Genomic DNA, 264,189 nt, shown 5'->3' with positions numbered 1-264,189 from the left:
ACAGTCAAGTTGCATGGGACAACACTGACTTTAGAGTCGACTGCTGGATCGCTTTCAAGAAATTACCCCAAGCTCTCAAATTCCCATACGAATGCTGGTGTGAGTGTCTAATTTTTTTGAGTTTTAGCCATTGTGTGTGTCTTGTAGCCATTGTGTGTGTTGGGTAGATTTGAGTCCAGCTACTTGACTAGAATAACTCGTTGTGCAAGAAGGGAGACGAAGGCCAAACTGTGTTTCGTTTCTGTCACTCTAACCTGTACCTCCATGACCCCAAATAATGCGGTCAAGGTGTTTGGCTCCAGTTTCACACTCGACAGCTGAGATAGCGTGAAAAAGATTTTCCCCCAGTATCTGATCAGACTAGGACAGGGCCTGTACATATGAATAAGAGAAGCTTCAGCGATATTACGTCTGACACAGTACAGACTAACTGCGGGGTACATGGAGGATAAGTTTGCACTACTTTGAATTGAAGCAGACAGTGACGGGCACATAGTGAGGATGAGTTGGCCCAAGCATCCACCGATATGGAAAAACTCAGGTCTTTTTCCCAGTTTATTTTGAGCTGATCTGTAAGGGGACATCTAGAGTTACGAATCATATTATACAGATTTGAAATAAGATTAGTTTTAAAGGAGTCTAGAGAGAGAATTCTTCAGCCATAGAGTGTATTAGTGATGAAAGGCTGGCAGAGGTACCTTAAGAAGTCTGACTTATTTAGGCCACATTTATCACTTAACTGTTAAGGACACCAAAGTGTCCCCTATAAACAACCTGACTGTCCCCTTACTGTGCCAACTTTTGAAAAGCTAAATCTAGAGAAGGTTTAAAGAGATTATTTGATGCCGTTGAGCTTAAGAGAGAGAAACAATGAGACAAAGACCAAGTTGCTTCCTGAACTGGATCTAGATCTTTATGGTGCATTTAACCAGGGTTTTTGATGAGACTGATGGGTTTAAGCATGAGGAAAGAACCAAGAAGTGTCAACATCGATAGGACATTAGTGTAGTCTCATCCCTACCCAGTCAGGACAGCAGAAAGACCACAAGTTGTCTTCCCAGTAGTAAAAGCACAAGTTTAGCAATCTTGATGGCGTTAATACGGCCCACAAGGGATAGTGATAGGGGTGATCATTGTGTTAGTGTATGTTTAACCTGATTTACCAGCATAATTAAATTCTCTTTTACATAAAACTTTCAGAGATCTTTAAAAGTAACTTGCTTTAGTAACACCACATGATAATGATTGTCACCGACACTCATTAATCATATACACCAGCCATCTGTAAATATGATCCTACAGATCACATTTACTTTTTGGTGTCTACCTGCAGTGCTGAGCAGAAGGAAGCATCAGTGCAGATTTTGATGAGTACACGGCGGCCTGCACTCGTTCACCCTGCCAAGCCCTCTAAAACTTTCAAATCCCCCACTGATGAGCTTTGGATAAGTTTTGTGGATATAATCAATCCCATCTGTTTGCTCAGCTCATATTTATTATTTATTTTCTCCTTTGTGATTCCGAACAAAATCGCTTCAGCACCAGAAGGCCCTAACTGCTGCTTTGTCGTCAAGGAAACCGGCCAACCGAGGACCAATCGCATTAAAGGTGTCGATCCCTGCAGCATTTCAGTTGTGAAAACTACTATTGTCAGAGGTCGGGATGCATTTTTTCAAATGTTATACTTGAGATCAGCAGGGTGTGAGGCTATGAAGCAGTGTGCGCTTTTCCTTTTCGTGTCTGCATTATGTCAGCGCTGAAGTTCAGCTGCGCGGGTTGATAGAAGCAGCTGTCGAGGAGGCAGATGCAGGTAAGAAGGGATGAGCATCAACCTGCTGTCATGCTTTTTTCTTTACTGGGTACTGGATCCTTGGGAAACTTGTCATTACATGAAGATAATGAGACAAAATGTGTCATCAGTCTATTTTGGTAGTTCATGAAGAAAAAGTGACAAAGTGAAAAAGTGACCTTGCAGTTGGGTAATATCTCCTCTAAACACATAACATAGAAAAATATGTTTAGTAATGATGCTGCAATATTCTTGTTTAATCCTGGTCCCTGCTGACTACTGTAGAAAACGCGGCTGTCTGTGATGTTACCGTTGTTTGTATTGAAGCTTACCTTAAGCTGTGAAGAGATCGCAGCAGCTGGAGAGATGATAGAGATGGGATTTCTCCCCAAGAGACTTTGCAGCTTGTAAGCACAAGACTGATGCAAAATTAGCTAAATTATGTTTGCATAGGAGCTTAATTAATTCATGCAGTAGATCACTTATCATCCGCCTTCAGGTCAGCAGACAGATGCAAAACACTGATTTGAATGGAAAGTGTTTACACGTCAAGCATATACAGCTGGCCTGCAGCCACTTTAGAATGTGGTGTTAGACTTGTGGACCATGTTTAGACCCCTCAACACTCCCTGTCAAATCATATTCGGCCCAGCTTTGAAAATAACAGGTGGAAGCAGAGGAAATGCTATAGGCCAAAGCCCCAGAAGCCCCAGTACATGTAACTCCTGTGAGTCAGTAGAAGCATCCAACAAAAAAGAGGAACTGAACAGTGGTGGAGAAGGAAGTATTCGCATTGTGCCCCCACTGTGGGATAAATGTACAAGTCCTACATATCTAATGTCTTAAGATCATTTTTTACACACACATTAATATAAAAGCAGCTTTTTACAGTTGGAACAGGTTGATGGAGCTCATTTTAGACTGTCATACAGTGGTATTTTCTACCTTTGGAGTTGGAGTTGACAATATTACCCTCAGTTATGTTGTGAAGAAAAAATAGTTTCTTCAGTTTGAACTTCCAACACCTGAATACATGGACATAGTTACATAAATAGTGACTTTGTGTGAGGTATTTGTGAAAAACGAAATGCAGAAATGGGCATAATTTAGTTGATGAATATGACCAAACATTGATTTACACAGATGTCAGTTATGGATAAGATAAGATACTTTATTGATCAACATTGGGGAAATTCAAAAGTGAGTTTATGTGTCATTTGGAGCTATGTTTATGATCAGTTGAGTCCACCATTGGCTCTATTTTTAGCTCTGTTTTTGGTCTCTATCAGTTCATGAAGTAAATATGTGTCTTTTGAAAGCACACTATAGCTGTAGCATGAGGTGGTGGTGGTATATCACGTCAAAACAAAGTGCATTTCTCCTCACCTCACTTTGTACCTTGTGTGTATGAGAGAGAGAGAGTGTGTGTATAGTTTTTTTAAAGCCTCTCCTGCAGGCTGCAAATGATAATGGAATCAGAGTGAACTTGTGTGCCCGATGGTGACGGTCCACAGTGCCACATGGAGCATCTCTCAGCTGGATACAGTCCATCGGAACAGTTTCTCTTTATACATTTCATTAACACCTTGTCTCCAGTCACCTCCAGCTGACTACAAAACACACAAACTCTTGTAAGCACACACCCACACACGCGCGTACACACACTCACACACACACTCACACACACACACACACACACACACACACACACACACACACACACACACACACACACACACACACACAATCTCCTCTCCCACATGTTCTCTGCCTTTTATTCACACATTCTGACTTTTATCTCACTAACGCACACTTCAGGTCCTGCAGCACTTCTTCTCAAGTTCTGCAAAATTGGCTGTGCTTTACTGCGTGTGATTACCGCCCTCCAGCCCCTCCCTTTGAGTTTATCACCAATTACTGGTCCTCTGAAAAAAAGAGGAAGGAAAAAGGTCCTTCTTGCTGTCCCCATGGCAACCCATCTCTTCTTCTCCTCTCCTGCACAATCAATCAAACAACGACAGTCTAGCTGACCTGACCCAGCCTTGCTAAAGAGGAGAGGCAGAGCAACCAAATATTACCCTCATGGGTTTGGCATGCAGGCCATCTTTGGTCATTTCCACCTTACAGCAGTGATGCCAGTATCTTACCACTTTTACCAGTAACGAGTAATCTGACGTGTTACTGTTTCCAAAACCACTAATCAGGTTAAAGTTACTTGTGCAAGTCACTGTGCGTTACCATTTTTCCCAACTTCAACAAAAAGATATATTTTTGCTTTCTTCTTGCATCTCGGGGAGTAACGTCGTGTATGACAGGTCACATTTCAGCATGAGGACAACTCATGTGTAATACCACGCAGCGTCACAAGTATACAAAAATGGATGGAGAAGAGTATGGAGGACCAACTCTGCCATAATTAAAAATAAATAAGAAAATACCTACAGATATATACCATAAATAAATGCTATTTATTTATTATCCCACACTTTGAAACCCCCTGCGTTATGGCATAATTTATTTATTGATTTATTTTATTATTTATTAAGCTTTTGAGCTGGAAATACCGTCACTAGTTTCAGTTTGTGTCAGCTAAAGACAACAATATTAAGTTTCGGTGTACACTCTGTGCTGGCGACAAAGTCCTATCTAACTTCAAAAAGCACAACATCAAATTTGAAGAAATATTTGGCTCTGCAGCACGGCACGGCAGAGTCAAGCAAGCAGAGAGCTGCACCTAATACAGGAGTTCCCCCACCACCCAAACAACAACAGCTGGACTTTGGTGCAAAACCAGTAAGTTGGGGAGAGTTGGTTGAGCAGTATAGTGGATGCATGTTTTTATTTAAACTAACTGTTAACTGTGTAAAATGTATTTATTTTTTTTTTTTTTCAGAAAATTGTAAGTTAAAACTATTAAATAAAAATGCAATATTTTAAAATGCATTTTGGATTTGTTAAAAATTAACTTCCAATAAAGTGAATGTAACGTATAATCTAACTTAGTAGCTTTTAAAATCACATAATCAGTAATTATTTTTAAAGTTACTTTTTAATGATCAGGAATGTAGTAATCAGTAATCAGATTATCTTTTCAAGGGAACTGTGGCAACACTGCGTGTCAGCCATCTTTACCGTTGTTTGTTGTGCTTGTTCCTAAGTCAATTAACTTTGCAGGACATATTAAAGAAAACCAATCACGTGAATAACATTCATATATTGGGAATATTTTTTTTTGATGTCCAAGGAGAAGAGTTAAGAGCTCTTAGAGTGTAAGCTAAGAGCTAGCTAACTCTTGCTAAAAAAAAAAAAAATGAGAAAAAACAGCTAGCTTGTATCTAAGATTTGTCAATTGTGTGTTAACCACTAATAACAATCAAGAATTTAGAATTTATTTTTGGAAGATATTTTATGCTTACTTTGTCAGAGCCAGGCTGTGTGCTAACTTAAGCTAAGCTAAGCTAAGCTAAACTAAGATAAGCCAAGCTCAGCTAAACTAATGCTGCCTTCTAATGGAACTTGTGAACTTGAGGTTACGACATGGGAATGTAGGTCCTGATAAAAACACTGCTAGGAAACTGTTGGCATCTAGAGACCATCTAGGCTAACTCTTAGCAGACTTAAGGTTGGGGTAACTTCACATGTTATAAAACAACAAAGAAACCTGTATACAGCTGAAATATAATGTATTAAACTTCCCCACACTTTCATGATTTCTGCAGGTTGGGAATACGAAGAGATGGACTCATTTCCTCAACATGACCAAATTTGAAGATAGCATAAACCGAGCTGGTGGCTTCCGGTCCCAGCTTGGTTTATACTGTAGATGGATATCTAAATGTATTATTTCCACACGTATTCCTTATCATTATTATTATTATTATTAATTATAATAATAATTATTATTTAAAATGGACTTTCTTCCTCCTTGTCCCACACCCCTGCCATTCTTTGACTTTATCTTTGAGTCTGCCCATTTCTCATCACCAGGAGACACAGAGAAATTGGTGAACATTTTGTGTCTGACGCCCAGCTCATCTCCCAGATACAATCACCATGGAGGAGGTGGGGAAGATGTGAAGAAGAGAGAAAATTACCAAAAGGGGTGAGAGGAGAAGAATGGTGTGGAGGTATGAAAACCCATCACAGATGAGGTGATTGAAAGGAAAACATGAGGAGTGATGGGGTTAGAGAAATGACTGAAATAGAGCTCCAAAGGATGAAATGAAGAGCATTCAAAGAACAAGAAAGAGAAAGTAGTGGTGAGGAAGTAAAGAATCACGGATGAAGTAATGACAGTGAAAAAGCACATGGTGATAAATGTGAAGGGGTGAAAGAGGGAATAAAAGTGACGGATGAGGAGGAGGGGAGAGAGCTGAAGCAAAATACCCCATGAATTAAGAATTTGTCAGTTTATAATCACTGCTGTTATTTTTCAAAAAATGCTAAACACCCTGACAATCAAGACACCCCTTGAGCTGAAATGGATGAAGGAAGAGAGGGAGGGGGGGGGGGGGGGGGGGGGGGGGGGGTGCAGAAGGATTGTGGGAGGAGGGGAAGGAGAGGGAGGGGAAGCAGGGGAGGGCCTGGGAGACAAGTGCTAATAGTAGATTAGTCACTCTAAAGACGCTGTGGGCTACTGCGCCACTAGTCACTCTGTGTGTGTGGATGTGAGCAAGGCGAGGAATTTTCCCTGTAATCACTGTATAGTTTAATTAAACTTGATTGACTTGATGAACATGTACACACAGAAACACACACACACTCAGTGCCGCAGGCTAGATGATGTCACTGGATTATGCTGTACAGGCAGCTGCAGCAGTGGTGGCGTCTTTGGTACGCCAGCAAACGCAGTCCTCTCCTGACACAGTGGCATAAATAAAATTCACCTCTGTTAACAATTTGACAGTAGACCTATCTTTTTTTTTCTCATCCTATTTTTCCTCTTTCTCTGCATCTTGAGGCACGCAGCTGACACATTACAGTGCTGTGTTTGCATATTTCGCTGACGTCTTAATCCCTTCTTTGGCCTTCCCTTGCACAGGACAGCAACTGTCATTACAAGCTCATGTTGTGTGCAGAAACTGCTGTTAAATGCTCAGAGCTTTATTTTAAAATCCTCACTGCTTTCCAAGATACTAATCATGCAAGGCTAAACATCTGAGATAAAAACAAGTCAATAAATATAAAAACTAAAATCAAATGCAATGCTGCAGCCAGACAAATATATATAGGAGTATTCAGCAGGAAACCCATATCACAACATTCAGTACAAATCACATAAATGGTTTGCATTTGGTAACACCAAGCACATCATCATTTTTGCTTTGCTGGCAACTCAGGTCACCCATCCGTTGTAGTGTTGGGTAGTATATGTATTGAGTGTCACTCGTCCAAAGATGGGGTTCATTCTGGACAGGTTATCAGTCTATCACAGATAAATGTCTTTGCACCGTGGCCTTAAGCCCCTGAAGGGATGAGGACACATGCAAACTCCATTCAGAAAATACAACAGCTCGTGTTTAACTCAGTCATAAGATTTCATTCATTTATGAAGCAGAAGCCAAAGTCTTAACGAACACTAGTAATGTGAAGATGGCAAAACCACTTAAACATTAGATACATGTTTTCTACTGGAGTTTTAAATAAATATCAATTCATCACACCGGGTGACAACTTGTAGGGTAAGTACAATGGCAGGAGTACTAAATGCATGCACAAGTTACAATTTGTAGAGTAAGAGTAAAAGGACATTTTTAAAAATAGTTTACTCTGACAAATATGAATTCCTCGTGTGTTCAGGGAGGCATGTACACATGTAATACTATGATGAATGACTGCAATATACAGCTTAAAACAGCAATGCTTGCATTTTATAAATAAATCAATGCCTGTTTAATTTAACTGAGTTCACTCAATACGGATTGAGCTAATCTCCACCAGGCAAATTTTTCTGCATTTTCAGGTAAACCAGAATCTTTAATCTGGTGTCTACCACAACAGTCCTGCATAGGTGCACTGGTAGTGATGCACTGTCAATTAATCATCACTAGCTTGCCATAGGTTTAGAGGGGAGCAATGATAGCAGTGGAGACTGAGAGGCATACTAGCAGTCTGTGGCAGGGAAAAAATGGATAACTAATGTAACTATAGTTCGATTAATTCACTGTTTCTAGTGGCTGGGATGAACGATACGGAACATAGAAAGGGTCCAAGGAAAGTACCAGATGCTCCAGAAGAAAAAGAAACCTGTCATTCAAAATAAGGATTACAGTCTCAAGCAATTGATGACAAGGACAAACATGGATTATTATGCCATATCTTTTTCTTGTTGGACAGCCCTGAAAGTAGACTCGTGAACTGTAAGTGTATGGACATTGTTTGTGTAATTATTTTCACTGTTCGGACGAGTAGACAAAAGTTCAGGATTGTAGCTTTAAGTATTACTTCTTCATTCTACTGTGACTGTGTCCTGGAGTGGTAGCATCTACGTCAAAGCAAAACAGAAAGGAAGCAAATGTAGTGAAAAATATCATAACAGAATGATGCTCTTTTCTGCATTTGTGTTTCATGAATACCTCACAAAAAGCGTGAACCAAGCCACAGTCCCATCTGTTTTTATCTTTCTCAGCCATGCACACCTGTGCAGCGAGAACACGTAACAGCGGCCCGGGGCTGAAAAATAAATATGGTCACTGCAGAGACAAGGGAGGCCCTCACGCATCATATGTCTGCAGATAGAATCACCCCTGTGAGCATGAAACAGCATGGGTGCTGTTCAGGGAACCAAAGAAAAAAAAAAAAACGAGAGTCTGTGCAGATGATGTGGCCACAGGGTGTGTGTGTGTGTGTGTGTGTGTGTGTGTGTGTGTGTGTGTGTGTGTGCGTGCGTGCGTGCTGCTCTCTGAATTATGTAAGCTGTTTGGGAAAAGAGCTAAACTCTGCACATAGTAAAAGAGATTGGGGGTTGAATCAAAAATACAAATCAGAGCAGCTGAAAATAACACAGATTGTATCCTAAGCTACACAGATGCAGACAAACTACAATCTGTTCCCATTATGATCCTCCAAACTTCACTGGCAGCTTTTCTTTAATGTGCACAGAACTTTTGACACTGTAGCCTAATCCTCTTTTCTTTCCTCATTTCACTCTCTTCTGCAAATCACCACCCTCATTCCAATTTCATTTATTATTTCTCTCCATTTTTTTCCCCTCTTCTTTGGGTCTTGGGCTGTGTGTGTGCTCATAAGGTTCAGGGCTGTACGATGCTGTGTGATGCACCAGGCTGCCACTAAGCCGCAGAAAAACATAACGACTTTCTCCAACAAATGACCATCTGTGTGAGTCTGGTACTCGAGTATATGTGTGTGGTGTGCTTACGCATGTCTCTTTGCACTTAAGGGATTATCCCTACAGTTCTTATTTGATACAAATGATACTTGGGATTAAGAGAAGTGTAAAACACAGAAGAGGCTAAATGCTGTAATGGTAGATTTTCCATTATTTACATAGAAATAAGCAAGTCAAGAATTAACAGCGTATTTAGGCCTTGGCAAAGTAAAGCGGTTCTAGTGTAGAAAGGTTTTGGCAGATGCCTAAGCATGTACAGCTTTCTCAGAGGAGACTACACCTAAAAGCTGTCCACCACAATTGATATATGTAGTAATGCTGCTTTTCTTTTTGTTTAAAAAGCAAATAAGAAGATTAATTCTGATCTCATGCATGGCTGAATCAATTTTCTTTGGTTACTCAGTCAATATGTAGATTATTTCCCCATTTATTTTGTTAATGTTCAGGTTCAGGCTTCTACAAATTATGTCTCATTTCCTGGAAGCTGGGAAAAGAGAGCCACCATAATTGTGGATAAATATGAATAGGGTGATGTGTTCCCCACTACTCACTATATTTACTCATTACATGACAAATGATCACATTGCTGCAGCACCAACGTAGATTCTGGAGATAGTACAATTACTGGAAACATCTAACCTGAGAAGCAAACATCTTAATACTAAGCTAAGCTAATTGCCCCAATGTTCTAGCATCAAATTGGAACCGTATCCACATATAAAGCAATTAGCTAGCCACCCATTACCTTGCAGGCCACTAGTGGCTGTTCCAGGCTCTGGTTGCTTGGGTGACATTCTTATATATCTCCCACCCAGACTTAGCTTGTCTTGCCATTAGTGATCTGTATTTGAAAAAAAAAAAAATAAATAAAAAATACTGTCAACGCCTCAGATGTTCGTTTTAGCACGTCAACGTCTCATTGTAGTCTCAGAATAAAGTCTTCGTTAAAGAAATTGAAACTGCAATCAATCAAATCAGATGCGCCTTAGTCACTGAAGGGATTAGTTTAACTTAGTACCCACCCACTTCACAGTGCCAAAGGTTTGTTTTACCTATCCTCCCTTACTACAAATATATGGTTGAGTTACTGTTTACTTTAGTGTTAGTATAATGTCTATCTTTATCTGTTGTAGCTGTGCACTTTACTTCTTAGAAACCTTTTTTGATTCCTTTGTATGTCTGGTACATGTGAAGAAATTGACAATAAAGCTGACTTTGACTTTGCCCTATTGTTGGAGTGTGTACACCCCTATAAGGCATATTTACAATAGCAATATGGACCTCCAGCACATTCTTCTACCCTGGACCCTAAGTACTTTAACTCTTACACCTTTTGTACATGGTAAATAACTGCTAAAAATACTTCCTCAAGCAATACCACAGCTCAACTCCGGTACCATGTCCTACACTTTCTCTAGATCAGGGGTAACCAATACAGCGCTTGCGGGTACCTGGTTGCCTGCAGGGACCATGTGAGTTGCCCGCAGGGTATGTTCTAAAAATAGCACTTGTCGCTATGGAGCTCCTCTAAAAACTATATTTAAGTGCGTTACTGTTGTTTTTGTATCACTAACACTTGCATTAATGTAGGCATTATTTCATGCAAAATCGTATGTTTTTGAATGTTTTATGGCCAGAGTCCAGCTCGGGCAATTCTGGATGGAGTTTGCATGTTCTCCCACCTCCAAACACATGCTTGTTAGGCTGATTGGTGACTCTAAATTGACCCTAGGTGTGAGTGTGAGTGCGAATGATTGTTTGTCTCTGTGTTAGCCCGGCGATAGGCACACCACCTCTTGCATGCAATGATTTATATCTAGTGTATCAAAAAAGTGTAACAGATACATTTTTTTTGTTAAAAATGTGACTATACAAATGTGATATTATTCATTTAAATATCTGAAAGAAGTTGTGTTTTAATATTACATTTCTGGTAGTTTGTACTGACATAGGACAAAGTTCATGATTTGTTAAAAATGGCACAAAAGTGTTCATTTGTACAAAAATAAAACAGGTGACAAATGTGCTCATTCATACAGTGCAGCCAAGAAAGATAGATGAGTCAGAGAGACTCTGGTTGAAATGTTGAAACTGAATTATAAAAAAATGAAAATATTGAATGTTTAAATACATGTAAATCATCCGTATTTATTCTGAGGACTCATTAACAACAGTATGATATAGCAACAACCGTGAACAGACAGCCTTGTCGTCACACATATAAGTTATTAGTTTTTATTATTATTATTATTATTATTATTATTATTATTATTATTATTATTATTATTATTATTATTTAGGGCTGTCGAAATGAATGTGTTAATGCATTAATCCATTCTCATGATTAATCTGATCAAACATTTTAATGCAATTAATGCCTCTGCCAATGCATTTCGGGCATTTTGGCCAAGTACAGTGACTGTCACGTATGTGCAAATGGACAGCTGATCCAGCAGCAGAAGAGCCAAACAATAAAGATGGAAGACACTAAACAGCTTGTTGGCACTCTCCATTGGAAATTTGAGTAAAAACAAAACAAAAAACAGAGAGAACAGTCGACAGACATAAAGTATTATGCACTTTGCAGGAAGGAGTTTTCTTTTCACTTTAAGCACTTCCAGCTTAAAATATTAATATATAAGTGATAGTCGAGGATTCTGCTAACACTTCAGCTAATGTGTTGCCCAGCTTCCGACAAACCAAGACAAAGATAAGCTGTAAATGCTGCCTCGCAAATATCTTGTGACTCCTGCAACCACTGTTCCGTGTGAGAGGATTCTGTTCTTGAAAATCGGCACCAAAACACTTGTCCTCCATTCCTTAGGCATCCTCTCACTCTCCATGATCTTGTTAAACAAAGCAGTTAAAAACTCCACTGCTGTCTCTCACAGACACTTCCATACCTCTACAGGTCCTCTTCACCCTTACAAATATTTGAACTCCTGCTCAACAAGAATTGCCTCTTCAACTTTTCTTAATCTTCTCTTTTTCTTTTCTGATTCAGAATCAGCTTTATTAGCCACTTTGCTCACTTGTACGAAAGCACACAACTTAAATAAGCATAACAATAAAGTCGTAAACACTAAAACTATACAAACTGCTGCCTGTCTCAACTCCTCCCTAAAAACCATGCAGCACTCTTCTTTCAACTTCCACCACCACCCATTTTACAATCACTTATCTCCTTACCATTACACCTTCTATACAAGATACAGTCCACTTGTGTGCTCTTGCCTCCACTCCTATATGTTACCCTATGTTTCAGCATTTTCAAGGAAGTTCACTACAGCCATCTCCATACCTCTCGCAACATCTTCGATCCTCTGTTCCTCACCTCACTATAACCAAAGTCTGCACCAACCACTAACTCTGCATCAGATCCTCTAATTCAGTCCTGAACTTGACATCCTCTTCCTCACAAGATATGGAGCACAACCACACGCAGCATTCAGCATCGCACCTTTAATTTCCAACTTCATACTCATCACCCTATCTGACACCCGCTTCACCTCAAGCACATTTTTGAACTCCTCCTTTAAGATCTCCTGCATCCACACCATGGTAAACGGTGTAAACCCTGACTTGCAGTCTTTCCATCTGATCTCTTGGACACACAGAATATCAACTTTTGTCCTTTGCATCATATCTGACGTCTCTCTGCCTTTACCTGTCCACATTCAGATCTCAACTTTCAGCCCTGAGCACTTGCCTTTCCTCTTCTCTCTCTGCCTACGGACATGTCCTACTCCTCTCCTTCTCCTTCGACAATAGCCCAATTACCACCAGTACCCTTTAGGTCAACAGTACACAGCGAAAGAGTGTTGATTTAGAGTTGATTTTAACACGTTTTCAGGGTTTATATAGCTCCACACTCTACTGAGTTAAATTAGAGAATTAATTATTTACCACTGTCAGTGTTCCTTCTTTAACTCACCAAACTGTTTTAAATTAACACTACACGGTATGAAAAATAACACTTATTTTTTTATTTAGGTAGTTTTAATCCCTAAATTTAATATGTGATAATTTAATACAACTTTATAATACAATAATAATTAAAATTATGAGAGAATTAATTCCAAGAACAACAATACATTTTCAAAAACATTTATCTTTTTTCACAAGCAGTCAATTAGAACATAAAAAATGAAGATATAATAAATTCACAAGCACACCATCGTAAGACACATTGAACACAAAATGAGCTTTAAAAAGCTCTTCAAATGCCCCAAGAGAGCGGTTGGCCTGGCAGGGGATCAGACGCTTGTCCATGGCGATGTAGAAGCTGTCGATCTTCCTCTTCTGGGGCCAAACAGCTAGGAGGGACGGCTGCTGGCTCTCTGCTGATTCTGGAGATGCTCTTCCAAACTGCAGTAAGTCTGGGGTTAACACACTCACTGAAGACACTGAGCATAGAGACAGGAGCAAGTCAGAGAAAACAGAAGTGATTATTTAAACATCCTGAACTCGACTGTAATTTGTTTCATCTGCCTTTTACCCATTTTTGCATATGAGGCTAAGACAGTGACATGACATTATCATAACAATTTTAAATATTAAACAAAATGAAAGACTACAAGTCTCTCAACTGCATCAGAGGCGCTGATTTTTGCATGCTTCGGTCCTGCGGGTGGTGGCGGAAGGAGATAGAACAGTAACAACAAGGAGGCCATCTCTTGGTCCAAGGCTATGGACAAAGAGTCACAAGAATGAAATTAACTGCAAACACTTTGAAATGTATTCCTTGCCAAAAAGTTTCAATGAAAACTAGAAAGAAAAAGCTCCTTTTCAGCGACCAAACATGCCACTGGTGTGTCAACAAAACACTATAGTTACACCGCACCGAAAGACGGTCAACAGAGTTACAAAGATTTGTTTAACGCAACTTCAAGCACGCATGATACTTGGTAAATTGCAATGGATAATGTAGGAAACCATTTTTCAGCTTGTTAATGTCCCATACATTAGCTGTTCAGTATCAGGTACAACAAAGCACAGAAAAGCAGCCTATATACTGTCCATAGATATTTCATTTTATACACGTGTTTCATCTAATATCATTCTTCCCGTAAGTTTGACTTGCACAGCGTCGATCAGTGGTGAAACCAGCAGAAGCACATGGAAGAATGGTGCAGCAGAACAAACTATTAGTTGATCCACGGGTTTGACTAACTCTGACAAATAACTCCAACACTGAACTTTTTGAATCAGAATGTGTTAAAATGACACTGTGAGAGTGGAAATCAACTCTAACATGTTTAACCCTGAAATTTCAACACTCCAATTTTTGCTGTGTACCAATGTTGTAAACGCGGGCAACACTCCAGTATGGAAGTCATGTTTGTGATTTGCATGTTTAATTTGGCAAACATTTTCTGTCAGATGCCCTTCCTGTCCAGTCTGAGAAGTACACTTGACTGTAACCCCCATTTGGCTGGATAGGATCTCACTCTGAAAATGTACCACAGTTTCCCCACAACCATCTCAGGTTTTCTTCAAATTGTTTGCTTGCAATACACAGAAACCATTAAGGCCTACCATTGTCACTTTTCAGTTGAGGTGTAGTGGAATGACTGAATCATTTGTTTTGTCAAAACAAAAAAGATTGTTTTGAACAATGCAGATAAAAAGGGTCAGTACTCTCAGCAGGTGAATTGCATCAAGTTTTTTGGGGGAAAGGTTCCACCAAGCCCAAATATATTGAGGATTTTCTGTGAACACCAAAAGGACTGTGTAGAATTCTTTAGTGCTCAGTATCTCTGCACATTTAATAACCTGGAGTCAGGATGGAATCTGCTCAAAGCTTGTCTCATGCTGGGAATCTAAAAGCCCAAAGAAGGATGATTGAAGACAGAGACCTTCCAGGCCCAGTAAAGGGGGCTTACAATCAATCTTGATTACTAATGTTGCTTGCTCTGGGTATTGATATGCTGATTGACACAGGGATACAGTCAGTTCCCAGTCTCAGTTCATCAGCAGAAGGCAGCAGGTGTTCTGCAGATGTTAATGTGTGTGTTAATTTGGAAAAAGAGTGCATTTAATTTGTCAGAGTGAACATAATTTGTACTGTTCACATAAATTTGGAACCAAATCACATTAATTTGTCTTCATTATATTTATAGCAGCATTAACTGCAAATGAATAAATCAGCAAGGAAGGTTGTCAAAGTTATTGCTTGTAAAGTAAATGAGCCACAAAAATAGACATTGTGTGACTCTCTCCTACATATACCATCAAACAATTTTAGTTATTCACACACACCAATAGAGCTGCCTCGAAAAGCATCAACAACTATGAGTTAAAAGTGGACAAGACAAGCAAAGATAAGTCAATCAGTCCCCCATGTTCTTAAAGACCCACTGCAAACATATATTCATAAAGGAATATATGAAAATCTCTCAAAACACTGCTGTACATGCAACATGTGTTTGTGTGCATATGTACATTTGTACTGTCCTAGTGCCTACTACGCAATGAAGTATATTAATGGAAAGATAAGCACCGCTGTCTCACATGATTTCCTTTAATTCTTGCTGCTAAGTCCGCCAGCAGCCATCTGGCTCTCTGTGAAACACACATACGAACTTGTGTTCCTATTTTTGTGAGCCCCTTTGTAAGCCCCTTAGCCTAACCCTAACGTAATTGTAACCGTTATCTTATAACCAAGTCCTAACAGGTTGTTACCCTCAAAATGTTGTGGGCCCAAAAAATCCAAAATAATCCCCACAAGGACAACATGGTCTCACAACGTCAGTATTTTATAGAAACAAGAACAAACATTCACATGCACACACGCACACAGTCTCCTTTCCCGCTGTCTCTCAAGAGTCATGAACGTACATACTAACACAACAGACTCAGTGGGAATGACAACCGGAGGGCAAGCAGTCAGGGAGAGGATATTATGACAGGCTAGAATGACCATAACTCTCAGCTGATGGAGCAGTCAGACAGTTCATTCTCTCTTTCACTTACACACAAATGCACACTGACACACCTCTGACAAATTCATGACAAAAGCCTGCTTAGTGTTTCAGAGCAGGAAAATAAAGTCATTAATCAAGCCCCAATTTTTGGTCTCATCATAAACAACTCCCAGCGCCCTGATAGGGAGCCTCGAGCAGGGCCCTGAAACAAATTATGTTCATGTGACAAGAGCGTAGAGAATATTAAAAGGTGCTGTGAAAATTAGAGTTAATGGCCACAAACAAGAGAGAAAGTGTGTCAACAACAGATTCAGCGCCTGACTAACTATGGTCAGCTGGCTTTGTGATGACATGGAGCTTAAACACTACTGGTTTTGTTACATTTTGGAATGCTTCCCACAACATAGCCTCAGAAGATTTTCCATTTCAAATGAGGTACTGTATGACTTTAGACCGTTGTAAGTTACCTAAGGTCTCTGTCTCCAACACAAACCAGTCAGTCTATAGTTTACATTTTCAGGACTCTTTAATCCAGAGTGACTAATGGTTCTAACCAGGCAGCATCACTGTCTTGCTGTTGAGCAGCAGCTCTGAAATCTGGTGACTTCATCAAGATGTATTGCAATAGATTTGTTTAAAACAACAATGTGACACAGAGTCATGCATTCACTCAGCAGCTGAGCAGTTTCAGTCTGAAGCCCTGGTGACCTGCTTTGATTTAACAAATTTCACAACGTCTGCAGCTTGATTTGCAGACTTTTTAAGCCCTTTCTGGGATCTGGATAAGTTATGCATCAAAAGCAGCCCCACCCGGATGAAATGATTAAAATATGCACTCAAAAATCAGCTCACTGAATAGAGTTGTGTAATGTTGCACTGCTGTTTACTCTCTTGCAATAAAGCAATTAACTTGATATGCTCTTGTGAAGTTAGAGTGGGCAGAGTAATGTCAGCACAGTTAAAGATCAGAGTGGAATATGCAAGAATGCTGTAGTACACAAAGTACACGTGAAGTCGTCATGTGACTAAAAATGTTTTTAAAACACAGCCCATACTTAATGCAAGAGACCAGTGAAAGACTCTCTGTGAAATGGACTCAGGGTAGAGCATGTTCAAGTGGACCAACCTCACTTGTAGCTGTGAGCTAACTGGCCCTGAATGGAGCAAGGTAACCCAGAAGTAGAGGATGAACACAGTGAAAATGGGCTTAATTAGTTTTGGGAAAACTCAGCCCTAGGCTGAGGATAACACTGGGTTATAACTTGCTGCAATAAAACCGCAAAAGATCAAATAAAAATGGCAGCACCCACAGGCTTTCTGGTTAATGCCATGTTTAGACAGCGCTGAGAAGAGGCTTACATGCTGTGGCAATGGCAGGGTGGAAGACCGGGGAGGAAGGAAGCTAAGGAGGAAGGAGATTGCTGCAGGAAGATGTTGAAAATGTTGCAAATGTAGAAGGGATGGAGGGAGGGAGGAAGGACAGAGAGAAACAGTGAGGGGAGCACAGGCAGAGAAAAGAAGGGATTAAGATAACAGGGGACAGATAGGAGCTGTGAGAAATGTCTGAAAAGCATGTGAGCTCAACGGGAGCTCATTTTGCTGGTTGATTTACTTCCTCTTTAAAACAAGCCATGCTGTTTATCACTACCTCCAAAAACATTCATAACATTATTTCTGAAAGGATTTTAAAAATACGCAAAAAAGTTTTGTGTCAGATGAGATATGGTCTGGTTAAGGTTAGCTGAGACTACTCAGTATTTTCCTACGAGATATGAATCTACTTGTGTATGAAAGGGTGCTGAGGTTTGAATTTTCCACTTCTCAGTTTCACAAAGCTTTTTAGCATATTTACAACGTTTTTTTGGACGTTTTGCTTGGATAAAGCTGTTATAAGCCGAGCACCAAAAGGCAGACAGTAATGCAGCTGAGCATTTAGCTTCCAAAGAGACGAATATTTCCCTCAGGAGTTGGTAAGGAGCAGAAACCAAGCTAAAATGAGAGTCCATTAGACTTAAATGCATCAAGACTCCAAATGAATGATACTTTGGATCTGGCTCTGCTAGATGTGTATGCTTTGAATATCAGTATTTTAGTAGAAGGATTTGTGCAGGCTTAGAAAAGAGAAATGATCGACTTCATGAGGAGAAGGGATGTAAATCGCAACGAATATCAAATATTTTGCTATTTCATGCTCCTGACATAAAAATGTCTGCTTCCGACTTTGCAGGAAAAAGAGGACAGTCATTATTTACATGACCTCAAGATGCTACTTGTCAGGAAAATAAAAGCAGCTTATCTTAAGTTTTGGTCAAATGCTTGTTGAAAGTACTTGCAGTAACTTCTCCTCATTACTCCATGCCATTCCACTGGATTTCTTTTGCATCACAAAATGGGAACCAGATCCTGTGGCTGCTCATTATACCATATTGTATGTTGCTTGAGCAGTGTGAGTGAGAGAAGAGGTGCAGGGTTGTGTGGTTAGGACTAGGTCCTGCAAATTCAAATGTCAAATTCAAGCACTGAGACTGTCAAGGACACGTGGAAGGAGAAGTCTGCGTCTCTGTTGGGAGAGGGAAATGGACAGAGTCATGCAAGGCAGTGCTATAAGCAACGAAGACAAAAACTTTGTGTGTGCTGCCACAGTCTGACCCACAGTGTGTGATCTGAACTAACTCCAGTTGATAGCAGATAAATCTTCCATGTAAAGGACAGGTAAGGGTGGGAGACACACGGGCTACATTTCACAAACAGCTTTCAAGGCTCTTTAATTACCTCTGTTCTTCCCGACGCCCTACTATCTTATTTACAGCCACTGTCACTGCCGCAGGCACTATAGCTCATGGCTCTGTATTACAGCCTGTTATCACCAACATCATGGCTCAACCGAAAACTGTTTACCAGTCGAGTCATGGGTGCAGAAAGGATCATAAATAATTAAGCATGTTTTCAGCTGGCACTTTTAAATTCCAGGAAGTATTAAAGGCTGGCAGATCAGGATGCCTATAAATGTCAGTAAACACTCCATGTTGAGGACAGTAGGTCTAATCAGGTTCTGATGTAATCAACTCAAGGAGCTGATAGACGAGCAACACTCTGGGGATCTCAATCAACGAAGCATGGTGTGCTTTCTATACGCTGCACAGCTCTGTTGAATCACAACAAGCAGATTTTAGTTTCATGGTCACTAAACTTTTAGATTGGTGTCAGGGGACTTGTCTTGTCTTGCTGTTTTCTTGACCTTATCTGACTCGCAGACCTTGATTAGACTTTGCTGTGGGACACTCAACATGAGTGTGAAGTCTGGTGGTGATATTGATCCCAGTGAGTCATAAAATAATCTCACACTCTGTCTGGTCTCTTATTGTCTGATTAAAACATAATATATCTCCCTGCTTTGAGCTTGCTTTTGATTTGGGCTCATGAGGGCTGCAATATGTCTAATTTTAGTCCCTTGTAATGAACAAATCAGCTTTTAATGAGGGAGAGATTGGTCAGGGTCACATTAATGGGTCACTCCAGTTTTAATGACATATCAAAGAGCTTTTTGAAGCAAACAGAGCTGTGTTTGACTGCTTTGTCCGTCAGTGTCGTCTTATTTACAGCAACAGCAGCTCCTCTTGGTGTGTTTGAGCACAAACTGGAACAACAGGAATTTCCCCTCTCATAAAAATAAGCTTCGGTGCACTTTATTGCAGAGCACTGTGCCGGGCACTGCTGTCACATTACAGCTGCTGCTTCTTATTGTCCCTCTCTGTGGTGGAAAGACTTTAATTGTTTTCATCCTGTGGGTCTGATGTTCACAGGGGGCTGTGAAAGGTCAAACTGTAATGTCCAAAGTTCTCCAGTTTTTGCCTTCACTAAATTGCATCACTGAATTACATCTCTAAATACTTTTCATGTCAGTCAGGATTAATTATAGAATTCATGGCTGGTAAAGCTAGTCAAAGGGAACGATGCTAGAAACAGGGACACATCATCACCTTGAAAACAGCTGCTTGAACATGCATCTTAGTTTGTAAGTTCTCCCTGCGTCTTTATGGATTTTCTACAGGTGCTCCAACTCCCTCTCACAGTCCAAAAACACATTTTAATTAGTGGTTCTAAATTGGATGTATAAGAATGTAATTTTTCTTTGTGTTAGCCCTGCTATAGATTTGCAATCACTACATTGTGCACTAATGTGGACTCCAGCTTTCAACCTGTGCTGGAAAAAGCTCCAGTCCTACAACCTTCTACATGATGGGCAGTAACAGATCATCGATGGACGCCCAGATTCTGTTACTTCTCTTTGTTTTGGTCTGGTCTGGTCATTACAGATATTTATTTATTTATTTATGTATTTATTTTTGTACGTATATTACCAAAAATACATTAGTTTGTTGTTGTGATTCTAGATTGGCCAGATCTCCTGGCACCGTATGCTGATATGAGATGAGCGCATTAACCAAAATGTAAAAAGCACTGGTAGTCATATTTGCTCCAACTGGCGGAGAGTGCCTGTCGTAGACGTTATGTTTTTGTTTTTACATGACAGATGATGCTTTGGTGCCCACACTGACTGATCTGAATACAGGGGCCCGCAGCACAAGTGCCCTGCTGGACAAACATATTCACCAATACATGTTAAGAGACAGCTGAGCACCACAGACCTTTATGCCAATATACCAGATGTGACTCATGCTCACACACAAACACACAAATACCAAGGAAAACTTGACATGGTGGTCTCCTTCTGACTCTTCCTTCATCCTCACTTCTGTCTTTCATGTCCTCTGTCATGCCATGCCTCGTCCTCTCTTGTAATTGACTGCTCATGCTGATTGACCTGAGAAGTCTCTCTTAATATGATTATTTATTATTAATGACATTTATGATTTAAAGTGCTATTTGTTTTCTGTTTTTTTAATAAATTATTGTACAAATCATTAGAAAGTAAACAATTTAGATCAGTTTACGGAACACAAGCACAACACATGCAGTAAACATGTCGGTCTATATGACACATCGGCCACATTGAACACAGTGCCTTTTCATCAGCCTTTACAACACATGAGGGTTTTACTGTGCTGCAAATGTACTTCTTGCACTTGATGTCTGCATATTGTGTTTTTCTGTCTATCTTCGCAGCACTTCTTTTTGCTGTTGCTGGCTGCAACCTAGAATAATGAAAAGATCTGGAATTTTACTAAACAAAACAAACAAAACCTCTCTCTCACAAGGCATCAGTGTCAGACAAAGACCGCAACAACATTACAAATTTACTTCAAGGTCTGCAGATGGTGGTTCTGTAGGCCAGGTGGATAGGGCACCTTGAAATTATGTTATTCTAGAGATTATTGCATGAAAAGGTTCTAAACCAGTGTATGCATCCCACAGGGATTCTGTAGATTCCCCTTTGAACCTAAAGCTTCCAGCAAGGATAAGAACCCCAAAGCAGGCATGTATATGGGTCTGGTCTATTTCCTTCCACCTCCACCATCATTCCTTTTTCCAAAATTAATAGAATCCAGAATGATTTCCTGTAAGGAATCTGTCATGAAAAGCTGAAAAGATGATTTGATGTCTGTATTTTGACATTTGTTTTTCTTCACTTGGTAGCTGGTGATGATCTTGTCCTGGTCCTGGAGCTGGCTGCTGACTGGCTGGCCCTATGGCTTGTCTTCATGTTGGAACTAGCTGATGCTCAATCTCATCCTCTTTCAGACTCACTGTCACACTCTGACTTTCCCCAAATGCGATCCTCATGTTCAGAAACATCTTCCCCTACCATCATAAGCAGCTTCTCTCTCTTCCAAATTCAGGCTCAATGGCAAGGCCTTGTAAGCAGAAAATCTTTCAGACATCTTGATCAGTTGTGATACAGAACCAAACTGGCAGCGCTACAATGTGTTTATTGTGTCCCGCCTCTAATTTGCAGCTGGATATGAGCAAATAAAGATAGATGGCAAAATGTACATGAATGTGAAAGCAGAATGGTGTGGGTGCTTGAATTTTGCAAAAAGGCTGCAACCATGTGCAGGAACGCACACACACACAGCCTCTCTCTCTCTCTCTCTCCAGGCCCAGACAGGAGACAGAAGTTAATGTTACACAGGACCTACAATTTCAACACTTTTATTAGCCCCGGGTCCAGTCGGCCAAAACATCCTGTTAGCAATATAAATTTGTTGTTGGAGTGTGCAGTGTGTGGTCATTCAAAATGGCTTCTGATATCTGTTACAGTATATACGGAAAATGAGCCATGGACAATGAGTTTGAAGAAAGAATTCATCGTGTCCTTTTTCTATTGATAAAGAATAAAAATGGGTCCCACAGCCCCAAATACCATACAAGGTTTAAGTAAGAAATTACTCTATATCGGATTAATTAGGAAATTTTGAAAGAACTATGCACACCTCTGTGTAGATAGATTCACAGAGGTGTGCAAAGATGGACTGAGATACTGGGATTTGTTTGGACAGGCACAGCAGATCTGATTTTTGGAGCCCTTCTGGTTTTCCTCTATTAGAGTGAGATAGTCTGGCTTAAATCAGTCTTTATTTGTTTAGACAGTGATATGGAGATCATCCATAGGCCACAGATTATAAATAAACACACTTTCTGTTGAGGTCTAAATGCTGCCAAAACAGGGCGGTGACTGCAACCTATTTATATAAGCTGCAAAAAACAAAAAAAAAACATGTTTCTTCAAATTAAGGGCCTGTTTTATATTGTTGTGTATAACTCCTGTGTACATGCACACGCTCAGATATATTCACAATTCAGTAACAAGGGGAAAGAGAGGAAAGGCAGATTCACACTGCTGAATGCTAACTTTATTTGTCGTGAAACACTGTATCTTACATTGTGAAGAATTGACACATGAACTAACATTCATTAACCTACATGTTCCATTCATTTTAGCCCATAAGGTCTTATAGTTGTCACAGTGTAAAAAGTAATAAGATGTATAACTCTGTACTTCATATTTTCGTGTGCAGTGGTAGCCCCGAGCCCGGGAGACCTTTGAACTTTCAGTAATAACCTGTCACAGATAAGCGATCTGCTGAACTGCACTGTAAGCTGCACATTTATTTACTGAGGCTGTATGGCAGGCATTTTGACGTGTCAAAACAGAAACAGCCTAGTGGATTGGATTAATAATGGTTGTATTTTATTTGAGTCCAGGAACTATGTGCAATGTATTGCCTCACCCACATGACTTAATGAGACGCAACAGAATGGGCATATATTAAGTTACAACTTACGCAACGTTGGACTTGACATGTGTCTATTTTTGATAATCAGGTCAGGCAGGCTGTAGGATGCTTTTTCCCCAAGTTTGTTCAATTTAAAGCCAGAAACAAATAATTAATAGTAGCAGTGAAGAGAATGTGGCTGCTGAGCTTTACCTCTGCATGCAGTCTGCGATGTAAACATAAATGCCACAGCAAATCTCAAAGTTCATACTGTACATACTGCTCGTACATACTGCTCATTTACACAGATGGCTGCAGTTATGACCGACAGCACTGTTTATTTGGGTGGATGATGAAGGTATAGCATGATCATGAACCAATAATAATTACTGAAATGATGATGATGATGATGATAAACACATGCCAATCAAATGGAAGTGGTGAAGCTGTCAATCATAGCATCAAAGTCCAGTTAGGAAAATAGTTAAATAATTGAAAACGCCTGTGTTGGTGGACATGGTTTTAGGTTATAAGAGGTTTTAAGTTACTATATATGTTTTGAGTCAATATATCAACAAAAACTCTCAGAGGAATATTAACATGTAAACAGCTGACATACGATACCACAGAAGGTATTTTAAGGCTTTGTCCGTCAACAAACCTTTCCATGGCTCCTGTTTCACTTTGTTAACCCCCGCTGCTTCCTCATATAGTGGAAAGGCCATATATGGCAGAAGACGTGTTGGACCTTTAGACCTGGAGTGGCGCACAGCTACTGTCAGCGTGACAGAAACACTTTGAGGCGCGAGTCATGACAAGGGGGAGGGCGGGGGTGCACGGTGGGGGAGTTGTGCCAAAGTGCGCAGCTCAGGTGTGAGGATGCACCGTGAAATTTGAATGCAGCAACTTTCGCTTCCGCGGGTGAATTAGCGGTCGCTCGCGAAGGAAGAGCCCGGGAAGATTGTTTTTTGGCGCACGAGGACGAATGACGCGCCTCAGGTGCTCCGGTTTCGACTGACGCGCGCTCTTTGACTGTTGATGCATCCATGTGGCGCTGAGCGTGAAAACACCGGCTCTCTCTCTCTCTCTCTCTCTCTCAATCTCTAGCTGTCTCTCCCTCTCCAGCTCTCTCTCTCTCGCTCGCTCAGACGTTATATCCTCGCTCACCGCAGCTCAGTATCAGTTACCGGGTCCCGACCAATCCCCGCGCGCTGTCAGGCATCGAGAGGAGACAGCGGCGCAGAATAAACCCGAGAGAGGGGGAAGAAAGCCAGAGAAAGAAGCTCACGCACCCAGTCCTCCGTCCACCATCCTCTCCTTACCCCTCCAGGGCCGACAGACTCGCAGGCGGCGCCCTCCCTCATCTTTTCCTCCCCTCACCCGCCAGGGCTCCCCCCTGACTGCAGCTGTTTGGGTTAACCGGAGAGGCGCGAGGCAGGATGCGCGATGGGACAAGCTTGCGGACACGCGCTGCTCTGCCGTAGCCAACCGCCGTCCTCCGAGATGTAAGTGCAACGCTACACTTTGCGTCTTGGTGCTTCTCACTACTTCTCCAAAAAGACACATGGCGCCCAGTACAGACTGGGGTGTACTGGGTAGTAGTGCGAGTGTGACCTGCTGGGTGTCATTATTCCTCCTGATCGCGGCTGTGAGCACCCCGTGTGAACTGAGCAGGCGGCTCTCAGAATAAAATCCCCGAACCTCTACACCATACCTGCCACTAAAGTGCTCTTTAGTCTGCTCAAAGAGAATTTCATGCCCTTTTTGTGCCATTGTATCTTGTATGGTATCATACTAGTTCAATGATAGGCAGATGTTCCTCTAATATTCCTACAGGGAAAGGTACATTTGCTGTGATTTGCTTATTAATTGACTTCTGTCGGTGAAAGTCGTTACGTTAGAAAAATAAAAAGTTGATCATAAAATCACGGTGCTTAGTCTCGAGACGGTCCTGTCTCTTTTTAACACCCCTCATAAATGTTTTCTAAGCTGTAACTAATCTCTCTGATAATGTTTCAGACATTATTTGGTAATACTTCATAGATGAGTCAAGTCGTTGTAGTTACAACTGAAGGTTGACTGACTGGGGTGTTGACCCAGAAAAGGGCCACAGACAATCGAAGTCATTAGGTAGTCTTTTAATAATCACCTACAGGTTTCACTTCTCTGTTACCAACACAAAGAATAAACACTTCACACAGTTACTTCCTGACAACAGGAGAACCTAAACTTTATTCTTACTAATTGTTAATAACGGATCTATAAAACATTAAGTAAAAAAGCTATGAAGTCGTTTATATGTGTTTTTCTCTTTTGAAGCCCCAGAAAGCACCATCACAAAGCTGTAAACAAGTCTGTGTCTCAGCATGGATGTTCCTTCTGGATCCTGAGGCTGTTCTTCCTAGTTCATGAAAAGAAAGAAGAAAATGTTTTTCACAGCAAATAAGTGTCCTGGATCAAAGGCGCCTTATTATAATAACTGGCAGCCTCATTTGATATTTCCCTGGATTCTCACATGTTTTTCAAATGTTGAGGGTGTATCAGAAAGCTATTCATCCAACATGATTGTTAAGCCCGGTTGTTGTGTGGTTGGAATGGATTGTTTGCGTTCATCTGACTGGAAAAAAAGAGCTTTTAAATATCAGGGCTCTGCCTTTATCTAAATGTTATTTAAGTGGAACGCTTCCTGATGCCGAACTAGGTTTCTCGTGTTCAAAATTAACATGTAAACCCATGACGCCGGCCCTCAAATTAAAGTGTCACATCTGCTGCTGATGGTGTGATTGTGATCAAACGTGTGCCTGATCAAACAGCATGCACATACTTTATATATGAGAGCTTCCATCAGGAACGACACACCATGTTTTTTTTTTTATAATACTGTTATCTCCAGCCCTCTCTTATAGCTGACTATCATAATTTGTGGATAATAACATTGTGGTGCCATTATACACTGATTGCACAAATATAAAGGGCATCTTCCGCATATCGAGTTTACACTCCTTTTTTTCCCATATTGAAGAAATCTTCTCATGTGTTGGATTGTCTTTATATCCTTCTTTATTACTGGCTTAGATTCAATAAAGGAGGATAATGACTTCTGTTCACCTCTCAGAGAAAAGACTAAGCTTCTTACACTGATCATTTGCTGGCCAGTCTAGGAGAAAATAACCAGAGTTGTGAGGGAATAATGAATCTGCCACATGGACGTCAGTGACCTCTGATATACAATTAGGCTCAGTAGCTGCTTTCACCTGCTTCCCTCAAGCTGCAGCTGGTTTGACTCAGAGATGCCACCAGTCATGATTGAAGGTCATGAAAAGTGACGCATAAAATACACAGGAGCAGATGTCAAACCCTCGATATGTACCGCTTGTGATTGAGCACCAAGAGCAAATAAATATTTTGCGCTTGTAAAGGAACATCAAAAGGCTTTTTCTTTTTTAGGTTGGGATTGTTGCTTTGACCATGAACAAAGGAACTGTGAATATTTCTAAGGCTTTACATCTTATTTAATTTTTAATGTTCGATGTGCCTTTATGTTTCTGTATGTTTGTGGGTTCAAAGCAGCCTTTTAGGAAGATACGTTTATGCACTTTGCTTATTCGCTGTTATCACCACACATTGTTTCAGCACCCAGAACTCATCGACCATAGTTATCTGTATTTAGGCGACTATATTTGTGTGTGTATGTGAATGGTTTTCAAGCTGAAAAATATTGCAATTTACTGGACTGATGCCAGGAAGTCAGATTCCCTAGCCGACTGCTGAACACACACACTCACATAGAAATGCACAGAAGTACAGAGCAGCAGCAATTGTAACTCGACTCCTGATGAGTGAGCGTGTATGGGTGTGTGTGCAAGAGAGAGAGAACAGAGAAAGGATGCTGACATTGCACTGTGTTATCATCAGTAATGGGCTCATCAATACTAAAATATTCAGAGAGAGAGAGAGAGAGAGAGAGGGAAGGAAGAGACAGTGAGGGAGGAAGACTCAGATAAAGTGAGGGCAGAGAGAAACCACTGTGTGTTGTGTTTGCATGCTTTTGCACATGTTTGTGTGCATTTAACAAAATGCGGGCACTTAAAAGCTGTTAATTTACAAACATGTCTGTATTTTGATTCCCTGTCTTACAGTTGCCAAGTTCATCCACAGCATTCAGTAAAAAAAATAAATATGCAGTATGCTGAAACTGCAGATACACTGTATATATTCACTTATGGCATTATAAGGAACGTATATAGAGCATTGTTTAGCATAACAGGAAACAGGAGCTCTGCCTATGCTTGATCTGTAAATAAAGTGTGGCAATTCATTTTGAAATGTTAACCTGACACAATATTTAGTGGTCCTACATAAATATTAGGAGGCAACTGGCAAAGCTTAGGTGCTGTGTAATGCTCCCAGCTGTATCAGCGGTGCAAAAGAGGAGAAACTATGAAAATAAATCTGTTTCTGTAATTAAATGTCAAAGGTCAGGAGTGTGAGAGAAGACAGAAGTCAGCAGTGACTCATACACATTAAGTCATCAAGCTTAAATGTCTGGCATCATCGCCACCAGAGGCAGGTTTATGATAAACATTAGACTTTGCATCATTGCAGCATGTTTAAACCGATAACTCTGAGGTTCTGGCCTTGTTTTGTTCCTTTCACTGCAGACATTTTGACCTGTCACAGCTTAACTCACCCCAGTAAGCAATGAAGTTGAAGCAGCGGGGCATAAATGCAAGACCAACCCCTAGGTGGAGTCATCATTAATAAACCTATGCTTCTCTAACTGTGACAAGTCAACATGTCTGCTGTGAAAAAGGTTTATTACAAAGATGAAGCATTTTGCATTCCATGCAGCTGGGAACATCTAAACACATTAAAACATAAACCATATAGAAAATCTCCTTGAGAATTATGAGCAGCACAGAAAATAACCTCAAATGTATATACCAGGATGGCGGAACTTACCTTACATCCCTAACCCTTTAGTTACTTCTCTCCTTCTCTTGACTTTAGATGCAGCTTATACAGAACCAGCATCATATCTGTACATAACTGCTTTGTTATATTTCCCAAAGTGGAATGTAACTAATCATGTAATTACCCATGAGTTCATCCATTCATTTTTCACATCTGTGCATGGGGCTGAACCAGTTCCAAGTGAGAATCAGCATCTGTGCAAGACAGAGCAGGACTGTCTGTTATACAGTGTTGTATAACAGAACTGATGTATAAAGGCAAGCTACATTATGGCTGGTTTGGAGCACACCGCATCAGTAAATCTGTGGACTGTGGAAGGAGACGTACACAAAAGTACAGACAATCATTTGGAAAAAGAAAGTAAATAGGCAAGTAGATCTAGAAAGGGAAAAATGCCAACAACTTAAAGTCAAGTTTAGTAGAATCATGCTTACATGAAGATTAAGTCACTTTGACTCAACTCTGTACACCACAACGAGGACTGTAATTTAAGCCTGAGAAGGCGATGAATCAATTAATTTAGTTAGAAACCATTAAACATTAATGCAGCTTGGAAACCCAACGGCTATCGTCTGATAACTTAATGTTTGGGAGCAATGTCTTGGGACTTATGGTGTAGCCAGTGAATATCTATATAAGAAATAATGGCTATCTGGTCTAAGACTGTAAGTTCTGTGCGCATTTTGTCATTGTTCACGGTCTGACTAACAAATTGACAGTGCACTTTGAGACACAACATCTACTGCTGAATAGTTTGCACTAGTTTAACAGTTGTAAACAGCTATTACAAACAAGCCGAGATGTTGGTTTGTTTATCAAGGTGTGACATACAGATTATTAATTTGCTCAGACATGATTAGTCAACCCTGCTCACCCTTCAAATAGACCACCCCACCACCCCAGAATTGAATTGCATAGACCAGGAGTCTTAAATGTTTTTTAGGCCAAGGACCCCCAAACTGATGGAGAGAATAAGTACTCCCTACCTACTATATGTTATGTCCAACCAACCAAAGATTTTACGACCACCCTGCAGTACCTCCATGGACCCGCTGTTGAAGACCTATGGCACACACGATTACATTACGATATAATGTTCCTGTTGGGTACTTTGATACGTACCACCACCTGGTCATTGTTGCAGACAAAGCCCCTTCCTCCAAGGATGTTCCATGCATCCTGGTGCCATATGTTCCCCAGATAAGTGTACATGCACCCAGCCATCCATATGATGAAAAAGAACACATGCTTTATCAGACCGGATGAATCACGACCACCTTCTTCCGTTGCTCCGTGGCCCAGTTCTGATGTGCCTAGGACGGGTCAGGACAGGCACAGTGGCTGGTCTATACAGCCCTATACAAAACAAAACTGTTAAACAAACTGTTTGTATTGAAACCAGCATTAACCTTTTCATGAATATGAGCTACAGTAGCTTGTGTTTTGAATCAGCCCTTGTGGCCCAGCCTTTGCCTACGTGCATTAATGAGTCTTGGCTGTCGATGACCCTGTCACTGTTTCACTGACTTTTTTTTCCTTTGAAAACATTTGACTTTTCAATACTTGAATACGCAACACTGGAGACCAGGAATAATTTACAAGAAGTGCTTGCTCTGACGCAGCTGTCTACCCATCAAAAGCTGACACTTGTCAAAGTTCCTTCAGCATGTTTTTGGGATGGGAGGAAACCGAAGCACACAGAGAAAACCCACGTGGACACAGGGAGAACATGCAAACTCCACCCAGAAAGCTGCCTGTATATCCCATCTACTGACAGCTGCCATGATAATAAGATAATGTGTTATTCACTTGACTAGTGATCATAGTATAACACTCTCTGACACTGAAAATGGATTTTATATTAGTCTATATTAATAATTGCCTATATAAACCACTATTGTCATCCACTGCCTACAGAAAGTTTTCTAAAAGCTGATTGACCACACTTACATGCTATAAAAATATCATATTTAAAACATAGAATTTGAATCAAAATTATGAAAAAATGTGTAGAAACCAGACTTGAACTGTGTTTATGTTTACCTTTGCACCAACTGCTTTGCAGCACTAAAAAAATGAATGATTTTCTTTACCAACTGTAGCAAGAGGCAGCCTATCAGAAGTTAATGTCTTTAATGCTACATGTATGAATCAGTCCTGTAGACCAGCCCTGCAGCTGTCAGTGGACAGATTGCACTTAAATCTTAACTTTAACAACCTTTACTGATTAAAATAAAATGAATCATCTGTAAGTTTACTTCTGTGTGAAATCTTTGCATTCATTATTGTTGCAGCCAATATTCCTGATTTAAAATCCTTTAACTCATTCATTCTTTCGTCTAATCCTTCTGCTCATTTACCATGTCATGCCATAGTATATGTGAATTTGTGTAAGCTTGCGTATTAACTATTGTGTTTCTATTATGTGTTCTCCACAAGAATAGAAAGTCTGGTCAGCTGCTTACTTGTGATGACCGCTTCCAACACCTTATTAGGAAGAGTTATTTTTAAAAGACAGAGGATAGAATTACAGTTGGGTTAAACCTACAGTCTTATTGACCGCAAAACCAAGGTTTTTTGTTGGATTGATGTCTAAGAACAATGAGGCATAACATAATGACCACCTTTCTAATGTTGGGTAGGTCTCCCTTGTGCCTCCAAAACAGTTGTTAGGGTGTCCTGTGGTGTTAGTGGGGGCAGTTGGGTTGGTTAAGGGGAGGGGGCTTTGTCACACAGTGAGGGCTCCATCACACAGATACTGAATTTTGAGGCCAGGTCAACACATTTTATTGTTCTTCATGTTTTTTAAGTTGTTCCTAAAGTATTTTTGTGTGTGTGTGTGTCTGTGTCAGGCTGCATCCTGCTGGGGATGATTGCTGCCATCAAGGGGTGTCATTGTTATGGGGTGGGGGTGTCTGGTCTGGTCTAGGTGGGAGCTACATGTCTAAGTAGCATCCACATGAATGCCAGGTCCAAAAGTTTCCCAGCAGAACATTGAATTGTCACAAGATGGTAAATGTTATTCACTTCTCCTGTCAGTGGTGTTAATGTTGTGGCTGATCGGTGTATAGAAGAAATGCATCCACAGGGGATGAATTAAAGTCAATACGGTGCCATCAAAGGTGTGTGTGAGCCTGGAGGTGTCACAGGGAAATGAGCCTGACAGCTCCCATGGTTCCCAGCTTTGGCTCCAGCAGCTCTTGTCAGCCTTCTTATCTCTATGGACTGTTGCCACAGACAGGTGTTTCTCTCTCTCTCTCTCTCTCTCTCTCTCTCTCTCTCTCTCTCTCTCTCTCTCTGTCTCTCTCTCTCTCTCTGTGTGTGTGTGTGTATTTAATGTGTGTGTGCTTCCTTTTGGAGGTGAGGCAGCTGTGTTTGGGACACGGAGCTTGGGTCTAATTAGAAAACAGAATCATGTTTCGTCAGTGTGTGTTTGTGGTGAGGCCTCATTGATAGGCAGTAGACGTGCGTACATATATGTTTTGACACTTGGCTGTAGCACCGGCTGTCTTTGTGAAGTTTGCTTTTCAGATTTGTTGTTTAGGTGTGGCATCTCAGTGCCTGCATGCAATATTAGTACTTCAGTCTGAAGGATGTTTGACATTCAGTCAGTTACAAGGTAGTCTGAGTAAGAATAGGTTTACAGGCAGTCAGTGTGGTGGGAATTCACAGAACTATTAATGACAATGTAAAAATGACTTTGTCACCAGTGTCATATTAAGGGTTTATGTGCATGAGAGAATTGGCCAGCACCTTGTCTCTCATACGTTTTTTGCACTCATAAACAGTGTAGTAGTTGGAATGACTATTTGAAGCCAGTTCTGAAAAGAAATTAGGGGATTAAAATGACACAAGATGACTACCGTAAATAATTTATCAATCTCAAATTCATAGACCCTTTCGCACCACTAAAAATTTCACAGCGTAGCCAGAAGAGATTATTTCTGTCTCTCATTCCTACAAATAAAAACATGTTTTTTGTGTTCATGTTTTCACAAAAGGGGACTAAAATGATGCAGAGACAATGCTGGCATTGTGTATAGCTGACATGATTTAATTTTGTTGTCACTTGCAGGGTGTGTCATTAGTTTTGTTGCTGTGGTAGGTGTTACTACCTTTTATATATATATATATATATTTATAGCTGATATTACTCATATTCATCATGTGCTGCTGCAAATCCACAATTGTTGCTTTTGTTGATTTTTGCAGTTATTTTCTGTTCTGTTCCGTTTCTGCTTTATGTTATGACATTTACTTGAACATACGTACTGTATTTTGTAGTTGTAGTGCTGTCGTAGTGTTATTGTGGTTGTTTTGCTCGGTCTCTACAGAGGAGTAGCAGAATCTATCCACACTCCTGTGCCTCTTGCAATGACTGCAGGGCTTTTTCTTATTGATCGTTTCTATTGATCATCTCACACAGAGATAAAACCACTGACCGGCTGTAAGTGTTGCATTTGGGACATTCACTGCTTTTGTAACGCTTGTAGCGGTGAATGAAATTCTTCATTCAGTAGCTGTACATTCTGCACATACATCGCACAATGATAGGCATGCAACATATACTATATAATTTGCACAAAGTCTGATTGTATTTGTAATCTCTTGGCTGTTGTTCATTCACTATTTTGATATAAGTTCCTCTGCAGCTATTTTAAAGCAGATGGAAACATGTGATAATTATCTGCCATCACATGGACAATGGCTGTTTGTGTTTTGTATTGATTCTTATAGTCTATATATGGCTCCTGTTGGTGAGTGGTAAACTACACTAGTTTGTTATTACTTACGATCAATTTTCCACTCTCCTCATTACCTTGTTTTGTTCATTGACTCCTATCTACGTGTTTATCTTTATTTATGTTCTCAGTTCCTGACATTCTGCCTTGAAATCCTAGCCACCAGACTCAGACAAAGAGTTGGAGACAGATGTGTCAGATAGAGGAAGAAGCTGCTGAGATTGCCTGATAGATGAAGGGCAGGTGTTTCATCCAAAACATAGTACAGGTTGCTTGGCAACTAATGGTGTCACAGGTCACCCATAAAGGTATTATATTCTGTATATCAGTCCCAGATGTAGTTTCTTCCTTCTTTGATCTATCTGTCTTGCATGCTGCGAATTAAGACATTTGTTCGTGTGAGCATGTTGGAGACGGAGTCTGTGTCTCATGAAAGGCTTTGTGACAAGTGTGGGACACATACGACAGCCACAATTCTTCTGAGGGGTTTTCTACTCGAGTGTTTAGCTGTCAGTCAGATTAATGCAAACAGATGTCACACTTTGGCATGCATAAAATATTTTACCAACATTACTTTTTTGAAACATTTGATACATTTTGGAAAGCCACAGTCTGTGACCCAAATATTGACAATAGGTCCACCCAAATATTCAATGCAAAGTCAGAACTATCACTGAAGAACATCTAAGTTTAAGCTGATAGTGGTCATTGGTACTGACATGATATCATAATACATATATATAGTTTGATTACTGGTATGTTATTACTGTTATATATAGATGATTAAAATGTATTTTTTTGTTTAGGTTATTAAGTTAATTACACTTATGAAACTAAATGTCATTCTCATCATAAGCTTACACTATTATCTTACTATATAGTGGATATTACTATTACAGTATCTTCGATTTCTGTAAGATTTCCAAACGATTATTTGACCAATAACAAATGATTTTGTCCTTTAATAATTTCTGTTACCTACCATCCCTCGCTATGAGTGGGTCCCACACTTTTTCTTAGCTCTCTGAGTCCTGCTGGTTTTCATTCTCACTATTTAATACAGACTTATTCCACCTGGGACACCAGGTAATTGCGGGACCTGGTGCACAGCCGGACTACTGTAATCCTCCAGTGCTGGTTCTACTGCTTGACAAGTACTTTAGAAAGTCTGACCTGTATTGCTGAGCACCCGTCCATTGTACTGCCATTTATCATTTATGGTATATATATATATATATGTATAGTAGTCAAGTAGTGAAGTCATGATTCCATATTAGCTGGCATATGTGCTTAATTTAGTGTGTTATCCAAACAGAAACATTTGGATTATATTTTAGCACTTTTCAAGACATTGCAAAGTGCCTTGTAACTGGGGCCATCCACAACAGCGCAAGTCAAAAGTTAAAAGCACGAAAAGTCAAATGAAACAGTACAAGCAAGCTAAAATATACAGTATTAAGCATAAGGCAGCAGTAAAGCTATTAAAATTAAGAGAATGTTGCCTTAAAACAAGCTTTGAGAAGGGATTCGAAAGAGGAGGCAGACCTCAATATAGGAGATTCAGATCCTGGTTTATAACATGCTCTCCTTGTGTGAGTATGCCTGTTATAATGATTAGATGAACACATGGTCACAATGCATGATCCTGTGTAAAAACAACGTAATGATAACTGACTAGATGACATATTTCCATGAATATTAACCACATGAACCATCACCATAACATTGGTTTCCACAGTTTGAGGTTCAACTTTCATTTAATGACATCAGCTGGTTGCATCACCTTCTTCTGCTATGGTTTAATGGCACTTGAGGGGAGAATTTTCAATGACAAATGTTTATCGTGTTGTCCTTAAATTCTCTTGACATGTCTGCTATAAAAACTGGAAGTCAGTCACTTTTTCTTGTATGGGAATAAATCATTTTTTGACTTTATTGGTGAGAGAAAGGGTCAACATTCACCTTCATATATTTAGAAGTGTGACTGATGTCAAAATTGTCTAACTATAGGCAAGAGTATGGTGCTCTTTGATGAATTCTGAATCAGAATTCATCAAAGAGCACTATACTCATGTCTATGGTCAGACAATTGTGCCATAAATCACACCTCTAAGAAGATGAATATGAGTTTTTTGAGAAGCATGAGGCCATGTGTTTTCTGTGTAGGAATGGAACTGTCTGTTGTTCACTTCAACAATGTGAGGATTAGTATAATGTGAATAATAAAACCCCTAAAAATAGCATAAGGGCATTGAGAAGAGTAGCATGGGAACTTCTACTAGATTTGTAAGTGGAACATAACAATTTCAGGTGAAATTGACCAGAAAGAACCAAATTGATGGAATTATGCAATCGGCATGGGTGAGTCACACAACAGGAGGAGACCAAAGACGTCACATAGTCCTCTCAGTGAAAATCTGTGGTTTTAAAAACACCGGATGGACATTATGTAAACTCGTAACCAGTAATGTATACCACGGTGACACAAAGTGCTCTTGAGTTCAGTCATTTCCACAACAAAGTCCACATACAGATGGTCAGAAATGTTAAGTGGCTGAAGTAAAGGCTTTTAAATTGCACAGCACAGTAGTATAAATCAAGTGATTAATTGAACTGTAGAAGAAATGGATGCATTAACTGTAGGTACAAGACTAGTTTGAAAAAATCTTTTACTCATGCAGTTATTTTAATAAGCAAGAATTAAACACTAAACAGTTCTGAGGCTGACAAACGCTAGTTAAGCAGTTTCTCTCAACTGAACTAACTTTGGATTTGGGAATCTCCACTACACAACAACTTCAGTCTTTTTTTCAGTCAGTTTTTTCTTTGGGAAGTCAGTATGACATATTTTTGCAGTGAGCAATCGGTCAAATTTGAACTATGGAAACTATCTCCGTATTATGGGCCTCTCCTTATTTTGAATGCATATTTAGCAACATTTCGATCCAGATGAGCCTTTTGAAAGTGAAAATGTTAGTTAGTTTGATTGGAGGGGGCCTTTGTCTCGTTGACATTTGTGTCATATTTGATCACACATGTTTGTAACACAGCAGCAAAGAGACTACAAACTGCTCCCAGACAAACACACAAAGGATGCCCTTGACCCCTGCTTTTTCCCAGTAGGAACACACTCTGCCCTGGGCAGAATATGTAGACTAAAGATGAAATGACACACATACAGTAAATGCAGCCTCATGCACACGCACACACAGTCACATGTCTGATTGTCTTTCAGAAGTGCTGTGTGGAACAGTTTGATATGATGAGGTGAAATTCATTTGCATTCAGACAGTGTTTTCCCAGTTTGATTGGCTGTTAAGGCAGCAACATTATGATATTCTAATTAGATGCTAAGGAGCCACCCCACTGACAATCACAGCTGAATCTCTTCTAACCTCTTAATGATAACGGAGACAGTGAACATGCATAGACACAGATACAAACATTATTCTGCCGTGAGAATCTCAAATTCTTAATTAGAGTTTATACTGATTCTGCTGCCCTGCTGTCAAGACAAAGTGTTTTGTTTTGCAATTTTTCTCAGTCACGTATGTCTGTTTGGTTTGTGTGCGCTGTTTCTGATTCTAATTCTACTTAGATCTGTCAGTATGTCTCTCCCCATTTTATGTGTTCTGTCGTCTCTAACCCCAACCGGTCACCTTTCACACTTGTCCCATCATGCCTCTAGTCAACGCACGCACGCATACACATACACGCACACAAACACACACAGTCATATTTGTCTGGAGGCTCTTTTTTATGCCTCTCTCATTCTGCCTCATATATTTTTATCTTTTCTTGTCAACTCAAGCAAAAAAATGAACTTTTTTTTCTGCCAACAGGGGGCCTAAAAGGGATGTCTGTTCTGTTTGACACAAATATGTTTATGTACAGTATATCTGAACAAACATGCTGTTATGTACAGTCGTGTACACAGTTATCTTTTCTATGTATTTTCTGCTTTTTGTGTATTACTCCTGAGGATGTTACTAGAGTGTCATTCATGCTCTGGTGTGCTTATTGTACAGCTCTACATGCATGCCATAGTTTTGGGGACATCTCCAGGTGCAGCCGCCATCTGAACATCAAAGTTGATATGGAAAGAGTTGGTGTATCTTTGATAGCGCTGACCTTTGTGTTCTCGAGAGAGGAGGGAGAGTTAAGTCTTTGATGGGCCCATTGCACCTTCTTTGAGAAGGTTCCTCGTGGTGGAGTGGATTGATGTCTAAGAGAGCGCACACTTGCTTTCATCTCTTTTGTCTTTTTTCCATCTCTCTTAAAATTGCCTCTGCTGTAATCTGTTTTTGTCAGTTTTCTCTGTGGTGAGATTGTGTTGTGGCAGAACTGGTCTGCTCCCTAACTATGCAGTCTGGGAAACGACTTTGATGTCACCAACAATTTGAAGTCCGTAATGAGGAGGTGGATACAGTCTTGATTAGAGCTGGCCTTCTTTAATCCTTGTTCCGCCTCATGTCTGTTGATAGTGTTTGCTCTGTGTTGACTTCTTATTTTCTACCACACAGTTACTAATAACACTTGTTTGATCCGACTGATGTGCTGGCTGTCAGACAGGGTTGGCTTTCTTGGCGAGACTTCCACAAGATATTTGCCTCAATATAATCTCTCCTCCACTGCAGTTAATGAATGAAACCCAACTTAAAAGGGAGCACATTACAGGGAACAGGTAGATTCACTCTGCATCCCTTATTTTGAGCAAAACATCAACATAATTAGTTGACTTCTTGTCCAAACACAGCGTCTGATCTGTGAAAGATTTGCAAAAATTGAGTTGACACATTTATCAAATGGAATTTACTGCAAGACCCAAAGCATTAGCCAGTAAATTAAACAACAAATCACTGTAATTGCTATCTAAATGAACACATTTGAAACCCAGCCTTCAAACATAATTTGTGGGCATCTACCACAAGACTAATTTGATAGCAGAATGACATAAATGACTCTAATGTAATCTCAGATTTCAAGGGTTTAATGAATACGTATAGCTGTTTGTCCTGGTGCACTCAAAAAAGAAAGGGACAGTCCACAATTTTACAAACAGAGGGTGTTTTATTATTTCCCTCTTTCCCCCAGTGCTAATGCAGTTTATTATTCTCCCTTTTCTTTCTTTCTGTCCTACTTTACATCCTTCTGTATTTTACTTTTATCGGGTAAAGCTGTTTTTCAGAAATGGCTGCTGCTGCTGTGTTCAAATGAAAAGGGTTATGGGAGCAGGAGATATGCTAAGTTCCCTTTCATTTTTTCCTGCTGTTTAATGTTAGATACATCAGTGCAAAACATCTAAACTGTTGGCTTTTTTGTCTCCCTTTCACCTCCTCAATCTCTTTGTTCTCAGTTTCAGCGCTTGTTAACAGTGTGCCACATGTCTTTTAGTCATATTTTTGAAAGATGAGCTAATTTGATACTTTTGTAAATACAAGGAAAGAAAGGAATCACTTAACTGCTTTCATTTGCAGCTTTTTACGCAACAATTTATTGACGAATGTGATTGTTTTGAAAGGAATTGAACAGTTTAAACAGATCCACTCCCAAATGTCACATCTCAGACTTTAAAATTTTGATACATTTCCAGCTGCAGTTTACAGGAAGTGATGACAATGGTGATGTTGCACATTATAATTTCAATTTTTATGACAACAACACAGGCCAAACATTTGGCATGCTAATTGAAGTTCAGTGCTATAGGATGAAAATACTTGGCTATATTCAAATATCCAAATACACAAATGAGAATGAACAGTTCTGTTTATCTTTGTGAGGACACCCTAACTCCTTATGCTAGAAACATGAGTTTCACCTCACCAGTGAAATAAAGGAAATCTTAAACAGCCATTTGAATGTTTGTCCCAAAGTGAGCCAGTGTCGTCCCTCCAAAATTTAAACTTCGACTCCTTTTGACAAACACAGATACAAAATTACACACAGATATATACACACTCACACACTGTGAGATTACACTATACCTCATATGCTTTTTCCTGCTGGTCTGCTCGTTCTGATACATAATACATTACAACTGAGACCAAGTGGTCCCCCCTCTCACTTTCTCCCTCCCTGTCTTCCTCTCTATCTTCCCTTCTCTTCTTTTCTCTTCTCTACCCATGCCCCCTCCCCTCACCTCTATATTTCACCATCTTTGTCTATCTTGTATTTTGTTACCGTTGTTAGGTGTTGTTTGGTCCTAGTAGATATTTTTTTTCATAGATGTACACTAGCTGAACTTTCTCGAAAAGGAAGGACAGCTAGTAGACAAAGACAAACTATGACAGTCAAGTTTGATTCTATGACATTGGGCCTTGTGTGCAAAATTTGAAATTAGTCCCAATAATAAATGTGTTTCAGATACCAAAGAAAATTATACAAATTTAAAAGAATAGGTTACATTTTTCCTAAAATCTCAACATTTTAAAAGTGCTAAGAATGAAATAATGACCAAAACTATCACAGAGATATACGTTTAGGAATGATCATGTGTGGAATGACTCCATTGTGAAATATTACAGAAAAGTTTTCCTTTGAAACTGTTGTTCTTCAAAGTGTATTGTTTGACATATTTTCACATCCATCTGCTTGAATGAAAAGTGTAAGGTTGTAATTTCCAATATTACTTCATGGTGGCAGTGTTGTCTCATGTTACCATACTTAAACTCTGACACAATGTCTCTGTTTTTTTTTTTGTTTTTTTTTTTATTTTTTTTCTTTAGAGGGAGCAACATTTGTTGGGCGACAACTTTACTGCATTATAGGATTTAAATATTATAACATTTAGATATCCAATATCCAATTTTCCTGTCTGCTACGTTCAAGTCAGACTAGATGGGAAGTGTCTATGAACTGTAATCTGTACATATGTCTGAACATTGAAATCTGTTCAGAGTTTTCTTGGCTGTTTGCCAATGCCGAAAGGAGAACAGGTACTTTAGTCTCTGGTCACAGTACTCTATCTGTATGTATGTTCTCCGTTCAGCTCTAAGCAGTGTCACTGTCACCCATGGCATGATGCTGCCACAATTTTGCTTCACCATGGGGATGGTAATAGCCAGATGATGAGCAGTTTCTGTTTTGTTTCATTTGTCCTTTTGCTAATTCCAGGCAGTATAAACTTTTACGGTATGTCTTCCGTTTAGGTGTCAAGCCATAAAAGCCTGATTGATAAAGTGCTGCTAAAATGTTTGTCTCTTCTGCAGCTCTGTTACAATGACTGATGTGTCCTTAACCAAGGACCTTGTTGCTTGGTTACTCAGTTTACCTCGACAACCAACTCAGTGAAGAGCCTTCGTAGTTCCAAACTTCTTCAGTTTTATAACTGTGAAACTAAAGAAATTTGGAACTGTGACCCTTGCGAAACTCTGAGCATTTGTTTTTTAAGTGGCTGATATTAAGACTTAGTGTTTTCATGGTTACCCACAATTTATTATACCAAATGCCCTGATACAATCGTTGAAGTATGTTGAGTTGTTTTGAACAGAAATTTAACCAACACCTTCACAGTCCATTTCAAACTAGTATGTTCTGTGGTGATGGCAAATTCTTAATGGTTAATGGTAAATGATGATGTGGTGGAGGGTGGTGGATGTCGTAGATGATGGAGATGTTAGACAGCTATTACAGTAGGCTATATTGACCAATAACCACCAGTTTGCCCAATGAGCTGCCAAATTGTTTCCTGTCAATGTGTGCATGAGTGTGCGCCCATGTATTTCTCTGTATGTGCGTGAATGATAGCCGTGTTAATGTTGTGAAGCCAGCTGCGAGGTGTGTCTTCCATCAGCTTTCCAACAGGAAGGATACACAGACCCATTAGAGAAGAGAAGAGAGGAACCTAATTGACCGACAACAGGACATCAGAGTTGACACATAGAGGTTTCCATCCTGAACCAATCACCCATCTGCCCTGCACTGGTGCTCCAGCCATGATCATTGCAAAACTCAAATTTCTGGAGTACTGAGCCTGTTTTAAGCGAGGCATGGCACTTGTTTTTGGTCTCATATTGCACATACCATCCAGTCATTAACTGCACAGTATGTCAGTGACTGTGGTGCTACAGGGTTTGTATAACCAAGTTGGAACTCATTTATTTTTCACATTTCAGCACCTTTGGCTGTCTAGAGAAATGTAAAACCGCTACAAGGACAACAGCTTAAATATTGTATAAAATGTAGTGATCAGTGAATTTTAATTTCATGACCTGGACTTGAATGTTTTGGAGTTCCTCATGTCATGACTGATTTATCATACCCCCCACTCTCTTATCTCCCTCCTCTCTCTTTATTCCCTCCCTGCCTCTCTCAGCCCATATTTCCATGACAGCTATTAATAATAAATGGCACTGGCTGTGTAAAATGCCAGTTGCTTGTGTATCAGAGAACTGTCCCTTTTAGAAAGCTAATGTTGACAAATGACTTAGAGCATAAGGCGTTTGAACACGCTATTAACCTCTGAAATGACATTGTGTATGTGGGCTTGTAAGCGAATTGGTGTGTGTGTTTGCGCTTGTATTATTGGGTGTGTCTGTCTTTGTGTGTCTATAAATTGTTATTAGAGACATTGCTGGCAGCTATTAACCTTTACCAACCTTCATTATATCTCAGTCTTATCAATTGCATTGCTTCTTCCTCAAATGCTGTCACTTATCAGCGATCTTGACACTTTAGATTCAGCACACGCTCTAATGCCAAAGTCATGTGCTGAGAGGCGGTCTGTCTGTCACTCTCACATGTACACACACACAAACACACACACACACACACACACACACACACACACACACACACACACACACACACACACACACACACACACACACTGCCCAAACATGGGCACAGAAACATATAAAACAGCCTGCCCACACCTTTATCCACACACACCTCCTGATTATACACGACAATATGCTGACATTTAATCCAGTGTCCCTTGCAGTGCCAACATAATTTTCCATGACAAGGTAATTAAGCAGCTCAGCAACCGGTAGACTCTTTTTTTCTCACTCATTCTCACACTCTTTCACCCCTTCCTTTTCACCCTCTCACTTTCTGACTCACCAACATAAAAAAACTAGGTCTTGAACACACAGGCTTGATTTAATGAGTCCAGTTTAGCCTTATCTCCTCAACACTGTACTATTCATTAAGGATGACAAAAGACAAAACCTGCTGAGGGCATTGTCTTCTGTGTGTGAGAGTTTGTGTGCGTGTGCGTGTGTGTATGCGTGTGTGTACAATAAAATCTGCGGTTAAGCAGCCAATTAAACCCTTCATTCTACGACAGAGTGCAGAAAATGACTCTTATCTTCCAGCTCGACTTACTGTTCAATAGCATATGTAGATATGAATGTAGCTCTTGCCGTGTGAGTGTGTGCACTTGTAAAGCTATCTTTCCAAGAACCAGTTCAAGTTTTATACCATCAGATTGAGGACATTTTGGCCAGTCCTCACGTTTTTGGCCTCACTTGTTGGCTGCTTTGAAGGTTAAACATTTAGTTAGCATTTAGTTGAGATGGTTAGGGTTAGAGTAAGGGGCTAGGGCAGGGGTCGGCTACCTTCAACACTCAAAGAGCCATTTGGACGGGTGTCCAACAGAAAAGAAAAACACTGGAAACCACTAAACCCCTTTGACATCTAAAATGAAGATAACACTGCATATATCGTTTTTACCTCTATGCTAGGCCTATGTATAAAAAACTATAGTGTGTTGCGTTTATGAAATGAAAGAAATGCTACAGAGAAAACTAAATTGTATTTATGCATACGAATACATTTTGAACGTAACACTGCATATATCGTTTTATCGCATGCGGCTCCTGAGGTTACCGACCTGCGTGTGTGTTCTTGCACAGCTATCTTTCTGAGAACCAGTTTAAGTTTTATACCATAGATTGAGGACATTTGTGTAAAGTGAGGATATTTGGCCAGTCCTCACTTTTTTGGCCTCACTTTTTGTCTGTTTTGAGGCTAAAACCTTTAGGCTAGAGGCTACAATTAGGTTATGGTCAGGGTTAGACCAAGGGGCTAGGGAATGCATTATGCCAATGAGTGTCCTCACAAATATAGCTATACAAACTTGTGTGTGTGTGTGTGTGCGCGAATGCACACTGTTAATTCTGGTATCCGTCATCTCATACTTTCTTTCCTCCTGTCTCTTTGGGAGTCTTCCTCATTGCTCCATTTACTTCATTATGCTGTCTGAATGTGTGTGTGTGTCTGTGTGTGTGTGTGTGTGTGTGTCTCTGTGCGTGTGTTTTGGATCATTGTGTGGGTGTTATCTGCTCTGTTTTATTGTTCTGGAGTTGTTTCAGTTGTTTATTAAACCTAATGGTGGCCTCCTCCTTCTGTCCCCACTTTTCTTCCTCCTCACCTCCTGTTCATTCTGCCTCTTCACCTTCCAATGTTTCTAATCTCTATCTTTGATATAAATTTGATCTCCTGAGACTTTGGCTCATTTTAATATTCTATTTTATACCTCAACTTTACCATACATTGTTGGTTGTTTTCTCCTGTTTGCCTTGTCTCACACATACAGATTACATAATTTACATTTAAGGTCATTAATATTTTAACAAATAAATCAAAAGTGATTACCGGAATTTGTAATAACTATAAGTGAATTGATTACCTTAAAGCCACGTTGCACAACTTTTGTCTCCCCCTTCTGGCAGTGAGAATAATTACAGGGATGGCACAACCAGTGTTTAAGTGTGCATATGATGTATACCAGCAGTCCCACAGTCCTTTCTATTCTTCCACTGCACTCAAGAAAAGTAGTATCAGAAAGTTTTCTTCTCGGTTCATATACCATGAGTGGTTGCTCTCCTCTGTAGCTCTGCTGGTTGATCTAATCTAGACAACATGATTAAAACTGGTACTGTTTTACTCAGTCATCATTATGATAACTTGTTTGGGGCTTCAATGTGCATTTTTAAGAAATATATCTCATACTATAGTTTTAAGCTGAAAGATTTCCGTCTTTTACAAAGACCACCAGTGATTAGTACATTGTTGTATATCTCCATTAAAAAGACCAAATCATGCCTCTTCGTAGCTGCTGTTAATAACTAGTTGAGCTTTTCCTCTGTTTAAAGACACTGCATCAATGGATGCATCCACTATACTGTATTTTCCGTTATTAGCTTGCACTTGACATCACTGTCACCCTGAAGTGGACAGCATAGAGCTGGTTGTGTCTGGATTTAATCTTTTCATTGCTTTGCTTGTGTTATGAGGCTTAGACAAGCTTATACTGAAATTTATCTCGTACTGTGTGTGTGTGTTTTTTTTTTTTTTTGTTAATCATAAACATTTCTTAATTAACATCCCATGGAGAACCACCATTCTAGTTTGGGTCTCCTTGCGTCTCTTATTATAATAGTGAAAACAGTATTTAAAAAAAAATGTCCTTTGAATATGATGAATATTCCAAAACAATTACACAATTATACAAGTGACAATCTTTAATACGGGATCCCTGAGTTTTGAGTTTTTATTTTATTGTTCATTTTTTCATGTGAACATAAGTGTAAACACAAGTGTAAAGTGCATGCACTGAACAAAGATATAAATATTGCATTTAATCTTTTCATCACTCCCTTTTCCAATGTGTGGGATTATATTGTGAGCTGCTTTAGCTCTGGGGTCACTTCCAGTCAGGATATAGCCCACACATTCACTGATGTGTAAATGTTAGTTTGTGAACATCAGAGGATACAGTGTTATCCATTGTTTGTGTTTGTGTCATAGAGACAGACAGACGTAGTGTAATAGAAAGAGGTTCAGGTTGAAACTGAGTTTTGTGGACTTAGCGTTTGTGTGTATATGTCTGTGAGCTGGATATATCATATGTGTGTAAATTTATGCATGTGTGTATACACACTCTTATCTCCAGCCTCACACAGGAACTGAACAAACAGAGGACCGGATGCCTTATCGGTCCAAACACCACCACCGTGTTTACTCAGACAGGCATACACACCTTTACTTTCCTTTCTGGTATATTCATTCGTAATGAGAGGAACTTGGCGTTTATTGTATCCTGTCTGTATGTGTGTCTGTGTGTGTACATGATGCATTGATGTGGGTGTATTGTTAGTAATATGGTGACAGGGTGAGTAATACTAGTACAGTATGTATGAGCAGTTTATGCATGTAATTGGTTTATGGTGAGATTCAATGTGTGAGGATGTAATTGTGGCTTTGAGTAAGATTATATGCCTGTACAGTATATTTACATGAACATAAATATCCGGTGTACTTTCTGCATATGATTTGGGTTAAGATGATGATATAATTCAAAGCCAATTAAAGGAAGAGAAGGACAATGTGTAGTTTGCATTGCATTGTAGTGACAGTAAAATTTAATAGATGGTTGGCAATGGTCCAAACATCTGTCAGAGGAGAAAGGTCCCTCAAGTCACATGGAAGTTCAAAGTAAAAATTATGAAGCTAAAGAAAACTTTTATTTGAAAGTACGCTTCACACACTGAGAAAAAGGTAGTTGTTCACATAATTAAATTTGTCCTGTCCTCAAAGCATACAGTAAAACATCTTTGTGCAAAAGAAATCAGGAATTCCACTTTGCAGAAAGCCTTTCTTCTTCATATTCTTTTACGTAGAGTTGTGAATTCCCAGCTGGGGTTGGATGTTCACAGAATCCATGTGATTGCTTTAGCCTATGGGTGGAACACACAGACAGGAGACTGTTTCCATGTGTCCTCATGGCCTGTTCAACAGTAGGACTGACTTGACCTTTGCTGAACACTTTCGCTATTAATCTCCAAAATACCAGACTAGTAACTTTTAATTAATGCATCCTAAATACAACATGCCAGTTTTACTGATGATTGTTATTGCTCTCACATTTTTAGATTCAGCATGAGTACATCAGACAATACAACTGGTTGAGTCATACTGTATATTTCTCTAATTAAGTTTTCAAAACTAACAGGGTAGTCCTCTTCTTGTTATTGCTTTGTTATTTTGGAGGCATTTTGCTCAGGCATTAATAGTTACTGTGTATAATTGCAATTATTCACAGGATGAGTTGCAGAATGAAAAAGACAAGGGCGCATTAGGTTTCCACAGCATGGACATATAAAGTGTTATGGGCATGTTTATAGGCTGCCTGCAGTAAAAAGAAGAATAGCCACACTGCTGTTCAGTGTAGCTGGCTGGCAGTAGGTGATTAAGTGCCTCAGACCCAACCAGATGTGTCATTAGCCAAAATTACAATGTGTGTGTGTGGTCACAGTATAACACAGTGATTTAAAGCTAAGACTCAGAATAAAAGGAAATGTGCCACAGCTGGGTTAAAAACTGTGAGTGGTCAAAGAGATGTGTATACTGTGGTTGTAAATGTCCTTGCACAGATGAGCAAGCAGTTACCCAATGTGACCCAGCCATCACAGTCACTGTGACCTGAAAGGAAACGTGATGTGACCATCAGACATAGGAAACACATCAGTCTAGATTTTAAATCATCAAGTGTTGTTGTTTGATATTATTATTATTCCCATATTTAAAAAACATAAAATACTGGTTTTAGATTTCATACTGTGACTCATGAGTAACATGTATCAACACTAAATATGGAATATTACAGTAGTAATAAACCCTTTGTTTGGAAGCAGGTCCGAGGATTAGTCTACAGAAATAGTTTAAATTACACAGCATTCAGCATTCAGAGGGAGTTCATAGCGCTTCTGCTACTTTGCTTTGAAAAGGGCCAGTGAGTGAGGATGCCTTCTTGGGAGGAGACTGAGAATTCGCTGGAGGTTTTACAGATTTCATCTGACCCGACAAAGATTGTCAAAAATGGTAAAAATTGTCTAAAGGGATTTCTAAGATGGTGATAAACTGACCAGGCATAACATTATGTTCACTGCTCTGCTGGGAAACCTTTAGGCCTGGCATTCATGTGGCACAAGGTGTTGACCTCGCCTCCAAATTCACTAGACCCCAAACTGACCAAGTATCTGTGGGGCGATCCATAGATCCCCCTCCCCTCAACCCATAGGACCCAAAGGCCCCGACATTTTTATTTTGTTTTTGTTTCAAAAACACTGCATAAAACCCAAAGACAGAATCCATGATTGATCTGAAAGCTCAGGAAATAGCTCCAGAAGACAAAGCTATCAGCAATGAATGGTGACTCGTTTTGTTGTTAAGGTGTGCATACAGTATGAAAAGAAATATTGAGTTTTAGTACATGTTTACTGTGTTGTGTTAGTTATTGTCCATTCTGTGATGAGTCATAGCTGTTTTGGAGGCAACAAGCGAGACTACACAATATTAGGAATGTGGTCATAATGTTATGGGTAATCGGGGTAGTATGCCACATTCACGGATCACGGATCATTTAAACGATAACTACGTGTAGCTGGTACAAATTCCAGATCTGTGTCACTAATAAACCTTTTATTTCCAATGGAAATACACATATGTTAGCACAAAAAATTAGAAACCTTCCAATTCAATGTTGGAATATTGAAAATATTGAATAATCATCATTTGAGTCCTTTTACACTCTATACACAATTTCTAGTTTGTAGTTTAACTTTGTAATGTAATGGCACAACTGAACAGAAGACAATAGTTTAGTCCATTTATCTTGTGTGACTAGAAGGTTGGCAGGAGAGTAAACCACCCTGGGGAAATGCATCAACACTCTCAGGTCCAAAAAGCCTTTTTCTGTTCTTCCCATTCTGCTGACATTCAGTGACTGTAGCGCAGACACACACTTAATCTTCACAAGTGTCGGTTATTTTGCCTGTTGTGACTTCTCAAAGAGTTTAAATCTCATTTTGTATTCAGTTTTCCTGTTGCCTCACTACGCTTGGCTACATTAGCAGTTAAAACTTTCCATAAAGGTCCTTTTTGCAGCACTTACTGGCGTTTCCAGGACACCGAATGGTGACTCATTTTGTTGTTAAGGTGTGCATACAGTATGAAATGAAATATTGAGTTTTAGTACATGTTTACTGGAAAGATCACATTATCTGCACACACACACACACACACACACACACACACACACACACACACACACACACACACACACACACACACACACACAGCTGGCCTTTAGCCACAAGCCTCAGTAAACCACAGGAAGACATGACTGGCCTCTTGGCATTAAGCCCATCAAGAGGTCCTTATTAATGTACTGGTCTATTGATGAAAGTGGTAATTCAATCTTATTAGGAAATCTCTACACTTTGGAGGGTAGATGCTGAATTTAAAGTCACAGTGTTGTGTTAATCCAGTCATGATTTGTGTCTGGATGCCTGCCTTGCCTTTATTTATCAGTACTAAAGTCAGTGTGTGTACAGGAGCATGTCGAAGCTGCCACGTGATGTGTGCAGATCAGCTTCACCTTATACCACCGCTGGTATTAATGTTAGTCGCTCTGGATAAAAATATCTGCCTCATAATTAAACATTAAATGTACACAAAGGAGCAAAATGGGTGATGGATTAAGTGAGGGATGTGGCGAGGAAAGGGAGAAGGGACAGCCAAACAGAAAAAAAGAGGAGGGAGGAGATAAGATGAGAATGTTGCTCTGGCTTTAAGAAGAAAGCCTGTTTGCACAGACTCATGCACAAACATTCACATTTACATGTCAGTTTACAGCTGCCACATACAGACCCTCATTTCAAAACTAATTTCTACTCTTCTACGCATCAGTGTGACAGTTAAATAATTTCTTCCTGTCTGCCTTCTTCAGTATCTCCCTTTTTGCGCCTCTCTCCTCTGAGCGAGGTAATTGAAAACACCCTCTGTGCAAAGAGGTGTCAATGTGGGCGCAGTCATCCACGTACTCATATTTATCCCACTAATACAATTTGTCTGTTGGTGGCAAAAGGACAAGACCAGAGAACATTTTGTGGTGGTGTTTGTATCAGTCAACTAAACCTCATAATATGGGAGGAAGTCTTTAACTTGAAATGCTTCATTGATCAATGTTATTTCAAGGATCTCTGGACACCAAAAAACTGAGCGTTTAACTCCTTCCTGAAGGTTTTCTACAGGCCTCGTGAAAAACTGAAAAGTACAGTTCATTTTGTGATCAAAAGAACATCTGTTTACTGAAGCTCTGGATATCATGTCATCATGATTTTAACTGCCCTCCTGCTGCAGCTCATTTTCTCTTAGAACTCATTCGCTGAGTAGTAAGTTAGTCCTTTTGGTAAAGCCAAATAGCTTCCTCCAACAAAGGTTTATTGAAACATAGTTATAGACATATTTAACATTAACATGTTAATTATAGATGAAAAACAACTTTAAGCATTTTATCTAATCATACTATTTAACAAAAATTCAGATTTGTTGGCCTAATTAGGAAATGTGTTGTTAACTGTGTTCTGTCATTACTCAGTAAATGGCAATTACCATGGCTGCGATTGTAATTGGAAAGCCAGCTATATTATTCATCTTCTAAATGTTGTCTACACCCAGTTAGAGTGTCACATTACTTTCATAGATCTATACATACATTATCCAACTTGCAGATGTAACTAGCCATTAGCATCTTCTCTAGAGAACCTATGTTGATTTCTTGTCTGAAAAACAATAGTTGAGGATACAATGACTCCCAAGCGGTGAACACCAACCACCAATCAGACTAAACTCACTCTAATAGTTTAAGTATGATTGCTGTCATTTATTTGTTCTGAGCTTTGGAAAGCTGCTTGGTATTCTCTGTTAGGATGGCCATGCATGATACCCAACTTTACGCCTTGGTTTACTTCCTGAATGTGGTAGCTTTTTCAGCTCAGACACAGCCAGAAACTGTAAATCGCTACATAATTTCTAAGGCTTATTGAGAAATGCAGAACTATTTTCGATTCATTTTGACACTGATTGCAAAAAAAACTGATAATAATTGATACTGTATTGTGACTTGTATTGAGCCCATCTATTTGTTCACACAGTAGTGTGTAGAGTTGGAGCAGTGGGCTGCAACCTCAAGTAGACCACGGCTGGGGAGCAAATTGGGGGTTAAGTGCTTGCTCAAGACACTACAGCCATGAACAGGGTGGACGGCGAACCTGTGACTCTACGGCCCCAATCTGCACCGCTAACACACACATTCACACACCAGTGCCGGTTGCACTGGGAGCGACTGGGGGTTCAGTGTCTTGCTCAGGGAACCGAACCGATAACCCTTCGTTCCGCGGACTGAGCCACAGCTGCTCCCAAAGGTAAAGCAAAGGTAAAATAAATACTAAAAGAGATCAGTCTGCATTGCACTTTATAATACTCTTGCAAGCATGGCCAGAACTGTGATTGTTGATTGTGAGCTGTGAGATGTGGGTGAGCAGCAGAGCTTCCCTTTTTGCTTGCTGCAAAGTTGCACATCTCAAATTTGGCAGTCAAATCAGTTGTATCCAAATCGAATGGAGAGTGGAGGAAAATCCTCTGGACTTGACAAGCCTTGAAGTGTCATCCTATTGACTCTGCTGTCTGTCAGGCTACTTCATGCAAAAGCTTTGGGTGTTGTACTAATCCTTCCCCATGTCAGACCAATGTCGTTCAATAAATAGCTACACTGACTTCTATCAGAAAGTTGTCTGAAGGAATCACAGATCTATATCGGCCTACAGGCTGCAGGCAGTGTATTAATAAAGTTAGTACAGCATACAAGGTTTTCTTTTTTTATCATCTGCCTTTGGTCTCGTTTTGAGTTCAGCTTCTCTGTCATGTTTACTCGAGACTCCTTCCTCTCGGTAGACTAGCCTGCCTCTCTACCTGTCACTCCTTCCTGGGACACAGACAAAGACACACACACACAGCCACACACACACACACACACACACACACGTCTTTGGCCCCAAATCAAAGAAAATACACGCTTGCCTTGAGTTGCAGACTGGAAGCAAGTCAGGATTTATGTGGAGCAATATAGTTCTTCTTCAAATAAGTTTACCTTTCATGATAGGGCACAGAATTTCTACTCATTGCAATCCAGTTCAATTTCTTTTCAGTTTTGCCTTTATTTCATATTATTTAATGATTAGATGCACAAATGTACCTTTAATAAAACAGTCACTTCACTGACTTCATGATTTTTTTTCTATCAAAAATTTCTCTAATCCCACCATCCTCTCCTCCAGAAAAGCAATTACAAATAGATTATATTAAGGAGTGCTTCAGTTAAATCATGCCCAATCTTGCATCATAGAGCATTGCATACTGTTGTATCATCCAGCTTTGTAATAATACATTTTGTCAGAACTTGTTTTAAATGTATCACTGTGACAGTAAATTTTAAGCGGGCTCCACATGGAATCTGGATTTTGAATGAAAGACTTTTTCCATTTAGGACTCTGTCTTTCCTATTTTTTTTCTTTTTTTCTTTTTTTTTATGGTTTTGCTGTCACATTTATGAGTTCTGGTCATTTCAGACTTGAAAGTACTAATTTTAGACTGAGCAATGGAAAACAACAAGGGAAAACGTGATGAAAGGTGCTAAGTGGAAAAGTCAGAGAGCAGAACAAGGTGCAGAAGAGGAGAGGAAGGAACAGAAAGGTGTGAGAGGAGGACACATTTAGGAGAAAAGGAGATTTATTTACCAGGAGGAGAGGAAGAGGTTGTTATGACCATATTACTATGGCAACAGCAGGTTTCTACCAGAGCTTTTCTCATCTCCTTGATTACAGACTTTGAAGATGAAGGTGTTTGCATGTGTATGTGTGTTTTCAGGGTTGTGCGTATGTTGTGTGTGTGAAATAAGTTAAGGCTGACCTTTGTGGTATATTGATGAATTTATATAATTTGCATCAGTGCATCCTTTGTGCATGTGTGTGTGACTTTGTAGGTGTGCAGCTGATCTCATCATCCTGTCAATGTAAATACATACAATGGCACTGCCCCACAGGTGGTCAGAACTGGTATGTGAGTACATGCAAGTCTGTGAGGCCATATGTGCAATTATATGTGATGTACACTGTGTGGCTGTCATTGTTGTTGTGTGTGATTGACCAGCGTCTCACTGTTGCTGCTGAAGAGGGTCACAAACAGTGGAAACAAATCATTTTCAAGCAATCCCATCAAGTACAAAAAAAAAAACAACTAAGTGGAAATGGTGTTAACAACAGAAAATAGAATGGGCTCTTGTTACAACGTGAGAATATGGCCAAAGAGACAGAGTAAGAGAGAGAGAGGGATGGAGAGGTGTAGAGAGGTAGGAGCGTGGAAAGATGACAGGTGAAGAAAATTGGAGAGAAAATGATTTCTGATGTCCTCGGCAGTGGTGAGGTGATTGGACAGGCATTACAGTCACCTAGATAGACTGCACACTACACAGACACATGCACACACTGGCCTGTATACACACCTATCCACGCTCACTATCTCTATTTGTCCATACCCGTTGAGCAGGGCCTGGCTGCAGTAATCATAAGATGAAGTGTTTTAATCGTGGAGGAAATCACTTTTCTTCTTTCCCTTTAATCTCTTTGATATGCAGGATTGGAAACTAGTGAGTTACAGTTGTGCTATAATATAACTAGTCTTAGTTATAGTGTAACACTTACACCTACTATAATCAGTTAAATGTGAAAATACTGTATAGGCAGTCCTGCACAGGTTGCTAACTGTTAGCCTAGACATCACCCATCTGTCCCAGCTCCACTCACAGTCCACCTCTTTGAGTTTGAATAAGCTGGGAGTTAGGTGGAACCATGCATGCATAGATGGCAAAACCCTGACCTTTAAAACAGAGCGTCCATCCACCTATGCAGCTAATAGCCTGAACTCATGTGCAGGCTTCCCTATGTTATTGTCTTTCTTTCTTTCGTTTTCTTTGTATGTGCACAATTTGTGCACATACAAATTAATCTTCCCGATTTTACGTCCAAATGTCTAAATTGGCATTAAAAAACACTATACTTTACTGTACATTGTACTGCCATGAATGATCTAAATCAGTGACTGCGGAATCAAACTCACATAGTAATTTACAGAGACACATTTGGACACATGGTACCAACCACGTGTCACTGAAGATTCGCTGTTGGAGTGTATTCCTACTGAGACACTGATGATTCTTTGTAATGTGTACACACACACACACACACACACACACACAGAGAGAGAGAGAGAGAAAAGCACGTGCAATTTAAGCATATCCAAAGACAAGCATGTGCAGTCATGTGTACATCTTTCACATACACGCTGCATTCACAGACAGTCTTACTCTGGAGAACTTACAATGTGTCACTGGCAGGCAGAGTCACCCAAGAGAAAATGTCACTAGAATAAAGAGTATAAAATTAACAGAGATGATGAGACAAGAGGGAAAGAAAAAAAACACACACAGCATCGTGTAAATCTGGCCTAAATTGAACTGTAGTTCTCAATAGATTAGACTAACATTTTTGTCATGTTTTTCTTTTTCTTTTCTTTGTCCTTTTTATCCTTTTTTTTTGAAGTGGGAGGGGGGCAGACATGATGTTTAGTTCTTATCCTTTTTTAGCTTGATGTTTCCTTTTGAAATTGACAGATAAAGCTCATTGGTATTCATTGTAGAGATGTGTAAGTGTGTATGTAGTAAGAGGAAAAAGAGAGTATAAAACAAAAACTTTGCTTTTGGGAGGTAGAGTGAATTTGTAATTCACCCAGGCCATTCAGAAGAAGTCAGAAGCTGCTTTTCATTTCCTCGGCTACATGATTACAGCGCCCCTAAGAGAAATTGTCAAGGAAATCCAAAAATTGGTTTCCATTTTGGTTCTGAATCTTCATAAAACAGCGGGAGCGGTGCAGGCATACCTGACAATAATCCAAATGAGAGTACTAATGCACTTTGCTTTCAGTCGCAGTGGGAATTCACTTCATGACAGGCTCAAGGTTACAGATTCACCGTTTCATATCATGTGGAGTAAATGCAGAGCACATACACATAAGAAACAGAGATAAAGAGGAAACAGGCTGTCAAAAGTCAGAGAGGATAAAAATAGATCCCTCTTGTACCCTTAATTTAAACGCACCTCCAGAATATTTGAAGTCAGATGTGCATCTAATTTGGTTCACACCTCACAGTTTTAGGAGGTGTTGTCCAACAGCTGTGCAGACTGAATGTTGTTTAGGTGTTCGTACACTTGGGGGCACTGTGACAGCAGCACTGATTTGTTTGGTGGAGGAAGCCTGAAGCAAAAACACGAAAAATACAGAATTAAAGGGAGGATATCAGCGGAGGGAAAAAGGAAACATTATTAAGGACAAAAGAGTGAAGGAAGAAAAGAAGGAAGGAAGAGGTGAAAAAGTGTAAGGGGAGAGGAAAGAAGAGGCCAGGGATGAGAGAGGTCAAACATGTGTGATTAAGGTCTGTTTATATAGGTGAGGATGTGGATGTGTGTTGAGGGTGTGTGCGCACATTTGTCATGCATGTGCATGACACGAGTGAGCGAGCACGCTGGGGAAGATTGTGTGTGGTACGACTGTAATTGCCATTGTGTATTCAGACCTGGGTACCGTGTCTTTGTGTTGACCTGTTGACTACGTGCGTCACGGCTTCAAAGGACTTGCTCCATTTCTGTCATGCTCAAACTAATGAACTGGCCGTCTTTCCTCTGTCAGTGGCGGCTTGCATTTTTCTGTCATTATTCTCCGGTCTTGGCCAGCAGCTGTGTAGCCAGGCCATTCAAAGAGAAATAATTGATAAGAATTATAATTAATTTAGGGCCATTACTGTCACATCGATTAACCTCTAATTGTTTACCTGAACAATCAACTAAAAGACAAGATGAGATCTTTATATTTTTGTCTTTCCTAGATTCATTAGAACAGCATTTCTATTTTGGAAGACAGAAGAATGAATTATTTATATTTTTGCCATGACAAATAACACATTAATTGAATGTTCAAATTATGCCTTTCAGCCAACTGATTATATTCAGCTTCGAAATTAGATTAATAGGTTAGTTAATTATCAAGTATATAATTATCAAAGAATATTTGTAAAGAACATGTGGTTATAAGACCTGTAGCCTACATTTCTTTTTTGCCATAATAAAGCCTTGGTTATGACTTTGTGTCAGTTGTGAAAAAAGGATCTGGTTCTCTAAGACATTCCAAAGGTGATTCAGAGCCCAGTTACAGCTTAACACTCGACTGACTTTGGTGGCACTGTAGGATGTTTGCAGTTTTGATAAGGTGCACTACAGTTTACAGAGTTTGCAGAGGTATATAGATTCCTTCTGATAACATGATCATTCTATTTCATAACTTCACGTTGTTCCTGAGTTTAGTTCCAATCCAGGGTGTATGTGTGAGTGTGTGTGTTCATGCCAGGGTCAGTGCATTCACTGAGTCATTATAGAGAGGAAATTGTGGGTATAAATTGTTCTGTGATTTTTGCACCTCAGGAAGATGGGGTGCCATAGCAACAAATCGGAGTCAACGTGGCTATTTCACACACACACGCACACGCACACAATCACACATACACAGAGTCATCGTCATTACCACTTGTAGCATCTTTTCAGTCTGTTCAACACCACATAATCTCAAGGCTCTGTTCTCATTTGTTGAACTGAGGAACCAATTAGATTAGAGAAATGAAGAGGACGAGGGGGAACGCAGGTAAAAATAAAGATACATACTCTCCATCTGACATATCTGGCATGTGTACACCTGCAAACACAGGCAAATACCTATAGACGAATGTCACACGAATCTTCGGCTTGCATCTCCAAACACACATCACAAGACTACAACAGGGCTGAACTCCCCCACACATCATTAGTTGTTTAGATAGTTCTGAGCAAAGAAAGTAAAGGAAAAAAGTAAAAACAAGTTTTGTTGGTTTGCTGCAATGTCCCTTTTTTTTTCTCACTGGCCCTGCATGACTCCATCTATTATTCTTTAGTTTCTCTCTTCAGCTGCCATTGTTGCTGCAGTGTTTCTTTTTTCTCCATTCCCATTCCGCTCTCTGGTCTGCCTTTGTTTGCTGCCTCTCAATCTTTTAACCTCACTCTGACTTTGCCGCTAAAGTTTCGCTGTAGTTATCTCCCACTCTGCGTATTTTTTCATGCTTTGCAGCACGTCAACATGCATGTGTTCATGTAATGACGACTGTATGTCAGCTGTGACACATTTTAGCTTTTCAACTGATCCTGACTTTAACAGAGGCTGCACTAGCGACGACTGACAGGGTCCTCCCCCTCGCCTCAACGGGCCGTCTTCCTCACTTCTCCTTGCTTCCTTCTTCATCCCTCTATCTTCTTTCTCTGAATTATATCACTGATGCTTCACACAGTATGCTCAGTATTTCACCTCTGACATGAGCTGCAATAACCAACTACTGAAGGAAGGAAATGGGTGTGTGAGTCCCAGTGTCTGTGTGTGTGCCTGAACATTGCTGAGCAGCACACCGGGAAGGAAGCAGATAACTATGACATGGGAAGTCTCTTTACACACATAAACACACACATGTTAATCCACATATTTATGGCGTTTTCTTTCAGGAAACCCAAGTAGATGACTTCAGACTTTTCCATAGTTAATCCTGTTTTTAAAAACACTTATTTGGGCTAGCAAACTGTGTACTAAGAAGTTTTAAGTTGTGAAAGAACCATTTGTTTGATGACTATTCTCTAGACACTTGGCAGAAAGTTTTAGGTAACTGTCCTTCTGTCCACTTACCTTCTGGAAACTGAATGCAGTTCCAACACCCATTTTATTATTATTATTATTTTTTTAATTATTTTTTTTTTATCACAGCTGTATACTTTACATTGATAACTGCTATACAATTATAAACTGCTTTTAGAAATTGAGAATATTGGGTTAGTGAGAAACCATTTTAGTATTGTAATCATAAGCTGGTCTTCAGTTGATATCAAATGAGTTTTGGTTCAGAGAATCTGCAGTTCAATGGTCCATTGAGGAACTGTTTCTGAGGTGAGTGATGTGAGTTTAAGTTTGATACAGGAGCAGAGTTTACCAAAAGCATTTTCACAAACTGGTTACCCAGAGGTTTTTCTCATGAATGAGCCCTCATCTACAAGCACGTGTTTGATGGTAAAGCATTTAGTTACAACACATAAACCCCTAATCTAGATGCACTATTAGAAACCTATCTGCAAACATCCAGATGAGTAAAAACACAAGCACACAACACATGATGGTGGATGTAAGCTTGGTGAGGAACAGCTCTGGTCCACTTCCAAAAAACAATTTGCCTGCTGACCCCATTTACACCCAATCACACCCATTTACTTGTAAAGCATAAAACCCACCCGAGTTAGTATTAATTTAAACAGGCTGCTTAAAAGGGGTTAGTGAAAATCTTTCAGAGACATTCATTGTTTCCAGGTCCTGAAATTGGGAGAAATTCAGGCAGACAAAACAACAATGTAGAAATATTTTTGTATATTTTTAATCATTTATTGGCACAATAACTGTTATATATGGCATTTAAACAATTCCTTGAATAAAATCTGGTCCATCATGAACAATGTCCATGATCTGTCAGACATAGTCAGACAGAGAAGCTCTTTCAGTGACAGGTTGCTGCCTCTGTCTTGTCCAGGGACAGGTTGAGGAGGTCATTTGTCTACAACGCCTCCCTGTGAGGACTGTGGTCATTGCTACTATTTTTACGCAGCATTATATTTTCATATTATTTTATAACTGTTATATCTGTTCATATCTGTTTCTATTTAAAGAAACTATTGGACACAGAGTTTATCACAGGATAAATTAAGTATTGATCTAATCTAATACAAAAAAACTCTACAGTCTCATAATATGTAAAGTCATTTGTACAGACAGACAATGGGAGTGACTTAACCAAAGGGTGACTTTACCTCTTCCAGTATGATGTTGCAGTTGTTATCGCTGTTGTGTTTGTGATAAAGTTACTTGTGTTAGCTATCCATTAGCAGTCAGTGACAGTGGCCCTCACATGGGTCCAAGTATCAGTTGTAAAGTCCAAGACACTATTACAGAGTCAGACTTAAGTAAGTTCAAGGTCATTCTTGTTCACTCACTGAAGATATGACAGTCAGATTAAAGACCAAAGACCCAAGAACAAAGAGTGTCCCACTTTGTTGCAGGAATCCTTGGAAAACTATGTGGTCCAGTCTTGCCACCGAAACCATCTCCCTTACAATTTACTCTGTATTCTTCGTCTTGATCTGGAAATTGATTGTCTTGAAGCATCAGAGGGGCCACTTTAAATATTTGTAATATGAACTTCCCCTTGACTATTTAAGCACATCATTTATTTAATTTTTCCTCAGCTCACTCTGAACCTTGAAGATCATTTTGAAAGAAAGATGGAAAGAAAGAAAGAAAGAAGGAAAGAAAGAAAGAAAGAAAGATTTTCGGCTGAACCATGATTCTTAGCTATTCAAAAGACACACACATGCACACACTATAACATAGAGGGGAAGAACTACTGCATAGCCCAGGATTTCTAAACACCAAACTATACAGCACTAGTAGGACGACTAGTCCTGTTTTTCATTTTCCTCATCCCTCCCCTCATCTGCCTGTACTCAGTTAGACAGTGCATGTTGGTATGGAAACTGGCTTATAAAACCATTCAGGTTGCCAACGTACCAACTTGCATAGCAACCAACTAAACAGCCTCTCATTGCTTTGTGATTTTCAATGTTTTTTTTTTTGTTGTTTTTTTTTTTGTTGTTTTTTTTTTGCGGTGAATGAATGTTTTGCTCGTCATGAATGTATAGCTGTTTTCACGGTGGAGCACAGAAAGCAAAGACATATTTTTACATAAAGAGATGGACTTTTAATAGATGCCAAATCGATAATTTTGATGAAAAAAAAAATGACTCCCACACACCTATCTTGAAATTCTGCGGCGTAGAAATGAAAAACCCTCAGCAGCACTTGAAAGTTTGAGTCATCTCAAGACCTTTGCTTACAAAACTCTTTGACTTTCAGGTAATTTGATCAACTGACATTTGATAAAAGTGAATGATGAAAAAGTCAGTACCAGCCATTTAAGAATGTAAAATTGGTCTTGGCGGAAGCCTATTGGCACCAGCGAAGTCTAGCAGCTGTTTCCTATCAATAAATTATTTCTTATAACTGTATCTAATATCTGTGTTTTATTGTATATATCAATATGTTCTGTACACAAGGGGAAATAAGTAATGTGTGAATTCTCAAACATCCTATTTGCAGAATTATTGACAGTTTTTGCATTCAATTACCTACTGTCATACTGCTGAGCCTGGCAGAGTCGGGTCAGATTAACAAACTCATTGTTGAAATAGGTTATCAATACAAACAGTGCAGCCTGCTGTTAAGTGCGTGTGTGATTGCGTAAGTCTGCATGACTTTCCAAAGTAAGGCGTGTCATTGCTGCTTTCCTGCTGTTGTTTTACTGCTTGTGTTGTTTAAGGAAATTAGTTATGATGAACAATAAGGTTAAGTCATTTTCACACACACACTTGCGCAGACACACACCTTTCTCTAAGTCATTAGTCATACAGCATGTGGTGTAATACTTTTAACCAAGTATCTCTGCAGCTCTGGGGGAGCATGGATTTGCAGCATAGACAGCCCCAGCAGGAACAACATTGTATTTTGTTGGTTCAGGTCTATCTATAGGCACAGACTTGTTAAATAATTCCTCAGTGTAGTTCTATATAGATGAACTCTGTGCACTGCTGCACCATTCAATCTACTTAGGTTTTGTATGTTGAAAATAAAGTCCTGATTAAAATTATGAACCAATAAGGTGTAGTACTAGTGATTGGGTGACAAATTGTTTCAGCTCATGAATAAAGGGCAAAGCTATGGTGTAAGTACTTCTTACCTTTATAAATCTACAGGTATACAGCGTGTTCTAAATAATCTAGGTGGTTCAGACTTGTGTGCTGTGCTCGTTGAATGAATCAGAGCGTCTTCTCCAGCCTCTCATTAGAACACCTTATACTGATCCCTGATTCAATCTAACAATCTACTTTCATTCCGTTTAATGCCTCTCTTTATCTTTTCGGGCTCCTCATACAGCAGAAATCAGAAATTTCTCCAAATGCACATTGCTCATCAAGCTGAGCACATTTGTGAAGTGGCCACCTCAAGATGGGAACCCCTATTGTTCCACAGAAAAGTATGCCGATAGACTTGCAGATCTCTTTCGAGCTGGCATGGGGGTTGTGGTGAAAGAGACACTAATAAGAAAGGCTCTCAAATTTTCTCTCATGGGGGATTGGTTTTAGTGAAGGCAGCATGGAAGATTTTCTTGATTTTAGCAGAGAAATCTTAATAGTGAAAGGTCAGAGTAAAAATGTGAGATGACTCTAATCGGCAATCTTTAATCATAAATATGTGAAATGACCAAATGCGTAAACCTGAATCTGCACTCTAATTAGAAATGTTATAATACAGTTTAATAAAGAGCTCGAATAATGTAAACACATCTTTGTCTTAAGTCTGTTTGTCTAGATTAGATTAGATTAGCAGGAGGAAAACTACTTGTGTAGGGGGTGAGAGGGACTCCCTTTTAGCTGACACCTAAGTGTGTGTGTTTGTGCATGTATGTATGTGTGTGTGTGTGCATCAGGATGCTGTTAATATAGCTCCACCATTATGTAGATTAGCCCTATTCCCTTGAGTGCACCTTTACCATTAAGAGCTTTCAATCACAGCTGCTTTATGAGAGTTGGGGCAAAAACACATTGGAACACACACATACTGTACGCATGCAACACATTCAGTACATTTGCACTTCTGATTCCATTTTCAGTGGAATCACTGAAATACACAAATATTATTCCTGAACAGATATAGTATGACACATCAGACCAAGGTTAGTGAGTGGATTGTAATCAGAATCAAGGTCTTTGAATTGCTAATTACGTTCCTCTGCTGCTTCACTTAGTTTGTGTGTTTTTGTGCGTGAAACAGTGACTGGCTGAGTGATCACACTTTGGGTTTGTGTGTTGATTGCATTTGAGCATCCCCCATTTTAATCAGAAACTTGGGATCAATACTCTATTCAGCTGAACTAAGACACAAGTGATGTTCAGTTGTGTGTGTGTGTGTGTGTGTGTGTGTGTGTGTGTGTGTGTGTGTCAGCAAACCCACAGCAGATGAAGAGAGACAGTCTTTGAGTAGAATTTGCTTTGAACTAATCTATTGTCAGGTCTTTGTGCTTTCTTGGCTGCTTGTGTTTGTCTGAGTGCATGTAAGAGTCTGCCCTGCTACCCGCGTGTGCATGAGTACGTGTGTGTGTTAGTATGAGCGCTATCTGTGGTTGACACAGTGCAGAATTGACAATATGAACTGTGTGCAGTGCTGATTATCTCTCAGTGTATCTTGCTGCTATTAGCCAATTCTGGTCAATAAAGTCTGAGGCTTGGCTGTTCTGAAATAACCCTTTTCTGTGTTTACAAAACAGTCAGCCTCAGGGTTTACTGGGATATTGCAGCATTTTATAGAATGGCACATGACTCCATGAACCAGGAGTCAACTTCAGACCAGCTGCCTGTGTGAACTCTGTGCCTCTGTATGAATAAAAAGACTAAGGCTGATCAAATATAGTGTAATGGTGAATTCCAGAAAAAGGTGCTTTCAGTATTTCACTCAGTGTAGACAAATTGTTCTTAAAATGTAGGAACATTATAATACATTAGAGCAACCATTCTACACTACTACACGACTACATATATGACACAGTACTAGACTTATAAAATATGTTAAAGATTCTAATTAAGGTAGTTTTGTTGAAGTTCTTAGTTCCTTTTCAGTTTCCTCTTCAATTTTCAATGCTCCATCGTTCTTTTCAGGCAATTTCAGCCTCCAATGAACCCGTCACAATATAACTTAGTTCTGATTGTTTTCCCAAACAATCAGCTTTATCTTCCCCCAGTCACACCAGGTTTCAGCATCTGAACTGAAACACACTGGAATTAGTTTGTTGTTGTCCTACTCTTTGACTGTTTGGCTGTGTTAGCTTCAGATATGCACTCAGTCAATATCCTTTAAAATGACCTGCGCGACTTTTTAACATCACCACTTATCATATCCCCTAATGCATTCAAAAACATCAAAAAAGCAAAGTGTTGTCTAAATAAATCTACTTAAGACATACATTTTCCTTGTGATATGACATGACTTTGCATGCATAGTTGCTGCACTGGAAAGCTTTTTTGAGTAGATGCCTCTAAGGGTTGCTGTCATATTGATGGACTACATTAGACAGACCTGTTGTGCAATGTCATTTTAAATGTCCAGCTGCTACCAATGTCACCTCTCGGTGTCAGCTGACAGCTCCACACTGAACTCTTCCTGCAGCATTTTGTAGTTGATATAATGAATCCACCAGTTGATTAAACGTACTGGGCTGTAGTGGGGTGAGATTGTGATTCTGTTAAGGTGGTTTTAGGGCTAAATCAAGGTACATTTATTGATTTTCAGGATTTGGTTTCCAGTTTATTCTGTATCTCATGGACATCATGTTCATGGTTGTAAGAGGTTGCTTTTTAAGAAAAGGTAAAGATTTAAATCCATTTGAAATGACAGTGGTGTGTTTCAGTAAAACTGGTTTAAAGCATGTATTTTAGATTTTCCTGGAATTCATTCTCTTATGTAGAATTGAAAAAGCTCATTCAATTTTAAATGTGTATTTTCTATTACTTTGACACACTGGGAAATGTTCTTCTATTGCAGGATTAGCTCACTTACTGTGGTGACCAAAACACATGAGCAATCTCAATTAAAGGATTGTTTATCAGCTGGTCTACAGCTGGTATCACGTTGGTATCAATCATAAAGCTGATAGCTTTAAAATGGCCAATGGACAAAATGTCCTTCAAAATGTCCTTCATTAACTGACAAAGTTCATGTGATATAACAGAAAGATTGAGAACAGCTGGCTCGTTGACCTGCTTCATGTCAGGATGTAGTTGTAATCAGGGTTAAAATAATATGATTGGAGACTGGATGTTCTAAAAGCACATTGTCAAAGTCAGATGTGTTATAAGTATCCATAAAACAACCGTAGTGTTCTTTTTGTGGTGAGGACCAGAAAATCAGGGGTAAAATTGCAACTTTTCAAATGCTGATAAGAATGAATGGTTAAAGTGAGCTCACCCTTCAGATATATAATGTGCCTTTGGAAAAGTGCTTTTTGTTTTCTGCTGGCTTACATCCTGACGGTATGGAGGTGAAACATGGGAGGACTGAGAGAGGCAGTAAGACCCAGAGGAGGAACAGAAAAAGAGAAAGAGAGAGAGAGAGGGAGAGGGAGAGGGAGAGGGAGAGGTGGGAGGAGAAAGGAGAGAGGAGGAGGGACTGTGTGTTCACTCTAGACTCTATGCGTTGAAGCCCGTGGTGTTGGCGCGCCAGTGTGTGTCTCAGCCTGCCAGAGCGAGTGTGTACACTGGTGCGTCGCTGTGTGTGTGAATGTGTGTGTGACTCCAGCGCTCTCTCTGCGTACGACAGGTGGAGATGACATGACTGCGCTCGAGAGGAAGAAAGGAAAGGACCTGTAAGGACCACACGCACACACTCACATGCACACACACACAGGCGCACACCTGAACACTCACCTATTCTCTTACATTCCCACACACACCTTAAAATTCCTGCACTCCTCAGTTCTTAGAAATCAGACATTGTTGAATGTGTGTCTGTGACTGAAAATACTCTAACATCTTATCACTTAGACTCTATCAGCTGATTTCATGAGTACCTAGCGCAAACACGCAAAACACACACACAAAGGTCCTGACTGTTGTCTTTGTCGCCTGCAGACGTGGTCAGCAAGTGTTTCTGCGTCCTGAGGAGAGTTCAGCTCCAGCCCTGAGTCCAAGACAGTCCACCACGCTGTCCGAACAGCTCCAGGTAGGATCACCACTTCTCTTCTCTTCTCTTCTCTTCTCTTCTCTTCTCTTCTCTTCTCTTCTCTTCTCTTCTCTTCTCTTCTCTTCTCTTCTCTTCTCTTCTCTTCTCTTCTCTTCTCCACATTGTCTGAAAAACAGGATGCTATATCCTTGATGCACTCTGCCCTCTTCCCTGTTCCTTCTTCCTTTGGTTTTTTTGGTCATCCTCTCTGGTCCTGTCTATTAACAATCACAAACAACAGGTAGACTCTGACACATTTTCCATTCCACTCCCCCCGGTTTTCCCCGTATGAAATCGGTTTCAAACACGTTTCTGACACGCCATCTGTTCTTGTTTTTGGAAACGATGAACTTTTGTCCGGAGGAGGTAAGTTTCAACTCCTGTTGCTGCAGCTTTCTCTCTGTCTTTGTTTTATTCAGTCGGTGAGAGACTTATTATCTCCCTGGGGGCTCTGTGCATCTGTTTGTGTGGTGCATATAATAGATGGAAAGATAAAACATAAATAACATGTGCACTATCTATCATTTCTCAGTCTGTGTTACTTGCTTATTCATGTTTTAAGCTTCTATCATTTCCAGTAGCGTGTTGCTCCTTCTTTTACATTTGTCTGATTTATGACGTACAAGTAGTATGTTACATGTGTTATCAAGCAGCCTGTCTGTGTTTAATACACAGTTTGTGTGCATTTGTGATTGATATTGCAGAGGGATTTAATTTTGGCTAGAAAAAATGTCTTTGATTGGCTGCCAGTGTCGACATGTTGTGCTCAGATCCAATTACCGAGACATACATGTATGCTCATAGAGATGCAAGCTCATGCGCATACATACACACAAGAAAACCTCACACACATAAATAATTTTCCGTTCATACAAGAAAGATGGTTTTCCCTTCAAATTAGTATTTACTCATTAATCAGTTGCATGCATTTACACACATTTTACAGCGTATGTAAAATATAGCAATACATTTATAAATGCAACTCAATTTAAATTTCAAAGATGGTCTTCTGTAATTTATTGATTTAGTTTAATTTATCCACCCATTACTCACATGGGCCTGTTTATGAACGTGTGTGAGTTTACACGTTTGTGTGCATCTTATTACACTGCTAATACACTTCTGCGCCAACCTTTCACGTACGTATTTGCGCAGTCAGGTTACATTGCTGAAAGTCTTGTCCAGCTGCATTCTTTTCTTGCAGCGAGTGTGTGTGTTGATGGCTCTCTACTGGAGCGTCACCAATCCTGTAACACCGCCAGGCAGAATTAAAATGCTTTGTTTTGGTCTCGAAGGTGCATTCAGTATGAGGAAAAAAGTTTTCCGTTTATTTTCTTGATCAGTGACAGCTTCGCAGATTTGTTTCCCTTGATCCTGAAGGGATTTAAATGTCGTCATGGCTCTGAAACAGATTATAACATGAACGCAATCATGGCAATTTCCAATAATGCTATGTTGTATCTGGATGTACAGCGTCATGCGTCGGTGAAATGATGTTATTCTGCAAATTTTTAAATTCATACACTATCGGGATGAGATGCATTCATTTGAACATGCGTGTGAGGAAGCGAGGCAGTAAAAGCAGCAGGTTAATCTCTTCTCAGTCTCCAGCAGAACAGATGTGAGGATTAATTCGTCAGGGAACTGGGGTGGTGCTTTCATGCTTGTGTTTCTGGTAGAGAGGCTGGTGCAGTTGCACAAAAAAACCCAAAAAATAGGTGTTTGAGTGGATTCTGTGAATATACTTCACAAGCTCCTCTCTTACAGGAGATGCAGTGTAAATACATTTATTCTGGTTTATAGCGGTTTGTATTTACACTTGTGTATTTCCTAAAGCCTCACAGAGGCGATGTACATATGCATGTCTGTGGGTGTGAGTGTGTGTGCACTTAATAAAAGACCTGAAGTGACACTTAGGACAGGTGTGTTGATTCCTTGTCCTCATTTTGTTGCACACATGTCTCCACATTCATTTTGCCAAAAATCATGTGTTAATTTAAAAGGAAAGGAATATTTTGTTTTGAACACTGAGTTGTAAAAAAAATGTAAACGTAAATGTCTCTGTGTGTTGGCGTTCACATGCATGTCGGGGAACTCCATACATGTCGCACTCCACATAGTTTTGACCTTAATGACATGAAAGCATTCTTGCTAGCCTACTAAGGTTTGCCCTGTGTAGTGTTATAAATTTATGTCTAGGGCCAGAAGGGAGACTCTGTTCCCTCACTGCTGGAGGAACATGAAGACAGAGAATTCTCTTACTGCAATAAAAAAACATGATGATTATTGCATTAGTTGCACTGAGCATGTGTCTGCTTGTCCATGTGTGCATGCCTTTCCTTGTGATAGAATAAATGTGGATAGGTTGAATTATTTAATCACTCGAATAGATGTCTTTTTAGATATTTTATTTGAACTTTTATATAGTTGAATCTATAGTTTTGCTTTGGGGCAAAACAAAAACACAGAGTTCTCGAGCTATATTTCAAGCTGTAAATGTACATAGATTCTTTGGGTTTAAGGCCAGCAAAGGGACAGCAAACGAGATTGGTTTGTCACAAACTGCATCTGCAGCAGTCAGATTCAGTAAACCAGCAGAGCACCCAGTAATATCTAACATTTCCAGCTTGATGGGAGACAAGAAGCAGCAACAGTTTTGCCCTTTAAATCTGATGTTGCCATTGCTTTGTGTGAAACCTGCAGTGTGTGTTTCTACTTGTCCACTCGCTCTTGTCCTTAATGTGAGTGTACCAGCAGTGTGACGTGAAGCAGTAAGCAACAAATACGGAGCTTAATATTCAGCATGTTCTGTCAATTACACACAGTGCTGGAGCCCATTGTTGTTCAGCAAGCGATGCTTAAAACACATAAGCATAGCGAGCTATACTGCTGACGTATTACTGTGCCCTATGTGAATTGTTGCAACCAGTAACAGGTAGTTAAATAACTAATTTTATGACTGTTGTGTTGCTTGACCCTTGACCCTTGGGTTCTCAATGAAGATTTAAGTTGACTCAGTTTTTAGTTTAGTTTATTTCGAACATTCAGAAGGAAAGAAATGCATCAAATAAATATACAACTGAAAAGACACAAAAGACAGAAAGCTAAAAATGCTTATACTAATACTACGTAACTTAAAATACTAGTAATGTCCGAAAAGGAGTGGAGGGAAGCAACATGCTTATCTGGCCCCACCCCTCATCATTATTACTGTCATTATTCAAAGCTTTCTTCCACCGCCGCTAATTAATAACAGTAATAATAATAACAACAATGATATTTAAAGCACTCTAAATACCTCCTCTTCATTCCTATACCCTGTGAAAACCATCTCTTTATACTGCTTCCACAGTTTCACAGTGCCTGATTTCCTCAGCCAGTGTATTCCACAAAATCACCCCACAAGCAGATACGCACATGCTTTTGTGTGTTGTGCGAAACCAATGATGTTTAACATTTAAGTTCCTTGAGATTATAACCCTCCACATGAACATGTTTTGTATATTGTTAGACAGTAGATTATTTGTTACTTTGAACATGATTTGTACAGTTCTGAGTTAAACCAAATCCCTAAGTGCCCGTGACTTTAAAAATAGCTTGTTGGTGTGTTCCTGGAGTATTATAGAATATGTAATATTTTATGGTCCAGTATATCTCTCACAGTATTCCTATACTCTTTGCTAATTTATTACATTGTTGTACATATGTTATATGAGGTTTGTCAATGATCACACCCAGAAATCTGGTTTAATCCACAGTCTCTTGTGTTTGAGTAATTGATTTATTGTTTCCAAATAACCTAATCTTAGTTTTATTCAAATTTAAAGATAATTTTGTTTTGAGTCAAACACTGTCTTCAGTTTATATATTTTTGATGTGACCATCTCCAGTAGTTTCTGTAGGTAACTTCCAGAACAAAGGATATTGGTGTCATCAGGGAATAATATAATTTTAAGTGTTTTTGAAACATTGCATAAATCATTTATATATAAAATAAATAGTTTTGGCCCTGACACCGACACTTGTGGGACTTCACTTATCTGGGGAAGATGATTTATATTTGCACAAACTGTTGGCAGTTCTGCATGCAGCTTTTCATCCAATCCAACACAATCCCTCTGCTGTCATACCTTTTCATTTTTTTTAAAATAATATACTGTGTTTGATGGTATCAAATGCTTTTTTAGATCTATAAATAACACCAGTGCAAGTTGCTACCTCGTCTATTAGTTCCATAAGTGCCATTAGTTGATCTTCTTTCTGAAGTCATACTGACCGTCGCCAACAATTTGTGCTTTTCAGTGAATTTGTCCAGTCTGTCAACAAAGAGTTGAATTTTTTTTAAAACTGTGGTGGTATAGATACCGACCTTTAGTTGGTGAAACACTGTTTATCTCCAGATTTATATTGTGGAATGACTTTAGCTGTTTTCATATTGGAAGGAAAGGAACCACTTTTGAACGATAAGTTGAGGATATGACATTATCGTGGTAGTATCTACAAAAGCCTGTTCTTTTCATATAGAGGACACCAGAGCATGTCCCACCCCTGCCTGCTCTCAGTCATACATACACACATTTTTAATATTATTATTGTTTTTAAATACAAAGACTTCAATGTCAGAAGAGAAGATCAATTGCATTTTAATAATTACCAAATGTGCAATTCTGCTCTTGCTTTTATTGCACTGATTGATGGTGGCTTGAAGTGTACCACTGGGAGAAGGATCCATAATGTTCCCAAAGCCGTTCTTCACTTATGAACCTCGAGAGACTTGATGGTAAGGTGTGACATGCAGCAGTGAAGAATGTGTAGCGAGATGACATTTTGAATCGATTGTCTGTTTGGTGATGCCAGCAAGCAAGCTTAGTTTCTCATCAGCTGATCTAGTGTGCAGCACTCTTGATTAAGCCTGCACAATGTTTCATTTTCAACTGTACAGGTACAGTACAATATTACTCCATGGAATTACATGCAAATGGAGCCTTGACATGGTCTGTATCCTATGGTTTCTGCTGAGAATCAGATTTTCAGTACAAGTAATTCATCCTTTCAGTTTGTGCTGTGGATGGATTCCTCTGGGCTTTTCTGATTCCACATGCACAGAAACAGCATTTTCAAGAAAGTGTTCTCTCCACAATGTCAGGTTCACTCATTCACTCCATTACATTAAAAATGTCCTATTTTATGCTTCTTAATACAGTCCAGAGCTAACTCTAAATCTGAAAGTAAATACATTATCAGTAATAACCTCTTGAACTAAAACCCAAAGAGTCAGTAGCTGGACCTGTGTTGGTCTACTTTAAAATTTAATCCAAGCAGAGCAACACTTGTCCTTTGTAGTGAACTTCTACTTTCACATTTCTTTTTATTGTTTTTGTGCAAGTGTTAATCTAAAGCTGACACAATATCATTCTATAGTAGTCTGTTTTATTGCAGTAGGTTTAAAGCGTTTCTCTTCGATCAGCCCCATGATAAAAGAGCTAAAGTTCAGACACAATTCATCTAAACCTGGTTAGGGGCTTTTAGTTTGTTCTGAACTTGAATATAAAACCATTCCAATGTAAATAAAAGTCCTGTATGAAATACATCTAGAGAAGAATCCACCAGTAAAATTTGCCCCAACTCTGATGCCTAGCTATGTTAGTAGCATTTTACTGTAGTGGCTAGATTTGTGCGTCTTTGTCAAATCTACTAACAGCCTACAGCATAGCCTATGCAATTGGCCTTTGCCATTTTTAGTGTTGATTCCTGTGTATTGGTGGTCATGACAGGGATAAGGAAATGCAAATCACAGCTGATGCAGTCTTCACTCCATCAGCATGTTCTTACACGATAAGCTACAGTTTGATACTGAGCTACAATATGCCCTGAGCAGAAGCACAAATCTAGTTTAACAATAACTGATTCCACATTTGGCGAGTCTTACAAGATTTACTCAAGCAGTAACATAGTCTACTTGAGTAAATCTACTCTGTCTCTAGCCATGCTGTTCTTCCTTTCATTCCATGTCTTATGTTGTAATATTGAACTACCATAGTTATTCAAATTCAAACCGAAATTTAATAATGAGAAATATGTATCATTTATATATGATTAGTTTATTGTAACTTAGGTATAATCAATATCCATTTTGCTGGTTTTGATTTAAGTAACACACATAATATATAATATTTCCACCCAGTCAAACATTTGCAGCTTTGTTTATTTTCTGTAATTTAGTTTGGACGTTTTGGATACAGTTTTGGAAACTTTATAAGGATTAAAATCAACAGTACGTTGTTGTACCTGCACCACACTTCATGGCATATTCTGTTAAAATATGGTTCTTTTGTTGATTTGATCTTTTTCTTCCTCCTGTGGTGGCATTTCTCCTGTTGCAGGGCTCACTGTGTGTGAATGATGCAAATCTGTACACAGGGGAGAGAGTGTTTTACATTACAGGGGCACAGCAGTGTTGCATTATGTGCTCAGTTTCAAAGCGATGAGAAGAAATTTACACAAGCACAGACCATCAGCTTCTGCTGCCACAGTACTTTGAATCACATATTCTGATAAATGACCACGGGCACAAGGGCACCTTCACTTCACAACAACCCTGTGAGAGCGCTGTACATATACGTGTATGTGTGTGTACGTCAGATTTGGCTTTTTTTCTTTGATAAATGGACTGTATTATTTAGAGCTGCTGAATTTTATCTCAAGTGGATCCCTGCAGGGTATTGAACAAGCTCTTCTTCTCCCACTCTCCTTGTGTGTGAGTGTGTGCGGATACCTACACAGTCCACTACCATTCATGCACCTACAATATCTGCAGGTAAATACAGTTTCCTTGTATATTTGCTGTCCAAGCCCCCTGCTGACTTGCAAAAGCACAAATAGTATGGGTATGCATTTGAGCACTCCCTGCTCATGCAGACATTGTCAGTCAGCTGAGTTAATATAATTCAAAACAAGGCAAGAGAGCACAGGCACTGCAGACAAACACCGGGGGGAAGCAAATAATATAGCAATGAATTGTTTCTGTTTATCGGGTTCTCACATATTGTTTGTTTTTAGCTTCAGTTTTCACACTCTTTACTGTAATACAGTAGGTAGAGTGGGTGATCCATTCATTTCAGTATTGTTTTTTCACTGATTGTTGTGTTCTTGGACAAGGAACTTAAGAATGCTGATTAGCTCTCAGTGGTTAGTCAGCATCTTGCATGGCAGTTAGCTGCTGATGTTGTGCATGTATGTTTGGATGAGCATACGTGCTATATTTTACTATACTCACTTTTTTATTTATCACTTTTTATTAATATCATTGCTGGCTGAAAGTGTCTAGTTACATCTGTTGCTAAATATGCATCGCAATGTGCTTTCTAACCACTACAGTTAGAGAGTATGAGTGTCTTTGGGGCTAAACTGCCACATATGTGTATCAACATGTAATCTTAAAACACTGTTTTATAAACCTATTTACTTGTAATTAATTAGCAATAAATCAACCTTCAGAGAAACCATTTTTACCTTCAAAGCAAATCTGTCCACACCCAAAAAACATCCGTGCAAAGACAACATTAAGGGAAGGTTTTGTCTTAGTCATGACTCCCATAGTGGAACCGTGATTTTATTTACTGCACAAAAAACTGTAGAACAAAAAAACACCCCAGGCTCTATTAATCATAATCGTTGGATTTATTGCACATATATTAAATACAAAACAGCATTATCGACAGAGCTTCTCAGTAGCTCAGATTTTTCTACATGATGTGACATGCTTGTTCCCAAAACTCTCAAGCCAAGAAATATTAGCAATGCAGATGCAAATGCTCCTTAACATGGATCTATGTGTGGTATTATGAAGAAAATTGTCAACATGGCATGAACAATAATAAGAATAATAATAATTAATAATGCACTCAAAATCCAGTGAGAGTGATTGTGTTTGTTAGTTTAACTGGTATGTTTATGTGAAGGAGGAGAGATCCATTTTACTTCTCTACAGCCCACCTTACAGTACACGAATTGTCTCTCTCAAGTTAATTAATTCATGGCCTTATCCTCCAATGATAAAAGTGAATTTGGCTTTGTGTGGCTATAGGCACATTTACCCCTTCAAGCAAAACAGGAGAAAGAAATAGCTCGTGAGTCATCATTCACCTCAAGCAGGCAGAAGGAATATAGAGAAGTACTTCTGCGAAACTTTTTTAAAGTGATACTCCACCCAAAACCTCTTTAACCAAGTACACTAACAAATACGCCACTGTAAGCTGAAAAGGTCCTCACTGATAGAAATCAGCTGTGCATCACTGTTTGTTTTAAAATGTTAAGAAAGTGAACAGAAAATTGAAAATCGGTTGCTGAAAATACAGCTCACAGGTATGTAAGAATCAGGAATGAAGAAAAACATGTGCCACCTTCTCTGTGTCTCTTGCTTCCTCCACTGCCTGCTGCAGAAAAACAACCTTCTTTCTACTCAACTTGAAAATAAAAGCAGGAACATTTCTTTGCTCTTTCATAAGCCAGTGTATAAAATCTATCTAAAAGTCAAGGTGGGTGGCCTGCCCACGTTCGTTTTACAAAAAGAGTAGATGGTTTTCTGTTCATCTGGCATTGCTGCAGCAGCTTCATACCGGCAAGGCCAAGTTAGATGAGGACGTGATGTGCAGAGGCAGGAGAGAGGCAGCATGAATAATAGAGCAACGTGATAGATAGATAGATAGATAGATAGATAGATAGATAGATAGATAGATAGATAGATAGATAGATAGATAGATAGATAGATAGATAGATAGATAGATAGATAGATAGATAGATAGATAGATAGATAGATAGATAGATAGATAGATATAGATAGATAGCATTTTGGTGCTATTCCCCTTCTGTCTCATTCAGTTTGTGGTCCTCCCATTGTGCTAATAGAGAGATTAGTGAATGGAGAGTTGAATAGAGGGGAGAATAAAAGACAGGGAAGAAAGAAAAGAACTGAGGAAGTGGGTGAAAGAACAGCATGAGAAGAGGTGTCAGTATATGATTTCCCCAGGGTATTGAACTAAAAGAGGGGGGCGTGTTTTCCTTCGGACTCTCCGGCACTCAGTAGCTGTCCACTTGTGTGTGGGCTTGTCTGTGGATCTGCGTGTGTGTTTGGCTAGTTTTACCTGTACGCTTTACTTTTGCACTGTGACATTCTGCAGTATTGACCTTCATGTATCCTTGACATGCTCCATTTCTCCCATCAGACAGAATTTCAATAACCAAACCAGAGGTCTCTGGTGTGTGTCAGCATGAGTGAATTAGGGTGTTTGTGTGTGAAGGGTTTTATCGTGTGTGGCAAGCATGTGCATCTATACGTAGGCATGTTTTTATCACCTTATGTCCACCTTTTTAGAAATTGAGTGACTGACTTCCTTATTGATCCAGTTCACACCAATAATGGAGATCGACCACTTCCACGTAAACTGCCATGTGCACACATTAATGCACTCAAACTTACACTTACAATTTTCCATAGGTGCAGAGGTCAGCATCCCTCAGGCTTATGTACCTTTTACTCTAAAAGCTCAGTTGTATCAGGAGGGATACACTGAGACATGAGAGTGGCTTTTAGATATCCCTGTGGAGACACTGTCAGTTAACTGGAAGAGAAATATGAGCAACTATATCTCTATGGATGTCCAGATATTCCAGATATCTCTAATCCTGTGTGCAGTTTCAGACAAAGTTTTTACTAAAAACTGGGAATATTTATATGCATATAAATATCTCTTAAGGAGTGCTATGCTATTAAAATATTTTAGGTATACCATATAACAAAACTGTCCTGTTCAGTTCTGGCCAAGGTAACTCTTAATTATATATCATTATCCCCTCTTGCTTATGTGCAGTCTGAAGACCAATTCATTGTTACTGGGTCTTGCTTGTGGTTCAAGGCGTACTTCAAGGCCACTTTTTTCAAGTTATTGAATTCAAATTACTTCACAATATTAACTCATAATTTGTGTAAACATTTTACTTTAAAAATCTGCAAGTAATGGTGTAGCCAAGTGTCAGTGATGAGGTGTGCCAGCAGCCACAGCATAGCCTGCAGTCTGAGGTCATTGTCTCTGAAGCAAAGTGGCCAGATGTAGCAAACCATCTCTGGAGAATTTAGAACAATTTCTCACCTTGAGTTTAATGGTCCCTGTGTGCACCATTGTACTCTTATCCTTGTACTTATGATGATTTATTAAGGTGTTGATGAGAGAGAATTTCCAAACATCCTCTGCTTGTGTTCCTGGTGTGTGTAAAGTCAGCCCACTTACATCGTAAACATCTGAGTTTCAAATTTTGATTAGTATGTCCACCGAGGTGTCTGTGTTTACTCTCACAGACTTGGGCAGATTATGAACTTTATGCCACTGGTCTTAACAAAGCAAACATAGTCAAAGAATACTAGAAGTCATGCCAAGCCACGCCTAAACTGAATTACTCTAAGGAAGATTTGCGCTTTTTACAACCACAGTGGAAGTCTATAACTAACTATAACTTCTTAAAGTTGAAAAATTAAATACACTGTTAAACCAGAATGTAAATCCCACACCTACACAGGTCGTATACTATTAGCATCCTCACTGCACTCTTCCTCCTTATTATAAGAGTCAGTGTTGGCTGTTTGACTAATGATTTGGTCTTGTCTTGCAGTGGGGAACACTAAATTATGTTTTTCTCCCCTCTAACAAAAGTTAATTAATAGATTAGCTTTAGCATTTTAGAGCTGACTAACACTAAAAGACACAGCATGAAGTACAAGCCTCCTGACATCGTAGGAACACGAAGGGGACAAATTATTGAATGTAGCCTCATATTGTCATTTCCAGGGAGTTAAATTGTCACATTTTTGGTTGTTCATGTTAAATCAGCTGCTTTCGTCTTACCGTACTCCCAATGAATACAATTTTATGTAGATACTGAAAGCCACTTCACGGCACATTATTTAACTCTTTACAGACGATGCCTGACATTTTGATGTTCCTTAAATATAAGTTGTGGGACATGAATGTTGGTCACAGTGATTGCACTAAATGTCAAGAGGAGAGACTTTCCTCTGTGATACAACTCATGCTCTGGCAGTTCATAACAGTTTGGATGGGCAGTAAAGCAAACTGCCACCAAGTGCACTGAGCATTTACTATCGGCATTCGAGTTGAATGAGGGTGTCTCTAAAGACGAGCTCATGCAGCACCAGCATCATTATTTCAGTATAGCATTTTGATAAGGAGTCAGCGCCTCGGGGTGTAGCTGCTGTCACCTGCAGTCTTGATGCAGAGATCTCCCTCTGCATAGCTCAGGGCTGAGGTCGGCTCCCCTTTGCAGCCCTGACTCACAATGAGTGAACCAGATTTGCCCTCAGGCAAACAAATTCACATTTTAAAAGTTTTCAAATACTTTACCAATAAAATAAATAAAATAAAATATTTACATTTTTGTGAAGAAAATTGTGAGAAAAGAAAAGTTCACGTCATCCATTACGGACATGAGGGTCGGTTGCGTTAATTAACGTAACTTCACAGTAAGCTAAGGTATTCTAGGTATATTGTGTGAGACATACCTTTTGTCTTCATTGTGTCTGATTTATTAAAGCATTTGGGCATTTATTGGACCAGAACAATTGAAGCTCTGTGTATTACTGCAAGGTTAGATTCGTTTCTTTTGTTGGAGTTCATTTTTGAAAATCACTCTTAAATTGCACTACTGCCAGGATTATAAAAGATTTAAAATTTACTTTTTGAAACTTGCAGAAATCCTGAACAGTGTTAGTTTGGGAAAAAATACCTTTTTTGAAAGTTTTCTTCTTTAATAAAACACTGTGGAGTGTGTAAAGTCAACTGAAGTGACTCATTCTCAGGGAGTTCGCAGGCTAAAGTGAGCACTTCATAAAAAGGCACATTATATTTAAAGTGTAGAAACTTACTGGATGTTATATTTAATGCTAATTAGGTACCTATGTCACCTATATACTCTGCATGGCAATCAGCACTTTGTCATGTGCTTCGTAGAGCCAAGTCATCTGGGTCCTAATTGCAGGTTTATTAATCAGAACAGCTGCAAATCAGTACAAAACACAAACTGTATTAGTGCAGAGAAATAGAGGACACTAGCAGAAACAAACCTCAACAACTAATGAATGCAAACATGTTTGATTAACTTCAAACACATTGCTGTTTTGTCAAGGCACAGTTGGGTCTTATTTAGACATGAATGCATGTGATCCTGACTGACACTAAAGTTATTCATGCCTCTTCTCCTCTCTCCTCTATCATGATGCAGTCTGGCAGCTCATCAACCAAAAATGTTAACTGCACTCATCTCCATATTAAACTGTCTTATTTGATTCTTTCTGTCACCACTTCTCCTCTCTTCTCTCTGTTAATTTATTTGCCTGCTTCGTTTTACTGTGCACTCGAACTGCGCAGGCATTTCCTTGACAACTAGATACTCTTGAACTACTCATAATTGCCTTTCTGTCCTCTGAAGAGTCTTGCCATGTCGTGTAGTATGGCTAGGCCGTTATCCACGTCGAAGTATGTAAACTCTGAAGCACTCGACAGGCGTGTAAGACGGTGTGTGTGTGACTGTGTCATTCGATGACGCTTGAACACCACTTAAATGTCAGAGTGTTGTTAACGTTCTGTCCATCTCTTTACTTTGTGTCCTTTCCCTTCACATTAGGCCAGTTTGTGTTTACCAAGCTTGGATTCAGTATTGCAGACGCTTTCAGTTTTATTAAAATTAAAGTAAAACATGACCCAACCTGACAGACCTATTTTGCTTGACAACATAAAAATAATCAGGAGTTATTGTGGGGGACAGTGGATGGTGTTAAACCGAGCTAATGTGTTCCAGTTTTTGCTAATCCTGTTTGACCCTGCAGAGAAAAACAGAGGGAGTTTTTTTTTTTCTCTCTCTCCATTCATGCAATTTCTCATCACCGATTTGATTTGACTAAATGTTTCTGAGGGCTGTGATATCAAATGAAAAATAAATGACAGATCCAGTAAATTGACTGTTTGGCTCCTAGCAAAAACATACTTATGATACATTTCATCTGGACTTATAGCCTGGTAAAGAGAACAAAAAGGAGAAAAAAAGGTATCATTATGACCTAATACTGTAAATATTTGTCCACACAGAAACTTACAGTGGCATACAGTATGCCAAACAAAGCATATAGTCTAATTTTGCTGCCTGGACAAGTCACTTTGCCTAACTCCACTTAAAGAAACTGTTATTAATATACTATTAGTTAACGTTCCTAACACTCAGTGTGCTCTTTTACTGGTTCATTTTATTTTCATTCATTTTTAGGCCAAAACACCAAATAACCACAAGTTATTGAAATTGTGTTAGTGCCATTTATACCTTTGAAGATATTATACAGTACATGAACTATTTTCAGAATGAATTAAAACAGATAATACAGAGTATAATGTTGAATGCGCATGTGTTGATCGCACTTCTAGATGTCAGTATGTGGAACTTTGCCTCACAACAAAAAGAATCTATTTGAAATCAATATCACTGTATTTGCAAAAGCTGTTGAAGATTGAGTTTAAAGTTCATGCAAGGTCTGCTGACTGTGAGTGCAAAAGCCAGATAAGACACAAAATGAAAACTCAATTTACAGCATGTCAGCAGATAAAAAAAAAACACACAAACAAAGAGTACATGCTCAGCTACAAGACATAACAATAGAGCCTTTGAACACTGTGAGACCTGAAGCTGCTACACACAGTCATGTCAGATTGGTATAATATTGGTAGTTTCAGCGTCCACGTAAATTCAACATCACTATGTATGCTGCAGTTATTTTTTACATTTGTAACACTAAATAGTTAACATAAAATGTTATCAAAAACTTTAAGGACTTGTCAGGACTCATAGAGATGTTTTATTGTATTCATAGTTTGCTGCCAACACTCCATCTCCACTGCAACACAGACATATTTTCAGAGCAGATACAGTTGATTATCATTTTGTAACTTCCTATTGTTGACTGGCACAACAGGGTAATTCAGGCTGTTCCAGTTCTCTAAAGCTTTTACAATATTTACTGTACACCCACTGTGGGATGCCTCTTTTTCTGTTTCTGTTGGTTCTCTTTGATCCCACCCCAACCAAAAATAATATATTTTTTTTTTCTATTACTGCTGTTACAAACAATAATACAAGCCCAGCATGGGGCCGTTTCATTTCTCTGAACACCTTTCAGTAAATCACCTCTAGCTCAGCTTTTTTGGCTTTAGAGGTTTCCTTTACCTTACTAGCAGATATAAAGCACAGAGACCATAGCCATAAAGTCGTGATAAGAAAAGCAATATAGCTCACCAGTTGAAGAATGAGTGACATGCTCCCTTCAGCTAACTGTGATGTTTTTGAGCTGTATTGCAGTGATGGAAAAATGGTATCTTTCAACTCTGTTTCAATTGTTATAGCTTTCCCCTTACCTTCAAATCTTAGAGACAGAAAAACTTGATGTTTGTTCTCGATGTGTTGCATGAAAAATTGGAAATGGTTTTGCTGTTGGCATAACATTTCAGTATTTCACATTGCATTTTGTTAAACCACACTGACATCCTCTCATACAGTTGGAAAATGATCTGGATAATTTTAAAACATCTAAAACTGTTGCAGCTCTGATATCTTTTTCATTCTTTTGAAGATGTGAAAGGATCACAAATCCTTCTCACATCTTGGCAAGTTCACCTCATAAATATATGCATTGAACAGAATGGTGAAACACATCAAACTGTGTACAGGTAAATAGGTACAAATACATTGTTAACTTTGTCATATCAGGGGCAACATTTAATCTTGCAGGATGTGTTACATTCATATGCACTTCTCATCATAAGAAAGTGGGTTTTCAGTGGCAGAACTTTGACACTGGAGACTGGGGCTAATATGTTCAATCTTGTTAAAGTTGCACACACCCTGAGACTTTTAATCACCATTTTAAAATGTGTTTTTTTCTTTTTTTTTCACAAGGAAGCACTTGTGGTTTCTCTTATTAACAAATATCTTGAAGCCATATTCTGTCATTTGAATGGGAAAATGCCTCCATGCCTGGATTTCTTTACACTCTTGCTTTATTCAACGAGGTGTAGCTTGTCTGCAGAAGGTTTAAAATGCAGCATCCTGTCATCTATCAAAGACAAAGCACAGGGAGCATGAATTGCCCTCTCTTCACTGGCTGCCAGTGCAATTCAGTCCTACAGTCTCTCACTATTAAATTATCCAACTGAACAGGCATATTAAAAAAATAATAAAATCAAGATATTCCTTTTCTTTTTCATTAGTCTCAGTTTTTGTATATGTTTTGGTCCACGATATAAATAGAAGAAGAGTGGAGTTGTTTATCTGAACAACAATAGTTGCCATGTGTGCCTCAACCTAGATACAGCATCCTATTTTCTCTGAAGTACTGCACATGGTTTTGCTCTGAAGAGTAACAGAGCAACTTACAAAAGGTCAGTGAACCTTTGTCTATCTTTGGACCTTGTGATCTTTTTCTTATGCCAATCTTCATCTTTTTCTCCCCCATCACAGCCTGTTTTCATCCATCTATTCCTCCATCTGCTGCTCTGCTTCCATCTGTTTCTCTGTGTCCTTTAAACAGCATGCACTTACAGTATGCATTGCTTGTCTATCAAACCTTTATAGTCAATTATCTGCCTCTTCCAAAGAGCTAATCTTAATGTTTACCCTAGCATTGATTAACCAATAGCAGACAGGTGGCCATCGATTATACCATCAATTATACAGCTCTCTTGAGAAATGGGCTTAAGAACAGTTGGAAGTCACATTAAATGCACACATACAGTATACAGGAAGACAGACAGACTGGCAGCAGCTGCGTTCATAGGTCACAATAAAAAGGAAGGCTCAGACAAAGCAAACAGAAATTCCCTGTAATATAATAATCATGATCACATTACATCGTTTTATTATGCTATTTTGTTACAGACCCTCATTACTATGCTGACAAAATCATATTTCTGCCTCGGATCAAATGCATTTAAACTTGCTGGCACCTGGGTTGACCATTGTAAGCACATACACACAAAGATTAAATCAAATCAGAATGGGATGATATGATATCTATTCTAACTGGACTCTGTGGCTCTAAAATCTTTCATCAGAAAGTACACCTAACACCCTGGACACTTCCAGTTGGTGTATATCTCAGAGCTGTGTGTGTGTGTGTGTGACAGTTATTAAATGGGCTTTGTCTTATTCTGCTCCTCAGGAAATGAACCTGACATTACTCATCTATCACCACAAGCCCTCCCCTCATCTCTCTATTCCTCTTTACCTCCACTCTCCTTCTGTCACACTGGTTCCTGCACTTTTTTCTCCCTCTGGCTCTTTATTTTCTTTTCATGCGTCCTTTGTGTTCTCCCCTCTGTGTGTTCAATCTCATTTATTTGTTCTGTTGTACCTCATTCTCCTATTCATCCTATGTTCCACAACTTTCAACTTTGCCTGCGTACAGTATGTTCCATTTTTTCTCATTTCCCTTCACTTTTTTGTTTCCCACCCTTCCTTCCATTTTATTCTAAATTAAAACACTTTCTCCTTAGTGCTTCTGCTTCTCTTCCTTCCATCTGCTTTATATCCTATTCTCTCACTGTGTCTATCTCCTTCTGCTTCTATCAATCTCCAAATCTGCTTCCCCCCCATCATTCTTTTTCTTCATTCTTCTTCTCTACTTATCTCTTAAACAGCTCCGTTCCTCAGCACAGCCATTCATCATGGGTGCATTCAAGTGCACTGAACCCTCTGATAAAATGAATGCACTGTCAGTTTTTTAATCCCTGTTTTTCTCAATGCCGGCTCGTAGCAGCTTGAATCTCTTCCACTTTGTCTGATTTCAGTTCATCTGATGAGACACCAAAGTCTGAAAGCTGCACCGGCGACTCTTTCATCTTCAAGTTTAGACATAAATGACATCATCCACATTATTACCCTCGACAACGACTATTGTTTTCTGCTTCCTTCCACATCCATTTTCTACTTCCAATGAGTAAAAGCATCCAGGAGCGTATGACAAAAGCTGTAACAGAGCATAAGACAGGTGCAAAATGTTTTCTGGACCACTGAAAATTCAGACAGTCCAGACTATTTTCACCTGTCAATGTCAATGCAATCATAATCATAATCATAATGTCACAATAGATGTTTTATCAACTGTTTTCAGAGGTGGAAATGGGCTGGAACGCACCACAGTGTCGCTACAGGAGTAAAATAGTGAGGGCTCAATGTAGCTGAACAAGGGACAGGTTTTATTGGACAAAACTGACTGTGTAGATATTAAAACTACCAAGTCTACATGAAACAAAGTAACTTTATTTTGTTTTTTGAGGTTTGTTGTTGTTGGTGCTTTTTCTCCAGCACAACAAATAGTCATTGCTTTGAATTTAATCTCGTTAGCCCAACAGCATAATTGTCATATTTGAACGTTTTTGGGAAAACAAGGAAAAACACAATTTTTAGCAAACGCATTGGTATTTTTATTGATATTGTAACAGTAAGTCAAAAAATGAGTGACGGAAGATTATTAGGGAGAAAGACAAACACTGAAGCACTGCTTACTAACATACAACATAACTGTCTGATGATATGATCTATCCAGAGACATTATGGTGTGTGGCTTTGGATAAAACATAAAAATAACTGTTCAGATACCAACAGCAAACTGATAGTGAATTAATTATTAATATAACATAATAATATAATATAATAATATATGTTGAACAGTTATAAACAAATAGTTTAAAACAATTACAGCCCCCCCCCCCCTACACACACACCCCCACACCCCACCCAAAAAACAAAAAAAAAAAACAAATAAAAAAAAAAACTAGTTACTAGTGACATTGACTGATGTAGCCAAGTAGCACTTTGGCATATTGCCCTGTTATCTCCAAAAAAAATATTTTTGGTTACACACACTTCTAAACCCTTAAGTCATAACACAGCAGACCTGTAAACCACCTGCAGTATTTATTATAGGACAAAGATGCCAAACTAGGGCTGTGGCAAGTTAGAAATGTCAGTTTATTTTATAGTACTAACATTGGAAACCGTACATGAAACATTTACAGTCCAAAAAAAATGACTGCAGTATTAAAAAAAGCAAAACAAGTTCTAGATAATAAATCACTTAACATTGTGTATAGTTCTCTAGTTTCACCATATTTAACCTACTGTGCTGAGGTTTGGGGTAACACTTCAACAACTCGATTTATTCTTCAAAAAAGAGCAGTTAGGGTAATTAACAGAGTGGTTAATAGGGATCGCACACATCCATTGTTTCTTCACTCAAAACTGTTAAAGTTCACAGATCAAATAGAATATCAAGCAGCACAAATCATGTTCAAAGCAAAAAATAATCAACTAATCAACTACTTAATTCAGAGGGAGGGAAGATACAGTTTAAGCTGATTGTTTTATTTCAAGGATGTAAAAGTGAGGACAACAAGGGAAGGTTTTTGTGTACTGGTTTATGGTGGAGAACTTAGAACCTTGAAACTGTCTGAGTGATGAACTGAAACTATGTCCAGACATAGAGCGGTTTAAGAAAAAGTATGAAAACATGATTTTTAAAAGGTGTAAAGATGAGACTAGTTAAAGATTACGAAGGTTGACAAAGTTTAGTTTATTTCGTTTATGATTATTGTTATTATTTATTTGGAAGTGGGTTAATTACTGAGTACTTGTGTGAGCTGAAGGGGTGGGACTAGACTAGACTCCAACTCCCTTATGAACATACAGAGCAGAGGACAAACTTATTTGGCTCTTTGGTTGTTGTTTTTTATGTGTACTTTTGTTTATGTCTTTATTTATTAAGTTCTACGTTTAATTACTTGTTCATGTTAAAAATAAAAAGAGAAAGAAAGTAGAAAGAAATGGGCACAAGATAAAAGCACTAACCAGAATTGATTGTTCATGTCACATGTTTCTGTATCGTTAATACATTTTAAAGCTCCCCAATACTGGTGTCAGTGGCCTCAAAAATAGTCATTTTTATAATCACAACAAACACCTGTAGTGTTGAATAACATTATTTGGAGTCCACTGGCCTTATTCTGTAATCTGAAAAAATCTATTTTTGGAATTTTGTGTCTATATAACAGAATGTGTAAAGGTCACAACTGGTCTGTCTCTTAATCCATCAAAGAAATGGATCAGTCAGAATGAAGGAGAGAACCAAGAGGAGAATATGTCTGAATCTAAATACACAGTGTCATCTAGTGTGCCTCTAATAAAATCAAGAGGAAACAGCAGCGACTCTTGACAGATTTCATTTCACTGAGTAGCTCTCATCGTAAAAAGGTTTGAGGCTTTTGGTGTAAAGCAAATTCAAGCTTGTGGAAAAATAACATTAGCTCATGCAATATGTCTTGATTATTACTGAAAAGTCGTTTTATACATTCAGGTATGGCACAGTGTAAGTGTTTATTTGTTGACTGTGAAAGCCAGTCGTGGATTTATTTACAAAGTGAGGTTAGATTTTGGACTTCTCAACAAAAGATGTTCATGTACTGTATATATCTAACATCTGCACCACTGTGTGCACACAAGTGATTCTAAAAAAAAGTTGCGCCTCATCAAATCTGTGATTAGAAATTCTAAACTCATGTCTGACTTCCGCACGTCAGAGGTTTTGTCTATGTTCATTACTATGCATTACTCATACCAGCACATTCTGAGGGCAAGTCATGGTACAATTAATGTGACAAGATGGAGCCTACAAGCTGTATGCAAGTACAGACAGCAGCCTCACGCTAAAACATACGTAATTACCATCTGATTTCACAAGTCTGATTCCACAACCAGTCCTTTGCCCTTGTTTCTGTCACTCAAATATACAGGGCGCTTGATTTAATTAATTGTTGATTGTTATTAATTATTTATTATTATATATTATAGTTATGAATTATTGTTGATTTTATCATGCATGGTTTTTGAAATCCTAATCTGACATGAGTCAAAATTAAAATGCTCAAGTACAGCACTTAAATGTAAATGTAAATGTATATTCTTTACACCTGAATGATAATGTGAGTAAAGAAGGTTGGGTCTAAGGTTTGACATTTTCTCATAAAAGAGGGTATGTTTAAAACCCAGATGACTGAAAGAAAGAAAGAAAGATTTAATGAGAATGCTGATGACGTGCAATGCATCCCTTCTTCTCACCTCTTTTTTCTGTGCTTTTTCAGGAAGGTTTACAATCACATCAAATGTTTGTAGCATTAGTTTCTTCTTAGTTGATTGAGTTTTTTTTTATCAGTTGCTCTTCTATCATTTTTCATTTGCTCATTGGATGAGTCAGTGTGTGTGTGTGTGTGTGTGTGTGTGTGTGTGTGTCAAGTGTTACATTTTAGTCAGTGTCGTCATTCGATCCCCGTGGGCCAATACCAATTTATAGCGCACACACACACAGTGGTGGTCTCCTTCTAACGACCAGAACAACCATGCAGTCTCTTCATTAGCCTTTAGACCCTATCAGCCAGAACACAGAAATAATAAAAATAGCTCTGCCACTTAGCAGAGACACAGACACAGACACATGGACGAAGACACACTCTTCCTGTTATTACCATTGACACCATGGACGTGGACATTTGGTCTAGACACAGAGACACCGATGAAGGCAAGGAACAGAAAAAGGAGGTAGAAACATATATTAAAAAAAAAAAAAAACATATGTAGGAAATGAGACTGTGGTCATGAAGAGAATCGGAGGAGGATGAATGGAGTGCATTGTGCTGTCCTTATCCATTTTTCCATCAGATTGTTGTGCTTTCTCAGTAGTGTTTATCACCGTGGCAACTGTCACTTAAACGCGTGGATGTGGGGGCGACGGGAAGTGGAGATGTGTTATTCAAGACAGAAAGGAGAAATTGTAGGTCCGCTGCTGAATCGAGACCAGAATAATGGGCGTCAGTGTTTAATAATTGTCCGCAGTGGACGGAATATTTTCCCTCTCCTGCCACCATCTCTTCAGCGGGTGTGGAGATTATTCAAAACACAGGCTTTAATAAAGGCTTTTTTTTCACCCCAGAAATTAATTACAATTTAATTTAGGTCTGTAGCACATTTGTCAAGAGAGAGGCTTTATTTAAAAATCTGCATTTTGACATCAAGAGTGGAGACTTAAAGGAAATAGAAGAAGACGACGAGGAAGTTGTGACATGTTTGTGTGTTTACACCAAGGGGGGGACATTATTTAGGCAAAGAATTACATATAATAAAAAGTGTTGTGAATAATTGAAATGCTGTCCTGTTTGTACTGGAGTACATAATACAGATCCTGTTTGCTTGATCCTCAGCCTGAGGCGCTTTCTCGAAACATGATTTTTCATCTCCCTATCTTGGTTCGTGCTTACGCCTGTGTGTATTACGGGTGTGTGTTGAGTGTGTGCTCTGCGGGGGTGTGCGTGTCGAGGTTTCTGCCATTCTCCTTTCTGTTCTTTATGAGTTAGCAAGCACTCTTTCATGATGAGGTTCTTTTCAGTGCCTAATGTCAAAGATCACACACTCGCCCACTCGCTCACACACACACACAATATATGCAGCCTCAGATAGTGCTACTATATGCTGAGAGGACTGTTAGTGGAAGAAGGACTGATTGTGCGTAGGTGTGTGGGTTCACTTTCCATATGAGAACTTTTTTCTGGATGTTTGTTCATCCTCGGGAAGTCAGAATTCAGTCAGGGAGCTCGGTAGAGTAGATGGCTGGATTGCAGAGACTTGTAGAAGCTGCTCTTGTTTTCTTGTCCTTGAAAGGCACTTGTCCATTTATTCCATAGTCCATTCATCTGGCGTAGGGGTGGGATGAGGGACATGCATCCTTTTACCATGTGGATGTTTTTTAGACTGACAAAAAGATGGCCTAAAATTTGAAGTGATTATTCTAGACTGACAGACAGATGAAAACCTCTTTAATTCTGCAAAATATAAAAGATACAATGGAACATAAAAGTTATATTTTATATTTTATGCATAACTTTTTTTCTTTATTGCAGATTGTGTAATAACACCACTTCACATTTCCCTTTTGCAGCACAATAACAGGTTTAATTTTGATTCGCCATTATCCTATTGGACATGACCCCGTGATTTGCACTTGTGATTTGTAGCTGTGATTGGGCTGTTAAAAAAGAGGCCCTGTTGTTTGCATGAAAGACAAAATGACAGCAGGATGTAAAAGAAATGTGTGAATAAACAATCAGTGTTTTTCTTTGTGTGTCAGCTTCTGTGGTATTAGTCTTTGTCCTTGTGTGTTTCAACAATGCTTTCTACCGTGTTCTCAATTTTCTTTGTCCTTTGGCATTTGCATATACCTCATGTGTATGCACGGCTGTGTGTATCTTTGTTTTGATACTTTGACTCTCTGAGCCCCACTGCTGGTCCGGCAGTCAAAGCTGTCCTACCCCCTGGGTAAAAGCCTTCCCCTCACTGACTCGCTCACCAGCAAATTAACATCAGCACATGTGAAATGAAACAAGCAACAAAGGAAGTGTCAAGTGTGAGACTAAAACAAGTCGATGGAGAAAGTGACAATTGCTGCATATAGTGACAATTGCTGCATATATATATATACTGTATCTCTCTCTGTCTCTGTCTCTCCCTCTCTCTCTCTCTCTCTCTCTATATATATATATATATATATATATATATATATATATATATATATATATATATATCTCAGAGGTATCCAGGGGAGAAACAGGGAATGAGCAGATTTCATTATTTCTAACAGAAGTAGGAAAGATTTACAAACGCACTAAAAACCCAGCCTAGACTTACTTAAACGTACTCAGACCTTCTGCTGCATGACGAGCGGTGCAATATAAACATTTTTAAGGTAGAGATTTTTGACTTAATACAATAAAAGTAGTTATCATGCTTTTAGTCTGATTACATTTACAATTTGCTATGGTGACTGATTTTGATAATTGGACTGAATACACTCTCTTAGTTGGCCTCTTTGAAGCCTATTCATCCATAATTGGAAAAAAATTAAAAACTGAATGCATGGAGATGGACAGTGAAGAAAGTAATTAGATTGTAGAAGTGGTTTCTGAAGTTTTGAAGACTTTTTATTTCACCAAAAAAAGTTAGAACCTTTTAAACCATTACGTGAATCGATGCTGATTACGACCCTAATTTCCCTCCAACAAGCAGACCAACCATTTGCAGCGACATTTCAACATTTCAATATATAAGGACTGATAATATGTCTTTCTGTCCTCATACATACTGACAATAACATAAGTAGTTTAATTTTCTTGATTTCACTTCACTGCTGTGCTTATAGAATTATGTGTTGTTATGGCTGCCCAGCAGGGCCTTCTCACACTTTTGCCTTTGCTTAATACCATATGGAGGAAAACAAGACGTGAGAGGGAAAATGCTGTTAGGTGGTGTACACCTTTAATCACTGGCTGCCAGGCTGCTACCTACAGGTTTATTTCATGCATACACAAATCTCATACACACGTATTTATACAACAGCATCTTCTGTGACTAATCCTACTAATTAGACCACCTCATATCAAAGCAAATCCTTCACACCCAACCACTGGACAGTATCAATAATCAGAATCACTTTATTTATCCCAGGGGGAAAACTACGGGGTAGCTATAATGGCCTATGACTTATTTTTAACGCCAAAAAAAAAAAAAAGATTGCATACTTTAGAATGTAGCTATATTTTAAAATAATATATAGCAAATGTATATTCTTATCCAGCTGATTCAGGTTACGGATCTTGCGCTTTAAAACTGACTTTGTCTTGCAAGAGGCAACTTTTAGTCATATGAAAAGCATACTGACTTTGTTTGTTGTAGTAAATCTGTTTCTGCTGTGTGTCTGAGCTCCACTTGCTGCAGAGTTGTCAGTGGACTCTTCCTGAAGATAGTATTCAGACAATTTCCTCGAACTGTCACCATGGCAGAAGCATGCAGTTGCTCTGGCTATAATGTACACTCTCCACTATGAAATATTTGACCTGGTGAGAAAAGAAAAGTCAAATATCTTTGAATCTCTGAAATAAAGCCTCTTTGTATGATTATTTTTCAGATTATAGATTACTTTTTACCTGTACAGTTATTGTTTTTTTATTGTCCACCAGCAGAGAAGCTGAATGGATGTACATATTTTAAAAATATGACATGCAAGTAAAAGGCATTTTGGTATAAGGTGTTAATGTTAACCAAAACTTGTTTAAAAAATCCTCTCACTCTGCAGTGAGTACCAGTGTGTACCATCACAGTCTCCTGAACCCACTCATTCTCCAGGTCTGACTTCGCTTATCTTTAAGCCACCTTTAAATCCTGCTCAAGCAAAAAGCGCCTTCTAAACTGCTTGATCCAGCCTTATATCTGCACTGTATATGCTTAGGCTGAACTGCAATGACTGGTTTTGCAGATTCGTCTTAATACCAGTAATACTAGTCTTACAAATAGGTACTGCATATCGGGAAGTTTCTTCACAATTGTCTGACAATCTCATCTGCAAATTTCCCCACTGTGGGATATATTAAAGGATTATCTTATCATAAATATGCTTATGCACACCTGGAGATCATGGGAATATGATTCACATACTGTACTTGCCTATGTAACACCCAATTTACTGGGTTCAAAGACTGTCAATATAATTCATTTAAGATATTATTTTGCGGAACCTCAGTGTTGCTGTGACTGACACACTGATGACTGGATCATTACTGTCCCCACTTAATTGTTTCAGACCTCAGACTGTCAGTCTCAGATTTATTCTGCAGATTTCCATGTTTACTTCTAAAATGATAAGCTTTACTTTGATAAAGATTTGCCGCTGTGCTGTGGTGATGTCAGGATATGTAAGGTAGCGATAATGCACACAAATATGGGTAGATAAAATAAGTGTACCTCTGTCCTAACTTTATTAAATATTCTACTATATTTGCTGCCTGTTGTCAAACAAACAGGATATCCCAACCTCTGTCTCAACTCAGAACACAAAAGTATAACTTGCAGAATACCGACTATGAATATGACTGCTCAGCCTGACAGTAATTGTGTATTCAGTCTGAACCCACTTGTGAGAGGAACCTAGACTTTTTATTCCTGGAAATCAAAAATGCAACGGCTAAACTTAAAATGTGTTTGATGAAAAGAAGCATCATCGTCTTTCTGCAATGTAAACTATAAAGTTCCATTTTTGGCCAGAGAGTTTTTTTCTCCCTTGGAAGTGGAGTCGGGTTGAAATAAGGTAAGAGGGATGTCCGTTTGGTGTCTTGTCACTCTGGTCCCTGTGCTGTCTGCGTCATTCTCTCAGGAGACCACCTTTATTCCTTTCTCTTTTGTCTCTTTGTCTCTCTGAGCACCTTCAAGTCAAATCAATTTAAAGGCACTCTCTTTGTTGATTATGGCGTTTATCCAGAGCATCAAAGCACAATAAAAAACTCTCGGCCTCTCACCTAATACATTTCCTTTGCTTTTATGAATTCCCTTCATTCCCTCCAGCCATCATTTTTCTTCCTTCTGTCCTTCTGCCTGTCCCGCAGCACCATCCTCCTCTCATTTTCTCTTTTAACCACTCTCGCCTCTCCAGTGTCTGTCTGTTGATCGCTCTGAGATGCTGAACATAGAAAACCACTCTTGGAATACATTACTTTTCAACCATTTGCTTTTTAAGAGAGTATACAGTGGGGAAGGAAAAATCGCGGAACCACAAATAGTGTTATAAAATTGCAGGAACATGGCTCCTTCTAGCCCTATTTGCTCAGGATTTAATTTCTCTAGGGAAGTGTGGGTAATTTTAATACTGCAAGTGCTGTCATTGGTTTTAGTTGTGTTCAGTGACTTTTCTTTCTATGCTACAAATTATACAAAACTACATTGTAACAGAATTAGATGGTTTTGTTTCTCCTGAGTTACTTATTTTTAAAAGCATTTTTTTCTACGAAGTTTAATCAAAGCAGGACAAAATTGGTCATAATTATTAAACCCATGTTTTAATAATAATTTAATTGAATTTGTCAGTAGACTAAAATTAAGTTGAATTCATACATAGGTTTTTTTGAGCCACACCACTGACATTTAAGTTTACCATGATCTTTGACCTTTCTATTTTTAGTGTAAAGCAAAAAATTAACATGTTACAGAACAATGAAACTCTTGGTAAAATTTCTGATGTTTAAATAAGTGGTATTTACTGAGTATTTGCAGTGGCAGCAGTAGTAAGGAAACATGTGAAAACATTTTTTCACGGTAGTCACATCATGTGCACTCATCAGCTGTAATACTTGAAATACTCACATAGTGGATTCTCATGAAGTACCTGCTTGTGCCCTTCCAGTAATGAGATACAGATCATACATCGAGCCCTGCATTTGTTGAAAGACAATTTGGAGGCCACTATGTACCAGAGTAATCAGAGAAAGGACAGCTGGGTAGAATACTTCATTGTCTGCATAGAATCGCATGTCCTTCCTGATGCTACTCCTAAAAATGGAATTTAAACACAGGTCAACCTTTCTGGGAAACATACAAATGTTGCCTTTAAAGCTTTCTATGTGATCACACCATTTTTACATGCAAGGTATTTTCTGAACCCATCTATATCTAATTTACTTTACACATGCTCACTGACAGAATCTAATGATATGCATTATGCGTATCTATGGATGATCTCCAAGCAAACCACTGATAATATCATTTATTACCAGCGTGTATTAGCTACTGCCGGTTTGCCATGAGCTTGGTTTCACGCTAAATTAAGGATTAATTTTCAATCATCTTCAATTATAAATTAATTTTATATTTGGAAAACCTATCATGGATCACAACTGTGAATATTATGGTCGTATGCAATGCATGTGGTGGGTCCCTGCACTTTAATAATGAGAGGAATACATAGACAGCTTTCGTCAGTTCAGAAAAGAAATTGGTCTGAAGACTTTGGTGAAAAATATTAGCAGTTCAGTCAGCAATATAATGGGCTGCAACCTTTAAAAGATTGGGTTCCAAGCTTTCAGGCCTAGGTGACTTTTTTTTGGATCAATAGCTTTTAAAGCCTTACCTTTCTCCACACTAGAAATAGCACTGAAATGAAAAGGGTCCCTAGGTGAGTGGCTACTGAATAGAGATCTCACAGAAGTGGGATTTTAGGAATGAAACCCTGAAGCTTGCTCAATAAAACAGACGGTTGTTATTAAATTCTCATTAACATGTCCAACAATGGGATTGTGGTTTTTAATAAGAACTGAATTGACTAAAGGAAAGGCTGAACAGTGGAGCATGGCTGAAATCTTTTTCTGCTTGGCAAATTTTTGATTTGATTGGTAAGATTTTCAGTCTACAGACAATTGCTGCAATTTATGGTGGTTTTGTGTCCCTTTGTTCATAGTCATTTTCTCAAAGCAAATGCTAAAAGCAGCGGAGTCGAGGAGAAGACGAAACTTTACCATACCAGACACCAGACGTTTTCTCAGTTAGAGCTCATGTCGAGAATGCATGATGAAATACGCAATGAAAAAGGGATGGCTCTGTTGTTTCTGCGACTTTTCTTGGTACCACTCGATAATTTCTTCTCAGTCAGACTGGAATGACGTGGCTGACTGTAGCTGACAGCTTAATTCCTGTGCATCTTTCAACAGAATATGAGTATTGAGTGGAATCCTTTGTCCAAATAGTGTTTTTAGCTTACCCCTTCAGATCAGAATAATAGTCTGTGCAAAGAGGCTCACTAGAAAAGCTCAATTTGTGATTGTGCATGTCAGGAAATATATTCTCATGTACCCAATCAAATCAGATCAGAGATCAAATCAGTTTCACATGAACATTACATATTGAATGTATACTGCTCCTTGCTCTTCTGTAGCTGCATGTGTACATGTGTGCGCCGCATGTGTTCTTCACCAGCCCTTGCTCTGGGGGTGTCTGTTATTATTAGCACCTCTGTCGCCATGGAAACTATTTCAGTTACACTAATTGGCTTCATAACAAGAAGAGTGGGTACGTGTTGAACTGGCAGAGAGACGGATAAAAATCGAGGAAGAAATAAGAGAAAGAGTGAAAAGGACAGAGTGAAAGTTAGAGGGCATGAAAAGTGGAAGTGCAGAGATATTTAGATGAGATGGAAGAGACCGTGGCCTTGTATTTATATAGTGCTTTTCTACCTACTGGCACCCAAAGTGCTTTATAGTCACAAGGGTCATCTACACATTCACTCACACAAGCCAAGCACTGCAACTGGGGCTTCAGTGTGTTGCTCAACGACACTTTGGCATGTGGCATGTTCCAGGTATGGACACTTGTGTCAGCTGTTTGAAACCACTAACACTCCAGTTCGTTGACAACTCACTCTACCAACAGAGCCATGGCTGCCCTTTGAAAGAAAATCTAGTTTTGCTTCCCAGATTTTTAGAAAATAGCACACATAATCCCATGAGGTTGTGCACTCAGACATCTGTTCTGCTAGTCTTTTGTATGATGTGTGTGTGTGTGTTTATTGTGTAGAAGAAACAGAAGACATTCATGCTAACGTTTCACTGGCAGGAGTGTGTTAACGCCAGCTGTTGTGGTTGCTGGATCACTCATTAGATGTGCATTAGATGAGTCTTCACACAGTCACAATTGCTGGAGATATCAGGGTTTGTTTTCCTGCACTTACAAGGAGCCCTTTACTTCCACTATTTATTGTACAATTTCAGTGAACTTGTTCAACCAAGCTTGATCATCTGTGCTAACTAAAAGCCTGCAATTTTGGTTTTGTTGTTTATTCTGCTGTGCTTGACAGTCAGACACCTTTCTCTAGATCAAAGAATATTTATTTGACCAAATTTTTAAAATCCTGTACAGTGATGTCAGTAAATATGTCCCATGTGACTCAACACAACCAGTTGATACAAATCACTTTGCAGATTTCATCACATCTAGTTTCAGGAAATCAGTGTCAGCTGGGGGAAGGGCAGCTATGCTAATTTCAGGCTGGACTTGAACAGCAGCGAAATACAAGTAATCCAATGTAGCATGCGTTGCAAAATACATAGACAGAAGTAAATGGGCTGTACTTTAACTAAAAATGACACCAGTATTCTTTTTTAACACTGGCTGTAAGCTTGGCAGTGAGTCTCCAGCAGGCTGGTCCATGCATATTGGAGACACGCAGATGGCCTCAGCACTGAATATGGATGACGGATCCGAAACCACAACTCAGACAGAGAGCATAGAGGAGAACGAGAAGAGTGGGAGAAGGAGGGAGAGAGATAGGAGGGCAGATCAATAACACAGAACCTCAGGTGGCAATTATGTATCAGTAAATACATCTGTTGTTAATAACCTCACTCCACTTTCCTTCTACTCCATATCCCTTTCCTTCCTTCGCCTGCCTTCTCAAAACCGTTTTCTATCCCTCTGGCTATGGCTGTATAAATTATGAGGCACAAATGAGGTGTGTGTGCTTTGTGTCACTGCGATTGTGCAGTATATTGTGGTTGTGTTTGTCTATGAGTGGGCTGAGGGCCAACAGCGATTGAGCGAGAGGTGCAGTGCAACAGTCGCTGCCACAGCATCTGTTGGGCCAAGGGTGTGATGGTATTCTCTAGTGATACACAGAGGTTATAAAAAGACACACACTTACACATGTTTTTCAAGAGCGGGCAAATAAACAACGGGCTCACAAACAGCACACTTAGGCAAAACACAAACATGCACTAAAACCAGAACATGCTAATACAAGTATATATGTTCAGTCCTCACAGTTAAGTACAGTAGAGTATATCCACGTGTGTGTCTCTGAGTGTGTATCTGTGTTGCTAACACTAACAAGGTCTTTAGAGGAGGTGATCTTCGCCAGTCTGGTGAGGGTGATCCAGCAATCCTACCGTGTCGCCACATTAAGTGAGTTTCTTTCTCAGTGGGAGAGGTGGATTGCAGGAGGCAAAAAGAGGAGAGGCAGATGTGTGAGAAAAAGGTGAAGAAACAAGAGGGAATAAAGCAGGGACAGCCGAGGGAAGACCATGCAATCGTTTGATTTGATGTAAACAAGGTGAAAATGAAAATAATTTAAAGATGTGATCATTTGTGAACTTCCTGGAAATTATAGGTACTTTTTAAAAGCTTGAAATCTACAAAGGGAAATTATTCTTAAGAAGAAAGTTTTTCATATTACAGACATTGAGGTAATGAGCTGTAGCGAGGTAAGGTAAGGTAAGAAGTTAATGAGCTATGGCAAAATGGATGTACTTTTTTTATCAGACACTTTTCCTTAATGATCAAACAAATGAGTTGAATCCAGGTAAAAACCATTATCCTTTACCGACTTCTCCTTGTAGATCCACACCTCTCATTAATGCAAATATGCAGATGAAGTGACACAAATGAGTCAGAAAACTATTTTATGTTTCAAGACAGGCTGCAAACATCTCTGCAACGCCCTGCAGTGATATTTCTTCTTAATTGTATAGTACTCATTAATACAAATGCAATTAGCCTGTAAAGGAACATCAGGTGGATTTTAAATTGTTAAGGACCTTGCAAATGGCATCTAATTTATATTTTTTAAAGCATTAAAGATTGATTTAGAATCCTCCAGGCAGACATGCTGGCACAGAATCAGTTTCCCTCAAATAGGTAATCAATCCTAGTGATCATTTAATCAGCTTTGTTTATTTATTTATCTATTTGTCAGAGTCACTTAAGTCTCGGCAGATTCTAGCATCTATGTAGCAGGTGCAGATGCTTGAATGGGCTCATTCACACAAATACATGATGCCTCATATAAAATATATTCTGATCAACCATATATCAATCTGAAATATATCTTCTTCATCTCTCCTTACATGTATACACAACAATGCACAGTAACTGTTCTCAGTCTAGAGATTAAACCAATGAATCTAATCTACACAGGCCCATACCCTAGTCATCTCATTTGGCATTTATCAGAAATCAATAACATATAAGTATCCATATATAACTTCCTGTATAAATGTTTATAAATTATGATTATTAACAGCTGAACTCTGGTGTCTGGTGGATGAAGAGATAATTAAATGAAATGTGCTTGTAACAAAGGCAGTCAAACGCCTGTTGATCTCAATTTCAATAATTGTTCAGGTAATACAGACGCTTTACTGTGAATGTCTGAACATCCTACACCCCTCAGAATTGACTCTCACTGCGCATATTTCACACCCGCAAAAGCAGAAATGTTATAACTTGCAATATTTTAGATCAGCATTTCCTGTGACAGTGGTACCGAGTGTTCAGGTGAATGGAAAACAATCAATGTTGAAAGTTAGGTTATGCTTGGTATTAATGAGAACGTGTTATAATGTGACATATTGGTAACATGTAGTTAATTAGTGCAAAACTTGAAAACCAGTCCTTAAAGCCCTTCTATTACTCTCGCATTTTCCCCCTTTTCTGTCTCCTACAAACCTAGAGAACCATGAATTGCCCACCTCAGGGAGCAGCTTATAATGTCTATCTGTAAGACTGAAACCGGCAAAGTTTCACCCCGGGCTCTGCTCCCGAGTGACTGCTCATATCAGAGCTACTGGGTCTCGATTATTTTATCTTGTATCTTCTGTCTCCATCACGAGCAGGGAGATGAAATGTTTGGTGATACATTTCTCTGTCTGGTTCGAGGGACGATAACTCGGTTCCTTTGGGTCGTCTGGCTCCCATCTTGACAGATAAGATGTGGCTTTTGTGAGTTTGTGTCTGCGTTGGTCAGGGGCAACTGGTAGCTCAGTAAACCAATTTGATGATCTAACTATCTTTCTGTTTGTTTGCTCCATGTCCAGCACAATCTCAAACATTTACTTTAGTGTTAGTTTAGTGTGGTTTAAGGTTTTATTTTTTCTAGTCTGGTTGATGCTGTTTGGAGTCAGATGAGTGAATAATTAATGTTTTGTTTCTCAGTTTATAAAAGTAATTTCTAGATGATTTAGATTATTATTTAGGCCATGTAACTGTCCTTAGCCTCAACCCTAAACATCATTAATGTCATTTTATGACAAGTGTTTAAAATGCGTTGCCATGAACATAACCTTCACTCTAATCTCTCACAACATTTCCGTAACCTCAAGCAAACTACTGTTGCCATCCACAAAAACGGCAGCCATGAAAATCATAAATTGATGTTTTTAAAAAACAAACAAAAAACAACATAAAAGCAATTAAATTAAAGCAGGGTTTCACAGAATTGTCTAATAGTTTAACAGTTTGTGCCTGTGCCACTTGTAAATAAAGGAAATGTGCTGTACCACATTTTGAAGCGTACACAATAGGCACTGCTAACGTTCAAGTACTTGATTTTCCTGCAGGAATAAAGGTACACCTCAGAGGTAATGGAAGCAATTAAGAGAGAATGAAAGCACTGACAAAGATGAGGAGAGAAATGGGGAGGCATGGAAAGAGAAAATAACAATGGGGACAAAAAGCATGGATGAATAAAAGAGAAGAAATGGAAACCAGAAATATGATAAGTGGAGAGGAGGGGGATGTAGGAGTTAAGGTGGGAAAGTGAAAAAAACAAAAAACAAAAAATAAACCAGAGTGATGTATGGGTATCTTGACTTTCTGCTCAGTCAGCAGACAACTCTAGATGAAAGAAAAAAGCAAAGAAAGATAGTGGCTAGTATGTAAAAAAGTGAGAGAAGAAACTATAAAGATGAGGAAGAGCAGTTAAGGTGTAGGAGAGAGAAGTGTCGTATCACTAAGAAGAGACGCCTGTCGAGAGCGGATGCTTCAGGATTAGTATACTGGATGAAATATCGAACATTACACAGCTGCTTCTAAAGCTGTGACGCATGTTACTCAGATGAAGTGCTCATGTGGGAGGTGAGGGGATAGAGAGACATGAAGGGGGTCGCTGTTACACAACCACTTAGTTTGAAGACTTCGCTGTCATTTGTCTGCGCTCTGTAAAAGCGCAGACATGCCATCGATCCACCTGCTGTTAGCATAAGTTTTATTATTGCCATGTACCAATGAAGACCACATACCAGCTAAATATGTGCCACAAAACAAAACAGACAAAAAACAACCAAAAAATAAATGTAATTTGTCAAATTTCTTTTTACAAAGTAGATGTTTTCAGTCACCCACGCTTAGTTGCATTTGTTACATAGACCTTCATTTGCTTGGACTTGACAGAAAGAAAGAAGAAAATGAAGGAAGGAAGGAAGGAAGGAAGAATCTAAGTGGCACGGAATGTATGTTTTCTGAACGAGCCGCACAAATGCATTAGCTCAGGGCTTGTTACAGCAATCAAATGAACACCCCCAGAGAATGTAATTACACTTACTCCTGTCTTCCCTCCTATTCCTTTCTTCTGTGTCTTCCTCTCTCTCACTCTTTGTCTCTTTCAGATCTTTAATTATTTATGATTTAATCACAGGGAGCGCTAACAGACGACACAGCTGCCGTCTGTCAAACAAGCATACATGTGCACACACACACACACACACACACACACACACACACACACACACACACACACACACACACACACACACACACACTAATACATGCACAAGTGAGAACATGACTAATGACACTGTGTCAGTGTTTTTTAAATTGGTTCCTATTTTCTAGTGGCAATACCTTCATAATATGAACTCAAAAAATGATGATATGGTTGAGTAAAGCTAAAATTGAGGTTTTTCTCCTCAGCTTGACATATAAATGTTGTATATATAGCTCATGTAACCTTTAATAAATTGTTATTTTTCAGTCTCTGTTCAGACTAAATTCCTGATAGAGACCTCTAATCGTTATAAAAAATCTCGCTGTCAGTACATAGACAAGAATAATCCTTAAGGGATAAAAGTTGCACAAATCCGATATCTTAACATTCCAATTATGTGTCACAATACGAGTAACCAAGAAAGATTCATTTAAGGCACAATTTACTGAATGTAACCTTTACTTATCTTTACTGAATGTAAAGGTAGAATGGGAAGTGGAGGAGGAGGATCAAAGGGTAAAAACAGAAAAGGTTATGTCATTCCCTCAGGGATTAGATTGACTGCTTAATTCAAGTCATCAAAATTAAACGCAAAGAAGACTGAGGTTATGTACAAAGAAGAAAGAATAAAAGAGGGAGGACAATGGAGCAAGTGGTGGTGTACTGTTATTCAATAATGTCAATTTCTCTCTATGTCCTTCTCTGTTTTATTGGATTGGACTAATGCTGTCATATTAAGGCTACGCAGTATCGCTGATTGTCTTGTAAAAGTCATACAAACGCAAACAGCTCCCATCAAAGGCCAAGTGGATGCTGATGTAAAACAAAAAAAACTTCAGTGTGACCTTTCAGCTTTGTCCTTTTGTGTTCTTCACTCTTCTCTTTTTCCTCTCTAGCAATGGTTTTGAACAGTCAGTCAGAGTACTCTCTTTGACAGGCTGTAAGCGCTGCTGAATCAGCTGATAAGCCACCAACATGGTTTCCAAGTACTGCCAGCAGTGAGGGAGGCACCACACAACTAGAGCCACCGAAGCTCAGCGATGGCGTCACTGGCCAACAGCTCACTATGGTGGAATCAAGGCTTTTAGATTGCCAGTAATGTTAGCTGATCATGAACACACAAAAAGTGTATCTATTTCAAAGTATGCACCTACATCCAAAAGGCTGTGTGTACATCCTCTCAGCTTTAAAACATATTCTGTAGAAACACAAAAACTTTGAAATTGGTGTGGCATTTCTGTGTGACAAACAAGAAAATTACTTTTCTGATGCTCCCAAAGACATGAGTAATACCAGGAAGACACACACTGATGGAAGGAATAAAGACATGCAGAGTCATTTTTTTGACCATCTTTGTCAGATAAGACAATTCTCCACTTTTAGTCATAGTTCTGTGTATGCGTTTATCTGAGAAAATACTTGTGAGGGTGTGCGTGTGAGCGAGTATATTTAGACATGTCGACGTGCCTCCACAGGCAATCCTGTTCTGTGTTACCATGGAAATGACAGAGCCAAATTGTCAGTTTGCACTAGAAAAGAGGGGTAAATGATGCAGAGCCTTGATCTGTGTGTGTGTGTGTGTGTGTGTGTGTGTGTGTGTGTGTGTGTGTGTGTGTGTGTGTGTGTGTGTGTGAGGGTTTAGTGTGCAGTATCTTCATTTGTACGTTTGGATATGTGTCAATGAGTTCCTGGAAGAGACACTGGAGGGATGATGTGTGTTTGTTTTGGTTACTGCACTTGATGAAACAATATTAGGGGCATTGCACCCTCGCCCTCGGCCACGTTTTGTCTCCATTTGTGTTTGACCAGGAAATTAAATCTTTCATGCTTTTCAGGCAACACTGAGCCGTTTGATCCCCTGCATTGTTTTAACGTTATTGACCTTTTTTCTAGCTGCCAATCTTTTCCCTCTTTCTATCTTCCTACACATTTGTTCATCTGTTTCTCTCATTCTGTTTCCTTTCAATTCTCAGTGTCTCACTCGACACCTCACCACAGTTGCTTCTTCTCGCTGGGTGATCATGCAGGGATGCAGCTGTTTTGGTAAGAAGTGGGAAAGACAAATGATGAGGCGTCGCTGAGGTCCATTTAACCGCTTTTGGTGGAGGGGTGGGGGTGGGGGGGGGGTTAAATGAACTGAAGATTTTGGAAAAGGGAAGATTCCTAAACTTTACAAAACAACTGTGCATTTGAGAGCTTACATGAGTGAGTGGAGGGAATGTGTAAAATAATATTTAAAAGATTTAATTTAGATTATATGTCCATGATGCATAATATATGCCATCTGTGTCTATTATATCAAGAGATCACATGTGCAGATATTGCATGTTTTTATTACTTTCATGATAAATTGGATGACAAAAAATTAATGAATTAACATTTTTTTAATGAAATATGGTGGCTGCCTTTAGCCATGCTTGGATGAATGGTAATGAAATTTGGTACAGAGAGTCATTATTGCCAGAGGATCACGCAGCAGTTAAAGTTTTTATTTACTCTCCACATCTTCTAGACACGATTTTGTACACACACTTGGGTTTGACACAAAATACCTGCAAAACAGGTACAGACTAAAGATTTAAATTGCCTGTGTTTCCTGTTTATTCTTAATTAACTTATGTTAGCATACAAACACACTAAAATACTCCAAGATATTGAATTTGTTAGCATTGGCATTAAGAAGATACTGACGTTGATGATGCTGTGGCAGTGAGAGCTCAAAATGCATAAAAAGTGAGCTGCCCTGCAAAATAACCACAGCTGAACATGTTCTTGTTTCAGCCATTCATGCATTTGTATCACTCATTAACAGATCACACTACTCACACAGACAAAAAAGTAAATACAGAAAAGTTAATGGATACAGTTCACAGCATCCATAGGCAACCCACAGTGACTAGAAAGCTGCTTGACAAAATGTGGGCATTGGTTTTGTGGGAAATTACAATGTAATTATTTTGTCAGTTTCTTAATAGTCTCCTAACCTCAGGGTCCATTGTTCACTGTTGCATAATGATACTTGCTGACACTGATCAAAGTGAAAGTAAAACTGCAGCCCACAGTAAATAGTGGGGACAAGATCAGCACAATCCTCTTGAAACAAAGGGCATGTAGGCGTGTAAATACGCAAGCATTAGACACAAACTCCACCCCACAACTAGGAGATAATAAGTGGTTAGAGCGGGCAAAGGAAATCTGAGGGAGCGAACAGGAAAATGCTGCTACATCTGTTTGTATTTCTATTTCTTTCTGTGTAAGTTAGGAGAGCTCAAGAGCTCAAGGTCAGTTTTATGCTATACATTCCTTTACCTGTGTGCAGTGAATAGAGATTCTGGAAAAGATATTGTAAGAGCAAGGGAGAGGAAGGTCAGGCATCAGAGATACAACAATGAACCGTGTACCTTTCTTGAAGGAAGCCTTAGGGAGTGTGAAACGGTTCTGTCTGTGAAAGAATATTTGGAGAAAGGCAAAGATGTGTCTTTGCCATGGGGAAGAAGAACAAGCAGCGTGTCCAGGACTGATAAGATCGTTTGAATTAGTGGTCGAAGCTGCTACAATGGTATTTTCTACAGAAACTGCGCGTGGGAGTGTGTACAAGCTATTCTTCTCTTCATCTCATCCCCTCATTTTTCATTTCATTTCTCTTCATCTGTGCATTTCTCTGTGTCTATCAGTGTGAGTGCCAGTGTGTGGGCGCATGAGAGCTCAAGAGAGCGATGAAGGAGGGGAGGAGCACAGAGAGAAGAGAGAGCATCCGGGCAGGTTGGGGTAGCTGAAAGGTATTTATGGACAATATGTAAGATCCAGTGCAAAGTTCAGATAGGGTACCTGTACGTGCGCACACACGCACACACACACACACACACACACACACACACACGCACACACACACACACTAACAACACCAAAACCAGCTTCATTAACTATGATTTTGTTTTGAAATCTGAAGACTTCAGATTTCTTTTTTAAAAGTCAACTAACATGTGGTGGAAGTTGAGTCGATGTCAACTAGTTGATGACATCACACACAAAACACAGTAGACAGTAATGCTTTGCAACAGTGAAATCTATGTTCTTGGCCCGAACACATCATAGAGTCTCACAAGGTAACTGAAGCTTGAACATGGGCCACTGTCACACTACAGCCCAGCAACAATGTCAACGAGCAGAACACAACAACTGAACATAAACACATGAGCTCATTAATACTGTGCGCTGCTGATCAGTCAGAACCATGAATAGCATTTAAAAGTACTTCACAGCGTGTTGTAGGATAATGTAATGTAGCCAGGATAAAAATATCTCGGTATATCTCATATGTATGGCAGCTAAAGGTTTAATAACTTTAGACAATAAATTTTGATTTGCAGCCTCCTACTCTCAGTTACCATAGGTGAAGTTGTTAACTGACTAGCTTTGAGAGTATTTGGACCGTTCCTCTGCTGTAAGCGGATGCCTTTTCAGGGGAGCATTGCAGTATTGCATTTGTTCTATTGTCTCTTCTCTCTCTTTACTGTCAACAGAATTTTGTAAAGCATCTTGCAACAATTTGTATTGTTAATGAGGCTAAATAAATAAAATTGAATTGAATTGAACTGTCATGGTAGAATGGGCTTCATCTTTAGTTAAGTATTTCCACAAGCTTGATGAACCGCTGATAGTTTGTCTTCTCCGTGCTGTAATTGTTATGTGATCAGCAACTAGTCGACTTCCTGCTAAAATTGTCAACTAGTCAGGACAACCCCTAGTGGAAAGTCCCTGAAAACTTTTGAGATTTGAATCTGAACTGTTAAACTCTCATGATTTATCAGTACCCACAGGAGGGACAGTTGGGTATCGTCTGTTCCTCGCTGTCTGCCTAAGTGTTTGGTTATGTTCCGCCTCTTTGCCCACTTTTGTGGGCAAAGAGTTAGGCAGGAGTTAGGTCAAATCGTCAAGATGAGGACAGCTGACCTTCAAAACCATTTGTCAGAAAATCTATGGGTGACTTTGGTGAGGGTTTATCCATCAGCTATATACAGTCCGCTGTGCCATAATGTTACACTTACTGGAAAAGCACTAGCCAAACTGTGATAATGCAATGCTAAATGGCTTCTAAAAAGAAATCCCCTTTTCCCCTGAAAAACTAATGTAACCAATTGGAAGTGTGGAGGAAATGGAGGGAGCTGTGATAGAAAAGAGGCACCTGTTACAGTTAGTCATCTCTCAGTAACCGTAGAAACGACCAAGGGATGTAAAACTGCCGTCACCTTGGGAACAGAATAGAGTGAGCGAGATAGGAGAAATGTATGGAATAGGTAGAGGAATGATGGATGTCATTATGACACATGGTCTTTAGCATAATAAGGTGTAAGGTAAGTGTGTGTGTGTGTGTGTGTGTGTGTGTGTGTGTGTGTGTGTGTGTGTGTGTGTGTGTGTGTTTATGAGTGTCACTCAAACAAAGAGAAATCAAGGCAAAGGGAGGAATTAATCAGCACTCTCTTCCTTTCAGTGGAGCGTTCTGATGGATATGGTTATTATGTAAATTAATGTTCCTGCGTTTGCGCTGCAGATCCTAATTTTGCCTTCTGTGTCGCTGCCTCTTTTACTCACAGATCTAAATGCGAGAGGGGGCTATGTGGGTGTAAAAGATTAGTAGCAGCTCCTGTATGAGTGGAGTGAACTGCACTGACCTATGAGTCACAGTAACCTTCAGATCATAATGATGAGCGCTGTACAGCGCTCTTGTTTTCACTGAGTTTTTTTAAACACAAACTCAACCCACTCTTGAAATATTTTTGATCTTGTCATTCCACTAATCCTATATAAAGGGAACATTTTCTCAAATTCTACATTGGCTCTATCCGAAGAGTATGAAGGAAGGTCCCCAAAACAACCTGCAGAGCCAGGACCCCTATTGATCCAGTACAAAAGACCTGTATTTCTGAGATCCTTGTTACAAACAGTCTGATTTATCCCATCATACAGTTTTTCTAAAGGAACTTCAAAAAACAAAGCACAAAAATCATTAACCTCTTCATCTTGAGGCCTATTTTCTGCCTCCTGTGCGAAAATGACATGTAATAATAAATGGGCAATATCTTCACAACTCTAAGGGCTGTATGAATAATTTTTGTCACCTGTGACACAAACTTCAGTGAGATTGCTACAAGAGATTTTTTTCAATTTTAGTGATGTTTTTGCCCATTTATGTCCAGACAGAACCACCAATTGTGCCTTTTTGTCTCATTTTGGCACCATTATGTGCCATTTGACCTTTCTCAGGTACCAGTCTGAAAAACTAGTTTTGTTTCACAGATATCACTAAATACAAATACGATAATAATAACAGTTTTGACACATTTACCCAGACCATCTCAAAGGAGAATTTGTCGAGGTAAGACACACTTAATGATTTATGATTATTTTCGCGACTCTTTGCCTTCTAGCTCTCTGAGCTTTTATCGCACAGTGAGGAGGAGACAGTCATCATTGTAATCAGCAGCATGTCGGTTGTGAAGAAGATCTTGAAGTGGTGAGGTTAGTAGAAGCACTAAATGAGACGTTCGCTGCCTTCGTGTTTTCGTCACGTTTTCATACAATTGCTTGGGGTTTTATTTGTGTTTCATTTAGGTGGCAATGCCTGATAGAGGCTTTTAGATGAGTTTCTCCTCGTCATTTTGGTTTATTACATGTCCGGAATGAATGCATGTTATCATGCGGTTAGACAGCACACATATCAATTACAGGGACGCCCCCTGTACAGGAGGCACTCAGGTCGAATTAACAACAGGGCATAAACAGAGTCACAAAAAAGTCTTTCTTTTTAAAAATGCACTGTAATGTGCTGTGGGTACGACTGTTTTAGTCCTGTGGAGAGACAACAATTTATTGCTATTACTTTATAATACTACAAAGGCACTTACCAGGCATGTGTGCTAGCAGGTGTTTGATTAGCCAATAAAAAAAAATCTCTAAAAGATCTACCACAGCAGAGATGAAAGTGTCTTTAAAAATGTGTTCATGAATCTGTAAAGCACATAAAAACCTGTGTGAATATTTGCGTGTATTTTCTTTCTGAAATTAATGTTCTTGTATCATTTTCACAAATGAGAACACCAGACCTCATCGTTCATTCCTCTTTTCTTATCCCTCCATTCTCTCTGTATGTTTCCTTCGTCTCTTTGAGGTCAGCTCGGGTGAGATTCCTGAACTACTTTCCAAAATAATCATCGTAACTTCAACTGGGGAGCTTAGAGATGAGGTCTAATAGTAATTATATCTGAAATATTGTGTGCACTGAAAGTGGGCTTATTTTATCTTACATCACTTTGAATCTCCCTGGTTTTTCCATGCATTCATATAACCTCATCAGTTATTATTTCTGTGACAGATTTCCAGAATAAATCTGACATAAAGTCCAAGCTATAATCTACGGAAAATTGATGCTGTGATCTAAAAAGCAGGTGTATTTAGTCACTTTTTGCTTTGTAAGTTCTACAATTTCCTTCTGAAATGCAATAAAAAGAGATATGTGCAAAGATTGACAATTAGTTAGATAACTGTTGATGCTCGTATGTGGCAAATGTCAGCATAATTTTCTTCCACAATGCCAGTGAACATAGCACAAATGTTAATTAAGTATTTGGCATTTGACTAATGTGAGGTAGAGGAAGACGCAAAACTGCATCAAATATGCTTAAATACACATTACAGCTTGCGCGGTAACACTGACAATAACACTAAAAGAGACATGGAACATCAGAGGGTGCAAGCTGATGGGAAAGTGACAGCTTTATCAGAAAGTTTCATTTCTCTTTCTGTGACTGCTCCGGCAGGAAACAGACGCTCAACCTCTGTATCCTGGCAACAGTCTTCGTTCTGTGGCAAGAGATGAACAGGATGCAAGTGTGTGTGTGTGTGTGTGTGTGTGCGTGAGAGAGAGAGATAGAGAGAGAGATAGAGAGAGAGAGAGAGAGAGAGAGAGAGAGAGAGAGAGAGAGAGAGAGAGAGAGAGAATAATGTATTGTGAATGTACCTGTAGCAATTTCTGTCAGTTCAACCTCATAAAATCTGTCAGATCCAGCAGTTGGTCCAGCCAGACAAACTTGTCTGCTTGACCAAACATTTATGTTAATGTACATGCTGGCTCACTGTTACATCATCTAAATCCAAATATCCACCCACGGGACTTTTAGACTCTGGGTTTGTCATGGCTTATAGGGACATTACATTCAGTCAATTGAAGTCGTCACAACAGTTACTGAAATTCAATGATTCAGGGCTGCATGCAGCTTCAGCAGTTTGGGCTCAAAGAGCTGTTGTCGACCCAAAAAGCGCCCAATATCGAGGCCATTATGCGTAATTTGATTCTGCCTTTAAACTTATTCACTTAAACTGGTTCAACATGAGTTTTCAACTCACCCACGTCTGTGTGAAAAACATTATTCTGATCTTGTGCCAGACTAGATGTGAAAACATTAAAAATGGAATGACATAGAGTCTGTAAGGATGTTATTAGAACAAGAGGAAGAGAAGATGGTGTGACAATCTGCATCATAAGGGAAAGAAAAATCGGATTCTCATGGTAGATGTAAATATAATCCTGTAGCATCTGATCAAGACATCTTAGAGGAGATGTGTGATTTCCAGGTGTAGAGGGCCCTTTTGTGTAGTTTGCGTAGGAACTTACATTCATATATGTGTATGGGTGTGTTATATGCGAGACGTATGTAAGACAATCGGACAGAGTTTAGCTAGCTGCACGTGTGAAAGCCAAGTGTACCTGTTTTCGTTCAGATGCGTGTGCTAGTGTGTATCAGTGTCAGTGATATTAGCCTGTCTGGATGTAAGAAAGAGAGAGCGCGCGCGTGTGTGTGTTTGTGCGTCTGCACGATTGTGTCTTAATCCTCCCTGTCAAAATGATTTTACAGCCCTCGCTCATCTCCTCCAGTCTTTCCAAACAGAGGAAGAGAAGATTAGTCACACCTCCTCCACTCTTGCTCGCAGTCTCTTCCTTTATCCTCTGTTCCACAAGTGTGTATCTGTTTTGTGTGTGCGTGTATGTGCATGTGATGTGTTTGTGTTTCTGTGTGGGCTCAGCGCTTTTACGTAAAGCTCCATAGAAAAGGCAAGAGTCAAGCAGAGAGTCCTTGGCAGCAGAATGCAATTGCTGCTCAATGGACCATTTTCTGCAGAGCTGACCCTGCCATATTGAGTTTTCTGTAGAGTATATGCATGCACACACACACACACACACACACACACACACACACACACACAAAACACACACACACACACACACACACACACACACACACACACACACACACAACCAGCTTTAGATGATGAAGCTGAAGTAAGACATTCAAAACCAAGTATGAGAAGTGATACACAGACACACAAATATTCACAGCATTGTAAAGAACTGCACATCAACGCAACCGTATGTGTACGCACATTACACATTCAAGAACTTACAAACATATATAGCACTGATTACGCCCACACACACACACATACACACACACACACACACATACACACACACACACACACACACACACACACACACTCCAAGCTGACTGAGAGCTGTGTTTTTTAAGAATTATGCGCCCACGTTGGGCTTGATAATGATAATTACTACCTAATCACATATTCACACACAGAGCATAATTATCTACACAGCTGTTTATACACAGTGTTTGTGTGTTTATACAGTGCACACAGGCATGTGTGTGTGCCTTCAGGTCAAAGGGAAATGGGTGGCGTTCCCTCCCCTGTGGAAGTGTGTGTGATGACATGATGACCTGTTGATCAGCACCGCTCTGTGAACTCTGACCTTTATTTTGACCACAGTATCGTACTAACAAAAGAATTTTTAACCACTGTCCTGACTTAGAATTGAATGATGGTAATAAAGAATAATTTTTAAGACATTTTTGACCAGATCACTTCAATTACAGGTACTGCTTTGGTCTCATGAAGAAGGTGCTGAAACATACTGACAGAAAATAAAAGCTGGTGATTAAATGTTCCTGTATGTTCCTTCATAATAATATTTTTTCTCTTTCTCTTTCTTCTTTTTATGTCTTTCCCCATCTCACTGATTCTTTTGGATGTTCCCTTTGAAGGTAAGAAACTACTGATACTACTGATATAGATATGGATATGTTCAATGAATGGTTAGGTTGATATTCAGGCATGAAGACCGCTTAGTTAGGTTTACAGCTGATATTTAAAGAATGAATGCTCTCCTTGGAAGATGGTAACTATGCTTCTGTATCCATGGTAATTGGGTTTCTGACTATGCCTGTTCGTTTCTATGCAGCAACAGTTGTCACCTAGTATAGATAGATAGATAGATAGATAGATAGATAGATAGATAGATAGATAGATAGATAGATAGATAGATAGATAGATAGATAGATAGATAGATAGATAGATAGATGAACAGGACGATTGATAGAGCAACAGGAGGAGGATTGGATCAATACTCTGATGAAGAGGAAGACTGATTGAGAAAGATAGACAGATCAACAGATGGGCAGATTAATAGACATCAGATTAATAGATTCTCACACAGACAGAAATAAACAGATGAACAGAGAGATGGATAGACTATAAACAAGGGCTAGCCAGAAGGACAATCATATCTGCAAGTCTTCTAACAGACATTTTGGCTGTGATGGCTTTCCCTGTTGCCATGGCAGCGCTGTCATGTACCAGCTGGACTGGTGGAGAGATGCTCCAACACACGCATGCATATGCATTTTTAATTCTTTTTGTCTCAGTCTTTATCAACAAGACTTATTTTACTTAATAACAGCTATTATAAGCATCTCCTTACAGACGCCTGTAGAGGAGAATTATGTAAATTATGTCTGTGTTGACTTTTACACCCAGCTGTGACAGCAAGTATGAGTAGCAATTCCTGCAGTCAGATGTGTAGACATTTTGGTGTTATTAGTAAGATAAGGCTCCAGAGGCAGCTGTGGGGGGAACTATGTAAAGCAGTTATGTTTTGATTCCTTACGAATTTAAGCAACGCTCGTTAGGTTAATTATATTACACCATAGGCTGCTTATCATCACTATTTTTATGGCGTGTGCAGTGTACACTGCCTTCTGATATGCAATTGAACATAATAATGACACCATGGACAAAAGAGTTTGGTACCAGTTTAGGATTGCACTCCTACAACATCATCAGACTACAGTGCAAAATTTAGACTAAATAATGAAAGATGTAGAGCCAACCATAGAGGTCTGGCAAACTAACTTCTTTCTAAAACTTGTAGTCTTCCTCCTCAAGTACATGTAATCATAGAACCAGACAAATCTGAGTGCTTATTTTATTTGGTCTGATTTCCAGTCGTCCTCATCTGTACAGAGCCAATCACATTCACTTATCTGATATGGCACTTGTTTGATGTGATGATTGTACAAAGCAGCACCACTGAAGCACTTGTTTTGTTTCTATGATAGGTTCTAGGTCTATCCAACTGTGTCCAAAAGCATTTTATTCTGCGTCAGTTGATTCCACTCTCTAGAAATCATTTGACCATGTGTCTGTTAATGCCAGGTTACTGCTTACGCTGCCTGAAATTACATTACTTGTGGTGGTGTCAGCGGATGTCATTATGCTGTCTCACCGTCTTTACTTGTTTTTTCTCTTATTTACCACGTTAAAAAATCTTTCCTTCTTTGTTTCTCTTTTTCGTGTCATCCCTTTAACCTGTCCACCCCAATCTGATCCACCTGAACCAGCCATATATTCTAATCCCATCTGGCTGTCAGTCCCTCTGCTTCCCTCATCAGTCTTTTTAACTTCACTGATGCACACATAGTATGTCCTCTTCTTCTCTCTCTCCCCTTCACCTACCCAGTCCCTCCTCTTTTATTTTTTTCCTCTGCCACTGTCTGCCATCTGTCAATCACTTCATTCCCATCTATTTTCACCTTGTCTGTTGTTTCATGTCTCCTAATCTCTCCACCTGCTTCTCTTTTGTCTTTTCATCTCCTACGTATGCCTGTCTGTCTCTTGCTGTGCCCTCCCACTTTCCTTTCAATCTTTCTTAAGTTACCTCTGTGTCTGCGCTATTGGGTTTTATCACTCTTATTTGTGAATTGATCACAGTTGAGGTTAAGATTCAGATCAGGTCATTCTGCTTTGCTACGGTATGTGCATATCTTTTTTGGTACTGCATATGTTATGTGGTATCTGCATTGCGGCGTACTGTTTCATTCAGACATAAAACACACATTTCACAGATTGCTTTCATTTTCTGTCACTTCCCGACTTTTCCACAAGAGTTGTTTCAATTTATGCATGTGTGCATTTGTGTGTGTCTGCAGTAACCAACTTCTCTCATATGTATTCAGAGACACACAAGCGTACGCATAATACACATCTTTGGCAGAAACGTTTAATCTGCTGTGCAGTCGCTCTTCAAACACATCCACCTCACCCTGCAGAGAATATATATAGTCCAAACATTGGGGGCAAGACACACACACACTAAGTTGGCATTAATGCTGTTAAGTACCATGGCTATAATAACAGGGTTCAAATGGCTGACCTTGAGAATATGTGAGTATGTTTGTGGAAGGGAATTAATAGTCTGACTATGATCTTTGCTTTTGACATTGCCCACTGAGCAAACTCACAAATGACCACACACATATATACACACCAATGGGGAGAGAAAGAGGCAGGTGTAATACATTGTAGTACAGTTTTTGTGGTCAAAATTCAACACGCAGAGATATGTTCAGTATCATGTTCTCACTGCAATGATATGGTTATTTACTAGCAGCAGAAAGGGTGCATTCTTTGTCACCTCTGCCAAAAATGCTAAAATGCAATTACAGCAGCCTAATAATCTGGCTGAAATCGGCAGATTTCCAGCCTTTATGATGTAAAATATATTTTGACTTGTTTGAATAGCATGTGAGCCTATGTTTTACATTAGTCGGCAGTGTGTTTGTGTTGATGTTGGCAACCCGCTGTTCAATTGCGACAAGCGTATTGCTTCCCTCAGTTCAGCATGCTTTTAACACAATATCACACAAACGCACACATACATACATATATATACACAGGAGAGATGTAGTTATTTTGAAATTCAAAGTAGACTTCTGCACACCACTGATAAGGCAGCCTTGGGCAAGATACAAGACGTATTAATATTAGTTTTTACTCTTTTACTCGGTTTGCATCTCCCATGTGAGTAAGTGTGCATCTGTGATTGTGTGCTGTTGTGAAGTAGTTGCCATCCATCACTAGACCCCCTATCAATCACGTTGAGTCCAATCAGCTAAGTGGAAGTCACCAGGGGTTTCGTTGCTGAATTTGTGTGTGTGTGCGTGCTTGTGTGTGTTTTTCTAAAACTCATCTGTAGACTGCTTCATTGAGTTAATTTTCATTAGGTTTTTCTCTTTAGTCAGCAGAACACATTTAAATGTCAGATTTACAGTTTGTCAAGCTTGGCTTAACTTCTATTCAAACTGAACCAAACAGCAGATACGCAACTTCCTCATTATGATGCAGTTAAGCAAATGCACAATTTTCTTCCCTGGTTCAGTTCCTGTAGCTCTTTCCTCAAGCTCCTAGCAATACAGTGTCTTCACATAAACTATTCCTGCTCTATATTGCATCATTGGCAGGTCATATGTTATCTGACCTTGTGTTTGGGGCATGTGTTTGTGTGTCTTTGTACGTGTGCACACGTAAGTGGGTGTTTTATCACTCATTTATGTTTGGCCACAGCAGGCTTCCTGTCCAGTCTGCTCTGTCTGTGTGTCTGTGGCAGGAATCCTTTAGTCAGAATTATGGCCTCAGGCAGTAGCTACACACAGTCAGGATGTGTGTGTGTGTGTGTGTGTGTGTGTGTGCATGCCTGCATCCTTTCTTGTGTGTGTAACCTCAAGGGCAGGTATTGATTGAGTGTCTGGTGCCCCATTGTCAGCGCACAGTTAGCCTCATTAGAAATAGGTCTCGCTGTGTCCTCCTCTTCCTCTTCACATATCTTCATCACATCTTCTCCTTCCACGCCCTCACCTGCCACTACCCTGTTCTCCTTTTTTGACTTCCTTCAGTTCTGTGCGGAGCAAGAGGAGTTAAAAAGGAGGGATCCTTTTTAACTCCTCTTGCTCCTCATTTTCTAAAAGAGATTGGTAACATTGTTGTCATTACTAATTGGTGTTAGTATCTACACTCAGAGTGAAAAACATAATGATCTATAAAGGACAAAGGTTTAATGAAAGTAATTAACAAATTTTGTGTAATTATTGCCAACAATTCATCCTTTCACCTCTAAAAGCAGCTGGTGAATGACAGTTTTAACATTAATCAGTTCATATCAGATTTGCACAAAAATATTATAATGACATGAATAATGAACTTAACCTTCAGTTTCAACTATGCAACATCTGTGCAATTTTAGTAATCTTAGTAAACATGTGATCTGTGTGGCATCAATTTTGTTATGATACAAATAAGGTCATCATGAGAAGATTTTTTTCAGATTTGTGAACTGCAGCTACAAAGACAGTCATTCTGACAACCTAATTTAAATGCTGGACTTTACCCTTCAGGCCACCTGAGGACTCGATAACTCAGTGAAAGTAATGTCCTCCTGACCATGTTACCTTGTGTGAAATGAAAACGGTTTAGAAATAAATTCTGTTCTTCTCTGAGAGCCACTAAAAAGAGCACAGTCACAGGATGGTGTGAGACCTGTGAGAGTGTTTGTGAAAAGCCTGGCAGCAAAATCCTGCAGCAGCTGCAGCCAGGTCATTGTTGACTGGCTCAGGCAGATGAACAAGCCAATACCAGTGACCTGACATGATGAGATAAAAGCATGAATAAAAAAAATAAAAAAACACTGACAGGTTTCTTGTCCATGTCTGGGTGAAAACACAGAGAGCCAAACATATTCTCCCCTACAGGCAGTTTGTTTTTGTCTTAAACCTTGGCATGGAATTAAAATCTACCTTAATACACAGATTATTCGAACCAATGTGCTGCTCACTTTAATACTTGCTTGCTTGAAATGATTAGAGTCACTGAGATGAGTGTGAGCTCTTTACAATGAAAACAATGCAGGGTAAACATGACTCTGTTAAGAGGGGAAAATTACTAAGACCCCCCACCCTTGAGAATTCAATAACTCTAAAGGAGAGAATAAAGTTAATTTATTTTTCTTTAAATCCTCAGTCTTCTCAGATGTCACAGACATTGTTTAAGTATCCAACAGCAGAGTTATAACAAATTAGCTCAGTTCAATTAATAGAGCCATCTTGCCAGCTTGTAATTACTGTTTCTGGGCTTGTTCCATATTATGTTCATGCTATCGGGGTTATAATTATTTTCCTGAATCATACTCTTTGCCAAGTGAAACGTTGCACGGTGTATTTCATCTGACATACAGTGTGCGTAAGTGCTGCCAGTGCCAGGAGTGCTGTTAAATGAGATTCTGTGGTTCATTGCATCTCTGTAGCTACTTATGTTTTCAGTATTTTGTCTATTTCTAGTAAATACTGACATGACACACTATTTGGGGCTAAGGTGTTATATGAGATGTGGACATAGAAGATTCTTAAAAACAACATTTTAAGTAATAATTTGGCTTATACATATATATTTGTACTGTATATACATACACACACTCACACACACATATACATACATATATATACTGTATATACATAAACACACACACACACACACACACACACACACATATATAAGTTATATATATACACACACACACACACACACACACACACACACACACACACACATATATAAGTTTCTTATATATATATATACACATAAACACACATACATATATAATCTGCTTCCTTGTAGGTGTTGCCAACACCTTCGCAGCTAAATGCCATCTGAACACTTATCACCAACTAGCAGACAGTCAATGTTATGAATTAACTGGGGAACTTAGGAGCTGATGGAAAAAAAAAAAAAAACAAACAAACCTAAAAGCTAAAGAGTGATCAATCAGAAAAATGAATGATAATTACACATATTATACACACCCACTGGAAAAAGTGTATTGTATGAACTTGAAACTTTAATTGTATGAAAATGAAAATTTGTCAGCATTGTGTTTACAACTTAAAACTGTCATCCACGTCGGACAATGAGTCCCACCCCCTGTAGGGTTCAGTGACAGACTTCTTCACCCTTGCCGGGTGAAGGAGAGATTCAGAAGGTCTTTCCTTCCTGCTGCTGTTAGACTCCATAATGAACATTCATATATATACCAATACTTGTATTTTTTATTCAATTGTGTTTTATAAAGTCCTCTCTTTATTCTTGTTATTTTTCTGCCCCTTTGCACACTGTTGCAAACTGCACTTTCCCCATTGTGGGCCAAAAAAAGGTTTTCTAATGCTAATTCTAATTATAATTAGAAATACTAGGTCACTAGTTACTAGTCAGTAACTTACTACTAGTTACTAGTCATGATCACAAGTGAAACATACATGCAGCTTAATTTTCTGCCAAATGACTTGGGACTTGATCCTCAGGGAGTTAGGAGGTGTGCTATTTTATGTTTTTATGGGAAATTTCATGTGAAGAATATCCTAGTCACAAATGGAAGAGACTAGTGGATGTTAAGATTTTGGGGGGAAAATCCCATGAAACCCCATGTTATCTGCAGCACAGATACACAATGTCAAACCTAAAATGAAAATGCAGTTTATAGGCATCAGGAATAAATACGCTGCTTCTGATATAAAATCCTTCTCCTCTTTTATCGAATTGATCCTTTTCACTGTTCAATTTAAAGTGGTAAAGTTTCCAAGCTGGATGGGAACATGATCGTCCATGTGCCTTCAGAGGCAGCGCCCCAGTTTACTACTTAGCCATTCTCACCTTTCTGACATATTCACACCTGATTTCATCATAAAACCAGTGGTATCTCAAATCCTCCTACTTTCAGCCTTCAGGAGACAAGATGTACAGCTTATAGACAGGAAAAAGATTTATTTTTCTAAGGCACCACAGCTTTTTCATATTTCATATAGCAATACAGACTTGAGTATTGTAACTGTGACTTTATTGTATCTCTCAGATGAAGACTGTGAGCACTCTTGGTGTCTCCACTAGTGTCTCCTCACACACATACTCACATGTAGTTCAAGGTGGCTCTTGTTTAGAGGGGAAATACTCAGAAGAGGAAAGGGGGTCATGGAAAAGGAGGAAAGTGTGTAAAAGGGCCTAGAATGACCCAGATGAAGAAGAGATTTACAGGGAGGTTTGGAAGGAAAGAGGTGAGGGATGAAGAAAGGAAAAGGGGAGGTGAGTGAAATGTCAAGGGCACTTAGAGGTGACATGAGGAGGTTGAAGTATTGTATTGTTGTGTGTAACTGTGCGTATGTGTGTTCAGGAACACATACACTCAGATAAACAGGGAAGGTCCCAGAGTGGAGTCCATCCTGGAATTTTTAACAGGAAATTTATTCTACGCCTAAACAATGGTATAAGGCACGCGCGCACACACACCCACACACAGCCTCTAAATCTTCTTAGGAGTGCAATACACCAGAGCAAACCATTTAGATTTGTTAAATTGAATTACTCATTAGACTCAAAGGACAGCACCTGTGTGTGCTTGTGTTAGTTGTATTTACTGTGTGTGTGTTCTTTGAATAAAAAAGTACACATGGAGTTGTGTCTCATTTCATGTTTTTGCTATTCACTCATTAAAATTGTATTTGTGAGCTTGCACCTGTGTGTTTGGGTGAACTAATCGCGCCACGTTTAGAATTCAGTTTAATACATTTTCATTTTTAATTTGCTGCATTCATGTGCAATAGCTGGCCCAGGTGTACACTTTGAAGTGGCATCTCACACACACAAGCACGGACCCTTTCACACACTGACTTGCTAAACAGAAGGTTGGAGTCGGGTGAAAGGCTCCATGGCTAAAATAACAACTATGGGAACATGACCAGAGAAGAGAATACACCCTCTTTCCGCTCACTCTCTCTCTCTAAATGTGTGTGTAGGTATTCCTGACTTCCTGTTTCTCGTCCAAAGAAAGACCACTTGGAGTTCTTGGAGTTGTTAGTAATTGTGAAAGATGATGTGGAGAGAGGGAGTATTTACAGTTGCGTCACAGATCTCCTGGCAGTCATTATGGAGAGCTTCTAGAGATTTGGCTGAGAGCAAATAACCAGGCTGAAAATAAAGTACTTGTAAACAAAGACATTGTTAATTGCTAAAATTCACCAAAAGTATAACGAGGTAGATTTTACGCCAATTTTCTCTGTAGCATGGAGAACTGTAATTATGTGGCTGGCAGGTTAATGTGTAATTCCGTATGCCAGTGGCTGCATTTTGGTTGTATTAAGCAGCTACACAGTAACGGCTTTGAAACTGGAAATTTGTTTAAAAAATATGACATCAGTTTGTGTTACCACCTGAAAGCATCATATTCATATTCAACACTCACTTTTCACCAGGTCATTTATTTCTTAGTAAATGTGTTTTACATGTAGTCACTTCACTTCACAGTTAAAACGTGATTCAGAAGAGACTCGTTTACTTGTTGCCAGCTAAATCCCATGGGTGTCTTCTCGAGGCTTTGAAGCCCTGCAGGCCCCAATGAGTGATGTGACGTAAGACAGATTCAGTCTGAAGCTCAGGCGCTCACATATTCCAACCCTGAACCTATTTTCAAACACGAGTGCTTCTGCTACTAGTTTCTGTAAATCCGGCTCATGCAGGCTGGAGGAAATACAAAAGCTGAAAATGTTTGGCGCCAAATGTGAAACAAAAGCAATGCAAATTATTGTTTTGGAAACTTCAGCAGCATTGGTGAAGTTCTAGGTTTACTTAATTATTTTGATACAAAATACAGGATGAATATAGGCTGTATTCATCAGATGATGATCAAAATATTACATTTACCAAAAGGTAGCTTATTATTCAACATATGAAGAATAAAGGACTATTTAGTATTTGTCCATGCTCCACAATTAGGTAAATTAGTTTTGATGTGACACTGCAGTCTGCAGTACTGCATAGTTTATCTGCACTTTTCATGCCTCTAACACATTAACAAAGGACAACAACAAGGATAATGCTTATGCACAAAGACCACTTAGTTCGTTTTAGCGGTTCGATCCCCCGAGTGTCCCATATGCCCAAGTGTCCTTGAGCAAGACACTGAACCCCCAGTCGCTCCCAGTGCAACTAACACTGGTGTGTGAATGTATGTGTGCTTGTGTGAGCGAATGGGTGGATGTGTCTCTGACTGTAAAAGCGCTTTGAGTACCTTTGAGTAGGTAGAAAAGCACTATATAAGAGCAAGACCGTTTACCATTTGTTTTGAGCATTGTCACGTTAAATTAAATAGATTTTATTTTACAGGAACCGTTGGCAATTATTATATCATTTATAAAATATTAAGTAGTATTAAGTAAGTAAGTATTAAGTATTAGAGCAACATATCTTTTGAGGTGTTCCTGATAACAAACCAATGGAGCCAGAGGTTAGAGACACATAAAGAACCACAGTCTAGTGTCACAGTAAAGTGCTGCATTGTGAACTTGATGGTAACTATGCGCCTGTATCCATGGTAATTTGGTTTTTGACTATGCCTGCAGGTTTCTATGCAGCAACAGTTGTCATCTATAGATAGATAGATAGATAGATAGATAGATAGATAGATAGATAGATAGATAGATAGATAGATAGATAGATAGATAGATAGATAGATAGATAGATAGATAGATAGATGGATGGATGGATGGATGTTTGAACAGGATAACCAACCATGCTGGAGAGGAGAGACACAAAGAGAAGAGAAGAAGTGGAGCCAGGAGAAGGGCTAGAGCATGTGGGTGCCTGTTCCTGAACAGGAGAGTCAGATTAAAATAGAACAACAGCCATATGACGACAGTGTGACTGTCAAACACCTGCAGCGGAGAGACAGGAAGAAAGAGAGAGTCATAATGGGATGTAAGGGACAAATGGAGAAACAGGCAGGTGACAAAGAGACAGAGGAAAAGGGTGGGCGTGGAAACTGAATAGTGAGAATATGCAAAGCAATAGGGCAAACATGGCGGCAGAGAGAGAGTGTATGAATCAGATGCAGATGAGTGAAAGGTGTGAACCAGATGAAAAGAAAGGGAAACCATTATTGTGGCCTCCCAAACAGAGAGAGAGTGAGACAAAACTAGAGGTTTATACCTGTCTACTTCCAACAATGTCCCTTTTTCCTGCCTTACAGCTTGGAATAGCTCTTCACTGCAGCACAGCTTAGGTGTCATTGTCGCCAGCAAAGGTGCTATCACACACAACACATTTAGTGCATTTGGACAAAGGTAGTTTTTGTTTGCCCATGATATTTAGACATCCCTGATTGGCAGTTATTGACATTTCAGAGGAGGCCAGTGCCTCAGTGAGAAATGATGACAATCAGGGCCATTCAAATTAGACAAGGTGCTTAGCATTTCGTGCTGCATCCGTGCTGAGGCTGTGTTAGGAACAATCTCAGAGCTGAGGCTGGCAGATTATTCCAGAGTATACGGTTATATCAAAATATAGACATAAAACTAACAGGTGTTATAAAGAGTTAGACAGGACACAAAAACTCTAAAAACTCCGTAACAAAGAAAACAAAAACATGCTTTGAAACAAACACTTTGGTAAAACGATCAGATTTCATGAAGCTTATTTCGTGTTGTCGTTGCTGTCATCATTGTAATTGTAGGAATGACACCCGATGAGGGAACATTAGTGCTGCCACAATAACCACGGACAGCAACTACCTCCAGAGGCGATGACGGAGAGTCTCACAGCAGGAAAGGATGCTGATGCCACTCAGTCACAACCTGAAACATTAGGAGATATGAGGCACACACACACCAGTGGAACTCATTCATTTTACTCACTCAAACTTGAACTAGAATAAACAGCTGCACGCAGAACAAAGCAGGCAGCACACAGTTATTAATTTCTCATCAACAAGAATGTTAAGCAGTGATAACAGAAATCTGAGGATTAAACAGCCAGTCAATTAAGCAACATTTTGACAAAAGTGATTGAAATAACTACAAAAGACAGAAAGATGGATGGAAAAAAGCAAAAAAGTAGAACTGACTTCTAAGGTAGTGGCCTGTTGAATTATTGTACTTCCAATCCAACTCAATTGCCATTTTATTTCACTTCAATCCACACAAAAATATGCATGAACCCAATGTAATTACTTTCTACACGAGTCATACAGTGTAACTGATCTCCATCTTGTGCACACAGACACATTTTGCTTAAGCTAATAACACACAAACTGCAATAATATTCAGCACAGTTATTAAAAAAAATATGACATGGGGCTTTGTGTACACAAAATGCTTGGAAATGCAAAGCCATAATGGAGAAATCAGGCCAGTGAAAACATTTTCCTCAGAAATAACTTCACGAACAAAAACTACTATATTACTAAATCACAATAGTCTTCAGTGTAGTCTTCAGCCTTCACAATTGGGGTGATATTTTTAGACTCGTATACAATACAAACACCATATTTTGTGTACGCTTCTCAAACAATTCTTTCTTACTTCATTAGTCTACTAGACATTTCTCCAGTACTGTTTATTTTGTGAACTATGAATGTGTAGACAAGGCGAGTGATAATGTTCTGTATTTGAACAACACTGGTTTCCTCTGCAGGGTCCTGCCATGGATACCATGCACTTTGCCAACATTGACCATGATTTGCATGAAGAGCCCTTTAGTGTCAGTAAACAGGATGTCATCTTTCAGGGGGCGGAGCTTAGCTGAAGGCAAAACAATCCACCAGAACATTACCTAACTGCAACTAGCTGTTTGTGTAGGCCTGTTTTTTTTTAGACAACAATGGAAGAAAGCGAGTTATTATTATCTGAATATGTCCAATCACTTACTCTCTAGGGCCAAGTGCTTCTTAAAAGAAATGACAGGACCAGATTGGACCAGGACCAGATAACACATATATAGTTAACTACATACAAGATATATATACGATAGTTAGAATATATAGGCTAAAGGCTAAGAGGGTAATGTAAAGCAAAATGTTTAGCTAAATATGAAGTAAGTGAAAATTGCTATCGATGTATCAACAAACTATTTCTAACGTAAAGCTAACTTTCTAGTGGGTGCTAGCTAAATGCTACTTTGTGAACACACAAACAAGCATTTTCAACTCCTTCCATTCCTTTTGTCTTAAAGTGTTTAATCACAGGTTTCTCTGTTTTTTTTCACTCTGAGTGTCCCCCAACAACACAACTGTCACAGATGAAATTTTAATGAAGGTAGCCTCCTATTCTTCTCTGTGGTTTTTGTGTCCAGCTAACCGCCATGACAAAATTGTGATAGGCTGTAATATGATCTATGGAACTGTAATCCAGCGCCAACGATTCCTTTAAACATTTTGCTGTTGTTTTGGCCTAATTGCCTTTATTTCATTGAGCATTCTGTGTTGTGTTGTTGGCGTGAGCGCAGAGCCTATTTCTAGGGTGAGTAAACACAGCACTAAATTGTCTCTATCTACGCACAGTTTACTTTGAACTGATAATTATCTACTTTGAGAACACTTTGAAACCATTTCCAGTCCATGAAAATCAGTAATTATTGATGGTAAGTCTTCTGAAATCACTATCTTTATGAGGCATGGTTCATATCAGCAGAGCCTTCGCATTTTCAATATAAATATCTTATTCTTGCTTCTGGGTTTGCTAACCTCTGACTCCAATTAGCTCTAGCTGTCATCATTAACTTTGGGTTTCACACACTTTTTCCAGCCTACACGCTGAATGTGATTACTGACAAGAATATATTTTCTCAGTAATTGCTAGTTAAAGAGTATTAAAAAATGTGTTCAAACGCTGACAATGAATTGTCCTTTAATTAGTTTAAGACAAGCTCAGACACAAATTCAGATACTAGTAAAGGGATCACTTGGTTTTCTTGTTGGAAAGACAACATCCCTATTCTTATCTTACCTTATTAAACTTTAAACAACCGTTAGTCAGTGGTGGCAACACCTGATCTATTTGTAGCAACAAACAACCTTAATGCATGTTTCACATATGTATATTTTGGTTATTTTGGGCAACCATACCCCAGCACAAAAATGGAAATATTGAGAAAAAAATAATAAAGGACCCTGATACATTGGTATGTTTATAAGAATACCAACAATAATGTGTTTATACTGTGATAATTGAAGATGAACTGTTGCGCATTTTTACAAAGCCTGCAGCTATAATAACCTTATGAATAAACCTAAAGTCCATTTTTGTAATTATTTCTTTCTTATTTAATTAAAATGCAGTATTGATGAGACCTGATGAAAACAGCTGCCTTCTGTTGTCTCTGGAGGAGCTAAACCACCCGTGGACTGACCAAGGGGAAAACTGCCAGACATTCATTGTTGCCAGAATATTATTTTCAAGTTTTATAGCATCTGGGTCTGATCCAAATGAGTCCTGCTGGATATTTGTTATAGACGAGCTCCTACAAAATTTGGCCGTGTACTTTAATTAAGACTTAAAGTCTCACTGATAGTAGAAAGAGAGTGTAATATTAATGGCTGAGTTTCATTGTAGATTTGTGATATCTCAGAGTAGAAAGCACAGACTAAATGTGCGCTCTATCCAACGCTTCAAACTCTCTTTTCTCTCCTCTGAGCAATGTGAGAATTTCATTAGTGAGCAGTTTTGTGTCTTTATGGGATTGAGTTTCCCTGTTTAGTCTGTCCGTTACTGCCTTTCTGCTTGTTCTTTCAGGTCTGAATTTCTGTTCCTCACTCTACCTGTCTATCACCCACTTCCCTTGAGTCATGCTGGGGAAATATTTATGAATTATGGTCTGTAGGCTGTTCTGTGTTTAATCAATTTCACACTCTCTCTTTCTTGCACACACACACACACACACACACACACACACACACACACACACACACACACACACACACACAGTGCACTTAATTAAGTGGCAGCATTGTGATGCACCTGTCTCTCCTTACCGTTATAGGTCAGACTTATCATTGCCATGGCAGCATCACTTTATTATTTTCCAATTCTGGTCCTCCTGTCTGTGTGTGTTTGTATGTGTATGCATGCATATACCAAGTGGTACCCTCCCATACTGAAAAATAAAACCAGTGTGGGAGTGCTAAAAACTAAAATGGTTACATGAGGCCTTAAGTATAGACGTCCATGTTAAACTGAAATAAACAACCTTATACTGAAGTAATTTTTAGTATTTATTAGTATTAGGGCTGTCAAAATTAACATGGATTAGTCCATTATTGTGATTAATCTGATTAAAACACAGTTAGTGTCTCTGGTAACGCATTTCGTTTGTCCAAGTACTGTCGCATATGCAGAAATGTGCAGTTGATCCGGTAGTGGCAGGCAGCAGAAGAACCAACCGGTAAAGATGGAAGACAGTAAACAGCATGCTGTCCCTCTCCATGGGAACGTACAAAAAATAAAAAATAATAAAAAAAATAAATAAATAAAAAAAAACAAGACAGAACAGTCGACCGACATAAAGCATTATGTACACTCTGCAGGAAGCAGTTTCCTTTTTTAAGGAAGCACTTCCAGCTCAGCTTGCGACAAAACAAAACAAAGACAAGCTGGCAATGCTGGCTTGCAAATATCTCATCTCTCCTGCAACCACTGTTCTGTGTGAGCAACTGTTCTCAGTTGAAGGCAACATTATAAATAAGAAGTGGTCAGCTCTCCTCTCAGACAGCGTCTGCAAGTTAGTTTGTTTTAGAAGCTGCTTAAAGAGGAGGAACACAGACACATTAAAGTGGAGAAATGTTTGTTTAAACATAGAGATAAAAGCTGTCAAGTTGTTTCAAGTTGTTTTGTTGAACCTTGTTGAAGGTATTTAATAAACATGTTAAGTGCAGATATATTTGCTTCTTTCATGAGTCTGTGTGTGAAAAATTAAATGCAATTAATATCAATTAAAAATGAATATTTAATTGCGATTCATTGAAATTAATTCACAGTAACCCTGAGATTAATCTGATTTTTTTTTTTATCGTTTGACAACACTAGTATTTATACATAATGTTACAGTTCATTCATTTGTTCATTCATTTTCTGTAACTGCTTGTCCTAGAGAGAGTCACATGGGCACTCAAACCTATATCAGTTGTCACTGGGCGAGAGGCGGGTCCACCGCAGCTAGGTCCGTGGTAACACAGAGGGACAAACAACCATTCACTCTTGCATGCACACCTATGGCCAACTCGTAATCACCAATTAACCTAACGAGCATGTCTTTGGACTGTGAGGGGGAGGCGAGGAAACAGACACAGGAGGAACTCAAACCCACCGGTTACAACCAAACTGCTCCACAGGAAACCACTGACATGGTTTAAAGCTATTGTTATCCATGTTTGCTCCCCAAACAATCTGACATTCACATATTTAGATAATGGAAAACACACCCACTAATATCAGCTTTTCAGGAAACCTATGGGTGACATCAAGGGTCTTTATATACAGTCAGTGTTGTGTTGTGTACCAGAAAATTGTATTTCTGTAAATGAGTGGGAAATGAAGTGTGCATGTGTGCTTCGTGGGGCCTTTCTTCATGGTTTGGCTGTATTCTACAGTGCATGTGTCTCCAGTATGTTTGTGATGCTACTGGAGACCCAGCTCTGTTGGAATAACAACCAAGACCCAATGCAACGCTACAAGCCTCGCTCCAGACATGCTGTGTGTTTTCATTATGTCTGTATGCCTCTATCTGCCTTTTACTGTAACAAGTACTTGGACTGCCATACTGATCCATTCCTTACATTTTTCCCCTGTTAGATCTTACTGTCTTGGGCGACTGACATGCGACAGGCAAAAATCAATCCACATCAGTGATTCACTTAATTTAAATATTAAAGAGAGAAAGAGTCCAATCGTATCACATCTTCTATTGACTTAGTCATTCAAAGATAAAGATGCATAAGGTGAATCCAGCCAGATAGTGATTTTCCAGAATGCATCAAGGGGCCTGTCACAACATGTAAATTGTTGATTTTACATAAATCTCTGCAGGCATGAAGGAGGATGCCATTAATCGTCTGCAAGTGGAATGCCATTGCCCTCTATCCTCTTGCTGTTAGATCAAGGTTAAACCTCTTGAAATGCAGATTAGCATTAGACAGCTCTGTATACAATGCAGCAAGTATGAAATATGAGAGTTACCCTAAAGGCTCCAATTAGCTCCTTAAACTAATCCTCCTGGAACACTCTTTACCTCAGCTAGGTCATTATCTAATGTGACCAATTTAGAAAATTTGTCCTCAGCTACCTGGTTAATCTAATCTGATTCTGTGTGTTGCATTCAATACATTTGAGTGTAATCAACCACTTGTTCAGTTACATTTTAAATTGATTCAAGTGCAAATAATTGTATGACTTTGATACATGATTTAATAATTTAAAGAAATCCTTGTGATTGCTTCCCTGTAAAAATAACTTCAAAGTTGTTTTATACAATGTGCTATTAAGGGAATTATTTTCGTAACAGTGACAATGAGGCTGATTAGTATTGTTAGAAGAGGAAGAGGCCCTGGGTCACATTTCAGGTTTCACAAAAGGCGCTAACACCCAAACACTGAGGAGGAAACAAAAAGAACTTAAATGAAACTTTTAAGCATCAAGAGAAAGCACTGCAGTGCTAAAGCAGGCAATCATACCAGACGTTAAACACGAGCGGAAGAGACATACGAGATGCACTAGAACACATCTTGAAGCACTAGGTCACAGGCAAGAACATACGATTGAAATGCAGTTAACGAATGCAAGAACAAAAACACAACCTGACAAAGGGAGAGGCAGGAATATAGTTTCACTAAGAGAACTATGGAACTATTTTCAAAAGTGCAGTAATCAGAAAATATTATTTAGCTAATACCATTATAAGGAGGATTTAGTGTTATGTGTGCTTTACTGCTTATTCTGGAATGTTTCTTCCTAGGTGTTTCATGTCTAGCTTTACTTCCTGCTTACGTCTCTGATTGTCTTGTCAGCTATGTTTAGGGTTGTGCCTGATTGATATTTCATATTTCTGAGTCAAATCCTCTCCGAGCTTCACCCTTTCGTCCAGATATGGACATCTCAGGCTCACAAATAAAAAACAGTTACAGGCAAATGCAAAAGTCAAGGCTTCAGCCTGTCAATCCTAAACCCATGAGTGACATCCATCTTTTATACACGGTCTATGTCATCTGCTTCCAGGACACTTCCATTGTCAACATATCCGTTTAGTTCGAGACTGGACAATTCTTGACACTGTGTTTGTTGTCCACACCCCACAACAAAGGGCTAGCCTGGGGCATTCTAGCTTCTGCTAGGGACCAGACATTGGGATGGTTTTATGAAAATAAAACTCCTTTTCCAGTGGCTGGGGAGGTGTTACAAACATGAACTGTTAAATGACATAAAGCTTGACCTTGTTTGCTGTTTGATGGGTTTTACAGACTTCTTTAATATAACTGCTCTATGGGAAAAATAATTTTTAGGTGGCATGATATTCATGTTTCAAGTGACCAATGAGATAAAATGTCAGCAAGACTAGCAGCACTGAATCCAGCTTTCCTATCCATGCTCTTGCTCCACTTAGCACCTCTTTGTTGTACCAGTACTGCAAGAAAGTCCATTTCAAGTGAAACTTCTGACTTTCAAGTTGGCACCGCAGCCAAAACGAAGGAAAATTGCCAACGTCAAATGAATTTTTGCAGTTACACGCTGTCTGGCCTTCCAGTAATAATACAGGAACAGTGTCTACAAATTAATTTGAGTTGACTAACAAAATCCAAGAGCAACACTTGGCTGCATTTTTTTAAACAGATATAATATACTTGAGTGAATCGGAATGGCCTGATAACAGCCCTGCCTCAGAAGAAAGCCCTTCTCGCACAAGTTAAATAGAAAAGGAAGCTAGGAATTAATTTGTTCCCACCTGTCCTATTTAACTACTTGTTATTTCCTTGCTGCACCAACCCTTCATCCTTTCTTTGTCTTTGTTTATCAAATATCTTTGAAGTTGCATTTCCATTCATGTCACTTTAAGAATATTCCATACCTCACTGGCCTGCTCCGCAGGGGTTTAAATCCGTTTCAGCAGGACCTTTTCCACATGCTGGATTCATGAGCGTCTTGCACAAATATAACTGGAATTGCAATTATGCTTTCACCATTCATGTGTGAGTGCTGACTAGGGTGGAATAGCTGTGGGAAATATTTTATTCCAGCTTGAAAAACCAAGGCATATGCAACATACAAGTGCATACAGTACACATAAGCCAAGTTGTCTTTTATACAGAAGTGAAACCATCACCAAAAGTGGCCTAAAATAAATCTTGGAAAGAATGTACAAATATTATGTACTTCTGCTGATATGAGCTATCTCAACATTATACAGAGCTGATTTGACCATATACTGGTAACTACAGCTCTTTCCATGTAGATTTAATTAAACTTTTCACTAAGATGTCCTCCTGGAGTTATGCTCCAAATGTCTGACTCCCTCTCTATTAACTCAGATTTATTACTGCTGTAGTTCAGGGAATGGACTGAATTAATGGCTAAAATTTGTTTTTACCTACATTTATTAGCAGGTCTACATTTTCATGTTCAGCAGTCATGCCCTGCTTCTCTATGATCTGATTTCTCTCCCATTATGCTGCACCTCTGCGCTGACCACTATTTTTCTCAGGGTTTTGCACCAGCCGAGCAGCGGGGATGCTTGAGCTTAAGTGCTCTCCTGAAGAGCAAATTGAGTGTAGCTCTTCCAGGACAGGCGTGAACACTTTAAACACTGTGTATCTTTCTGCCTACAGTTTAAAAAAAACTGTGGTAAGAACCAGCTGAACAGGAAAGCACGCTAACTGAAATGAAAAAAACACTGCTCTGTAATATTTGACAGTTATAGCAAATGATACAGTAATTGATTTGATTGTCCTATTGATAGCCACCTGTAAGTACACCTTATCCACTGCCCTCCATTTTCCATCTCAGTGAGCAGGGTGCTGTGCAGAATGTCAGAATGTCATATATATGTGTATATACACACACACAAACACACACACACACACACACACACACACATACATATATGTGTGTGGAGGGACGGTCTGAGGATGATAAAGAGACAGGGAGGGGAATCTACGTTTAGTTATGCTGATCACAGGTGCCCTTCAAAATGTCAGAGCAATGTGAGTGATTAGAAAGAAGCAGAAAAAAAACAACAACAACAAAGACTACACCCTGATGAAAGAGGTGTGGTGCTGGAACAGAAGGAAAGGCATGGAGATTGAGTTTACAGTTAAGAGGTTTCAATTTAATGTTACACATGTGAAACAAGTACAAGGAAAAATTGGATGAAAGAGTAAAAATGAGGACAAGTCAAAGTGGACATGTGAAAGGCAAAAAAATCTTCAGACTATTTCAGTGCAGCATTTGCCAAAATCTCTCCTTTTGTTCCATACACAGAGACTGGAGGACAATATGAACTGCATCAGAGGAGTGCAGTGCTGCAACAAATGACAATGACAGTGATGCAATGAGTTGTATGAACATGGAATCTGTGACAGTAATTCTGAAATTAGAAACAATTAAACCAAAAGAGCTAAGCTAAGCATTCCTTCCGGGTTTAAGTTAAGGTTGACTGGGGCCTTTCTGGGTGGAGTTTACCAGTTCTCCCTGTGTCTGCGTGGGTTCTCTCCGAGTACCGTCCAAAGGTGTGTTTGTTAGGTTCACTGGTGATTCTACATTGACTGTAGGTGTGTGTGTGAATGATTATCTGTCCCTAGACCGGGGACCTGTCCACCCTGTACCCCACCTCTTGTCTGATGCCAGCTGAGGCAGGCTCCAGCCCCCCCGCAATTCTAGAGGACTGAAAACAAGATCAAGCTATGTGTTCCATATCTGAGTCAGAGGGAAAGGGAGCTCTGTTATGACATTTTCAAATCAATTCAGATAAAAGCTTCATCCACATTTGGATAAATTGAAATGGTATTAGCGAAAAACTGTTAGTGTAATGAAATTAGAATGTTGTTTTCATTTTTGATGATTGTCATGCTTCGGCTTTGAATTAATCGAAGGGTTGTATTGTCCTCTGTGGAACTCTACTTGCTGGAGAGCTTAGGATAACTCCTACTGTTCAGTTTAAAACCACACTTCTCAAAAAGCTGACATTTTTGCACACATCAGGCAATAAACCAGAAATGCTAATGTCTAAAAGTAAAACACAATCACGCACGTGTGTGTGCATCAGACCCTTCTTAGTGGGCGGTTTGATGTGTATGCATGTACTGTATATGTGTAGGTGTGCATAAATGCATGTGCAATTATGGGTAGAGATGCAGGTAAATTAATATAACAGATGCTTTGAGCTACAATATATGGCAAGAAATGATTGTGAAAGGTCATAGAACAGAGTCTGACATTTACCAAAGCATACATCTTATTGCGGGTAATACACAAACACACACACATGCTGTGGATGGGAGGTTTCAACGTCTATACTTGATGAGTTCTTGACAGGAGAGCAGGGAGGATGGGGGAGCCAGAGGTACTCCATGTTTGTCTCTTGGTCAAATCTACTTTCACTCAGACACTACTTTATTGGGATTTGCGCATGCATTTTAAATGACTTAGGATACAACACACACCCAAACATACACACACAACTCACAAAAACATGGGCTGGCAGAGCTCCAAATTCATTACAGCAGCACTCTGGCAGCCTGATTGAGCGATCAAATCTAATCGCATTTAATCATATCTAATCATATGTTATAAGCAAGACTGAGTGCTAAGGCATGACAACGCTCTCCACGCTCTCTCCAACTGCTCCCTTTCAAATCCTCTCTTACTTCACATTTGACCCACACTGCACACACCCGCCCACTAACAACTCCTCACTCCCTCCTCCTCCACCCATCCCCTTGTCTTCCATGTTTACTCTCAGTCAAACAACAGATTGAACATGGATGAAAGACAGATGAGAAACTAGAAGAAGGCCTCACAAAAAAGGACACGATGGTCCTCCCTCCAACTCCGTTATGTTTATGCTTACAGCTTTGTCAGAGCAACTGTAAGAGAATAATCTGGCAGTCTTGGACTATATTTTCAACATTATCGTCTTTTTGTCCAATTTATATTCAGTGCACAATTTGAAAAGCTAAAGCATCTTAAGCCTTTGCTATTTCGTTCTGTGTTTTTCCTCCCTTTGATCAGATTTTAAAATCCCACCCAGATGTTTCTTCAGACGGCAGTTGCATGTAATGATAATGCTGGTTGATAACTGGAACTGGTGGGGATTTGAGAAGACTGCACGCAGAGTGTAAATGTGCTTGCAATATGAATTTATAGTTGTCACATGGGATGTTACAAGGTCTCATCTGATATAGTTGTGGAAAACTGTGGAATGGAGCAGCTCTCTGTTCCTAATTGTAATGTTTATGGAAGGTGAAAATATAAAAATCCCCAAGGCACAAACTCTTTTTTTGCACAAACTCTCTGTAAATATAATGCTCACGTTTATGTTTTTCCCTGAATGTTGACTCCATGTGCCATCACTTCTCAACTGCAATTTTAAAACGAAATGAAGAGAGACCGTAGTGATACAAACTGAAATCTATGCTTTGTTATATAAAGACACCTATAGATGTTTTAGCCACGGTTTACAGTACCATGACTAATCACACTAACAAAGTCAGTGAAGTGGCACCTGTGAATGTGGTCTATGTGTATGAGCCCATCTGAATTAAAACCTCTAATGGTAACAGTCAAAGTAAAATAAAAAAAATAAAAATATATTTGTAGCTTCCAAAACTGATATTTTCAGCATTTTATCAGAATAGAATGGAGACTGATAGAATCATGTATATTTCTCTTTATTGTATCAACTAATCAAGTCATTGAGAACTAATTCATATTAAAAGTGTGTGTACCCAGTCTGTATAGGCCGTCATCAGGTTTTTGTTATGGTTGTTAGAGCAGTGATACAACCTGGTGGTCAGCCATTTTTACTATGTCTATTGCACAGTTGCCACGAGTCAGACCCTCATCCATCAACTTTTCAGCCAAGGTTCAGAAGGTTGAATTGGTGCAAGAGAGATAACACCGATTGGCTAATCAGCTGAGCGAACCAGTACATGAGATAAGAGAGATGTGGGGCACACAGAGGCTTCTCTTCTTGTTTTTCATCTATATCTTATCTGAATTTAAATACACAAGTATGTTAACCACAATGTGGTCATTCATAATGAATAAACTTGTGGACAGCTTGATGGGTCAGTAGCTCTTCCTTGCTCCCTAGCTTCCCAGCTGACAATCACTCTTCCAGTTTGTTCTCTTGAAAGACAAATACTGCGGACTGTCACCTGCTGGTTTTTCCTTTTTATACAGGTGTAAAGCACTCACGCCAGCTGACCATTGGCTGTAGACTTTGTGGTATGTTTAAGTACAACTTTTTGGTGAAGACACGGGCAATTTGAGGCGACGCCGTTGTTACCAATTGTTGTTTGATGTCAGTTTGGTGTTTCCAACCTTTAATAGTCAACTTTTTGTTGTTTCTTAGCTTTAGTCTTCAGTATCATAAAATACATGATTTCTCTATGTTGTAGAAGAAAAGGAGTCTTGTACTACAAGAAGGGACAAAACGTATGGAAAATTAGCAAATGCGTCTATGCACTTACTACAAACATAAATGTTAGAATTCTATGTCCTTCCTTCTCAGTTTTATTTGCGCTACATAAATAAAATTGAATTGAATTTCATATCCAGAGTGAAAAGCAAGTTAAAATGTCTTCTTTTTTTTTTTTTTTTTTTTTTTGTAGAATTTCCACTCCATCTGTATAATGACATTTCTCTGAGACCAGCTCTCCTGTTTTCCTTTTCCACTACTTCTCCACCCTGGTTCCAGACCTAATCCTAAAAGTACAAGGTTTCTTTTAGATTACCAAAAAGAGCTCTTGAAGAGAACACCTAGCTCTCACCGTGCAGTGAAATTGTCCCTTTTAAGGTATTAGTTTGCTTCAAATGCAGTGTTTGTCGGATGGTCAAACAGCATCTGAAACACACATCCCCTAAACCTTTCTGACATCAAAATTGCTTCTGCAATTCACCACACCTGGCCAATTGCCTGGTGTGCAGATGGAAGAATGGAAGAAAACAGCGACTTCTCTCTGAAGCTGTCTTTTTTTTTTTACTCTTCCTCCAACTCACAATTTTGGCTTCTCAGAACAGACATAAACAGCTTTTCCTTTACAACTTGTCGACATAGACAGTGCGAGTGCCAGCAGCACATTAGCAGAATGGCAGAAGCCGCTCCGGTGGTCCATTTGTGTCAACACAGGAGGTGTTCAGGCACTGTACTGAACTGCCATTTTGGTTCAAATACGCAATCTGTAACATGAGTAAACTGCAATAAGCTTGAGTAAAACACAGGCCTTAGATTGCATTTTCTGGGATGAGAAACATTTTAGCAGTTATGGTGATAGTGCAGACAGCTGGACTGATTAAAATAGCAACATATCTGTTCCATCGGATGTGCTTGAGATGGATTACATGAAATCACAGCTTTCTGTATAGATTTGAAGTGGACAGATCCTGCTTTGTTTCAGTCAAACATCTGAAGATATTTAGCTTGTCTGTGTGGTTTGTCGCTGTCTGACTTTTTATGTGGAACAATGAGTTATTTGATCAGGCTGATCAGATGTAGCAGGTTTTCAAATCCATTTAAAATGTGTGCTTCTGACAAATTTTCAAAAAGCATGTATGATGAATGTACATTTGTGAACTATGAAATTTTCATTACATGATTCAGCTGTCTGTGAAACACAAATGTATTGTGAAGTGCTTTGTCTCTAAATTTATGCGAAGTGCAGAACTAACTCCATCGGAGTTCAGTTCATTTTTTAGCATTGCACTTGTCTCTGACTGGCACAGATTGCTGTTGGTATACTGAGTGTGACACAGTCTAAATATTGTTTCAGAGGCCTTTTCCTTCTGCCAAGGTAAATATCTGGGGAGAGCTGTTGCAGTACAAGCCTTGCACCCACAAAGACAACAAAAATAACAGCCAAGGCCTCTGTTTTTTTAGAGCTGCACATTCAGATCATAAACAACCAAGCAGACATCAGGATATCTGTTTATCTTCCTCCTCAGGATGCTTTGCTCCAGCTGGCGGCAGTTGTCGATGCGCGCTCACTGCGAGTGGCCCTTCGAGACAGCATACAGGAGCTGCTACCCAGCACGGTATTTACACATATGCAAACTCTACATTTGTACAAACTGAACACAATTGAAATTTCCTCAAATCATTCCCTGGAAAAAAGCTCCCTGTTAGTATTCTGCATGGTGGAAGTTAATGTCTCTGTCCTGACATAAGACCAAAGAACAAAGGCCCAAGCCTTCTTACAAATGGATGAGCCTCATCACTCATTAAATTAATCAGAATCTGATTAATATTACAAATGAATGTGCATTTGTATGTGTGTGTGTTTTATTCTAGGAGTGCATATGCGTCTACATGCTGGAGGGAGACTCGCGGCTGCTATCTGACGACCCGCCACACGAACTGCCACAGGAGGGAAAGATCAGGTGTGTAGTTTTTGTGCGTTTCTCTGTGCAGCAAATTGCAGATGTTCCGTCTCAGTGAATCACTGCTGTGTACTGATTTGCTGCAGCGTTGTTGAGGGCGACGATACCCAGAGAGGCAATAGAACGGGATGGGGGGAGGGGGGATCAGAGGCTATTTCCTCTGTCTGAAAAGCAGGTGTCACCTGAATGAACATGACCCGCTCTATTCAAAATCACATCATCAGTACAGAGACAGAGGAGACACAGACGGAGAAATCATCGCCAAGAAACATGAGAACTTCTTCCTTCTGTCTCTCTTATCCTCAGTTTTACCACCTCTCTCCATCTCTTTTGTTTTCCCATCAAATCTCTCCTTTTATCTCACGTTACCCCTTCAAGCTAAACATCCCTCTGTCTCCCTGACCCCCTCTTTTTATCATTTGTCATCTTTTGCTCCATCTTCCCACCTCACTGCATGAGTCTATGTTTGCCCTCTTTTCCTCTCAGCCTGCTCTTTCCCCCAAAGAGCCATAAAGCGCTGCCTCGGTCTTCCTACCCACGATTCCCTCTCTCCCCCCTCACCAATGTCTCTCTCACCTTCAATCCCTCTCTCTGTGGAAGCATCGCGGGGCTAATAGCCGAGGTGACAGTGCCCTCCATCTCTCACAGTGAGACAAGACGTTCCTCTCCTCTCTTGAGTGCTCTCTTCAGCTCTACAACCCTGTGTACTGCAACGTCTTCTGCCCAGGCAAAAACTAATACTACATTATTGATAAAACTGTCTGTTAGACTAGAACACTATTTCCAACACCTCATTGCTACACAAACCATGACAGATCATGAGACACACAAGGACACAGGAGCAGACCACACATGTGCACACAAACATGCACCCCAGTTCACTCATGTATTTGTCAGGACTGCATACAATCTAGATATAGTAGGGATATTAAAAGAGCTACAGGGCACTTTGTTACTTTTCTCCCTCCAATTCACCTGCTTATATAAGCCTGTTATCAAGACCTTGACTTACTCACACACAAGTATAAACACTATATACACACATACTCAGTGAGCCTGTCTCAAAAGCACAAGGCCATGTTGTTTGAGCCTCTTTCCAGACCATATTTCTAATACATACAGGCCCATTAACTGGACCTTGACACACACGCACAGACAAAAATGAAAAAACAAGTTCAGCCAAGACAGCACCCATGATTGTTTATCTTCTGTTTGCGCTGCAGATAACTGGACTCTTACAGTCAAACAAGCCAGTGTGAGAAATTCTGCAGAAGGAAGATGCACTCTCCAAACTCTAAAAATACAACTTACAATAATAAACACACACACACAGTGTACTTCCCCTTCACTTAGTGAAAAAGATTATCCACATTTTCCTTTAAAATTATTGAAAGGCTGCAGATGATTAGGTTGTTTTTTTTTATCTCATAAAACATAAATCATCATTAAGAAATATGAGAAGTTTTTAAATATTTCACTTCTTTAAGTTAAAACAGTTGGAAATTGGTGGTTGGTTCAGTGGTGTGGTGGTTTGCACTGATGCCTCACAGCAAGAAGATTCCAAGTTTGAGTCCAGGCCGACTGGGGTCTTTCTGCGTCATTGCCCAATGACAGCTGGGATAGGCTCCAGCCGACCCTCTAGAGGACAAGCAGTTATAAAAAGTTGGAAATGCACGATAATCGCTAAACCTGACAACACTTTAGTTTCTTTGGACATTTTTTATAAACTATGTTCCATCATACTGTGGTATTGTAGTTCACCCACAAAGATTATCAAACATTTAAATAAAGACCTAATTATCCAGAGTTTGACATCGCTATTAATTTCTTTTTAGGTTTGCACATTAAAACAGTATCAGCTGTTTTTTTTTTCTACTGATGGGGAAGCAGTTAAAACAAAACAACCTGGTAGCGTAGATCTAGACAGGAACATTAATGATTTAGCCAGATCCCACAACAATTAATCATCAGCTTATTTCTATGTGTGCCAACTGTACATACACACACATATTATTGGATCAGAGTGCTCTGTATAAATCTCCATCTCCAAGTTCTGATGATGTTCTGGCTGCACACATGCCTAACTATAAACACACCTGACACCCCTCTCAAGCTTTTCATTGCAAGCCGATTTGTGAAACTTCAGTTGACCTATCAAGGCTCTGGATGATGTAGGTCTGTCTTGGCTGACACAATTCTGCAACATTGTGTGGACATCGGGGGTAGCACCTCTGAAGTGCCAGACTGGGGTGGTGGTCTCCCCAAGGGGACCAGAGGGTGTTTTCCAACTATAGGGGGATCACATTCCTCAGCCTCCCTAGTAAATTGTACACCAGGGTGCTGGAAAAGAGGTCCGATCAGATCGAGGAGGAACAATGCAGTTTTTGCCCTGGACCATGGAACCATGGACCAGATCTTTACCCTCGCTAGGGTGCTGTAGGGGAAATGGGAGCCAACCAGTTCACATGTGCTTTGCGGATTTGGAGAAGGCTTATGAGCGTGTCTCCAGGTGCATCCTGTGGGGGGTGCTCCAGGAGTATGGGGTGGTTCTCAGACAAGTGTGAAGCGACTGGGATAAAGATCAGCACCTCCAAGTCTGAGGCCATGGTCTTCAGTCGGCACAGGGTGGATTGCCCACTCCGCAAGGAGCTTGGTCACACGGGAGGAGCTCAGAGTTGAACCGCTGCTCCTCCATGTTGAGAGGAGTCAAGTTGAGGTGGTTGGGTATGAGGTGAGGACGCCTCCTGGACGCCTCCTGTCAGAGGGGTTCCGGGAATGTCCCCCATGGGGGAGGCCCCAGCAACAGCCCAGGACACAATGGTGGAATTATACCTCCCGTCTGGCCTGGGATTGCCTGGGGATTCCTTGGAATTGGTCGGGGAGGTGGCCGTCTGGACCTCCCTCCTGAAGCTGCTGCCCCTGCGACCCGGATAAGCGGATGACGAAGACAGAGTTTGCATGTGTGCGGAGACAGTACCAAATTACAGTATTGTTCCTCCTGCCTCTGTTTGCTACTTTGCTGCTCACTGTGGCCCAGCTGTGTCCAGTATGAATTGGTTTCATGATTGTGCTGTAAAGCTGCTTTGAACAAATACATTACACAAAGGTCAAATGTATTTGCCAAAAAACTAAACTACAATGGGTTTTTTTCTTTTCACTGAAGTGCACTATTCCTCCATGAGCTGAAATAAATGGTCACTTTTAAATCAATGCACCATGCAGAGATCTGACTGTGATGGTTTCAGGGGATTTCAGCCTCTGTGAGCATGTAATAGAGTGACTGCTGCGCTGCGATTTGTGTGCGTCAAAGGGAAACCACTAGAGGGTTTAGCTGATTAGTATGTGAAGCACATAGATCTTGAATTTACCTGTGTGCATATTTTTGACATTCAGTTCTGTATTCATGCAAGTATGAGTGTGTGTGTTTACCGAAATGTGTAGTCACACATATGCATGGTCTTGTGCATGTGTGTATCGGTGGCAGTGGCTAGTCCTGAATAAACAAATCCATGTCCCATATTTTAGCATGTAAATAGCTTCCTTTTGTGTGAAATATAACACTCAGGCCAACATTCATCATCACACCTTTATCACACCTGGCCAGCTCTTTCACAGACAGCCGTATTGAGTTCATATAATTTAACGATGAATAATAGTTCTGCTCAGACGTGCATTGGTTAGTGTTAATGAACGCAACTGGTTTTGTAATGTTGGCAATTGTTTTTTTCCTTTTTCTGCTGTTCAAACCTGTGTCAGATTCAACCTGTGTTTTTCTGTCTGTCTGTTTTAGGAGCATTGCGGACCAGCTGAAGCGATGTCAGTGCGCTGGCCTTCCTCCATCTGAACTGCCAGAGAAATACAGAGTTTGCCTCGCAGCTCCGTTGCCAGCACACAAAAGAGGTGTGGTTTGAAAGTTGAAGGGCAGAGAGAGGGCTTGAACAATTCTGCTGGACAGGCAATTGGACCATCATCTGAGTGTGCACTTATTTGAGGATGTGAGAATGTGGGAGGACAAAACTAACGAAAGGAGATCGAGAGAAGTAGTGAACAAGAGATGATGATTGCAGAGGGAGATGTATGGAAGCGCGTGGGCAACAAAATTGGACAAGAGACTCAAAGAGCAATGAAGGGTCTGTGACGAGAAAAAATGTACAAGCCCAAATGGAGTAGAATGAATAGGCTCTGTATTCTTTTTCTAATTAGCATGATTTGTTTTTATATAGAAGCAAAAAAGGAGAGACATCCCAGTACACAAGTGTGGCTGCTCTGCTCTCAATAGATCAATTCATTCCGCTGAACATTCAATGGTGAAGTCTGGTACCAACAAAACAAACACAATGATGTGTTTGTTTTATTGTCTGCTGTTCACATATGCAGTAACACTCGCTTCAATGATCAAACTTATTTTGCTCATTAAGAAGGCTGTTGCTCTCAATAAGAACAACAAATGAGAATAATTTGAGAGAATAGGCAGTGTTATGCAAGGACATTAGGTGTATCTTTGTTCCATGCATATTTTGATGAAAGCACAGAGGAAGAATAAATAAGATGAAGAGGCAGTCAAGGACATGGAAAGAGAAAAGGACAATACTAAAGTAGTGTTCGAAATGTTTTTCACTGTTTTGTTCTCTTTCTTTCTTTCTTTCTTTCTTTCTTTCTTTCTTTCAGCTGTTGTCATTCCAATCTTGGACCGGGAACAGGACAAGGTCATAACTGTCCTACTGGTGAGTCCTGGCACATACGTACAAGGACATACAGCACATTACAATATGACTTTATTAAAGCCAAATGAACTAATCAATCACTGCAGATTGGTTCATTACCTTCACCTCCTCCTCCTCCCCCTCCTTTAACTTACTACTTGTGTACGACTTTGTGTGTTGCAGGTGGGCTGTAATCCACTGTCTGATCAGGATGAACTTCATCTTAACGTGCTGGAAAAACATGTAAGCTCTCTCGTTCTCTGTCTTTCTTGGTCACACACTTGGCAGCTACTGTAGTGGAAGAGTCGGCTCTTGATTAAACCAGCTCAGTTAGCCAGAGCACATCCTACATGCTGTACACTTAATAAGTAACTGTAAAAGTAAAAGATAAAGGTTCTGTATCAAAAACTCAACATACGTCCGATGCACCAATTGTGAAATTCTGGAAACATTGGTAAACATTTGGTTGAGATGTTTTCTTGTTGTTATTTGTTGTTGTTAAAAATAAAGTCGTGTGGTCCTTCAGGACACTGAGCACAAATGAAATCAAACAGATTTATGAAACATTTAACAACCACTGACATGATAAGGATTATCATATTTTTTATTATTATAATTGTAAGACTACTTTTCTATTTAGCCGCTTCACAGTGAGTAGAGTTTTCAGCACTTGCATATCCCAAGTGAAAAGCTATTTATATTTAGACTGATGGAAATACGTAATACTTAAACAAAACCCAAGACTGGTAAAGTCTATTGTCAGAAAAGCATGAAGTTTTAGTGCTAAAGTGTAAATATCGGTTAAGTGCTTGCCAATAATGTATGCCTTATGATCAGACACAGGACCTCAGGCTGGCAGCATTCATTTCAATGGCCTTTCCTTTTATTTTTGTTGTTTCACTGAAGAATTGGATGAATAAAAATATGAAACGGCATTTCCTCTCAATGCCTGTGTTTCTGTCTTTCTGCATATTTGCATGATGCCACAGGCCTCAGTGGCATGTGGGCGAGTGCAGGCTATTCAAATATCCTACCAGAGGCCTCCACTCAGCCCCTCTCCACTGCAGTCCCACAATGCACTGCTGCACCTCAACGTGTCAGACCAGGACTACAGCGAGCTGGACCGCAACATTCTGCAACTCTGTGGTAAGCACATACAGATACTAAGTAATGAAGTACACCTCCTTGTTTGATCTCCCTCGTATATTATTCCCTGCACAAGCATAAAACTCATATACAGTCACACACACACATCACCATAGTGATGCTGAGGTATGTTAACAGAGTAAGACCTACTGGATAAAAAAAACTCTGTGAATATAGATTCAGTATAGAGTCTGTCAGTGGCATAAGGCATGTGCGACAGCTACGCTGTGGAAACAGAATGCTTTACATAAGCACTGTTTAAAGTCTCATGCATAATCAAAGTGAACTCTTGTGCCGTCCCTGCTCTCATACATACAGTAGATCATCAATGTTTACTCTTTGGTAATTGTCGACAAATATGAGTTGCCTTTAGTCTCCTTGTTTTTTCCGCCTTCCACCTCACCTTTCTGCTTCTCTATCCAGCTCTTTTTATCCATCTTCATCAGCAGTCCAGGCCGCCTTCCATCCTTTGTCTTGTCTTCATTATTAGTCCCTCTGTTAGCTGGTTCCTGTTCACCCTTCCCCGACCTCTCTGTCTCAGTGTATCCCTCCCTAGATTGCTTTCTGTCCACTCGTGTACATGCTCTGCATTCCCATTCTTCCGTAATGCCAATCTGCCCTCGGTCCTCTCTGATTTCTCCTCCCGTCACTCTCTTTCTCTGTCTCCCTTTTGTCTTTCAGGTGAGCTCTATGACCTTGATGCAGCCTCTCTCCAGCTCAAAGTCATCAATTATGTAAGTGGCTGAGATCACTCATATGGTCCCACTCACACACAGAAGAAGAGACGGACCGTACATGCAAAACCTGACATCCTTCACTATGACTTCTTCCCCTATTCATGTCATTGCCAATAACACAAGCCTTTCATCACACACAACCCTACTACATCGGTCCCCCCATAGTAAGCCCCCTCCTTATACATACTCTGCAAAAAACAGGGGAGGTGAAAGAGAGCTTCAAAAAATGAGTTTCCAGCATGTGTGCAGAAAAATGACATTTCAAATGTATGGGATTATTCACAGATAACAGAAAGGTAAGAGAGAAGGGGATAAACCAAGAGAGAAGGGGTATTTGAAGGTTATACTGCATCAAAGAGCCAAAGCCTCAGTCCATCAGGGCTCCAGGGAACCCTAATGGATGTATGCTCGTCGTACTTTCCCTCATATATTCAGCGTCAGGGACTGGTAAAGCTGAAGGTCAAGCCCATATTTGTCTTCACAGCAATAATGAGGACTTTTTATACTTTAAAGCTGAAATGAAATCATGAATTAGTCAAGTGAAGAACAACATTGTTGGTTCCAGCTCCTCATCTGTGAGGATCTGGTGAAATTCTTTTACATATAAATGAAGAAAAAAAATATATTATTATTAATAATTATTATTATGTGTAACCTTAAGCTTTACAACATTATTACCAATATCTTTACCTATATTGTTCCACTTTCTGATATTTTCTAGGCCATAGGATTAATAGAATAATCAAAAAGTATTAATCAGCTTCAGCATCATTTTATTTTTATCCATTTTTGGAGGTTCCATTATTCAAATATATTTTATTTTTTTACTCAGATGATATGACTCTGGCATTTTCAGCTGCCTTCCTGATATCCATTTCTTTCTTCATTTCAAAGTCTTGAAAGAGAAAATTCAGCGGAAGCAAAACCTCAAAAGACAAATTAATTTACATTTGCAGTGTTCCTCCTGCAGCAGAGAACATAAATACCTTTCAGATGCATGGGAAAAATGTCTCCGTGAAAAATGGTGTAAAATTAGTGGACATTTATCTGCATAAACTTAGCTGGCCTTGCCTGCACCTGCGCTACCTTGGGACTGACTCAGTGGCATTAAACAAAAGTACTGTAGTAGTGCAGCCTCAGTATACTGTACTACATCATCCTTTGCCTCTAAACCTAGATTTGAAGTATTTTTCCTGCATCCAGAGGAAGAAAGTGAGAAGGTGCCATGGTGCAAGAGACTGCAGGGGATTTAAAAAATATATTTTGACATTGGACATGATTTGGTTTGCCTCGTTATTGTTTGAGTTTGAGTAAAAATAGGGTCAGGGGAAGGGTGAGATTGGAAGAAAAGGAGCCGGGGATTGTTGCTTCTCAAAAGTCGTCAGTTTGGTGGGAAGAGCTTGGGGCGGCTCTTATGGGATTAGCAGTATTTGGAAAAGAGGGTGGAGGGGCTTATTATTATATGTGTGTGCAGCAACATGCTTTATGTGTGTGCGTATGTTTGTGCTATGCTTGTGTGTACGTGTGTATGAGAATGTGTGCACGTCGAGTGATTGTGTGTGTGACTGGGGGCGAGTGTGTTGGCAGTGACTGGTGTTTATTCCTGTCCTGCTTTTTCCTCATCCAGCTCTGTGGATTACAGAGAAGAATGTGTGTGAGGAAGCGCTGCTCACATAACTGTGAGTGGGTGTGTGTGCGTGTATGTGTGCTCATGTACCCATGTTTGTGTACCTACAGCCTTTGTGTCGTCATGCATACAGGACTGTGTGTTTGTACACGTCAGAGTGTACAGCATCAGGGAGGCTGAGTGCATACACGCTCCTTTATTTTTTACACACAGACACCAAATTCGACGTTGTCGTGTTTATACAGGGAGTCAAAGGAAATCTTTACCTGCAATAATATGCATAGTTTTTAACACTTCTAATAGTGCCAATAAAAGCTCTTTTAAATGTATTACTCTGGGCCAAACATTGCCAAAAAGCCCTGTTTTGTATATATTCTTTGGTATATTTCCTGGGTAATATATTTGGTTATTTCCTGGGTAACAACATCAAACGATTGATGACTCACTCTGCACTTGGTGCGTACAAATTTTGCATCAAATGAAATTGTTTTTCAAATTTTGATGTTCCTACCTTCCCCTGCACCTCTCCTTCACCAGCAGCCGACTTCAGGTCTCAGGTGGGACATGTCTGTGTGGTGCCTACTCAGACAATTTGAGCTGAACAGTCAGAGCAGACAGGGCTTGGTTGGGACAGAGATTCCCAAGCTTTTGTTTTTGCAGGAAACTTGTAAATATGTGGGGGGGGGGACATAGCACGCCACTAGAAAAGAAAGAATCTGTGTGAATATATACACTGATCAGCTACAACATTTAAACTACTGACAGGAGAAGTAAATAACTTTGAGCATTCAGCGTTCTGCTGGGAAACTTTTGGAACTGGTCTTCGTGTGGACGTTACTTAGACATGTACCACCCACCATGTACTACTAACACTCTATTATAGACACCACAGGACACCCTCAGAAGGTCCATGTCCATTCTCTGATGAGTCACAACTGTTTGGGAAGCACAAGAGACCTACACAGTATTAGGGAGGTGGTCATAATATTGTGCCTTGTCATTTTGGATACAAATGAAAAACATTTTAAAATTATGTGTATTTAGAGTCTTTTCGAGTAAACTAGGAGTGAAAATACAGTTTAAAAAAGTACTCATTTTATCATATGAAACTAATTCCCCTTCATATTTCATTTTACCTTTCATTTTATTTTCTGTACTACAAAGATGGGAATGTATGTCATAATATTATGTATTCATTTACAATTATATACTTCAGTGCTATAAAACACTAAAGATAATACCAAATTCATTGCACATTCAATCATTTCCATTTTTCGCACGTCCAGTCTTATCTTCGCACCTGTGCTATGCTCCAAACAACCTTAAATTTCAACTTTAAAAACAATCTGACTGAGGGCGATAAAAGAGAGATTTTGTGATTATTCTGATGTTGTGTTTGTGTACCTTTGCAGCTGCAGCAGCAGACCCATTCACAGTGTTGTTGTTTGCTGCTTGTGTCTGAGGACAACCACCAGCTATTTTGTCAGGTACACACATAGACACGGACACACGGGCATTTTTCTCTACGTCTTTATCACTGTCATACACATTTGCTTTTGAATCTGCTTTTAAACTTTTCCACTCAAAAACATCACATGTAAACACACCAGTTTCCCAGCTGAGTGTTCATATCTTCTTTCTCCTCCCTACAGATACACACATGCACACACACAAAGCCAACATTCTGGTTGTGACTCATTCACCAAAGAGTAATTTATACATTACCATTTGAATAACTTGACTTTTGACCTCTGTGACCTTTAGGTAGTTGGAGACAAAGTCCTGGAGGAAGAGATCAGCTTCCCGGTGAGGCCAAAAAAAATACATATTCATGATAAACAGTATTTATTTGCATTTATTTATGTTTGTCTTCAAATTCTTATGTGTTTTTTTTGTTTGTTTGTTTTTTTTTGTTTGTTTTTTTTGCTTTCCTATTTAATCATGGCTTTGTTCAGTCACTTATTCACCATTCTAAACAATTACTTATTCATAGGGTTCATTCGTTTTGTGTTCTGGTAAACTATGTACATAATGTAGAGACATCCTGCTATTTTTAAGGCAAACTCTTTAAATTTAAATGATGTAACTCTGTGTATTTTATTTTTTTTACTGACATGATAGTATAAATCTCTCACGTGTAATGTTTCAAAATCCTCAGCAGCAGTTATAATTAATAAATTTGGTCTGTAGAAGTAATTACCTCCTTTGGGCCCCTTTTAGTCCCTGTCCCTGGTTGTGGTACAGATGTAACATGTTTAACAAGCTTCCCTCAATGGTGTAGATAGACTCTGTGCCATTGGCCAAATTATGTGTGAAATCCTGATAATAGTTGGTGCAGAGGGATATAAGAGCACAGAAAAACCTAGATGTGCTTTTTAACAAGGGAGCTAATACGTTTCGTATTCGTTTAGAATTAGCCTAAAAGTGTTCTGCTTTCTTCTCATCTTTTGCCCTAATTATAGAGTTGTTACCGTTTAGAGTAATAGCACTTATAACACTAATCAACCTATATCTCCTTTTTTTTCCTCTCCTCCGATCAGCTGATGTTTGGACGGTTTGGTCAGGTTGTGGAGAAGAAGAAGTCAATTACTCTTCAGGACATCAGTGCTGTAAGGGAATCTACATTTACCATCTGTGTGTCTGTTTGTCTATCCATTTGTCTAATCTGCTGGTTGTCTTCTCAGGAGGAGCGCAGGCAACTGTCCAGTATGTTGGGCTGTGAGATCTCCTCCATGCTCTGTGTGCCAGTTGTCAGCAGGGCCACCAGTCAGGTTGTGGCACTGGCATGCGCCTTCAATAAGCAGGGTGGGCAGAGGTATGTATGTGAGAGATTGTGTTCCTGCTGTTAGTTGTTCTGTCATGTTGTGCGTCCATTTCATGCAGAGCACACTTCTCACACCAAAAAAGAAACACTCACTAAAATCCAGTTTTTAACCTAACAGAAATCACTCCAGTTGAGTCACTGATGTCTTACTGTAATGCTGAAACATGTTGACGATACTGAGTTGTCAGTCTGAAGTTGATTTGGCTTTTCCTAATTCCTCAAGTGCTGACTCACAGTAGACACAAATATTTATCTGACAGCAGCTTACTGTAATGTTGGGATGGGTCGTGATTGGCAGAGCCTGACGGCTCAGATTTGTCGAGTTTATAGAAGTAAGGGCTGCATTGCTGTTTCCACTGAAATCTGCTGCTAACTAGCAGGTTGTGCTGCATGCTGTTCATGAGCGGATACAAGGAAGGACTGATTTGCAGAAGCTTCCCTGGAGAGGAGCACACAACTACTACACTGTCCTTGTCAGGGCTGTTATCATACCATGATTTACAAAATCTGGTCTGAAACCTTGTCTGAAACCTCCAGAGCAAACTTGAAGGCGATGGAGCCAAGTAAAATCTCCCTTTTAACAGGAGGAAAGCTTGAGCAGAACCCAACTCATATGGAGGGACCCATCTGCCTAAGGCCAGCCAGGTAGAAACAGAGAAGAGAGAGAACAGCAGATACACATACATCTGTCATAGATACATCTGACTAAACCAAACATGTAGAATCTGATGATGATACAGATACAAGGTATAGCTGATAATGTTACATGACAGTTTGAGAATACAAGAGGAATCATGGGCAGGTTGGAGAACTGTTCATTCATGTAGTAGAGGATATCTGCAGGCCATGAAGTATAGGCAGGTTGATGAGACTAAGACAACAGATGTAGTATGGAGCTCCACATGTCAGAAAAACACATAACTCCAAGCCACTGTGAGAGACACCCACAATAAGGGGAAACACAAGTAGACCTGCACTTAGAGATCGTAGTGATCTGTTGGGACAGTATGGTTCTATGATGTCTTTCAGATATGGTGGAGCTAGGCCTTTCAGGGCCTTGTATGTAAGGAGAAGGATTTTAAATTCAATTCTAGATTTTAAAGGGAGCCAATGAAGAGAAGCTAAAACTGGAGTAATATGATCTCTCTTGCTAATTCCTGTCAGTGCTCTTGCTGCAGTGTTTTGAATTGGAGGCTTTTTAAAGAGCTATTTGAACAGCCAGACAGTAACGAGTTACAGTAATCCAAGAATTAAAGGACATATCCTCATCAAATATAATACTAAGGTTTTTCACAGTAGTACTGGAGGCCAAGGTAATGCCATCCAAAGAAACCAGGTGATTAGATAATGAATGTCTGCGATGACTTCTGTTTTGTCTGAGTTTAAGAGGTTTCAGGCCAGGTTTTATAAAGCATCTTGAGACTTGAATTGAATTGAATTGAATTGAACTGAATTGAATGCTTGAACAATGCAGAGACAATCCTAGTTTTGTTTTACTATTTTGAGCTGAGCGGTTTAGAAGACCATTAATTTTCAAGGGCTGAACCAACGTTTCCCTCTAGACTTTAGGTCCTCTGTCACAGAAAACTCGTTTGTGTGTTTGATAAGAGTCCAACTTTCACTCATCCACAGGTGTTCAGACTGCATTCTTTCTTTCTTCCTGGGCTCTGGTTCAGTCTCAGGGACTTTCACTCCTGATCAAGTTCTGTTGACAGTTCTTTTACATGGTTGTTTTTCAATAGATTTCCAGAAAACCAGCATCCAAAGCTGCAAGCTAAATATTCTTACTAAAACAGCTGCTAGGCTTTGATTTACAACTTTGGAAAAGTTGCTAACTCTCCAGGTTGTTGATATAACTCCATCACCAGGAGTCTAGACCATTCTTTTCACCACATGAGCTGACATTTACCTCACATTACAATCCAGAGAGGCTCACAAGGACCATTTGCAATTGTTTTTTAAGCTGTTGGCCCAATCTGTGTCATTGATGGATGAGGAATGTCCACCAGCCGTATTCACTTTGACACAATATCCAGATTACCAGTCTGCCTGTAAAATACCACAGCAGTTTTGAGCGTTCTTGTGTGCGTGTGCGTATAAAGTGTGCGACCAGATGGCTGTGATGATGATGATGATGATGATGATGATGGCGATGATGATCTCGAGTCAGGTCATGAGTCTTAACAGCAGCGGGTGGTTTGGCTGCCTGGTTTGGCACCATGTTTTGGCATGTTTGAATGTGTGTGTGTGTGTGTGTGTGTGTGTGTGTGTGTGTGTGTGTGTGTGTGTGTGTGTGTGTGTGTGTGTGTGTGTGCCACCAGGAGCAGTGCTCCTATCTCCTGAATACAGAAGTCTGTAAAAACGCACTCCAGTTGTTTGTCTCTGTGTTTGTGTCTTAAGAAACGGTTTGAAGGTGTGAGAAAAGCAATTTTGTATGTTGTATTATTTTCATCTATCTTACCCTCCGAAGACTGAGAGAGATGAGATCATGTCCTATAATTCTCTCTCTGCCCCTGGCACTGATGACAGAGCTGGCATCTCATTACAATAGAAACAGCAACAGGATTATGGTCACAACTATGCAAACACTGTGATAAATGTAGCCTTTACTCCTAACACAGTCGTCCACATAGAGCCACATCTCAGAGGTACACCTCCTGGTCATAAAGATTGCATATTCATATACAGACTTTTCCTCCCAAACGTGTTAATGCAGCCCCTTAACCTTGGACGCAGGCACACGGCAGTATATTGTGACAGCAGTAACAGGTCCGTAATTCAGGTTTGGTGCCAGCAGCTAAAAACAAACATCAGTTAATCTTGTTTTATATACGCAGAGCAGATTGAGAATGCAAATATGCTGAAGAAAAAGGAGAATCTCAAACAAGTCTGTATTCTAAGGAGCTGAAAAGGAGCAACGACATATAAGACAAACGCCATGATGAGTATTTGTGTGGACAAATTATTTCCAAGACATTTAGTCAACAGAATTTTAAAACTTTATGTATCTCTGTACAACCATAGCGAACTGCATCGCAGCTGTGCAGAAGACCAGAAGACCAACCAGGGCACACATACTTCATACAATCTATTTACTTAATTTAATAACTAGGATTTGTGTGTGTGTGTGTGTGTGTGTGTGTGTGTGTGTGTGTGTGTGTGTGTGTGTGTGTACACGCTTTCTCACTGTGTCTTACAGCTTTGCTCTTTGAAACTGAACCCCCGCTGGTTATTATTTTATCTGTTTAAATGGATCCTATTTGCTATCATGACTGCAAATAAGTCACTGATGCCACAGAAAATTAATCTCCAGTCTCTCTATTGCTCTGTGTAACTTTCCTGAATGGCAGTCATGAACATTTGCACGACTTGTGGTAGAGATCAACGCTCCTGAGCTGAGCCTTCCAGGCCTTTCCCAGGCTCCATAACAATCCTGCCTTCTTTTGTTAGGATTCCTGGGAGTCTAAGCTGAGGGCAAAACCCCCTTAAGCAGTACACTGCCTGTGACATCAACATAATATACTACTGCCCTCTGTAGGCAAAGAGACACAACTGCAGGCAATTGCTCATCGTTGTGGTCACTGCTTTGTCTCCGTCAAGTTATCATATTTGCCATCTAACTTTAAGATCACAGTAGCATTAACTACCTGTGGCTATTGAGGCATGTTTAGGATGAACTGTTATGTCATTCTCTTACTCCAACAACTATCATCCTACAAATGTGAAATGCAATACGTAATATAAAATCCCCTATTAAAATGACCTATTATTCTAATAGGTAATGTAAAATGACATATTACTACCTATTACCTAGTATCCCTGTCCCATAAACACCACTGTTGCTTCTTTGGACCATTTTTGATAGATACTGACCACCACAGACCAGGACCACCCCATACGAGCTGCAGTTTTGAGAGCACTGACCCAGTCTTTGAACCATCAGCTTGTCACTTAATTCCTCACGCTTGCCTATTGTTCCTGCTCCTAACACATCCAGTCTCAGGACAAAATGTTCACTTACAGCCTATTATATCTGGCCCACTAACATGTGCCATGACAAAGAGATAATCAGTGTTATTTGCTTCACCTGTGGTCATAACATTATGCCTGATCATTGTATTTCTTTGTTATTAAATATTGCTGGAACATTGCTATTCAAATATCTTACTATCAGTTGATTGTGTGTGATTGATATGTCATAAATCTTAAGAAAAACCATAACCATAGCTGTCAGATGAATATATTAGGGAAAGAAAACTACGATATTTGGAGACATAGTAAAGTAACTTCAGATACCATAAAATTATACTTTTACCACTTTTGCTTTTACAAATTATGAAAAATATTAATTACAGTTCTGTAAGGTCCAGATAATATCTTTTCAATAGATACTCAGTTTACAATTATATAAAACATTAATGTTTTATTTTATTTTATTTTATTTTATTCTCTGCAGACACACAGAGGCAGATGAGCATGCCATCCAGCATTGTTTCTGCTACACTTCAACAGTCCTCACTTCAACTTTGGCCTTCCAGAAAGAACAGAAACTCAAAGTGGAGTGCCAGGTACTGGACATGCCCACATAAACACAAACACACACAGATATTGTATGCATGCATAAATATACATGAAGCTGCCTTTTGAAAAGCTTTTTGTGGCCACTGTTTCTCCCAATAGGCACTCTTACAAGTGGCCAAGAATCTCTTTACACACTTGGGTAAGTCTTCTCTCCACTGACCGTCTGTCTGTCTGTCTACATTAATGAAGTCATTAAGTTAATGGCAGATATTTAAGCAATCACCTAGTGAAACAAATAGTGCAGATAAGTGAATGAGATATTACCAACCATAAAAGTAATTACATTCAGGAACATAATCATAAAATCAAAAGGGCATTAAAAATGATGGCTCCACCTCTTTATAGTATAATTACACGTTTCCATTCTTATCAAATTGTAAGAACTAACCGTCATTGTTGATTCATTATGATTGCAGGTACAAAAATGGATCTAGTGGTAGAGCAAATTGCCTTTCACTGTACCGAACTGTTGATTACAAAAGCTCTTATCAGCTTGTGCAGCTGATCTGCGAGTACTCATGGCGTAATCTCTGTTTCTGTCTGTCTGGGCTTTGCCGTGTCCCTTAATTTCCTCAGTTTCCCTTTTAATTCCTCTCTCACCCAGTCGTTTTCTCTCTCCCTTTCTCTGACTCTTTCAGACGATGTGTCAGTGCTGTTACAGGAAATTATAGTGGAGGCCAGGAACCTCAGTGATGCAGAGATGTAAGCCCTCTGATTCATCTTCAAAGGGATGTTTCAGTGTGTGTGTGCGTGTGCGTGTGAGAGAGAGAAAGGGGGGAGAGAGAGAGAGAGAGAGAGTGTGTGTGTGTGTGTGTGTGTATGTACTATGAACATCTTTATCTCCATTTGCAAAGGCTATCTTGGCAATTTGTTCTTAACCGACTTGCCTCATTCAATAATAGTTACAAAATGACCAGAGATGAAATGTGATAAAATGCTCTCCACTCCTTATTTCTCTAGCTGTTCAGTGTTCCTGCTGGATCGAGTCAGCCATGAGCTGGTGGCCAAGGTGTTTGATGGAGGTGTGGTCAGTGACGAGGAGGTACAGCAAACAGACATTCATTATTTTGACTAGCACACACAGTACTGTACTGTACTTGGTCCGTTAGAGTTGAGGAGGTTAACTAGGTTTGACATAAACAATTGTGTGTGTCATTTCGTTTGTCTGAGTGCAGAAAGAGTTTCGTATCCCAGCTGATCAGGGCATTGCAGGCCATGTTGCAACCACTGGTCAGATTTTGAACATCAAGGACGCCTACTCCCATCCTCTCTTCTACCGCGGCGTTGACGACAGCACCGGCTTCAAGACTCGCAACATCCTCTGCTTCCCCATAAAAGATGAGAACAACGGTAACTGTAGTTTTACATATTTACTACATTCTGCTGCTTTCAGATCCAACTTAAAGCATAAAAAGATTATTTTCTGTAGCTGGTGCCGAGTTGCTCTGTGAGTTCTGTAAACTATAAACTTGTTTTAATATATTTTTGGCGAGATGCTCCTAAAGCACATAGAGTCCCTTCTCCTCGCATATCTTTTTGGTTCTAGAAAGCAAAGCTGTATTTGGACACAGGTGTCTCCTCAGAATAGCACAAAGAAAGGTTACATCACATCCTTGGGTCTAAATGTTGGAGTGCATAAAGTGCACTTAGACCATATTCACTGTGTTCCATACTCAGAAATTTTAGGGAACTTCTGCTTCATTTTGATGCAGTATCTGAGCAGAGACACTTTGCATTTGGTCTAATTTGTCTTGTATAGGAACCTGTCTAAAGCTCAGATTTTTCAGATCTCTTTATGTGCAATTAGGTTCAACTGCAGTGTGAAATCCATTGAAGTTAGCAGACCGATTTGACTCATTGTCTGTTCTGGGCCTCTGACTGTTTCATTCTGTGCCTAATTTTCTCATCCTGGACTCTCATCTTTTACTTCTGGTTTTCTCCCTCCATCCTTTCTGTGCTCACTCCTATCCCCAATCCATCTTTATCTCTTTGTCTGTCTTTTTCTCTTTGTACCTTCCTTCTCCTAGAGGTGATTGGCGTAGCTGAGTTGGTGAATAAAATGAATGGACCGTGGTTCAACCGCTTTGATGAGGACCTGGCCACAGCCTTCTCTATTTACTGTGGTATCAGCATCGCCCATGTAAGTGATGCCTCCCATTCTCTATGACTTTTAAAGATTAGTTTCATTTTAAATATTATCTAGCATTCTGACTAAAAGCTAAGTCAGCACTTGTTAGTATGTGTGATTATGCTGTATATTACAAAACCAAAAAAACACATCATAACCACTTACTTCACACACTTTGTCTTATCATCTCCATGAGCAACAGTGAAAAAAAAACTCCACAAGGGAATAAATACACCATTTCTTTCACATTTATCTTCATAGACACACTGGCTCACTGTATAGGTCATTAATCCAGCTTTATTTTAAATGTCATTTCTGAGGGAAATAAAAGACAAAAAGGTAGGAATTTACAGTATATCCATCTTTTGGAGTACCTAAAACAATGAGGTAGATGTGTTAGTTGCTGTTAGAAAGATTGATCCCTTCTGGCAAAATGGGATCAGTTCAATGGGAGCAAAATGCTCAGTCAAGGTAGAGTAGAGCAGTGTCTCCAGGGAAATTTAAAGATTTAAAGAGATTCAGTCTGATGGAACTGAGTGGCTTCTGTGGTGCAGTTCATGGCATTGTATGACTGCTGCACCCCCATTAACACACACATTCTGAGAAAGAGGGATCTGCATTGCACTGAATTGTCATCACCTACTGAGCAGTTGAAATATTATTATGGTGTTTTTGGCTGACACTGATTTCTGAGTGTTGTAAATCTTTCACTATCTTCAACAGCTCAGTATATAATCTCAGATCATTAATTTTCAATTGCTCTAAAAGCAGGTTTCTCAAATCAAACCTTTCTGGCTTATTTTGTTACTGCTGCTCTTCTTATTATCTCTTACCAGAACTGAGCCATGTGTAACAGGAATATAGCCCAGTCAATAGCCCATTATGCAACTGATTTGAGCAATTTAACTGATTCAGAAGTGAACCAAACCAATTACTGATCGATTACCACTGATTTCAAATAAGAAAAAAAGAAAGAAAGAAAGAAAGAAAGAAAGAAAGGTGATAGTCTAGTCAACACTACTGACTCACCTTCATGTTTAGGAGCTCTTGTAGAGCCTGACCTTTGAATGACTGCAGGTACTTGATAGTGCATCTGCAAACTATGATTGCCTTTTAGGAAGCTTATTAATCATTCAAACATGACTGCATACATTATTGATCAATACTCACCTAAGGTCACCGTGTTCAATATTCTGTGGTTTGTAAAAAGCAGTTCACTCATGTACTGAGATGTAAGCTCAGTTTGATTTTTATTGTCTTGTACTGTACACAAGGACAAGTCTCTCTTTAAATATGAAGATGCAGAAACACATATCCTTTACTATACTGAGGAAGATGCAAAATCTTGATCTGTAACTAAACATCTTATTGTAGTCAGTCATGTGTGCACTAATAATATAATTTTATGTTTAGTCTCTGCTCTACAAGAAAGTCCATGAAGCTCAGTTCAGGTCTCATCTGGCCAATGAAATGATGATGTACCACATGAAGGTAAAATAACAATTCATATGTCTTAGTCCCTCTCATTCAAAGACACAGTCTTCACAGATAGCGTCAATATTATTCACTCAACATGATTCAACATGTATCTGCTGCAGGTTTCTGAGGAAGAGGTGACGAAACTTCTGGTGACGGGCATCGACCCAGTGAAGGAGATTCACCCGTGCTTCGCAGAGTTCACGTACACACCGCGCTCCTTGCCTGATGACACCACCCCGATGGTAAGACAAGACGAGCGTGTGGGCGTTGACAACCCACACTCATGAGAATGGGGGCAAAAAAACAGCGTACATTTTTATGTGACTTCTCTTGTGTGTGTCTTTGCAGTGCATCCTCAGCATGTTTGAAGACATGGGTTTCATTAACACATACAAGATTGACATGCACACTCTGGCCAGGTTTGATTCAAGGATTCATATACTGAATATAAGAGTTCATGTGGGTGGATGACATAGTAACTTCATAGTATATATACATGTGTTACTGGCAACATGCTGAGCTTGTCGGCCATAATTAAACTACTGCCATGCTGCCAGGTTCTGTCTGATGGTGAAGAAAGGTTACAGGGACCCTCCCTACCACAACTGGATGCACGCCTTTTCCGTTTCACACTTCTGCTACCTGCTCTACAAAAACCTAGGGCTGTCCAACTACCTCCAGTGAGTATACAGCTCTTAAAGATGGAATAAATATTTAAAATACTTATTTGTTGATGTCAAAATTATTCTACTATGTCCTGTTGTCTTCTAGGGAAATCGAGATTTTAGCTCTCTTTGTCTCCTGTATGTGCCATGACCTAGATCACCGTGGCACCAACAATTCTTTCCAAGTCGCCTCGGTGAGAGCACATGTTATGTAACATCTTTGTAGAGGGAATTTATTTAATGAAGCATAAGGAAATGTAAGAAGTGAAAATGGGAAAAGGGCATTAAATAAAATTATTAATCAAGCAAAATACACAGAGCGCAGTAGACATTTGTTTAACAATACAGACTAGAAACTGACTTTTAATTGTGACATGAGGCATTCGAATAAAAGCCAGGCTCTGGGTGTTTCTCAGTTCTGCCAGCATCTCTAGCTTTATTTCATCATCTTTGAATTTGCCCCAGTGAGACACTAGATGTCATTGCGATTAGAAAGCGTGTTGCTCTAGTTTACACTAATCACATATAACCCTCCAGGTCCTAAATGACAAACACAGAGACTGTCATCGTATTCACATCATATATTCTTCATTTTACCAGCTTCTCTCTATGTTGTTGTTTTTTAATTTGTGTTACAGCTGACATGACCTGTTGTCAAGAAAACACTTTCATCTTATTGAGGGATGTTTCTTTTGAATCAATACACTGTGTAATCTGAAAAGATTGTGTGTCGTTTTTCTTTTTTCTTCAGCAATCTGTGCTAGCTGCTCTCTACAGCTCAGAGGGATCTGTGATGGAGGTAAACTACTCTATTAAAAGCTTTAACAATGTCTTCAGACATGTGACAGTATAAATCTTTCCAGAATATATTACAGAGCTGAGTTGTGTAAACTGATGCAGCTGTGTATCACTGATTGTACTGGTTGGACTGGTTCTACTGGTTTATTTATAATTGAAAAACGTCATTGTAAGAGAGCTACTAGAGTGCTTTACTGCGACATCTAGTGGTCAAAAGCAATCTTGACTCTGCAGCTGTGAGAGGCATTTCATTTAGTTTTGCATAACAATATTGCACTGCAGCATGACTTTTTTTTTTTTTTGTCATGACAGAGACATCACTTTGCCCAGGCCATTGCTATTCTGAACACTCAAGGCTGCAACATCTTCGAGAAGTTCTCTAGGAGGGTGAGAAAATAAGATTCCACATTCACTCATTCAAACCCTCACATCTCTTCTTTCCTCCCACTGCGTCGCACTGGACTCCATATTCTATTACTAAAGCAAAAGCTATTCTTGATTTTCTCAGGACTACCAGCGCATGCTGGATTTGATGAGAGACATCATTCTGGCTACAGACCTAGCTCACCACCTTCGAATTTTCAAGGATTTGCAGAAGATGTCTGATGGTAGGTCTCAGTAGTTCAGTATGCACTGCCATGTCTCTACTTTAGCCTTGCACTCACAGCTTTGACCATCCAAGGGAGACTTGGTTCAGATGGTCCAATGAACACCAAACATTTTGAGTGGACTATTATGATTAATTCAAATGTTTAAACAAAAATATCCTATGAAATGTTAAGGAATAGCAACCATTTTTAAACAAAATCTCTTCTCCTCTAACAGATTAACGTAACCATCAATAAAATGTTCAATTTTTCAAGTATTCTTGAGAATCCTTCGCAGGCGATGGCTGCCTGAAGTCTGGAACCCATGGGCATCACCAGATGCTGGTGTTTGTGCTTAAGCAATTGAAATGCATGCTTGATTTGCTTGAGATCTGGTGATTGACTCAGTCATTGCAACATATTCCACTTCTCAGCCTTAAAAAAGCTCCTGGGGTGCTTTTTTTGGGTCATTGTCCATCTGCACTGTGAAGCACTGTCTAATAAACATTGCTGCATTTGGCTGAGCTGAAAATATATCCCTGTATGCTTTAGAATTTATTTGGCCACTTTTGGCTTGTGTCACATCATCAATAAACATAGTGACCCAGTGCCATTGGAGGCCCTTTATGTCCATGCATCACACTAGTTCCAACATGTTTGACAGTAGATGTGGTGTACTTTGGATCATGAGCCATTCCCAGCCTTCTGCATATTTTCTTCTTCCCATCATCATTCAGGTTGATCTTAGTTTCATCCATCCAAAGGATGCTGAGGTTGATTAATGGTTTGCACCTTGTAGTGATCCCTCTATATTTACTCTCACAAAGTCTTCTGTTTATTGTAGACTTAGATAGTGGTACACCTACTTCCCGGAGAATGTTCTTCACTTGGTTAGATGTTGTGAAGGGGTTTTTCTTCACCATGTAATGGATCCTGCGATCACCCTCCACTGTTGTCCTCCATAGACCCTTGTTGAGTTCCCAACCTTAGCTAACATTTCAGTTTTGATGGATTATTTATTTATTTTTTTTGTTATCAAAATACTCCCATGTTACAGCTGAGAGTCTGCACTTCAAGCCAATATTGAATATAGAACTGTATCTTGACCACATGTTTTGATATACAGCTAATATAACAGAATTTGTGCCAGTGTTGTTGTACCTCTCCTTAAATGAGAATGGGCCAGTATAGATGATATTTAAGGGATACAGTATTTAATATTAGAATGTATGTGATGAATCAGTTTTAAATAAAGTTTGCATTAATCGTGTTGCCAAAAATCATTGATAGATAAAGAGACAGTGACGCCTTCAATCAATTTCTCTGCATTTTCTTCTGAGCACTTCACCAGAAACACTTTCTATCTCAGTATTTTATTTAGCAACCTATTTTGCAGAAATCTAAGGTCAAATGTTATGTATTCAGCACTGACATTCTTAATAATGTCCTTCTTTCCTCTGAGTTTGTACCTGTTTTGAGAGGCAGTTGCTTACTGCACTTTTATGTAATATAATTGACTGTAACCTCTTGGCCAGTGGTTTGTTACGCCTGAATGCAACCAATTATAAGTTATCCCGAGTGGATGTCCCCTCAGTGGAATCAATTTTGAGCTGTTAAAGCGATTCAAGGACATTAAATTCCTCTAAATGAGTTAGCAACTAGCTCGCACTGGAGAGCCTGTAACCTGTCAATCATGGGCTGAATGAGCTGAACCAAATATTCAGCATCAAGGTGTCAATAAAACATAATTTCTTAATGGGCCATTTTGAGTGTAGGACTCTGAAATGTAACGAATTTCAATAACTCAGTATTCCTCAGTAAAATGTTTCAGTCTGAAGTTGTTGTTAATGGAGTTTAGTCAGATCTTCACAAAGCCACAATACTGAACATGTTGTTTATATATAGCAATGTCCTTATGTACATTTCAGATGGATACAATCCAAAAAGTCGAACCCACCGCTCCTTGCTGCTATGCCTGTTGATGACTTCATGTGACCTGTCAGACCAAACCAAGGGCTGGAAAACCACACGCAAGATTGCTGTCAGTTTGCAATCTACACTGTCTACTTACTCTATATGAAATGCAATAATTTTGTTATGAACATCATTGAAACACCTAGGAAAGTATATTAGTTGCAAGAATAGTGGTCATTATAGTGTTCTATGTTTAAACAACAAAGAAGAGATATAAGAAGAGTGCATTTCTCTTACTAACATTCCTAAAGATTTCAGTTGCATGCCGCCAGTCAATAAATCTGACCCTATTCTAGGATAATAAAGATTATAAAATGCAAAGCTGTTCAAGTGGACACAACAATTGAGCTATAGTCCATTTTATTCTCCATTTCAGGATTATGTTTAATCTTGGCATGTCCGCTTTTCAGCACCAAACTCCTAAACCTTGCCCTAAATCCTACACCCTCCATCCCCAGACACCTAACACCTAAAGCAAATGCTCCATAATCCTTGTTTCCAATAACCAAAAACACATTTCTGTTTAATACATGCGAGGAAATGTCTTGCTCATACTGGTGTCAGTGGTCACATTATTTTCTTATTGCCAAATATTTCACTGGGATCAATGAAAAACACAATCAAATATTGAAATAAAAATATAAAAGGGAAAATAAATGAATCTCAAATTACAGCATCACTGGGATTTCAGCTCCATATTGTCATTCATCTGGTTTGTATGCAATATGAAATTATTCTTGATTCAAGAATAGTGATACTCATTTGAAAGTCATTATGAGTTCAAATTAAATAAAAGTCTAAAGTGCCAGACGTTTTGTCCTAATAAAAGGTGTACAGTTCATGTAAATTGACAATCTCTGCCTCCCCACATGAACAGTAATAGATGTCTGTCTGTATGTGTCCACAGGAGCTGATCTATAAAGAGTTCTTCTCTCAAGGAGATCTGGTATGTTTTAAATACACAGGCTGTTAAATGGCATGTGTTATCTTTCAACAAGTGGCTGACATTTGTGTTATTTTTCAAACTGTTACCCATGTCTACGTTCGTGTGTGTGCGCAGGAAAAAGCCATGGGGAATAGGCCCAGTGAGATGATGGACAGAGAGAAAGCGTACATCCCAGAACTACAGATCAGCTTCATGGAACATATCGCCATGCCCATCTACAAGTGAGTATGAGAAGTGAAAGCAAATCACACACATTTGGTTCAACATTGCTGTTAAACCAAATCTCCAACACAAAAATGTCCCTTGGGAATGGAATCACAAATCAACCGAAAATGATCACCCTAATCTGAAGTTTCCCTCATCTCCATAGACCAACATTTTCAGCTAATTGTTTTGGCTTACAACTGTGGCTTCGCTCTCATCAACATTATTTGCAGCAGCTGTTTCCACTGAAAAAACTCTTAAAACTTCACATATTTCCCTCAGGAGTCTTGAAAAGGAAAACAGATATAATTAGACTGAATACTAAATTTGTCTCCATTATGTGCATGCAGATGCTACTCCAGATGAATGTTAATGCTGCTTCATAACTACTGCAGGTCTAAAATAACAAGTCTTTGCAAATAAATTTGCCATATCCATCTTATAAGGCGACAGCATGCTGAGTTAACACTAACCAGTTACCAAACAATCAATTACAAACAACAAATTTATTATATTTTAAGAAGTCAAAAATAGGAATTAAAAGGTTGAATTAATAGATTTATCTTTTTATTTCCACCTTGGAACTATTGGAAATAAAAAAAATCAAATACCCAGATCAAATGCCCTTAAATGTAGAGCATTCGCGTGGAAGCGTTGTAGTAACAAAAGTGTCTGTTTAACCCCCGTGTCACCACCTCCCTCCATTCAGGCTGCTATCTGAGCTGTTTCCTGGGGCCACCGAGTTGTACGAGAGAGTGGCAGCAAATCGTGAGCAGTGGACCAAAGTGTCCCATAAGTTCACCATCCGTGGGTTGCCTAGTAACAACAGCCTAGACTTCCTGGACCAGGAATACGAGCTACTGCAGTCCCAGGGTGCTTTCGGGAGTGACGACCACTGCCTCAATGGTTGCCTAGACGACGCCGAAGGAGGGAGGGGTCAGTGACAACAGCGGACTACTAACAGTTTCCTGAAGTTTTCTGTGGTCCAATAAGAGGCTGAGGATACCTTTTTAGGGACCCAACAGGGACAAGTCTCTGCTGTCAATCACTTAGATGCGTAGAAGGTCATGCAGAATGGACAGAACAAAGTTTCAAACTAATTGAATCAGACAAGTGATCTGAAACAATGGATCCATCTGGGCAGGTTCAGTGACTAGATGCTATATTTCGCTTGTGTCTCCAGTTGAGGAAAGCAGAAAGTGGAGACTTTACCTTTTTTCAGCAACTATACTGGAAAGAGTTACAAGTTCATTCATACAGTCCTGACCCTGATTAAGATTGTATAAACACACAGACATTGACAAACATATGTACATGCACATACTGTTTAGACACTCAAGAAAAAAAACAAAAAAAAAAAAACATTCTTATGGCAAAGACTACTTCAACATGTCACAGTGAGATGAAGTGCTATACTTTCTGTAAAATGTATCATAATAGCTTATATTGATTTAAATGGCTCAACAAAAGCAGCTGCCATAGCCCTCACCTGATGCTTATGAATGCATGCTGTATGGACACCTCATCTATTATTTTATCAGGATCAGTGTTGATTTTCTCCATAGCTAAATAAAAATAATAATAATAATAATAATGCAGTCCATTTTTATAGCATAATTTTTCATTTCAGTTTTAGCTCTATAGCTTAGACAACATTTTAACACTCATGTATATCATTTCCTTATTCTCGGGTCTTTAAGGGACAATTTGACAATCACTCATCAATGCCTGAGTCACTGATCCCTGACCCTTCTCCATACAGACAACATTAAAATACACTAACCATATGTCACCACCTCAAGTATGCATTTACATATTAAACACAGGCCACTCATGATTTAAAACACTCTTTCAGTTAACTCTCTTCACTCGTTTGCACTGTTAATTTCTTTTATTTTTAACTTTACTGACTTCCTCATGAAACCATTTTGGATAGAGAGCCACTGAAGCCCTTTAAAATATCCATTTCATTTGTTAGTATAAATGTGCCAGAGTAGAGCGTGTTAAACAGAGTGTGTCATATGGATCTGCCTTATTGCGCATCTTTGCTGCCTTTCTTAGAGCTTTTAATATGAAAATTGAAATAAAGAGTTCGTTTAGTATGTATGTTGTATATTTATTATAGACATAGTGTGAGTATCAATGTGTTGACTGAAAGATTACCACACTGAGAGGACGTATATTTGTGAACTATCCATGTGAAAACCTCAGATGTCATACCATTTTGCTACCCTCTATTCTACCTTATATGTACAACCACCTTCTTAGTCAGACATGAAAGCATTTAATTCACTTCTCAGTGCTCCTTTTTAGAAAGAGATGTAGCCATCACAGGAATGACCATCGCTTGAAAGCATCGACAGTTTGCTATCGCTGCCCTCCAGGTTAATGTTTGGAAAGTTAGGTTCTCAGACTGTGCCTCAAAGAAAACCTGACATTTTTGGGCCATGGCTGATCTATGTTACAATATGCCTTTCGAATTTTTAATTAAAAGACACTAAATCTGATACATTTTGTTAGGGTTAGATGAACAGAGTAGAATGAAGAGAAGCCTCTGTAATGGACTCCACTGTACGGTGTGTAGGCTGTGTGTGGGTGAGAGCTACTGAGCAAATGAGTGGACGTGCGAGTATGGATGAGGGACAAAATGAAAAAGGGTGAAAGGTTTGAAATCAAGAGAGAAATGTTTGGTTAAAAGGTCTTTACAAAGCTGGTGGTGACAGAGATGAAGCTGACACAAACCTTCATGATCTACTATAATTCCTTCTTCCGTTCCTCTTCTTTTTATGCAGCCCGGCTAATGTTAGTTGGAAGGAGTTGAAAGCAAAAATGTTGAAATTATATTATTTAGAAATTAAATTTTTATTTGAAATTGTATAATGAGAGCCCATTCGTTAGGAACGTTAAGTATGTGTTACATGGGGATATGCATTAGGGTGGCGGGATGAGAGCATTTGATCTGCCTTGGTCTGCTTCACGGACTGAATATTTTTACTATAAAGTTTTTAAAGGGCATACAGATGTGTTGGTAGAAGAGCCACGCTGTGTTTCTCCAACTCTTTCTCTCACTTGTGGTTTTCTCATTTCTATGATTTTTAAACCACACGTTTCATGTCTACTTGCCTTTTTCACGTGCAATATGAAGTGTCTGTCTCTGTGACATTGCATAGATTCCTATGTAAATACCTATGCCTCTTGTTAAATTATTGCTTTAGGTCTGAGTTGCCAAAGGCTTTTAAGTGTTAGATCATGATATTTCCATAGAAAAAGTCAATGGAATGTGACCGTTTCTATCCTAAAATGCTTTTGAATGTTCAGACCTATGACAGTTTTCTATAAAAGTGTGTGTATCTGTCCTTTTTATGTTTGTTTTAGAGAGTCAGGGCTAAATGTGCCAAGCAAACATTTTCTACTTCCTGGCCAAGCTGCAACATGAAAAACAGGCATAAATTAAAATATATTTTTGTTCTCTAATGTTGGAGTGACGACGAGGGCTTGTTCATATTCACCTGTTCCGATACATCATGACGGCTTGTCCAGGAAGTAGGAACCCAATCGATTTTCCATCATCATCACAGAACAGCAGGACTCCAACCTGTGATGTAATGTCGTTGTAATAATCACCTGTGACATCATTGTTAAAAGTGGCAAATATATATATATAATTGCTGTAAATAACAAAGTTTTAAAAGAAAATGTTTCTTGATCGTCTGTCATTATTACAATGGGAAGTATTTAAATACTGTAATGTATTTAAAGTGGTTGCATCCTGTTCTCTCTCTTTCTTTTTCAAGCCATTTTTGAACAACCCCAAGCTTAGACTTTGATTGAGGGGATGAAAGAAAACTGTATGTGTATTTAGGATTTACATATGATATTCTACCACAGATCAGAACCCAGGCTAATCTGAAATGTATAAATGATGCTTATACTGAGGATTAAATCCATCTGTTCATTTTTTTTTATTATTATTTTTTTTTTGTTGAGCTCTGATAGTGGTCTTGTTTTTCTTCAAATGTAATGAACGAGGATTTTTTGAAGGAAATGGGTGACTTTTTTTTTTCTTTCTTGGAATAAATTTGGTGAAAAGCGTCTTGGTTGTTGTCTCTACATGTGTACACACTTGTGCGCGCTATAGCTTCATCATACTGCACAATATGACTCCGGGCATTCTCCGTTGCATGGAGGACACACCACATTAGAGTTTATCACAAGCTCCTGAAACCAACCAATTGGTGTGAAGCTTAATTTAAAAGTAATTTGCTACTTAATATTATGACTATTCCAAAGCACATTTGGATTTCGTTAATTATTCCATATCAATTCAAATAAGACAAGAGAGAGAGATTGCATTACAAGATACATTTGATAAATGTATTTGATAGAATAGAATCTGTCTGGATACTGTAGCCCAAAAACAGCAAATCAGGCAAAAGGAAAACTCATAACCATGACATGAATGAATCTTACACTGGCAACATACTTACATTACACTATATGTATATATAAGTTAGGTATAAAACATCAGTCTATGTTTTAACCCAGGACATTTAGCCATGGTGTATTATATAAGTGGTCAAATATTTGGTATTCAGACTCTTTAGTTAAGTAAATAACATAAGTCCAAGTGTCACTGTAAAGATATTGTATTAGAAGTTGAATTACTGCATTATACTGTATACTATATTTATACAGTTATTTTTATTTTAAATAAAATAAACAAGTTGCATCAACTATATATACTCCAGTACCTTTGTGTTATAGCTGATGGATGGAATTTTAATCTTAAATACTATCATAAACAGTTAAAAAGTGTTAATTTAACTTGCCTCATTTTTATGATCCTGTGTTATTAATGCATTAATTTTACTAGTAAACTAAGTAAAGTACCTGAGTGTGTATGGTATTTGTTCTATCCCTAACAGCTACCAGCAAAAACACATTTAATGGAATAAACATTAATAATGAAACGAACAGTGTCAAAACGCTGCTCGACCCTACATTATCTAAATAATTTTGATGTTTAAGAAAAAAAATAAAATCGCTCTCAATTGACGATTTCTCGCGCGAGTTGGACTGCGTGAGCTCTGCGCACTGGGAGCTGCAGGTAGTCCGCCATTGCCGTATGAAGAACTATCGGGTTTGGTGTTCGCCTGTCAACAATAAACTTGTGGTGTCGGGACACGGCGCTACGAGGTCGGGTGAAAGCTCGTCGGCTGCTCCGTAAACCAGTAGTCATCCCCGTCCCTCCTCGGAGAACACTTTCATGTGAATACAGAGCCCACGGTCGAGGCAACCATGTCCAATCTCAGCAAAGGCGGCACCAAGAAGGACACCAAAATGAGGATACGGGCCTTTCCTGTAAGTGCTCTCCGCAGTAGGAGCTCTGCGTGCCCCATGGACGGTGACTCGATCACCGTGGTCTGGGCTAGGTGCTAGCAAGCTAATCAGCTGAGCAGCAGATATGACTTGCCTATCCGTAAACAAAGTATAGCTATCAATCAAATGTCCAGTCGTCTCTACTCGTGGTCGTTTTTTAGGTGGCCACTGTGTTGTAATAGCAGCTCACCGACAAGTTTTTGAAGCACTTTCATTGTCGTTAACGTTTAACTATCTTCTAACTTCCCAGACGTTAGCTAGCAGATTGGATCTTAGCCGATGCTAACGTTAGCAACTGGCTTCTGACACTTGTTGTTTTGACTCCTTTTGACTTTTTTTATAAATGCATACCATCTGCGTGGCCGTACTTGAAATGTTTTTGACCTTTGTGCACTAAAATATCACATAGATTTCCAGCTTCATGTAAGATTACCTGGCTTCGTTGCTACTGCTATATATGCCTACGAAATCACACCAGCTAACCTAGTTGTGGTTTTGCATCGGTGGTTGTGTGGATGGTGTGTCTGGATCTGTTTCACTGTTGAAATAGTGATTCTGGATGCCTCCTCTCGTCCACCTGACACTCTTTGTCTGCAAGTCATCAAAACATCCCATTTATGAAGCGCCCTCATTTTGCATAAAACAATAGCCAGTCTGTGTGCGACTGGCAGAGTGATAGCACACCATCCAGGTACTCGATGGACTGGATACTCTTCTTTAAATAGGACTCTCAAGGTGTGTGCGTTTGTGACAGTGGTCAAATAACTAATAATTCAATGAGGACCTATATGTAGTGCGAGCCTGTTGAATGTGGCCCAGTCCTGACAGACTAGACCAACATCTTGACATGCATGTGTTCGGGCTTGCCTGCTGAGAAGGAGCACACACTGTTCTTCCTCTCTAGGGTGGCATGTCTTACATTTTCTCCTATGGCTAATACACACACACATGCAGGAGAGACCTGTGACAGTTGGAAGCTTTTTGATTATAGATGTGTAGTTATAGTCATACACCATTGTGCTTAGTAGTGTATTGAACCAGAACTACAAGTTTGCTGTGGTGATGAAAGGCGCTGCATTTTTTAACTGTCAGCTTAAGTTTGGCAAAATGGATTTTCATAGACTTTCATAAGCTTTAGGTGTCATTTTCAATAAATAACTTTATATGTAGAGGTGTATTTGGTTTGCAGTACACACCCAAAAGTAAGATATACATTACTGTTCCTTAAATATTTAACATAAATTGAATGATGTGTATATATAATGACTGACCTTATTTATACTGTGTGGGCATATATTCCTTTAGTCCTCCACATAATTATCGCCTTATAATTTCACTGGGGCTTAGTGTCCGCATCTGTGTATGCATGTTTTAGTATAATAGTTTCAAAGATGTTACAACATGTTAATGGAGGGAAAAGCGTACAGTGCCCTCTGAGTGGCTCACTCACAAAAAAAGTACATCACAGAAGATTTAAGCTGTGTTTAGGAGAAGGTTCCTTGGTTTTAATTGTTGGCACAAACAATCAGACTTCCTCTTCAACCCAGCACTGTCTACCTTTTGCAGATGACGATGGATGAGAAGTACGTCAACAATATATGGGACCTTCTGAAAAATGCCATCCAGGAAATTCAGAGGAAGAACAACAGCGGCCTGAGCTTTGAGGAACTCTACAGGAATGCCTACACGATGGTGCTCCACAAACACGGAGAGAAGCTGTACACGGGCCTGCGGGAAGTCGTTACTGAACACCTTATCAACAAAGTAAGGATAACACAGTTGCAGAGGGAGACTGATACTCATGTGGTGACAGACTGAGTGAAACATTTGCGAGTATATTTGACTTGTCAGGCAAGTGTTTTAATACATGCCAGCACATACTTGTTTAAGGTAGGCATGAACATCATATCACAAAAACGCTGATAGATGTCCATTTATATTGTGGTCATGCTTTAACAGTTCATGGTACTGACCTTTGACTATTGTTAATGTTTCTCTTCTTTTTCCACCTACGACAGGAAAATCAAAACTTTAAAGTAGCAAGGATTCTGTTTGGTGTTACCAGATTCTCGTATTCATGAGCTTCATGTTAGGATTCATCTTACTGCTTGACTTGTGTGTTGTCCTCGCAAACACAGGTAATACCGGCAAATATGAGCTGCTTGTATTCGTGAGGAGCTTTCTGAGGGTAAATGAGCTTTCAGAAGTTGAAGTGAAGATGGCTAAACACAGTTTCACAGGTTGTTACTCGAGTCTTGGTAGTGTGAGAATTGAAAAACCCTTCATTCATATTGTCTTCCGACAGATTCTCTACATACCTTTTATAAAGCGAGCCTTGCCTCATGTGTTAGGAGGAGTGTAGAGTCAGTGTGGAGAGTGAGTCAGTGCGTTTACATTCACGTGACAAAAACAAATTATTGCCTTAATCAGACTATAACAGGAGAACTTAATTGCATGTAAACACGTTACTCCGATTAAAATCATCGGAGTTCTCATTATCCGATTAAGACACCCAGATAATGCGATTAGAACTGATTTTCTCCAGCATATACATGGAAAATCGCAGTTTTCAATCGGAAAATGCGCGTGCGTATGCTCCACAACCACTGCGCTGGTATGTGACCCCAGAACAAAAACACTGAAGAAAACCAGTTGCAGAAGAAGAAGAAGGTAAACAGAGCCGGTAGAAGAACCTTCTGAGGGATAGCGCATATTGTACCTGCACCTTAGGTAGTGCAAACATTACGTACAAGATTAAAAAATGTACTGTTGTGCCTATGGTTGTTGTTTGAAATGCCGGTTCCACCGCATGAACGACTCTTGTTTATTATGTGACGTAATAGGTCAACTGGAAATCGGGCCGTATTAACGTGGTATTAACCTGCTGAAAAGACACATGTCACCACCTAGCGTGGAGGGGGGGGACAGGTATTCGATTTTCTTTGCTGCATGTAAACTGGGACAAGGACTTTAGTCAGAAAGTCGAATTTTGAGCATAGCTGGATAAAGCTCTTCATGTAAATGCACTGTGTTTGCAGTGTGTTTTTGAATGGCAGTGGTAAATTTACTCCAGTAAATATTTAGTTGATCTCTTTACCTGTATGAAACATTAAATGGCAAAAAAGCCAAGTGAATGGGATTATTCAGAGAAGCTTGTGTTTGAACAGTAAAAAAAAAAATTATAAAGCAGTTCAAGGCTAAGCTGTAGCTATGAGCTGAAATTCCTATGTGTGGCTATAAGTTAGAGGAGCCATCAGTGAACATTATTTCTAGGCTGTCACTTCTTTTTGTTGCATGTTGCAAATGTTTCGGTGCAGTTTGCATTGTTGCAGATGCTCAATGAGTTATATTTAAGCTGGCTGCAGTTGAATACCAGCCAGATGGTTTTGGAGTTTAATTAAATGCACATTCTCATCTTGGCATGCTTAGTAAATTAGCAGGCAGGGAATGTCAACAAGCAGTAGATCAATGAAGAGAGGTCTGACACCTTAGTGTGTAATTATCTAATAATTATCGGGGAAAAAAAGAAATGGCATTCTGTTTGACAACAGCTGAAAGAGGATTATTTTCTATTGCATCAAACCTAATCAAACTTTAGGATGAACTGACAGTTGTCTCTAAAATAATCATACTTCTTCTTTCTTGGGTTTAAAAGATTATTAAGTCTAATAATTACTACCCTCAATAGAAGGATTTGGAGATGAGAAATTTCAACATTGACACGGTGTTGACACTGTTATCTAGTCTGTTCACATACACAACAGTTCAACCACAGTCTGACTACAAATATTTTCTACAAATACTTCTGCCTTTATGATTCATTTTGTTTTTTCTTCTAGTGTCAATGTGGCAGTGACCGTGTACATATACATGACGGTCCCTTGGTTCAGTACATTGTGTTGTATACCAATTATTGATGATTTCACATATACTCTTTCAACATTATAAATATGAAATTCCTCGTGTTTTGCCTTTTAATGTTATTTAATATGATGGAGTAATAGCAATAGTGTGTCAGACAGTGAAGATGAAAGCAACAGCAGCATTTTAGCACCAAGCAATAATAGTAACCTCATAAGCCTCCCATTTGTAAGTAAGCCTTGGAGTGTGCACAATGAGTGCTTGATTTAATGGTGTATTTAGATTTATGGTTTTGCTTCTGACATTTAATCTGGATGTGTAAAAGAAGAAGTAAGTGAATTTAGCAAGGTTGATATTGTGTAACATTAGGAGCAGATGTGATCATTCATCATCTCTGTCCAGGAGGAGTATAAAGGGGAGGTCGGTGTGCCCTCAAGAATCTTACTCCACGGAGTGGTTTGGTGTACAGTGCTGAGTCACACTGCAGTGTGAATGTTATCAAGTTGTTGTATGCCTGACTAGAACAGAAAAAGTCTTATAAAAAGCAGATAAGTAGGTTCACAGTAAAACGCTGCATTAACAAGAAAGCTTCAAGATCATGTATTTCTTTGTCTGACCCTTCCTGTCACGTAGGGTGTTCTCACACTGGGCCATCTGTACCGTGTCCAAGCACGTTTGACCACCAAAGTCCAGTTGTTGGTGTGATTACATCGTTCTGTGCTCAGACGTGGTTCAGTTGGATACAAGCACGATACTCATCTGCTGTCATTCTAATGTGTGCACAAGCACAGAATCCGAGCACTAACACGGCACGAGATAAATAAATTCAAGAACTCCACTGTGCCATGTGAGAGCGGTTTAATTCGTCACAGAGTTGAGTTGTGGGCTTGGAGTCTCTTGTAGTCAGGCACGGTGCTAGGGAACTCTACCTAAAGTAAGGTCATAATATGCTTTGTGTTTGTCTCCCCCAAAGGTACGAGAAGATGTCCTCAATTCCCTAAACAATAACTTCCTCCAAACCTTAAATCAGGCCTGGAACGACCACCAGACAGCAATGGTGATGATCAGAGACATCTTGATGTATATGGTGAGAAACTGAGATATTCGAGCTTACCATTGTGTCACTCAATCATGTTTTTGCAATTATATAGCTGAGCTTAAACTCACTTTGATTAAATGACACATTTAATCAATGAAACATTGCCAGTAATGTGCGAAATGCATTCATCTGATATATCTCTTCTTTTGTGTATCTGTGCCACAGGACCGGGTGTACGTACAGCAGAACAATGTCGAGAATGTGTACAACCTGGGTCTTATCATCTTTAGGGATCAGGTGGTTCGCTACGGCTGCATCAGAGACCACCTCAGACAGACCCTACTGGACATGATTGCGCGTGAGAGGAAGGGAGAGGTGGTGGACAGGTAGGTGAAACTCTGGACTGGATTCATTGCAGGTTACTGGATAAATTGTCCTAAATAGGTTAAAAAAAATTCAATCTTTCACTACCTTTTGATGGGAATAGGAAAGAACGAGCTGTTTACTGCATTTACACCTACTGGGAAAAGGCCTTTGACATTTTAAAACATTGATTTTTTTTTTTCTCTTGACTTTGAGTTTTTTGGTGAAGAAATAATAAAAATTCAGTTGGCAGCTAGAGTTGTTGTGAAATGAAAATCCACAAAGATTTTTTGTATATTATGTTTGCTGCATCATTTTCCTTTTCATTACTGATTGTGCCCACAATATTTGGTCTGCTTCTCTTCTCCTGCAGGGGAGCCATTAGAAATGCCTGCCAAATGTTAATGATCCTTGGCCTAGAGGGGAGATCTGTTTATGAAGAAGACTTTGAAGCACCATTCTTAGAAATGTCTGCAGAATTTTTCCAGGTTTGGGAGAGAATGTCATTCCTCAATTTTTTTTATGTAATTCATATTAGTTGAAACCTTCCATTTCTGGGGAAAGCAAATAAATAAAATAAGCAAATAAATATAAAATCTTTAAAAAAAGGATTACCAACGCAACTTATGCATATTTCCTCTGTCTTTCACTTAGATGGAGAGCCAAAAGTTCCTTGCAGAAAACAGTGCCAGTGTGTACATAAAGAAGGTAGAAGCCCGGATTAATGAGGAGATTGAGCGGGTAATGCACTGCCTGGATAAATCCACAGAGGAACCCATCGTCAAGGTGGTGGAACGTGAGCTCATCTCTAAACACATGAAGACCATCGTAGAGATGGAAAACTCAGGCCTGGTCCACATGCTCAAGAATGGCAAGACAGACGGTAAGGACTCAGCCACATCCATATGCTGCATTCACATTACGAGCGTGTGGCCAGCGTCACTGTCAGCAGGTTGCTGATGAGGTGTTGATGCTTTGTATTGCCAGCTTTCAATCAACATTAATCTTAGCTTGTTGCTGTCACCTCTAGTGTGAATGCAAAGGTACGCTGCCTATCTTAAGCATTTATCATTTTTTTCTCACTGAAAATGTAATCCACACAATGAAAGTTCAGACTGCAGTCTACCAATTAGATATATAGATATTCTCCATCTTCTTTGATATGTCATGTAGCTGTCACTTGCAGTGATACATTTTACCATGTCAGTAATGGAGTCACATTGCGTTCCCTTTGGTCATGTCATAAACGGTAATATGTGGGGAATTTAAAGATGATTTGATTTCAGTGATGGGACTGTAGTGCTTACAGAAAGTATTTCAGTTCCCATATACACAACCTTTTCAGCAGCTCTCAGATGCTCAGTCCTCTTCAGTTGGTAGAAATGGTTTTGTAACATGTGTGCTCATGCATATCCATCCACAGATTTGGCGTGCATGTACAAGCTGTTCAGCAGAGTTCCCAATGGACTAAAAACCATGTGTGAGTGTATGAGCTCATACCTGCGGGAGCAAGGCAAGGCTCTCGTGTCAGAGGAGGGAGAAGGAAAAAACCCTGTAGACTATATCCAGGTATGGCGATGGGTTATCAAGAGACATCACAGTGTAGTGAACTTACTGCTCATTCTTGTTCATCTGCAGGGGCATCCTGTTCAATGTTGAGTCTTTCTGCTTCAGGGAGATATAAGACTGTTCAGATGATATTATAGGTGAATCAGACAGACTGGACTTGACACCTAACCTTGTAGAGATCATGGAATCATTTCCAGAGGCTCAGCACACTGGTGTGTGATGAGCCTTCACCACAATGCACTTCTTTAACCTCGAGCAGGGGATAACAACTCTGGTCCACATGTTTTGAAGCCACAAGCCATGATGGTTTGATCTACACTCAATCATACTACACCACACTTTAGTTATTAACATGTGAGGTCCTTCAGGCAACTACAGAGAAGACGGTGTTTTTCATCTTTCAGTATAAATGAAAATGCTTTCTGTGTTCTTGTACTAATGTTAAACTACTGTTAATACCAACTGCTTCTGTATTATCCCTCTTAATTCCTACCTTCCTGCCTCCTGTCTGCAGGGTTTGCTGGACCTGAAGTCACGCTTCGACCGTTTCCTGCAAGAGTCCTTCAATAATGATCGACTCTTCAAACAAACTATTGCAGGCGATTTCGAGTACTTCCTTAACCTCAACTCTCGCTCACCCGAATACCTCTCGCTCTTCATTGATGACAAACTGAAGAAGGGAGTAAAAGGGGTGAGTCCACTAATGGATCTACACTCTTATTTTAGAACACACCCCTGGTTCCTGCTTATTTAAAATTCATTGGGAAAATGTATGACCGCAGTGCAAAACGCCTTTTCTTTTCTTCAGATTTGATAACAGCACAGGTTTCTATTTTTAACTATTAGTAATGAAAATTTGGTGTAGTTTTTGTTTTTTCTCGTATGATTACTGTAGCTCAAATATTTTTATTTAAAATCCTAATTACGAATATTTGGACACACAAAAAGGTATGAAATATTCTGATCATTTTGATTGAACCATATTAATAGTTTATGTTTCCATATTGAAAATAGTAGGGAAAACAAACTGAAACCTTATTATGAATATGTTTGTTAAAGCTTGACCCTGGGTATGTTTGGGTTTATTTTATCCAGCTGACAGAGCAGGAGGTGGAGTCTATACTGGACAAGGCCATGGTGCTGTTCCGCTTCATGCAGGAGAAAGACGTGTTCGAGAGGTACTACAAGCAGCACCTGGCTCGCAGGCTGCTCACCAACAAGAGTGTGTCTGATGACTCTGAGAAGAACATGATCTCAAAGCTCAAGGTGAGCAGCAGTGTGATGAAACAAAGTTGTGCTCTTTGGATGGTGTTAAAAGTAGAATAAATCATCTCCAGTCTGAGATGGGTTACCAAGTTCAAATGAGTTCATGTAGTTCATTTATTCCTATGCTTCCTAACTACCTGTTTAATATAAAAAATATATATTGCTCTTATATTTTCTGTAAATCAAACTGTAACAAATGATATGTCCAAGTAAAACAACTTAATTGACATCTTGTGTGCTAAATGTAAGGACTTGAGCTTTACTCAGTTTATAAATTCCAACCATCGTATTCTTTATGATAGAGGAGACATCCCGTCAGCAGACTGTGTCCTTGTGACACTGTTAATTGATTTTAAATAGCTTTTCATCAATGAACGTAATCCCCCTTGTCTTCATTTCTCAGACTGAGTGCGGTTGTCAGTTCACCTCAAAACTAGAGGGCATGTTCCGGGATATGAGCATCTCCAACACCACCATGGATGAGTTTAGACAACATCTACAGACAACTGGGGTGAGGAGGCGCTGCATGCCACAACTCATTCTGTCAAAATAAATGAGCCTAATTGCTCTCTGTGATCACTACATGGCTGCTTGACTGACTAAACATTGCTGCTCTGCTCAGTTCCACCACAACAATTATGCATCCAACTGTCCTTAATCCTGGAAATACATGGTGCTAGTCCCTTACTTGTGCTGTCCTATGTTCATGTTGGTGTCCGTGTGTAATTGCATCAACTTAAATCTCTTGTGTGTCTCTTTCTTTTTTTCTGACCTCAGGTGTCACTCGGAGGGGTTGATCTCACTGTGAGAGTCCTGACCACAGGATACTGGCCAACACAATCAGCAACACCCAAGTGCAATATCCCCCCTTCCCCACGACATGCTTTTGAAGTATTTAGAAGGTTTGTTCACATCATCCACACAAGCTGAAGTTTATTACTTGTTTGTCTCAGTTTTGACAAAAGATTAAATGTGATGCTTTGCCTATTCTTAGAGGTTAACCTAGTCTGTCTCCCTTCTGCTTGCAGGTTTTACCTTGGTAAGCACAGCGGGAGACAACTCACCCTGCAGCACCATATGGGTTCTGCAGATCTAAATGCAACCTTTTACGGTCCAATCAAAAAGGTCTGCATCACAAGTTCCATCTTACTTCAGCTGACTGTATGTTGCTTTAAAACCATTAAACTGTTTATTTACAATGATTTCTGATCTATAGTGTCAGACAAATGTACACTGGAAAAGTAGAAGACGACCAGGAATACAAATATATTTTAATCTTGATATACTGCTGAAATACACTGTAATAATGAAAAGAACAGACATGGCTAAATATGATGAATAACAACCCCTAATGAGGATGTTAAACTGATGCAGTAGTTGAATGACTATGATTTAATTTATCTGCTGAGCTCTGCTCATGTGTAGACTACTTCAGTAACACCACCAGTTTCTTCCTCAAAGGGAAATCTGAATCAGGCTTTTAGATTCGTGTGTCTCTTTTGAACATCTGAACAGGAGGACGGGTCAGAGGTCGGAGTGGGCGGGGCCCAGGTAACAGGCTCCAACACCAGAAAGCACATCCTACAGGTGTCCACCTTCCAGATGACCATCCTCATGCTTTTTAACAACAGAGAGAAGTCCACCTTTGAGGTACACAGCTTGATTTCTCAACCCGTTACTGTTCTGACAGCCCATAAACAGGCCATTCACTATTTTCGTGACTAAACAGACCCTTGACTATGTGCCAACACACATTATACACCACTGGAAACGTTCATTTCTTGAGATTAGAATGACGCATTCCCTTTCAGGATACAATCATAACTGCAAGCTCAGTAAACACTTATCTCCGACCAGGTGCAAACACAAAAATGTATACGACTCGTCTGTTGAGCATCACAGTATTCAACAACAGAAACGGTCCTGATACATTTCCACCGGTATAGTAAATGTCTCTGACCCATAAAAGCACAATGTCCACTGCAGCAAACTTTAACAGTTTCCTTGAGAATTGCATATTCTTCACATGTTCTCGATTGTAACTTTAGAAGACTGTTTACCATGTCTTTGGCTCACTTTTGGCTCTCCTGGTGCTATTCTTAGAAGAAATTTGTAAAATACTCATTTTCTGTAGTATTCTTGTCAAATTCAAAATGGGATTAGATAAGACATTCATTTTGAAGACAAATATTATTGAAAGAAATTAAGCAGACATAAAATCCTTCTTTTTCAGTGTATTCAAGCTTCTATTTCTCAGTGCAGAGGAGAACACAACATATTTAAGCCTTGTGTTTCGACACATTTAACTTTACTTTGGGTAAACCTTTTTTTGGGTGTTTAAGGCAAAGATTTCGGGAATTTCAAGTGGTTAAATAATAAATTACTTCATCATGACCCCAAACTCGATCTGTTCTCTGTGTAGGAGATCCAGCAGGAGACGGACATCCCAGAGAGGGAGCTGGTTAGAGCGCTGCAGTCACTGGCCTGTGGGAAGCCCACTCAGAGAGTTCTCACCAAGGAGCCAAAGTCTAAGGAGATTGAAAATGGCCACGTGTTTACAGTAAACGATCAGTTTACTTCCAAACTGCATCGTGTCAAAATCCAGACAGGTACACAAAATGATGAACTTCATGTTTTCTTAATATACACAGTAGAGTTTCCTATGGATTGTTTTAGTTGGGGCCCAATTACCATCTAGTTTTTTTTTTTGTCACACTAACTGTCTCTTGCACTTATTTTTGTAGTGGCTGCTAAACAGGGGGAGTCTGATCCTGAGCGGAAGGAGACACGGCAGAAAGTAGATGACGACAGGAAGCATGAGATTGAAGCTGCCATAGTTCGTATCATGAAGTCCAGAAAGAAGATGCAGCACAATGTTCTAGTAGCAGAGGTCAGTCTTGTAAAATGCTCGCTGTGATTTTAAAGGACATCTGATAAAAAATAAAAATTAGATTCATTAGATTAGGTTTCACATTTTCCTCTGTGGACACTGGCATGTTTTCCTTAGCTGAGTGAGCCTCCTACTGGCAAATTAAGGGAAGTGAGAGGTGTTGCTTCTCAGAGAGGCTTCCTTCTTGTATATTAGGAGTCTTGGCCACAAAATGTTCTCAGATTTACACCATAAAAGCTCCTGACACTTTTCTCTGTTTAGAGCACAGCTGTCCATGGTATTGGGTAATTGTCTTCCATGATTTGACTGTGAAAGGAGAAACCATGAAACAAAGTGATTTTATTTGTGTTTTATTTTGATCATATTCGTTCATGTCTCCACAGGTCACACAGCAGTTACGAGCACGATTCCTTCCTAGTCCTGTAGTCATCAAGAAACGCATTGAAGGACTCATTGAGAGGGAATATTTGGCGAGGACACCGGAGGACCGCAAAGTGTACACATATGTAGCATAAAACAAGAATTCAATGAAAGCTAGTTTCAAGTTGAGAGAAACTGACGGCCTCGTTTTATTATTTTTTGGTGGACTGCTAACTTGGAAGTGCTTTCGTCGTTGATTCTGGGAAACACTGGGAAGCTTAAGTTTTCTTCCATAAAATGTGTAAAAAAAATCATGCAAAAGATGGTGAAGTTTTCTAACAATATTAGATTTCTTCTGCTGAGAGAAGTGAAATGAGGGGATCTAGTTTTGTATAAAATCATGTTTCTCGTGGCCTTTGGAGAGAACTGGGTGAGCCTGTTTACCAATTAACTCCATGCTGTGAAGAACAAGCGCTAAAGCAAACGCATGGCTACACGGAGACCAAGAAGACATTTGAACTCACTCCCCTGTTTTAAATGTTGATGTCAATGTGTTATGTTTGTGTTTGTGGCACAATAATGGCTGTACAGGTTGACAAGACAGTTTTGGCCTTTTTCCTCGTAGAGGATTTTTAAATTTAAAGAAGAGGACACAGAGTTAACTGGTACAGACCTGGTTTACAACAGCAGTACATTCTGAGTACTTGAGAACACAAAGAGTGCTTAATTTATGTTGCAAATAATGTATGTTGTTTTGGAGTTGTTTTAATGTCTGATATGACTCTGTAAGTGCACCTCACATAGCTGAAATATTTAACGCCGTTTTCAGTCATTTTGCCAGGTCTGTATTGGTGATTAGAGAGATCAAGGGCTGTTGCTTCACAGCATGCTTTTATCTACTGGATCAATCAGGGGAATAAGACACACACAAAACTCCATAAATGGCGTTTGGTCTCCCATGACACATTTTTCACTTAAGGTCTGCTGTATGATCGGCCAAAACGTACTATCTCCTCTCTTTGAATGGAAGGTTTCGTGTGGTGCAGCTTTCAAAGAGGATTTCTTTTTTCGTTCACGACTGCATTGCCAATGGGTGGAACCAGTCTAGCACCATGTTCTAATGTGTACAAATTGTAAAATAATTATTGTACTCACTGCGAAGGTGGATTGTACAGGGCCTTGTTTTCATCATATTAAATGTAGAATAAAAAATGAAGGGATGGATTTTTCTTTTTTTTTTCATCTTCCATGAGAAGGCCCTGGCATACATCAGAAAGACTCTCTAACCATAATTAAAGCTTAATTCAGGCAGCAAACCACAATCAAACTCACAGGCGTGTTCACAAGAAGAACTCAAAAGGTCACTGAAGGAACAGTATTTTTGAATTCAAGTTGTTTTTCTTTCCTTGTCTGATACAGGTTCAACTGTATGGATATTTTGAAGAATTTGGTTAATGCTGTATTAAAATTTGAGGTGTTTCTAATATACTCTCTAATAGAAAATGTAGAAAGGACGCACACGGCAAACTAAAGCCTTCCTTCCAAAACAGAAAAAATCTGATGGTTATGTTGGCACAAACTTCAGTATTAATAAAAATCCTATAAATAAATAAATACAAGCAAAATATGTACTTAAGCTCTGTTTCAATTAGTGCACCTGAATTCCACTGTATGTACGTGCACTGATGAATGCATTGGAATAATAATCTTAATAGTTAAATACAAGGGATAAGTGTCAACCATTTTGTGGTAGCACTGAAACATTTTATCATCCTGCATTTTGTTTCCCTATATTAGCAACTTTGAGTTATTTTGTTGAATATTCAAACTCATTCACATCAAAACATCAACCTTTGCTCAATTTATTCTTAATTTACAAAAATAATTGGATTAATTGACATAAAATGAAATGGCTATAAGCAAAAAGGTTTTTCCCGGGTTAAATAGTTCTGTGGCTTTTCACCTCACATTACGGTGGCAAAAGGCGGTGCGCTTCCAAAGTGTTCATGAGTTTAATGCTCTTAACAAGGTCTTAGAAAACAACGTGTTTAATGTCCAGGACTTATCAGCTCCCCTCCACACGTCCGTCTGGTCCACGTCCTTTGTCCCCTTGCATTGTTAGACGCATGCCATCTGCTCTCTGTTATTATGAGCGCCTTTGGATTTAAAGCAGCACCACCACCACTGTTGCTCCCTTTCGCTCAGCAGCACACTCTTTAGCCTCACTAAAGAAACGTAGTCTCTTCTGCTTCTTCTGGGTCCTCATAAAGTCAAGTCCTCTCGATTAGTTTGCAGTGTGATATCATTACACGGTTGATCTATATTTTTAACATAACGGTGTGCCGTTGCCTGCTGACGTCAACGTCCCCAGCAAGAGTTTTTTTTTTTTTTTTTTTTTTTTTTTTTCAGTGGAAAAAAAAATCAAACATGATGCTTTCCACTCCGATCCCGGACTGATACAGACGCCGCTTTCTGTCCGGAACCACCGGTCCAATGTGAACCTGGATACCGGGCTATGTTGCGAGGAGCGGCGGTGTTATCACAGGGATCAACGAGAGCCGACCATGGGCTCGAGGACTCCGGAGCTGAGTGAGTTGACTCTGCGTTAGCTCCGGGCTAACGTTAGCTACAGACAACTTTTTAGCCACAGTCACAATGGAAACACATTTTGCCTAAGCTGGTCAATTTCCATCCATATCGGACAACCTCTCAGCACTTTGATGTGTCTTTCTGTAACTTTTCTCCTCTTCGTCGCATTTTCTCACAAGTTGGCTTTTTGCGCTTATGGTGGCTAACAACAGATAATGTGTTGTCATGGTGACCAAAGTAAAAGGGCAGGTTTCCAAACCAACCACCACAAGATGGAGACAGATTTATGTGTCCCCTCCTGCTAAATGTCTCTGAGGCCTGAGGTTCATGTGCTTTTTATTTTGCGTCTCCTTCAGATCTGACTGCAGCAGGATGTCATCGTCTGGCAGTGAGTGTCCTTCCACAAGTTAGCTTTTTACTTTTACTTTTATGGAGCTGGGTGCCGCAATAGACGTTTGTGATATATGAATGGTAATAGTTTACACAGCAGATTCCAAGGTATTATGAACTCTATGTCCTAATATGAGTAAAACTCAAAAAAACCTACATAATTGTATTCCCATAATGTAATTAGCCGCTTTCCAATTACATTCAAAGAAAAAAACGTGTCCAGTTCTAAGCTGAGGCTGCTTTTTAAGTTACAGGTACATTAGCCTCCTCTAGATGAAAGTATGCATCAGTGTTTGTTATGAACAACGGCTAAAAAAGAAATGATTAGATTTATCTAATGTTACTCTGCTTTTCCAAAGGAGCCAGAAGAGACATTATACAGGAGTTTGTGTGGATGAGTCATACCCCCCATGAAACTAACATTTCACTTGTTACTTGTTTTGTTTGGGTGTAACCCCAGTGGAGGTCGTGACCAGGCGGCTCAGGCAGCGGCAGCAGCAGCTCATGATTATCAACTTACATCTGCTCTCCAACCCGGGAGACTCGGGACTGTTGCAGCATACCGTGGATCGCCTTCTCCGCTGGCTTTGCCCCAGCCTCCGCATCTTCCATGTGTCAGAGAGGGCCTCCCCTTTCAGAAGTTACACCCGCCTCTGTCCTGTGGCAGGTACAGGTCCAGGGCTCCTACTGTGGAGTGCATTTCAGTAAACGTCTGATCATACATTAACTTAGATTTCAGATATTCAGAAAACACAAGTAATGAGGTTAAATGCATGGGTATAACAAAGGCCGCGCATTTAACCTCATTGCATGATTTCTGCTAGTAATGAGCTCCATATGTGAAAACTCAGCATGTTGAGAGAAATAACACCAATCAGCCACAACATTATGACCAGAAGTGAATAACATTGATCATCTTGTTCCACTGGGAAACGTCTGGACCTGGCATTCATGTGGAAGTTACTTAGACATGTACCACCCACCTAGACCAGACCAGACACCTTTACCCCATAACAATGATACTCCTTGAAGCAGCAGCCATCCCCAGCAGGATGCAGCCTGACACACACACACACACACACACACACACAAAAAATGCTTTAGAAACAAAACATGAAGAACTGCACAAGGTGTTGACCTGGCCTCCAAATTCTCTAGATTTCAACCTGAACAAGACTCTCTGGGATGACCCCCTCCCTTCAACCCATAGGACCCAAAGGACCCCACTAACAACATCCTGTTGACAGACACCACAGGACACCCTCAGAAGGTCCATGTCCTTTCTTGGATGAGTCACAACTGTTTGGGAGCCACAAGGGAAACCTAGACAATAATAGGAGGGTGGTCATAATGTTGTGCCTGATTGGTGTCAATATAGTTTGCCATTCAAATCTACAATCCTCCCAGTCAGCATTGTACGTTCAAATTATGTGTCTTTTTGTTAAATTAGACTGAGACTAGAATTTACCCGAACATTTTCAGGCTACCCTTCTCTGGCCGTCACCTTCTTCCTCCACGAGGCCTATGGAGAGGAGCGAATCCTCAAAGTGCTGGACTTCTTCCAGCGGCCCCCTTGGCAGTACCACCACACGGAGAGCTGCGGCAGCCGGACTGGAGGGGTCCACATTACTTCCAGGAGCGCGCCCTCCAACGCCCTGCTGCGGCCCTACCTCCTCCCCAGCAGAGACTTCTATAGTCTGGGCGAGGGGATGCCTGTGTGGGGAGTACGACCGGTGCACTGTGGAGGAGAAATACTACGTGTGACGCTGTTCAGTGGATATGACAACTATGAGGATGCTGTGCGACTTTATGAGACGGTGCTGCAGCGACAGGCAGAGGAGCAAAAAACGGGTTTCTGTTGGTTCACCCTCCATACGGGTAGAGTTTTAAGTTTAGATTTTTGTACAGTTTATATTGTTTTAAAGTCTTATCTTATTTATGTCAAAGACTAGCTTTTTTATTTAACAACTAAAGAAACAGATATTAAATTGAACCAAATTCTAACACATCATTGCTTGATTTTTATGTGTCATTTGCTCTTGTCTTTCTTTCCCACAGAGCCAGGGCTGTGCCTTCAGTTGGCTTTAAAACAACTCTCACCAGGTGTTCGGGTGGAGCCATGCAGCTCCGCCGTGCTGCAGTTTAGTGTGGAGGAAATTGGCCAACTGGTCCCACTACTGCCTAACCCTTGCACCCCCATCAGCACTACTCGCTGGCAGACAGAAGATCTGGATGGAAACAAGATTCTCTTCCAGGTAAGTGCAGATTAAGATGTTTTTAAAAGTAGCATTTTACAAGTGTTTGTAGTCAGCCTCACTATTTGTGAGACATAAAAGAAAAATGTAAGTGGATAAGAAGGCGGTTTGGAGGACTGAAGCAGCCTTACCTTAACTGTAAACCTGCAGCCCTGTGGAAGATTCAACGTAGGATTACCCCAAAGGATACACCATAAAACAGCAGCAGCGTTGTTCATTGTTCAGCTAAAATGTGTGTAGCACATGCAATTTTATCATGTAATGTAGCAGACAGGTTCCCTGACAAATTACAGGCCTGCGTTTGAGAGAAAGAAGCAATCATTTGTGAGATAACAGAAGGTGAATGTTTTTCTTCTCAGTTTTATATTTTCATTGTTTGACAAAGTGAAAATTTCACAGGGAATTTATCAATGAAAGAAAATTAAGATCTTAAAATGACATTTATCAGTTACTGTGCTTTATGCAAATTCTGATAATGATCTGTGTAATGTGTAACTGTAAACTCAGGATTTGCATACGTAACCGCACAGTAGGAACACCTGTGTACAGATATGATCAAGACAAATGTTGTATTGTTTCTTCAGTCATGGTGACAAGTAATAGAGCTGTTTAAGTGTATTTATAGAGAGATAAAGACAAAAGGTTTACATTATTCAGATATTTTTAAATAAAGTTATTACAGTGACAGTATGTTTTGCTTGAAATCCTTTTCACTGACTTTATTATTCTAGAGGTTAAAAGTTAAAAGGAGTGCAGTACGTGACATTACACAAACCTGGAACTTAGACCAATGAAATCAGAAGGTCTTAACAATCCAAAAGATCAGAGTCAGAATCTCTCAGCCTGTTCACAACAAACTTATTGATACTGAAAAATGCTAACCACATTAAAACAGCATCAGTTCAACAATAGAAAGGGAGACGTTTTTGATGTCATACTTACTGTTCTAAATGAATGAAAGGGGCATGTGGTTGTAGAGCTGTCAGAACAGCCATATGTTGAATGTTAATTCTGTCAAAGTGACTTAACTAAATCTCTGCAGTCCTGGGGTAAATCATAATCCTGCTCCTCCTGTCCTTGTTTGCTGCAGGTGAAAACCCCAGCTCAGCCTCAGCGACCTCTGACCTGTGCTTTCCCCCTAACCTGCCCGAGCGTGTCACCTCGAGGAATGCAGCTCAGGAGCTCAGGACAGGCCCACAGTCTGTCACCTTGCAACCTCACATCTCCCCTGTCCTGGCAAACACACAGGCAAGGTAAGCACAGAAGAAGAGTGTGAGTCCCAGCTTTATCTGCACATACCTTAAATGTCCTGAATGTTTTAGTAGGTAGCTTCCAGTCACAGATTCATTGCTTGAGGTTTGTCGTACACAGAGACAGGGAGACATGTCTCTAAAACACCAGACCTCTGTGCTGTCTCTCAAAGGCTGCTGGGTTTGACATTTTTAATTTCTCCACCACTCACACATTACCGGTTTGCACTGCATCCTTTTTACACCTCTTTTTTGTTTTGAGACACATTTTTATTCAAGGAAGTCCAAGATTTTCATTTGTTATTAAAATATATAAAACAAATAGTATTTTACTAGTCTTGGATCTCATACTGTACTCAAGACTTTTCTTCATTCGCTTTCAACTGACACTACACAGCACCCCACTTACATACTTACATACACTTACATATTAACTCAGACGGACATTTTGACTCATGTTAGCAGGGTCACTGGTACTCTGCTAATAATCAGAATAACAGCGAAATAAGAAGGAATTTTCAGACTGAGGGTGGTACACCTGATAATCCATTCAGTAGGACCGAAGGAGAGGTTGGTGCTGGCCCACCTAAGGTGGTGAGAACGTCTTTAGACCCCCAGACAGGCCACAGTTTGTGCATTGGGGAAGTGTCCTGTCTGATGTGGTGGTGACTGACTTCAGGAGGAAGGGAACAGATCCTCAGCATCCGGCTGGGATCAGGCTGCTTTTAAATACTTAGAACAGAAGACAAACAGGTTCGATATAGATTAATTAATTAACACCTGAACTGGAACAGACCATTAGATCCATGTCGCATAGTGTGTCTGCAATAGTTGGCTGCACACAGGAAAGTTTTGAGGTGGTGGTGGAGAAGAGGACACTTAACAAACTGTTATCAATGGATAACCCTGACCCCCAGATGATAGACAGATAAACTCAGACAACTCAAAGAACGCTGCAAGAAATCTTTCTTGCCTCAATCAATACTCCTGTTTAATTCCTCATCTGTATGTGACAGATAACTCTTTGGACATTATTTCTTTCCCCTCTTTTTATTCACTTATTTCAGTTCACTTATTTCCATAATCTTGTAAATATTGTGTAAATAGTAGATTGTTTTTTTCCTGTTATATAGGATGTATGGTGTGAGTGGCAACTGTGAAATTTCCCAGTTTGGGATGAATAAAGCATCTATCTATCTATCTATCTATCTATCTATCTATCTATCTATCTATCTATCTATCTATCTATCTATCTATCTATCTATCTATCTATCTATCTATCTATCTATCTATCTATCTATCTATCTATCTATCTATCTATCTATCTATCTATCTGTCTGTCTCAACCATCTTCATTCATCTCCCATTGACTGTATTTTGACAAATTTAGACAAATCTTCTACTGTAATAAGCTCTACAGTGATCAGAACCACTTGTAGCCACTGATTGGTACGTGTTTGGCTGTGTCCAGGTCACAGGCCACGCAGTGACCCTGTCTTGGAGAAGCTTCATGGAGGAGCTGGTGGAGCAGAGAGCCTTGGATCAGGAAGCTGCTGCAGCACTCCTCCTGGCAGCTCCTGTTACTCGTCCCAGCGCAGCAGCCCCGCTCCGCTCTCAAACTCCAATCATCCTGACTCTCCTCTGCGTCCCTCCATCACCCGTTCTCTTTCCCATCTTCTTCTGGAGGAGGAGGAGGAGCCACCAGAGACCAATGTAGACACAGGAGTCGCTGTCTCACCTCGCTCAGACACAGCAGTGGAACCAATGACTCGCTCCTCCTCGATGGACCTCCTGATCACACTCCCTTCTGAGAGACCTGCAGCTGTTGGAGCTTCAGCTGTGGAGGGACTGGTCAAAGAGTTGAGTGAATGTCTGCCACGGACACACATACACATTCAGGGATCGTCTAGAAAGTGGGGCTCTGGTGGTTGTACAGATGCAGATCAGGGCAGCAGGACAATGGCAGTAGGACAGAGCCAATCCAGCGAGCTCATGGCAGAGAACAGGACTACTGGTGAGCTTCTGTCAGCACGAACAAACAATGAGGAGTCAGTCGATGAGTTCTTCATTTGACTGCAGTTATGACACAAACTCTGGTAATAATCCCAGTAAAATCAAAAGCATATCTCACTGCAGCAGAGGTCTAGAAGGACTTCCTTAAAATAGGGTTTGGTGTCATTTATTCAGGATGACACCAAAGTACAGCAGCAGGGGACACTTTCCATCCAGAGGTGTCTGGATTCATTAAAATGTCATACATTCCACCATGTACAATGATGGCATTAACTGTCTGAAGGCTTGCCAAGTGCAGGTAACACTGAATGTTTAAATTACTTTTCTATTTGGATCCAGCTAATGAGTTGTGCAGCTATTGTGCTAAAATGTAGCCCAGCGAATAGCAGACTTAGTAAAAGTTCTTAAATTGCACTGATGGAAGACCAGGTTTCTGTTGCATTAGGTCATCTAATGTCTTGTATTTTGATTGACTGAAATGGATCATGTCACAAGGCGTTTTCATGTTGCTGTTGACTGATTAGAAATCTTATTTAGTGTGAATAGACTCTGCAGTGCAGCAGCATCAATCTGTTAGAGACTTAAAACAAACCTAACCTTGTGGCTTTTTAGTGACATTTAATTTATACAATTTAGTGGTGGATTAGGCCTGGCCAATACTGAAGGGACTGAACTGTTTTCCATGATTAGGTTTTTTAGTTGTAGTATTACTTTTTACACATACTGATCAAATGAATCTAGAACCTGAAAGCTCTGAAATCTTAATTACTGTAAGGCCGCAGTAAGCTGAAGGATCAGCAGACAGGATTAAGTGAAAACTGAGCAATTTATGGGTTGGATTTAAACAGATGGTAGTTGAGCATGTTCACACAGTGCCATCGTTATGGCTGATTCAAATAAATACTATTCAATTAACTAACCAGTGACCATAATTATGACTCAGTCCTACTAGTCTCTTCAACAGCAACAGGTACTTATTTCTTTCAAATGCAATCAAGGGCACTGTAAAAGTAACAGCTAGACTTGAATCAGACATGTACAATAGGAAGTGCAAGCTCATAGCGTGGCAGCACAGGTATATCCATGTCTTCAAAGCAGTTTACATTAAATGGGTGTTACTGGAAAAAACCAAGCATGCTCAGTGAGGAAGAACCAGCCAAGAGGTCTAGATGTCCACTGATGCTGGATTAGTATTAAAAGATAAAAAAGAATAAAGAATAAAACAACAAATAAACGGATCATTAAGACTTCTCTGCGTGTTGTGTTTCCACATGACATGAATGCTGATTATCAGCTGATTATCACCACTTCAATTAAGAAAGAGTCATGGTTACATCTGAGTATTTGCTCTTTGAAACAGTTTGACTGAACTGTCAGTTTTTAGGATCATATCCACCATTCAGCCAGTTCTTCCTATTCCTGTAAACCACACGTTATCTACTGAACTGTATCTATTATCTGCCAAGTTTAAAGATGTGAATTGGAGGTCAGAAGCAAAAATTCAAGCCTCTACTGCGACTAGAAATCAGGAAGGAACATACAGTCAGCAGTCAAAGTAAATAATATTGTTGCAGAAGAGATGATAAAAAGTTTCTGATCATTGCTTTCCAAATTGTATGAATAAGGCTGTACACATTACACATCCATCCAATCCCTCTGCAGTGTAAATACTGTATGTGCTTCATCCTTTCGCAGCAGATAATCTCAGTGTGGGTTGAAGCACCTGTCTTTTTACAATATACATCAACAAATTGCACTTTAAATCTTACAGCTCCCTCTGCTGGTCAAAGTATGTTGTTGCTCTGAGGAGTATTGCTGCAACCAGTCCAGCTCAGATCTTTGGCCCACTGGCCCTCTCTGGTGACTCGCACCTTCACCAGGTCAAACCTCCAGAACTTCTGTTGTCTGAAGAGGTAGAGGCGTCCGTCTGGGCGGGTCAGCGCACCATTGGTCCCCTGCGGCACGCCAGTCCAGTCCGTCAGCCTGCGGGGGTAGTATGGCTCTTGGTGCAAAGTTTTGAGGTCAAGTACCGAGTAGCGGGAGCCTTTAAAGAGCACCATGTGACCCAGAGGAGCGTAATAGAAGGCACAGTCAGGGTGACGAGGCAGCCCCAGCTCGTTGGTCTTCCTGGGGAAGCTCGGGTCCAACACACTGCCTGTGTAGCGCCATATCCTCTTCCCTGTACAACAAGGAGACAACAAAGATGTAGCTCTAAAAAGCAGTAGCAAGGTCTCTATCAATAATGAGAACAGCACACAGCTGTCCGTAACACCATTATTAGTGCACTCACACTTATCATCATAAGTAGCTCCACTAATGTCACAAATCAGAAATAAGCTCCATGCAGGCTTTAAAGCTAAGTATAACTTGGGTTCTGTCTCATAGAAACACTCACTGCTTCTACTTCTAAAGGCAGGACATGATTTATGAAGCACAAGGCCTCAGCAAAGCATCATACTTTACATAAAACTGTTCCATTTCACAGATAAGAGCATCTTGAATAATCTGTCAGACGTTTGGCCTTTAGTTGGAAATTTGGCAGTAACTTCAAACAGTGTTTCAGGCTGTAGCACAAAGGTGAAGTTCATTAAATAAACTGAAGTTAAAACTTCAGAGCAGTGTATAGTCTTTAAATAGCACCATGGAATGAAGGGATCTATTTTGGGGTTTTTAACAGATATGTGAGTTTAGCCAGTAGGTTAGCGAATGCCAATGCCTTTAAAAGGAAGTGCAAGTGTCACTGACGAGCTCAGTGAAGTGGTACCTTTGAAAAAATACCACTTGGAGTCCGGTGGGGAGAAGGCAGCGGCCTCGATGGCTGGGGGGAGCTCAGGCCAGCGCTGACGGAGAGCCAGCGGCCCACTCACATTGCCTTCAGCCGACACCGTCCAGTACACACTGCCACGAAACACCAGCACGGTCTGGTTGTGGTCTGGACGCACAAACAGGGAAAACAAATACACAATGTTAAGAGCGCTTGTCCACGACGTTCCAGGAAAGACTCCATCCACCTGAACACAAATGAACAAATGGATGAAAGGACATTATAGTTCTTTATGCATATCATTTGAACTGCATCTCACACAGGAGGTTGGCATGAGGTAACAGATGTTTAATGCTTGTTTTCTTCTATATTCATAGACAACAGGAATATCTAGTGTTTCTGCAGGATTTCTCCCGAAGCCACACCAATAACCACAGCCAAGAATGATGTGGCTGGATTTTTCTTTCTGGTAATATTTCACTTGGACCTCACCCATAGTGATGGCATCAAAGACGCTGTGGCAGTAGAGAGGCTGTGCGTTGGTTTCATGCCTGCTCTGAAGCTCTGTGAACTCCCACTCCTGCAGTGCAGCGTTCAAAACCTGACCTGGCAGTCTCACAGGGCTATCACCTAAAGGTTTACCTGAAAGAAAAAACACAGCAGAAAAACCTGAAAAAAGACTCCTCTCTGGCTAAACTGTGCTGGACTTTCCCACAAATAAACGGGTTCTATTGGGAATGTTGTTATTTAAAACCCAGAGTGAACAAACAAAGCTCTGGGGACAAACAGTATTCTCAGGCACGCCAAAAACTATTTAAGCATTTTCTAGGACGGATGGAAACAAATGGAAAGACAAACAGAGGAGGTTCATTCTAAAACAAGACTTGGAGAATGAGAAGATTTAAATTGTCCTTTACAGGATGTGGCTGGTTGATGTATACTGATGGGTGACATTATACAGCACAGGAAATAAACAAGACTTTAGATAGAGCACACACACACACACACTGAGAAACCCTACACAAATGCATTGAGTAATGGGCATTAAAAGAAGAACCTAGAGATAGTTGTTGGCCTGCAGAGCCCCAGACTGCTGCTGCTGCGCAACATCAGGAGAATTAAGAATAAAAGAAAAAGAACAACACTGTGAAGCCTTGGAGTTAACGATAGCGCTTTAGATATGACTGTAGCCATTTTGTTTGCAAGGAGCTGAACAAACATTTGTGTTGGAGGTGGATAAAATCAGCACGCACAAGAACTGGAGGAAGACTGCAGGACAAATAGATATACACACAGTATCCAAAGACTCTGTATGATGTGGGAGCAGCGCTGTAAGATAAGAGCAGGATGTCTGACTTGACTCAAATACAAAACCTCCTTCAACAGCATGGGAAGTGGCATTCAGATCTTTTATCACCATGAAGAATCCTTTCATTCACTACTGTATTCTACACTTTAAGCTCATCTGAAAGGTTGAAGCTGAAGCTCGTGGAGGTCATTTGAACAACTTCTTAAATGGTTCCATAATTTAATATATGAATGGACATATTCTTTAAGGTGATCGTGTTTTGTATACAGCAAATCTATAAATTGAATCCAGGTGTGGGGAAATATAGTAATTAAAATCAACATAAAACAGAAATAAATAATTTGTCTACACTGAATGTAATATTAAATAAATAAAAAATGACTTCTTGTTGTTCAGTTAATGGTTTAATGTAGCTCAAATTAGATGTTACTTTAGGATTCTATTTCAAACACGTACAGTATGTTACCACTAATTAAACTCAATGTAAGATGTTTCACCTGTAAAACATCATTTTCACAATGTATGATGACTGTTTTTATTCCAGAGGTAAACCATCAGATCAGTGGAAATCATGTTTTCCTACTGAAAGGACTGTCAACAGGTTGAGGTCCAAAACAGGATGGAAACTCTAAGGACACCGCCAGGCCTGAAAGTGGACGTGTGGCAGCATTTTAGTTTTAAAAAGTATGTTAACAGAGAAGAGCTGGACAGAAGTTTCAAAACTGGAATATCCTGAAATGAATCGATATTGAAATGAATCAAATCAAACTGGGACCATAATCTTAATTGAATCAGTTCAGGAAATCAGTAGCAGTATCCAGTCCTACAGCAGGTTACACCACCCTCTCTGTCCCATTTCTGAAGCCAAAATTCCCTCCAGTCGGACTAGTCTGATTGAGGTGGTTACATGAGGTATATTTATTTAGTTTGGCCTATTAAGATAAGGTTAGATAATCCTTTATATATCCACACATATTAGTGTCCATGTTAGTGGAACTCCCCTTAGTGTCAGTGTTTGGTTTGTCCGTTCTGGGCCACTGTAGAAACTAGAACAGGATCGCAGTGATATAAAGAGCTGATTCTAAGCTACCACAACACACAGTGATTCATACTTAAAGGTGATTATATTGTCACCAAACATAGTCATGAATGATATATTCTATTTCTGCCCATGGAGTCCTGTAAATCCTTCCCACTGGTCCTTTAAGAAAAAGATCCTCCACTACACCATTTACACTCTGTATATAATGTATCTGTACATTGTCCAGTCTAGTGCCACTGCCATGTTTCTTTTCACTGAGCACTCACAGGAGGTCAGGAGCTCTAGAAAATGACGTATCTGCCTTATGTGTTTCAGGAATGATTCACTCATTCAGTACATATTCCAAACTTCTGACTGGTAGTGTACCCTCTGCTTGAAAACCATATCTCCGAGCAGATGCAGCATTTCTGCAGCGCCAGCAGCCCTGTCAGTTATAGTTTTTGTCAATGTCTGTCTCTGGAGCAGCTTGACATTTATGTGGGAGCAGCTGCAGTCTGCAGAAATCACTGCCACAGGGTTGATAAGCAACCAGGAGAAAAGCAGGCTGCACTGAGTGCCAACTAAAGAATCCACAAAACATTTTGAGGCAATAAAAAAAGCTATCAGAGAGGGGTATCTTGAATTGTTTCTTTAAATACGGATAGACAGACGTTCCCGGATTCAGCTTCCAGCACAGAAGCAAAAGCAGACAGCCTAACAGTAGAGGTCAGTTCAATGTAACATCACAGCATAAATTTAAAGTGGCATCAAGAGCTGAGAATAACGATGTATGTGTGATAAATAGCATGTCTGGCGAGGCAGGGTTGTCAGTTTCTGTTTGTTTCACCCAGAGTTAATAATGAGAGGCTGACAAATAACAGTTTAGGAAGCTGAAAACTTCCAGTGGCAAAGCAGACTGGACTTAAGCAGAATTAAGCAGAAAGGGTGTGTGGCCTTGGCCTGTCTACAAGCTCATGTGGAGCTGAATATCAAGTCCAGAGTTGAATTTTCCAAATGTTGTGTGACTGTCCTGCAGCCATGCAAACATTCCTGCACAGTGCTGTGTTTCCACCGGCCCTCTGCAGCTGCTGAACAAACTGAGGTCCAGGATGAAAGCACACAATGTGCTCCATGCTTCTTCATAAATTAAATCTCATCACAGAGGATGGTCACGTGTGTTGGAAATAGCTGAAGACATGTTGTTGCGCAGTCGTTATAGTGAAATCAGATTCTGAGGAGCAGAAAAACACACAACCTTACAGAGCTGCAAACCTGTGGAAACCTGCCTCTCACATGCCGGGAGGGACGGCTCACTCCCAGTGAACAGAAACTATTAAAGATGTCATTCACAAAGTTCTATGTAACTCCTGCACTCTGCAAACACACCACTAATCTATCACAACAGAGCCCACAGAGCTCCCAGCTGAACACTGTGTATGTGAGAGACTGGAGAGTAATAACACACAAACAAGCTGCACGGTGTGTTATTTTGTCACTCACACCGCCTCTGTTGCCCTTAATTTAAACCCTCCCATCCCAGCAGCTGAGAGGCCACAGACCTCAAGCGGACAGAACTGCCTCCTCCTGCTGTTAAAGAGAAAATACAAACACACAAAGAATATGTCGTTTTAATCGTCTGTGATCAAGATAAGATGTCGTTCTCTGGTTACAACAAACACAGTTAAAGTGAGTTCTGTGAATCAGTCTTTTCTGTTGTCATGTTCACAAATAATGTGAACAATCTGGCCTGGACTCATAGATGTACAAAGTTCTGAATGTGTTGAAGAATTAAATGTACAAAAAGGCAACTGGGAAGATGTCTTCCTGGAGTCAACATTTCATGCAATCACCTCTAGATACTCAGATAATTATTTATTATAAATTACTGCTACTACTACTATTCCATGTTAGCCCTCTTTAACTGTCGACTTGAAGCCAGACATTGAGACATTTGTCATTGGTCCATTAAAGTGCTCTTTTTGCAGCCTTCACACTGTGAACCTCAGAACAGCGTGATAAAAATAATTATGCGTGCGTGTCCAGTGAAGGTGTTACATTTAACACTTTCCTCAGAGCCACACATATGGGTAGGAATTTAAAGTCAAACATTTAAAACACTCCACACAAATCTGGTTTGGAGTAATAATCTCACAAACAGCATGTGTGGGGTCACAGTTAAAAGACCATGAATCAACTGTCTTCTCACCGTACAGCTGCTGCACTGCGAGGATGTCGTCCCAGCTCAGGACCAGGCTGCGGCCCAGCTTCCTGTAGTACGGGGACATCAGAGCGTGACGAACGGGGGAATGCTCCAGCCCTAGAGTGTGTCCGATCTCATGGGCAGTCACCATGAACAGGTTGTGTCCCTTGTGTCCATTTAGTGTCCACCTCTCTGCCATGTCAAAGTGGGCTTCGCCTCTGCGAGGCAGGAAGGCGTGAGCCAGGGTTCCCCCTGAACGTCAAAGAGGAGACATAGTTTTATGTGTCGGTTGTCTCACTGTATACCATAGTTAAATTTAAAGATGCTAGTTATACAGCAACCTAAAGACCTCCTCTGCTGATGTTTTCGATTTATTGATTATCTTCTTCTTGCAAACACTGCTCAGTTTCTGTCCATGTAATCAACAGATAGATTTAATAACACTTTGAAATGAACTGTGTCAGCCAGTGAAGAATATAAACATTAAAATCCCTTCAAGGGTCTACTTGGAGAAACTGGATGGGAGTAAATGTAATGGGGTTAATATCAGTGTTTTGCTTATTTAAAATGCTTACAGCACAAAATGTATCAATGACTCAAGTAAACAGTTGGAGCTGCTGTTTGCTGTTCAGGAATATTAGATCAAGACATGTTTTGCAAGGGAGGGCACTAAGAGGAGGGCGCTAACTCCAGACACAATGGTCAGACCTTCTCCTTTGTGATTAGAAGGAACTATTGGAGACAGTTGGTCCTGAGATCAGCGTTTGTGCGGTGACCCTGACCTGGTCCGTCAAAGGCATTGCTGGCCCCATCGTTGTGGTCTCCCTCGTAAAAGGCCAGCCGGATGTCTGCGGGCCCTTCAGGGGCCTCCTGGAAGAAAAGGCCCGACACGTTGCTCCACAGCTGGAAGGCAGCGCGCACTACCAGCCTTACAGAGCCCAGAGACAGGTGATGAGGCCAGTTCACTATCTGATAGGTCAAGTGACGCTTGTACCACTTCTCAGCTGGAGAACACCCACAGAGACAGAAACACAGATACGAGATATGTAGGTACAAAGCTCACAAATGTATTCATCACAAACTTTCATCCAGGGCTGCTGGAGATGAAATCAAATCAGCATATCAGCAGAAGAGTGTACTTTGCACAAATTCATTTACAGCAAAACTCCCTTCCAACCTTTCTTCCACAGTCCAGCTGTTCAGTCTGATTAGAATGCCTAAATAACAAATAAATCACAACAGGTACAGTATTGTTGAGCCAGGGTAGAAGTACGGAAAAACTGGTTCATGCATTTGTGTCTTCCAGGCGGGATTATTATAACTCGTTACTGTCTGGCTCCAAGTAGCTCTTTAAAAAGGCTCCAATTGGTTCAAAATGCTGAAGCAGGAGCACTGACAGGAATTAGCAAGAGAGATCATATTACTCCAGTTTTAGCTTCTCTTCATTGGCTCCCTTTAAAATCCAGAATTGAATTTAAAATAAAAAGTAGAACGGGAGGTAGAGCCTTCAGCTATCAGACTGGACTCAACCATCCCTTAGTTATGCTGCTATAGGCCTAGGCTGCAGGAGGACGATGCACTGAGGACATGTCCTCTTCTCTTTCTTCTCTGTCCTAAGCTACATCTGCTGCTGTGGCCTCATCAATCAGCCCAGTCTTCATGGTCTGGAGTGCTGTGTATCAGACATGTGGAGCTCCATAAACTACATCTGCCCCAGTCATCATGGCCTCCTCCAGTTGTCCTCTCCTACCTGGATGAACAATTCACCAACCTGCCCATGATTCCTGTTATACTCACAAACTGTCACATAAGATCATCAGATATGTGTTATATTATTAGATCCTACATGTTTCCTTCCGCTTGATGTATGTATCTATGACAGAAGTTTGTTTATCTTGTTTCTCCTGCTCTTCTTTTCTCTCTATCTTCTCTGTTTCTACCTGGCTGGCCTTCAGCAGATGTTTCCCTCCATATGAGCTGGGTTCTGCTCAAGGTTTCTTCCTGTTAAAAGGGAGTTTTTCCTTGCCACCGTCGCCCTCAGGCTGCTCTGGAGGTTGCAAGCTGGTTTTTGTGAGGCGTCTTGAGACGATTTGTATTGTTATTGGTGCTATATAAATAAAACTGAATTGAATTGTAGAGAGACAAATAATTTCATTAACATATTTACATATCTTAACGGATTTCTCTGAGCTGAATAAAAGGGAAAGCAGTACATTCTTGATGGACACTATGATTTGATTTAGAGCTGAAATCATTAGTCCAGGAAATCAACAGATCACCAGTTCACTGTCATTTTCAAGAACATTTGAAAACTTCCATTTTCTACTAAATAAACCATTTTAATTCATTCAGTCAGTCATCTTCTTCATATATGGAACATATTATCCACTGGGTTATAATCAAACAGTCCCCTATCTGTCATTACTAATATCACTGTACAGGCTGGAGCAGCTGTGTATTTACATGCATCCTGGATTATAAATGGAGCTGGCAGATATCTCATGTTCAGCCGTCACGTTTTGAAGGTGAGCCTCTTTCAATCATGCAGGCTGAGTCAAAATGATAGGATGTTAACCATGTCAGCTTCCAGCTGGGTAAACTAACAAGCACTCTGAGTGTAGGCTTGACTAAACAATTTACCTCAACACGTGTCTGTGGTTTCTTAGTGTCGGCATAATTGCACATGTTACAAACTTCAGAATCTCACAGAGGGAAGGAGGACTTCTTAAATGTATCAGAGGCTTCATACATACACAGGATTTCAAAGAAAGGCCTGGGAACAATACAAGCGTAAATGCAAACACACACAAGCTGTTAACCACGCAGCACAAATCCACAGCAAGCAGACTGAGAGGCTGCCTCACAGGAAACAGTCATTAGATAACATAACCTTTAGGGACAGGGATCTGGAGAGGCTGGACGCTCACTGACTGTTCAAGTCTGGAGTGGACAGAGCTGCTGAGAGAGCTGGTGAGCACAGTGTAAGAGGACATAAGCAAAATCATCTCTGCAAACATGTTCATGTATTCATTCAAGATAGATATAGGGCCTTGGGTCCTATGGGTTGAGGGGAGGGGTCTCTGTGGATCATCCCACAGATACTTGATCAGTTTGGGATCTAGTGAATTTGGAGGCCAGGTCAACACCTTGTGTGGTTCTTCATGTTTTTTGAGTTGTTCCTAAAGCATTTTTGTGTGTGTGTGTGTGTGTGTGTGTGTGTGTGTGTGTGTGTGTGTGTGTGTGTCAGGCTGCATCCTGCTGGGGATGTCTGCTGCCATCAATGAGTGTCATTACTATGTGGTGGGGGTGCCTGGTCTGGTCTAGGTGGGTGCTACATATCTAAGTAACATCTACATGAATGAATGCCAGGTCTGAAGGTTTCCCAGCAGAACATTGAATTATCACAATAAGGTTAATGTTATCTACTTCTTACTTCTTACTTCTATCTGTAGTTTTAATATTGTGGCTGATCAGTGTAAGTCAGTTTGGAGGATTACAAAGAGTTTTATTGGTTTACACATACTTTCAGAGTTTTTGTCTCACTGGAGAGCAGCAACATAAATTAAACACGTAGATGTCAAAATATTTTAACATGGGCTAAATGTGAGTGGGAGGTCTGTACATGCCTGCGTTACTGGAGAGGCTGAGGACGTCAGATTCAAGAAGAAAAACCTGCAGACTTGTATGTATTTAAGATTTGAGTTATGCTGCTGTCGTTTGCACTTTGCTGTGGAGCAAAGAGCAGATTGGAGCGATATACTGTACAAGAGGCATGTGCAACATACTGTGACTCGTCAAGAGACCTCAACAGCACCCAAGAGACAGGGAAATATCTGGATATCTGGAGCCATTAGGACATGGGTTTGACAATGACATCAGTGTGTGTGTTTCTGTGTGAGTAAACAGAAACACTTTATGATGCATAAACCTGATTATTGCCATATTTATAGTAATAATTCACATAAATGTTACAGAGGGAAAGTGGGTGCCACATGGGCCTCCAAACACTGTGAACATGCAGAAAGGAAACTGTCATAAATGTTGAAAGAAAGAATTTAATCTGAATAGATTAACACTTTCCCATCCCAGCTGCTTTTTTAACTCATGTATTTGGAAACTGAAGTTGGGTGTTTCATTCACGTGATGCTGCGTGGGTCCGTATTCTCAGCAGAGCTCGAGCGCCTTCTCTCCTCCACAGACCGCCGCAGAGTAAGAGCTCCCAGAGGACGGCGGAGAGGCCAGGAAGTCCGATACACAAAACATTCCAAGACTTCCCTTATGGAAGCAATTAACGTGATGCCCTCTATGGCGGCAGCGTAGGGAGGGCGGGTTATCGCAACCATTAGGAAGTGACTGAGATGATCTGATAGCTGAAGTTATTGTTTGTGGAGGTGCAGAGAGATTTTGTTTGTTGCTGGTGTTAAGGAGGCTGTTTGACACACGCACATATGAGATGCCTCTGACAGTGAACGAGAAAAAAAATGGAAATGCCCATCATTATATGACTCCAGAAAGATCCAGGCTGCATGTTGCATGGCTGTTTTTTTTTTGGCCAACAGTTTAAAATGCAGAGCTTATTTTACAATGATAAGAGAAAAGCACCCATATTGTGTGTATTTTTGCTTTCATTAAATTGAAAGTGACTGAGTGTCAGGTTAGAAACTCAGTGTAAATAAGTATTTAACAGGTTTAACAGTCCTTTCAGGTCGTAGTTATGTGTGTTTCAGGTGGGAATTACCCAGAAATGTCCCAGACATCAACCAGTCCTTTAAAACATTAGAACCACTTCACTTCTTCAAGAAAATTCTAACAAGTCCAGTTGCTGTTGTTTTGGCTTTGTTTTTTCTTTAGTTTTTTTTATATACATTTTTTGATATACCATGACTTCATGTTGAAGATACCATGAATCTTCACGGATGTATAATACATGTTATTAAAGTGGCTGTGAAGTGGTCAGGACTTTCCAGTGAAGGGCACAAATCCATAAGTGAACGCCTCTGAAAAATACACACACACACACACACACACACACACACACACCTATTGCTGTTAAAAGGCTTATCTTGGAAAAGGGTGGTGGAATGTAAGTCCTGTAAATATCAGTGGGAACGATAGTCAGATACCGCCACAAGTCAAGGTCTGTTTTTCGGTTTCCAGGAAGCTCATAGGCAGGTTTGTTCACACTTAAACAAAATCACATCACACCACAGCTGAGAGTGAATGAGCAGGCACGCTGCCTCTGACTCATCTCTGCGGCGGCATGCTGTAGTTAGTTGTCAGTATCAGGTGTCGAGGACGAACAGCTCAGACAAATCACAGACGGCCTCGCTCGCAGGTGTCATGCTAACGGAATTAAGCATTAAATACTAATCTTGTTTTGAGAAGAAATTTTAGCAAGTAGCGATAGCTTTCTCTGGTTAGATGCATGAAAATCAAGTCCTTTTGCTTCCATGTTGCAGTTGTGTGTGACATTCCCTCAATATGGAACATTTAAAATGCTGTACATTCTAACATGCACGTGATTAAATAATCACCAGAGGAATGGTGGTGTAAACACACTCAGAGATATTAAAGAATACCGCTATGGATGTTGGTGATTCCGCTCTTGAACGATACCACAACAATATTTATGGTATATGAAATTACAATTTACCCTGAGGGGAATTTACTGAATTCCAGTTGATGTCAAAAAATTTCCCTGTCAGCCAAAACTGTCAGCCTCACGATGTAGCTAGAGGGAAAACTCAGAGGTTTTTCAAAGTTATTAGTAGATCCACATCCACCGACAGCGACGTGTGCGTGAACGATCCTTCGAGCAGAGGCTGGATGCTGGAGATCAGAATTATGCTACTTTACTTTCTGTAGCAAAGTGAACAAACTGACGGTGAATACTGCCATGCCAAGAGCCGTGCAAAAAGACAGCTGCACCCACCCAGCTGAGGACTTGTAATTAAATGTTACTGCAGAGAGTGAGTAATTATTTCCAACAAATGTTTTTTGGTGCTTTGCCCAGAAATTTAAACAAGAAGCTTTCTTCCAGCCACAGGTAGAGACATATCTGCTGTGTCTGTAGGGGCAAGTGTTTAAGGGCAAGGGGGTTGCTATGCTGCACAGCTAACCTGTAACATTTTAAATCTGTGGAGTAATGAAAAATATATGAAGCCAGATCTATAAGAGGTTTGACCTGAGGCTGTAAAAGTACCTGCCATTAACGGAGCTCTTTGTGTAACAGCACTGCCGCCTGTCATGTGAGTCATGTCTGGGTCTATAGTAATGACACAGAGCTGTTCCCATGCAAGAGAACAAGCTGAAATCCTTCCAAACAGCCCATCACTCAGCAAGACATCCACTCATTCAGCCAGTGAGATATCTGGACATTGAAACAGTCAGCTGGGTTGTAATCCAGTCAGTCAGTTATGGATGTGTTTACCAAAAGGAACGTGTCAGGTACTGACACGAAGAGGCAGTGGCAAACATCAGCCGCTGCTGCATTCCCTGAACATTAGCCAATCTTTTCAGTGACAGGAAGGAATGCAGAAGCTTCACACATCGTGGGGCTACAGGCACAAACAGAGAGAGTAGGAGCGGAAAACCTCACTCTAGCCCTGGTATTGTCACCAGATGCTGCTGTTCATGCACAAAAGAGATGTGAAGGACTTTGGCACTGGAGTGAAAACAGCATTCAGCCCAGAGAAGCAGATTTACACTAAAAAGCTAATCGCCTTTTAATTGTCCTGTTGATTCTACGAATGGCCATGTCAATTGGTCTGCTAATTAACAACCAGACAAACAAAGATGCAATAATCTAATGGAAATACATGCACATTCATGCTAATTAAAGTGTCATTCTTACAGTTCTCCCTGCAGCTCTTAGATGGAGCCTTATGGGTTCATGAACTGCGACTAAAAACCTCAAGCTTCTCGTGTACATGCTTCTATCAGGGGAACAATTACATCCCAGTAATTCTCAGATATTTTCTGCAAAGCACCTTAAGCTACGAGAGGGGATATTGTGCTCAATTACTGAAAGGAATCTGCAAAAACTTTGGCAGCTGCACTCCTAAACACTTTAGATCCTGCAGCCTTTAGACGGGTCAGACTGTACCTCACCAGTAACTGCTTTTATTGCTGCATTTATGGCTGAAAATTGTGATAATCAAAAGAGTCTCCATCATTTGCTTGAGGAATTTAAGGGAACAATCAAAGCGCTGACAGCTGTGGCCACAAAAAAAAAGAAGGAACTAACGCGGATGTGAAGAGCTCAGAGTTAAGCTGGAAGTAGAGCAGCAGGGTCCAGTGTATTGCTGGTGTTGGGTAAAGTCTCCTGGAACATTTCATCAACTGAAATAACACAACAAGACGGAAAGATGTTTTGTTGGAAACTGAAGTTGGGTGTTTCACCCATGACGTGAAAGATACATAAACGTGCATAATTGGAGCTGAAAGCAAGACTCATCCAGGCTGACGTGTGCGCCATCAGACACTCCACCAACTCAAATTACAGCCCTGAACTCTATTTAGTGCTTTGGTTTACGAAGGTGGACCCTCCCAGTTAATTGACAGCACTTAAAGAGTGCAACAGGACACACAAACCTCCACATACACTAAGTGATATACCAGCGTTCTTTCATGTGATGCACAGGTGCCAGGTCTATCTTGCTCTCTCATTTAGATACACATTACCCACAGTACCTTGTCCAGCAGAGCGGCTCCTACGGCGCTGCGCTAGCCGTTTTCCGGTGAAGATGAAATTCACTCTCTGGGACCAGATCTGCTGACTGCCCTCATCTGACACCCCACAGCGAGGCTCCGCCATCTGCCGCAGGGTGGCGCCGTCAAGTTCACCCGTGACAGGCAGACGGGACAGCCACTGGAACTCACTGTAGACAGAGAAACGTTCTGCTCTTGCTGAACAGTTATTTGACCTTCAGTCGCACCAATAATACTTGAAAACATGAAACTGGATTCTCTGAGCCCTCTTGACTTGGCAAGGCAACACACAATATACAGGATGTTTGCAATGTCAGCCAGCGCCTGAGCCTCTTAGACTGCTATAGGCAAGTGTGACATGTGAAATGTGAAGTGAAATGTAACAGAGCCATGAAGCTGCTAAATAAACAGCTGTAATGTACATGTAGGAGGTGGAAGCGAGGAAGCATGGTTCTGGAGGATTTAATTAATTAGTGATTATAGGACCAACGTGTCAGATTTAAGGGGATAATATTAGCGATAATTGAATGTAGTTTTCATTAATGTATAATCACCTGTGTCTATGAACTTCATACCTCATAGAGAGCAGATCCTCTTGTGTCTATGTTTCTAAAGTAGCCTAGAATGGACATAGCAAAGTATGGATCTGCTAAGTGGCCACGGCAAGGATACCTACATGCTTGGGAAGGGAATGCTATTAGCTTGGTTATCAATAGCCTCACTTCTAGATGTGACTTAATCTTGCACAGTAGTCCTTTAATTTTTTCAAAAACTAACTACAAGTAGGGCAAAAGTAAAATGGTGCCTCCTTACCTTTTGTACTTTAGGCTGACTCACACCAGAGTAATCTGTGTGTGTATCAGATCTAGCTCTTTTTGACACATTATACGTCAGCTGCACACACTTCACTAAGCCAGCCCTCAGCCCATGCTTTCAACGCAACACTTTGTATTATTGTACAGTCACTGGATGGGCTAGAGGGCGAGGTTCTTGAAATTCCTGGATGGTTCAGAGAGGGTTCAGGTAAGGTTTCCCAGTGCAGAGGTGAGGGTGTGTTTTACTGCTCCACTGACGTTCAGCCTCAAGGCACATCCCACACTGACCTCACCCTTCCCCCTGGTGAATACAGTCAGCGATCTTTGATGGCCATAGTGCCAAGAGGAATACACAGTGGCTCCTACTTACTGTAGGTTCACAATCACATCATTCAGGATACGAGCTCTGATACTTCACTGAAACATTCTAAGATCATGACAGCTTGTTGTCACCTACCGGACAGCTGACTGCAGCTCAACAGCATTGTGGATGTGATGATCCTGATGGAGGTAGCCGTACTTTTCCAGAAAAACCTGCAAGAGTATCCATTCTTTTTATTAGTGTGTTTAAAATGCTCCAACTAAAAGCTTATAAATATTTCTCATGGGAACAGATAGGCATACCTCCCCATGGGGAAAATAACATCATGAAAGTGTAAAGTTAACTTTCCATGTGTGCTATATATGCTGTAGGTAGTCATTTATACATGCGGACCACCCATAAGAAAAAGAAACCCCCACGGGTGTCCCTGAAATTCATAGTCATTATTTAACAAGAATTTCATTTAGACATGCAAGTCGAGTAGCTCTGAAGTTTAACAACTGTAAAACTCTTTAAATATGAACCAACAGCTGTTGCGTTGTGGTTTGAGAATGGATACCTTAATATTACAATATCTATATCTGGTTGCATGTTGAGGCAACAGCAGGCACAGCTATATGATTACCACTGATGCAGTGGAGCTGGGATGGAAATTAAAAATGAGGCGGTGACAGATGTGCTTCAGCAAATAGAAAAATACCAACAAAAATGTTCCATTGTCCCACCGGAGACACTGGAAACGCCAGAAGGCCCACTTTTATGAAAGAAGAAACAACTGTAATTATAATGCTCCGTGGTCTTAAAACTTCAAGAAAATGTACGGATGTATGTAAGGATGGACAGATGAGGAAAGACAATCGACAGACTGAAACCAGTGCAGTCTGAACCACAGAGAGGCACACATCAGCTGTTCTTAAAATAATTATTAAGTTTTCCCAAAATGGTCTCAGCCTTCAGCCTTCCTCTAACGTCGGCTTAAAACTCAACATTTAAATGGGTTGTTTGTCTGTCTTGTAGGGTTTAACCACTTTGTTGTTGTTTCTAGTGCATATGCAGAATTTAAATTTCATTTGTTTCCTTTAAATATGTATTATCTGTGGTCTCTGTGTTGTTTATGAAGTTGTAACTACTCCTGTTGTTGAATCCTGAACACTTTGATAACAAACACACTTGCTAACTCTCTCTCTCTCTCTCTCTCTCTCTCTCTCTCTCTATATATATATATATATATATATATATATCTATATCATAACCTAACTTTGGTTACACATTGGCACTCACAGAGACCTGTACACTACAGTTTACACAGACAACATTGAGATAAATCAGATGCCTCTAAAACTCCAATAATAGGTTTATGAAGAGGTCTTAGTGGGGGTTATTGAGGTAGAAAGATATTAGATACAGATATATATATATCATAACATCTATTATATTTAATGAAATGTAAGACACCAAGTTGTAATTGTCATCTTGACAAGATTAAAATGCATTAACGGCACTATAAAGGCGATAAACGAATTAAAAAGGAATACTGTGAAGCTTCTTTTCAAAGGTACAATACTTTAAAGTCGGGATGAAAACGTGTTAACCCATATTCTGTGTAACGGTCCTTTTTGACAGGGGTACCTCGGGCTCCAGGAGCAGCGGGGACCCGGCGGCTGTGTGCGCGGTGATGAGCGCTGTCACGGCCAGGATCCAGACCCTCCTCACGGCCGGTCCTGCTCCGCACCGGCCCGCAGCTCCGGGGCTCATCGCGGGATCACCAGTCAGCACACCGCTGCCCGCACCGTGCAGCTCCTCTCCGCTCCTACTGAGTTCATGGTGGACTTGTCTTCGCGGTCAGTGAATGAGAGCAGGCAGCAGACGACATGACATCCCCATCCCTGCGAGGACTGAGTGGCTCAGTCAAACCTGGGACTATTAGAGGAGGTGGTGGAGCACCGCCCCTCCGACTGAGCCTGCTTTTCCTTACTGCATGTAAGTAGCCTACGCGTATTAATCGCGGACTTTTTCCCCCTTTAATATCCCCTCAGTAACAATCAGTTAGGGATTAAAGTAAAGATTGATGGGGCACTCATACGCAAAAAAGGGGGAAAGGCCGTAAAAAGTATAACCAATGCGTTATTTCCTTTAGACTAAATAACCCAAACCCTTTGTAAAATATTGAGTAATACATTTAATAATCTTTAAAGTGGTAGATTCAGTTTTGTCCTCAGAAAATGAAATACACCCAGCTGTCCCCACCTTTGTTTTGGGTCATTGTTCACCTTTATTTTCTTCTTCTTTCCTCTAGACTGAATGTGAATGGTACCAAACTGTTTATCCTTTAACCCCACAGTCATTAACATGCAAAAATAAACAAAACCATGTCCAAAATTATAAGATCCATTTGTACATGTGGATTCAGGTCAAGTGTATTTCTCCTGTTCAGAGTCCCAAAAGACAACATAAATTCACACAAAGCACAGAGAAAAGATCACAGTTTTAATATCATTTAGGGAAAAAAGTAAAACATTTTATTCCGTTCATAGAAAACAATGGTGCGAAGTCTACCTCACAAAACATCTGCAACTAAAATCTGAGATCAAAATAAAAAGATGTACAAAGAAAAACAAAAAATAGCATTGGAAAAAAAACAAAAAAAAAAAAACAAAAAACATTTGACAACATGCCAACAGAGCCAATCAGCCCCAGAGTCCCTGACATGAACACATCCTGTCATTCACAGATGAAAACAGTAACACTGAGGATGTGCTGGCTACAAAAACAGTAGACAAGTGTGAATGTCTGATCTATCCCCTTCCCTGATTTCTTTTTGACAAACTAAATCCTCCCTCCACAGTGAACTCGAGGGCTGGAATGGTTTCCTTCTGCTTAGTATGGCCGGTCTCTTCTGTCGTCTCTGCGGTCACCTCTGAGGAGATAAGACAAACATGTCTGTTAAACCAGCAAGTCACCTTCGCCCTTCAACTGGAGATATGATGTCAGCTTCTCATTCACCCAGCCCTTCATATTTTAAATCTCTAAATGGATAACATTCCATAAAGCAGACTTCAATTAGCTACGTCCAATCGTAATGCAGCAGTTCACCTTCAGCAAGCACCAATAAATCTAAAACTGGCATCATGGAGACTATGAATATGACACTTTAAAACACAACAAGGTCATTAGGACAGGGGAATATCATCTGGAAGGTTTCCCAAAGTCAAAACTGAAATCCATGTAGAATGACAGACTTTGGCTCAATTATCAAGCAGGCTACGCCCTCCTCTGACCACATAATAAAACTACAGCAAAACAACACTGTAAATGCATGAATCATCTTTAAAGAATGAAAGTCTTTAACCAACCTTCCTCCCATTTTGTAGCCACCTCCGAATCCTCCACCACCACCTCCACCTCCTCCTCCATAGCCTCCACGGTCTCCTCCACGGAATCCTCCACGCCCTCTGAAGCCACCGCCTCTGTCGCCGCTGTAACCGCCACCTCTGCCGCCACGATCTGAAAACACACAGTGGCACTTATGTGAGTAGAGTCAAAGGGCATCACACAGACAACATTGATACTTTTAAAATATTAGTTTATATTAAGTTCTTAGGAAGAATCGCTCTTGGGTGTTACAACCTAGTGAAAGCACTCACCACCACCTCCAAATCCTGCATCTCCTGGTTTAGGTGCACCACACTTGTTACACTCCTGCCGCCGTGCAAAATTCATGTTACCGCAAGAGCTGTGGAAAAGAGAAATTGAACATTTACACATCCAAAATATATCAATCTTATTGTCCCATTTACTAATAACCTTAATCCTAACCTATTAGGACAAGGCCAGTCTCCTCCCTTCATGTCAAAGCTGGGTCCTCCACCACCACGACCTCTGAAACCTAACAACCAGCAAGAATTCAAAATCACAACAAATCCGTACATTGTCAGATTCTGATTTAAGACCAGGGGCAGCTTGATCAATACCCACCACCGCCTCGTCCTCCACCTCTGCCACCTCCTCTCTGTGTGAACTCAGCTCTGCGGGTGGCAAACGATACTTTGATGGGTTTGCCATTGAATTCTTTTCCTGAAATAAACCAACATGTCAGCGGTTGTATTAAATTCTAAGGAAATGAATTATGTGGCACTTCTCATACCGTCAAACCAGTCAATAGCAGCTTTGGCTGATGGAGGGTCATCAAATGACACTGTTGCTTCTCCCTTTGGTCGACCGGTGGCCTTGTCAGAGTAGATGTTGATCATTGGCAGACCCGTCTTCTTATTTACCTAGAAGCACAAAAAAAACAATGAGATGTCAGACACGGTTTGCAATACCAAAGATACAAAGTAGACAGAGTTTAATAAAGTCAGAGTAATTCAGTACCTTGATGATACCAATTTGTTTGAAGAAATCGCCAACTTCCTGAACTGTGGCATCCTCTCCAAGTCCCTGCACGAAAATGGTGTTGTTGTCAGAGTTGTCCTGCTCTCCAGCTGTGGAAGACATTACAATATTAGATTATGCGATTAGATCACTGGGGGTTGACTGATGGCTACCGATTAATCAAATCACAAAGAAAACCTCACCTGGTTCATCCCTTGAGCTGTAGTCTCGAGAGCCTGTAAAACAGGAGAGAGGATGGAGGACAAACCATGAACAAGAGTTCTTAAACAACGCAGAGTTTCACACACATAATCATTAACTTCATCCCTAGCAATGCATAATGATACAAAGAAAATTAAAGTCCATGTTTACAGCTCTCTGATGGGTGTTTTGATACCGTTGCAACACATACCAACACCTTGCAACAAGAACAGAATCATTCTGTTTTTTTTTTTGTGCTTACACCAGAAATGAAAACCACCAAAATGTCTCCAGTTTTAGAAAGTTTTCCTTCTTCGTCCTGGGAACACCTCTGTCATTTACTATGAGCCCCCGTCTTCATGCAACAATACCATTATTTCAATATTTTAATCCATGTTCTTTACCATATCTGTCAGTTATGAGAAATAGTAATAGGTGGAGTCCCTTGGGATCTGGACATGGAAATGGTGGCATTCATTGAGTTTCTCATTTTTCTTTTTAATTCCCCTCCTTTATTTTTGCTAACTCAAGTTCTTTTCTCCCCCACCGACACAGTTCTGATGCTCGTCACTTACCACCGTAATTTTTGTAGCCACCACGGTCACCACCTCTGCAGAGGAAAAATTGGAGATATGATGGCTTTTCCTTGTCCCAACTGAGAGCTCAAAGCTCCCCTACATCCCCATCAGTATGCACTCCTGCCAGGGTGTGCGACTACGGTGGAAATGTCTCACACGAGGAATGCATTAGTCTTTGACATTGGAGATCAATTAACAGACGACTAGGCATCTCTGACTGAACAATCAGGCAGCCGAGTGAAGACAAGTATTACATGTCACTGGGTCACCATTTAAAAGAATTTGGTACTTTGTTCTGTTTACATGGCCAGATTAGATAAGAGCTGGAAATCCAGCTGAATATTTGAATGCCGAATGTTTTACCAATAGAGGCCAAATGTGTGTTAAAAAGGTGTAGCAAAGAATTAGCAATCTTCCACTGAGTGCATTTATGAGATCCTTTAAATGAGGTCCAAGTTTTAGTTCAATCACTTTGAATACCTGTAGTATAAAATGTAGATCCATGTTAACACAATACACATGTTCGCCATTGTCAAATATACAACACTTGAATGAAACCTGTTGAATGTAAAGCAGCTGACGATGTGGCTCCAGGTCTATGTGCATCATTTCAGTGGAGTTTTCCATTGTACAACGCTATGACATGGCTTTTAGGCCAAAGAATATACCAAAACTGAGGTTCGGACAAATGGAACGGTATGGCTGCTGGAAGTTTAAGTTTAATAAAAATATGAAGCAAAAAATATAAATAAAATAATTTCTTCCTATTCAATCAAGGCCTTCAAATTAGAAAAGTTGACAACAAGCTCTAAATGAAAGGCCATTAAGAAAAGCAAAAAGTTGGAAAGATATAGCTGTACTGGCTGGCTTCACAATGTTACTCTGTTGAACAAAATGTAGTGCTTTATGACTGTACCGAAATGAGGTCAAAATAAATACAAACATTGATTTGTTCGACTTAGGAACTTGAGCAATTGGGTGAGCTAGAATATTTCTTCCAAACTGAGAGCAGGTTTTGCACGTCCCAGAGAGAGGACACTGGTGAAAAAAAAAAGGTTTTCATGCGCATTAAAGCACTCACAATGGCGTACCGCAGCACTGTCTCCTTTTAAAAAAAGTTTCTGTCAACCATTGTAACCGAGCGGCACAACCAGGTGTCTGGTGACCTTAACGCTCCTTGAGCAGGTATTGCCCGTGTTCCCCCAAAACCCTCTCCAAGTGGATCTTCATCATGTCACACATTTGTTCCCTAACAAGAGTCTAAACAAATATATAACATGATTTTATCAGTGTGGATTTAACACCAGCATCTTCCTTACGTAAAGACTGTTGGGCCAAAAAAAAAAAAAAAAAAAAAAAAAGAAGAAGTCATCTGCGGCAACATTTGTTGAACCAAGTACGAGAATAATAATTACCAGAGCTTGGGGATCTGGAGCACAAAGCAGATGAGTAGTGATAAAATCCATCTATGGTTTGTAGTTGATGATGTAGGTGATGATGTGTTTGGTGACATGTCATTTCTAATATTTCAGTGTATAGAGGTACCTTGGGGGCAGTGGCACTATGCAACTTACCCCATACCAGGAGGTCCGCCTCTTCCACCACGGTCATATCCGCCACGGTCAAATCCACTACTGCGGTCAAAACCGCCGCGATCATAACCGCCGCCGCCACCACCACCACCACGGCCTCGCCCTCTGTAGCCACCTCGGTCTGAACTGTCTCCCTGGTCACGGCCATACCTCGCACCTTGACCACCACTTTCACCTGGAGCAAAACCAGATGTGTGCCAGCTTAGGACATGTTCACATATCACATCTCCAGGAAAACAGTGTTGCAATCTATATTGACTCTCACTTATACCTTCACTCCACCTTCCGTAGCTGCCACTTCCTTGCCCCTGTCCACCATATCCAGCGCTACTGCCGCCTTGTCCCTGTGCACCATAGGAGCTTTGCTGTGCATAGCCCTCTCCTCCTTGTCCATAAGAACTTTGCTGACCATAAGACCCAGAGCCTTGCTGGCCATAAGAAGGCTTGTCACCGTACCTTCAGTAGAAAATGTGAACATAAGTCAAATTAAAGTGTACTATATAGCGGTTTTGGTTTTTAATTATAGCCTCTTGATATTGTTTATCTGTGCTACATAACCCTCCTGTTGTCCGCAAATATTACTAACAAATTTTACCCTCAAGAAAATGATTTACATAAACTTGTTGACCAAGTTTTGCGTCAGGCACTTTATTTGTTGACTACATAAATAACCGCTTGCTACCAGTGAGTTGATCTTCCCTCTGTTATGTTTTTTAATGATGAACATTGATTGGGGTCAAATTGACCCAAGGATAATAGGAGGGATAAAGATATAAATATGTAGAATATGTTTAAGCATCGCTAATGATGGAGAATGTTGAGGAGAGCTGCACTGCAGGTCTCCAAATTATCTTTGCATTCACTTACCCAGACGACTCCTGTCCATAATTGTTATAGCTCTGTTGCTGAGGTTGGCCATAACCGTCTGTCAAAAAAAAGATGTCACATGTAAATTCACACCATTCAGAAGCAGCTAATCTTCACAGTTGAAGTCCTCTTAGTTGTTATGATACTACAAATCTAAACAAAATGAATTTACCTTGCGAAAGTATCTTCAAATCTTCTTTAACTTCTACAGCAGCGTGACATAATCCAAAGCAAGTGTACAGTACAATTGTCATATTTGTGCAGTCAATAAAATACAACATACAAATGGCTCTGGATATAGGCATGTTTGCTGCATCATGAGACAAATAATCGATGCAGCAACTGAAGTGCTTTAATAAAGCACTTTGCAGATCTTTAACTTTGCCTTGAATTATTTTTAAGTGATTTGTCTGTGGAGCCCAGCTTCAAACCAGTTGCTGTTCCAAAAACAGTAACTGAAACACAAGCAGTTCCAGCTTCTGGGAACTGATATTATGCATGCTTCAATTTGCTGCTTGCACATACTTCACAACTACTATGAGAGCAGAGGATGTACTGGAAGACGATACTTTTACAGTATATCCACTGACTCAAAGAGCCAGGGTTTCATTATTTGTGGTGGGGGGAGTAGGGAGTAATCCAGGAGACAGCTGTGGTGCTGCATTAGCAACGCAAGATGATACTGTTGGTGTCAACTACTCGCAAACTGAGCTCTCTTTGTCAAGTCGCCACGTGTTTCGCCAGCAAAGTTATGGCTACACATCAGGGTGCTTATACACTGCATCACTGATTGATTATTATTCCTCAAAGCGCTTTTTTAGTTTATTTTTCTTTAGTATCCAAACGACATCCACTGTGGTTAAACGCATGTACAGTTCAGTCTTTAAACCCAACTGCCTCAAACTGGGTATGTTGCTCACATACATCGCATGTCCACTTGGCTTGGAGATCATGGGGTACACAGATGATAATTAATGTATTGTAATATAACATAGTTGAATTAAAGTGCAGCTTCACAAAACGTATTGTATTCAGCATTTGCTTCAAGCAATTCAATAACAGAGCTGTTGATTCATCTGTGTTTTCATTTCAGAGTCTGTGGTTTGTAGGGTTACTGAACTGTATTATGCTGGACCGACACATTTCTACTACTTTGATGTGCCAATTTTAGTCAGTGGCTTTAGCTAAATAAGAGAATATTTTGCGTTAAATTCTGCTTGACAGCCCCACAAACTACATCTTCGCAAATGCTCATACAGTTGAAGGACCACCTTTGGCATGGTTGCACCACCGACTTCATCTTCAGTAGTGTAATTATTGAATTAGGAAGTGAGTGCATGTACCATATCCTGGTATAAACGCAAAAGCAGTTGTCTGAGTACGACAACTCTTTGCTTTTTTGCCAGTGTTCGTCAACGTGAAGGAAATTACTTTTTGAACTAATCAAAACATTGCAAAAGTGTTAAACTCTCCCTTTAAGAGGCAGTGATGCAGAGAAGCACAGTTAATACAAATCAATGTTATTAGGCAAACCATACCTGGAGTGGCACCTTGCTGTCCATAACCACCATAACTCTGTCCTCCATATGAGCCACTGCCATTTCCTTGACCATAACCCTGTCGGTGAAACACAGATGGGTTACAATTAAATACGAAAACGAATGCTTCTCGGCATCCAACAGGCTTGAGGTGGTAAGGCAAATGTCTTACCTGGCCACCTTGCTGACCCCCATATGATCCATAGCTGCAAACACAAGAAAACATTTACCTGGAGGTTTTGAGGCATCCATAATATCACGTAGTCTCATTATATAGCAAACATGTTAAATAACAACAATAACATTAATAACAGTACGTCTATAAAGGTTTTTTTTTTCTACATTACCTCTGTGAGCCACCGTAGCCCGAATCTGAAAGAAAAGGCGAGTTTAATTTCAAGTTTTTACAAATTGATGCTCAGAAGAAGCACAATATGTGTGGCTGACTAAGCAACCCGCAGTGAGAAGTAGGTTACTTAAGTAGGACGGAAAACCGGGAGCAGGCCCGCAGGCAGGCCCAGTGAAAATGGCGGTCATTTTACTCATGGCTACGAGTAAATGCTGAAAACGAAACATTTAGTTTATAATATCCTCGCCACAGTATGATTTAAAAGTACCGCGTGTAAACGGAAATGTACGGCACCAGAATTCATCTGGCGGTTATATTAGGACAAACCGTTTTTGGTTCAGGAGCGGAAACAAAAGCGTCGCATAAACAAAGACGTATTCATGTGAGCTAGCCGACACCTGAGCTAATATGGCTAGTAGTGTCGAGGCCTTGTTTAGTCTGCGGCACGTCAATAATACTAAGGTATGGGTAAAAGAACCCAAATTAATATCACTGAGCAAACTCCACACGTAAGAACCAATTACTCATTTTTCTGACAGAGATAATTCTATTCTGCTGATAAAACTTCAACTGTGTTCCATTAAATAGACGCAGCCCATGTTTCGGCCTCGCGGCACACAGCTCAACTGATCCCATTCGATCCACTTTTCACTATTTATACAAAAACAAACACACACCCAGAGAATGCACTAACTTACCAGTGGCCATCGTGTGCCGCTTTATATATATAATTTAAAAATTGTTTAACTCTGTTTTTTGTGATTGGCTGATTAAAAATCCAGGTGGAAAGTGCGCAGCGCCTCAGAACTGAGCTGGTGAACACGCTGCGACACTTCCCTTATGAGGCTTCTTCTTCTGCATTCGAGCGGCAGCTGCAGCGCTCACACTCAGAGTGACACTGTCTCCACCTACCGGTGGTATGTGTTAATGGAGTATCCTGAAAGAAAATAATTAATAGTTTTTAGATTGCATAAACATTCAGACATTTATCTTTGATATGTGATTATGATTCAATGAATCTGTTCAATAAAAGAGCCAATTAACACGTGACTGTTTTATTTTCTTTGCGGGTTAATGATTGTGGTTTGTCTCTGTAACTCACAACCTTCAAGTCATTCAGTCCATTTACTGTTTTCATAGAATCAAAGGTAACTTTCAGAGAAAAGCTCATCATGTGAACAATCTGCGAGGGGTTTCTTTCCTCTCTTTTCCTTTTTCTTTTGTTTTCCATGGGGCATAAACACTTGCTTCCAGCTGTAAATCTGCCTTGTCCTAAAGCAAGAGTTGATCTGATGAAACATTTATTACATGTTCATTGTCGGCCTCAGTCAAAGCTATGAAGACGCAAGGGGCCTCTGTGCTTTGGTGTTCTTCAGGATGTTGTCCAGAGAGCATCTGTCCTTCTCAGGGACAATTTTTGTCCAGAGATTCAGAGTGTCCTTGTGTAAAACCAGTGCCGTGTTTTCTCTTAAAACAACGCAGTGATGACTGAGCAAAGACAAGGATAGAGGAGTAAAAGACACAAATCAAATGACTTCAGTGTCACCAGTGTCACTAGTGATAATAGATGCAGTCTCTCCTGTCCTCATGCATCAGCCCAGTGTTCAACAGAGTCAAGAACAATCAAGAATCAAGAGTCTTCATTTAGTTTACTTTGTTATTTGAGGCAATTAGTTTGCATATCTTTTTTTGCATATTTTAAAGTAAGGTCAACTTAGTGGATTAGTGTAACTTCACTAAAAGTACAATATTTAATTACTCCACAAACCATGTTTATATATATATATATATATATCACCTTGAGTTACAGTCAGGTCCATAAATATTGGGATATCGACACAATTCTAATCTTTTTGGCTCTATACACCACCACAATGGATTTGAAATGAAACAAACAAGATGTGCTTTAACTGCAGACTTTCAGCTTTAATTTGAGGCTAGTTACATCCAAATCAGGTGAACGATGTAGGAATTACAACAGTTTGTATATGTGCCTCCCACTTTTTAATTGACCAAAAGTAATGGGACAAATTAAAATATCATTAAATCAAACTTTCACTTTTTGATACTTGGTTGTAAATCCTTTGCAGTTAATTACAGCCTGAAGTCTGGAACGCATAGACATCACTAGACGCTGGGTTTCATCCCTGGTGATGCTCTGCCAGGCCTCTACTGCAAATGTTTTCAGTTCCTGCTTGTTATTGGGGCATTTTCCCTTCAGTTTTGTCTTTAACAAGTGAAATGTATGCTCAATCGGATTCAAGTCAGGTGATTGACTTGCCCACTTCTTTGCCTTAAAAAACTCTTTGGTTGCTTTCACAATATGCTTCGGGTCATTGTCCGTCTGCACTGTAAAGCGTCGCCTAATGAGTTCTGAAGCATTTGGCTGAATATGAGCAGATAATATTGCTCGAAACACTTCAAAATTCATCCTGCTGCTTTTGTCAGCAGTCATATCATCAATAAATACAAGGGAGCCAGTTCCATTGGCAGCCATACATGCCCACACCATGCTTCATTGATGAGGTGGTGATGAGTCTGCAGTTAAAGCACATCTTGTTTGTTTGGTTGTTTCATTTCAAATCCATTGTGGTGGTGTATAGAGCCAATAAAGGTTAGAATTGGGTTGATGTCCCAATATTTATGGACCTGGCTGTAGTTGTGGTGTTTGAAATTGACTGTGTTAGTTTCCCCAACTCAGCTCAGAAAGTGCTTCACTAATAGAGAAGTTTGTCCCTTTGAGGACACTGTACGTACCCTATAATCTCAGCTCTGTAAATCTCAGGTACTACAGTACAAGTATTTAGATTTCCCTCTTTATTCATATCTTATTTGAAGAACAAAGCAATCTCATGGGAAGCCAATGACAATATATAATTGGTAAAATGCATTTTTATTCTTCTCTGTGTTTTTCTATAACAGGCTGATTAGAATGATTAAAAAACATGCTGTTTTAAGAAAAGCTGTGCTTTTTTCCCTCTTCTGTTAAGTTTTTTTTTACTATTGGAATAGCGGTATCATGGTCAGCACAGATGCCTCACAGCAAGAAGGTTCCAGGTTTGAATCCATCTGCCAGCTGAGGCCTTTCTATGTGGAGTTTGCATGTTCTCTCTGTGTCTGTGTGGGTTTTCCTCAGGTACTTAAGCTTCCTCCCAGCATCCAAAGACATGTTCATTAGTTTTATTGGTGGTTCTAAATTGGCCATAGTTGTGAGTGTGAACGGTTGTCTGTCTCTACGTGTTATCCCTGCAATAGGCTGAAGACCAGTCCATGGTGTACCCGCCTCAACGCTACAGAAGACTAACAGTTACACATCATTTTAATTGGACAAACTAAACTCAGTTAAGAATGACATAACCACATCAAGTTACTGTTACTCACTAACTTTGCTATATATACACAGTTCATTAACTGGACTTTACCATATCACATAAGTGTAATGGAAAATGTATTGAATATGCTATATTGACTTTTTTGAACACATAGTATTCTGTCTTACTGTTGTAATTTCTCCACAGCAGGCTAACAATTATTTCATCTTAAACTGTCACAGCCACACTTGTACTATTCACATATGATGTTCAATTAATAAACTTGACCGATTTATAAAAAACAAACAAACAAACAACAACAACAAATGATCCCAATTTTATTAAAAGACACATGCCTTCATACAACCAAACAGTTACATGATAGGCGGAATGACAAAAGTGACAGCACTGAATAAAGTGTCTTAAAGAATGCCTTTCAAAATGTATTCATGGAAGAAGAGAGAAACCACTAAAAAGACAGTGAAGTTTCAGGATTTTAATCTTAATGCTAACACACACACATATATATATATCTATATATATACATACATATATATATGTATCTATAAGGCAGTATTTTAAAGGCACAGGTTGCACTTTAAGTGGTTGGTTAAACTCAAAGAAAAGTACTGAGATGAAGCTGGGAAACACACATGATGGTCTAATATGTCTGGTCATCTTCTGCATGTGAGGTTGCTGAGTTACTGCCACATAACAAATCCATGATCATCAGCTGTCAGATGCATATACAATACACAATAGTCATTTGGGAGGCCAGATCTGGTTTCAACACAAAAACTTCACATTTAGCAAACATTTTAGGGTCAAAACAAATTCTGTTTCATTTTAAAGACTATTATGGACTTCTATGGAACTAAAAAGCACATCTCGTTTTATTCTCTGTACAATTGCCTGTGCGTGTCCCTCACCCCTTGCACCACTCATTTTTAAAAAGGTTACTGCCACTGATTAAAACAAACAGCAACTTATGCATAAAAGGCAAACTGCCTTGTGAAAAACAGGTAAACATAATTGTACCTATGCCAGTTTTTTTCACAAAAATTTTAAAACCACAGTTGACACATTTAAGTATTTACTAGATCAGAGATTCAGCACCTTTTAATGTCTAAAGCTTCTCTGAGAGTTCACACTGCAACAGGAACCCTCCACCTGCTCGCCCAAACAAGTGCATTATAGCTACAGTCTGTATCTAATCCAAAATTAAATGGGGAACCGCATTTGTTTTGAGTTGTTTTTGTTTAAAGTATTCATGATTAAGTAAGAGCCACAGGGTTCCTACTTCTAATCTCAGAGCGCCCACAAAGATTCAGTCAACACACAGCTACAATCATTTATTTATATTAGAGACTGCTTCCAGTCTGTGGAAACCAGAAAGGGTAACTGTGTTTTGGCTTGATTCCATGTCTCAATATGGACTTCAGCAGTCACAAAGCTTGAGGTCCAGAAACACAGCACAGCACACTGAAGAGCTGAAAGTGTTTGTGGCAGACGGCTGAGAAAGGATTTTCCCTTGTGATATCCTGCTATCTGCAACTATCATGAACCAGGGTGAGTACGAACAAGTGTTTAATGGTTTTACATTGAGTCCTGAATGAGAAACAATAAAAACAGAAACTTTAAAACTACCACTTCAGCTGTAAATAGTAAGGCTGGGCTTGAGGCTCTAACTCCACACGTCTTGCGAGTAGCGTCCCTTGGTCATCAGTTTCTTGACATAATCTGTGGCCTGGGTGCGCGTCATACCTCCCAGCTCTTCTGCTATCTCATGGAAGGCCGTCTGAACATCTTTAGCCATGTTCCTTGCATCACTGAAGCAGGAAAAAGATCACATCAGTGTTGTCTTTATACCATTTACTTAATAAAACAAATTTATCAATAATAGTGTTATCCACAAACATGGTGGAAGTTAATTCCCAACTCTAGCCAAACTTTCCCTCTAGGTGGCACCAAAGCACCAAATGTGAGTTTCTCTTGAGTTTTCTTACTCAATTCCTTTAAGTTAAATGGCCAAATCTTGACTCATAACATACATTTCCCCCATTCAATACTTCCATTAATGAGAAGTGTTAAGTGCAATCTTTTTGAAAACATGAGAATTAGTTTGTGTGTGTGGGTATGTCCATTACCCGCAGACGTAGATATGAGCATTGTCTGTGTGAATCAGCTTCCAGAGGTTCTCCTTATTTTTCTTCAGGAGATGTTGCACGTACACCTTTATATTGAAAAAAGAAAACTTTGTTCATGTCTTAAAAATGATATTGTATATATTTACAGCAAGTGTCAGGAAACTAGTGAATTTAATATTATGTCAATGTTATTTGAACAAGAAAGTGGTAAGAAATTTTACATAAAATGAAGAGCTGACACTTAGCACGATGTTCTGGGAAATTTTGTCCTCTTGACAATGGCTACACGGTCAATACTGAAATTATTCTGATCAGATTTTCATTTAGCAGTTTACATGGACACTAAACAAAATGACCTGGCACGATATACGTTTACATGCAACAAGGTATCTATCACAAAAAAACTTTTATGACATTTCCAAAGTGCCTGATGTAGAGAACTGAATCTGTAGGAAACACATCTTTATTGACAACCCTGACTTTATTTAATAGAAGACAATGACCAAGTCAGAACCACATTTTCAATTTTGCTGCCCATTTCAATTACATCTAAATCCAATATCAAGCCCATAAGAGGGGCACAATGTGCAGAAAAGAGGTATTCAAGCATGTACATGGTACCTTATGCTCCTGGTCTCTGGAGAAGGCAACATTTAGCTGTGTTAGGACTGCGTTCTTCTCTGCTTCCTCCAGCTCCTCCTGGTAGATGTAATCTTCATTCTTATGTCTGCAGCCAAAATACATCACTGTCTCTCCAACCTCCTTTCCTGTAACAAGCAAACATAAGAAATGTGTTATTGTGCATACACTGTACAGATGAGTAAAGAAAAAAGCATGGTGACACATGGGAGTCAATTCATCATGGGCTCCGTTTAGACAAATACTGTGTGACTGGTAATATTTGATTTGTTGAGTATGTCAGGAGACTGGCTGTTTGTTTGACAGCGTAGATTCAAGATTCAAGATCACTTTATTGATCCCCACAGGGAAATTGTTTTGTCTGAGAGTCACAAGATAAGAAAAAACAGACATAGACATAAGAAAAAGAGTCAAAATTAAATAAAATAATCTTAAAAACAGAATAAGAATAAGGTAGTAAAGAATTACAAAAAAATATACAGTCCAATTCACCTGGGATATACAAGAATTTATATACAGACACGAGATATATAGACATTTTAAAGTGTCTCAGTCCTAAACTGTCTCAGTGTGGATCCAAAGTGTCTCAGTTTGAGGTTATATAAAGGGTCTTGTGTGCTGATGCGCAACAGACAGTGCAATCAGCCAAGCCATTAACCATTAGCCTGCTAACAGCTAGCATTGTGTGTTCTGATGGCTGTGGGGATGAATGACCTCCTGAAGCGCTCTGTCCTGCAGCTCAGTGACAGGAGCTGTTGGCTGTGGCTGCTTTCCTGTCCAGCCAGGGTGGGGTGAAGGGGGTGGCTGTCACAGTCCAGGAATATTTCTAAGTATTAATCTTTAGGTAAAAATGAATGCTGGTTGGCCTAATAATTCCCTCCTTCCTTTTTTGCATCTACCTTTCATTACTTATGTGTTCTACTTTCACAGCTTTTAATGTTCTTCTCTGGTAACACATGGCCAAAAACAACACAGGAGGTTTTATTACCACGTGAAATCGGTTAGTTGTCAAAATGTCCAACAAACAACACACCATGGCACACGGCATCTATTAATACCTTGCTGTTTGAGCCACCCTCTCTCCTGGATGAAGCCCATGAAAGGAGCAATTCCAGTTCCAGGGCCAATCATGATCACTGGGTTGGTGGCTTTGAAGGGCAGGCGGAACTGAGATTTGCGGATATACATGGGAACAGAGGACTTGTGGCCGTTGTCAGAGACCAGTTTGTTCTTCAGCCAGTTGGTTGCAACACCCTTGTTAGTGCGGCCAGTCTTGGTCTTGTACTCCACTACTACAGCACAGATGTGGATGCTGTTGGGGTGAACCTTCAGAACAGAAATCGGTCAATTACCATCAATTCAAAATACCATCTATGGAAAATGTGTCTTTAGAAAATAGAATTTTTGGACAGTCTGTTAGAAACAATTACTTTGGAGGAGGAGGCAATGGAATAATAGCGAGCCTGGAGACGAGGCAACAGCTCACACAGGTGGTCGATTGGAGGCCTCAGAGAAGGCATATCCTCCAGGATGGCAAGGATGTTTCTACTGGTGTCCAACACCCAACTCTGGTAGAGTGCCTTGAGAAAGGCAGGAAAAAGAGAAATAACATGAAGATTAGAGGAAGAAAACTGTTGGACACTGACAAACTTTTCAGCATTATAAGCCCAGTCCAATCATGTTAACACAGAACATTGTCCATGTAAACAACACCACTGATTGACTCCATCACAGATTCTACTTCACATCACTTACCTTGCCCTCGGGGGAAGAGGAGGCCATCTTCCGCATATTCTCCTGATCTTTGGGGTCAGAGGCGTACTGTGCGAGCTCATAGAGGACGTTGGTGCGAGGGGGGTGAGTGATATCCAGGTAGTGAGTGAGAGCTGTGCGGTAAGTGGTGGGGCACGGGAAAGGATGCTTCTTGTTGGACTCCTCTGAAAAAACAGATACAATGAAATTAGATGTTTTATCGTCATCATGTAAATACAATTACATCCTTGGTTACTGGGATGTCCTTTCTTTCAATATTGATTTGTGATATGAATAAATCAAATGCATGTATGTTTGCAAAGTATTCTTTTTAGCCATCGAATATAATTTTGATAAAACACTGAACACAAAGCCTTAATCATCACTAATGCAGTTCACAAGGATATCTGATGACTTTTCCCCAGTGACTCAATTGATGTCAAAAGTCAACAACTGATATTACAGCAATAATATGTAACCGTGCTAATATCACTGCATCAAACGCACGAGCTGCTATCGAGAGTCAAGATACCAGGGGAAGATTTCGTGAGATTGCTGGAGGGACAAGCCTAGAAAGTCAAGGTGCTTCGGGCTGTCAATGCCATACCATCAAGGTTGTTGAGAGAGATAACCACATCAAGGTCCACTCCAAGGATCTGTCCCAGCTTGTTCACCAATGCAGAGTCGTTGGTAGGGAAAACAGCCACATGATCTCCTGACTCATATCTTAAGTCACACAATGTTACAAATTTAGACTTTGACCTGCACTCATAAAACAGAACATGACTCTACAATACATTCACCTGCCCCACCTGATCTTGGAGCCTGTTATATCGAGTTCCAGATGCATAAGATGTCTGTCACCAGCTTTGTTGAGTTTGCGGTTGACGGTGACTGGAGCCAGGAAAGGGTTTTTTGAATCAAAGGGCCTATAAATAAAAGAGCAATACTTAAATAGAGCAATTTCCAACGGCTACACAAGGTCATAAAAGTGACGTAAAATATTTATTTGTCAGTAAATTAAACAGTTAAATCTTTTTTAAAGGGCTGCAGAAATGTCCACTAGGGGGCACAAAGTTTCACTTTAACTAGGTGACCTTGCATTTACAGTAAATGTGGATGTATAGTGTGAAACAACTAAGCAGTACTGATGAATGATTTCTGGTAGCTTCTGCTGCGCTACTTACGGCTTTTGGACCTCAAAACTCTTCAGGCGGCCAATTTCCCCTGTGTAAACTTTATTCATGTTGATGTCAGTGTGCTCCTTGAGCTCATATTGCCGAATGCTGTGACAGAAAACAGAATTAGATTTTTGGTCCTCTCTGTACACAAAGAGTGAAACCAGATTAGCATGGTGACGCAGAATACACTGTCTTGTAAAAAAGGTGGACCTTTTAAGGCATACTACAGAAAATAAGCAAGAAATGACAGAAGAATTTCATATAAACATGAGACAATTTACTGATCTAAATGACCAAGTACACCAAAAATGTAAATTTCCTATGAGTGCACCTTGAATCATCTCCTAAAGCTTCCACTCCAAAGTGCTCACAGACAGCCGGCCAGAACTGCTCTCTCCAGGAAACGAAATCCTCTTCCAGACTAGAAGACAAAAACCAGGCAGCTTTAATTAAACACTTATTTAAATGAGATGATGAAGGAGTTCACCTGTAACCATTTTAGTAAAATATTTTAAAATGTGTCTTAAAGACAAGGACTGCAGTAATGATCTCATCACAAAATAATTTACAAAATTTACAATACAATAAATACATAAGAGTTGAATGAGGAAGCCATTACATGTCACTGGAAACTACTTTCAACGAGCTATGAGATCAGCTTAAACGCAGTGTAAACGGTTACTGTTAAAGCATTTTTATCTAAAGGCTTAATCCCTTGAGGGTGTGAATGTGCTCAGTAAGTTACACGGTTTATTTGAAGAAGAAGAAAAGCACACTGTACTGATTTAGCCATCTACCATGTTCTTTACACATAATGTAATAAGTGTTGAACCAGAGAAAATGGAGGACATCATTTCTTTTTAGGCTCAGGGGATGAACACTTACTTTCCATCATCATCTCCCAAACCGAGGTCAAAGATGCGTTTGGCTCCCAGTTCTTCTAGCCTTTTGTCCACATATTTACCCATTGCATTGTAGTGTTCATATGTCTTATTGCCCAAAGCAAATACCTGGAGAGAATGGCATGATAACGAGTAAATAGAGAGTGACATTGGTTATGTCTTGAGCCAAACAACAGTTGAACTGAAAACAAGAAGAAATATCAAACAAAAGCAGTACTAAGGTTGCATTGTTTTTTGACCAATTACATGAGAACATTTTGTTTCTTAAAAATAATAATAAAAAATACAAAAGGAGGAGACCAGATTTCCCATATTCAAGCTCTTTCTTCAAATGAGGCCATGGACCCTGCACTATAACAAAGGCCCAAAGACACACACAGGCTGATCACACATGACATGACACACGAAGCCTTTGCTTTCATGATGTGCACAAAGACCATACAGCTCATGCTTGTGAAGCCTGCTGCTAAATACCAGCAACACAGACACGCAAACCTACAGAATGACTCATGAAATAAGCTGCCAAGTAAACAGAACTGGAAATCTGGGCATATGTGACTCATATGCTTTACATTTGCTAGAACTCTCCAAACCCAGAGTAATTCTTTAAAAACTGAATGAGCTTTTAAGCATTAGGGCAAAAAATGGAGGCTACAGAGCAAAAATATGCACAATAAAACCTCAGACATACAGTATTAGGTCAAGTAATGTTGGTTTATGTGACCAGCAGCTCAAAATATTAAACTAACTGTAAGGTAAAGTTTTGAGGTATTTGGGAACATGTTAAACACTTCAGACACATACAGAACATACAGTGTCCACTGACGTTATGCACTGTATGTATTCTGCTGTATGAGTGTGGTTATTAAATCAATAAAACTGTAAGCAAACAATGAATTCAAATATATCATCCAAAGTTTTGTACAATGATTTTTAATTGTAAAAACTCACAGTGTAGTTAAGTCCAGAGAGGTCTTCATCATCATTTTCCTGCAGCCAGTCATAGAAGTCCTGAGCATTATCTGTTGGGTCTCCTTCACCGTAGGTAGCCATGCAAAAAATGGCGAGGGAGTTTTTAATCTCAGACAGACGGGACAGTTCTCCCTGTAACATGAGACATCAAAGCCAGTAAGCACTGAAGAACGAACACAAAACAATGCGCCATAATTTGAAAACCACATCCACTAAGAGGGGAAAACAATTGGTTTAACATGATGCAATCAAAGACAAAATGCAAACAACATTCCTAAGACATTTGATTGTATCATGTAAATAAATGATTTTAGTCAAAATCAAAAGAGATTGATGAAGCTTTTTGATTCTGTAGCCATCATCTAAAGTTTGTCTGCTGTATCTCACTGGCTGTAACATGTCAGCAAGCTAGATGTTACTTAAATCTTTAACTGAGCCTTTCCACTCTTTTCCTCGCGTCGTCATTGCTGGCTGTGAGTGCCCTTAATTTCCCCCTGTGGACAAATAAAGCTTTCTGAATCTGAAATCCAACTTAATCATGTATGCCTACACTCATTACTGGTCACAACAGTGTTGCAACACATTGTTGGATAAAACCATAGTAACGTGCACTATGTGTATTTACACATTCTGATATGGCAGCAACTAAAACCTTTTATGTGTTCTGATCAACTGACACAAATTACCATGTCATACTCCTCTGGATCGGCAGCCATTCCTTTCATGCCGTAGCGCTGAGCGTCTTTGGACAGTCTGTTAGAAAATTCCTCAGCTGTACCCGTCTGAGAGCCGTAGAACACAATGATGTTCTTTCCCTGTCCGCAAAAAGACAAAATCTTTTTAGATATATATATACACACACACACACACACACACACACACACACACACACACACACACACATTTCATGTCAAACATTTCTTGTACAAATGTAATTAACAGTATAACAGCTTTTCATATTTAGAGTCTGCACACCATGAGTGCATATCAGATATATGAAAACTATTGTTATTGACTTCAAATGTATCCTGAATACAGTTTCTCCAAAATCCTTAAATAGCGTATTTGGAAACTAGAGCACTTCTGCATTTGGGGGGGCAAATGTTCTTTTCTGCCACCATCGTGGTATCTGAACCATCTGCTGCAAAACCACAAGATTCAAAAGCAAAGTCTTATTTCATTTTTGGGATTGAAGACAGAGGACTGCAAAAGTCAAACCTACACATTCACATAGTCACATTAGCAGGGGCACCATTAAGCCATTCAAGTTTCACAAGCAGAAGAGGTTAGAAAGCTACATTTTAACACTTTAATAGATGTTGATTTTAGCTTAACGCCAACTACAAAACCAGGTTCATACTGAGGTATTAGCAAATAAATGACATGAGGAAAATGGCATCGGGGTCGATCTGTACCTACTGAATGGCACCAACATTGTTTAGACAGTAAATCTGGAAATGGCAAACAGGTCTCGTTTAAAATCCATTCTTAGCCACCGATTAATATGCTGGAATAACAGCCACTAAAAAGCAGACTGAGAGTTACCTATACTGAGATAAATGAATGAAGTCAAAGGAAAGATGAAGAGAATAAGAAAACACCACTCACAGTTTTCTTCATTTTATCGATGAAACTAGTTTCTCTGGTGGTGGGGGGCCTGAAAAAAACAAACAAACATATTTCATTGAAACAGCGAGACATGACCTCCCCGTTACACTGATCACCAACTTAAATGAATTTTATTTCCTCAAAAGAATATAATTCACAGCTTGGTGATCATTTTACTTTTTGATACTGAAATCATAATTCACTACATACATAATGGAGGGTGTAACTTCTTAAAGGTTTATGTTTTTTAAACTGATGTGCGCAAAAATACTGCACACATACCTAGTAAACACAAACTTTAAACAGCACTATAAAAGTCGATGTTCTGACCCTGTCAGAGGAGATTAACCTTTTGTTGATTTCTAGAGCACAGGTTATGACTTTAACCAGAAAATACTGGTCTTGGCAGGTGATGTTAGAACATGTCATGTTCAGACTAATGCCAGGAAGACCAATAAAAAAAAGATTTGGTGCCCACGTGACTGGGTTTTATCTAGAAACAACAAGCAGGATAATAATAGCTAATGAGAATGGAGCAGGTAGTACTATGAGAGTAGAGGTTAACATTAGTTTAATGCTCAACTACTTCCGAGGAAAACTGGAAGGGGCCTAATCATGGGAATATGATAAGTTTTAAATTAACCAGCTTTTAAACAAATATGAAGCACCAGCTCTTGAGTAACAGGGACAATTTGTCTGGTCATTGTTAGGGTTCTTCTTACAACAGCAACGTGGAAAATGGTAACTCAGCAGTAACACAGTCATTAATCACACCAGCCGTTTGCACAAGCACATACATTACACAATTTTCAGTGTTTCAAAGGGAAGTAGATGTAGAGATAGATAATGTATCCCATTACACGCAAAGGTAATTGAAACTCTAGATTAAGCCATGAAGAAATTAATGGAGCAAAACAGATCAAAACAACATGTACAAACACAGTGTTGGGGGGAGGACACACGAAGCCAAAGCTATTATTGAGCCAAATAAAAGGCAACGCCGCTTCATTCAGCATCAAAGCTGTGGATGGACAGCTGCAAATCTGCCTGCGCCAAGAAAGGACTAAAAGGCTGCACATAACTACAAGGCTAAATACTAACGAAAGATGAATATATTGTTTGTATTTCAGGAGAACAAGACCATTAGGGCTGAAGGGTAGATTATTAAAATGTCAAGTTTGACCTCAACTATATGAAGTATTAAGACCCATTCTGTCTCCAGCACTTGTTTACTCCAATAAAATTGCAACCCCAAAGCACCTATCAAGAGAAAGGCCATATGCAGAGCATGTGGGATCAATGAATGAACACATCATAAAACTGCCCCCCTAACACAGACTGCTCTAAATTCCTGATCAAAATTTGAAACGAGTCTTCGCCCTCAAGCCCAAGCATTCCTGACAACATGGGATCTGTCTGAACTGTTATCAGCCCAGACTGGCAGCCGCAGCGGCCCCGCGGCCCCACGGCCACTCGACGGGGAGCAGTTTTTTTGTGCTAATTAGACAACAGCACTGTCAATGGGGCTCAAACTCTGTGCAGCACCTGATTACTGTTAAAATAGATGCTGGTATATCAACCACATCTAAAACTAAAAACTGAATCAATACAAAAGACTTCATCATCAAACCAACTAATGGCACGGACAGGTCTGTTTTCATTTGTTCATTTTGTCCATTCTTTGGTTATTCTTCAGTTTGGTCATTTTTTGGTAAGAAGACTAAAGTAAAGTACATTTGAAACTTAAGCACCAGACATATTTAAAATTCGAGAAGTAGTCGAAATTAGTTGAATAATTATGTACAATGAAAATCATTTACACAGCTTTGCTATGACATGCTTATCAAAATAAATAAATATTCACTGATTTTAGCTCCACATACAACCAGCCTCGGACATTTCAATATGTAGCTATTGTTCACAAGATTCGGACCAGACTACAAACAGACGTATATGTTTCATATCCTGTAAACTGTATCAAAACTTTCCATTCATTTGTGCATGAACTAATCCTTTTCAAACAAGCATAGTGACTCAATTTGGTCCTCTCTGCAATTAAACATAGCCATGGTTGATGATGTTTGATGCCATGTTTGGCCTATAATGTAACAATTAAAGACATTTAACCAATTATGAAAAAGATAAATAACATGGAAATCAAATCTTAATCTAAGTTTGTTTAGTTAAATAAGGCTGGAAATTTGAAAGTGGCATGCAAGGTAAATGACTTCAGGCTTGCAGGGGAAAGGAAGAGAGAAAAACAGAACACTCAATAATTAAATTGTAAAATTGTGTTTGTAGTCAAACAGATTTTATCTCCATCTCTCACACAACCTACTGAGAACATTGCATGGTTGCTGATTCAACCATGTTTTCTGTCTTATGGAAACAAGCCACTAGTTCATCACATGCAATTATTTAGATGGTGCGGTTAAAAACTTCCCAAGTGTGATCTGGACTATTTAACTAAATAGCAGGATTAGACAATAGTTGGTAGTAAATGTTGAGGGCAATTTCACGAGAGCATTAGAAAAATACACTTTACTTCATACTGTACTATGACGCTGTAAATTAAAGACTTTACTGACCTCTCAGCAGCATCTCTCCTGTCCTCTGGCAAGGAGAAGACACAGCCCATGGCATGCAGCCCTGTTGCTCACCACTGCCACTAGCACCACTGGCTAGGCCACGGCAGGAGATGCCACAATCAAAATCAAAAGCAGGACGTCAACACTCCCAAACAACCAAGGGATCGAAAAGTAATGCCCGTTGAGGAAGGTAGATAGTCACTTTCAAGACTAGAAGAGCTGCCTTCACCTTAAGGGCTCCAACACGATCTGAACTCTGCCTCTTCCTGTGCTGCTCTCTGAAACCAGCAGCGTACGCTCTCCACACACTCTCTCACTCACACACACACACACAGCACAGCAGTCTACAAGCCCTGTCAGTGTCTGGCAACCGCTGAGAACACAATGGTGGGAAACTGACTTTCCCATAAAATGTAGCCGAGTTGCAGACGCACACTTTTCACTCACACAAACACACACTGGAATGATCTTGGGCCTAAAATGCCTTCCTCGTCATCCACGCCCCTTTTCCTCTCCAGTCTGAAAGGTGTTAGGAACGAAAAAGTCTACAAGATCCATTCTGAGAATTTGGCTAGTTATCAGAGCAACTCCTCTGTGGACCACTGAAGAAGGGGGAAGAGCTGTGAATGGTAGTTTTTTTTTTTTTCTGAAGTATCCCCCGCCCCCTCCTCACTGGAGGAGAGAGGGGAATGTCATTGCTATGGCAACCTCATTTATCATAAAAGGATTCCATTTGTGACATGGCCCTACTCCAATAGCAGAGCAGCTCAGCCTGCACGCTCACACACACATTGAAAAGAAAAACAGGGGAGTGGGGAAAGAAGAATGAAAAAAGTAACTCAAGGCAAAGAAAGGCTTGCTTGTCTTTTGCCTCAACTTTCCACCTTTGGAGAAGGCTCACAAAAGGAACTTGGCTCGCCCTCCACATTTACTCTCCAGGGATCTCTGGAAATGGGTTCAGGGCCAAAAACAAAAGCACAGGAAAGACATAGAAGACTACGCCCCCTTCATAACAGTTAGGTAATCACTGCCCCTTTAAGGGGAGGGGGAAGCAGCTTAGAGCTTGTGTTGCTCCATGTTCTCTTCCTGTAACCCTGCAACCCACAGATATATACTCTTCTCCAGAGGTCTGTTTTAACACAAAGGGTCAAAATCTCTCTCACCATGCACACAACTACACAATGAGTGTTGTTACCATTGCTAGTGTTCATAAAAAAAAAATTAAAATAAAATAAAATAGTGTTATTAATTGAATGTGCACTGAATTAGTCAGGCCTCCACAACTTCATTGATAAATGATGAGGAAAGCGCACAAGGGAAGGAGGAGGGCTTACAGCCAGGAGGTCAATGTAGTTTGGAGTCTCTTCATTTCCCACTGGGGTGCACTGACAGCAGTGGCATGTTCCGTGCTTTAAATCACTAACCCTTGGGTTCATGAACAACCCACTCTACCTACTGAGCCAGACATGCCTTCAATCTGCATTACTTGTAACGGCCAGCAGTAGTAACTCCATGAGTTAAAAAAGAAATTCGGGAAAAATATGACATAGACTAATAGACTGATTACCTTAACATTTACCTAAAGCAGGATTTTTTTCCCCCCCATAAGCCTGACAAACAATCATTCCATACAGAAATAATACACAGGAAGATGAGGCACTGACATGTAAGCCAGGACCTAAGTGTAGCATTGCGTATCCTTATATTAACCCTGCAACAGTTTTCAGTTCACTAAATTTTTTGTCTTGTTCAGCATGTATTTGCTATGCTATTAAAACTCAAATTAGCATAAGTCAACAACACAAGATCCAAAATGTGTCAATTCACTTAACAAGGCAGCTAGAGAGAAAGATCACTTGAGTTTGTGAGAGGACAGGGAGAGATTGTGTAAAAGAAGAGTCAGAGACAACAAAGGTCACTACGGGCTAAACATTGACTAGAGTTTTAAGCCCTGCACTCTCACACACTTGGTTCAAGGGCTTCCAAGTGACGACATGTGCATTTGTGTTGTTAGGCCCTGTTCAGACCTGGTATTAACATGTGTCTTAAATGATAGGCTCACAAGTAACCTGCTCATAAACAAACTCCAGGAGCATTAGGGACATGTTTGATTCAGGTCCCCTTCAGACCTTAAATTAGCATCCACCCTGGGTAATGAGTACACAAGTGTCCATCTTAAAGTACAGGTGTGAACACACACACAGGACACATTTTGTGGTGGTCTGGGACATGTTTGCCACGTCCTGTTGGTAGCATAAACAAACAATGTATCCTTTTTCTGTCAATGCTTCTGACAACAAAGTTAAAGCTGTCAGAATTCAATTTTATTTACATAGCGTCAATAACAATACAGTTGTCTCAAGACACTTTACAAAAATCCACATGAAACCTCCAGAGTAACGAAAAACTCCCTTTTAACAGGAAGAAACCTTGAGCAGAACCCAGCTCATATGTAGGGACCCATCTGCTGAAGGCCAGCCGGGTAGAAACAGAGAAGATAGAGAGAAAAGAAGTCAGTTATAGTCATAGCCATTAGTGAGGTTTCACAATTTTTTGGTTGTCTATATCGTCAAAATAAATGTTGTACTTCTTTGCTCAGCAAAACCTATTCCCCCAAAGTGGATACTAGGAAGTGCGACCAATGCAAAACATATGCAAAGTTGTCGCATGGCGTTTACAATATATTAGATTGTAGCTAGAATAGAATAGAAAAGGCTATGCTTCATAAAAGACATAATTGCTGCACCAAAGTACTGCTCAGTAGTGTGAGTGAAATTGGTTAAATAAAACCATGTCATATTCTATCGGCATAGGACTGAGGCATCGTTAATGTCAACACTAATGCATCAAACTGTAGCCAGATTCTTAAACGTGTACCCTAATGAATACTCACGGTGTTTCAAGCTTCTTGAATTCAGGGATGGGTTCTGGCTTCTTGCGGGATATGAACCAATAAATGACAAGGCCAATGATTAGGGAGAAGAGAAAGAGATCCAAATTGCTGAAAAGAGGCTCTTCTTCATCCGCCATGGGCTCGGTGTGGGTGCTGGTTTCAGTGTCCATGTCTCCAATGTTGAGTCTCTACATGGATATGAAAGAACACAACTAAAGTGAAATGGGGGAAATAGTTTGCCACTCACACATACAGCATGGTTAATATTATTCAAAATATTTTGCCTGTTAGGCATCAGTTCATTTGCTCTGGGATGGACATTTGTTCTTTCCAAAAATAAATATATTTAAAGAACATCTATTATAATACAACCATTAGCTACAGTCTCCACAGTTTAGACTGTTTTTATTTATACTTATAAAGAAGGCGTATATATATATTTTATACTTTTATTGAGTGAACTATTTAGGTCGCAACAAATAACAACAAGTCTGCCATCATATGCAAGTAATATTCTAAGTGCTGTATCCTACAATGACAGCTTTTGTGCAAACATTATTGGGCAATGCGCTTACATTTTGCTCAACATACTATAGCATTGTAACCAATTGCTTTCAATGAATAAGGGATTTCTTATGCATCAACAACATCAGCTCTTTTCACCGTAAGCACGACAGAACTTGGCGTTCTGAACACTCAACTTTCAGTTTGGTTCAAGGACTGAAAACAATGAGCTCAAGCGGTTTTCTCTGATCCTCAAAACTGGCTAGTCCGCAACTAGAGAACAAACAAACGTAGTCAAAGAAACACTCGACAAACTACTACTAGACATCTGATTCCCTGATATATTAGGCAAAGCACTTCTTGAGTAGCAGTGGACCAACCTGCCAAGTGAAAACAGGTGTGACCATCTCTTATTATCTGTAACATTTCTACAAGACCTGGAAGCTAAAATTCACTGACAGTTTGTATATTTTAACACCAAAATAGCAGCAACCCTGGTTGACAAGCAATGTCATAGGAACATGTCAGGCAGAGCTAGCTGAAACCCTGCCATTATGAAAGATATGAGTCAGTCAGTTTTAAAATCTGTTTGCAATGAGCAAACGATTACTGATAGAGTTAGTCCTGAGCAGTGAGGTTTAATACATGTACCATTTTTGCAAACATAGTTGAAATGGGAAAAGAAAAAAAAAAGGACCAAGCTGGGGCAAGAGCTTCAAGCAACATCACTTATACAGTACCACTGTTATGATACAATATCCATGCCAACTATTTGCTTAATGATCTCCCAGAAGATCAATTAGAAGCTCAACAAGAGAATAAAAGTGACTTCTACCTTCAGCCCAGGATGCACACCCATTTTATTAGGTACACCGGTGAAAACTAATGCACTTTTAATCTTAGCTTCATGACTGATTGATTCAACTGTCATTTTGGAGCCTGTGTCTCCATACTAAAAAAAAAAAAAAAAAAAAAGAAAAGAAATAATAATAGGAAGACTTTAGTATTGAACAGCATCACAAACCAAATCCTCCAAAATGATCATCCAGTTGAATGATCACCTTTTTTTCCCTTGCATATTAAGGTAAGATTTACATTTTTGTTCACGAGTGTACCTAATGTTTTGGTAAGTTTAGTTAGCTGCTAAATTCTCAGTGTCTCAGATTAGACATTAGCCATTAAAAAAAAAAAGTCAGTTATTCCAATGATTTATTAAATGAGTAATTTAAGTTTATCCTGTATTCAAAAAACATAAAGCGCCACAAACTTTACTAATGTTTCCCTGGTCCTGGTCTGACCCAGGAATTCAGTTATTTGAATAACAATCACAATAATAATGAATAAGTAAATTATCTCAATACCTTTGACCCAGTATCTATATATTACTGTAAGTCCACTCATATGTATTAGAAAAAAAATACTCAGTGTCCAACTACAGCTGGCCAATAGTGAATATCATGAGAGTTTGGTAAGCTGCCAAAAAAGGGAAGGTAGGTAGCAGTATAGTTATCAATGAATGAGAAATAGATGAGGTCTACCTGATCTACCTGAGGTCCCTGACAGCTCAGTCTGAGGGATGTGAGGGATGTCTGATTAAATCAAATTATGCAATAGTAGAAGAAGTAGCACCGGTTTCCACCGGGGTGTGGGAAGTCACATTACACCACACTTCCTTTGAGTATCTTAAACTCCATTATGATGACATTTTATTTTTTTCCTGTTTTCAAAATAAGTGGCGGCCAGTTAAACTGAGAATTGATAGCCAGCTGGAGTGGGCCCAGACTAAAACCTGGACCGTGACAACACAGGCTATAACATGATATTTTACAAAAATACAAGTACATTTAGACACATACTAGTGTTTTTCAAAACATGATACGTATAAAGCAACTTGAATCCTACTTTATAATAAACGCCTTGCTCCCAAGTGACACAAGTTAACGTGAGTTTGCGTAACAGTGGAGTCAGCACTTGTGTAAAGCTAATGTTTGACAAAAAACAGCTAGGTATTTCCTCTGTATTTACAGTTTCTATTTTCAGTTTGAGTCTATTGCCGAAGACGTGTACTTCACAGAGACTGCCACAGATTACAGCAAAGTGTAAAAGTATTTAAAATGTGAGTTTGGTCTGCCACTTACCTTCGCCTCTTCTCTTTGTGTGTCAGGCTCACACTGCCTTCATTGCGGAAGGAAACTTTACGCCATGTGGGATCGTACCAACTCTAGCATGGCAGCGGGGGAGCACCTTTTTGGTTTCAAGGGCGAATATACGAAAATTAGGCGTGTTTTTGTCATTTGCAAAGTTATAAATAGACTTTTTAACGCAAATAATTCAATTTAAGTTAAATGTGAAGCTAAAGCGTATTTTATTTTTAAATTACGCCACTTCCTTCTTTTTCTTGGGCCGGTCTATAACATCACTGTACATGTAATCGTTTAAAATAAACAACTCTCGGTGCAGCAGGGGAAGGGTCATGGTTGTGTAATTCATCTGTGACAGACTGCAAGACAAATGTGTCCTCAGCTGTGTTCTCAGTAACATTTGATTTACAAAACGTTTTTTAAGAATACTCGTACAAGTTATGACGGTACACATTGCACATCTGTAGCAGAAATTCAGAGATTGTCATTTGGGATTGGGTGGACAGTAACTTGGAACATTTACTCGAATGCTGTACTTATGGAGATACAAATACCAATTTTAGATAGATAGATAGATAGATAGATAGATAGATAGATAGATAGATAGACTTAAAAACTACTAAAAAGAATTTAAAAGAGACCAATTTATCTTTAAAATTATACACTTTATTGGGGATGATTTTGGTGCGTTGTTTTTATTTTTATCGTTTTAATTATACAAATATGCAAACATGAAGGTATTAGATTTATGATTTAACATTAATGACAACAGATTAATCATTACACAGATTGTTTTTTAGCTGAAATAAGTTGATTTCACTAAAAGTAATAATGTTAATGTTTTCATTTCATTCGGACTGTGTTACTCTACATGTTCAAGAATAAATGTGTTCATTTATCTTTATGTATCAAAGACTCTTTGGTTTCTGGTTCCTGCTCTTCAACTTCTGACGAACGACTGCAACGGTAGTGAAGAAGTTTCCCATGAACAGAATAAGGAAGCAGAGACTACACGTCAAGACCTGCCATCACATGGGACATGAGAACATGAGTAAGCAAAGCAAGCATTTTAGCACGTCATATTTATTGAAATACCAAACGCAGGGGCTCAAGTGATGCTAAAGAACAAAACTGCTAAACAGAGTACATTCTTAACCATCTTGAAAGCAGGAACAGAGTGAAACTGTAGAGCTGGAGGACTGCAGGAGCACTGACCTGCCATTCCTTACAGTCTGGTAGCTGAGCCATTCTGAATAGTGAAAGGGCATTGAAGAGCTGCCAGAACTACAAGACAAAAAGTGCAAGGCCTTGTACAGGGTTTGTATTGTTTGAACAGAAATGAAAGTTGTGTGCAACTAGGATGGCAAGCTGAAAAGCAGGTGGTTAGGGTCTAATACATATTAAAGAATAAATAAAGCTCTGTTTGAAATACCTGAACATCTAGAATGACATCAGCATTTTGACACATGACACAGTATGACATTTTTTTATGCAATTAGAGGAAACTTTGCAGATTGTACCCACATGACCAAAAAACAGGAAGGGCAAAAGAAACGTCAGCCCTTTCCACATCCAGGACTGAAATCCCTCTAAAAAAAAAAGCAGACAAGAGTGAAACATGTCTGTTTGTACAAATGATGGTTTTGCAATGTCATATTATTAATTAATATATTTTAATCTTTTGAGTGTCTGAGTTCATCTCTTTTATTATTCCGTGTCCTTGGCATGTCACAAGTTATCTCACCCACAGTCAGATCCATGTTGTGTCTTTCTCCCAGGGCTCGCAGCCTGTACAGACACCCACTTTGATAATAGCACTGCAGACACTGAACAAAACCTGTGGGTTCCAGGCAAAAGAAACACTGCTCATATTTTCGTTATGGGAAGTTCGAACGAAGAAACGTTATGGGACTTTGGTCTTACTTTGATACAAGGAGTAAGCAAGGAATTGGCTCCTGAATGTGTGGTACAGGATCCCATCAGGCCTTAAGGATGTAAAAAGGACATTTTCAATGACTTTATTGTGTTTACATGTATTGAAATATATAGTTTAGATCTGTGTTATTTAGGGGTTTTATCTTTCTCTACTCACCATGTCAGCATTACGCCGGACAAAAAAGCTGACACATAGTGATGAAAAACCCACCATCCTTTGATTCTATAATGGAGGACATAGTTCAAATTCATGTTTGAGTAAAAATATGACAAAAGAAAAACCAAACAAATCAAGAGGTGTTGTGCTGACCTGGAGCCATTGGTGATTAGGATGCTCTCCCTGATAGTCAATGTACAGTAGTACCACAACAGCAGGAAGTTGAGGATAGCATCAAGAAATCTAAAGTCAAGGACGCAAACTGTGTTATATTTAGATATACAAGGTTGGTGTAAGGTGATGCAGATATTAGGTACCACAATATACTGCATACAAAATGTTCTCTACCTGTAGCTCAGAGAGAAATAGCATATGAAGGAGAACAGCAGCAGGATGACTGTGAGACATAGCTTGAACTTCTCATATTCATCTTTATAACCAAATCTGTTTAGGATGAGACACATTCAGAATTCAATTCATCAACTAAGGACATAAGGAGACTTTTAAATTAAATTGCCAGGAGCAGCTTACTGAGTAAACACACACATGTAACTCAAATAATTAGTGACTTTTTTTTTCTTTTTTAAGTAAATCACTTTTACTATAAAAATAGAAAATGACTTAATATTCATCTTACTTTGACTGCTTACTGAGGAGAGTGACATTGACATTTCCAAGAACCAGACTAAGGTATAAGCTGCAATAGAACACAAATATTTAAATATTTTTCTCATTTAACTACCTTGATAGTAATGCAATGCAATTTGTGTTATGTATGTATATATAAATATATATGTGTGTGTGTGTGTGTGTGTGTGTGTGTGTGTGTGTGTGTGTGTGTGTGTGTGATAAATATATATATAAACAACAACAGCATGATGATAAGTCATCACCCATTTTTCTTGGGAAGGAAAGCTTCCATTTCAAAGAAAGCATTTGATCGCGTCTTCATTTTCTCTTTTATTTTGTCCAGTGTCTTAGCATCGTCTTCTGACGGCCCTTTGCTGCAGCTGAGGAATGATATAACAGCACAAGATGACTTTGCATCTTTGACAGTATGTGCTCATTTAAGCTGAGGAGGCGTTTTGTGAGCGTACAGAACATGACATAACATAGTATTTATCTCTGTCCACAAAGTGGACACTTACTTTTTCACAAGTTGGGATATCTCATTCACCCTTTTCCGCTGTCTATAAATGGAGGAAGAGCAGCTGTTTTGCAGTTTGGATACTTCATCCAATTTCTGCAAGTACATTCTGTGTGTCTCCTGGATAACATGAAGAATATTATAATTATATAAATAATTAAGAAAACATTTAGATTGAAAGGAACTTTTCAAATCAATGTCAGATAAAGCAACAGAATAAAGATATCTGCCATGAAAACAAGAATACTGAAGAAGTTCAAACAGTCGAATTACTAAAATGTTTCATCGTGTGATTACGAAACACTGAAAAGTAGCGCACACTTTGTTAATTGTTTTACATCAATAACCTGATAATACAAAAAGATCAAAGTTTTCTTGTTACCTGAAGCTTTTCATAATCTTCTTCCAAGCTTTGCCACTCTGTAAGAATGTCTGTTAAACCTTGAGGCATTTTGTTCAGACTTAAAGCAAATGGTCAGGTCCTGTTTGAACATCCTGCTACGAAGTATCCTCAGGCCGCGTTCAGTTTATTGCATTAAGTGAACTTTGACTGGTACACGTTTTTGACTTGGACATTGTTCTGTGGAAATCCTCTGGTTATCATCTTGTTCTGATATCATTCATGGAGCTAAATGCTATATATACACACACACCCACACACACACACACACACACACGCACACGCACACACACACACATACTGTATATATACGACATATATAGTGTGTGTGCCTGTGTGTCTGTGTCTGTGTGTGTGGCTATGCGTGCGTGTGTGTGTGTGTGTGTGTGTGTGTGTGTATAAGGGCTGTTTGACCAAGAAGAGAGTGATGGAGTGCTGTACCAGATGACCTGACCTCCACAGCCACCTGACCTCTAAGCCCAATCCAAAGCCCAATCCAAACCAAGATGGTTTAGGATGAGATGGACTGCAGAGTGAAGGCAAAGGAGCCAACAAATGCTCAGGGAACTCCTTCAAGACTGTTGGGAAACAATTTCAAGAGACTACCGCGTAAAGCTTATCAAGAGAATGCCAAGAGTGTGCAAAGCAGTAATCAAAACAAATGGTGGCTATTTTGAAGAATCTGAAACATGTTGTTTCAAGTTATGTCACACATTGTTGTTTACTACATAATTATAAAGACAATCCACAATGAAAATGGAATGTGATGGGGGAAAAAAATCATTAAATGAGAAGGTGTGTCCAAACTTTTGACTCAACTTCAACCTGTCCATGGAGCAGGACAGAGACAGCAGTTTATCACTAAAAGAGCTTCTCAGTCGAATTATGGTGTCTTGTAGAGGGTGGTGGACATTGTTCATGACTGATTGTATTCAGATTAAGGACAAGATATCTGCATTTGTAGCTTTTCCGTGGTATACCTATCTCTTCCCTGCTGACTTGCTTTAGTGCATTTGGCAAGTTACACAGCTGCACATTAGCAATATCTAGCGGTTAAAACCAGTCGCCATCTCACTTTCAATTACAAGTTGGATTGCGCGGTGGTGGTGGTTGAGTAATTAACTATATATATATATATATATATATATATACATTCACGAATTTAACAGTTAATTTAAAAACAATATTTAATTTAATCGTGTGTAGTTGACTCATTTAATGACTATGGAGCTTTTATTCTGAAATATCCGAGCGGATGTTCCATGTCTATCTCTTGAGGAGGGACGCATGCGCGTTCAACTGACAGCGGCCGGTGTCCTGTGTTGTGTTTCAGCTGTGACGTGCGGAGCTGGACACAAGAGATCAGGTTAAAATCAGTTGTTTATCGTCATATAGAGTTGTCTCTTGTACAGAGCCGGGTCGTCAATAACTTGGTCAGCACAAAAGGCGAAAGAAAAACTAGGACAATTTGATGACAAAGGTAGGAGTTCATCTTGAGAGTTCCATCTTCGTCTCAGCTAACGTTAGCTTTGTATAGCTATAGCGTTATCATGATTAATAGTCGTTGCAAACGTGCCTTGTTAGAGATACTATCTGAGTGCAAAGTGTTTGTCCAGTGCTGAATGTAATACAACTCATATAACAACTCACATAACGAATAGTACACAGGCAGCGTTTTTGTTCCTGCTTCACTGTTGACATTATGTGGTGTTTGTTTTGCAGTTGGCTGACAGGAGATGTGTGCTGCTGTGTATGTTCTGTCAACGGTAACGGGCTACGTGCTCACCTCTGCCCTGCTTTTGAAATGCCCAAATCTATTGCACCGGAGGAAGCGAGAGACGTTCATCAGCAGGCACATTTCCCACCGAGGAGGTGAGTCAGTGATGACCCTCATTCCAGTTTCAGCATTTAGTCCCTATGCATTAAACATCTCAAGTAAAAGTTTGACTGTCAAGATCCTTATGAATATCTACAAGTCTTTTAAATGTGTTGGATTTGAATAGTTATACTGCTTACAATTTTTTCTAAGACAGAGCTAGGTACTTAGAGTATGAGTAGCTGTTCAGTGTTTCACTGCTCTTCCAGTGCGAGGGTTGCTGGAGGCTGTCCCAGCTGTCATTGGGCTATAGGTGGGGGACACCCTGGAGAGGTCGCCAGTCTATCGCACCAAAATAATATTATGTTACCAATTTTTTTTTATGGTCATATTTGCATGTCTTAATATATGTGAATGTATGTATGACAGCACTTTAATCACATTGGATAATCATCAGCCATCCACAGGATTTGTGTTTATTTGTCTGCTGCAGAAATAAGAGTTACATAAGAATATGAACCGCAAACAAAATGCTCATAAAGGACTGGCCGAAGGCAAAGACATCCATGTTTTTCCTTTTCAGAAAGTGAGGGCAACCTTCCAGTTGAGGATTCCTAAGTCATGGAGAAAAAAATGTAAAAATAAAACAAACACAAAAAAAAACTTTATTTTTTTGTCCTGCAGGGGCAGGTGAAAACCTGGAAAACACCATGGCAGCTTTCAAGCAGTGAGTAGAAGCCTTAGTAAAAATGACACAGTTCTTTTATAAGACCTCTGCAAATAACAGTTTTTTGCACTTATGATTGTTGGCAGTATGAGTATTCTGTAGCATTTGTCCTTTTACCCACAATAAACCCCCAAACCCTCATATGCAACCAATCTCATCTGTTTGATAGATAAACGTAATAAAGCCAGAAGCTAAAAGCTTTATGTTTTCATTAAATGCCTGTGGTATGTTTCATAGTGCAAATGTCCAAATGTCACTGTTGGTGTTTGTTTGCTTGAACTCGGTGACCACATAAGTAAATGGACAAAAGTCAAGGGAGGCTCTCAGATATAGTAGTAACTAATTACAGTTTGGCCGCTATATGTTGGTTTGTGCAGTGCTGTGGATCTTGGCACAGACATGCTGGAGTTGGATTGCCACCTGACAAAAGATGACCAGGTAGTGGTTTCCCATGATGCCAACCTGCAGAGGGCCTGTGGCATCAACGCCAACATCTCTGACGTTGCCTATGCTGTGAGTTGTTGCACACACAACTGCTGAAAGGAAAATGTATAAATGTCACAAAACACTTTGTGTTGTATTTACGCACTACTGTCAGCTGTTCATTTTGACTCATTTAGGTTAAATGATTTTGAGAAACCACAGTCACATGTGGTGTTGTGTACATGAGGAACATCATAACTGGATCATGTGCATTGATCAGGTGAGCTCTGCACAGTGCCACCTGATCATGTCACATGGTGGATTACAAAAAACAAGCCCAGCAAAAATTCAGCGGATTAATTGTCCCTCACTGAGGGCTTATGCTCTATTCTGTTCTACATGTCTGCACTTTTAGTGTACAATGAAGCAAACATCATTGTTTTGCTGAGATTCCTTTGAAAATGAAACTCTGATATTTGTGTGTATGTGAAGGTACCATATTGAATAGCACAACTAAATGTTTATGGTAAAGTTTTTAGTGGGCATTAGCCTTTGCTCTAAAGACAAGGTCATTGATATTATCTTTGTTATTCATTTGACTTTGCCTTGTAGAAATTATGCTTCTTCTACACTAATTGTCATTAAACACCCTTTATTTTACCTATGGAACTGATTTCTCTTTTCAGGAACTGCCTCCATACCTCTGCAAGCTAGGAGTGACTTTTCAGAGGGGTGAGCATCATGTTTCCATGACTGGTGTGATGAATACAAAGTTAACACAATTTATACATTCACATCATCATCCGTAGTCACTGTTCTTTTTCAGTGATGTACATTTGACTCTAGGAGTAAATGTAAAACTTGCCTGTTGACTAGAACAATGGTTCAGCATTTTAAATTGACAAAGATCAGTTTAATTTAATTTGCAGCTGGAGGGATTCATGCTCACGGACTAACACAGCCCAAACTTACAGTGTATTCAACTCGTTGTCTCTGCAGAGTGTTACTGCGATGGAGGAGACGACAAACGCATCCCTCTGCTCAGGGACGTTTTTGATGCATTTCCAAACACCCCTGTTAACATTGACATCAAGGTCAACAATGACACGCTCATCAAAAAGGTGTATATTTATATCTCCTCACAGGATTTTCCTTTTAGTACTCGTATAAAGAGTTTCTGCCTTTTAACTTAGATTGCATTTATGACATGTATGCCCTTAAAAGCATCATTAGTGGTTACCTCACAGAGCTATATGTAACAGACAGGCATTGAAACTGTGATCCGTCTTTGTCGCTTTGCTCCAGTAATAAGACATAGACAATAGGTTCTAGTATTGCAGCTGCTCTGCTGTCCTTTACTTTAGCGATGGTCATTTACTCGTCAAAAAAAACAGTAATGTCCTGGATAATGTTGACACTTCTTTGTTTTTTTTTTTTGTTTTTTTTTTATTCCTTCCAGGTCTCTGAGCTGGTCGTTAAATATGAGAGAGAGCATTTGACTGTCTGGGGCAACGCCAGCAACCAGATTGTCAAAAAATGTTACAAAGAGGTACATTTAGTGACATGTTGTGGTCACATTTAGTCCAGTTATTTCAGAGGGTATGTCTCAACTGAGCAAAGAAAACAACTACCTGGTAAATACTTCACATGGGTGTAAGAGGTGGATTCAGAGATCCATCCATCGCATTGTCTATTACCACTTATGCTTAGAGGGTTCTCGGCGGGGAGGGCTTGAGGCTATCTAAAGTCAGGGCGAGAGGTGGGGTACACCCTGGCCAGGTTGCAGAGATCCTTTTTGGTCTTTTGCAAAATAATTTTGAAAGTTGCATTGCATCAATTTTCATCAACCTGAGCCTAAATCTCAGTTGTTGGTTGTTTTTGCAGAATCCTCAGATTCCAGTGTTGTTCAGCCTTCCCAGAGTACTGCAGCTGTTAGGCCTCTTCTACACCGGCCTCCTGCCCTTTGTTCCCCTTAAAGAGCAGTTCCTAGAGATCCCCATGCCCTCTATCATCACCAAGTAAGTTTACACAGAAAAACTCAAATAGTCTCAAGTAAAGTGTTCTACTTGTTCTACTGTAGTTCAAAGTTAGGCTCGAGGCTCTTACAAAATAGCCTCTACATGGCACAGTGGACAGGTTTTAGGGTGTTCCAGCTTGATTCAGATTCTCAAAACTTTCTCAGGAACAAACCCACTGAATGTTGTGTCCAAGGTGAGGACAAGTCTTAAAGAAAACTATTTTTTTAGACAAGACTCTGAAGCTCAGAACTTGGGAGAAAATTGATTCTGTATTTTATAATTGGTTATATCATTGTTACAGGCTGATTATTATATGAATTTAACTAGACTTCTTGTATCTATTAATTTGTGTTTTTAAATTCTCATTTGTCTATTACTGGTCCCCACTCGCTTTGTTCACAGTATGATGTATGTGTCCTTTCCGTCTCTGGATCTGGGTCACTGTGGTGCATGAAAGATGAACTCATGTACTAATCAAGTCATTAAAAGAAGCGTGTGTTAGTGCATGTAGATCAAGGTCAAAGAGTAGATCACACATGCCAAGCATTCATTGTGGATTAAGTGATTTCTTGTACTGAACTCATCTCGTGCTTACTTTAATAGACCCAAGTGCCCAAACAGCCTTACATCTGTGCTTAAAGTTATTTTTAAGTTGGTAACAGTTGCTGTTTATGTGTATGTACTTTTAGGGCCTCTTTAGTTGATGACTTCCTTCTGTTCCTAGAATGAATTTCAGCAGTTCGTAGAAAATGTGTTGAGCTTGTACCATCCAGCTGTTGTAACTCGTATTTGATCAAGTCAGTTTATATGTATATTATAATTTGTCACCTCCACAAGCATGTAATTTTAAAGTGAAAGTGAATTGACTGATTATATGAACAATTTTCGAACTTGTTTGGAAACTGTGGCAGCTGGATGAAGAATTTGGCTTTTCTGTGTGATTTTGCAGACTGAGAGATCCTAACAGATTAAGCAGGAGTCAGCGATTCATCACCTGGTTGGCAGACTCGTAAGTAGCTAATTTTTCTGAATGTACACCGATCAACCACAACATTAAAATCACCAGCGGATGAAGTGAATAACATTGATGATGTCGTTACATTATGATGTGATGTTTGTCTGGAAAACATGGGTCCAGGCATTTATGTGGAGGTTACTTATATACGTACCACCACATGAACATTGTTGCAGACCAAGCACGCACACACAGTGAGTTTGGTGCATCCTGGTGTCATGTGTTCCCCAGATAAGAGACATTCACACCCAGCAATTCCCATGATGTAACAAGAAAAATGTAATTTATCGGACCAGTCCTTTTTCTTCCATTGCTCTGTGGTTCAGTTCCGATGCTCGCATGGTAGTTGTAGGCACTTTCAACAGTGGATAGGAGTCTGGACAGGAGTCAGGACGGCACCCTGACTGTTGGCAGCTACAAAGACTCTGATGTACTGTGTCCACTTTTCTATTTGAACCAGCATTAAGTTTTTGAGCAATATGAGCTGCAGTAGCTCGTCTGTTACATCACATAATCATGCATCACATGGTCCAGCCTTCACTTCCCGCATGCATCAATGGGCTTGGCCATCCATAACCACTGTTCCTTCCTTGGACCACTTTTGATAGATACTGACCACTGCAGACAACTAACACCCCACATGAGCTGCAGTTTTGTAGCCATCATAATTTGGCCGTAGTCAAATTTGCTTGCCTGCTTGTAGCAGCAAAATGTCCATTTGCTTCCTAATATATCCCACTCACTGACAGATTCCATGGTAATAAGATAATCAGTGTTATTCTCTTGACAAGTGATTATGGCCATAATGTTTAGGCTGATCGGTGTATGAAGTCCACCTTGGTTTTAACTCTAGAGTCATTGAAGCAGTTATGGTAAATGGTCTTGCTTTTATATAGCGCTTTTCTACCTACTCAAAGGTACTCAAAGCGCTTTTACAGTCAGAGACACATCCACCCATTCACTCACACAAACACACACACATTCACACACCAGTGGCAGTTGCACTGGGAGCAACTGGGGGTTCAGTGTCTTGCCAAGGACACTTGGGCATATAGCACACTCAAACCAGGGATGTAACCGCTAACTCTTCGGTTCGTGGACCACCCTACTGAGCCACAGCCGTATTTTTCTTTACAATTGCACAACTAAAGCTCTTTCTACTTTAGCTATGTTTTCAGGTTCTCTCCACTGATGAGTGTCCATTTTTCTGTTACAGTTTACTGATGAGGAAAGCTCTTTTTGATCATTTGACCGCCAGGGGAATACAGGTAAAACTGCTCTGAATATCCAGTAGTGCTAACAAATTAGAAAAAAAAACACTATTGCACATCTTTTAAGTTTGCATTTTCTTGAAACTCCAGAAACTCACCAGCTAATTCAGTGTTGGCATGCAGCACTTTCTTTGTATTGTCTTTTCTACAAGAACAACTGAAAAACGTTCCATGTTATAAAATATCAATACTAATCCTGTATTCGTGCTGAGAGCTGTTTGATGTAGCCGCAAAAAGCAGGTCCTGAGAAATGTCCAAGGTTCCTGTAACCTCAGATATATATATATAGGCTTGAGTGCCCGCCAACATTAACGTCAAAGTACAGAAGCATTCTTGTGTGACGCTCTTCACTGACTTTGTATCAACTGTGCGACTCCTACATCTGGTTTCAGGTGTACATTTGGGTGCTGAATGACGAAGAGGACTTCCAGAGAGCGTTCAACCTGGGAGCCACGGGAGTTATGACAGATTTTCCCACCAGGCTCAAAGATTTCATGGACAGGAATGGCATTTCTAAGCCCCAGTGACCTGCCAAAATCTACCTCACCCCACTTCACCACTGATTATGTTTCACCCTGACTGACCTGCCAAACCAGCCCCCCACCCACTTTTACTGCATGCATTCCAGCTGGGCTTCTTTCACTGTGTGTTACAGTCAGGAGGGCTCTCCCAGTTCTTCTGTGCCCAGTACTAAATGAGGAGCCTTCTGTTCTACGGCTTTTTATTGGTAATACAAACCACTATATTTATATCACATCACATACCATACCAACATTCTTAAAATTCCCATATGGTACCTGCTACAGATTAGTGTTAACTCTCTTTGTTCCTTTGCTACAGAACTACACACTTGCACATGCACAACAATATCCATTACTGTATCACACCTATTTAAAATCACATAATCTTTAAAAGCCAATCTAAAGTATGGGCCGTCAAATGATTTGCTTGGAATGGTTATTTGTTTTGAATTTCTACATACAGACTCTAAGTATTTTTTACAAAGGTTATTTCTGTAACCTTTGTTATAAAAAGCTTAAAAGCTTAAAAGCTTTTTATTGCTTTTAAGTGACAGTATTACTGTGTTGTAGGTGAAGTATTGTACTTCTAAGAACACCAGCATATGCAGCTTGATGTCGGCATGTTAATTCACCAGTTCATCATTTTGTCATTGAGCACATGCAGTAATATACTAGCCTAAGCAGTTGTCAAATACGTCTCTGTATCAGATGCCACCACAAATTAAATTTGAGTTTTTTTTGGTTTTGAAAGTGAGCAGTGTGACAGCTGAGGTGGGCATCAGCACTTCTCCTCATCTAAAGGAAGTTTAGGCAGAACTAGTTAAATTTACTGTAGTAACCTCTGTTTCTCTTTGCTGTGTTGTGAAGTTTCTTGTTATCTAGATTTTTACTTGAATCAAATGATATGAGTGACATTTTTTGTCCTCGTTTGCACAAAAATAAGAAACTTCCTCTTGTGTTTTCCACATGTGTCTTTGTGATTGCAAACAGATATGAAATTTATATTTAGCAAATATTGCCATTTCCAATAGTTAAAGTATTTGAGCGACCCAGTTGAAGGCAGAGATGCATTGAATAAATGTTTCACTGCACTGGTCTTGAAATGCATTAAACAGTGTTCCAGCGATTCTTCTCTGTATGATTCACAGTTTGATAGACCTTTAAGATGATCCAAATTGCAAAAATGAATGTCCTTTGGGTTGAATGTAATATATGTTGATTGGTATTTAAAAGAAATCATTTGATATACTTTAAGTTGGTTGTAAGGCATTATTAGTGCTGTCAGTGAGTTAAATCTGAACATGTGATTATTTTTTTTACATTGTTTTCTGAATTAATTTATCATATTTCTGATATTGTGAATTTAGATTATATTACCTGACTTTCATTTTGCATGCTCAAACAAAGCTGCCATGTTTGTAAATGTTCTGTCAGTTGATTTGCTGAGAGTTTATTAAAAAGTAATGTTTTTTTGTTTGTTTTTTTATCAATATCAATAAACACTAGGTGTGTTGTAATATATTTGGTGTGTGTATAGTGGCATTGCATCTTCATGGCGTTATTTTTTACGAACCACTATATGTCGAGTTAAGACGAAGAGTTGTTTTTTATGTATATGAAAATACCTACAGAATAACCAGAAGGTGACGCTGTAGACCAGGCGGATTTCAGTAGTTTTCACTTAAGCGTCAAAGTTAAAGATGCTGGACATTTTATGCTACATAAAAATAATCTCTCTTCTCTGTTTTTTCTACTCAGTCATATAAGAACCTGTGAGTTTTTCGTGTTCTTCTCTATATTTGTTCTCGATACTGCAATCACAGGTACCTAACGTACGTTTTAGAGAATTCATTGAAAACTATGAAATTCCGGTGAGACTATTGCTGACGCCCCTCTAGCGTCGACCAATAATCACGGTGTTGCTATGCTGTTTCGGATTTATGATTGGCGGTTACCGCTGTCAGTTATTCATCAATGTTTTCATGACAAAGAGTTTTATGTCAAGATGGTTCATAATTTTGTAGAACGACTTTGCGTCTTTACCACTGATACAAGATTTACAACCAGTTAAATAATAAATGTAAGGGTCCCAGCGACATTTTAATGAAAAGCCTGGCAGCAGATACTTCTCATGAATATTGAGTTTTTTTATTATTATCATTTAGCTTCGTAGGTAACTTGTAGAGCGAACCTTTTAAAACACTGCATATCAATATTTTTTATTGTCGAATTCATACACTTATTCATATAAGTTCATATAATATAATGAATGGGCGCATCAAATGTAAAAAACTAAAACAAACAAACAAAAAAAGCTATGCCCATATTGAGCATGCGTGTCAGGTCAGTTTAAAATGTTTAAATATTAATATAAATAATCGTTTAAACATGTGCTGTTCAGATTTCTGACTGACTGTTCAGCTGACGAAGGTCCGTTGACCGTGTAACAGTTTTACTTCGAACGCGGAAGTGAGTGGAGGGGAATGCTCTCGCTCCTGCTGTCCGTTTCAGCACTCTCTTCCTCTCTCTCGCTGCCTTTTCTAAACTCTGCTGGGCATCGTTGCGCGTCAAAACATTGCGTCTCCTCCAGGACTTATCAGGGCCGGAGAGGAGAGGAAGATCTGCCTGGGACAAGGAATGCGAAAGATGTGGGTTTAGAATTGGGCACTGCCACGAGTTAAACGAGGAGGTGCGACATTTTCTAGGCTACGCGGAGATCTGTGTTTTCTTTCCTTCAAAGGTAAAATGATTTCCTCTCTGTTATTTCTCCACTCTGGTGCATTTTGTTGTGAAGCATTGAGGCATCGATGCAGTCATAGAGTACGTCCGATACTTTTTATTAAAGCCAACTTTTCAGTTAAACTATAACTACACATGTTATATTATTGCTATATAAAATCCAAGTTAATGTTGTTCTGGCAACATGCGCTAGATGGCATTTATATGTCTGGACAGGATGGTGTATGTAGTGGTTGTTATCAGGACACATGCTGTTTGTGGTGGCAGCCCTGCACGTATATGCGCCATCATTCCTGTGTGCTATCCTGGCCGTAACGGTGCGCGTCAGCGATGATCAATGCAGGTTACAGTCTAATCATCTCACGTGATCACACACTTACTGACGTTCACCTGTAATTCAGTCATTGCGGATCTCATAGAATCTTGCAGTGGTGTGTCTGTGCGCGTGTGTGTGCGCAGGGTTGTTGAGCTGAGGCATCCCCGCCATCTGTGCTCCGTGTGGTGGTGGCTGAAGTTCTGCCCCAGATAAAGTGCGCCACTGCCTGTGACCTGATTCATAACATTAATCACACACACACACACACACACACACACACACACACACACACACACACACACACACTTGTAAACCGTAATCCTTTATGTAGTCTATATGGGTTTTTATTTTACTGATGTGTTATCCCAGGTGAGGAGGCTCTGTGCTCTCACTCTACCGCCCTGTGCCTGTACAAGTCTATGCCAGTTAGACCGTAGTGATTGTTGGGGTGGCGGGGCGAGGAGGGACTCACCCATGTGAGTTCATGTGGACAACTGAGGAACGGATGCCCTCACATAAAGTCCCAACCTTTCCCTCTCTCTGCGATCTATTTCCATTGCAGAGCGCGCCTGCAGATAGTTATTGATCATGTGGTGAGGTCGATACGCAGGGATCGAAGATGGGGGGGTCAGAGAGCTGCAGGCCTTGAAAGGTGATCCTTTGCAGACTTGTTTACAAAACGTTGTGTGCAGTGTGTCGTGCCTACAGTTTGGTGAGACTCTTTGTCACATCACCTACTTTGTTTACTGTTTGTAATTTGACAGCCACATGAATAAGGATTATTGATAGAATCAAAGGAGATAGAGTGATATACACACTCACAGACAGTTCATTAGGTATACCTGTTCAACTGCTCATTCATGCGGAAATCTAGTGAGCCAATCACACAGCAGCAACTGTGTGTATGTGTATATACAGCTGACAAATCTGCATCGGCTGCTGATGCTATCATGTCGTTATGAATCAAACTTTCTAAGGAATGTTTCCAGCACATTATTTAATCTATGCCATGAAGAATTAAGGCCGTTCTGAGGTCCAGCCCAGTACTAACGAATCTATAAAGCTGCTTTTCTCGTCCAAGGAAACAAAACAAATGGGAGACTGAAAAAGAAGAAGTACGGGCAACAGTAACCCGACACGCATAGACTCGAGAAGCAGGAGCATCTCTTCATCAGTGAGATTTGATCTGAGGTGGGAGTGGAGTGATGTCATCCTGCTGTGTGCTGCTGGCCTCGGTGGAACACTGAATGGAGAGCAGGATGAAAGTACATAAAGTACAGAACTTGTGTCGGTGCGGCTCCTGGGCAATATAAGACACAGAGCTCAGGGGACACACTCTGTCCATTTTTTGTCTGTTAATGTGCTCTCTGTCGGTGTCTGACTCGCATTTTCACATCACTTCTTCCCCTCTGTCTTTCCCCTGCTCTGGGTCGCTGTCAGCACCCGCAGCGGCAGCATCAGTGAGTTACATAACAAAGGTTTTTTTGTTGAGATACAAGGGTCCTTTTGGCTGGTGAGACTCGTGGCACGTAGCCTTTTGTGATGACACCCAGAAATGACCAGAATGGACAACCCGGTAACCTCAAACGACCCGCTTGCAGGCTCGACTGGTGAATAGACAGAGAGACAGGAAAAACAAACAAACAGGCTGAGAGGCAGACGAACAGAAGACAGAGGCAGTCAGAGGGAAAGATAAACTGATAATCAAAATAAGGGACACTGAGCAGACAGTCTTGGTCCTGACTTGGTCACTTTTCGTTTCCTGCTGTCAGAGCCGTCTGGATCCCTGCAATCAGCTTCTCTGGTCATCTGATCATTTATGTAGTTCATTTTCTCTGTCAAAGAGGGTTTTCAGCAGCCCCTGACTGACACTTTGAGTCAGCGTTTTCTCTCTCAGTCAGCATCCTCGTGCCCCACAAACAATGTTGATATGCAAAGTGATGTTCCTGCATGCCCACCCACCAAGATGAGTGTTGCCCTGCTTTTGAAAATTGCTTGGAAATGGCCTCATACAGCTAAGCCTCAAACAGTTAAGCGACACTCACATATGCTTGATGTTGTTCCCCAGTTTTTGCCTGCTTCTTCTGTAATTCTTTTGGGTTCAAAGTAATTTATTTCATTCTGAACTTTTTTTCTGGTGCCAGTCATTAGAAAAAGTGCTCCGTCTCGTTATAGAGTGCAAAAACAAATAAATTAGAGTTTTTTTTCCATTATTATTATGAAAGCCTTAGCGTGTACTGGCCTGTAGCTGAAGACTAGCTTAATTCATCTGAGGATGTTTTTCAAAAATGATTATCATGAGTTCTCAGAGCCAAGTTTTGACTTAAATCCTGTCATTGCTTAAAAGCAGTACATTTTGTAAACAATGGTGTAAACATGACAGAAACTGTCGCTAGAAAATGTTTTATGCATCATTTGACAATCCTAATTTTCTGATGACCATCAACTGACCATAATAAAGTTTCTTAGACATCTCTAGGCTTATAAATTCTAACCTATAACACATAGGCTGTACTTCTGTGTAATTTTAATCATCTCAGTATCAGTTTTCATGTCATACACTGACCCACTGTTTTTATGGTTTTATGAAGTGGTTTCAGGCTACAGATAATACACACAGACGTATTATACGTGATCCATGAGAAGATGTGTAGCATGTGCAATACTACAATCCTATATAACCCTAAATTAGTATCATAATGCATGATACATGCTGTCGATAAACTGTAACAGCATCCCACAGATTCATGGTTCAATATTTCTGGTCTTGGCCGTGGTGAACAGGTACTCATTCAAACCTCATATCTATGTTTTATACAGCCGTCCTGTACTTTAACAAGGGTGTAGAGGTTTAAAGGAAGAAGCTTAGCTTTAATGGAATTAAATTTGAAGCCTGAAGTTGAAGCTTCCGTTTTCCTAGATTAAACACACAACCAAAGACTAATTACTTGGATGTAATCTGGCGGCTTTGTGCAAAATGTCCTGATTAATTAAATAGCTAAAAGTGCCCATTGCATCCAAGGTAGTGGCTTGTTATGTTTCACCATATGGCAGAACATTCAATTCCCAACACATCGAAGAGTTAAAGCTGCATGAACTTCCTCCACAAATGACTGAGAGGATAAAACATGGGTCAAACATCAGCCTCATGTCTGTATGCATCAGGGGGGGTTAGCTCTGACAACTGCACTGACTGAGTCTTTGTGCCCCAAACCCACGCTGCTGGCACCGAGTCAGAGGAGAGGAAACAAGGGCACGTCTCACTGCCTTATTTATTTATATCCCCTGGTCGTTTCCATCAGCTCTGGAGCCTTTATCAGCCTCTGTCCGACACTAAAAAAATCATAATGCAGAGCAGTAAAGTAAAGAGGCCCCCCTCTCTCTCTCCTGTTTGTCCTGAACCCACAGAGGCCTCCAGCTTCCAATCAGCATTTTATTAGTTTTTCCAGATGGTTCCATGAAGACAGACAGGAAGGAGACAAACCGACAGTGGAACAACATATTGTTGAACAAGTCATAAAAAAGTAGTACAATTATAAAAGAACCTTACTGAAGTCCTATAAACAAGTAATTGGTGTTTTTATTTTGTTAGAAAGGTCATGTTTTTAATTTTACTGTAAAGCCTTCATTTATATTAGTATAGTCATGACAGCGGGCAGGTAGACAGTTAAGGTTGTGCTTCTCTTTTGCTGAGACTCCTCAACATCTTTATGAAAAGCAGGGGAGTAAAACGAGATGAAACTTGTGATTAATAGGGTCCCTTTAGCAGCAGAGCTGCAGTGTTAAAATCACAATTAAAGTTGCATTAAGCAATAAAACCACAAAGATTATAACTGCACTGCAAGGCTTAGAGCATAGGCCTCCGACCATTTAGCTTTTCATGTGCAGTTAGTCAAGATAGAATATGCTCCTGTCCTCACGGGCCCCTGGGATGTGCTCCCAGGCCGGACCACTAATCTTCTCAGTCACCAGGGCACACCAGCAGAAGTATGTTAAGGGCTCGATCCTTGTGGATATCATGAAGCGAGTGTTGCACGATCCGTGCAGTTGTGCTAAGCTAAGCAGATTATCTCTGCAGAGTTAAACATAGTGTAAGGGAGCACTGCTGCCTGTGGGTACTGGAAAAAACATTCAGCTGGAGTTAGGCTTGATTTGAAGGATATGATGGTCCGGCCCCAGTGGCCTAATTGATCCCAAGCCAGTCGCTACCCTTGTGGGGTGAGTGTCACATTGGAAGTGTGCTTCACTAGTTTGAATCCCTTCTGAGACTAAGGTGCTTTGAGCAAGCAACCTGATCGTCCAAACCTCTGCCCATTGCTCCAAGTGTGACCACTACTCATAGATCGGTTTAATGCAGACGAGGGATAAGAAGGGAATGGATTATTATCTTAGTCATTATTATTGTCTTAGCATGCTGTAGTGTAGAGTATGTGCAGTGGACAAATTGCATTTGTGATGTTGGCTTTAACAGGAGAGTCAGGAACATTCATCCTCAGAGAGCCACAAATGCCTCTACAAATTTTCATGGACATTCATCAAATAGCACTTGTATCTGCAAATGACAGTTTATCAAAACATTAAGCTAATAGGTCTTTGTCTGTCTGTCTCCAGTACCATGTTTGAATCTCATCTCTTAAAGTATAATCAGAGTTTCAGGGCTCATTAATAATCCACCATGTCTCATTACATCATAGCGTCCTGAGGTTTTGTGAGTTTCACAGATGGAAGTCGACTGGAGAATCCTCTGAACCCTTAGAGCAGACTGTAATCCCATAAGCAATACACACCTGTGGCTCAGTTTGCAGGAAGCAGCTCTTACACAGTACCCACCTTGCCATCAGCTCTTATCTCTCCTACTCTTCTTGCACTCAGGTGTTCGCCTCCCGACCCACCGCCCACCACGGCCCTCACCTGTGTGTTGCGGTGCTTCCCTTGTGAGCCGACCTGGGCTGGCAGTCCCTTTTTGCACCGCCCGCCAACTCCGCCCATGGTCAGAATGACGCGCTCCAAGACCTTCCAGGCGTACCTGCCGAGCTGCCACCGAACCTACAGCTGCATTCACTGTCGAGCTCACCTGGCCAACCACGACGAGCTCATCTCCAAGGTAACCAATGGCAACAATGGCACCGGACTCATCTTACCAATAGCTGTTGCCCTCAGTAACTATGAGGAAAGTACTTACATTCATACTACATACAAATGATTACACATTAGTACATGATCACTTGAAGAGAGGATTGGAGTTCTCACACAGATGGACTTAACATCGTTTTTTGTGTCATCACAGATTGCACTTTTTGTCCCTTTCATTTTATAGGAGTTATTAACAACATTTGAAAGGTAAAGCAGTGAAGATTAAAAAAGAGGTGGAACCGATGAGGAATTATGAAAGGCTGAACACCTGTATGTGTGTGTCTGCCATGCCTGTGGATGGATTATGTCATAAGCTGGTTAGTGAATAGGATTATGAATGCGCTATCACTTTTTCCATGCGCGATTATGAAAACATGCTCACCTGTGCGAAAAGGCGTTACTGGGCGTAACGCTGCCTCCCTTAATACATCTGTTTAATGTGTCTCTTTAGTGTACAGTACAGGTACTAATTCACTAAGGAAATTATATTTAATGATATTAAAATAGATTTTCTTTACAGGTTTTAAAATAAGAGCTTCTATTACAGTAAAGTCCTAGCTCAGGCTAATGTGCTGATGTCTTTTTATAGGCAAACCAAAGCAGGCCAGTGCAGCCTTACGGTAGCATAATAGCAGGCTTATGTGGTTTTATAGAGTTATTACACAAAGTGAGCAGGTAGATTCTTGTTCCTTCCTTTTCATTTTTGTCTGATTTTGTCTCCACAGTCTTTCCAGGGTAGCCAGGGCAGAGCCTACCTGTTCAACTCAGTGTGAGTATCAATGTTGGATCTCAACCTACCTGTTTTCCTAAAGCCTTCCTGGAATAAAATACCGTCCTGGTGTAGACAAGTGACCTACCATTAATAATACATGTTACTTCACATTAGATGTGTTGGATTTGTAGATAGACCAGTGCTGTTATTAACAGATGGATTGACTTCTTTGAAAATTAGGTTGTTAGAATCTATGCTGCACTGTCTGGTGTCATATCTGTATGCCCTCTCAGTGTGAGCTGTGTGGCCATGTTATTTTACATTTTCTGTCTTTGTGTCTCCCTCATCTTTCCTCTCAGGGTGAACGTTGGGTGTGGTCCTGCAGAAGAGAGAGTTCTGCTGACAGGCCTGCACGCTGTAGCCGATATCTACTGCGAAAACTGCAAGACGACCCTGGGCTGGAAATACGTAAGTGTCCTTGGCTGATTGGATGCACGGCACCATGAACTGCATCCAAGTTTGGAGGGGGATAAACTGGGAGGGTGTCATTAGAGCATGCTCTCATTTTATTTGCACCCTAATTATGTTTAGACTGCTCTTCTCTCAGGATCACAGCAGTAGCACAGCTGTAGGCTAAAGTGATGGAGTTTTCCATGTTCAGCTGTATGGTTTTTATTTCTTCTACATGCTGCATACAGTATTTTGTTTAATTTTGGTTTTAACAGTAGACGTCTGTTTTATACTTTAGCTGGAGTAGCTGTGTCCATCACATTGCTAGGTGTTAATGTGGGTACAGTTGCAGACTGACGGCGTCACTGGACAGTTTCTGAGTTACGGCCAATATTTTGGCTAATGTTAGCAGCTATATCCGGCTGAAGCTGTCATATAGCTTGTCAACATACACATCCAGTGTGTATTTAGTGCAGACAGTATTTTAGGCCTCATGTCAGGATGAACTAAACAGGATCCACACATGGTAGCTGACTTCATGTATCAATAGAGCTGAGTTGTGCAGCTGTCATCGGTGACCCCAGTCAGCATGGAAGTGATAGTTTACACTATAGGGCACGTGACCTGTCCTTTAAAGGGTTAACTCAAACACACAGTCAGCGTGTTGTTTGACTTCTAAGAACGCTCCATTGATCCAAGCTCTTTGCCTAACTTCTAGCTGTAGCATTCACAGCTACGTGTCTAACCTTAAACCTCATTTTCGACCTCTCAGTCTATAAATATCTATTTTCTTCAGGGAGCCTGGTCAACACCTGGGAAACTGGCTTCAAAAGTAGCTACTTTTCTCAGTAGTTTATTCCCGTCAGGACCGCACAAGTCAGAGATCACATGCATACACGAGCGAACGGGCACTAGACAGGGCTTAATGGAGGGTTGCCATTAATATCGGTGGCAGCAGTGTAGATTTTCTGCAGTCGTCAAAGTTCTATTGAGAGGCTTGACCTACTGCACTTCTTCTCCGAAATCTGATAACAAGCCTCTGCAGCTCTGATCTAAAATAGCCCAAGACAAAACAAGTTACAGGCGCTGCACGGTGAAAGAACATTTGTATCAGCCCACTCTGCCACTGTTCTCGCCTTGCAGTGGATGAGTAGGCATGAACACAAGATTGTTAATGGACTTGGAGAGTAAGCAGAGGTATTGTTTTGTGTCCTTTTTAGTGGCACTATTCAGTGAGTCTTTCTAGTCTGGTGTGTAATGTGAGAAATATACTTTTGTTACTTTTCAAAGCAAGAGCCATGTGGATACGGTTCCCACAGTTACATGTATGCACCAGACATCTAAAACAGCATGTTAAAATGCTAGCAGTGGAAATACATACTACAGTATACTGATTTTAAGAAAACATAATGTTTGATTTCCACCACCTCTTTGTAGAAAGTTCACCTGCTAAAATGTGTTAATAAGTTCTAAATATGGAGCTAAATATGGATTTCTGACCAAAACCAAAAGGGTTAACCCTTAGCAGAACTTGCTGAACAACTTGCTAGTTACTATTGCGGTCATGCTTTTCAAATGATGAAAAAATGACCTTGTGTAGGCTAAACATTTGTGCTTGACGACACTGCAAACATCCGTTATTCAAATATTTTTTGGGGAAGAAACAAAGCAGTCCTTGGTTGCTATCATGCTTATTAGAGGATCTTCAGTTCAAATTTCAAGTTCAAATGTTCTGCTCAGTTGTCTGCTTCTGCCCTCAGCTGTGTCATTTGCTTTATTTTGTCACTTCTCACAGCTGAACGGTGATGGTCGAAAAGCCGCCAATCAGCCCTGAGATGCTCACCAACGACTCTAAAATAAAACACAGTAATGCACTCTAATTACACGTAATCGAACAATATTACATGAAGCTAAAAAGCTTCTTTGTTGTTCTGACTGGGGCTTTGGTATTTTTGTTCTGAATCCCATTCATATTTTCCAGAGGAATTTTGGATTACGCACTTAAGATTAGAAATGCATTTGACTGGTCAGAGTTTTGGTTGTGCAGGCTCCTCTGCAGTGTTTAGTGACTGATGGTTATATAACTAGCTTCCACAGAGTCAAGAGCAGAGATAGGCCGAGTCAAGGATTTTTTATATACAGCTGAAAAGACTGTCCCGTGCAGTCTGTTTTTTATGCTGCTTGTATCCTTCCCTGCTCTCTGTCTCTGTCTTCTGTCCATCATCTGACTTTAGTACTGTCTCTCTTGTCCTCTTACACTCCCTCCAGGAACATGCTTTTGAGAGCAGTCAGAAGTATAAAGAGGGCAAGTTCATCATCGAGCTGGCCCACATGATCAAGGACAACGGTTGGGACTGAGGCGGGAGCAGCCGGGTGACAACCGCCGCAGAGGAGGAGACGAAGGGAGGGACTGGGGTGGAGGGATGGGAGGGAGGGAGGGGGGGTTATGTGTGGTGGGTGAGTGTGTGACTTTGGTTTGGCTGATTTACCATTAACCTCTGTAACTTACTGCCCATCCCTCCCTACTGCACCTCTTGATGTACTCGCATACAAACGTACACACACACATCAAGGTCCCAGACATCCCAGTTTCACAGAGAGACCGACTAGGCAGGCTTGTGCGCAGCTAGCAGGGCTAGGTGGCTGGCCAGCAACAGTAGACAAGACAAGATGTCTAATTTTTGTGTTTTTTCTCCTGAAACACAATTTAATAGCTGCAAAAAGGTGGCAACACTCAACTCTGTGCCCGCTAAGAGACGTCATCATTGCTTAAAGTATTCCACCTTGTCAAATAATAATGTTAAAACCAGTCGACAACAGGTCATTCAGTAGAGGTTTAGCCAAATGGAGGCCAGTTGGTCTGGCCTGGCAGGGTACATTGGCCTTGGTTGAAGAGCTGACGGTCATTTGCTCTGTCGCTCTCTCTGAGTGTGAATGAGATGACCTAAGGTGATTATAGCAAATCCAGCTGATCGGGGCCATGCCAGCTGGTCTAGTGATGAGGCCTGGTGCTGTGGCTTGGCATGGAGGCCCAAGCACATGGGCATTGGGTTGTGGCAGGGGCTGGGTGCAGGGACGCCACTAGGCCGCTCACTGACAACGATGGGGAAGGGAAGATCCTGATCCAGTTATGCAGTGGCTTTGATGGCTTTTGGCTGGGTCCCACTCATGTCTCAGTGATGCAGCTCAGGACGACCAGGGTGGACCACCAGTGAAAGAGACAGAGAGAGACTTGTCCTAAAACCTCACAGGAATTTGCCCTCACAGCAAAAGCAGCTCTCCAGGGTTTTATTCATCCTTCAATACACAGAGTTGTGTAAAACGATCTGCTGATCCTCATCCGTGTATGTCTGGTGTCGGCGGATGCATTGCTGCGTCCACCTTTGTTACATGGCCAGATAGAATTGCAAAATAAAAGCATGTCTCAGGTCAATAACTTTGGCTGGGACTTCCAAAGGTTTGTTAGCACTGTGAGTGTGTCTGCTATTGTAGGGTGATGATGAGGAAAGGTGACAAGACTCTGCGGGCTTTGTTCCGAGAGCAGCTAATGATCAGTCAGACGGAAGCGGAGCCCTTGCTATCATGCAAATAACAGTTTGATTTCGAGAAACTGACAAAGAAGCGGCTGATACATGAGTGGTTACATGGGCTACAGGACAGTAGGAGAACATTAACAGTAAGGTATTGCTGCAGTAGAATTTCTGCAGTAGCTCTATGTCTACAAAGGTATGTGATGTAGATTTCTATGTATAAAACCATCTTAGGCTCTCTTTCAGTCTGGGATGACTGCTGCTTAACTGCTGTTACCCTGATCTTCTAACTGGCCCTCACAATACGCACGGGGCAACATTATGAAGCAATGTGCTAGACAGATTAATCTATTCTTTTGTTCCTGCCAAGGATTTTTCCTGGCCTTCAAAATATTCCCCCTACAATATGGGTCTTCAATTTACGACACCTGGGTAATATTAGAAGTAACATTACCAGGAAGCACTATTAGGGACACTGAATCTAGATGTTATCTGTGAGGCCAGGTTCCCACTTGATGCGCTGGATGTGTCATTCTCTGATGGAAATGTGTTGTTTTCAGATGAGAGAATCTATTACAGTTGCTCCCATCCCATGCAAATGCAGCATTAATGCATGCATGATAATAAAGTTTTCTGAGTAGTTTTGTGCTAGGTCCTCACCACGTTTTTGTGAAAAGAACATCTTGTGTGTATAAGAGTTGCCATGAAACCTTGTGCTGTAACACAACATCTTATCGGTTTCATCTCAGTCCATTTGAGCTGTGAGATCCTTTTGCAGTGGCACAAAAGTATTACAGATTAAATGTGACCCTGGTTTAGAAAAGTCAAATTAGTTGCCCTGTTTGTCGCACACGTAGTTTCCTGCAAACATTGCTCTAGAAGTTGCCCTTTACATGGCGAGCCCTCTCCAGTTACAACCAAACCTAAACGGTTAACTCGCTTCAGTAACTCTCAGCAGCTGACTGCTCAGTCTAGATGCTGTAACAGTAAACCCAGCACAACCAAAGAACCCACCCATCAACAATAAATTGACCAAACAAAAGATTTCATTTTGCTTGGGCAACGTGTTGCAAAACAAGGGGTGTGTGTATAGCTGAAAGCCAAGGTTGTGGATAGCCTTTCTCTGATAAATATATATATAGTATATATATAATGCATTATGATTTTGTAAACAAAAGATCTTAATATATGAATATGTTATATTTACTGTATTCATCATGAGGATTACCATTACCATGTCAACCTCTGTGCTACAGACTGTAAATAGTGTTAATGTATTGTGTTTTATGATCCATATGATAATGAATGAATATGATTTAGGTCAGGTCATGCTTTCTCTCTGGTACCCCACATTGGCTGTACGATACTACTTTTTTACTGAAAATGTTTCCATTTTAATGTCTTTTGTAAAGGAGGATGCAGATGTTGACTATATATCATTGGATCTTCATCTAATAAAATGCACCTGGATATGGGATTCAGTGTTTCTCTATTATTATCTAATGATATAGAGGGGCATTCCTGTGACCTTAGATTATATGCTTTCCACAAAGGATTGAAAGTGTGTCTTCCATTTTCCTGCTTGGTAGGCCTATATGGTATAAGCTTGACCTCAAAGTTCCTAACTGAGGCTTTTTGTTGTAAGTTTGTAGAGAAATTCAAGCATGCCTTGAGTTTAAAATCATGGCTGTAACTTTAGGTGATCATCAAACAGTGCAGCAACAATTGTAATCAAAATAAAACACAAAATACTAAGGCGGTATAGACTCCTTCACGGTTTGTAAACAATAGGACATTTTTTGAGGGGCAGGGCTTAACTGGATGCCATGCATCTCAAACACTACAGCCTGTAAACGGCGGTTAGCATATTTTAATGGACTGTTTTGGCAAGAATGGACAAGTACATATTTTAGAGAATATACTCTCTGGGTTGTATTTATCAAGGTGAACCTCTCTAACAAAGATATTACAAGAAGTAAGTGGAACCACTGTGGAGGGTAAAGTAGCAAATGCAACTTCTGCTTGGACACCTCTGAAACACATAACTAACTTGTATTACCTAGCAGTTAGCATTAGCATTAACATGTAACAAGAAGCCCCTAAATAATGATTAACTTAAAGTAATTTCAGTCATGATTTATTCCAACCCATTATGTTTTCCAGGCTGAAACTCATGATTCATTACATATTAATCTGACCTGATATGAAGTGTGTGCATTGTTGATTGTCTCATAAAACTTCTGTGATAAAACTTCAAGTTAGTGTTTTTGATTTAGCACCCCAAAATACAGCAAGCTATGACCTCAAACTTCCCTCTGTACTACCTCCAGTTAACATCGTCATAGTGATGTAGGCCAAGGGGTCTATAATCACATGAAATAAAAATCGGTGGGAGTCAGAGGTAGCAGGAAGGGCAGTTAAGCGTTAAGCTACAGTGTGGAATTAAGCAACTACTTAGATTTTTATTTTAATTAACAGGACGAGGAAAGGAGTAACAGGACAAAAGTAGCCTTACCTGAGGCTATGTCACCAGCTAAGCTTAGCTAGTTACTGAACTTTGGTGTTTTGAATTTGAACACAGTGTTACTGGTCATGTGTTTCCTCCAGTAATGATAGCTTTATATGCTTTCAAGTACTGCACACAGTTGTGATTTGTATTTGCGGAGTAGTAGTGAACTTTTGTCTCCATTAGCTCGTGGAAGATGTGTAATTTATTCTTTTAGAAGTAATGTTTTCTTGATGTAAAAGCTGGGGGAAGCTCTTAATACGACTGAAATGATGATTGTTTTGGTTGATAAATGGATGCTCTCTGTACAGTCTGTACACACTACAAACACTCATCTAATTAAAACACACCAGTAATAACTGCAGCAGTGAAAATGACTCATTCACGCTCATTACGAAGTGAATGTTTGTGTGGATTGACCAGGCGTCATCAGGGAACCTGGGCACAAAGCCTGCTGCAAATGATATCGGGTGGTGACATTTTATTGTACCCATGGTAACGAGTGCATCATCTGTTACTTTGTGTGTGTGTGTGTGTGTGTGTGTGTGTGGGGGGGGGGCTGAGAAAAAACAAAATCAGTGTTTATCACCGGTGTTTATCACTTTAAACATTGTGAATATGAGGCTGTTTTCTGCAGGTTGTTTGTGCATGTGTGCGGAGGAGGGCTATGAGTGGGTAGTACAAGAGTCACACCTGTTAGTCATACAGTAATCAAGCTCCTCGTCATGCTTACTTTCCTCCCCTCCCTCCCTATTCTATGCTCATTTCCCTTCCACTCCCATATTTCTCCTTTCTCAGTTTCAGCTTCCATTAGCAGCCTGCATCCCGTCTTCTCTTTCCTCTGTCCTCCTCAGTCTCCCTGAATTGTTTCCAATGAGCCTCCTGGGTTGATCTCTCTCTCTCTTTCTCTCTCTCTCCCCCCCCCCCCATCTTTCTCTCTCTGTCCGACTTGGCTAACCCACTCCAAATCTCACTGCAGCAGATGGTGCTGTGTTTGCATTGGGCCTTGTCTCCTAGCAACCCCGTCTCTCTCTATCAGGCTTTCCTAAACCGGAGCAGTGGAGGAGTTGGTGTCATGCACTGTCTGGGTCTGCCATGCCCATCCCTTTTCTTTCACTCTCTCTGATTGACCTGACTGCCTCTTGGTGTTGATGTCTCTGTCTCTCCCTCAGATGCAAAACTAGGACAACGGCTGACTGTCTGGATTACTATACATGTGTAATGATTACAGTTGCTGCGCGAAAAGAGTACAGCAGGACACAACGACCAGTGTGACCATCCCAGTGTGATTTGTAAACCAGCGTGATCTAGATTTTTACAGATGTTCACATATGTCGTGACAGCAGGGAACGATCACATCTGGGTCATGGTGGGTTTAAAGACAATTTTGCCCATATTTGTGATTTTTTAATCTACTGAAACCAGCTACTGTCTATCTGTATTTTATTTAGTACCCCATGATCAAATATTTTAATAGTTCCCCCTGTCAGACAGTCTTATAAAAACACACCACACGGTCTACGTGCAGAGACATGTCACCCTGCCTCTGCAGTCTGCCATGCAATAACACGCAGTCTGCTCTGCCCACACACACACACACACACACACACACACACACACACACACACACACACACAATCTGCACTTATACAAAGACAGTAGGGCAAATAAGGACTTGCATCCTAACATGGCATCGGTCCATCTCTGGCCTACTCAAACACTTCCACAGCTGTTACTTTATAAATTAGATGACTCCTAAATATAGCACTACACTACTGGTTAGTCTAGATATTTAGAAAGAAGTATTGTTGTTAAAGTCAAGGAAATTAAAAGCAAATATGTATATTAATAGGATTAACATTGAACTCAGTCTTAAGGTGTGAGCAATTAAGCAAATGCAGACATAAATAAAAGCTAACTCCTTAATAATATCTATAATCATCTCCTCAAAAATAAAATGTCTAATTTCACTGTTATTTTCAGGGGTACAAGAGAAGGGAAGAAACAGGAATTAAAATGTAATGAAAGATTTTGATGCTTTTCGCTTTTTTTGTTTTTTTTTTTCTTGTCCACTTTGTTTGTACCCTCACTCTGAAATCTAATCATAAACACAAAACCTTAGACTAATAGTTCCACATTTTAGGGAAATATGTGATCAATGTTACTTTCACATTTTGGAGAGATCAGCTCATTAGCTTTTCTTAGCATGAAGGCATCTATCTTGAGCAAATGTAAATGTTACTATATGACACATTATATGACATTTGCTTTATCTATACAAGGTGAATAGGTGGCCATTGTGATTATTGAAGAAGTTATGTGCCCAACTAAACTGGAAGCCAGCACAATCTTCTCCTGCTCACAAGGTTTTTGTGGTGATAAGTTGGTCTGTTTCTTTGGGAGCTGATTATGCTCCAAACATAGTGTGGAGGTGTTTTATGACGTGATGGATAGAAAAGTAACAGCAACATAGTGATAAACGTCATTTGAGTGACGTTGACATGAATGTATTTACAACAAGGTATGAGGTATTTTTTTTTCTGTATCAGTTGAAAAACGTTACCAGAAAATAAAATCAGCTGGATTAATCATATTCTGATAAGAACTGGGTACATGGCTACACCATGCTAGCCCTGAATTATTCCTCGTGCTTGTACTTTTCAGGAAAACAATCTAATTGTGGGAGTCATTTGTTTGATGAACAAGACTACCCTTTTCCAGCTGTTTCCAGTGTTTGATCTTAGTTAAGCTAACCAGAGGGGACAACCAGCCATGTATGAAAGAGTGCACTGACTTTTGTTTTCTCAATATTATTCCCTTAAGCTGCTCCTCCTTCGGTTGCTTTCTTTTATTGCTTTGGCAACATTTGGTCCTCGTAACTGCAGCAGTCTCTCAGCACACTCACACAGAAGTGTCTAAAGTCTCTAATGACTCACTGAGTAATCATCCATCATGCACAGTCTAACCAACAGTCACACACACAAAGGCACCACCACAACTTTTTAGTAGCGCCGAGGGAGAACACACACAATACAAATGGCAGCTACAAGACATGTTATGAGCCCCCGTCCCTGATTAATTGCTTTAATTTTCTTTTTTCGGATGCATTACAGACAACACACATGCTTTATAATTCTCCTTGAAGTACGTTAACTGGTAGCACAAACAACAAGCGTTTCTTTTTCTTTTTTGCGTACTTTCACTAAATAAAAATACCTCATGTCTAAAAGGTTTTGTTGCATACCTAAGCAACAGCAGATATTGATGATCAATTAGAAGCCATGATGTATACCCGGGGGATTGTCTGCACCAGCATCTAAAAGCTCCTGTTTTGGCTCTCCCTTCTTATTAAAGGGAATTATTGGCTCCTGGAGGAAACAAAGTGCGGCCCGCTAGTGTTTACTTGGACAGAAGGGCAGACAAGCCTCGGCAGAGAGGCTTTTTCCGCTCATTCCATGACCTCATGTCTGTATCGGATACTCAGAAGCATGGCAGAGACTAAAGAGCAAGCACAAAACAAAGTATTCGGAGAATACTTTCTCTGGCGGCCTGAGTGATGACACTTGCAGTTCAGAGGGCTGACACACTTTCAAATAAATCCTTCCTGCTAACAGCGAAACCTTTCAGACAGCATTACAATACGAGAACTGTTCCTTTCAGGTATCCTTTACAACAGGAATTCGACCAGAGTCCTGGGTCAGGAGGTTTTCTGTGGGTTAAAAAAATCATCTATGAAGTGTTAGCCAAATTCAGTTCCTTTTTACCCCCACAATTTTGAGAGCATCCATAGCCTTAAAGAAGTCAGGGAGGTCAAGAACAAATCTGCTTCTCTTGATGAAGTTATGTTTTTTTTCTGGTGTGTAAGTACGGAGTACACACAGAGATTTGTTAAATAACATAAAATAAGAAACAAATCAATAATATATACGAGGAATTTGTTGTCAGCAACAACAACAAAAAGCTTATTGTCGCTTCGAATGTTTGTGCCTACCTGTGAAAAATGATGCATTAGTACAGTCTGACAAGCTTCTTCTCACATTTCACCAAACATGTAGTTTTACTGTGCTCACCGAAATCTGACTTTGACAAGTGTAGGTGTGAGGATCATTTCCTGTTGGAAGTCAGTCACTTAACCCACAGTTATCTGGACATTTGAAGAAAACCATCTGTCCAATCTATTTTTGTCAGAAAAGCCTAGAGCAAGGTGTTTTAAAGTTGATACACATGTACACCCAAACGGATGAACAAAAGGTCAAAGGTCAAATTCAAGATGCAGTAATTCAGTTTCAGCTTTATTTATATAGCGCCAATAACAATACAAATCGTCTCAAGACGCTTCACAAAAACCAGCCTGCAACCTCCAGAGCAAGCCTGAAGGCGATGGTGGCAGGAAAAACTCCCTTTTAACATGAAGAAACCTTGAGCAGAACCCAGCTCATACGGAGGGACCAATCTGCCGAAGGCCAGCCAGGTAGAAACAGAGAAGATAGAGAGAAAAGAAGAGCAGGAGAAACAAGATAAACAAACTTCTGTCATAGATACATACATTAAGCGGAAGGAAACATGTAGGATCTAGTAATATAACACATAGCTGATAATCTGTGACAGTTTGTGAGTATAACAGGAATCATGGGCAGGTTGGTGATTGTTCATCTAGGTAGGAGTGGACAACTGGAGGAGGCCATGATGACTGGGGCAGATGCAGTTTATGGAGCTCCACAGGTCTAATAATAATTCTATTTTGAATTCTTTCAAAGTCTACACTATAACTATTATTAGTCTATTAGTCTTCACAGAAGTAAATGTAAACCTCAACTTGACTAGTAGGCAATGGATTTTAACAGTGAGGCAGTAATTCTATATGCAGATGTACAGTCAGTTTAGAATCACCATTTTACCTAACAAGCATGTCTTTGGGCCGTGGGAGAAAGATGGAGCACCCAGAGAAAACCACCACAGACACACAGAGAACACTGCACATTTTCCCCAGCTGGCTGATGGGTTTGACTGAGAACCTTTTTGCTCCGTGACCAGGATCTGGAGATGTTTACATTCTGTCCAGTCACAGAGATCACCAGCATCAATGTGCTGCTTTAAATTGTTCAATGGACTACAATTTCAGGGGCTGTCATAACTGCTTTTAGAGTTACATCACCAGGTGGGTAATCCTCATAAACAATATGATCCTGCAAACAGTCATCCAGCTGCCTGACACTAAAATTGCTGCCACATTGAGGCACCTGAAATGTTTACTTGTTCCTAGTATCATGTCCTGGGCTGCACCTGTACCTCGTGTCCATGATCAGATTTTGACAGGTAAACAAATGCTGAAAAACAGGCAGTTCATTTGGATGAAAGCACCTCCTCAATCCTCTCTGACTCAGCAGTGAGCTCAGCAGCTTGTATAATCAGTTATTTTGATGGGGATCAAAGTCCAGCTCTGTGTAGAGTGTAAGGAGATGCATAAAAACCAAGGGGTGAAACACTGTGGGCCTGAATCCAACTAAGAGCATCCCTCGGCCTCTCATCTGTAAGCCCTACAACACCGTAGCAACAAAACCATGTTTAAAAGAATTATTTTTCAGTAAAACTGTTAGAAGTCTGACACATGCTTTTTTTTTTTTTTTTTAACAAAGAATTTAATGTTAGCTAGAAGGTTAATTATAGATTTTGGGAGAGGAGATCGCATTATCCCACAACATCCTTCTGTTCTGTTGCGGTTATTGTGTTGTGACAGACTCTGAGGGGGTCAGGAGGACTGCTGGGAAAAGCTGGGCCTGCTGACAAAGGCAACACATACAGAAATAAATCAAATCTCCTCCCGCATGTTTTAATTTCAAGAAAGAATAAATATATAACTAAAGCCAGCAGCTGGCCGGTCTGCAAAAACACTGGAAAGACAAAAAAGTATTTAGGCTCTGCCCAAAGGTAACAAAACCCCAACATCATCGCAGCTAACTCTCCATTAGACATGAATGAGTGTCAGACCTCTCAGATGTCAGTAATCAGTAATAAATAATTTCTTTACTTTGTTTTTCTTGTACTTTCATTTATCTTTTGAAAGATCATTTAGATTATTAGGAATAAATGACCATCCAGCAATTAAAAGAAGAGTCTAGGGACCTTTAAATAAGGAGGTGATGAAAGATGTTTTATAACAGATACATGCAAACCATCAAGACGATTAAACAAGAAAGAAGAAAATACCATCGCGTGCACTGAGGGAAGTAATGGTTTGTGTAAGGTGTTCCTGCTGTGTATATATTGTACCATATGTTTGTTGTTTCAGTAGCAACAAACACCTCAGGTTCACCCTTTTCATCTCCTGTACATTTCGTACATTTGGAAACAGTCACCTGTCAGAATACCTGATGATTTAAAAAACTGCATGCTGCATGAGCCTGGTCGTTCCTTGCTGGATTTCCTCACACTAGCAGAGAGCCTGCTGTTGCTGTTGCTGCCAGGAGACCTGCTAGAGGCAGCCCAGCTCAGGACTGCAGAGGCTATAAATAGCTTAGCCTGTCTTTCTCACTGGCACCACCCACCACACTGCACATGTGATAGAACAGCAGCGCAGAGCAAAACACTGTGTGCACCGCTGCATAGTGTACCACATTGTCATCACCTCAGAGGTGCTAATTTATCACAGTGGAAGGGGAAGAAGGAGAATGACGGCAGCTGTCAGTGCAAAAATCTGTTTATCTGAAATAAGAGTTTAGACAATTTAACTATAATAAAAACTATTTGAGGTCTAAGTTATAAGTTAGAAAGCACTCTCAACACTGTGTTTTAACTGATGCTGACAGCATGAGGTGGAAAAGAAGGTTCAGCTTCTGATGTGGAGCAACATTAACATGTTAAAGAGACACTACACTCACACAGTGCGTCACTCGTCGTTTAACAGCAAAACACTCCTGAAGTATTCAGGGTCAGTTTCATAGACATATTCAGCAGGACTGCAACGTATGGAGGCTGAAAAAGAAGAAAAATGTAGAGGAATAGGTAGACAAATAATAATAATAAAAAAATTAATTAATTGTGTATTGAGAAATAACAATTTTAATTAAACTGATTGTAAATTTTAAAAAAGCGACAGAATAGGTTTAGGTTAAAAAAAAACAAAACAAAACAAAAAAAAAACAACTAAACCTCCTTAGGCTGCTTTTATTAAAATACATCCAATGTCTTTTCAGTGACTTCTTTTGTCTTCACGGTTTAATTGTAACCAGGAATACTGATTAACCAGTGACTGGGCCAGACAGACACAACTGCCTTTATACTACAACCACTTCATCTCACTCATTCACTGCAGATCACCAACTGCGGATCACCTTCATTAATTAGGTCAGCCACTTTAAAGAGGATGTATATTTTTAATTAATAAGCATTACATTGCAAACATCACTTTTTACTTTGTGTTTCAGTTTGTAAAAGGGGAAACATCCATGGGGCTGAATACTTTCAACAGACACGGTATTTGCTGTTTTTATGCAAACATCAGATCCTCTTTTAAACAGCAGAAGTGAAGAACTAAATTATTTAACTTTTGCTGTAGCATTATAAATATTAGTCTTTTGAGTAAGTACAACCCTGGCCTCAGAAGCTAGTAACACTCTGTTAAGCAGAGCATTTCTCATAGCTGTTTTGCATAATGCTTCACCAGTTTACCGAAACCTCCAGCAGTTGAAAGGAGTCAGTGGAGCTCCTATTCATTTGGGATGGGATCATTTTCCCGTGTTCACAAGAAAAACTCTATGAACAGCTCTCCTTTGTGGTATTGACATCCTAGCAAGTGGAAATTTTTGATATGGTTCAAAAGTTGTAATGCATTTGCTGTCATTTTCAGAAATGATGGAAGTTAATGGAGAGTTAATATTTAATTTTTTTGCCACTGCCAAGCTTTTTATGTATACTACTTCCCTTATTGTAACCACAAGTTCACAAGTATCATTTGAAGGCAGCGATACTCAAGACTCATAAGCATGTTTTCATTTTTGGTGATATTTTTAATTCATAATGGCATTCTGTTTTTCTTTTCTTTTCTTTTTTTTTTACTTCATTATTTAAATTGTCCATTGCATTGCGCTTCTTGATGACTAGGATGAAGGCCACAAACTGAAACGAGTCTAATAAAGTTGTTCCAATTTCTACAAGTGCTGCTGCAGTCTTGACCTTTCTGCAGGCTCATACGCATCCAGTTTTATCTATTAAACCTAACATGCCAAAATGGGCTTATGGCAAAGAGAACATCAGACACTAGTGTTAGAGATTTAAATAAAACTGCTCCTGTTACTCCCTCATCAACCTCAAATTACTGATCTGAAACTTTAGATTCTGATTTTATGGCTTTCAACTTTATGTCTCACTAGTTTTAATACATCACTTTATGGTTGGAGTGATGTCAGACCCAGAATCAGTAGTAGCATCACTGTCAGACAGAGGAGTCTCTTTATTGCACAGTCTATAGTGTTAAATTCATTCTAGATGCTTCAGGACTTGTGGATCTGATGACCTGAACAAGCTAACGTCTAATATTTGTAAAAGTCCACCTGGTTCACATTCAATTCATCCACAAATGCTGCAGGTCGTCTGCCTGTCTGCAACAAGAGTTCATCTGTTGTTGCTGCTCAACACTGTCAGCTCCCAGTTTGCAGGCTTGCTGCAGTTTTTGTGGCAGGAGTCCTGCAGGTTTATGGTCCTCACTGATAGTAAAAGAGACACACTGGTCTGTCTCTACCTGACAGGTGTGTCTCATCAACAGGGGGAATGTGTTTGTGCAGCCAAAACAAGACTCGAAAAAATGTTGAGAGCTTTGGTCGTTTACGACCTGCTGTTGAAGTTAAAGTTAAAAATAAATAAAAGCTAAATGGTGAAGCTGTATGTTTTATGAATTAAATAAGAAAGCATCACATGTATATTCTTTGTTACTCTGTGTGGGTACAGTGGGACTCTGTTGTATTGCAGTCCTGAGGAAATAAGACTCTTATCAGAAGATGTGTTTGATCCTGGAGTACACTTTAGCCCAGATTAGGGATTTCTGTAATCTCAGCACAATGGTTTTAGATTACGCTGATTCATTGACTCACAGGCCTGCAGCACTATATGTGTATGTGCATGTACACTCATTTGGGCAGGTGGTATGGGAACAGACTTTGTCCAAAGTTCATTTTTTTCATTAATTTTCTCATTTGAGAATATTTAATTCTGAGTTGAATGCCAACAAAGCACTTTAAAGTTCCTGGAAGAGAACCTACACCCCTCCCCCGAAAGAAAATCAATCAGGTGCATTAGGATTTTAGTTCAGTGTAGATGGTAGATGTGGGGTCATTGCTTCAGTAAAAAACAGTGATTGAGCTCAGTCTCCACACACACACACACACACACACACACACACACACACACACACACACACACACTTTTTCTCCATTCTCTCTCTCTTTCTCACACACACAACTGTCCCATTGTTTGCGTTAATGACATCATTCTACATTCCGTCTCCTCCAGAAAACCCCTTTGTGTAAATCTTTGAGTGTTGCATTAGCACGTGA

General features: G+C 39.8%; 9 protein-coding genes across 15 annotated transcripts; 5 read left to right on the top strand and 4 right to left on the bottom strand.

The window, feature by feature from the left end:
* The first annotated feature begins 24,073 nt into the window (after nt 1-24,073).
* Nucleotides 24,074-160,418, top strand: LOC125013173 (cGMP-dependent 3',5'-cyclic phosphodiesterase). 2 transcript variants are annotated; one of them, XM_047593560.1, is made up of 31 exons: nt 24,074-24,746; nt 63,704-63,794; nt 131,493-131,582; nt 131,839-131,927; nt 135,718-135,827; nt 136,596-136,651; nt 136,814-136,873; nt 137,620-137,776; nt 138,458-138,510; nt 141,553-141,627; nt 141,905-141,946; nt 142,681-142,749; nt 142,825-142,955; nt 147,421-147,532; nt 147,645-147,684; nt 148,184-148,247; nt 148,506-148,587; nt 148,721-148,895; nt 149,573-149,685; nt 151,087-151,164; nt 151,272-151,394; nt 151,501-151,571; nt 151,710-151,832; nt 151,924-152,011; nt 152,569-152,616; nt 152,928-153,002; nt 153,124-153,223; nt 155,131-155,243; nt 156,084-156,122; nt 156,237-156,343; nt 157,036-160,418. In XM_047593560.1, exons 1-31 carry the CDS (start codon nt 24,688-24,690, stop codon nt 157,268-157,270), a joined length of 2,868 nt encoding a protein of 955 aa, XP_047449516.1. In that variant the 5' UTR covers nt 24,074-24,687; the 3' UTR covers nt 157,271-160,418. The 2 variants fall into 2 exon arrangements, with proteins under 2 accessions (XP_047449516.1, XP_047449517.1); XM_047593561.1 differs by lacking the exon at nt 24,074-24,746 and adding an exon at nt 63,261-63,438.
* Nucleotides 160,419-161,412: 994 nt separating this feature from the next.
* Nucleotides 161,413-174,277, top strand: cul3b (cullin 3b). Of its 2 annotated transcripts, none has more exons than XM_047594098.1 (16): nt 161,413-161,687; nt 163,272-163,469; nt 166,540-166,653; nt 166,831-166,991; nt 167,342-167,456; nt 167,623-167,851; nt 168,392-168,537; nt 169,052-169,228; nt 169,633-169,803; nt 170,207-170,314; nt 170,581-170,705; nt 170,832-170,928; nt 171,322-171,453; nt 172,226-172,412; nt 172,548-172,693; nt 173,077-174,277. In XM_047594098.1, exons 1-16 carry the CDS (start codon nt 161,625-161,627, stop codon nt 173,206-173,208), a joined length of 2,301 nt encoding a protein of 766 aa, XP_047450054.1. In that variant the 5' UTR covers nt 161,413-161,624; the 3' UTR covers nt 173,209-174,277. The 2 variants fall into 2 exon arrangements, with proteins under 2 accessions (XP_047450054.1, XP_047450053.1); XM_047594097.1 differs by having other exon boundaries at nt 171,319-171,453.
* Nucleotides 174,278-175,216: 939 nt separating this feature from the next.
* Nucleotides 175,217-182,469, top strand: LOC125013430 (protein FAM124B). 2 transcript variants are annotated; one of them, XM_047594099.1, is made up of 7 exons: nt 175,217-175,642; nt 175,999-176,030; nt 176,493-176,699; nt 177,515-177,910; nt 178,091-178,287; nt 179,378-179,540; nt 181,009-182,469. In XM_047594099.1, the coding sequence occupies exons 1-7, from the start codon at nt 175,569-175,571 to the stop codon at nt 181,608-181,610; spliced, it is 1,671 nt and encodes a 556-aa protein (XP_047450055.1). In that variant the 5' UTR covers nt 175,217-175,568; the 3' UTR covers nt 181,611-182,469. The 2 variants fall into 2 exon arrangements, with proteins under 2 accessions (XP_047450055.1, XP_047450056.1); XM_047594100.1 differs by lacking the exon at nt 175,999-176,030 and having other exon boundaries at nt 175,218-175,642.
* Nucleotides 182,470-182,722: 253 nt separating this feature from the next.
* Nucleotides 182,723-199,605, bottom strand: mmp28 (matrix metallopeptidase 28). Its single transcript, XM_047594101.1, has 8 exons — nt 199,321-199,605; nt 197,827-197,903; nt 196,537-196,724; nt 189,627-189,848; nt 188,851-189,096; nt 184,807-184,956; nt 184,315-184,482; nt 182,723-183,729 (listed from the first exon to the last, which is right to left on the bottom strand). The coding sequence occupies exons 1-8, from the start codon at nt 199,444-199,446 to the stop codon at nt 183,335-183,337; spliced, it is 1,572 nt and encodes a 523-aa protein (XP_047450057.1). The 5' UTR covers nt 199,447-199,605; the 3' UTR covers nt 182,723-183,334.
* A 559-nt stretch (nt 199,606-200,164) lies between these two features.
* taf15 (TAF15 RNA polymerase II, TATA box binding protein (TBP)-associated factor) lies at nt 200,165-208,037 on the bottom strand. Of its 3 annotated transcripts, XM_047594093.1 has the most exons (17): nt 207,886-208,037; nt 207,186-207,210; nt 207,011-207,044; nt 206,839-206,917; nt 205,473-205,505; nt 205,301-205,358; nt 204,705-204,889; nt 204,416-204,608; nt 202,839-202,873; nt 202,266-202,298; nt 202,063-202,172; nt 201,836-201,965; nt 201,667-201,765; nt 201,508-201,577; nt 201,336-201,424; nt 201,045-201,195; nt 200,165-200,608 (listed from the first exon to the last, which is right to left on the bottom strand). In XM_047594093.1, exons 1-17 carry the CDS (start codon nt 207,893-207,895, stop codon nt 200,569-200,571), a joined length of 1,374 nt encoding a protein of 457 aa, XP_047450049.1. In that variant the 5' UTR covers nt 207,896-208,037; the 3' UTR covers nt 200,165-200,568. The 3 variants fall into 3 exon arrangements, with proteins under 3 accessions (XP_047450049.1, XP_047450050.1, XP_047450052.1); XM_047594094.1 differs by lacking the exons at nt 202,839-202,873; nt 205,473-205,505 and having other exon boundaries at nt 207,886-208,028; XM_047594096.1 differs by lacking the exons at nt 202,839-202,873; nt 207,186-207,210; nt 207,886-208,037.
* Nucleotides 208,038-210,819: 2,782 nt separating this feature from the next.
* On the bottom strand, nt 210,820-227,964 carry porb (P450 (cytochrome) oxidoreductase b). 2 transcript variants are annotated; one of them, XM_047593876.1, is made up of 16 exons: nt 227,823-227,964; nt 225,181-225,368; nt 219,700-219,748; nt 218,778-218,906; nt 218,071-218,223; nt 217,103-217,227; nt 216,549-216,638; nt 216,224-216,322; nt 215,849-215,965; nt 215,644-215,762; nt 215,040-215,221; nt 214,715-214,864; nt 214,343-214,610; nt 213,267-213,412; nt 212,646-212,731; nt 210,820-212,327 (listed from the first exon to the last, which is right to left on the bottom strand). In XM_047593876.1, the coding sequence occupies exons 2-16, from the start codon at nt 225,348-225,350 to the stop codon at nt 212,183-212,185; spliced, it is 2,028 nt and encodes a 675-aa protein (XP_047449832.1). In that variant the 5' UTR covers nt 225,351-225,368; nt 227,823-227,964; the 3' UTR covers nt 210,820-212,182. The 2 variants fall into 2 exon arrangements, with proteins under 2 accessions (XP_047449832.1, XP_047449833.1); XM_047593877.1 differs by lacking the exons at nt 225,181-225,368; nt 227,823-227,964 and adding an exon at nt 222,288-222,813.
* A 518-nt stretch (nt 227,965-228,482) lies between these two features.
* LOC125013597 (ion channel TACAN-like) lies at nt 228,483-231,609 on the bottom strand. Its single transcript, XM_047594397.1, has 12 exons — nt 231,447-231,609; nt 231,066-231,184; nt 230,811-230,927; nt 230,555-230,614; nt 230,266-230,361; nt 230,071-230,160; nt 229,918-229,983; nt 229,749-229,810; nt 229,570-229,662; nt 229,350-229,414; nt 229,041-229,109; nt 228,483-228,847 (listed from the first exon to the last, which is right to left on the bottom strand). The coding sequence occupies exons 1-12, from the start codon at nt 231,513-231,515 to the stop codon at nt 228,734-228,736; spliced, it is 1,020 nt and encodes a 339-aa protein (XP_047450353.1). The 5' UTR covers nt 231,516-231,609; the 3' UTR covers nt 228,483-228,733.
* Nucleotides 231,610-232,769: 1,160 nt separating this feature from the next.
* Nucleotides 232,770-240,776, top strand: gdpd1 (glycerophosphodiester phosphodiesterase domain containing 1). Its single transcript, XM_047595232.1, has 11 exons — nt 232,770-232,944; nt 233,187-233,336; nt 233,965-234,007; nt 234,385-234,520; nt 235,117-235,162; nt 235,430-235,551; nt 235,890-235,979; nt 236,315-236,448; nt 237,398-237,457; nt 238,680-238,731; nt 239,127-240,776. Exons 2-11 carry the CDS (start codon nt 233,201-233,203, stop codon nt 239,259-239,261), a joined length of 954 nt encoding a protein of 317 aa, XP_047451188.1. The 5' UTR covers nt 232,770-232,944; nt 233,187-233,200; the 3' UTR covers nt 239,262-240,776.
* A 957-nt stretch (nt 240,777-241,733) lies between these two features.
* On the top strand, nt 241,734-253,612 carry LOC125014000 (protein yippee-like 2). Its single transcript, XM_047594997.1, has 5 exons — nt 241,734-241,995; nt 247,183-247,414; nt 248,169-248,212; nt 248,515-248,623; nt 250,874-253,612. Exons 2-5 carry the CDS (start codon nt 247,298-247,300, stop codon nt 250,961-250,963), a joined length of 360 nt encoding a protein of 119 aa, XP_047450953.1. The 5' UTR covers nt 241,734-241,995; nt 247,183-247,297; the 3' UTR covers nt 250,964-253,612.
* Nucleotides 253,613-264,189: the final 10,577 nt, after the last annotated feature.

The sequence above is a fragment of the Mugil cephalus genome, chromosome 9, assembly GCF_022458985.1.
Source record: "Mugil cephalus isolate CIBA_MC_2020 chromosome 9, CIBA_Mcephalus_1.1, whole genome shotgun sequence".
Classification (NCBI taxonomy): Eukaryota; Metazoa; Chordata; class Actinopteri; order Mugiliformes; family Mugilidae; genus Mugil; species Mugil cephalus.
This window is presented reverse-complemented; position numbering and strand designations above follow the sequence as displayed.

Bases quoted from the DNA above. Each gene is read 5' to 3' on its own strand.
- LOC125013173 (XM_047593560.1), top strand. From the start codon at position 24,688: ATGGGACAAGCTTGCGGACACGCGCTGCTCTGCCGTAGCCAACCGCCG. The intron at 63,795-131,492 runs GTAGGATCACCA...CTTCCTCCTCAG, and splicing joins CGCTGTCCGAACAGCTCCAG to GATGCTTTGCTCCAGCTGGC. The intron at 156,344-157,035 runs GTGAGTATGAGA...CCCTCCATTCAG, and splicing joins ATCGCCATGCCCATCTACAA to GCTGCTATCTGAGCTGTTTC.
- taf15 (XM_047594093.1), bottom strand. The intron at 206,918-207,010 runs GTAAGACATTTG...TTTCACCGACAG, and splicing joins GGGGTCAGCAAGGTGGCCAG to GGTTATGGTCAAGGAAATGG. The intron at 201,196-201,335 runs GTGAGTGCTTTC...GTGTGTTTTCAG, and splicing joins TGCAGGATTTGGAGGTGGTG to ATCGTGGCGGCAGAGGTGGC.
- cul3b (XM_047594097.1), top strand. From the start codon at position 161,625: ATGTCCAATCTCAGCAAAGGCGGCACCAAGAAGGACACCAAAATGAGG. The intron at 161,688-163,271 runs GTAAGTGCTCTC...TACCTTTTGCAG, and splicing joins TGAGGATACGGGCCTTTCCT to ATGACGATGGATGAGAAGTA. The intron at 168,538-169,051 runs GTATGGCGATGG...TCCTGTCTGCAG, and splicing joins ACCCTGTAGACTATATCCAG to GGTTTGCTGGACCTGAAGTC.
- LOC125013597 (XM_047594397.1), bottom strand. From the start codon at position 231,515: ATGCCTCAAGGTTTAACAGACATTCTTACAGAGTGGCAAAGCTTGGAA. The intron at 231,185-231,446 runs GTAACAAGAAAA...CATGTTATCCAG, and splicing joins AAGATTATGAAAAGCTTCAG to GAGACACACAGAATGTACTT. The intron at 229,415-229,569 runs GTGAGATAACTT...TTTTTTTTTTAG, and splicing joins CAACATGGATCTGACTGTGG to AGGGATTTCAGTCCTGGATG.
- LOC125013430 (XM_047594099.1), top strand. From the start codon at position 175,569: ATGTTGCGAGGAGCGGCGGTGTTATCACAGGGATCAACGAGAGCCGAC. The intron at 176,700-177,514 runs GTACAGGTCCAG...GAACATTTTCAG, and splicing joins CCGCCTCTGTCCTGTGGCAG to GCTACCCTTCTCTGGCCGTC. The intron at 179,541-181,008 runs GTAAGCACAGAA...GGCTGTGTCCAG, and splicing joins CTGGCAAACACACAGGCAAG to GTCACAGGCCACGCAGTGAC.
- LOC125014000 (XM_047594997.1), top strand. From the start codon at position 247,298: ATGGTCAGAATGACGCGCTCCAAGACCTTCCAGGCGTACCTGCCGAGC. The intron at 247,415-248,168 runs GTAACCAATGGC...TTGTCTCCACAG, and splicing joins ACGACGAGCTCATCTCCAAG to TCTTTCCAGGGTAGCCAGGG. The intron at 248,213-248,514 runs GTGAGTATCAAT...CTTTCCTCTCAG, and splicing joins GCCTACCTGTTCAACTCAGT to GGTGAACGTTGGGTGTGGTC.
- gdpd1 (XM_047595232.1), top strand. From the start codon at position 233,201: ATGTGTGCTGCTGTGTATGTTCTGTCAACGGTAACGGGCTACGTGCTC. The intron at 233,337-233,964 runs GTGAGTCAGTGA...TTTGTCCTGCAG, and splicing joins GCACATTTCCCACCGAGGAG to GGGCAGGTGAAAACCTGGAA. The intron at 234,008-234,384 runs GTGAGTAGAAGC...TGGTTTGTGCAG, and splicing joins ACCATGGCAGCTTTCAAGCA to TGCTGTGGATCTTGGCACAG.
- porb (XM_047593876.1), bottom strand. From the start codon at position 225,350: ATGGACACTGAAACCAGCACCCACACCGAGCCCATGGCGGATGAAGAA. The intron at 213,413-214,342 runs GTATTAATAGAT...TGCTTGTTACAG, and splicing joins AGGGTGGCTCAAACAGCAAG to GAAAGGAGGTTGGAGAGACA. The intron at 212,328-212,645 runs GTAATGGACATA...TTCCTGCTTCAG, and splicing joins GCTCATATCTACGTCTGCGG to TGATGCAAGGAACATGGCTA.
- mmp28 (XM_047594101.1), bottom strand. From the start codon at position 199,446: ATGAGCCCCGGAGCTGCGGGCCGGTGCGGAGCAGGACCGGCCGTGAGG. The intron at 189,849-196,536 runs GTACTGTGGGTA...GGTGTTCTCCAG, and splicing joins GAGCCGCTCTGCTGGACAAG to CTGAGAAGTGGTACAAGCGT. The intron at 189,097-189,626 runs GTCAGGGTCACC...TTTGACGTTCAG, and splicing joins CAATGCCTTTGACGGACCAG to GGGGAACCCTGGCTCACGCC.